General features: G+C 45.9%; 6 protein-coding genes across 13 annotated transcripts; 5 read left to right on the forward strand and 1 right to left on the reverse strand.

The window, feature by feature from the left end:
• Nucleotides 1-1716: 1716 nt before the first annotated feature.
• On the reverse strand, nucleotides 1717-56807 carry GPSM1 (G protein signaling modulator 1). The gene is made up of 14 exons (XM_081897831.1): nucleotides 56660-56807; nucleotides 49199-49420; nucleotides 47844-47979; nucleotides 46954-47096; nucleotides 44881-45004; nucleotides 43249-43364; nucleotides 41139-41294; nucleotides 39364-39472; nucleotides 35817-35943; nucleotides 28295-28365; nucleotides 27630-27791; nucleotides 8335-8497; nucleotides 5148-5356; nucleotides 1717-2534 (listed from the first exon to the last, which is right to left on the reverse strand). The coding sequence occupies exons 1-14, from the start codon at nucleotides 56719-56721 to the stop codon at nucleotides 2346-2348; spliced, it is 1989 nt and encodes a 662-aa protein (XP_081753957.1). The 5' UTR covers nucleotides 56722-56807; the 3' UTR covers nucleotides 1717-2345.
• Nucleotides 56808-58194: 1387 nt separating this feature from the next.
• On the forward strand, nucleotides 58195-85911 carry CCDC187 (coiled-coil domain containing 187). 3 transcript variants are annotated; one of them, XM_081897768.1, is made up of 14 exons: nucleotides 58195-58454; nucleotides 59137-59256; nucleotides 61062-61538; nucleotides 63168-63248; nucleotides 65579-65710; nucleotides 66110-66765; nucleotides 68007-68077; nucleotides 68197-68765; nucleotides 69940-70033; nucleotides 73070-73167; nucleotides 75500-75651; nucleotides 78984-79156; nucleotides 81861-82027; nucleotides 82821-85911. In XM_081897768.1, exons 3-14 carry the CDS (start codon nucleotides 61220-61222, stop codon nucleotides 84197-84199), a joined length of 3891 nt encoding a protein of 1296 aa, XP_081753894.1. In that variant the 5' UTR covers nucleotides 58195-58454; nucleotides 59137-59256; nucleotides 61062-61219; the 3' UTR covers nucleotides 84200-85911. The 3 variants fall into 3 exon arrangements, with proteins under 3 accessions (XP_081753894.1, XP_081753895.1, XP_081753893.1); XM_081897769.1 differs by lacking the exon at nucleotides 59137-59256 and having other exon boundaries at nucleotides 60838-61538; XM_081897767.1 differs by lacking the exon at nucleotides 59137-59256.
• Nucleotides 85912-87329: 1418 nt separating this feature from the next.
• On the forward strand, nucleotides 87330-115406 carry QSOX2 (quiescin sulfhydryl oxidase 2). Of its 2 annotated transcripts, none has more exons than XM_081897822.1 (12): nucleotides 87330-87700; nucleotides 94535-94635; nucleotides 96062-96110; nucleotides 97453-97561; nucleotides 98757-98847; nucleotides 99970-100115; nucleotides 102467-102601; nucleotides 104193-104322; nucleotides 107468-107590; nucleotides 109024-109174; nucleotides 112454-112642; nucleotides 114673-115406. In XM_081897822.1, exons 1-12 carry the CDS (start codon nucleotides 87409-87411, stop codon nucleotides 115164-115166), a joined length of 2010 nt encoding a protein of 669 aa, XP_081753948.1. In that variant the 5' UTR covers nucleotides 87330-87408; the 3' UTR covers nucleotides 115167-115406. The 2 variants fall into 2 exon arrangements, with proteins under 2 accessions (XP_081753948.1, XP_081753949.1); XM_081897823.1 differs by having other exon boundaries at nucleotides 97456-97561.
• An 8677-nt stretch (nucleotides 115407-124083) lies between these two features.
• Nucleotides 124084-143943, forward strand: LHX3 (LIM homeobox 3; the record flags this gene model as incomplete). The annotated part of the gene is made up of 6 exons (XM_081897910.1): nucleotides 124084-124153; nucleotides 136525-136696; nucleotides 138557-138759; nucleotides 140174-140325; nucleotides 142421-142592; nucleotides 143136-143943. The coding sequence occupies 6 exons, from the start codon at nucleotides 124084-124086 to the stop codon at nucleotides 143525-143527; spliced, it is 1161 nt and encodes a 386-aa protein (XP_081754036.1). The 3' UTR covers nucleotides 143528-143943.
• A 57346-nt stretch (nucleotides 143944-201289) lies between these two features.
• Nucleotides 201290-205243, forward strand: TMEM250 (transmembrane protein 250). 2 transcript variants are annotated; one of them, XM_081897992.1, is made up of 3 exons: nucleotides 201290-201428; nucleotides 203240-203297; nucleotides 204633-205243. In XM_081897992.1, the coding sequence occupies exon 3, from the start codon at nucleotides 204774-204776 to the stop codon at nucleotides 205191-205193; it is 420 nt and encodes a 139-aa protein (XP_081754118.1). In that variant the 5' UTR covers nucleotides 201290-201428; nucleotides 203240-203297; nucleotides 204633-204773; the 3' UTR covers nucleotides 205194-205243. The 2 variants fall into 2 exon arrangements, with proteins under 2 accessions (XP_081754118.1, XP_081754117.1); XM_081897991.1 differs by having other exon boundaries at nucleotides 201306-201452.
• Nucleotides 201303-258523, forward strand: NACC2 (NACC family member 2). Of its 4 annotated transcripts, none has more exons than XM_081897854.1 (6): nucleotides 201303-201452; nucleotides 249254-250145; nucleotides 252231-252398; nucleotides 253412-253517; nucleotides 254948-255045; nucleotides 256633-258523. In XM_081897854.1, the coding sequence occupies exons 2-6, from the start codon at nucleotides 249308-249310 to the stop codon at nucleotides 257145-257147; spliced, it is 1725 nt and encodes a 574-aa protein (XP_081753980.1). In that variant the 5' UTR covers nucleotides 201303-201452; nucleotides 249254-249307; the 3' UTR covers nucleotides 257148-258523. The 4 variants fall into 4 exon arrangements, with proteins under 4 accessions (XP_081753980.1, XP_081753982.1, XP_081753983.1 ...); XM_081897856.1 differs by lacking the exon at nucleotides 201303-201452 and adding an exon at nucleotides 217574-217681; XM_081897857.1 differs by lacking the exon at nucleotides 201303-201452 and adding an exon at nucleotides 218304-218470.
• The last annotated feature ends 2548 nt before the right edge of the window (nucleotides 258524-261071 follow it).

A 261071-nucleotide genomic window follows, 5' to 3' on the forward strand; every position in this document is an offset into this window, starting at 1 on the left:
ATCTGTGCTTCTCTGATTGAAATTTGCAGGGTGTTAGTGTGCTGAGCCAATACAGCCATTACTCTCAACCTTGTAGATGGAAGGTGTGAGGAGCAACCTTTCCCAAACTGAGAGGACTCAATGAGAAGAAGGGGTGTGGGTGGCTTGGCCTGGCTCTGTTCCAGGAGAAGCGCCGTAAATCCTCAAGCACATTGATGCTTTTTTAAATGGCTTGACGGTGAACATTTTTCCTTAAGTGCCCTCAAGCCATTTTGGACCACATCTCCCATCAGCTTCCAATACAGCCATCTGCTTTATGGGAGGGACTATGGTCCAAAGTCCCTGGAGGGTAGCAGGTTAGCAAAAGGTTGCTCCGTATGAGGCCTGACAGCCTCAAGAAAAGATGCTCAGGTATTTTGTGTGGGGTGTGAGATTTTCCACCAGATGGCAGCAGAACATCAGAAAAGATTTTTAAAACAGAGCTGGAGAAAGGATGGAGGAAGAATCTGATTGTGTTTGATTTGTGACCTCTTCGTACTTTGACTCTTGCAGTGTTGAGTGCAATGTCAATACACTATAAACTCCACAAAGGATATTAAAGTTGGAAAAAGTTTAGAAAAGGGCAACCCAAATGGTGGTGGTGGAGTGACTGCCCCTATGAAAAATGGTTGCAAGTGTGTGAGGCTTTTTAGCTTGGACTTTTTAGGTGAGGAAAAGGTGACACGAGATAAGTTTATAAAATTATGCACGGCCTGGACAAAGTGGAGAAAAGTTTTTCTTCCTCTTGTGGACATCCAATGAAGTTGTACACTGGGAGATTCAGGTCAGATAAATGAAAGTCCATCTTAGACTATGGTACTGACACAGAAGGCAGCTGTTGACACCAACATGGATGGCTTTGAAGGATAAGGGAAATTCATGCAGTAGGAGAGAGGTGTTGATGGCATCTAGCCATGATGGCCAAGCTCTGACCCCCACAGTTGCAGGCAGCAATGTTTCTGAATACAAGTTTCTGGAAGCCACAAGAGGGCAGAGCTCTTGTGTTTGGACTGCTTGCTGGTTTCTGGCAGGCAAGTGTTGCTGGACTAGGTGGGTCATTGACTTGATCCAGCAGACACTTCTGAGGTTCTGAACGTCAGGGTGTTTTTTTTAAAACCCTAATTATATGCAAAGCTGTGCACCAGGTGTGCTTGGCATGGTGGGCCTGTTCTTTTATCTCCCCCATGCAGATAGCTGGGCAATGCCACCCATATGCTGGTCATTCGATGTCATGATTGGTTGGATGGTCACCTGTCAGGCATGCTTTAGTTGTGATTCCTGCCTTGCAGGGGGCTCAGCTGGATGACCACTGGGGGTCCTTCCGCACCCTACGATTTATGCCTCCAAATCCATAGAAGTGGGCCAAGCCCCAAGTTGCACCCTGTACAGTGGTGAGGTGTGATTTTTGTAAGGAGAAGCAGCTATTTAAAAAATGGCAAAACAGTATTTCAAGCGGGGGCTGGTGGCCAAATCCCAAGAGAGGATTCTGGTTTCAGGATCCATCAGAAGGGATGGCTTGAGCCACCTGGAATGTGGTTTGGCCCTTTGCCAAATAATGACAGGGAAGCTGGAAGTGACCCTTCTCTGTTACCCCCACCCCAAAATGCCATGTGGGGCGAATTAGACTCTTCTCTCTCCCCCCCTCCCAGCTTCGTCTTGGTTTCAGAGTCGGAAGCTGAAATAAAACACCAAAAGACCTTGTGTTCCAAAAATGTTTAATAAGCACCCTCTTCCCCCACAGAATTCATTTGGCAGCTCTTTGATTTTTATGGGGATGGGGAAAGTACCATGCAGATAAAGGACCCCTCCCCTCCATAAAATTATATTGTCTAACACACATCGTATATAGAATAAATTAGCGAATATATTGAATCTTGGCAGAGATATTCCTGCAGGTGGCTTGATTTCCAGTTTTGACTGGGCTCGGAGATGTGGGAAGGAGTGAAAAGCAACCCCCTCCCCCACTGCTCCTGTCCTCTTCCCTGAAACCAATGGAAGGCCATCTGTCAGGGATGCTTTAGCTGTGAATCCTGCATTGGAGGGGGCTGGGTTAGTTGAACCTTAGGGGCACTCTTCCAACTGTACATTTTAATGAATGTCTCTGGGAGCTTAGAGGTAGACTACCCCTGGTGGTAGAGGCACACTCAACTTTCCACCCCCAGCACCTCTAGGATAACAGCCCCCCTCCAAGAAATGGGCCTTGCTCAGAGCCGCTCCCTTGAGGCGGGACTGCTACAGTTGAGATTGCCCCAATGTCTCCCCCCCCCCCAGTGCCTACGTCCTCACAGCACTAGGGCTCAGTCCAGACCCTGCACGGGGGACCGGTCTTAGCTGGGACTGGGCTGTGCTTCATCTTCTTCGGCTTCCTCTTCACCCAAGGCCAGGTCCACCCTCTGCTCGTCGATGCGCTTGGCCTGGGCCCTCTGAATGAGGCTGAAGAAATCTTCATCTGGCACAGTGGGACCGCGTGGGGTGGCATCGGGGGCTGCGCAGCGCTGGTCATCAATGCGAGAGGACTAGGGATGGGGAGGAGGAATGAGAAGAAGTAGTGAAGGAGGGAGACATCACAGAGAGGAGCAGAGAGTCAGGCGGTTTAGGACTGGCTTGGATTAGATGATCCTTGTAGGGGTGGGGTGTCCCTTCAGATCCTACAATATGGGACCGCCTCTCCTGGTATGTCCCACGGAGGACCTTATGGTCTTCAAACAAAAACATCTTGGAGGTCCCGGGCCACAGGGAGTTTAGGCTGGCCTCAACCAGAGCCAGGGCCTTTTCGGCCGTGGCCCCAATCTGGTGGAACACTCTGTCACAAGAGACTAGGGCCCTGCGGGACTTGACATCTTTCCACAGGGCCTGCAAGACAGAGCTGTTCCACCAGGCCTTTGGCCAAGGCACAGCCTTTGGCAATCCTCACAGAACTCTAGCCTAATGGTTGCCATTAATTTGATTTGAACTGATTTTATAATGAAATGATTTTAGAATGTTTTATTATTTTACTGTTGTTAGCCGCTCTGAGCCTGGCTTTGGCTGGGGAGGGCGGGATATTTATTTATTTATTTATTTTATTTTTATTTTTATTTTTATTTTTATTTTTATTTTTATTTTTATTTTTATTTTTATTTTTATTTTTATTTTTATTATTACTATTATTACCACCTCCAAAGGTGGTGGACTCTCTTTCCTTGGAGGTTTTAAAGCAAAGGTTGGGGGTTCTTTAGTTGTGATTCCTGCACTGCAGGTAAAGGTAAAGGGACCCCTAACCATTAGGTCCAGTCGTGACCGACTCTGGAGTTGCGGCGCTCATCTCACTTTATTGGCCGAGGGAGCCGGCGTACAGCTTCAGCGTCATGTGGCCAGCAGGACTAAGCCGCTTCTGGCGAACCAGAGCAGCGCACGGAAACACCGTTTACCTTCCCGCCAGAGTGGTACCTATTTATCTACTTGTACTTTGACGTGCTTTCGAACTGCTAGGTTGGCAGGAGCAGGGACCAAGCAACGGGAGCTCACCCCGTCGCGGGGATTCGAACAGCCGACCTTCTGATCGGCAAGTCCTAGGCTGGGCTAAATGATCCTTGGGATTATTGTTTATTTATTGCATTTTCTTTCCTCCAATGATCTAAAGGGGACATACGTGGTTCTGCCCCCACCCCACAAAAACCCTGTGAGGTAGGTTGACTGAGAGTGAGGGACTACCCCAACATGGACTTCATGGCCAATGGCAGATTTGAACCCTGATCTCCCAGACTCTAACCACCACGTCACACTGGCGTAGTTAATTTGGGACCAACGCTCACTGACGGTCCTTCGGGTCACTTGCTCCCAAGTCATGTAGAACCTTATCAGCAAGGACCCAAGGTGGAATACTGCCCAGAAATTGCATTGCAGCAGGTTGAGCTAGATGACAAATGGTTCCCCCCACCCCAATGCTATGATTCTATGCTATAATCTTCTCTGGCTGCCTAGTCCAGCATTCTGTTCTCACAGTGGCCGCCCAAGTGCCTAAATGTGAAACCAGTAAGCAGGATTCAAGTGCAACACCAATTCTTCCTTCCTGTGGTTTCCAGCAGCATTGCTGCCTGTGGCCATGGAGGCAGAGCAGAGTCATTGTGGCGAATAGTCCTCAGCAGCTCTCTTTTAAAGCCATCTAAGTTAGTCATCTCCTGAGCTGGGGTCAAGCCCTGGACATCTTAGGTCTAAGGGACTGCCTGAAACTGTAACATCCTGGTTCCATCACTGAGATCACCTGCAGGAGTGTTGTTGATCGGCTCTTTTTATAGCAACAAGAAACTGAGCATTCAATGTCACAGAGGAGAGGGCTATTGATGGCTACCAGTCATGATAGCTATGCTCTGTCCGCCACAGTTGGAGGCAGTAATGCTTTCAAATCCCAGTTGCTGAGACTCATAGGAGGGTAAAGTGCTTTTGTGCTTTGATCCTCCTTGCCCGTTTCCCAACAGAGGCATCTGTTAGCCACTGTGAGAACAGGATGCTGGCCTAGGTGGGCCATTGGCCTGATCTAGAAATGCTTTTGTGACATTCTTAGAAGCCTCCAGGTCCAGAGGCAGTCTATCGGGACTCCTAGATCCTAAGCAGCATTTGGTGACAGTGAGAACAGGATGCTGGCCTAGATGGCCCATTGGCCTGATCCAGTAGGCTCTTCTTATGTTCCTGTGTCATCTGCCCTGCCCTCTGGAATACTGTCCCCTTTTGTTTGGCCTCTGCAAGCAATTGAGAATACATCTTTTCCCCATAATGGTCAGATTCTTTCTGATTTTAAAGTTTCACATGAGTTTGTGTTTATGCACTCAGACATTTAAAAATGTATCGTGGTATAGATATTTTTAAATCAATGGATGCTTTAGCGATGATTCCATTGTCTGGGGTTGGAGATGACTCTTGGGGTACCTTCCAACTCTGCAATTCACTTGAGTTTGCAATTCAGTGGTTCTATGGACCAATGCTCTGAACAGGACCCCTTCAGAGCTGGATGAGTACCCTTCCACAACTTCAACCCTCCCCAAAAAAGAACAGAGCAAAAAAATAAGCCCCAGGATTTTCAAAAGCCGGGAACTGACAGTTTCTGAAGTGGGTTTAATGATGTCAAGTGATTAGCCATGCTCAAAACATACCTGGCACTTCATGAGCATGTTGAAGAACTCGTCGCCTGGCTCCTGCTGTGTGCCGCCTTCCCTGCGGAGGTGGCTGAGGTTGTTGGGGGTAATGCGCAGGCCTGGCAGGCTGCCCACGCTGGCCCGCTGGTCGTCCAGCCGCCGGCTCTGGGAGCTGGCGATGAGGTCGAAGAGCTCCTCAGTCTGTGGGGAGGCCATTGAGGACTGGGCTGCCAGTGCAGGAAGAAAGAAATGTTATTGCAGAAACAGAATAGATGATCCCCAGGGTCTCCACCTAGTCCAACCGCTTGCAAACTCAGCTGAAGTGTCCCTGGCAGGTAGCCACCCAGCCTCTGCTTTAAGATCTCCAATGAAGAAAATAATAATCATAACCATAATAGTTTAGTTGGAAAGCTCAGTTTCCATTCCTTCCTTCTGCAGATGCAGCCTAGAACTGCATTAGCTTCATTTGCTGCTGCATCACACTGTTGACTCATGTCAAGTTTGTGGTTTACTAAGATCCCTGGATCCCTTTTCACATCCACTGCTGTCAAGCCAGGTGTCCACCAACCTATACCTGTGCATCTGGTTATTCCTGCCTAAGTGCAGAATCTGACATTTGATCTCACTGAAATGCATTCTATCTTCTGTGGTACAGTGGAACCTCAGGTTACGTACTGTTCTCCTTAACGAATGCTTTGGGTAATGAGCTCCGCTAACCCAGAAATAGATGCAAACTTTGCCCCAGGATGCAAGCGGAAGTCGTGCGCCAGCGGCGGGAGTAGCAGGAGGCCCCATTAGCGAAAGTGCGCCTCATGTTAAGAACGGTTTTGGCTTAAGAACGGACCTCCGGAACGAATTAAGTTAGTAACTGGAGGTACCACTGTATTAGCCTCCCCTCTCAGTTTAGCATCATCTGTAAATACAGTGTGCATCCCCCTCAATTCCTACTTCTAAGTCATTTATAAAGATTTTTTAAAAAAATTACTTACAGTATAACTGAGTACATTAAAAAGCAGAACCCTGGGGAGACCCTGGGTTGGACTAGATGACTCTTAGAGTCCCTCCCAACCCTATGAATTCAGGATTCATTGGAGGTTTTTAAGCAGAGGTTGGAAGGGCACCTATCAGGGATTCTTTAGTTGTGATTCTTGCAGGGGGCTGGGCTGGATGACTGCTGGCAGTCTCTTCCCACTCTATAATTCTGTGATGATAATGATAATGATAATAATAGCAAATTGTAGTGCAGTGATTAGAAATTATTCCAGGTTGCTTGCTCTGAAGTAATCGAGGATTTTATCTGCAAATACCAGCATCTTGTGGAACACACTGCTCAGAATTAGTCCCAGCAACAACCCTTGCTCAGCAGCTTGCAATACACATAGTTACTCTGCAGAACTCCTGGCATAAGATGTGCCCGCTAGCTTAGATAGATGTGTGAACAGAGTCGGGTGGGGGGGCGGGGCGGGGTGGATTGTGGTCACTGGATTGAGTACTTTTTTTCTGGGGGACAGGAGGCAGGCAGGTGGGAGGATTCCTTACTTCTGAATGGGGTAACTGTGCCCCTGAAGGACCAGGTGTGATGCCTGGAGGCCATTTTGGTCTCACAGCTGTCCATAGAAGCACTGGTTAATTCTGTGCCCAGGGCGGCTGTTTACCAGCTCCATCTGGTACGCAGGCTCAGATCCTACTTGCCTGCGTACTGTCTTCCAGAGTGGTAAATGCCCTGGTTATCTCTCCCCCCCCCCACACACTTTGGACTACTGCAATGCCCTCTATGTGGGGCTACCTTTGAAGGTGACCTGGAAAGTACAACTAAACCAAAATGCGGCTGCCAGACTGGTGACTGGGAGCAGCTGCTGGGACCATTTAACAATGGTTTTAAAAGATCTACATTGGTTCCCAGTACATTTCTGAGCACAATTAGAAGTGTTGGCCATTGACCTAAAATGGACTCAGCCCTGTATACCTGAAGGAGCATCTCTACCTCCATTATCCAGCCCAGACACTGAGGTCCTCCTTTGAGGACCTTCTGGCAGTTCCCTTATTGTGAGAGGTGAAGTTACAGGGAACCAATCAGAGGGCCTTCTCAGTAGTTGCGCTTCCCCTGTGGAATGCCCCCCCCTTCAGATGTCAAGGTTGGCTACTGTGAGAAGAGGATGCTGGACTAGATGGGTCCCTCAGTGCTTTTGTATGTGTCCAAATACTTTGAAGCAAGCAGGAGGAGGTGTGGGCCCTGTGGAGGAAAACAAGAGCCCCCAGGGGCGCTCCCGCATCAGCAGGGACGACAAGAAGCTCTCCTTCTATTTTTAGGAGCGAGAGAGCCTCGCTCAACCCCGCTCCTTGTCATAACACAGCCTGACCTTTTCAACACTGCCTCCTGCCTGCCTCGCAGCTTTGGCGCTCTGCCTGCATCTCCTGTGCCTGGTTTTTTCCGGAGCTTCCTCTCTTGATCCATGCACACAAACCCCTGCTTAATATTTTGATGCAAGGAAGTGTCGACTTTGAACTCGCAGGCATCCAACGAAGGTGAATGTTGAGAGGATTCATTTTGCAGCACAGAATTAATCTGTGGAACTGCCTCCTACAGGAGGCAGTGATGGCCACCTACTTGGACTGCTTTAGGAGGAGGAGAAGGCTATTGATGGATACTAGCCAAGATGGCTATGCTCTGCCTCCACAGTTGGGGGCAGTAAACGCTTCTTGATTATACTAGTTGCTAGAAACCCCAGGAGGGGAGAGTGCTCTTGCATGTGGGTTTCCCTTTAGGGTATCTGGCTGGCCATTGTGGGAACAGGATACTTGGCCTGATCCAGCTGCACGGCTTATCTTATGGGCAGATAAAAGGATAGACGTATTAATGCAGCACAGAGTTCAGAATGTGTTCATATAAGTTGGTGGTCATCATGGTCTCTTATGGGAGGGAGTTCCACAAATTAACACTGTGCTGCATGAATTTCTTTTCTCTGCCATGAACCCTCCAACATCTAGCTTCATTGATAGCCCTCTCCTCCATGAATGCGTCTAATTCTTTTTTAAAGCCCTTCAAGTTGGTGACCCTCAATGGTACCTGCAGGAAGAATTTCCGCAGATTAACAGTGCTGCATGAAGATATCTTTCCTTTTATCTGACCTTATTTAAGACAGATGGGGACACATATCTAGCCCAGCACAGCAAGGGCCTTGGGAGCAGCTCAACAAAAGCTTACAGGTCCTCTCCTCCAGGGCAGGCACCAGGGTGGCCACTGTAGCTTCTTCGGCCTCCTTCTGGCCTTCCTCCAAGGGACAGCGTTGGTCATCCATCCGGTTGCTCTGGAATTTGCTCAGCAGCTCAAAGAAGCACTCCTCGTCTGAAGGCGCCCGCTTGATTTTCTGCAAAGAAGAAATAATAATAATTTTTTTCCAGTCTCAATTTCATATTTAAAGTGGATCATCAAAACCAGAACTCAGCTGTCTATATGCATCCCAGTTCCTACATGCTCTTCAAAATCAGATGGCAAGATTACACACACACACACACACACACACACACACACACACACACACACACACTATTTTACATATTACATATTACACATTACATATTACATATATATATATATTCAAAAATAGTATTAGTATCATTAAAACACTGGATTATTATAATGCACTCTATGTGGAGCTTCCCTTGTCACTTGGAATCTGGCACAGTGGGACAACAGGAAATGAGACAAAGATTTGACAATGCTCCTGCAAAAATCTGTTATTATCTGCTTACAAGAAACTTGGCTATAGCATATCAGCCCCTTGCATTTACAGGGATGCTCCCAGGAAAGTCTTCCATCAGTTAAGAAGCAATTAAAGGGATGAGGAAGTGAGCGTTGGACCACTCCCCCCGACCACTCACTGAATTAAGCTGGGGAAATCAGCGCTGTGGAGTATGGTCTCCTTTGTGAATATTTCCTGCCATTACAGATTACTGCAGTGGCAGAAGGCCCATTTTTCCGCATTAATATTTAGCTGTGGTGGCTAAGATTTGGAGGGATCCAACAACTCTTATAGCTCAAATAAGTGTGGGGTGCCCAAATTCTACTATTCAGGGATTTTAACGTCAGCATCTGGATGGTTCAGAGAGAATTCTAGTACCACAAAGGCTAGACCTGGAGGATATTCCCCTGCCCCTTCCCTCACACTTCTATGGACAAGAGAGTCAACCCTCAAGGCCGGATACTCCTAGAATGGGCGTGTGTGTGCTTCTGCATGACTTTTTAAATATTAGATGCGTGTCTAGTGGATGCTTCAAATGGCCAACTTACTTTTCTACACAATAAGGGAGGAAGTCTCATAGACTACTTCATAGCTTCACCACTTTTCAGCTTGGTGAAATCAATAGATGTCCTGGTAAGAACTGAAAGCGACCGTTTTCCACTTTCAATTATCTTAGCCCCTGTCCTGGACTGCCTGCTCCCTGTAGCACTCACGTGCAGCTGGCAAATCTTTGGGAATGATGAGAGCGAAATGGTATTTGAAGGTGAATGACGATATACAGAGGATTCTGGCGACATTGCCTTATGAACAATTTAACAAATATGGTCTCGGATTTTCTGTATGTTAATACAGTCATCAGATGCTATCTGATCAATCCCAGTGCTACAAGTGGTATACAGGGAAACTAAAGAAGCTGAGTTGATGGGCAATGCAAGGAGACAAAACAAGATCTTTTATGAGCTATCATGTTGTTGTTGTTGTTGTTGTTGTTGTTTTGGGGTGGAAGAACATTCTGAAATTAATAAGGGAAATATGAGATAAGAGTGGCGTATAAGAAAATCCTAAAGAATAAAAAAGTGAATTTTGTGATATGACAGTGGCAAGAATTAGGGCTGGCAGTGTCTGAACAAAGGGAGCATAAATTTTGGGACCTAGTGGCTCAGTGTATGAACCAGACAAGATCAACCTTAGATGCCACTATATTAGCATGGCACTGATGGTTTTCAGTACAGTGGTACCTCAAATTACATACGCTTCAGGTTACATACGCTTCAGGTTACAGACTCCGCTAACCCAGAAATAGTGTTTCAGGTTAAGAACTTTGCTTAGGATGAGAACAGAAATCGTGCTCCGGTGGTGCGGCGGCAGCAGCAGGAGGAGGCCCCATTAGCTGAAGTGGTGCTTCAGGTTAAGAACAGTTTCAGGTTAAGTACGGACCTCCAGAACGAATTAAGTACTTAGCCCGAGGTACCACTGTACGTATTATAAGCGGGAAGACACTTAATTTGCAAGATGTTGAGGTGAGAAGCAGGCAGGAAAATTTGGGATAAATTCAAAAGCACAATAAAACTAGCTGCTCATCTCAATGTACCCCTCCCCTCCCCAATGGCATACACTGACCAAGAAAGTGCTGATGTTATGCACCCACACCATGGGGCATTCTCACGCCATGTGCGCATGCTGCAGAGTGTGCTGACATGTTGTGTGCATGCCATGCGGCTTGTGTGAGTGACATCAGCACACCCTGCAGCATGTGCGAGTGAGGTGAGCATGTCATGCGGAGTCGTGCAATTTTGAGGGGGCCCTTCCCTCAAAAATTTGAGGTAGCCCTCAGCCCCCCCCCCCAGATGGTGTTCCTGCTTTGTGCATTTGAGTCATTCCCTCTAGCTGCTTCCTTCTTGTAGTTCCCTGCCCTTTAGCAGGTTTCTGGAGGACCACCTCAGTTTCCTGTGCATCAATGAAGCTATTATTCCCAGTAATAATAATAATAATAATAATAATAATAATAATAATAATAATAATAATTTATTATTTATACCCCGCCCATCTGGCTGGGCCCCCCCAGCCACTCTGGGCGGCTTCCATAAAAACCAAAAATACAGTAAAATCACACGTTAAAAACTTCCCTGAACAGGGCTGCCTTAAGATGTCTTCTGAATGTCAGGTAGTTGTTTATCGCTTTGACATCTGCTGGAAGGGCGTTCCACAGGGTGGGCGCCACTACCGAGAAGGCCCTCTGCCTGGTTCCCTGTATCTTTGCTTCTCGCAATGAGGGAACCGCCAGAAGGCCCTCGGCGCTGGACCTCAGCGTCCGGGCAGAATGATGGGGGTGGAGACGCTCCTTCAGGTATACTGGACCGAGGAGTACCAGGTATTCCCCTGTGGTTTGTAATATAGTTTCCCCCCCACCCTCAGGATTTGGTTTAAAGCAATCCTGATCAGGTTTGCGAGACGATTAGCAAACACATCCTTGCCAACCAATGTCAGGTGTGATCCATCTCTGGCAGGAAGTTCTTCCTCAAGGAAGCAGAGACCATGGACCAGGAAGCCAAACCTAACCTGGCAACAGCACCTGCACAGCTGGTGGTTTACTTCCAGTATTTTCCTCTTTCTTCCTGGGCCATGACCTCCAACAGGAAGGAGTGATGGAAAAACCACCTATGCTCAAAAGTCCTTCAGCTTCCTGCCCAGACTCTCATAGTCCCTTTGCTGTATGTTGAAGTCTGTGTCTGGCAGTGTCATTTGTACCCCTATGAATCAAAAGGAAGGTGAGTTGTGGTCACCTTGGCAACTTCTCTGCCCTGTTGTTAACCTTTGTACCTGGAAGATAGCACAACTGCCGGGACATCCTGTTGCTTCTGTACACTGCTGTCTTGGTCCTCCTCATTAGGGAGTCACCTACCACTACCCTAAATCTGCCTCTGCTATCACCCTCTTCCCACTGGCTGTGGGAATCATCTTTCAATAGTAGAACCCCCCCCCCTTGGGTGGCAAGGAGGAGAATTTTTTTATTTTCTCTCTTAATTCCTGATCAGCCTTCAGGCAGCTCAAAAGGCCAGATTCCTCCACTGGGTGGCTAATTTCGATGCTGCCCTAAATAGAAGGCAAGTGTGTGTGTGTGTGTTTTATTTTCTCCCTTCAGCATTGCTAGAAGACGAATTATTTCCCTGTGTTTAGCAAGCTGTGCTGTTAACCCAGTCCCTGCTGGTTTGGGGAATCTCTGGCTTCTGGGGTAGAGTAAGGTTACCAGACGTCCCCGTTTGCTGGGGACAGTCCCCGGATTTACAAATCAATCCCCTGACAAAATCCATTGAAGGTGAAAAGTGTCCCTGGATTCATTGGGGGGGGGGGAAACTGGTAACCTTAGGGTAGTGTCTATGATCCCAGTTAAGAACTATGGAATTCGCACAGGAGACAGTGATGGCCACCAACTTGGATGGCTTTAAAACAACATTAGAAAAATCCATAGAGAAGAGAGCTATTAAGTTGTTAAAAACCATGTGTGTGTGTGTGAGGGCTGTTGTTCTTGGGTCCTCCTTGAGGGATTCCTACGGGCATCAGGTTGGCCGCTGTGAGAAGAGGATGCTAAGCTGGAAGGGCCAGTGGCTGGATGCAGCAAGCTTTTCTTATGTTTTTTATGCAATAACTCCCTCCCTCTTTTGTCCTGATGGTTCCCGGAGAGGGAACCAGGTTTAAAGACCACTTGTGTATCTCTTGAGCAACCCCCACCCCAAAAAGACCCTCTGCAGAAGGATATTGACAAGCTGGAAAGGTGCGCAGAGATGATGGAGGGTCTTGGAAACCAAGCCTGATGAGGAATGGTTGAGGGAGATGGGGATGTTTAGCCTGGATATGAGGACACTGAGAGGAGACATGAGATCCACTTTCAAATATCTGAAGGGTTGCCACCTGGAAGATGGAGGCAGCTTGTTCACGACCGGAACCTGAAGCTTCAGATGACAAGAAAGGAACATTAGGAAGAAGTTCCTGAGGGCAGGAGCTGTTCTGACAGAGGGAGTCCCTTGGTACAGACTCCCTCGGAAGGCGGTGGACTTTCCTTCCTTGGAAGCTTTTAAGCAGAGGTTGGGTGGCTGTCTGCCAGGGATGCTTTAGCTGTGATTTCTGCACTGCAGGGAGTTGGACTAGATGACCCTTGGGAGTCCTTTCCAACTCTACGATTCTATTGTTCCTGTGGGGCAGAGTGTGTATGCATACAATAACGGGTCCATGCAGCTGCTTGCATTTTTGGCCATTTCTTTGGGCGTTAAGCTGTCAGGAAGAGCTCTGGGGCTTCCCTGCATACAGGGAGGCTGGGATAAAAATAACCCGGCTGTCTGGCAAAAGGTGCTCATTTGGGTCAACCACCGATGGCTTTGCTCTGAAGAGCTGTAATTTGGGGGCATTTGCACAGCTGTGTTGGTGTTTGCTGTTGTCCCCATTGTCACAGAGTCCTAGAATTGTAGAGTTGGGAAGGACCCCAAGGGTCATTCAGCTGAAGCTCCTGCAATGCAGGAATCGCAGCAGGTCTGTGCCCATGGTGGGTTGGGGGTAGAAGGATGAGAAATGAAAAGCCCCAAATGCCCAGAAGAGAATCTGTGCTCCTTTTTTCTCTCTGTGGCAAAGTCTGGGAGAGCAGGAATGGGGCAGAATTCATGCAGCATGGCAGGGGGAGGTTGAGAAATGGAAATTGCGAGCTTCACAACTGAAGTATTACTATTAATTATTATTATTTATCATATCCTTCCATTGATGTTTTGAAATGGAGGGCAGGTGGCCTTTTGTCAGGGATTCTTCAGCTGGGATTCCTACACTGCAGGGATGTAGAGTAGATATTTGTCCAGGACAAGCCCAAAGAAGCCTCCTGTGTGACCTGGGGACTGACTGTCATGGTTGGCCTGGGCAGGTGACTGGCCACCCACTGCACTGGGGCAACAACCCCTGCTGCCAACCACCCATAGCTGTCAACTTTTCCCTTTACTTGCGAGGAATCCTATTCGGAATAAAGGAATTTCCCTTAAAAAAAGGGAAACGTTGACAGGTATGCCACCACCTACTGAGCAGGAACACCCAACTTATTTCTCTTTCCTTCTATTTTTGCTTTTTCTTGAGCCTGGCGGAAAACTATGTGCAGGTCAAAAAGAATCCCACAGTCCTAGAGTATGCCTGGGTCTAAAGCAGCTTCTGTCAGGCTGGTTCTCTGTAAACAACACTTTCCCCTACAAATTGCACCAGCCCCAGGGTCATCTGATAGCTGCGCTGCCTGGCAGCTGGTGGGCATTGTAGTCCAACGCATCTGGAGAGCAGGAGGAGGTCTTGCAAGTTTGCAAAACATCCTTCTTCTGAGCCCAGTTAAGCCTCATGCCCCACTAGGAGTTAAGTTGTTGTGCTGCCTATTCCAATTCCACCCTCCTCCAATGGCATCACCTGCTGATTATAAATACTCATTCCTAGGAGTGAGTTTCCCCCACACTTCGCCTCCTGCAGCCCCCACAAGTATTTAAAGTTAGCTGCCGGCCTTATGGCACTTAAAACAGAAAGCCGACTCAAGAAAAGTGTGAGAATGAGATTAAATTGCCTTTGTTCTTTGAGGAAGGGAAGGAATCTAGAAGGAAAGGAAGGTCAGATCTCCTTCTTTGGTGGTTTTTAAGCAGAGGATGGATCGCCAGCTGTGAGGAATGGTTTTAGTTGAGATTCCTGCATTAGGTGACCCTTGGGGTCCTTTCTAATTCTGTGATTCTGGTGAATCAACCCTTCTTCTCCGTGTTAGAATCTGAAAGTTTAGAATTATTCAGTTCTGAATAGCAGAACTGTAACAATCTGCATGAACCCCAGAAGAGTCCCTGATGGATCAGGGCAAAGTTGTTCCCATCTAGTCGAGCACCCTGTCCTCACAGTGGCCAACCAGATGCCCCAATGAGAGACCCATAGACAGGACCAGAGCACAAGAGCCCTCTCACTTCCTAAGCTCACAGGGTCATCTTGACTAGTAGCCATCTCCTCCCTGAATTTGCCCAGTCTTTTTTTTAAAAAAGCCATCCCTCTTGTGGAACACTGTTGCAGAGAGACTGGGTCACAGAAGTTCCGGTGTTCAATATAGCATCTTCTGACATAAGAGCAAAGGAAGATCCTGGTGGATCAGCCCAGTGCCCCACGTACTCCAACGTCTGGTCCTCACAGTGGCCAACCAGATGCCCTCAAAGGAAACCCCAAAGCACCTGAGCATTCTCCTCTCCCTTTCAGCAACTGGTATTTATAAAAGCATTATTGCCTCTGACCATGGAGGGAGAAAGAATTTAACCATCCTTGCTAGTAGTCATCAATAGCCTTCCCCTCCATGAATTTGTCCAATTCTTTTTCTAAAGCCATCCAAGTTGGTGGCCACCACTGCCTCCTGCTGGAGGGAGTTCCGCATTTTAACCATGCGCTGAGTGAAGAAACATTTCCTTTTATCCTGAATCTTCCCATGTTTAGCTTCATGCCATCCTGACTCAACAGGGCTCTGGGGAGAAAGAATTCTGTGCCCACCCAAACTGAAGTGAAACCAGATTCAGAATTCAACTACTTCGTCCACAAACTCACCATTGGTTCCCCCAAATCCGTGACTAGCTTGAAGGTTAACCTCACCTTTGCAATTCAAGGCCCTTTGAGGGGCTGAGGTGGTTACAGCCACTAACAACCTTGTCTTAAACAGAAAGGCCACTGATTCCTGCATTGCAAGGGGTTGTACTAGATGACTCTCGAACTCACATCCAAATACAATTTAGGATTCTACGTTTGGTCCAATGGCCGTTGCTACCTCCAAGTCCAGCCCTGGCTACTTTAGTGCTGTTTATAACCTAACCATCTGGTTATTCATGCCTAGATGTAGAACCTTACATTTGCCCCTATTGAACAAACCAAATGGATTTCAAGGGGGACAAATGTTAGGTTCCACACTTAGGCAGGAATAAACAAATGCACTAATAAAACATGAGGGACACCTGGGTTGACAGCAGTGGATTGAAAAGGATACAGGGGTTTTAGTATGAGCCACAAGCTTATACTAAGCCAACAGTGTGATGCAGTGGCCAAAGAGGCTAATGTTACTCTAGGTTGCATTAGCAGACGCTGAGTGCCCAGATCAAGGGAAGTCATAGTAACGCTATATTCTGCCTGTGTCCAGTTATGGGCACCACCATTTGAGGGGTATAAGGACAAGCTAGAAGGTGAGCAATATGATCAAGGGTCTGGAAACTATGCCTTAGGAGGAACGGCCGAAAGAGCTGGGCATGTTTAGCCTGGAGAAGAGAAGATGGAGAGGAGATGTGATAGCCATTTTCAAGGGCTGTCACATGGAAGCTTGTTTTCTCCTGTTCCTCAGGGTAGGACCCGAACCAATGGCTTCCAGTTACAAGAAAGGAGATTCTGATGAAACATCAGGAAGAACTTTCTGATGGTGGGAGCTGTTTGACAGTGGAATGGACCTCCTTTCTTGGAGGTTTTTAAACTGAGTTTGGATGGCCACCTGCAATGGATGATTTAGTTGAGATTCCTGCATTACAGGGAGTTGGATTAAATGACCCTTGGGTTCCCTTCTATGATTTCCCAGCAAACCTGGAATGGGTTTGTTGGAAAATGTGTGAGCTGGAGAGTCAAGCTCAGGTCACTACCCTGACCTACACTCCATGGGCCAAATTAGAAGTGTGTGCGCGTGTATGACTCTAGAGAGAGATTTCAAGGGGCTGTAGCTCAGGGGTAGAGAATCTGCTTTGCATGCAGAAGGTCCCAGGTTCAATCTCAGCATCTCCAGGTAGAGCTAGGAGAAAGCCCCCTGACTGGAACCCTGGACACCCACTGCTGGCAGTCAGTGTTTATAGTACTGGTAAAGGGTAAAAAGGTAAAGGACCCCTGGACGGTTAAGTCCAGTCAAAGGTGACTGTGGGGTTGTGGCACTCATCTTGCTTTCAGGCCAAGGGAGCCAGCGTTTGTCCTCAGACAGCTTTCCAGCTCATGCGGCCAGCATGACTAAACCGCTTCTTGCACAACGGAGCACCGTGACTGAAGCCAGAGTGCACAAAAACATAATTTACAGTACAAACCAGTGTGAAACAATGGTCTAGTGAAGTGGTATAAGGCTGCTTCCTATAGTTCTGTTTAATTCAGCCCTTTATTCAGACCCATAAGGACTAGAATCTCGTGTTTATTTTTAGCTGCAGCAGAGGGGCAAAGCACCTGCCTTGCATGCAGAAAGTTGCAGGTTCAATCCACAATGGTGTCTCCAGGTAGGCCAGCAAAGCCCCCTACCTGAAGCCCCAAAGAGCAGCTGGCAGACAGTGTAGAAAGTCGTGATCGAGATGGAACAATTGCCTGACCAGTTGCTCTGAGGCAGCTTCCTACTTCCTATTTAATTCAGAACCATAAACTTTTTTTAGAGGAAGGATTGTAGCTGAATGGGGACAGCACCTGCTCTGCATACAGGTTCAATCCCCAGCAGCATCTCCAGGTAGGCCTGGGAATGTTTGCTGCCCCAAATCCTGAACAGCCACAGCTGCCAGCCAGTGTAGATAACATGATCTAGAAGCATTAACTGGCCTGACACTGTGTAGGGACTGAGGCTGTGGCACGGGCATTAAAAACACACCCCAGTGCCATTAACCTTAGTGGGAGGATGTACAGTCCGCAAAGCTGCCTGGTGTGGCTCTGGGTCAGTTGCCGCTCCTCTGCCTGACTTTCTTTGCGGGGTTGTTGAAAAACAGGGTGGATGGCAAATGGAGCCTGATGCCCTGTTTTGAGCGTTTTCCAGAAGAGGCTGGCTGTGTGATGCAAAGAACGAACAAAACTCTCCCTCCGCTTGGCCACCCAGTCTCAGGAGCCCCCTATGGATCATTGCCACCCACTAGAGTCCAGAGAATGAGGGCTCCAGTCTTCACCCACTTGGCTGGCTCTCAGCTGACCAAACAGCTGTGCTGGAAGGAGCAGATGGATGTCACAGTCCAAAACTTATGGAGGGCACCAGGATGGCGAAAGGCTGCTCTAGACTCTGGATCATAGCATCCTACAATTGTAGAGTTGGAAGGGAACCCATGGGTCATCTAGTCCAACCAGGATCTTGGTCACCCTTGTGGGTGAAAGAACTTCTGAGAACTTGCTTCTGGCGAAAAAGAAGAGGCAGCTACATTTTGCAGGGTTGTGTGTGACAGGGTTGGACCAAAGCGAGCCCAACCTTGGCCATCCTTCATCCATTGCTCTAAACAACTGTCATCAGTGGGGGCAGGGTGGGGGCAAAGGAAGAATCCTCAGATGGAGACCAAAAGCAATGCTTAAAAACATACCCCAAAGAACTTAAGAATTGAGATAGACTACCTCTGGAGCTGGAGGTTCCATGAGAACATCAGGAGAGCCCTGCTAGGTCAGGCCACTGGCTCATCCAGCCCAGCATCCTATTTTCACAGTGCCAACTAGATGCCTGCATGGGAAGCAAGACCCCTCTCCCCTCCTGAGGTATCCAGGTATTCAGAAACATTGCTGCCTCCGACTATGGAAGCAAAACATAGTGACTGTGGCTACTAGTAATCACTAATGCTCTCTTCCCTGAATTTGTCCATCTCTCTTTTAAAGCCATCTAAATAGGTAGTTGTACCTGCCTCCCACAGGAGGGAGTGTTGCAGTTTAAATGCATTACTTTATCCACTCTAAGTCCAACTTTCAGCTTCATTGGTTGCCCACGACTTCGACTGTGTTAAGGGATTGTGGGATCGCCTGGGGAAGCCCCCTCCCCATCTTTGGGGCACCCAGCCAACTTGCTATCGGGGTGGTGGGGCGGGAAAGCAGTCGCCCAGAGAAGGGGGCTACCAGCCTAGGAACGCGCTGCAGCAAGGTGCCGTTGGCGAGACAACATCTTCCCTTCCTGGGGATCCGACTGAGCACACCTGCCCGGGCTGTTGCTAGCATCTTCTTCCCGGGGCGGGCACTGATGCTCCTCTTCTCCTGGCCCCTTTGGAGAAAGGGGAAGATCCAGGAGGGGGGGAGGAGTCTTACAAACTTCATACGGGAGGGAAGCCCCCTCCCCTCCAAGCCCCCCCTCCCCCCAGCCCGGGACGCACCTGCCTTCTCCTCAGGAAAGGGCTCCGGGCATCCCGGCTCCGAAGTGCCGCCGCCGCTGCAGCGAGCTCGAACCTCCGCTCTCCTCTCGCAGCTGAGGCGCGTGAGTGGTGCGCCTGGGCGGGGGCAGAGGCAAAACCTCGCCAGGCGGCCAGTCGCCTGCCAGGCCCAGCGCAGTCGGGGAGGAGCCCAGACACCGCCCCCAGTAGCCTCAGAGTAGGGATGGAAGCAAGACTTGCACTGGGGGAAAGGTGATATTTTGATTTTCTTTCCTCGCTCTTTTCTACCCCCAATCTCTCTCTCTCTCTCTCTCTCTCTCTCTCTCTCTCTCTCTCTCTCTCTCTCTCTCTCTCTCTCACACACACACACACACACACACACACACACACACACACACAAAACAACAACAACAACAACAAAAACACAGCCTGATCATAACTCCAGAACTCGTGGGGATCCAGTGAAGCTGAATGTTGGGAGGTAATTATTTATTCCATTTCTATCCCACCTGCTACTCTAAGGAACTCAAAGTGACAGGCTTACTGGTTCTCCTCGTCTTAGCTGACTCGCCACAACAGCAACCCTGGGAGGCAGCGACTGTTTCCCAAGGAGCTTCAGGACAGGTAAAAGAAAGTCCTTCTTTAGGTAGTGCCTAGTTAAACTGCGGAACTCCCTCCCGCAGGAGTCAGGCACCCACCAGTTGAGAGTGGCTTTAAAAGAGGATTTGACGGATTCATGGAGGAGGAGAGGGCTGTCAATGGCTATGCTCTGCCTTAACAGGGGCAGCAATGCTTCTGAATACCAGTTGCTGGAAACCACAAGAGGGGCAAACAGCCATCAATAGCCCTCAATGAATTTGTCTAATCTTTTCTTGCAGCCATCCAGGTTGGCCATCTCTGCTTCCTGGGGACTGAGTTCCATTGTTTAAGTATGCGCTGTGTATCATAGAGTAGTAGAGTTGGAAGGGACCCCAAGGTTCATCTAGTCCAGTCCCCTGCAATACTAAATCTGTGGGCTTTTAACAAAGCATACAGGCTTTTTACAATGGGCTGAGTCAGGCAGCTGGAGCAGCAAAGAGAGAAGAATAGAACAACAAGAACAAAAAACTCTCAAACCAGAAACAAACTCCAAAATCTGCACATTCTTCGCATTTTGCACCAGCCCCACGCAAAACACCCCCAGGCTATGCTCTCTTTATAGAGACAAGGGAGCCTTCCAGAGAGCTGGCTGACTACCATTCTCCAGCTATGGGGAGAGGTGGACTCCAGACCCAAATCCTCCTCTTTTTCCTTCTGGTTTTGATGGAGCAGATCAAGACCTTTGCCTTCAGGGAATATATGGCTCGCAGCTGAGTAGCCACAAAAGGTAATGCGGGCCAGAGCACCTTTGGAACCCTATGGGATCAGGGATGGGGTCAGGGATGGGGGGAAGGAATCTCTCTTCCAAATACCAAAGATTCCACAAGCCCCACACTCCATTGTTACTCAGAGCAGCACCTTCCTATGGCTGCCCTTGTTCTCAGGAACGGTGCCTTTCTCAAGATGCGGCAGGCACCCCCAAGCTGCACCCCACAAGCAGTGTTCTGAAAACACTGGAAGACATTTGTGTTCTAACAGGCTTTCCCAGCTGGGTGGGCAATTCTCTGCCGCGGATGTCCACTTTGCATTCATGGAATCATACAGTGGTACCTTAGGTACCGTAGGGACGCGGGTGGCACTGTGGGTTAAACCACAGAGCCTAGGACTTGCTGATCAGAAGGTCAGCGGTTCAGATCCCTGTGACGGGGTGAGCTCCTGTTGCTTGGTCCCTGCTTCTGCCAACCTAGCAGTTTGAAAGTGGAAGTAGATAAATAGGTACCACTCCGGCAGGAAGGTAAACGGTGTTTCCGTGCGCTGCTCTGGTTCACCAGAAGCGGCTTAGTCATGCTAGCCACATGACCTGGAAGCTGTACGCCGGCTCCCTTGGCCAGTAAAGCAAGATGAGCGCCGCAACCCCAAAGTCGGTCACGACTGGACCTAATGGTCAGGGGTCCCTTTACCTTTACCTTGGGTTACAGACTCTTCAGGTTACAGACTCCGCTAACCCAGAAATAGTACCTCAGGTTAAGAACTTTGCTTCAGGATGAGAACAGAAATTGTGCTCCGGAGGCACGGCGGCAGCGGGAGGCCCCATTAGCTAAAGTGGTGCTTCAGGTTAAGAACAATTTCAGGTTAAGAATGGACCTCCAGAACGAATTAAGTTCTTAACCAGAGGTAACCCCTGTACTGTAGTTTTGGAAGGGACCAATCCAATCCCTTGCAATTCAAGAATTGCAGCTAATGAGCCCTTCTCTCCCCGCCCTCCCCGCAAGGGTCCTTTTGCTCCTTAGTGACATCCCAGGTCAGTGGCAGTTTCGTAATGGACTCATTACGAACTTGCCTTAGTTCAGGTTAACCAACAAGTGCAAAACCAGGCATCTTTACAGGATTTCTGCCAGCAGCAAGGCCTTGCTGGCATTTAACACCTGTGCTCAAAGATCTGCACTTGTTGCCAATATACTACTGGGCCACATTCATGGGGTTACTGTCAGGATATAAAGTCCTTTACAACTTGGGACCAATTTACCTGCAAAAGCGTATATATGCCCATATATAGGTCCACTAACTCCACATATTTGTCCACTTCAGTCCGTGGAACTGGCTACAGGTAATCCCTGATCCTCATTTGTAAGAACTTGATTGCTCAGTGTGGCAGCACTTCACTTTGGAACTCCCCCCTACTGATATCAGGCAGGTTCCTTCACTGTATTCTTCTCAATCCAGAAGACTCTTTGTGTGTTCCTATGGAACCCACCAGTCAAGAGGATGTCTATCTAGATATCTATCTTCGTAGGGGCATTTGGCCACGATGAGAACAGGATGCTGGACAAGATGGGCCACTGGTCTGATCCGGCAGGCTCTTCTTATGCTCTTAGGATTGTCCAAAAGCACCTTTAGGAAATCATTAGCAAGCCTCATTCTGGGATCAGGGATGAGGCTTCATCTCTGCAAGGAGAGGCAGCAAACAGCGAACATTTGCAACCAGGCAGCCATCAATGACAAGGGTGCCCTTTGCCATCCACATGGAAAAAGCCAGCCTGCCACTCGGTATGTACATCAGCCACCAGCCACCCTCAATCCAGATGTCATAGTGACCCCACAACTCACGTGTCAACCCCCCCCCCCCAATTGCTGGAGATAGGCCAGTAAGTAGCCAGTGACTGCAGGGACCGGGAGGCATCTCACATCCTCTCCACATGGATCCATCAATGGAAAGGGCAACCTTGCAACCTGAGCAAGGAAGTTGGTAGAGAAAAGTTTCTCTCCCTCTCTCTTAACACTAGACAACCAACAAAACTGAATATTGAGAGATTCATGATGGATAAAAGGAAGTCCTCTTCTCAGAGTTAAACCCTGGAACTCACTTCCGCAGGAGGTCATCTAGCCCAGCTCTCTGCAAAGAAGTTAAAAAACCCTTTCCTTAAAAACTTTAGATGGGATTCCTGCATCGCAGGGGGTTGGACTAGATGATGTTGGGCTTCCTTCTACAATTGATTCAATGAAAGGCCTGCCAGGATGAAACAGTTGCCTGCTGGTAGAATGTCAGTTATGGGGGAGTTAGTCTAGCTTCTCTAGGCATGGAGTTCCAAAGTTGTCTGGGAGCAGCCAGCACTGAGAAGGCCCTGTCCCACGCCCCCCCCACACCAAATAGGCCCAGGAGTGAGTCAGGATGGAGGGAAGGGACTCCACCATAGATCTCAGAGCCTAGGCAGGTTTATACATCAGAATACAACCCTCCAGGTAGCCTGTGACTGAGCCTAATACAATATACGGTAATTTATTGAGTGATATTTTATTCTTTGCGGAAAGCGTTTTATTGAATTTTATCCACCTAACCCAAACAGCAAAACAGAACTTCATGGGGCAAACACATAAAAGCTAAACCAAGGCTTGCATGGGATGTTAAATCCACAAGTAGAAACGATAAAGCTGGTTCTCTGGATATTTGTGATAATATGCAGAGTGGAAAGTGAATAGTTGCGATTCCTGCCTTGTAGGGGGTTGGCTATATGACCCCTGGGATCCCTTCCAACACTACAGTTCTATGTTTCTAGGATTTAATAAAAGTACCATCATAAGAAATGAGAGGCGGAAGAACACAGATTAACATATATTTGTAAATTCTGCCATCCTACTGATAAAGGTTGCACTTCCTATTCTCGTGTTTATAATTTATATTTCTGTATTTATATATTTTTAAGCAAAGATGAATGAAACTCGAATCCACCCAATCACCCCCCAGTTTCAATAAATAAATAATTTGCAGAAGCTTGATCTGATAAACAATGGCAGTTAGACAACTTCATTTTGCAAAATTAGAGATAAGATAGGACAACATCTTGAATTATTAGTATTTTTAGTCAGAATATTATGCCAGAGGAAACCTGATTGGTAGTCTGGGATGCAGTGAAAGCCCATATTCATGAATTTTTTATTTAAAAAACCCCATATAAATGGAAACAGTTTACCCAAAAGGAAAGAGATTTAATTCAAAACAATCATAGAAAAAGAAACAGTCCCCACTCAAAAATTCAAAAAAATACATTTGGTCAAATAAGAATTGTTTGAACATAGTAACACAGACCATCTAAATAGCATTCATTATCAACTAAAAGATAGACAAGCAAAAACCTTAATTCCATCTATAGAACATAAAAATAAAAGGGCAACTCTCCAGCAGAAATAGCAAATTCTTTTCAACAATTCTATCAATATTTAGATACACCAGAAAACCCAACAAACTCAAGAACAGATTCATAAAGCCTTTCTAAACATTCTGATGCCTAAAGTGTAAGCTTAAGTTCTCAAAGTCTTGGAATCAAAAGTTACCGAGGAAGAGGTACATAACATAATTTTTTCACTGCATATGGGCCAGATGGCTTGACCAGCAAATTCGATAAACCTTTCCCCAATAAAGTAAGATCTTACTATACAACAATGCATCTCTGTCAATAAAAAAACTCCAGGATTTATGATCAGAAATTATAATTCATTTTATTCCTAAACATGATAAGGATCCTAAACTACCCCAAACGTATAGACCAATTTCTTTACTAAACCAAGATGCCAAAATGGTCCTCAATAATTGCTAAGTGTACATAAATATGTAAATCCAGATCAAACTACTTTTATAAAAAATAGGAAATTACAATATAACAAAACAGAAGTATTGGTTGAATTAAGAAAGAAATGAAAGCAAAAATCACTTTTTTTGTTTTGGTTGTAAAAAAGGCTTTGATACGGTTACATGGCCTATTCTAGCAAGAACAATAAGAATCCTTCAATAAATGATCTTAGTGGCAGATTCAAATAATGGATTGGCATCTTATATAAGGACCCATGAGTGAATGTTTTCATTACTAATTGTTACTTGTTAAAGCCATTAAAATTACCATTGTGGTGCATGTCAAGGGTGCTCATTACCTTTGTTATTGTTTGCAAAAGGTTTCTAGAACCATTAGCAAGTCTGACAAGAACCAACCAAAGACTTCATGGAATTAACTTTGGCTTGCAAGGTTCAAAATCTCACTGTATGCAAATGATATAGCATTATCATTTACCAAACAAAAACATCAATACGAAATACATGGACTTTCCAAACACCTTTCGAGAAGCATCCAGTTACATGATCAATACTATTAAACCAGTTGGCTTCTGAATAAACTTGATAATTCAAGTGAAAAATACCTTCTGCAAAGCCTTCAGATTTCAATACAAAAAGTCCAATAAACTACTAAGGGGTTTGGTTGCACCCAGATTCACTAATAACCCATTGATCAAAACTGCAATAATATAAGCATGCAAACAGATGAAAGTTGAAAAGGTGGCAGACACTACAACTCTCTTGGAGGGGCAAAATATCAACTCTCTCTATGAATATTCTACCCAGGCTATTCCTATTATCTGCTCTACCATCGGAAACAGATATTTTCCAAGCATAAAGTCTCTCTTTCTCTCTTGCTATGCTTAACTCTTTTCTCCTTCATATCATTTCCTTTTCTTTTTTTTTCTTCCCCCCACTACTTTTATCGACAACAAACTTGTTTGATGTATGACCATCTCAGCTACAAAGTGTAATAATTTTTAATGAATATTTAAAAAGAAGAAATGTGAGAGCAAGTGGTGTGCGGCGCGTATGGCTTGCAATATATACAGAAAGGTAAGCCCATAATTGAAACCATCAGAGGCACAAGGAGTAGCAAGAGCAAAAATCTTTATATTACATCGAGAAAAATTCTCAGCCAATTACCTGTTGCTTACCCCAGATTTCTTGAAAGGCTTGCGGAAGAGACAAACGTCTTTTTAAAAAAAAAAATGTAGTCAATAAAATCCCACCATAGACAAAAAGAGGTCGCTGTTATTTTCCCTTCTAAATAATGGGTAAATTTCCCATGTAATGAGTTAGTTTTCCATTTAGTGCAGTTCAGTATTGGGGGCTTTAGCTGCTGTTCTGCACTCTTCGGACACCAGGGTCCCTGCACTGCAGGGGGTTAAACTAGATGACTATTGAGGTTTCTTCCAACTCTACAGTTTTATGATTCTATAAGGAGGCGTTAATTTCAGACAATGGCCATATTAGAAGCAGCTAACAACAGTCGGAAACGACAAGTGAAGCATTCCAGACACCCTGAGAAATTAAATATTTGCAGTTTCAGAGGCCTTGAATTGATTCTCCCTCATTCCTATTTATCTCCTTAGAAGTGATGGTTCCTGAGAAATGGCTCAGCCAATGTCATTTTCATTGCCTTGCAGGAAACCCGCCCCCTCCGTTAGCCTCGTTATCGCAGAGGGTGGTGCAAAGCTCCCTTTTTGCGGGGGTCCAAGGAAGGCTCACCCGCGCTGCCGATACAGAAAGAGATAGGCAGGTTTTGCACAGCGGGTGCCGCAAGATGGCCGCCTCATTGCACGCGCCCCCTATTATTTCTCACAAGGGGCATCTCAGTCCCGGCAAGAGCATAATGCTAACAGCATGCTCCAAAAATGGCTCCAGATCTAAACAATCTTGAGGAACACACATCTGCAAGCTGTCAGTGTGACTTCTCTGCGCTTTCCGTTGACTATACATGGCCTTGCCAGGGAGGCGGGTGGCCTAGGAATCGCAGCAAAGGAATTCCTGACAGACAGACAGACACCCAACCTTTGCTTAACCCCCCACCCCCCAGTGATTGAGAGTTCACTACTTTCCAAGGCATAGAACCATAGAATTGTAGAGTTGGAAGGGACCTCAAGGGCCATCTAGCCGAATCCCTTGCAATGTAGGAATCCCAGCTAATGGATGGAAAGCCAGTTGGAATTCCTCACAAGAGCAATGGCTGGATATAGTTGGAAGCCCCCGCCCAGGTGGGAGAGTCTTGCACATTTCCTGCACATCTGGGGAAATCTAGCATGCAGTGAGTGCCAGGCACAAGACAGGTGCTTGAATCTCACCTAGCATGGAGCAGGGGGTTAAATAATTTTTTATTTATACCCCGCCCTTCCCGGTTTAAAAACAGGCTCAGGGCAGCTAACAGCAAATATAAAACATTGATTAAAATGCGACTTAAAAACAGCACAAAACAGCATCAATATCAATAAAATTCAAAAAATTCAGGGCTCCCCAACAAAACGCACTTCCGTCATATTTATTTGGGGCTGTTGAATTGTTGCCAAGGCAGAGGCAGATCCCACCCCACCCCCAACCGCCCCGTGGTGCGTGGTGTGTTTATTTATAAACCTGTTTAATTTCCTTCCTTTTCTTTCCAAGAATGCTCAAGGTGACCTTTGAGATAATAAGACCAAATTCAGCCAGGAGAATGAGAGGCAAATGCCAAATGTCAAAACCACAGCAGCAGAGAAATAGGAGGACGCCACATGCTTCCCCAAACCGGAACATTAGGAGAGCCTGAAGGATCGGCCAATGGCCCATCTAGGCCAGCACTTTATTCTCACAGTGGCCAACCAGATGCCTGTGGGAAACCAGCAAGCAGGACCTGAGCATAACAGCACTCTCCCCCTCCTGCGCTTTTCAGCAACAGGTATTCAGAAGCATTGCTGCTGCCAGCTGTGGAGGCAGAGCAGAGCCATCATCACCAGTAACCACAGGTAGCCTCCTCCTCCATGAATTTGCCCAATCCAAGTCAGTGACCATCGCTGCCTCCTGCGGGTGGTCGTTCTGTCGTTCAGTTATGTGCAGCATAAAGAACTTTCCTAAATATGACCTGAAAACACCTCCAGGCTAGATTTCTGCTATGCGCTCTATGTGGGGCTTCCCTTGCACTTGGACCACGAGCTGCTGCCAATGCAGAATGCTGCAGCACGATTGCTGATGAGAGCGAGGCCTTGTCAGAATTATGATGCCTTTGCTGCTCAGAAATGTGCACTGTTTGCCAGGGTGTTACTATTAGTATATAAAGCCCTTAACAACTTGGGACCAGTTTACCTGCAAGGTCACCTTGCCCCACAGGTGGCCACTCAACCACTCCAAGTAGCAGAATTGGCACGACTACATGTGCCACATGACACCCGCTCTACATTGGCAAGGAATCTATATTTTAGTGAAGAAGAGCAATTTGTGAATTTTTAGGTAGGAGGTACTGTTCATGTCCGCCGCATCTCCTTACCAGTTGGGACAGCTGAACCCGTACGTCACTGGTTTCCAACGGGGATTCACTGGGTGGTGGAATCTTCCTGTCTGGGATGGACTGGCTTCCCCTGTGTTTCTTGGATCTGACTGGCAGCGACATGAATTCTTTCCCAGGGATCTCTACGTCTCCGTTCTGGTCCTGAGGAGAAGTGACGAAGAGGTCATTGCTGTAGATGGAGACACCTTAAGGCAAGGCAGGGGGCATTTCCTTCTTGTTGGAGGCCACATTCCCTCAGGGGTGATCTTCTGGGAGCCACATGACAGAGGTGACAGGGGCTGCTCCTTCTCCCTCCCTCACCCCCCCATGCCCTGCCACTCTAGAGAGGAATGCCTTTCCAGAAAGGAAGGAGATGCAGGCTGAATGTTGCCTGTCATTACTGATTTGTAATGGCTTCTCAGCTGTTTACAGGTGTAAATCCATCTGTAAGTAAAACATGTGGCACTGAAAACATTAAGAATTAAAATGTAGAATAAAACAAGCCACTTAAAAAGCATAAAAATTAAAATTTTGTTTTTTGTTTAAAAAAGATTAAAACCCATCAACTAGGAAGTTCAAGTACAGGGGGATGCTGGCCTAAACAGGCATGTTTTCAAGATCCCTCTTCCTCCTCTTCTCCACCACCAACTGATGCCTCTCTTTACCTTTTCTGGTGAGAATCTCAGGAGCTCAAGGCTGCTCATGCGGTTCCTCTGGATCCTCTTGGGCCTTGCCCCTGAAAAAGCAACAGAAGATGGGTGGGTGAGCTGGCCAACCATCATCTAGATTCGACCTTCATGGCCAAAAACAAAAAACCACCCAGTAAAAAAATTAATTAACAGGAGAAGTCATTAATTGAGTTGCAGCAATATAAGGTCACCTGGGCAGGTGTCGTGGATGATGCAGTTATCCAAATGTACAGAATCACAGAATTGAATAATAGAATTGTAGAGCTAGAAGTGACACCAAAGGTCATCTATTCCAACCCCCTGCAATGCAGGAATACATTTATTTGTTTACTTCATAATTTTTTGTTAGTTGTGATTTTTGTTTGTCTGTTTAATTGCAAACTCTATTGAAATAAAATTCAAAATAATTCCCAAGTTGGAAGTGCTGTCTTCCAGGACAAATGCATGTCCAGATGTTGAGTTTCCTGTATCGATTCCTTAAGTGCAGGGGGCTGGACTAGATGACCCTTGGGGTCCTTTCCAACTCTGCAGTTCTATGATTCTATGAATCTTGAATGCAGTCGTCCACATGGCATCAGAGCAGACTTGGGAAATCTTTTACATGGCAGGATTTGCTTCAGTACAGAGCAGTGGTTCTCAAAGTGTGTGACTCACCACATTAATGTGGCAGGAGAGGATGGCAAGTGTGGAGGGGAAAATTCAAGGGCATTCAAAGAAACATTTAAACAGTATAGTATAGTATCAAAATATATATATATTTATTTGCAGAATATGGATAGATGTCTTTTCAAAATGAGAGAAAGAGTATCAAGAGATACCAAGGACAAATCCTAGTTGTGATCCAGAATCACCTCTCTTCTACTGTTCTCCACAATATATTGTTGTGAACAGGGATTTTCACCTCTGACAAATATGAAAGATCAGAACAGAGAAAGGCTTATTTGTGCTGATGAGGAGATGAGAGTCTGTCTGCCTCAAATCAGACCTAATATAAATGAGATTACCTGGCAAATGCAAGTTCACACCTCTCATGGAGTTTGTAAATGTACTTAAGGTACATATGGAAGAGGCTCACTTATAATTGCATTTTGGGAATGATTTACATTCTTATGTAGCCACATCATTTTATACTTTCTGCATGTCCCATGATCATATTATAATGTATGTTATAAAAGTTCTATGTTATAAATCAAACACTGCTAAGAGTTGGTTCCCCCCCAACATGCTTCTGTTTGTTTTCCAATGTATTAATTATCAATAAAAAAAATCAGTGTGAGCAAATTTTTATTCTGAAGTGTGGCCCAAGAAAAAAGTTTGAGAACTACTGATCTAGAGTATCATAAATTTTTATATATATCACTTGATTGTAAAAAACACACACACCCTCAAAGCAATTTACAAACAGAATCAAACAATGCATTAAAAAATCAGTTAAAAACTACCATTAAAAAAAGCCTTCGTGGGGCACTTTTTGCACTATGACTCCCATAATCCCTGGCAATTGACTGCGGTGGGAGTTGTAGTCCCTTCATTTGACGTTTTTAAGCAGAGGTTGGCTGACTACCTGTCAGGGATTATTGAGCCTCGCAGAGACCGGATCCCTCACGCCTTTTCCCGAATACTTTGAGAGCTTCTTGCATCAGTGACAAAGACACTTCTCAAAATAAGCGGGAGTTATAGCACCCCAGCCGCCTCAGAAATCCCAGCCGCCTGTGAGCTAAGCTGTAATTAAGTCCGACGGCATCTTGAATCAGCCAAAGAACTGTAATTAAAGCAACAAAACCGAGTCCTTCATGGAGAAAAACAAGTGGGCCTGTCAAAGGAAGCCCACAGCTTACATCTTTCACTGACAAAAGAGCCGAGAGGATAAGGCCAGCCCTTGCATCTCCCTGCTTCTGTTGGAGGCCAGAGCCCTGGCAAGGTCACAGCCAAGGAGCCAAGTTTGGAGTTTGTACTGAAAAGCGAATCTCCCAAATTTGCACTCATCAATGCAAGAGGTGAATGGAAACACAGCCCTCCTTCCAAATCTGCACTTGCCCCAAAATTTATTAATTTCTAATTATTGCATTTATATCCCACCTTTCCCCCTCTAATGAGCACAAAGGGGTTCCTCCCTCCTCATTCAATCCCCACAACAACCCTGTGAGGTAGGCTAGGCTGACAGAGGTAGTGACTGGCCTCTCAAGGTCACACCCAGGGAGCTTCATGACTGAGCAGGGAGTTGAACCCTGGACACTCTCAGGTCCTAGTCTGATACTCTAACCACCACATGACACTGCCTCTTAACCCACCACAACCCCTATTAGTCACAACCGGCTCTGCACTGAGATGGCCGGCTGGGTATGGGTTTTCCGTCTTCTAGATGGACTACCTTCCCCAGTTGAAGAGCCCCAACTGCCTCTCATTGAGGTGTAGGCAACCTTTTCCTGCATTCCCTACTGGGCAACTCCCTGCAGAGACTGTACAAAACTGGCAGTGAATGAGGCAAGGTCCCATATTTGGCAATGCCACCCCACTTCCTCTCTTCCCCTTGACCGCAAAGACAGCTGAAGAAGGGATATAATGCTCGAGAACTGATCATTCACAAGGAGCTTTGGGACTTAATCTTAGGGCCGCATGAAATTAGACAGAGGGCTGCAGGGTCCCTGCCCTGAATTGCAGGGGTTGGGCTAGATGACCACCAGGGTACCCTCCAATTGTACAATTCTATAACCGGGAGTGCAAGCATATGCATCATATTTCCACATATTTGTACTCCGCCTTTTTCCTTGATAGGGACTCAAGCAGCTTATAGATAAAAACAAGAACAGCTAAAAACATAGGGGGAAAGCAACCGGTAACAAACAATTAAACACTGATTGGATTAAAACCACACACACACACACACACACACACACACACACACACACACAGAACTCCTATTAAAACCACACAAATAATTACAATAAAAACAGCATGATATCAGCCCTTTCATTAAAAGCAGTCAGTTCCCCAAAGTCTGTTGGAAAAAGAAAATTTTCACTTGCCAGTGGAAGGATAAGGACAACAGTGCAGGAATCATAACTAAATCTGGGACAATTCAGAGAGCCTGGCCGTCAGGGGACAAACAGGGACTTGTTTAGCTCCAGTGTGTTCTCAGAGCAGCCCCAAGTAGAACAGAGTTCCCTGCTTGAAGGTGCAAAAAGTGGCATTTGCTGACCTGCGTCTCCTTGGAGGTGTGCAAACAAGGTGGAGAAAGGCACCACTTTAGTGCCGTGGTTGGGGCGCGTCTGTTGACTTTGAATGCATCAGAATACCAGCCAGCTCCCATGACCATGCTGAGCACATGGAGACAGCCCTTTGATGTGTCGCGCTGGGGATGGCAGCCCGGCGTTCATAGAGTGCTTGCAGTAAACGGGAAATCCCCCGTGGTTTTGTCTGGTCCAGAGTGGCAAGTGCAAAACAGCAGAAGCAGATCCATGTTCACAGCAGGTGGAGGATGCCGTGGAGAGGAGGAGGCTGGCTAGAAGGTGCTTTGTGCACAACAAGGACATAAGAATGTAAGAAGAGCCCTGCAACAGCAGCTAGATCATGGCAAAGGGAGCCCATCTAGTCCACCATCCTCTTCTCACAGTGGCAAATCAGATGCCCAACTGGGAAGCCAGGATCTGAGCACAAGAGCCCCCCCTGCCCCCGTGTGGTTTCCAGCAACTGGTGTTCAGAAACATCACTGCGCACAGCTATGGAGGCAGAGCATAGACCTTGTAGCTACTAGTCCTCCATAACTCTCTCCTCCATGAAAGCCCTCTCCTCTCATCTTTTAAAGCCATCCAAGTTAGTCATCATCCTCTCTTGTGGGAACAAGTTCCATAGTTTAACTCTGTATTGTGTGAAGGAATTTCTTTTGTTTGACCTGAATCTTCCAACATTCAGCTTTGTTGGATACCTGTGAGTTCTGGTTTTATCATGGAATTGTAAAGTTGGAAGGGTCCTTGAGCATCATCAACCCTCTGCAATGTAGCAATCTTCACTTAAATCATTTATGACAGATGGCCATACAACCTCTGCTTAAAAACCTCCAAGGAAGAGGAGTTCACAACCTCCCGCGGGAGCCTGTTCTACTGTATAATAATAATGCTTATTAAATCATATCTGCCATCCTGTAATAAAAGCTCAAATTTGTCTTGCTTGTTTCTCGTATTCTGTGCAATAGCATAGAAACAACTGAAACCATGAGTCATTCCCTTCAGCTGCTTTCTTCTTGTCTTTTCCTGCCCTTTAGCAGGTTTCAGGAGCACCACCTTAGTTTCTTGTGCATAGATGAAGCTACTATCCCCAGTACCAGGAGTTCCCCAGTGATATGTAATATTGTCTCCCACTCCCTCAAGATTTAGTTTAAAGCTCTCCTGATCAGGTTGACAAGACTCTTAGCAAACACATTCTTGCTAACCCATCTCTTGTCAGAAGGCCTTCCTCAAGGAAGCAGAGACCATGGTCCAAGAAGCCAAACCCTTCCTGATGACACCACCTGTATAGTCAGTGGTTTACTTCCAGTATCTTCCTCTTTTCCTGGGCCATGATCTTCAACAGGAAGGAGTGATGAAAAGGCCACCTGTACCCCAAGGCTCTTCAGCTTCCTGCCCAGAGTTTCATAGTCCCTTGTTACATGGCTGTGTCTGGCAGTATTGTTTGGATCCACATGAAACAGAAGGAAGGGGCTGTGGTCTGTGGTCTTTATGAGAGGGTGAAGAAAACGTCTCTTATCCAAGGTTAGGGATTTACCCCAGTTCTTGGGAGAATGACACCAGCAGCAACTGGCCACACGTTTCCAAAGATAACTTTTCACCAAAGCCATGAAGGTCATAAATCAAAACAAGGGAGGCTTCGATTTTGAAGCCCTCGCACCCTGCAATCCCATGCAAGATTTCAGAGCATGAAAGACAATAAAATTCGTAGCAGGGACATCTTCACATGGCATTCTTCAAGGAGGTACCTCCTCTCCAGATGTTGCTGACTACAACTCCCACCATCATTGCTAACCATTGCCCATGCTGACTGCTAGGAGCTTGGAGCCCAACATCATTTAGAAGCCTGCCTCCATTCCTCTCCTTTCTGTTTCAACGATGTGGCCAAAAAGCCACCAGCTAATTTCACCTCTGCACAATGCACCTTAAGTTTTGCCTCTCTAGGCCACCAAAATGCATTTGTAAGCCTTTTGTTATTTAGTGCAGCAGCACCTGCACTTTGGAAGTCTCTGCCTATGGATATCAAGCAGGTCCCTTTGCTGAACTCCTTCTGCCAAAAACATTCCTGTTTAGAATGTGAATTTTAGCCTGTTTTAATATCTTAACTTTTTGTCTGTTTTAAAGTATTGTTGTAAATATTTATTTTCTCTCTTTTTTTTTTTGGTAAACCACTTTGAAAAAAATAAACAAAATAAATAACTTTGCATTTTCTTTTTTGTTTTCCTTTTCAGGAACATTTTGTCCTCCTGATGAGGTCTGAACATGGGAGCCCATTCAAGGGCCTGATGAATGAGGTCACTGCTGCCACTGAGAGCTCCAGATCAAGAGCTCTGCTGGATTGATGCAGTTCCAAATCTACTTCCCACGACAGAAATCATGCACTCAAATTCACCCAAGCCCAGTCTTTAGCGCTGCTCCTATCAAAAGGAGAGGGAGGCCAAATTGGACTCTGCGGTGTTGGGAAGTGCTGTCAGCAGTTGTCATCTGGGATGAAAAAGAAACTAAAAAGCTCTAAAGGGCAGAGCTTGAATGACCTTTTAAATAAATACATGGCATGATTTTATTTCATAAACAAATACTGAGGCACCTGAAATCTTCTAAAATTCCCTCAAAGATGGTCTTGTCCTCCTTTGCAAATGTCAAGTATGTTTTCTCTAATTGTCTGAGGGGTCGCAATGATCTTGGTACTTATTATCATTTATGGTGGGAATGTCAGTTGGTGAAAGATGTTTGGAATTTAATTATGACAGAAATGATAAATATTACTAAAGAAACTGCCCAAAATTAATGTGACTGAATATTTTTGATGATACCAATGTAGACATATATTGTCAAAAGAATATGTCTTGATGCATGATCTTGACAGCTTGAATAGTAATGGCAACAAGTGGAAAACAGCCCAAAATCTTACAGTGAGCACTCAATACCCCTCACTCTGGAATACAGCTATAACGGAGAAAATTATGCATAATCCTGTATCAATGAGGACTAGAACCTGCAGACACTTTTAATATGATTTGGCATTCCTTTATTCATATACATTTTCAAGTCAACCCTCATCGCAAGCCTGGAAAATCTGGAATTAGATTGATAATCAGATAATGGTCTTTACTTGCACTTTGTTATTTTCACCCATGTGCAGCTGGTCTGTAGCATTAGAAGGGATTCCAGGGGTCATCTAGCTGAACCCCCGCAAATGTCTGGTTCCTTTCAGACCATATAGAACCCTTGTTCTCACAATAATGGAACTCACAGGTGGAGAATACAGTGGTACCTCGGGTTAAGTACTTAATTCGTTCTGGAGGTCTGTTCTTAACCTGAAACTGTTCTTAACCTGAAGCACCACTTTAGCTAACGGGGCCTCCTGCTGCTGCCATGCCGCCGGAGCCCGATTTCTGTTCTCATCCTGAAGCAAAGTTCTTAACCCGAGGTACTATTTCTGGGTTAGTGGAGTCTGTAACCTGAAGTGTATGTAACCTGAAGCGTATGTAACCCGAGGTACCACTACACACACACACACACACACACACACACACACACTTTGTACGGGACATATTTGTATGAGTTAAAACTTAGTTTTCCCTCAGGAGCAGTTTTCCACATGAGTAATTAAGCATTCACAAGGAGGTCCCTGAACTAGGGAGCTTCTCCATGCAAAGCCAGTACTGTGCCTCTGAGCTACAGCCCTTCTCCTTAAAAAGTTTATAATCCTTATAGTTTGGAGGAAAACAGGGAGCTGCCTTCTACTATGTGGGCATGGTGTAGTGGTTATGTGGCCACACTAGGACCTGGGACAGATCAGGGTTCGAATTCCCCCTCTTGGCTAGGAAACTCGCCTTTGAGGCCAGTCACTGCCTCTCAGCCTCACCAACCTTTCAGAATCGTTGTGGGGCTTTAATGAGGAGCAGGACCTGGGAGATCAGGGTTCAAAGCCCTACTCAACCATGAAGCTCACTGGGTGTGACCTTGGAGGCCAGTCACTGCCTCTCAGCCTAACCTACCTCACGAGGTTGTTGTGGGGATTGGATCAGGAGGGGGAGAACCACAAATGCTACCTTGAGCATCATTGGTCTCTCCAGCTCAGTACACTGACCAGCAGGGTTTCAGACTCAGCAGACAATTCCGACCCCTTTACCTGAAGATGCCAGGAATTGCACCAGGGACCCTCTGCAGTCAAAAGCTCTGCCCCTTCCCTTATTAATAAAGTGTCTCTCTTGTCTTCATGATTCTGAATCAGGCAGGGAGATAGGAAGCTGCCTTTTGAAGAGACTCACCCTGCTCTTCGTAACCGGTTCCTGCCACGGGGGTCTCCAGATCCTCTCCGTTCTGCTTCAAGCCCAGGACTGCCCTCAGCTTTGCCACATTCAAGCAGGCCGTGGCCTCCCCACCCTGATCTCCGACCTGCAAAGTATTATTGGCATCATTAATTCATGGAACAAGCACACATCTTTGGAACTTCTGCCTCGTGATTTCAAGCGGGCATGTTTGCTGTGTTCTTTTCGGCAACTGCTGTAACAATCTTGTTTCAACAAGTTTACCCAGATGTGAGTTTTAATTTGTTACTGTCTGGGTTGGGGTTTCTTTGGTGTTTTTGTGTGTGTAGGTATCCGTATATATATTCAGTACTGTAATGATATCTAGACACAGAATGATAAAAATGTCTTCAGCAGTCCAGATATTGGTCGTTTCTGAGCCAGTAACAGTCAGACGAATGCAATACAGCAAAGGTAAAGGTAAAAGTAAAGGGACCCCTGACCATTAGGTCCTGTTGTGGCCGACTCTGGGGTTGCGGCACTCATCTCACTTTATTGGCCGAGGGAGCCGGCATACAGCTTCCATGTCATGTGGCCAGCATGACTAAGCCACTTCTGGCGAACCAGAGCTGCGCACGGAAATGCCGTTTACCTTCCCACTGGAGCGGTACCTATTTATCTACTTGCACTTCGTACTTTCGAACTGCTATGTTGGCAGGAGCTGGGACCAAGCAACGGGAGCTCACCCCGTCACAGGGATTCGAACCGCCGACCTTCTGATTGGCAAGTCCTAAGCTCTGTGGTTTAACCCATAGTGCCACCCGCGTCCCTACAGCAAAGGTGGATGAATGCAATACATAAGATAGAATCATAGACTTGTAGAGGTGGCAGTGACCCCAAGAGTCATCTAGTCCACACCCCTTCAGTGCAGGAATCACAACAGAACAAATAACCAGTCTACTGTTGTTTTAACTTTTTGCATGCTACAAATAATTGCTGTACATTTTTCTTAAAGTGTTAATTTTATTGCTCTAACTTTTCTGGAAACCAGAGGGTGTTGTCCCCTCCTCCCTTTTCTTGCAATCAAGTGGTGTATAAATTTTAGGAAATAAATAATTAATAAATTAAGTGGCAGAAATGCCATTTGCTGAGAATTGCAAGTAGGGAGAATTCTGTTGAGCTCAAGTCCTCCCACTGAGGCACTGGCTTGGCTATGAAAAGAGGAAGCTGGACTCCTCCTTTGCCTAATCCAGCTCCAGGGCTCTTCTTATGCCCTCATGGAACCCCCAGGTCCAGAGGCAGTCTATCTAAAGCTCTGAAATATACAAGAATGTGGATTGTCTTCCCCAGTGAGGCAGCCAAACCTATTTGGTCTTCTTTTGAAACGGAGCCAGGAAGCAAATGTGTTAGCATACCTGACTTAAAGCCAGTTCTGCCATTATATGATCTAGGGAACTCTCCTCTTCCTCCTCCTCCTCCTTGCATCCAAGCCCTTACCCAGCTACCCACTACCGTGAAACCTCCCATTGTTCTCTCCCCATCTGTTGCTGAGTAATCTGTGCTACTCAGAGGACAGCAAAGTGTATTTATCTGGAACAGCTGAAGGGTTAATAATAGGGGATGTAACACTGATGAGAAGGTCCTCAGGCTTCACTCTGCCCTGTCTTCCATTCCCATTTCATAGAATTGTAGAGCTGACAGGGACACCCACGTGTCATCTAGCCCAACCCTCTGCAGAGCAGGAACCACGTAAAATCAGGACACTCTTGAGGATGCCCTCAACTGTCATGATAAGATCCTGAATCCAGCCATTGGTCTATCTAGCACAGTGACTAGCTCCTCCCTGACTAGCAGCTTGTTAGCCGCCCTGAGCCCGGCCTTGGCTGGGGAGGGCGGGGTATAAATAAATTATTATTATTATTATTATTATTATTATTATTATTATTATTATTATTATTAGCTGTGGCTCCTTAAGAGCTACAGGCAGATTTATTATTATTTCCTAAAACTAAGGAATATTCTAGTCCTCATAGTTCTGAATAAAGGGCTGAATTGTAATGGTACAGAGGAAGATGACAGGTCAGGACATTGGTCCACTGAGTTCAGTATTGTCCACACTGACTGGCAGCTGTGGCTCCTTGAAGCTTCAGGCAGGAGACATTTCCCAGTCCAGCCTGGAAAAGCCAGAAGGGATTGAATCCAGGACCTCCTGCATGCAAAGCAGGTGCTCTGCTACTGAGCTAGGGCCCTTCCCCTAAAAATAAAGGAAAGTCCTAGTCCTCATGGTTCTGAATAAATAGGAACCTGGGGCTTTCTGCATGCAAAGCAAGCGCTCTATACCACTGAGCTACAATGCCACCCTCTTTGGTTTCAAAATGGAGTTTGAATTGAGTTTTTTCCTATACCAATAGTTTAAGAGCTTTTATTGTTTTGTAACCAAGCAACTGGGGACGTAACATTTTAAATGTTATACAGCTCATGTTTCCACACTTTTCTTTGCTGCAGGTTCTGTGATTTTAAATCTCTGCTGGGGTTCTCATACCAAAGAGTACTTGCCCCAAACTTGGGTCTTGGCATCCCAGATTTCCAACATGAAATGTCCACAGGGCGTCATCCTGAAAGGCCAGTTCTAGCCACACCTGCTCCTTAGATCTGTTTTTCTTTACCCTCTTGCACTCCAAAAAACGCCCACATTTGTTCCCAACTCAGACCCCAAAGAGGGACAAATCTCTGTCTGAACCCCTCTGAGCTGTAGCAGTCAACCCTGTGGTCAAATAATCACAGAATTGTAGAGTTGGGAGGGAACCCAACCAGACGTCCAGCTGGGAAGCCCACATGCAGGATCTGAGCACCAGAGCCCTTCCTGCTCCCTGTGTGGTTTCCAGCAATGTTCCAGAAACATTGCTGTGCACAGTTGTGGAGGCAGAGCATAGACATTGTAGCTACTAGCCCTCCATAACTCTCTGCTCCATGAATTTGTCCATTCCTCTTTCAAAGCCATCCAAGTTGGCTATCATCCCCTCTTGCAGGAGCGAGTGCCATGGTTTAATTCTGCACTGGGGCACCCCACCTGTGTCGCTGTTCCAGGACAGTCCACTCTGCTCTATTGAGAAATTCCTCATCTGGCCCAGTAGCTCCAAGTGCTGTTTGGTGGGCCTCAGATTGCTGGACCTTCTCTTCCAGCAAGGCAACCAGCTTGCACTTGCTGCAGGTGTAGTTTTGAACATTCTTAGGCAGGGAGACAAACATGGCAGAGGTGTTGCAGGTCACTACAGCAGCTCCCTTGCCTTCCATGTCCCCTTGTCCTATGTCACCCATGAGACAGCATTCCTGGCCTCCCCCATTAAATGCCGCTGCAAACGCCCCTGTTTACAAGTCCTGGTCACAAGCTCCCAGAGGCTGCAATTAGCAGTCATGCAATCAGCAGTAATCTAGCCCAGCCCCCTGCAGAGTGGGGATCCTAATGTCCAAGGAGCACTGAACAGCTGCTAAAGGTCTATGGACACCCCCAACATTATAAAATAATTAAATGTGACGGACCACCAACAAATAAAAAAAATGCTTTTACTTCTTGGGAGATTTCAAGGTGCTTCTCTGCAAAGTATAAGGCTTGTTCACGGTTTCCGAGAGAGATGTAGGCATTTTCCAGGCTCCAGCAAGCTCTTCCTTCTCCCACTCTGAAAAGGAAAGGTATATTTATTCATTTATGTTCCTATCATGCCCTTCCCTGTATCATGACAACCTGAGGCATGTAGAGATTGCCAGGCACCACCCAGTCAGGTAGAATGACATACATAGAATTGGAAAAGTGGAACAGACCCTGAGGAACAGCTAGTCCAACCCACAACAATGTAGGAAATTCCACATCCCTGACACATGGCCACCCAACCTCTGCTTAAAAACCTCCAAGGGAGGAGAGCCCACCACCTCCCAGGAGAGTCCGTTCCACTGTCATACAGATCTTACAGTCAGAAAGTTCTTCCTGATGTACAGTATGTCAACTTTCTTGCATTCATTGTGAGTGCTATACTTGACCATTGTAATGTCTTCTTTTGTAATCTTGAAGACAATATTTCAGTCTCCCGTTAATTGCATTCCTTGGAATGTCTGTACTAGGTTTGAATTTCTTTGGGAATGCTTTATTTTGGGATTCTTTGATTTGATGTCTTAATGTAGGCTGTAAACCACTCTGAGACTTCCCCTCTTGCTCCCAAAACTGGGTTGCATGTGTGGAGAGAACCCCTGAAACAGCCTTTGGGGTGATGGGAAGTGGGATTTTCCCATCTGCACAAGTTTAGTATTATGATGCTGAATTCCACAAGTGATTTCTTGCTTCAATAAGACATAGAGTTTGGCAAGTTCACCTCTATACAAATTCTCTGTCTCCCCCTTGTGGCCTCAGCTGGCTAACGGCATGAGTGTAGCTATATCCCAAATCAACCCTTATTTGCCCACCTGCTAATAATAATAGTAATAATAATAATAATAATAATAATCTTATTAGATTTATATACCACCCTTCTCAGGGCAGTTCACAGAATAAAAAACAGGATAAAAATAAGTAATTAAGTAAAAAACCTCCAAACAATAACACCCCCCCGCCCCAGTCCCACAGACACATTTAAAAGGCTGTGCAATATTAATCAGCCTAAGGCCTAGTTGAAGAGGAACGTTTTTACTTGGCACCTAAAGATATATGATGAAGGCACCAGGCAAACCTCCCTGGGGAGAGCTTTCCACCAACAGGGAGCCACTACAGAGAAGGCCTGTTCTCATGTTGCCACCCACTGGATCTCTCAAGGAGGAGGCACACAAAGAAGGGCCTCAGATGATGAACACAGGGCCCGAGATGGTTTATATGGGCAGAGGTGGTCCTTGAGGTATTGCAGCCCTGAGCTCTTAGATTCAATATATTTAACTATGAAACAAATGTAATACTCAGACAGATGTATGAAGCATGGCACAAAATATATATTCATAATTCATGTTTCATGTTCCCCCTACCCTTGAAAATTGCCAAGGGCTGTCAAAATGGCATCGTGGCCCACTTGCACTTCATGGGCCATGGGAAGAACTGCCTTGATCTCTCCCTGCAATGCCAGAGGCATAACAGAGGCACTAAAACCAGGTCTGAAAACAGTGATCAACAGAAATGGAAATATTAATTTGAAAGCATAGTTAAACGAACAAATCCTGCCCACCCTGCCATGCACATGGCTGTTCAAAGAACAGTAAGAACTTCCACCAAGTCCCATTGCAGGGAGCTGCATTAGATGACCCTGGAATACAGCTCTAGGATTCTATGATATGATTCTAAGCCTGGCTGCACCACTTCCACCTCACCTGTCTCCCAGTTCCTGGGCAATGGCCAGGTGTTTCAGGTGATAATCGATGGCCTTCTCGTAGTCCTGCAGGAGGGTGTAGGTGTTCCCCAGGCTGTAGCAGGATTGAGCCTCCACTGCTTGGTCCTTTAGCTGCCTGGAGAGCTGTAGTGTCTTCCTGCATTAAAAAGCAGATTCTTTTAAAAAATATATTTTATTAAACAAAATGCTGTAAACCGAAAATAGAGAATAAAGAAAAGGTTTAAAATGGCATAAAGTTGGACATAATCCTTGAAGTTGTTGTTCCAAAACATTGCCCAATAAGCCCTGTTCTTCCATAAACCTGCTAGGCTGATTTCACAGCATCCTAGGATTGCAGAGCTGGTAGGGACCCTGAGGGTCATCTAGCCCAACCCTGTGAACTGCAGAAATCACAGCTAAAGCACCCTGCTGGCTGGACTGAAATGATGCTGGACCAGATGCATCCGGGGTGTGGTCTAGAAGGCTCTTCTTCTGTTCAGTGGCAGGGTAGCCCATGTGGGGCTCTCCAGGATGTACACAAAGGATGGGAGACCTTAAGCATTTTAAAGCCCTGTTTAACAACTCTGTGGCTCAAACTACATTTTTTAAAACAGGGTAGTAAAGTGGTGGTGGGTTTCTTTTGGAAGGGAGTAGAGATAGTTTCCCCCTTCTAAACTGTAAAAAAAAGGTAAGCCTGCAGGAAACTGAATAGAATAGCCATGGCAGACTCCTGCAGCAAAGCACAGAGTCTTGCAGCACCTCGATCTATTAATCATTTTAATAATTATTATCTTTCATTTTAATAAATTTAATTTATTGCAGCTTAAGCTTCTGTAGACTTGATGGTGAAGTGGACTGTTTATTATGCAGTAATAAACTGGTGAAACTTTAGGCTGCCACAAGACTCTTCCTTGTTAAACATATTGCGTTATTATCTTTATTCAGACCAAGGAAATGTTACCAAAGCGTGAAAGCCTTTCAAATTCTCAAAAGCCTCCACACTTATATTGGATGGCTGAATTAATATATCACCATAAATATAGGTCTGAAATAGATATCCAGGCCAATGTTACAATATTTAATTTTTATTATTATCATAGCTCTTGTGCCTGCTGAGGATTTGTTTGTTTGAGCTTATCTAAAGTTCACGGACAGGGAATCAGAGGAGATTCTTGGATACCAGAAGGTGGCAGCAGGATGCTCTGAATGGAAGCGAATAAAATATTTCCTGCATTTTAGATTTTTCTACAGGATGGCACGGCAGACAGGAAATGAACACGGTTGTGGCCAGCCAGCCAAGCAGTAATGTAAAGTGCTTCCTGGGATTGCATAGTATCATAGAACTGTTGATAGTCCAACACCTTGTGATACAGGAATTTACTCTCCCAATGCATATATAATGTCTCTAGGGGTGTTCAACCTCTCTGCACAAATAGCTGAGCTGTGGGTGGCGCTGTGGGTTAAACCACAGAGCCTAGGACTTGCCGATCAGAAGGTTGGTGGTTTGAATCCCTGCAACGGGGTGTGCTCCTGTTGCTTGGTCCCTGCTCCTGCCAACCTAGCAGTTCAAAAGCACGTCAAAGTGCAAGTAGATAAATAGGTACTGCTCTGGTGGGAAGGTAAATGGTGTTTCCATGCGCTGCTCTGGTTCGCCAGAAGCAGCTTAGTCATGCTGGCCACATGACCTGGAAGCTGTATGCCAGCTCCCTCGGCCAATAAAGCGAGATGAGTGCCGCAACCCCAGAGTCAGTCACGACTGGACCTAATGGTCAGGGGTCCCTTTACCTTTTACCACAACAAGTGTATGCCATTTCTCACTTGTACACATGCAGAGAGGGAGAGACAGTGCAGTACAGTGGTTAGAGAGTTGGACTAGGACCTGGGAGGTGAGAGTTCTGATTTCCCCCTGGCTATGAAGCTCACTGGGTGTGAGGACCTTGAGGGCCAGACACTGCCTCTCAGCCTAATGTATCTTGCAGGGCTCTTGTGGGGAATGAACACAAGCATGTACACCCCCTTGAGTTCTATGGGGGGGGGGGAAGGTGAGCTATAAGTAACTAAGAATAAAATCACACGGCAGGTTGAGAAGTGACAGGGAGACATTTTCTTACTTGTAGTACTCTGCAGCGATGTCGAACCTCCCCAAGAAGATGTGGGCATTCCCCAAATTGCTGTGGGCTCTCCTTTCTGCCGCTTTGTCGCCAAACTCCTTGGCAATGGCCAGGCGCTGGAAGGGAGGCAGGTATAGAGAGAGAGAGAGGTGGTTAATGGCTGCAGCAAAAACACTGGGCAGTGGGGTGTACTGGTCTTGGACTAGGATCTGGGGGAGACAAGGGTTCAAATCTCTTATCAGCCATGAAGCTCATTGGGTGACCTTTAGGCAGACACCGCTTCTCAGCCTAACCTACCTTACAGGGTTGCTGCAAGGATGAAATAGGGAGGAGGAGAACCACGGATACTACTCTGAGCTCCTTGAAAGGAAAGGGGGGCGGGGAGAGGTATAAACGCAAATAAAAACAAGACCACACATGAGTCAGTTGCATTTGTTGATTTTATCTCCATTTTCAATTGCCATCTCAAGCGAATTTGTTTTTCATTTGTTTGGGTGTGTTTAGTTGCATTTTGTATACAGAATTGTGTGGGGTTTTTTAATTGAAATTTTGGTGCAACAAAGACAACTTAAAATGCAAGAAGCATAGCTAGATACAATCTCAAAATCAACTAGATACAGGGTAATGAGACGTCATAAAGGAATTTCTGTATATACAGGAAACCCACTTCAGATTTGAATCAGGTGAATAATAATACACTGGTTTCCTATTACTGCAGCTATTCCATTATTAATTGTTTCCCTGCTTTCTTCATTACAGGAATCGGATGGTGATGGGTCAAAAAAAATTAAGATGAATTTGTACAAGTCAGAACATTTGAACAATCTAGAATAGCATAAAAATTGTCATGTTTCTTTCTTTTGTCCCCTTCTTTCTTTTGTCCCCTTGTTACTGCTCTTGAGATAACACTTCTAATAACACACTGTATTATACCATTGGTTTAGGGATTTCCAGCTTCTGGTAGTGAAATGTTTTGTATTTAATCAGACATGTTTGCTGCTTGGAGATTTCATTTTACTTTTTTGAACAAGCAGTTTATAAATTTTATAAATATTGTCACCTTTTGCTTTTAAAAGTATTTTCACTTATAAGCCGCTTTGGTACGAAAGGGAGTAAAGGCAATGAATAGATAAAAGTTTCTCTCATAACGCTGCAGCTCATGGGCCTCCAGCGAAGCTGAATGTGGGAATCATAGAAGTGGAGAACAGAGAAAAGGAAGGACCTTTTCAGGCAGCGCAGAGTTAAACTACAGAAGTCCCATAGGAGGCTGTGATGACCACACACTTGAATGGCTTTAAAAGAGGACTGGACAAATTCATGAAGAAAGGGCTGGACGTGACTGAGATGCGGGTGTGTTGCCCAGCTCCCCTCCAACACAACCTACAAAGAGAATGGTGAAGAGCCTCTGGGCTCTTCAGTTTGGGAGTTTTCAGCCAATCAAGGCCAAGTTACTCTCTGCATGCTTTAGAAGCATGCTTTAGAAAGAAAGAAAAACATTTTGGCTTTATTTTATGTTTGCATTTTGACACTGAGATTCCCTGTCATCAGATCACAGCATAGGGGCTGAGGGCAGATCAAGGGACCCACAGAATGAAAGGCTCCCCCCCCCCACAAAGCCCAACTGAGCCTCACCTGTTTGTGGAAGATGATGGCTTTGCTGAAGTTGCCCAGCAAGTAGTGGCTGTTGCCTAGGTTGCCATATGCCCGGCCTTGGGCAGCTCTGTCCCCCAGCTCCTTCACAAGAGAGAGGTTCTTCCTGGAATCCCCCACAAAAGGAAAATGTGTTGTTGTTGTTCTTATTTTGCAATCAATAAATGGGGGGGAAACAATGTGGAACTGGCAAAACAGCAAAAATAGGAAAGCCACACGACGGCCTATTCATGGGAGTATGGAAACCCTTGTTGCAATATCTAGAAAAAAATATCATAATCAGATGAAATCACAAGCAGGATTTGAAATATGAGCAGCGGGGGAAATGATAATATATGAAACAGAGTAATATGTTCTAGGTGAAGTGTTTATTATAATAATGTACATAAATGGGATGGGATTAAGGGCAGCATGGAAGAAACAGCAGGAAGTCAAAGTTTAAAAGGGGAATGTATAAGAAAAGTGAAATTTACAATTAAGGATTTTAAAGCTTAATAAAAATGTGACACACACACAAAATCAATGGGGGGAAAACAGCAGAGTCATGAAAACAAAGGGATAGCAAGGAGCTCCAGAAGGACCTCTCCAAACTGAGTGAATGGGCGGCAAAATGGCACATGCAATTCAATGTAAACAAGTGTAAAGTGATGCATGTTGGGGCAAAAAAATCTCAGTTTCATGTACTTGCTCCAGGGGTCCGAACTGGCGGTAAAGGTTAAAGGGACCCCTGACCATTAGGTCCAGTCATGACCGACTCTGGGGTTGTGGCGCTCATCTCGCTTTATTGGCCGAGGGAGCCGGCGTTCGTCCCCAGACAGCTTCCGGGTCATGTGGTGAGCATGACTAAGCCGCTCCTGGCGAACCAGAGCAGCGCACGGAAACACCGTTTACCTTCCCACTGCAGCGGTACCTACTTGCACTTTGACGTGCTTTCGAACTGCTAGGTTGGCAGCAGTAGAGACTGAGCAACAGGAGCTCACCCCATCGCGGGGATTCAAACCGCCGAGTCCTAGGCTCTGTGGTTTAGCCCACAGTACCACCTGCATCCCTCCGAACTGGCAGTGCCAGACCAGAAACAAGAACTTGGGGTCATAGCAGAGAGTTTGATGAAGATGACACACTGAGTGGTAAATTCCATGCTAGGGATCATTAGGAAAGGAACTGAAACTAAACAGCCCGGATAATAATTCCATTAAACAAATTTATGAGGCCACCACATTTGGAATATACTACGGTATGTACAGTTCTAGCAGCCCCTTGTGAAAAAGATATTGCGGAACTGGAAAAGGTCCAGAAAAGAGCAACCTAAATGATCCAGGGGATGGAATGATGACTCCCCTATGAGGAAAGGTCGCAGCATTTGGGCAGGAAGTTTATAAAATGATGTTTAGCATAGGGAAAGCAGATATAAAAAGTTTTCCTCTCTCTCTCCTAAGACTACAACTGGTGGACATCCAATGAAGCTGAATGGCAGAAGATTCAGGACAGATAAAAGTAAACACTTCTTAGTTAAACTATGGAACTCCCTCCCACAGGAGGCAGTGATGGCCACTAACTTAGATGGCCTCAGAAAAGGAGTAGACAAATTCACGGAGGAGGAGAGGGCTGTCAATGGCAACCAGCCCCAATGGCTATGCTTTGCTTCCATGGTTGGAAGAAGTAATGCTTCTGAATAGCAGCTGCTGGAAACCACAGGAAGGAGAGAGCTCTTGTGAGCAAATGGTGCTTGCTGGTTTCCCACAGGCAACAGTTCAGCCACTGCAAGTACAGTCTGGTGGACCAGATGGGTCATGGGCCTGATCCAGCAGGCTCTTCTGGTGAGGGGGCCATCCTCAAAGACTGAAGATCTCGCATGAAAGGGGGCATTGAGGCACAGCAGGGGAGCAACAAGGGTAGCATCTTTGAATGAAGTGAGGCTGAAAGAGAATGGGGCATTTTTACAAAGACTCCACTGGACATCAGGTGCACTGGAGCTGCACTGGAGGGAGTTGGACGAGATGACTCTACAGTTCTATAATTCTAGGCTCACTGCCTCAATAAGGGGTTGCCACTCACTCGTAAAATTCGGACGCCTTCTCCAAACTCTCCCGGACTTCCTCGGGCAAGTGGTTAGGCTCCTGGGGCAAGCTCCAAGACAGCTGCTTCCCTTTAGCGTGGTAGACGTTCCCAATGTTGTACAATGCCCTCGCCTCTCCAACCTAGAAGAGGTGGGGCAGAAAAGGTATTCATGCTGCCTTGGGTTTCTCTCTTACATTGGTTGTATGGACCGGGGTCCTCATCCCTGTTGATTTCAGCATGGATGCATAAGAAAAGCCCTGCTGGACCAGGTCAGTGGCCTATTTAGTCCAGCATCCTGTCCTCACAGTGGCCATCCAGATGCCCCAAGGAGAAGCCCCCAAGCAGGACCCGAGTGCGAAAGCAACTCTCCCACAGTTGTTCCCCATCTTCCATATACATAGTCTGCCATCAAAAGAGACAACCTTAAGGAGAGCCTGGTTGCTGGATCAGGCCACAGACGGGCCATTATAGCCCAGCACCCTCCTCTCACAGTGACCAAATGCCCCTAAGAACCTGGAAATTGAGACAGACTGCCTCTGGAACTGGAGGTGCCATAAGGTGAGCCTGATCACTGCCAGATCAGGCCAATGGCCCATCTAGTCCAGCCTCCTGTCCTTATTGGCTAACCAGATGCCCATTATGGAAATCCCACAATCAGAACCTGAGCTCAACAGCAGCACCCACCCCGACTTGTCATTCACAGGTAGACTGCCCCTTTGCATGGACATCTGTATAAGGAGCCATGATGGATCAGGCCAATGGGTGCCTTCATGGTGGCCACCCAGATACCCTATAGGGAGCCCCGTGCAAGGAGGGCCCGAGGGCAAGAGCATTTCTCCCCTCCTGCGCCTGCCGTTTCATGGTGCTATTTTTTAGTGTGCAGGTACCTTGTCTCCCAACTCCTGGGAGATGTCCAGGTGCCTCTGGCAACAGACCAGGGCCTCATCAAACTGCCCGAGAATCTTCAGCGTATTTCCCAGGTTACCACTGGCTTTGGCTTCTCCGATGCGGTCCCCAGTGGTCCTGCGGAGAGAAAGCAGAAGGCGGTTCTGGGTGGCTCCACTCCAGCAAAGACACAAAGAAGACCCAGGCAGGGATGGGAAGGAACGAAGCACCCCAATGGGGCCCTTCCCTTCCCTTCCTTCTGTCTCCTCCTGTCCTTTCTTCCCTTCCCTCTGACTATGTAACTGGTTTACAGCAACTCTCCCCCCCCTGCAAATTGTAGAATAAAAAGTTAAAAACAGACATTGATTAACTATTGTGACATATATATTTCACAAAATGTATACACAAAGCTTGATTGTAAGCAAAAACCCCAAACCTGTTTACAAAAAGGTAAAACAATAAAAGTTGACACTACTAGACTTCAATACATACAAAAAGATAAACTCCTACAACAGATTAAAATTCACATCCACTTTCTAAGCACCTGAATGTTTTCAGCAGGTGCAAATGGAATACATTGAAGGTGCCTGCTGCTGATTTTGTAGGCAAATTATATGATCTTTGTATATTATATATACTTGTTGTTGCTCTCATCATCACCACAAACGTCTATCCATTATTTCAAGGAAACTGAGCATAACAGCCAGTCCTAACTCTATAGGCAATATATACAGCCCAGAAGGGTAATCTAGTTCAACCCCCTGCAATGCAGGAAAGTTATAAAAATTATGCATGGTATGGAGAAATTGGACAGATAGAAGTTTCTCTCCCTCTTTCATAACACCACAACTCAGTCATCCGATGAAGCTGACCGTTGCCTGACAGATATTACGGAACTCCCTCCTGCAGGAGACAGTGATGGCCACCAACTTGGATGGCTTTAAAAAAAGGACTGGACAGATTAAAGGATGAAGAAGGCTATTGATGGATATTAGCCACAATGAAGGCAGCAATGTTCCTGAATACCAGTTGCTGGGGACCACGGGAGGGGAGAGGTCTCTTGTGCTCAGATCCTGCTTGCTGATTTCTCCTAGAGGTAATTGTTCAGCCGTCATGGGGAAAGGATGCTGGCCTAGACGAGCCACTGGCCTGATCCAGCAGCCAGGCTCTTCTGACACTCTTAAGGGACCTCAAGAGCTCCAGAGACAGGCTATATAGATTCCTAGGTTGTTTGGGGTATTTGGCCACTGTGAGAACAGGATGCTGGACAAGATGGGCCATTGGCTTGATCTAACAGGCCTCTTCTGATGTTCATAATGAGAGAATAAATACATCCTTCTGGCAGCAGGACACTTACCTAGCTAGGGTGAGATCATGTTTGTGGTATTCCAGAGCCTTGGAATACTCCTTCAGGTAGAAGTAGGCGTTGCCCAGCTGGCTATAGATGGCACTGAGTGTCTTCAGGTCCTCTGTTCCCACCTGAACAGCCGCTTCAAAGAAGGCCACCCCAGCTTTGAAATCCCCGGCTTTGCACAAACGCTCTCCTTCCAGGGCCACCTCCAGGCAAGAGGCTTCCATCCTATGGGAGCAAACATGTACAGCAAAGATATTATTATAATTATTTATTACTAGAATTGTTTGGGTTTTTATTTTGTTTAAGTTTTTGTGTGCACTGACATTCTGATATTTCTGGAAAATATATATTCCATATATCGCTGTATATAAATGTATGAGAACAGCAGAGGAAAATTAAAGGATGATGAAAAAGCAAAACCATAAAACTGGAATGTAGAACAAGTCCAGTAGCACAGGGGTTAAAATAACCAAGTCTCAGGAAAGAATCACAGAATTGGAAAGTACCCCAAAGGTCATCTTGTCCAACCCTTGAAAATGCAGGAATATCAGAATATCTGGTGACTGAGTCTTGTTCCAGATACACCAGGACTGTGAAAAGGGTTGCTTTTGAAAATGATGGCATCACTGCATTATTTCATAAAATAATGCCAAATCATTAAAAAAGTGCCTGGAGGTTCTAGTCCTTATCAAAATCACAGTTAAGTGCAATTTTCTCTATTATAGCTATAGTCCATTGTGAGTGATCCCAAATGCCCAATGTCAGATTTTGGTCTGTTTTCCATTGAGTTCCCATGACGATGTGCACTGCCAAGATCACATTATCAATATGTATAGATATTGAGATTTGTGCCTTTTGATTAAAGGTGGTATATAAATTGAAGAAATGAAATTGTATATTTTTACTGCTAACTCATTGCTGTCTTTTCCTTTTCACCTGCTGTTGCCTAAAACACCTTTTGATTATCCATCATTGTACATCGCTCTGAAAGCTCGTCCTTCAAGCAGAAAGGCAGGGTGTTAATTTTAAAAATAAAATAAATGGCAAATGAGGACTTCACAGCAAAGAAAACACTGTTCATTGGGTGTCACATTAGCCAAAATCGATTAACCTCAACAAGCTGTGTTGATCAAACGCAGAGTTCACTGTTGAGTAACAGAGGTTGGCGCGGGATGGGGAATTGATTGACTGCAACCCCCATGGGGAAGGGAAATGGAGGAGGGTGCCTCAAGGTCGCGGGAAAGAGGACTTACCGTATTTTTTGCTCCATAACACTCACTTTTTTCCTCCTAGAAAGTAAGGGGAAATGTCTGTGCGTGTTATGGAGTGAATGCCTACAGATGGCGGGGGGATCTGCTGCAGTCGTGAGCAGAGGATCCATGGTTCCCCTTCCTTCCCTCCTCCGTGGCTCGCTTTGCTCACTTTGAAACAGTAAAGCGGGAGAAGAGCCACTGAGTGGGGAGAAGAGAGGGACAGAGAGCCTGGTTACAAAGCACGGATCCACATGGATCCTCAGGATTTTTGCACTTGGTCACCCCAAATTCACCATCAGATCACATAGCATGTCCATGGCTACAGCTTGCACCAAAAAAATCACGCACCCACTGTTGCCTGGGGCTGCAGTGGTGCAAAAACGTGGTTACAAAGCATGGGTCCACATGGATCCTAAGGATTTTTGCATTGGGCTACCCCAAACTCACCGTCAGATCACATGTCTGTGGCCACAGCATGAACCACAAAAATCATACATCCACTGTTTCGTTTAGAACATTTTTCTTCTTGTTTTCCTCCTCTAAAAACTATGTGTGTGTTATGGTCGGGTGCGTGTTATAGAGTGAAAAATATGGTACTTGCAAGCCATGTGTGGCCCAGAAGGGAAACTGCAGAAGGTCATCATTCAGATTCAGGATAGACAAAAGGAAGTTCTTGTTCACACAATGCATAGTTAAACTGTGGAACTCACTGCCGTCGGAGGCAGTGGTGGCCACTAAACCGGATGGCTTTAAAAAAGGATTGGACAAACTCCTGGAGAAGGGCATCAATGGTTACTAGCCCCAGTGTCTATCCACCAGGCCCAGAGGCAGTCTATCTGGACTCCTAGGGTCCTAGGGGCTTTGGAAACTCTGAGAAGTGGATACTGGACTGGAGGGCATTTTCTTAAGGATGCTGAAAATTGGTTCTCCAGCTTTCTGGTTACTCCCGAAAGCAGCCTCTGCAACACCAAGCAACCTCTGGGCCACTCCTCTGAGTGTGAAGAATCAGAAGCTGTATTAGCTAACCACGGCAACCCAGAGAGTGGTGCCTGGGCTGGCTTCTGGCTGGGCTCAATCCATCCATGATGACAGCCCTCGCCAAGTCCGGCCGGCTGCCAGGGAGCTGCTCTTTTCATCTCGCCGGGAACACGGCGTCCAGGCCTTGTACATCCGTTTGCAGATCACATGGTCAGGATTTGCTCCAGATAATTACAGGGGGAGCTTCTCCTGTTCCTCTCTCTGAGGCACTCAGCTCCCACTTGGGTCTTTAATGGCAACCAGATGCTCAACAGACTTCGCTGTGCAAGCCTTCCTTCCCCCCCAGAGTTAACACAGCCCTGCAAAAGGGGACAAAAGTCCTGGTCGCCTCACCTCCAAAACTATGGGGTAGATCATTGGAAAACAGCCCAAAATCTTACACAGGGCCCTTGGAACCACTCATTCTGGAATATAGCTATAATAGAGAAAATTACACCTAATTTGATATCAATGAGGACTAGAACTGCCAGGCACTTTATACAGGAGTTTGGCATTCTTTTAGGACATGTACAGCGGACATTTCATTTTCAAGGCAACCTTCATCCCAAGCCTGGCAAATCTGGAACTAGACTTGATAATCTCATAATGCTGATATTCCTGCATTGCAGGGGGTTGGACTAGATGACCCTTGGGATCCTTTCCAATTCTATGATTCTTTACTGGAACTTTGCTACCTGTGCAACTGTACTCATTCTGCGTGCCTTATCGTTTTGTTTTTCCATCTTTTAATTTCCATCTGTTGTTAATAATGGTTCTCTGTTTTACATACATGATGAAATGAAATAAGAGGATGGTGATAACAACAACAACAACAACAACAACAAGTGTTGCCAAAAGGCTTGGAGGGTCCTGGAAAATTATGTGCTCTTTTGGCAGGATTTTGTCTTATACAGTGGTACCTCAGGTTATGTACTTAATTCGTTCTGGAGGTCTGTTCCTAACCTGAAACTGTTCTTAACCTGAAGCACCACTTTAGCTAATGGGGCCTCCTGCAGCTGCTGTGCTGCCGGAGCATGATTTCTGTTCTCATCCTGAAGCAAAGTTCTTAACCCGAGGTACTATTTCTGGGTTAGTGGAGTCTGAAACCTGAAGCATATGTAACCTGAAACGTATGTAACCCGGGGTACCACTGTATGTCACAAGTAGCTGTGATTTAGCTGTGATTCCTGCATTGCAGAGTGCTGGACTGTCCTGGGGTTCCCTCAACTCTGCAAGTGGATGATTCTATGACCTCAGAAGGTGGTGAACTCTCCTTCATTAGAGATCTCTAAAAAGAGGTTGGACGCTTTGGTCGTGATTCCCTGCATTGTGGAGCATTGAACTAGATGAGCTTTGGCGGCGGCGGGGGTGTCCCTTCCAGCTCTAGTTCTGTGGTTCTAAATACAGACACAGAGGACTCCCTCTCCACAGTACAACATTAAATTTAGTTCAGCCAATGGCCTTAAGTCCTCTCTCAACCTAATAGGAAGTCTCTCCCAGATATCACACACTGCTTTTTGCACTTCTTTTTCCTCCCCCTTGCATTTGTTGCATTTATGTCAACAGACTCATGGGACTGTAGAACTGAAGGGTCATCTAGCCCCACCCCCTGCAATGCAGGAGTAAACTCATAAAGATAAGAGAAGGGAAATACGAAACTCCAGACAAACTGAAGTTGACAGAGTCACCCTGTTGACCCTTTCCCAGCCGGCCAAATTCTGACAAGAGCCTGTCTTCTGTCCACATTTCTTAAAGACACTATTGTTTCTCTGATGCTGCCACCATGCTTCTGGGAACGCTACTCTGCCCACCCTGTGCATCTGTCCCCCAGAATCCCATAATGCCATCTCTGTTCCCAGCTAGGATGAGTGGCTGCATGTGTTTGCTTCACTCTTCTTTGTTTAAATCATGCTAAGATTTGCATCCGGCTTCGTGCAAGCTCCTTCAGAACAGTGGCGTAGCGTGGGTTGTCAGCACCCGGGGCAAGGCAAGTAATTTGCACCCCCTAACCTGTGGATTTGGGCCCCCTAACCCTAACCCCCAGATGTTGCGGCCGGTGCGGCCGGCCCCCCCTGCACCCCCCACGCTACGCCACTGCTTCAGAAGCTGCTCAATACGCAAGAGACGTGGAAGGATCTGGAAAGGGCTGGGGGTGGGAACAGCACCAATGCAAACAAGAGGAACTTAAGGCCTGCTGGATCAGGCCAATGGCACCCTTTCTTCACAGTGGCCAAATGCTCCATAGAACCTAGGAATTCAGTTAAGCTGCCTCTGGACCTGGAGGTTCCAAAACAGCATTAGAAGAACCCTGCTGGATCAGGCCAGTGGCCCATCTACCTTCACATCCTCTCCACATAAGTGGAGGACCAGATGGCCATTATGGGCAGCAGGATTCAAGCACAAGAGCAACTCTCCCCTCCTGCAGTTTCCAACATCTGGGATCCTGGCAAGCAGCCACAGATAGCTTTCTCCTCTTTGAATCTGCCTAATCCTCTTTTAATGCCACCCAAGTTGGTGCCCATCACTTCCTCCTGCAGGAGACAGTTCCGTAATTTAACTATGTGCTGCGTGAAGAAGCCCTTTCTTTTATCTGCCCTGAAAGCCATTAAAAAACCCATCTATATTTTTTTAAAACACACACACATACACACAATCAGATAAGTAACTCACATCCCATGATGGAACGTAGTCGGCCCAAAACTATGGAACTCCCTCCTGCAGGAGGCAGTATGGCCTCCATCCTGGATGGTTTTAAAACAGGATTAGGTAATTTCTTGGAAGAGGCGAAGGCTGTCAAGGCTACTAGCCGCAATGGCTATTGTCTGCCTCCAGAGTTAGAAGCAGTGATGCTTCTCAGCAGTTGCTGGGAAACGCAGGAGAGGAGTGTTGCTCTTGTGCTCAGGTCCTGATTGCAGGTTTCCCCAGGCAACTGTTCAGCCACTGTGAGGACAGGATGCTGGCCTGATCCAGCAGACTCTTCTTTTAAAAAACTCCCCTCGCCCCCCGTAATTATTTTTCTGTTTAAAGGGGAGCCAGGAATTATAACAGGAGAGAGAAATATGCTCCAGTACCAGGCAAACATTGCATGGGGCCTTGGGGATCACAGACTCTCCTCTCCTAGCAAATCTTGTAAATCCAGAAGCTGCCTCACTGCAGGTCCCTGGAATGAACCCTGTAATTTTATTTTCGCTAAGTAGAGGATTGCAAAGGAAAAGGAAACACTGAGCCCTTCCAAAAGTGGTTGCTCGCCTCTGTTCCCGCCTGACATTCTCCTCCCCCCCCCCCCGAGGAGCCCACGTTCTAGGGACCAGGTTCCAAATCCAACATGGTTGTGGTTTCTGGGCCTTGGGGTGGGGCAGCAAAGCAGCTTGTGGGCCAGAGAAACAGCTGCCTGATCCAGCAGCGAGGTAGTAGCCCTGGTCTAGGCTTCTCTGGCCATGGCAAATGGCTTCCAAATGGCACAGGAACGTAGGCCATTCCGACCTCATTCCGACCTAGAAGGGCTGTAGCTTAGTGGCAGAGCATCTGTGCTGCATACAGAACGCCCCAGGTTCTGATTTCTTCATAACCATGAGGACTAGTACTTTACCCAGAGAGCTGCTGATGGTCAAAGTAAGTAATGCTGGGCTTCCTATGCAAATGAGCATTTCCTGCTCTGGCCGGCAGCATCAACAGCTCTCCAGGGTTCCAGGCAGAGAAAAAGAGAAGGAAGAGGTGACATGGCAGAGGGCAAGCAAGGCTATCAATGGATACTAGCTACAATGGATATGCTTTCTCTACCATCCCCGCCCCCTTTTGCAGGGTGGTCTTCCCCTGGATCCAGACCCAGCACCCAAGGCCTTTTTAGAAATCCTGGAGTTCCACTGCAATACACAATTAAAGCACACCTCAGCATTTCTGACTCTGCAAAATCAGGCCCTTAATCATCATGTAATCATGGAGCTGAAAGGGACACCCAAGGGTCATCTAGTTGAACCCCCTGGAATGCAAGAATCACAGATATCCACCTGCAATTTTTCTGAGGCCTTGCCAGCACTAGACATTTAAAGCAGGATTATATACCAATTTAAACAGCTGTGGCTCCTCCCCCCCAAAAAAGAATCATGGGAACCGTTGTTTGTTCAGGGGTTTTGAGTTGTTAGGAGGCCCCTGTTCCCCGTTCCCAGTGTGGTTTAATTCTTCCCCAGGGAACTCTAGGTTCTGCAGCTCTGGGACGGGTATGGGGGAATCTCCTAAGAACTCCCAGCACCCTTAAACTACAATTCCCGGGAGTTTGTAGGGGAAGCTGTCTTAAAGTGGTATTGCAGCACTTTAAATGCAGGTGCAGCCTATGAGTCCTTAGGACATCCTAAGAAAAACTCAAGCACCTCTGGATCCCCACTGCTGTCCAGCCCTGCTTCACCCAATTTATTTTGGGGGTCACTGTGGGTTGCAAAGCATCCCCATTGGTGCACCCACAAGCTAGGGTGTCAAAGGCCCCTATGTTTCCTGTTTAATTCAGTCCTTTATTTGGAACCATGAGGACTAGAACTTCACTGTACTTTTCAGAGGAAGGGCTCAGCATGCCCCACTGCCTGAAACTCTTGAGAGCCACTGCCAGTCTGTGTAGTAGACTACACTGAGCTAATTGGGACGGCAGTCTGGCTCGGTAGAAGGTGCAATCCTTCGTTCCTATTTAATTCATCCCAGGAGAAGCAGAACCTTACTTTATATTTTTTGGAGGGGGGAAGAGTTTCCTCTGCCCGAAACTCCGGGTAGCTGCTGCCAGTGAGTGCTGGAACCTGCAGCGGTCCGACTCGGCAGACCCTCGGCTACCTATTGCAGCCAGCAGCAGAGTTCCTTGGGAAACTAGATGACACTTCCCTCAACACCCCCCGAAAGGAAATAGACCAATTTCCTAATAATGGCTGAGAACCACGCAGAGAGCACGCGAGATGCAGACGGTCCTGGGGTTAGGGAGACCCCGCAGAGGGGAAACGGGGAGGGGGCTGCCTCCAGCCCGGAGGGCGAGGGAAGCAACCTTCTTTCCTGGAAAACCTCCCAAGGCCCGAGCGGGGAGGAGCCCCATGTATCCTGGAACCCCGCAAGCTTTCGCCCCTGAACGCAAAGCGCTGAGGGGGGCAGCGAAAAGGAGGAAGAGGAGGAGGAGGCGCCCCTCGCCTCGGCTGTCTGTCCAGCCCCCACTCTGCCCTACCTGGAATGCAACCTCTTGTCGGGGGGCTCCGGCAGGTCGTTCTCGGGGGCCAGCAGGGACATCGCTGCGGGAGGGCAGGGGCGGGCAGCGCCTCCTCCGCCTCCAGCCAGCCGGCAACGGCGGCTCACCCGGACCCCCGACTCCGTGGAGGCAGGGCGACCCGCCCCCGGCTCTGACGTCAACGCCCACCTCTCCGCCCTCCCGCCCGCCCGCCCGCCTGCGCGCTTTCGCGGGAGGGCGGGTGCTTATGTCTCCCTGCCTCAAATACAGAAAGTAAGCCTAACTGTAAGGATGAAGTTGGGGGGCTGATTAACGCAGGGCTATATTCCCCACCACCACCCCGAGCGCCAAAAAATAAAAAAATAAAATCCTCTTGGGTCATGAGGACTGGAAACTTGTCTTGAAGGACTTGATTCCTTTGCAACGTCTTTCCCATTCTACCCCATCTCCGGCTTTGGATTTAAAATATAAATATTATGAAGGTCCCACTGCCGCCACGGGGCGCCCTCCTTCGGGGGTCGCCTAGAGCACCCTCATTTCCGGTATCTTGGTCGCTGTTGGAACGAAACGGTCTCGATCCACGGGAAGGGGGTTGTTGTCCAGCCTCCTCCCACCTTTTTGTACTTGGAGTCCCTCCGCGAGAGAAGTGACTCCGCTTGGAGCAACGGCCATAGCCTGCTGTACTGCTGATCGCACAGGCACCTCGCCGAAGGTGGCCGCCGATTCCTGCCTTGGCGGGTCCCTTCCCACCCTACAGTTCTGTGATTTTGTGGTCTCCGAAAGTGGTGGACTCTCCCTCACTGTAGGTTTCTAAGCAGAGGTTGGATGGCCACCTGTCAGGGATGCTTTAGTTGTGGCTCCTGCGTTGCAGGGCTAGATGCCCCTTGGGGGGGAGGGGAAACCCACAAGCAGTATTTGAGCAGGAAAGCCCTCTCACCTCCTGCGATTCCAAGCAGCTGGTATCTAGAAGCATTGCTGCCTCCAACCTTGGAGGCAGAGCATAGACAAAGTGGGCCATCAATAAGTAAAGGTAAAGGGACCCCTGACCATCAGGTCCAGTTGTGACCGACTCTGGGGTTGCGGAGCTCATCTCACTTTATTGGCCGAGGGAGCCGGCGTACAGCTTCCGAGTCATGTGGCCAGCATGACTAAGCCGCTTCTGGTGAACCAGAGCAGTGCACGGAAACGCCGTTTAGCTTCCCACTGGAGCAGTACCTATTTATCTACTTGCACTTTGATGTGCTTTCGAACTGCTAGGTGGGCAGGAGCAGGAACCGAACAACACCCGAGCTCACGCCGTCATGGGGATTTGAACCACTGACCTTCTGATCGGCAAGCCCTAGGCTCTGTGGTTTAACCCAATACCCCCCTTTTAAAGCCATCTAGGTTGGTAGCTCTCACTGCCTCCTGCTGGAGGGAGTTCCACAGTTTAACATTAAGCTTTGTGGAATGTCTATTCCCCGAGCAACAAACTGAGACAAGAGAGCAGCAGAGAGGGAGGTGTGCAGTCTTGACTCTGCATGCTGCCAAGGTCCTCCTCCTCCTCTCTCCTTCCAACAGAAGGAAGTGCCAGGGACTGGCAAGCCCAGGCAGGCAAGTGTTGATACACACAGCTTCTGTCAGGGAAAACATAAACCGGAGGCGTGTGTTGCCTGTTGCCAGCAGAGAAAAAGCAATGAAATGCCCCACATATGCTCTCCACATATGCAGAAGAAGGGATCCCGAGACACATTCATTGATCCAGGACATGCAATGTTAGCCGAATCCTGCAGCAGGAAGTCACAGCGAGAGACAGGTAACCTGCAAATAAATCTCCTTTATTTTATCAGGTTTTTAAAGGGTGACCCTTGGAGCCCCTAAAATTCTATGAAGCTATGATCTGTTTTAACTGTTAAGAGCATAAGGCGAGCCTGCTGGATCTAGCCAGGGGCTCATCCAGCCCAGCAACCTGTTCTCACAGTGGCCAACCAGATTCCCATTGTGGGAAACCAGCAAGCAGGACCAGGACACAAGAGCCCTCTGCCCTCCTGCAGACTATGGAGGCAGAGGATAGCTATTATGCCTAGTTTGTAGCCATCGATAGTCTGCTCCTCCATTAATTTTAAAAAGCCATCTAAATAGGCAAGCCACCCCTGCCTCTTGCAGGAGTCCATAGTGTTGCAGAGAGACAGATCCTGAATGCATTTGCTGACCCAGGCATGAAATGTTAGCCAACTCCTGCAGCAGGAAGTCCTGGTGAGAGGCAGGTAAAGGGTAAAGGTAAAGGGACCCCTGACCATTAGGTCCAGTCATGGCCGACTCTCGGGTTGCGGCGCTTATCTCGCTTTATTGGCCAATGGAGCCGGTGTACAGCTTCTGGGTCATGTGGCCAGCAGGACTAAGCCGCTTCTGGAAAACCAGAGCAGTGCACGGAAACCTTCCCGCCAGAGCGGTACCTATTTATCTACTTGCACTTTGACGTGCTTTCGAACTGCTAGGTTGGCAGGAGCAGGGACCGAGCAACAGGAGCTCACCCCATTCAAACCACCAACCTTCTGATTGGCAAGCCCTAGGCTCTGTGGTTTAACCCACAGTGCCACCCGTGTCCCGAGAGGAAGGTAACTCACAAGGAAATCCCATTTATTTATTTATTTATTTATGAGTCTCTGCCTCTCTGTTGTTTCAAAATATTGTTATTTATTTGGGGAGGGTATTAGACTGTATGCCTGACCCATAGCAGCCAATTCTTGGGGACCAAGGTCCCTTCTGCCCCCCCCAATAAAAAATTTGAGGGGGCTGGCCTCCCCCAAGTTGATGGGTATTGCTGTGGCATGTGATCAATTATGTGGGGTGGGGTTTACCTGCACCCCATATTTTATTCAGATTGGCACCCCTGGCCTGAGCCCCCTTCTAATTCCTGGATCCAGTACTGATTTAATTCCTGGAATAGCCAGGCTAGCTTCCTGGCAAGGTAATGGACTAAATATTGGTAGTTAAAGTAACCAAGGAAGTGGCTCCGTGCCAGATGAATAATGGGTGGGTCCCTCCTCCTTCAACTGCCTGGTAGTTAGAAGGACAAAAGCCACAGTTTGGAGTTGAGTTGTGTGAGACTGCAGGCTGTCCAGCTTGGAGACAGAGCCATACCTGATTTCTGCTTGAATCCAAGCCTGCTACCTTCAGGGGTGTTAATGCTGTGAACCCTTCCATCGTAAGCTCAGACCTGGGAGAGCACAGGGTTCAAATCCCCCCATTCGGCTATGAGGCTCCCTTGGCCTTGGGAGGATTAAATGGGGAGTGGGGAGGTTAGGCTGAGAGTGAGTGACCGGCCCAAGATATCACCCAGTGTGTTTCATGGATAATTGGGGATTTGAACCCTGGTCTTTCCCAGGTCCTACCCCGACACTCTAACCACTACACCACACAGGGTCTTATTATGTATACTTAGTGTATATACAATATACTATATATATGGCAGGTGCTCCATTGTCTCCCAAGATAGGCAGATGCCAGCATATATATGGTAAAAAATATACTCTCTACTTATACAATATTATATATAATGTATAGAGCTCTGCCTTCTCGAACACCTGGTTTCTGACAATCTTTTTAAAGGAAAAAACCTAGTCTTATATACGGAAAAATACAATATATGACCAATTATTTTGACAATATATCTACATTGGTACCATCAAAAATATTCAGTCACATTGATTTTGTATAACAAACAATAGTGTCTTTGGTAATAGTTATAATTTCTGTCAAAATTAAATTCCAATTTTTTTTGCACAAATTGACATTCCCACACAATAAATGAAAACCTACATTGCAGGGGGCTGGACTGGATGACCCTTGGGTTCCCTTCCAATTCTATGATTCTATGGTTCTATGTACCAAGTTTATTGCAATCCCTCCAACAATAAGGTAATACAGAAGAAAACATTATTTTTTTTTTACATTTGCAAAGGAATGCAGTACCATCTGTGTAGTGATTTCAAGGAGTTTTCCCTAAGAAAACTGGAAACAGACCTTAGTGGCTGCAGTTCTGAAATTGTATTGCAATCCTCAGGAACAATTTATGTGCCGATATCCAACTCCCGTATCTTTTAAGTGGTTCCATAGATCCATAATTTACATTAAGCAATATATAGTACAATTCAGAAACTAATCCTTTCCCCTTCTACCCATTGTGTTTAATGAAGTTCTGAATGGTGCTAAGGGTCTCAGAGCTTCTGCTTCCCACCGCCAGTCTGGGCAGAGAGCAACCTTGACCTCCCCTTCAGGCAGCCAAACACCAGGGCCAGCTCTGAATTCCTCAGCTCCTTTTCTTGCTCCTACCTGCCTGGGAAGCTGCACCTGTTGGATTCCTATTTTCTGCAAATGTGTGGGTGGGACTCTGCAATGACTCTCCTGGCTTTTCCCTTAGGCTGAAGGAGGATTCCTTTGGGATGGACAAGACACCCCTTCACCCAGGATTGGGACCTTGAATCCTGTGACTCTGGGGTACTGGGGTAGAGGCTGGCCCATCGACGAGACTCCCAGCTTGCGTCATCCTGCCAAGATCCATCCATCGGAAGGGGGTCCATGGAGCTCCATCCATCTTCCTTGGTCCCCCCAGCTGAAGGCTGGGGGATGGAGGGTGGGGGCCACCTGGCCAAATCTAAAGCCAGCATCCCCGGACATTGCCATATTGCTCAGAAGTTGTTGGAGGCTCTCAAAAGCAAGTCCCCTCCAGACAAAAAGCTGCAGGAGTTGCAGCAGCGGATACTGGAGCAACAACGGCGGTGTCTTGTCCGTGCCCTGGGAGAGGGGAGTGCCCCCACTCTGGGTACAAGGACTCTCAAGAGGAAGGTTGGCAAGGCGGCTGCCCACATCGTTGACATTCCAGATCCAGCTTCTGAAGGTAAGTTAGTTGCTTTGGAATCACAGAATTGTAGCATTGGAAGTGAGCACCAGGATCATATAGTCCAACTCCTGCAATGCAGAAATCCCTGCAAAGAATTATTATTAAGAGAATAGGAACAGCCTGCTGGATCAGGTCCATGTCCAGCATCCTGTTCTCACAGTGGTCGAATGCCTCTAACAACCTAGGAATCCAGATAGTTTGCCTCTTGGCCTGGAGGTTTCACAAGAGCACCCAAAGAGTCCTGGTTGATCAGGCCAAGGGGCCCCATCTAGTCCAGGCTCCTGTTCTCACAATGGCCATCCAGATGCCCGTTATGGGAAGCTCACAAGCAGGATGCGAGCACATGATCAGCCTCCCTCCTTGTGGCTTCAAGTAACTGGTATTCAAAGGACCACTGCTTCTGATAGAGCTCTGCCACCATGGCTAATAGCTGTCTCGTGTAGGAATTTGCCCAGTTTGTCAAAATTATTGTTAATGTTACACCAGTTCACCTATAAAGACTATGTGCACATTCAAAGCACATTTCCTCATGCAAAGAATTCTGGGCACTGTAATCTGTTGATGGTTGTTGGGAATTGAAATTGAAATTGAAATACTTTATTGTCACTTGTACAACTTGTATACAGTGAGATTACATGAGCACCCCCCACTCAGCTCTCTTAGTCTTATTTCCCCTCGTTTACTGACCCACCAAACTTGAAAGTCAGTTGCCCTGTTGTTATATTTTCATTCAGCAGCCTAACAGCCCACAGATAGAAGCTGTTCTTTACCCTGTTGGTACAACTAATCATACTTCTATATCTTCTGCCTGAGGGCAGGAGATCAAGAAAGTGCTAGCCAGGGTGTGAATCATCCCTGAGAATTTAACTCATGTTCTTCCATGATGTCATCCAGCAGATTCACGAGACAGCCCATAATATCTTGTGCTGTATTCACCACCCTCTGTAGGCACTTCCTACAAGTTAATGTCAAACCAGCGTACCACACCGTGATGCAGTATGAAAGGACACTTTCTTTTGTGGACTGGTAGAAGGAGATCATCAAATTTTGATTGACATTGTTCTTTTGCAATGCTCTGAGGAGATGGAGTCTCTGTTGGGCTTTCTTAACCACCTGGGTTGTATTGATTTTCCAAGTAAGGTCTTCACTGAGATAAACTCTTAGGAATTTAAAGGAAGAGACTCTCTCCACACAGCCCTTTCCGATGTACAGCGGGGCTAGTTCTCCTCTCTTCCTCCGAAAGTCCAACACCATCTCCTTTGTCTTGCTGATATTAAGGTGCAAGTTGTTCCCTAGGCACCATGTAGATATTTTTTGGACCTCCCCTCGATACGCTGATTCGTCTCCACCTGTTATTAAACCCATTATGGTGGTGTCACCTGCAAACTTAATAATTGCAGTAGACGGGTCAGATGATACGCAATCATATGTATACAATTGCAGGACAACATGAGGTAAATTACAGTTCCCAGAACTCTTTGATGGAAAGAAGGTGCTGAAATGTCCAAGTCATAGCAGGATTTAGCTGTTGGAGAATCTGCCCCCAATATATATTTATTTGTGGTTTTGTAGTGCATTGCCAAAATCTGAGTTTAATGTATCATGTGACTTTTCTCACTGATGAAGACCGCAGAGGAACGTCAGGAAAGGAGAAGAGGCGCAAATCACACATGATTCCTCCCCCTGAGATGTCTCAGAAAGAGAGAGGTAAAGTTATGGTGGACTGTGTGTGTGCTGCTTGGACCCATTCTTCATTCATTCATTCATTCATTCATTCATTCATTCATTCATTCATTCCTGCATTTCATGCTTTTTGAATCCATGCAGCCAGCCAGCCATTTTTTTTTCTTTTGCAGGACTTCAGGATTAACTGGTATTCCCCAGTTATTTCCCAACCCAAGCATGTCCCCCTTCATTTAATCCCCACAACAACAACCCTGCAAGGTAGTTAGGCTGAGAGGCAAAGTGACTGTCCCAAGGCCACACAGTGAGCTTCATGTGCAAGTGGAAGGATTTGAACCCTTCTCATCCTCTGTCGTCCCCTTCTCCTTGTGCCCTCCATCTTTCCCAACATCAGGGTCTTTTCCAAGGAGTCTTCTCTTCTCATGAGGTGGCCAAAGTACTGGAGCCTCAGCTTCAAGATCTGTCCTTCCAGTGAGCACTCAGGGCTGATTTCCTTAAGAATGGATAGGTTTGATCTTACAGTCCATGGGACTCTCAAGAGTCTCCTCCAGCAGCATAATTCAAAAGCATCAATTCTTCGGCGATCAGCCTTCTTTATGGTCCAGCTTTCACTTTCATACATCACTACTGGGAAAACCATGGCTTTAACTATGCGGACCTTTGTTGGTAAGGTGATGTATCTGCTTTTTAAGATGCTGTCTAGGTTTGTCATTGCTTTTCTCCCAAGAAGCAGGCGTCTTTTAATTTCGTGGCTGCTGACACCATCTGCAGTGATCATGGAGCCCAAGAAAGATTAAGGGCACAAGGAGAAGGGGACAGCAGAGGACGAGATGGTTGGATAGTGTTCTTGAAGCTACCAGCATGAGTTTGACCAAACTGCGGGAGGCAGTGGAAGACAGGAGTGCCTGGCGTGCTCTGGTCCATGGGGTCACAAAGAGTCGGACATGACTAAACGACTAAACAACAACAATCCTAGTTTCCCAACCAACACTCTAACCACTCCATCTTCCACACTGGCTTTCTCATGAAGATTAGCTATTGATAAACCTTTCCTGCTCCGTGAATTTTTCCAGTTCTATTTTAAAGCCATTGAAGATGGTGGCCCATCAGTTTAACTAAGAACCACTTTCGTTTATCCATCCTGGACCTTCCAACTTTCTGCTTCATTGGATGCTTACAAGTTCTGGTGTTATGAGACAGGAAAGAAAACTTTTCTCTATCTATTTTTTTTCCTGTGCCAGGCATAACTTTGTAAACTTATCCCCTGTTCCTGCTCCATCAGCGGAGGGGGCTTTTTGCTCGCTGAACCCTGTTTAAAATGTATGAAATAGACAATAATTTCCTCCTCCCTCCTGCTTTGTTTTAACGAGTGGCCTGAAAAATGCCTAGTGTGCCTCCCTCGCAGGGAGGGCCACTGCCACCCACATTCATCAAGGGAACTGTCAGCCTCAGTCCCCAGGAAGGTCCTTTTCATCGTTTGTCAGTGGTGAGATGGATGGGAGGTCAGAGGTCAGAGGCAAAGCGCTTAGCACTTAGTGATTTGAAGCAGTTAATGAAAAATTAAGCCACACTGGCTGTAAAATATTCATCTATTCATGGGAAGGAGGAGCGGGAAAGGAGGCTCAGGTAGGTGCACAAAGAATCCTAGAATTGTAGAGTTGGAAGGGACACCCAAGGGTCATCTAATTCAGCCCTCTGCAATGCAGGAATCACAGCCGAAGAATCCCTGACAGATGGCCGTCCACCATCCACTTAAAACCTCCAGTGAAGGAGAGCTTTAAGCAAGGAACAGAATTCATGGAGAAGAGGGCTATCAATGGCTACTAGCCAGGATGGCTCTACTCTGCCTCTATGGTCAATGCTTCTGAATACCAGTTGCTTCTGGAAACCACAGGAGGGGAGAGGGCTCTTGTGCTTGAATCCTCCTTGCTGGTTTCCCAAGATGCATTTGGTTGGCCACTGTGAGGACAGGAGACCAGACTAGATGGGCTACTGGCCTGATCCAGCAGGCTATTCTTATGTTGTTCACAACCCTGCTTGATCATAGAAAAAACCCTCCAAGTGATTTACAAAAAAAAAAAGAGGTAAATAATAAAACGATCTGTAACAATGATAAATTAGTACATCTGAAGAGTTAATAATAGTGTGAAAAATAGATTCTAACTCAGCTTTCTAAACACCTGGACAGGCTTGTCTAAAGAAAACCGTTCTTAGCTGGTGCTGAAAAGATTACAGTGAAGCTGCTTGCCTGATGTCAATAAGGAGGGAGTTCCAGAGTTTTTGCAGCTACAAATGCAGCTGTCTGGAGAATTTCTCACTCCTCAAAGACCCTTTTCCTGATGTGTTTAATCTAGGAGCCCATTTATTTGGTCCTTCTGCCTGGAGGGAAGGCCAGAAGCTGGCCAGGAGGATCCTGGGCCAAGCCCAGAAATACCCAAGGCCAGGGAACAGCAGCTCTCTATGGATGGCAGCAAAGGGCACCCCAGGTATGTCCTCTTTTGACATTTCCTCCCCACTCCCATTTCTGGAGAGCAAAGCTTTAAAAATAAGTGTGAAAATAGATCTCCACTGAACCAGCATGGTTTGTTGCATTGCTGCCTCGTTGTTAACTGGTGGTTTAACAAAATAAACCCAGTTCCTGGAAACCAGAGAAAGGGAAAGTGGGACCTGTTTGTGGACATCTTATTGGCCATGGTGAGGGCAGGATGCTGAACTGGATGGGCCCCCTTTGGACTGATTCTTATGGAACTGACAGCTCCAGAGGCAGCCTGTCTTGATTCCCAGGTTCTTAAGGCTATTTGGCCACTGTGAGGACAGGATACTGGACTACATGGGCCATTGGCCTGATCCAACAGTCTCTTCTGATGTTCTTATGCTTTCCACAGAACCGGAAAAAGGTTTGTTGACCATGTCCCAGGTAGAACAAAGCTCTTTAGGAAGGAGAGGTGGCACGCACCGCAAAGATCATGTCATGGAGAGAGGAGCAGCAGAAGCTGGAGAAGCAGATGGTGCTGCAGGATTGAACAAAATCTGCCAAGGCTGCAGGAACCAGGAATATCCAGATCTAGAAAGGGAGGCAGGAAATCTGCAAAGGCAAACTGGAAGCAAGGGTAAAGCAGGTTGCTCTGATGGGATGGAAACCAAGGATTCCCCCAAGGTCCACAGTGCATCTGCAGACACTGGGTGGATGTGCCCCAGAATACTCTCAGCCATCCGCAAGGGGAGGGTGAAGGAGACCTCCCGAATGGAGAACCAGCCCAGGTTGGATGGAGAGAGGAAGAGAATCCCCTACAATATTGATGAGGTACGGGAATTTATGGTGCAGAAGATGGCAGAAAGGAGAAAGATGGCCCGGGAAGAAAAGCGAGCTTTAAGGGAGGCACAGGAGGCAAGGAAGAGGAGGCTAAAAGAGGTGGAGAGGAAGCAGAAGGAAGCCTTCAGCAGAAGCAGGAGGAGAAAGACTTACACAGAGGAGGAAGTGGGGGGGAAGTTCAACCGAGGAAGCACTTCAACAAAGTATGCCAAGCATCACCGGAGCCCGGTAAGGATATAAGATGTGTGTTTGATTGGTGGAAAGAGTGGTTGGTGAGTTGTAATTCAAAAGTCCAAGAGAGAGCAGCAAAAAAGGGTAATGCAGCAGGCTTCTGTCCTGGTCCCAGTGTTCCTCAATGTCTTTATAAATGACTTCGATGAAGGAATTGAGGGGATGCTCATCAAATTTGCAGATGACACCAAACTGGAAGAGCTAGCTAATGCCAGAGAAGACAGAATTGGGATTCAAGATGTTCTTAACAGATTGGATAACTGGGCTCAAACTAACAAAATGAATTTCAATAGGGACAAATGTAGGCAGGAATAGCTAGCTGCTCAAATATAAGATGGGGGTACACCTGGTTTGCCAGTAGGACTTATGAAAAGGATCTACGGATCTTAGTAGACCACAAGCTTAACCTGTGTCTACAGTGTGATGCAGCAGCAAAAAAAAACCCCCCTCTATGCTATTTTTGGCTGCATCAACAGAAGTATGGTGTTCAGATCAAAGGAAGTCATAAAAAGGTAAAGGTACCCCTGCCCGTACGGGCCAGTCTTGACAGACTCTAGGGTTGTGCGCTCATCCCACTCTATAGGCCGGGAGCCAGCACTGTCCGCAGACACTTCCGGGTCACATGGCCAGTGTGACAAGCTGCATCTGGCGAGCCAGCGCAGCACACGGAACGCCGTTTACCTTCCCGCTGGTAAGCGGTCCCTGTTTATCTACTTGCACCCGGGGGTGCTTTCGAACTGCTAGGTTGGCAGGCGCTGGGACCGAAAGACGGGAGCGCACCCCGCCACGGGGATTCGAACCGCCGACCTGACGATCGGCAAGTCCTACGCGCTGAGGCTTTTACCCACAGCGCCCCTATTCTGCCTTGGTCAGGCCCCACTTGGGGTTCTCGGTCCAGTTCTGGGTGCTGCAATTTAAGAAGAATATTAACAAATGGGAATGTGGACAGAGGAGGGTGATCAAGTTGATAAAGGAAACCAAGCCTTAAGAGGAATGGCTGAGGGAGCTGGGTAGGCTGAAGAAAGGGAGACCCAGAGGAGATATGATAGCCATCTTCAAATATCTAAAGGGCTGTCCCATGGGAAATGGAGCAAGCTTGTTTTCTGCTGCTCTGGAAGAGAGGACCTGAACCAATGACAGGAAATGAGATTCCAACTGGAGGGCACCAGGTTGGGAAAAGCTTGCTCTATAAAATAATTCCAGCATTTTTGCAAAGTGGATGCTCTTTTCCATTTCAGGAACCGGAAGTCTCTCATTGGGTCCGCCAAACATCACGTGCTCTTCTGAGGGGTGAGGTGGGGTTTCCCAGGTAAGATGGTTGCCATCGCTCCCAGGTGCTGAGGAGTGGGATAGGATTGAAGCAACCAGTGCTATTTTGGGGTTTTTGAATAATGTTTTCCTTCCTTTCTGGTTCTTTTGTCTTGTCAGTGAGGAGTGCCCAGAGGCGTCCAAGATAGTAGCAGAAGTGACCGGAAGCTCAGATTTGTTTCGCACTAGTGTTAGTCACAGCCCTCTAAGGCTGAGGGACCTGGATGTTGCCCCATCGGAAATGTCCAGACTTTCTCCCCACAGAAGCAAACAAGAGAAAGTCAGAGCCATTGGCCTTCTTGCCAGGAGCCTCAGTGAACGGCTAGAAAATGAGACCAAAAGGCTGAGGGCCAGAAACAGGCCACTTGAATCTTCAGGGGACCAAGGGTGGCCAACGCGACCCCCATCTCTGTCAGAGAGACCTTCTGCCACCTCAAAGCCTGAGGCTCCACCTGCAGCATGTGAAAATACCTTTTGGGACCCCAACTATTTCCGTAGTCCATCACTGCATGCTCAGGAGAACTCTCTCCTTCCAGAAGGAGCAGCAGCAACCCAGGCTGCCATGGAGAGGATCTGGGCCTTCTTGTCCATTGCCAGAGTTCATGGTAAGGGACCGCAGTGGGATCTTTCCTCTGAGGCGGAAGAGCAACATGCAGCCAGTGCAAAAAACATCAAGGAAAGGTGGAAAGGTGAGCTGAGGCGTTTCCTGGGTTGCTTGTCCATGCTGTACCAACTGAGCTATCCCAGCACTCAATACAGTCATACCTCGGGTTGAAGTAGCTTCAGGTTAAGTATTTTCGGGTTGCACTCTGCGGCGACTCGGAAGTAACAGAACACGTTACTTCTGGGTTTCGCCGCTTGCACATGCGCAGACGCTCAAAATGACATCGCACACATGCGCGGAAGCGGCGAATCGCGACCCACGCACGCGCAGATGCACAGTCGTGGGTTACACTCTACTCAGGATGTGAACTGGGCTCTGGAATGGATCCCATTCGCATCCAGAGGTACCATTGTATATAAATACCTGTTTCTTCCATTTACTCTCTCCTCAACCAGACATGCTCTATGCTTGCTTCATTCCTAGGCACAAGCGCGAAATTGTTTTGACTGTAAATACAGTGGTACCTCGGGTTTAGAACTTAATTTGTTCTGGAGGTCTGTTCTTAACTTGAAACTGTTCTTAACCTGAAGCACCACTTTAGCTAATGGGGCCTCCCGCTGCTGCTGCCGTGCAATTTCTGTTCTCATCCTGGGGCAAAGTTCTTAACCCAAGGTACTATTTCTGGGTTAGCAGAGTCTGTAACCTGAAGTGTCTGTAACCCGAGGTACCACTGTATTTTACCTGCATTGTTTGTACTGCTGCTGTAGCTGAAGACCAATGCAAGACTATTCAGTTAGTAATCATAGTCTGTTGTCTGATTTCTTTGCTTAGAGGGGTAAGAAAGGTGGAAGCCAGCTTACTTTGTTACTGGACTTGCTCAAGAAGAGGCTTTGCAACCTAATTCCTATACTTCTAATTTTGCTGCCAAGGATGGGATTTTAAAACTCTCTTTAACCCACACACACGGGTTCCTGAAGGGATAAATTGAAACTAATATATCCTCTCTGAAGGTGGCCCAGTTGGGTAGAGTGTGGGTCTGATAATGCCTAGGTTGTGGGTTTGATCCCCGCATGGGACAGCTGCACATTCCTGCATTGCAGGAAGTTAGACTGGGTGATCCTCTGGATCCTGTCCAACTCTACGATTCTTACCCATTAAAACCCATTTGACACCTAGACATCATCCTCATTGTGAAAAAACTGAGCTTGGGTCTCAGGACTCAAAGCCGTCCATACATAATCCTTCCTTTTCTTCTAAAGGTTTTCTTGCAAGTAGGGGACCTCAAAGAGGACCCTCCCCTGAGACGCCAGGTGCCTCACCTGCCACACCACATCTGCAGTTCCTCACCCGAAGGTAAGCACCTCCTGATCCTCATGCACCTTCACTGCTGTGGTGCCCCATCAGAACGCAATAAAAGCCTGCATGATCAAGCCAATGGCCAGTCCAGCATCCTGTCCCCAGGGTAGCCAGCCAGGAGCCTGCTGGAAACCTGCAAGCAGAACCCAATCACAAGAGCCCTCTCCTTTCCTGTGAATTCCAGCAACTGGTACTACCTCTGACTGTGGAAGCAGAGCAGAGCCATCATGGCTTGTAGCCAACCAGAGCCCTCTCCTCCTCCATGAATTGGTCTAATCTGCATGCAGCACAGAGTTAAACTATGGAAGTTGCTGTTGCAGGAGGCAGTTATGGCCACCAACATGAATGGCTTTAAAATGATTAGACAAATCCATGGAGGGGAGGGCTATCAATGGCTCCTAGGCATGATGGCTGTGCTCTGATGGAGGCAGCAATGCTTCTGAAAGCCAGTTGCTGGAAACCACAGGAGGGATGAGTTCTTGCGTTCAGATCTTGCTTGTGGGTTTCCCATTGGGGGCATGTGGTTGGGGGCCACGGTGAGGACAGGATGCTGGGCTAGATGGGCCATTGGCCTGATCCAGCAGGGCTCTCTTTATGCTGCTATGTTCTAAACTCTCCTTGCAAAATGCAAATATCTTAAAAAAGGATTTTGGGTGCTCCAGTTTCCCAGAGAGCCTCTTTGCGGCTTTCAGCTTCTGCAAATGGTAGTTCAAGGATTTTGTGAAGCACAGTGACTTTCTGTTCATGAACAGTTCCTTTATGGCAGAGCTTTCCAAACTTTTCATGTTGGTGACACACTTTTAACACATGCATCATTTCACGATACAGTAATCCATTTTTACTAGCGTGCCGGAAGTTAAACTAACCCCTTTCCGGGGAGCTTGGGGAGTGTTCGCACGACACAACTACACAGGGCAGCTGACACATGTGTCGCAACACACAGTTTGGAAAGCTCGGCTTTGTGTGGTGCCTGCTTGTGTGTGTGTTTTAATATGAACCCAGAGAAGAGGAGCAGTGTTGTGTAGTGGTTAGAGTGTTGGATCTGGGAGAGCAGGATTCAATTCCCCACTCAGCCATGAAGCTCACTGTTTATCCTTGGGAGCAATCACTGCCTCTCAGCCTAACCCACCCTGGGGATTAAATGAGGACTAGGACCCTGGGAGAGAGCAGGGTTCAAATCCCCACATAGCCATGAAGCTCACTTGGACAAGTCACTCACTCTCAGCCTAACCTACCTCACAGGGTTGTTGTGGGGACTCCATGAAGAAAAGGGGACTAATCACCACCACCCTTGAACTCACTGGAGAAAAAGGTGGGCTATAAATGCAATAAAGAAAGAAGAGCAGTTCTACAGGTTGACCACAGGGTGGCACTGCCAGCCCATGCAAAAGCCATGCCAGTTGGGTGCGCCAAAGGATCCCCATAGCTGCTCAGGGACTTCCCTTTGGGCAGCTGCATGAGAAGAGGAGGTTGGGATAGATCCTGTGGTCAATCCTTACAGTTTCCATTTCTTTCAGTTGAGCTGTGTTGGCACAACTGTGAATTTCCTAGTCTCTCTACTGTGATTCCTGCATTGCAGGGGGTTGGATTATTATTCCTTCTCCCCCCACAAAAAAGGGGCGGGTCTCTATGACAGCAACAGCTGGGTGTCTTCAGGCCGAGGAAACTCCTTCCTGTCCAGATGGAGGAAGAGATCCTCAGCTGTGTCTGACCTGGCTTGGGAGACAACGGTACAGAAACCAGACAGAAAAGGCTGAGCTGGGTTTTCTTTTTCCCGATCAGTGTGATTACTTTGTCTCTTCTGAACTCCACATCCTTTGTGGGATGAGAGATTAGAGGTATTAAGGTGCTCTCTTTGGGTGCTGGGGGGTGAGAGCGGGAGGCCATGGCACCCTGCTCCTTTACCATCAACAAAGGGGGGTTTGCAGTGGCAGAGCACCCCAGGTGCAGGAGATCCCAGATTCAGTCCCCAAAGGCATCTATTAGGGCTGGTGCCTTCCTGTGTTCCCTGTTTAATTCAGCAAAAATGAGAAATAGAGTCTTACTTTATTTTAGGGGGTCACAGCTCAGTGGGAGAGCTCCTTCTTATTCTCCTTTTAAGTTCTCTTACTAGTTAATTGTGGATGATATAAAAACATTTCCCTTCTATCTGCTGCTGTTCTGTCCCTTCCCTTGGAACTCCATAAAATGCCTATTATTATTATTATTATTATTATTATTAGCTTTTCCCACACATTTCCCTCTAATATTTTTAGCTCAGCTTGGCAGTCAAGTCTTTGAAGAGGTTCCCTGCGGCTTCCAAGACTTGGCCTTGGTATCTCTGCCAGGAATGTCAGATGCTCTTCCGTCTTCTGTACAGGGATGGCCAGGGGGGAACGTTATTCAAATTGAGGACCACATTGTCTTCTCGGAAGCCTTCTGGGGCCACCTGCCAGTGGTGGGCAGGGCCAGAGAAAAAGAGGGCAGAACAACAAATGAAAATATTTATTATTATTATTATTATTATTATTATTATTATTATTATTATTATTATTATTTTCATCATATGAAAACCTCATAATGCAGTGGGCCATCCTCCACTGGAGGTTTTTAAGCAGAGGACCTGTCTGATATGCTTTAGTTGAGATTCCTGCATTGCAGGGGGGTTGGACTAAATGAGCCTTGGGAGTCCCTTCCAACTCTGCAATTCTATGTTTCTATGCTGACTGTGTGTGGCATGCTAAAGTCAGAAAGTAATTATTTTCCCTTGCTTTCTGGATGAGCAACTGTCTTGTTCTCTCTTGTACTAGAAACAAATCCTCTGTTCAGTTATTGGAGAGGAACCTGATTGATATATTGATTTCATATTAATTAATAAAATGTATGCACCACTTGATTGATTGCTTACATCCCCTAGTTTCCAAAGCCTGTTTTTATTATTGTGATTTTTCATAGGAATTTTATGTTGACTGCCAAAGGGTCTTTGTTTTTAATCAGTATGGTTCAGCAAATAAATAAATGCAGCTTATGTTTCTCCCTTTCTGTTCATATCAGGCCACAAACCAGCCCCTTGATGGAAACCTGCATTGCCCCCCACCAGAATTTCAGAATGGAAGACCCCAGGGAGAAGCCCTATCATGGGAAGATTCAGGGTGAGGAGATTCTCTTCCCAAACCTTTTCTTCTCTCCCTCCCTTCTTCGGTGACATGGAGTGCCTTCCACCAAGCTACAGTCACAGCTAATTTCTGGTGTCTATGCTCTGGTGACTTCTAGGCTAGACTGCCGCCTAGCCTAGGGTGGGGTGGGGCTGTCCTTGAAGACAGTTCAGAAACTGTGCCACCTACCAATTAGATTCCAGGCCCAATTCAAAGTGCTGCTCTTGACCTACATAAAACCCCAATCCCTTCAGGACCCTCTCTTCCCATATGAAGTGACTTGGATCCTGCAATCATCATCTGAGACCTTTCTTTGTGTGCCGGACCTTAGAATGAAAAAAACATATTATTATTATTGCCCGTAGACAATTTGTAAAGGCACTTAGATCATAGAATTGTAGAGCTGGAAGGGATCCCAATGGTCATCTAGTCCAACCCCCTGCAATGCAGCAATCACTTTTTAATGTGAAACTCATACAGCAAAAAGGAGAAGTAAAATATTAATTAATTAAGACAGCATATATTTTCTATTTTTATATTTATTTCATAAAATGTATATACTGCTTGATTGTAAAACAAATCAAAAGCTCAAAGAGGTATACAAAGAGATAAAACAAATTATCAATAAAAAAAATTGCAACCATAGTTTAAACCTTCTAAGCATCCGGACAGGCTTATCTAAACAGGAATGTTATTAGTAGCCACCAAAATGAGTGCAATGTAGGCACCTGTTTGATATCAAGAGACCGGGAGTTCCAAAGTTCCAATATCTGAACTCATTAGGTGCCTCTTAAACTACTGTTCTCCACTAATGCAAGTTATACAGTAATATATGTCCCCCTGGAGGGGCTCCACTGTCTTTTTTAGGCCACCAGAGAGCGCTGTTCTCTTAATAGTTAAGCACAAGGTGATTATAAAATACTGTACTGTAGTGCCTTTGGCAAGGTTTAAACCAGGGGTCAGCAACCTTTTTCAGCCGTGGGCTGGTTCACCGTCCCTCAGACTATGTGGTGGGCCAGACTGTATTTTTTGGGGGGGAAATGAACTAATTCCTATGCCCCACAAATAACCTAGAAATGCATTTTAAATAAAAGCACACATTCTACTCATGTAAAAACACCAGGCAGGCCCCACAAATAACCCAGATATGCATTTTAAATAACAGGACACATTCTACTCATGTAGAAACATGCTGATTCCCGGACCATTTGCGGGCCGGTTTGAGAAGGCGATTGGGCTGCATCCGGCCCCCGGGCCTTAGGTTGCCTACCCCTGGTTTAAACCACCCACTTATCCCAAACAGAGAGCAATAGCCTCCCATCCCTAGAGCAGAGTCCTGCTCCAGCATCTTCAGCCCTTTCCCCAGAACCACGAGGACTATAATCTTTATTTTTAGGGTATGGGGCATTGCTCTGCTGCAGAAGGCAACTGCGTGCAGAAGGTCTCAGATTCAATCCCCTGCGGTTCCTCCAGGTAGGGCTGGGAATACCCGCAGAGGTACTGCTGCCAGTCAGTGCAGGTAATGCTGAGCTAGATGGGCCAGTGGTGATAGATAGAAGGCAGCTTGTTTTGCGATGTTTTTAAAAGTGCAGCCTCATGAATTTGGATTAAGTGATTATTGCTGACACTATTTTTAAAACAGGGCAGAGAATTTGCCATTGACGGAACAGACTGCTGTCCGGCCTAAAATAATAAGAAAAAAACACACACCTAATCTTCTCTTCCTCCGTTGCTTATCTTAATTAGGAATTTTGTTGGATTCTGCTTAAACCCTGCAAGGGTGTCAGTGAGAAGCAATTTAGCAGACTGGGGCTGGAGAGTGGTTTTTGAATAATACCTTGAGATGCAAACTGCTCCTCCTGAGAGTTAAATAGGGTGTGTGACACTTCAGACAGTTAATGCGAGACTCTCTGTGCTCTAAAACACTCAGGATGACGTGTGTAAAGGAGAGGAGGGCATTATGTAGGCAAATGTCAGAACAGGACGAGAAAAGCCACCACCTGATGACTGCCAAACACAAATATTATTGGGTAGATTCTAAAGAAAGCCCTTCTTCCCACAGCACATAGTTAAACTGTGGAACTCTATCCCACAGGAGGCAGTGACGGGTGGTTTTTAAAGGGGATATTGAGGGCTACTAGTCACCGTGACTATTCTCTGTTTCCATGACTGGAGGCAGCAGTGCTTCTGAATGCCAATTACTGGACGCCACAGGAAGGGAGGGTGCTCTTGCACTCGGGTCCTGCTTGAGAATAGGGGGCTGGACTAGATGGGCCACCTTCGGCCTGATCTAGAAGACTCTTCTGATGCTTGTATGTTCTTTCTTTAGGGCTCCAGCCTAAGGCATCTGCTGGCAGCTTTCCCCCCCAGGGGCACCAGGTCTCTGGCCTAAGGTCCCCTCCCACCAACCAGCTCCTTGGCGGAACCATCCCTGCAAAAGAATCTTGTGAAATGAGTGAGACAACGGATCCCACCAGCCAGGTATGGGGCTTGTACTTCCCGCTCATTTCTAAGCCATATATGATTTGGGGGTTATGAAAGGGGGGCCCCCTTCAGGGCTGCTGATATTCTACATTACCTCTCCTGGTATGTCCCACGGAGGACCTTACGGTCTTCAAACAAAAACATCTTGGAGGTCCTGGGCCACAGGGAGGTTAGGCTGGCCTCAACCAGAGCCAGGGCTTTTTCTGCTGTGGCCCCGATCTGGTGGAACGCTCTGTCACAAGAGACTAGGGCCCTGCGGGACTTGACATCTTTCCGCAGGGCCTGCAAGACAGAGCTGTCCCACCAGGCCTTTGGCCAAGGCACAGCCTGACCCCCTCCTTTGGTAATCCTCATAGAACTCTATGAGGATTTCCCAGTAGTGATGTATGGAATTGAGAGCTGGACCATACAAAAGGTTCATCGCCAAATAATTGATGCTTTTGAATTATGGTGCTGGAGTAGACTCTTGAGAGTCACACGGACTGCAAGAAGATCAAACCTGTCCATTCCAAAGGAAATTAGCCCTGAGTCCTCACTGGAAGGACAGATAGTGAAGCTGAGGCTCCAATACTTTGGCCACCTCATGAGAAGAGAGGACTCCCTGGAAAAGACCCTGATGTTGGGAAAGATGGAGGGCACAAGGAGAAGGGGACGACAGAGGACGAGATGGTTGGACAGTGTTCTCAAAGCTACGAACATGAGTTTGACCAAACTGCGGGAGGCAGTGGAAGACAGGAGTGCCTGGCGTGCTCTGGTCCATGGGGTCACGAAGAGGCGGACATGACTAAACAACTAAACAACAACAACAACATAGAACTCTAGCCCAATGGTTGCCATTAATCTGATTTTCAACTGATTTTAGAATGAATTGATTTTAGAATGCTGTATTATTTTTACTGTTGTTAGCCGCTCTGAGCCCAGCTTCAGCTGGGGAGGGCGGGATATAAATATATTTTTATTAGTATTGTTATCATCATCATAGAATCATAGAATTGTAGAGTTGGACGGGGCACCCAAGGGTCATCTTATGGAACCTCCAGGCCCAGGAGCACTCTATCTCGATTCCCAGGTTCTTTGGGGTATTCAGCCGCTGTGAGAACAGGATGCTGGATTACGTGGGCCACTGTTGTGACCCAACAGGCTCTTCTTAGGTCAAAGGGGAGGCAGCCTTATTCCCTCTGTTCCTCTGCTTCCCTTCAGGCGGAAATCCAAACCTGCAGAACTTTTCAAGGTCTTCCCACCAGGACAGGCAGTTGCTCTTGCAGCAGCAGAATGAGCTCCTGCAGGAGGAGAGGTGGACAGCGCAGTGCTGGCAGCAGCTGCTCAGGCAGGCAGAGGGGACCCCCCTCTGGCCTCTGGGCAGGAGAAGATCCTTTTGGGTTTTTTTACAGGAGGGCCCTGAGATGGAAGCTAAGAACATAAGTACATAAGAAGAGCCTGCTGGATCAGGCCCATGAGCTACCAAGCCCAGCATCCTGTTCTTGCAGTGGCTAAGTGTCTCACAGGACTTAGTAATTCAGATAGTCTGCCTCTGCATCTGGAGGTTCCATAAGAGCATCAGAAAAGCCCTGCTGGATCAGGCTAATGATGCACTTAGTCCAGCATCCTGTTCTCACAGCAGTTGCAAGCAGGATCAGAGCACAAAACCCCTCTCTCCCTGCTGCAGCTTGAACCATTTCTGCCTCAGACAGTGCAGGAAGAGCACAGCCACTGTGGCAAGTACCATAACTATCATTAGCCCTTCTCCTCCTTTATGAATTTGTCCAGTCCTCTTTTTAAGCCACCCACCTTACTGCCTCCTGTAGCAGTGAGTTCCATAGTTTAACTAAGAAGTGCTTCTTTTATCTGTCCTGAATTTTCCAACACTCAGCTTCATTAGATGGCCCTGAGTTCTTATTTATTTATTTATTTATTGCATTTATATAAAACCTTCATTGTCCAAGGACCTCAAGTCGGTGTACATGGTTCTCTTCCTCCTCCCCATTTCATCCTCACAGCATCCCTGTGAGGTAGGTTAGGCTGAGACAGTGACTGGCACAAGATCACTCAGTGAGCTTCATAGCCAAGCCTTTGGGCAGCATGCAGTTGGACTTACTTTCCTTTGTATAAAACAAGCCTGAAGGAGGCCCCCAACCTGCTTACAGGTCCTTGTATCATCAGTGGAAACAGTAGGTCCTGGCAAGTATTAACCACTCTCAGTTCCAACCTGATAATTGCCACCTGCCCAGATTTTAACTTGTCTGAATTAATTTTAAGATGTATTTTAATTAATTGATGTCTGATTTTTATGCATATTGTGTTGTTTTCATGATGTTAGCCGCTCTGTCAGCCAGGGCGGGCGGGATACAAATAAATTATTGTTATTATTATTATAGGTAAGTGGGGATTCGAACCCTAGTCTCTCAGGTCATAACCCAATACTCTAAACCATCACACCACACTATTATTTGATTTGGAAAAATAAAAATGAAATGAAAAAACCAGCATCAAAAATTAGCAGCAAAGATTAAAACGACTAAACAGGTCCCAGAAAATACAAAATAAAAAGATATTCGCCTGATGCTAAAAAGCTAATGCCTTGATACTTACTTTATGCAGGTTGTTTTGTTTTGTTTTAACCAGAGAAACACCAGCTGTGGAGTGGAGACCACTTTATGACTAGCACCCACAATATTTCCAACATTATTCCATTCTAGTCCTTGGAAAAATTGTGCACCCTTTTTTCAAATGGTCATGAATACAGTGAAAAATGAGCATAAATATACTGCTTTAAATACAGAACCTCTGTACCTAACTAATGTTAGGGACCCATCGGGGATTCTCCCTTCCTGCTGTTTGCAGGATGCTAATTTCACATTTATTTATTCATTTCATACATCACTTAATCGTAAAACAAAACAAAAATATCAAGGCCGTTTACAAAAAAATGAATGACAATACTGTAATTGGAGACTTTCAAAAAGTTAAAATAGTAATAAATGGATTGAAACTCACATCAGTTTTCTAAACACAGGCTTGTCTAAACAAAATGTTTCTAGCAGGTGCTGAAAAGAATGTAGGGATGACACCTGCCTGATATCAACAGGCAAGGAGTTCCAAAGATCGCCACACTAAAAGATTAAATTATTGCAAATGCAGAACGAGGATTATATGACCATCCAACTTCTGTTTAAAAGCCTCCAATGAAAGAGAAGTCACCATCTTCCAAGTTCATAGAACTGGAGAGGTTGAAGGGACCCACAAGGAAGGGTAGTCTCAGCACAACCCCTTGCAATGCAGGAACTTCAGCCTTATTCCCTCAAAATAAATTCTCTCCCTTCCCATTTCAGGATGCTGGAGAACCAGCCTGTTTTGAAAGAGCTCTTGTGCTGGGGAAGGAGGAGGAGGAGGAGGAAGGGGGCAAGAAGGAGACCTCTGGTTCAGGAACCTTCAGTGCAGCATCTTCAGGAAGTTCAGGAGGCAGAAGCAGCCAACAACGACTCCAGGATGAGGCTTACAACACGTAAGGAATGAAAAGACAAACCCTCCTTTTTTTTTTTTGCTTAAAAGTGGCCGCTGGTCTGAACTGTCAAGTGGACAAGGACTTAGGTTAAAACCTCTCCATTGTTATGTGCTACTTATTTACTTATTTTTATTTATTTGTTATAGATCTAGCCCAGGGGTCAGTAAACTTTTTCAGCAGGGAGCTAGTCCACTGTCCCTCAGACCTTGTGGGGGGCCAGACTATATTTTTTTTGGCGGGGGGAGAACAAATTCCTATGCCCCACAAATAACCCAGAGATGCATTTTAAATAAAAGCACACATTCTGCTCATGCAAAAACACCAGGCAGGCCCCACAAATAACCAGAGATGCATTTTAAATAAAAGGACACATTCTACTCATGTAAAAACATGCTGATTCCTGGACCGTCCATGGGCCGGATTTAGAAGACGATTGGGCTGGATACGGACCCCAGGCCTTAGTTTGCCTACCCATGTTCTAGCCCCTTCCCCAGGAGCTCAGGGTGTCATGCATGGTTTTCCCCTCCTAGATGGGCCACTGGCCTGATCCAGCAGGCTCTTCTTATGTTCTTATGCCAGGAGAGATGGACTGTTGGCCTGATTCCGTGCAAGGGCTGTCCATTTCTCCATTTTCTGGCTCTGCCTCTCACTGTCTCCCCAGAACAGGTCAAGTCAGGAGGGCCTGCCTGTGTGACACTGAGCAAGTGCTAAGGGCACTTTATGATGATCCAGTGGGGAGGCTGCAGGCGTTGCCCACCCTCTCTGCTCCACAAGCCCACCACAAATCCTACCCCCGCAAACCCTTCATGTACTGTCAGTTCCCATAAACCAAGCACTGGGAGCCAGCAGAAGGCTGCATGTTTTGTTAATGGAAAGGCTCTCCAATAAATCTTTGCATGGAGCTGATCTATAAGTCACGTCACTATTGATTATAGGTCAGCCGGGCCTGTCGAAAGTATGGCTGCCTTCACTTTTGCTTCTTGTTGATGGGGCGAGGAATGGGGTGAGATGGCTAACCGAGCTCCACCGCAAACACACTGTCCTTGGAAGTGTTTGGACGCCTTATTCCGTTTCCGTAACTCATTTATTTCATGGCTCGTTTATTTCATGAGATTTATACACCACTTGATGGTGTGTGGGAGGGGAACCCTCAAAGCAGCTGACAAAGATGAAACGAGAAAACCAAGGAAAAAATAAAATACTTTAAAAATACAAGTAGTTAAAATATTTAAACAAGTGAAAATTCACACCAGCTTTCTAAGCATCCGGGTAGGCTTGTCTAAACAAGAATGTTTTGAGCAGGCATTGAAAAGAATACAGGGAAGGTGCCCGCCTGATATCAATAGGCAGGGAGTTCCAGAGTGTAGCTGCTGCTGCACTAAAAGTTTCATGTTATTGCAAAAGCAGAACAGGGATTATGGGCCACCTGTGGAAGTGCCAATTCCACCGATCGAAGCAGTTGAGTGGGCACAGGTGGGGCAAGGGGATTTTGTTGGTAAACTGGTCCCTAGTTGTTAAGGGCTAATGGGGACCCCTTGTTTTTTTTTAAAAGATTTTTTATTAAAGTTTAAACAAATTTTATCATAACAAAACAAAACAACACAATAACAGACAAAAAACAGTATAAAACATAAAAAAACAAAAAGAAATATATAAATTCAAATCTTAATTTCTTGTAGCTTACTTTCCCGACTTCCTCACACCTCCCCTTTCTGTATTCCAATTTCTAGTTTATTTTCAGCAAATCCTTCCTCTATTTTGACTAATTTTAATATTGCTTATTTTCTTTTAAATTAACCATTACCGCTACTAACCACTTATCTTCTAATCCCCCATCATTTTAACATTGATTAATTTTGCTATATTTCTTTACTTATTACTCATAAAACATCTTTGCATATTCCTTTCAACTATGTCACTAATGCCGCACTATCTTTATATCCTGCATCACTTTAACATTCAAATAGTTTGCAATGTTTTTGCAGATAGTCTTTAAATTTCTTCCAATCCTCTTCCATTTGTTCTTCTCCCGTGTCTCGGATTCTGCAAGTCATTTCTGCCAGTTCCATGTAGTCTATCAATTGCATCTGCCATTCTTCCAGGGTGGGCAAATCTTGTGTCTTCCAATACTTTGCGATGAGTATTCTTGCTGCTGTTGTCGCATACATAAAGAAGGTTCTATCCTTCTTTAACACCATCTGGCCGACAATGCCCAAGAGAAAGGCCTCTGGTTTCTTAAGAAAGGTATACTTAAATACCTTTTTCAGTTCATTATAGATCATTTCCCAGAAAGCCTTAACCTTTGGGCACGTCCACCAGAGGTGAAAGAATGTTCCCTCAGTTTCCTTACATTTCCAACACTTATTGTCAGTAATGGGGACCCCTTGAACTTGGCCCAGTAGCAGATCAATAACTAGTCCAGTTCTCTGAGCACAGGTGCTGACAAATCCTCATTCCTTGATAAGGCCAGAATTCTGCACTGACTGCAGCCTCTGGATCGAGAGAAACCCCACATGGAACAAATTACAGTAACCAAATACTGGCATATAGAGGCCTCTCAATGGTTGTTAGCTGTGATAACTGGGCACAGGCCTAGTAGCAGCTAGGATTCCCACATTGCATGGGTTTGGACTAGATGATCTAGTCTACAATTCTATGATTCGATAACCCCGCAATTGATTTGTCGCCTTCTCTCTGTATGCAGCCTTGGCACTAAGTGTGGGAAAGTGTTGTCACACAGGGATCAAGTGATGGCAGCAGCATCCCCTGGTTGGAAGCCACAGCTGGGGTGTCAAGAGGCTGAGCATCTTAATTCTTACAGGGAAGGATCTGCAGGTCCCATCCTAGAGCCTGGTGGCTTGGAGATCACAGGTAAGGATAGAAAGGGTGCTTGTGGGGCACATTGCAGAATGTGTTTGTGATGGGGAAAGTTTACAGCATTTGGGACTTTTTACTTTGGAGAAAAGATGAGCAAGAGATGACGCGATAGAAGTTTATAAAACGATGCACAGCATGGAGAAAGTGGATGGAGGAAACTTTTTCTCGCTTTCTCATAATATGAGAACTCCAATGGAGAGTGTTGGAAGATTCAGGATGGATAAAAGAAAGTCCTTCATATTTAAACTATTGAATTTGCTTGCACAAGAGGTAGTGATGGCTACCAACGTGCATAGCTTAAAGAGAATTGGACAAATTCATGGAGGAGAAGAGTATTGATGGTTACTTGTCATAATGGCTATGCTCTTCCTCCACTGTTGGAGGCATCAATGCTTTTGGATACCTATTGCTTGAAGCCACAGTAGAGGCAGAGGGTTCTTGTGCTTAGAGCCTGCCTGCAGTTGTCCCATTGGGACATCCGGTTGGCCATAATTTTTCCTATTTTATCTGGATTTGGTTGTGTTCCAGGTGTATTACTGACCACTTGGTTGTGCTTCCGCAAAACCATGACCTTATATTTGCAGTATCGTTTCTCTCTCTCTCTGCAATAACCATTTCTCCACTCTGCATCCTTAAGTTGTGGACCAGGTAATGTCAAAAAGGCATGCTGATTTTTCTTCTGCACCTCTCAAACATTTGCATTGTTACTTGTGACAAAATAATTTTCAAAAAAATAAAATAAAATCAGCTAGCAAGTAAGAACTGCCTGTCTTCTGTTTCCTTCCAGGTCATGTGGAAAATGAGGAAGAGCATTGCATGGAGAACGTTTGCCTGACAGAGAATCCCAAAGAAGATAACAATCCTTGTAGTTCCGCCTCCGACAGGAGTCCAGGGAGTTTGTCTTCTGCAACATCCTCTGCCAAATCATTTGGCTTTTCTCAAATGCTGGAGAGTCCCAGGTCTTGTTCTGAATTTCTAAAGGCCCGTGCAGTTCTAGTCAATATCTCCAGAAGCTCCCTTTCTGCCTCTGATTCTGAGAAGGAAGATTCCTTTCAAGATACAGATGTGAGCCTGCCAGAGGAATTTGCCTTCCAGGAACAGCCCCCTGACAGTTGTAGTGGCAACAGGATTCCTACAATCGCTGCTGTGTCACAGGCAGAAACTGGTGTGGATGGAGAGTTGCTGTCATCTGGCAGCAGATACCACTTCCGAGCTGCTTCTTGGAGTGCCCATTCAAATCAAGATGGCATGCCACCTATGCGCAGCCAGGAAAAGGCCCCAGAAGGCAGGCCAGAGAGCCAATCTGATTCTGTGGTATTATCAAACAGTGGAGGGCCAAGATCCCTTCTCTTTCAAGCCCAGACACCAAAGACTAGAGAAGAGGCAAACTCTTCCAGAGTTTCAGACCAGTGGCCTCATGCAAACAGCAAAGGCAAGATGTTGTTTCATATATGGGCCAGGGAAGAGAAGAGCACTTCCTCACCTAGCTGTGCCTTTCAGCATCCTGCGGGTCAGGACCCTTTATCAACCCTCAGCAAAACTGGAGGGGATGGTGAAGATCAAAACACATCCAAATTGAAAAGCCAACATGAGCCTGTAAGAGAAGCACCTAAAGTGTCTTTGAAAAGTGTGAATCCTATCACTGACCAGCTCCAGGATTCACTTGGTTCCTCCAAATCCCAGTCCGTTTTGGAGAGTGCCAATAGTTATACAGAAAATTCAGGTGATGAAAGTTGCTCCAGCAACAGCAGGCCGTGTGAAGGTGCTACTGCACAGATCATTGGAGTATCTCTGGGTGATGAAGAGGATAGCACCTGTTTGCATTCCCCTGAACCCACAGATCTGGCATCAGAAGGAAATCAAAATGCAATACGTAGTCAAAGCAAAAAGGAATCTGGGGTGGCAGTGCCTGGTTCTAGTTCCACCAAACCTGTGGAGGAACCCCAAGTTAAGAGCTGCCTTTTGCAAAGCGACGAAGGGACTTTCAGCGATGAGCTTCTGTCTCAAATGAAGGAAGATCTGTTATCACCTGTTGACGATTTTCTGACATATGAAAGCAATGATATGCCATCTCTGACCGAACAAGATGTCTCCTTTTCCTCCCAAGGCGAGGATCTTCCCACACCCCCTGAGTCTCCACCAGAGCAACTTCTGTTCCCTACATGAAATACCTCCATGGAAACAAATGCCCTGTCCTCATCTGAAGTGTGTAGGCCAGAGGAGGTTCATAGAATAATAGAACTGTAGAGCTGGAAGGGATCCCAAAGGGCCACCTGATCTGATTCCTGAAATACAGGAATCACAGCTAAAGAATCGTACAGCATCTACAGTTGCTAAGGTGGGCAGGGGGAAAATATCATTAAGTGGTCCATCAAGACCCTTAGCAATTTTCAAGTGCTTTGTTGGTGTGGGGAAAAGTTTGACCCATATGTTTTTCTTTTTCTTTTTAGGAATGGCATAATCAAAAGCCAGGGTGGCATTTTAGGGGGGCGATTTATAGTTTTAAAAAATTAACGAAGAGGATATAAAGGACCCATCTCGAGCAAGTGGTGCAATTGGAGAGCGGCCCTTTAGAACAGATTAATCAGGAAGCTGAACCAGGGAAGGAGTTAGCTATAAAATAACGGATTGGAGAGTCAAAATGGGGCTTGCGGAACACGGGAGACATATTAAACTCCCTTTACCATTATGTGCCCAGCACTCTCCAGGCTGACAGCCAGATATATCGTTACCAGCGAGGCCTCCGTCTCGTGATTCTCCTTCTTTCAAGGTCTAATATTTTCTTTGCCGTGCCTTTGATCAATATTAACCTCTTGGGTCAATAAATCTTAGTAGCGGCCTCCAGAGGAGTCATTAGCTTTCATAGGAAATGATTATTTCTCCGTTAAACTCTGCATTTCATTTGCCCACCATCCATCTTTTTCAGACACTGACGCACGCAGCAATCCTTCCTGAAAACAAGGGCCTCTATGAGGTATAAACGGCGTCCTGCTCTCCATCCCTTGAAATGCTTTGGGTTCATTTAAATTCTGTTCAGGGACCACAAAGTGGTTTCCTGGACTGAGAACAGTTTTAAAAAGCAGCAGCGGCTCACATGGAAGCAGAGAAGTCTCTTGGTTAAAACTTGAAATGAAAAAGGGTTCCACACCAGCCATTTGAGTCAAGATTCCCTCAAGGAATCCTGGGAACTGTAGTTTAAGGGTGCTGAGAATTGTTGGGAGGCCCCTATTTCCTTCACAGAGCTACAGTATTCTCAGAGTGGCTTAATAATTATAGAATTGTAGGGTTGGAAGAGAGCCCAATGGTCACCTAGTCCAACTCCCTGCAATATTGCAATCCCAGCTAAAGAATCCCTGATAAGTGGCCATCCAACCTCTACTTAAAAAGCTTCAACAAAGAAGAGTCCATCACCTTCTGAGGGAGTCCATTCCACTGTCAATCAATCCCTCTTCCTGGGGACGTGTGAAATTGTAGCTCTGTGAGGGGGGAAACTACAGTTCCCATGATTCTTTGGAGGAAGTCATGCATTTTAAATGTGTGTTTAAATGTGTGGTGTGGTGCTTCACATCATAATAGACTTAGAGAGTTGGAAGAGCCCTGAGGGTCATCTAGTTCAACCCCCAGCAATGCAGAAATCTCAACTAAAGCATCCATGACAGATGGCCACCCGACCTCTGCTTAAAAACCTCCAACAAATGGGAGTCCTATCCACCTTCTGAGGGAGTTCATTCCATTGTCAGATTTTCTCTCTTTAAAATGGTTATTAACTTTAAAATCTTTTATCATATAGTTTTTAACTTTTTTAAGGTTTTAAACTGCTTTGATATGTTTGGTAATTTAGCGGTATAGAAATAAATAAAGTGTTGGATTAAAAAAAAACAGCTAAAAGGGACGGTGAGTTATTTGCAAGAACCTAAGATTGCTCTTTTTATACCATGTGCTTGTATGTCCTGTTTTATTGTATACTGCACACACACACACACACACACACACACGGCTATTCTAGATTTTTGTATGTGCTACTACAGCCTTTTTCAACCTGGTGCCCTCCAGACGTTTCATTTTTATTATTGTGTTTTTAACATATTAATCACATCAAACTTGTTAACATTTTAAGCATTGTAGAGCAATGTTACAAGACTAATACATTACTAATCTGAAACAGTAACACATAAAAAGGGGGGAAATGAAAATCGCAGAACTTAAATAGAAACTTGTGTCTCTTTCTGTGCGTATATTGTTACACACCACGCAAGTCTCTGAGTGGTGTCAGATTCCAGGGGGTCCCGGTACACTTATCCAAGGTCTGTGTTTCCTTTTGGAAAAACAAGGCACAGTGGAGACAGTGGTGTCTTTATGACATATAGTTTATTTACCCATATATACAGCCTGAGCCTACGATGGAGAGGTTTCCAGCACCACACTCCAAGAGAGTCTGGCTTCTTCCATAGCTGCAGTCCTCAAAAACAGTCCTCAGCCCTCTTTCTTTCTGCTTGTCAGATAACTCCTGCTCTCTAAGCTTTTTGGCTCACATTACTTCATTCCTCTTTTGTAAGCTATTGTCTTTAGAGTGAAAGCAGCCCCAACTTGGATCCTAATACCTGTCCCTCAGGTGATTATCTCAACACAGGAGGTAATTAGCCCTTAACACATGCTAATTCTTGAGGATTAAGAAGTGTCTCATACACAGGCTGAAATACTCATGGGTCTTGCAGAGTTTAAAACATTCTAAGCCTTAATTAAATTCGAACGCCTACTGAACACAGTAACTTAGGGTGCCTAGCACCCACAAACTCATAACAATACATGCGTGCTTGTGTATGTGTATGAGTATGCATTGTTTGTATTTGGGTATCAGCTGGTGGGGTACTTCCGATTCACCAGAAATAATGAACCTATTTCTGTTGAGGATGGAGATACTTATTTTTGATCATTTTTAAAAAACAAACAGACAAGGCTGTTGCGGATCATGAGGTCCCTGCGGAACCGACAGACGCCTCGACGTGCCAGTCCGCGGCAGCGGCGAAGGGGGGCGGCCCACACCACTCCGCACCACGCCCCCCTCGTCCGCTGATTGGGCAACTGGGACGCGGACACGTGGCCACGCCCCCTTGGTCCTGACCCGGCGGAGATGGCCAGTTGCTAAGGGAGGCCTAGCAGCCGGGCTCCCTCCTCTCTCTCTCTCTCTCACATCCAAACAGAGAAGGCCATTGAGATAAGGGGCGGAGATGCCACGCCCCCTCTCCAGTCCTCGCCTTCTGAGTGGATAAAGGTGACCCAGGCGGGTAGCCGCGCCCCTTCGGTCCTCACCAGACCTGTTTCCAAGGCAGGCTGTCCGTTGCTAAGGGCGGCCTAGCAGCCAGGCTCACCCGGTTATGGAGGCTGGCGGCGGCGGCGGCTACGGGCGCCGGCGATGGGGGTGGTGGCAAGAGGTGCTGCCGCTATGGCGTGTGCTCTTGGCGGCGTCGATGATGGTTGCTGTGGTTCCCGTCAGGGCGCGGCTGTACCAGGCGGGCACGGACCCGGTGTGGGTGCTAGAGGCCGCGACAGTGCGGAAGGTTCTGCGGGGCTCGCCCTCGGCCTGGCTCGTGCAGTTCTACTCCTCGGCCTGCGGGCACTGCGTCGCGTTCGCGCCCACTTGGAAGGCGCTGGCCGGGGACGTCCGCGGTGAGCGAGCTAAGAGGGCGGGGGCCCCTAATAGATTGGGGCGCGCCCCTCCCCTTCCCCTTTACTCTCTCTGCCTTGTTTATTATGCATTTATCGTCTCCCCATTAGCTTCATGGCTGAGTAGGGGGAGGGGTGTGGATTTGAACCCTGGTGTAGCACAGATCCTATTTTGGCACTCTTAACCAGAACGCGACCACTGGCTCCCACTGGACCCTTTAGAGAAGCAGGTTATGCTGTGAGGTGGTGGTGGAGGAGAGTGGCTGGTCCAGGGGCCACTCCAGTGAGCATCATTGTTGGTGGAGGAGGAGAAGGATGTTTGGGAGGGAAGTGTTTGAGCCTTTTTATCCTCCCAGCAGCCCTATGAGGTAGGCCAGAGTGAGAAGAGTGCATAGGCCAGTCAGCTTCATGTCTTGGGGTGGGATTCAAACCTGGCACTTCCTCCCCCAGTCCTTCCCCAAGTTGGTGCTTGGTAGAATCCAGAACATCTTGGAGGGGCCCGCAGGTTGTGGAAGGTTGGTCAGACGGCTACAGCTGACAACAAACCAAATGTATGTATATATAGATATACAGATCTAGATATATCTTGTTGTTGTTTAGTCATGTCCGACTCTTTGTGACCCCAAGGACCAGAGCACACCAGGCACTCCTGTCTTCCACTGCCTCCCGCAGTTTGGTCAAACTCATGCTGGTAGCTTTGAGAACACTGTCCAACCATCTCGTCCTCTGTCATCCCCTTCTTCTTGTGCCCTCAATCTTTCCCAACATCGGGGTCTTTTCCAGGGAGTCTTCTCTTCTCATGAGGTGGCCAAAGTATTGGAGCCTCAGCTTCACGATCTGTCTTTCCAGTGAGCACTCAGGGCTGATTTCCTTAAGAATGGATAGGTTTGATCTTCTTGCAGTCCATGGGACTCTCAAGAGTCTCCTCCAGCACCATAATTCAAAAACACAATTCTTCAGCGATCAGCTTTCTTTATGGTCCAGCTCTCACTTCCATACACCACTACTGGGAAAAGATATATCTAGATATATAGATAACAGAGCAGTGTGCAGCTGTTTATGGTCTGAAGGGATGCAAGGCAGCTTTCTTTGCAGAGTTCTTGTTTCTCCAGGGCTACAACTGAATGCATTTGGCATATTAATTGGAGGATGTAACAGGGTTTATTGCTGCAGGTTCTAAATGGCTGACAGAGAGGCCACCATAGCTGACTTGTTTGTGAATCTTAGATCCATTTCTAGGACTGAGATGATGCCAGTGATGATGGCCTCTGTCCAAATTGAGAAGACATTGCCAGCGAACTGGAGGAGGACAGTGTATAGCTTCAACAATTGTAGACTTCTCTTGTCCTATATGAGACCTGGTGAGGAGCCATTTCTGCACCCCACAGCCCTTCTCATTTCTCAGCTTCCTGATGGATCTACCATGAGAAATTCTCCTCCAGCCCCTGGTCCAGGGTGTGAGAAAGAAAGCAGTGAAGTTATCCACCTTCCCCTGGGGCTTCCCAGCTGTGGATGTTGTGATTACCACTTTTAAAAGCTTAACTGATTACATACACTGCCCAAACCAGCTCAGCAGACTTCTGTCATAAGAAAAGCATGCTGTCTTCACAGTGGCCAACAAGATTCTCCAGTGGGAAACTCACAAGCAGGAAGTGATCAAAAGAACACACTCTGCTCCTGCAGTTCCCAACAACTGGTATTCAGAAGCCTTGCTGATGGTGGAGGTAGAGCATAGCCATCATGGCTAGTAACCACAGAGGTTGCAGCTCTCTAAATTCTGCATAGGATGTCATTATGCAGAAGGCAAAACTGTCTGCTGAGAGAGCTGTCTGGACCAAGAAACATCAGACATTTAAAGCATATGGCCAAAGAATTCTGAGAATTGTAGTTTATTAAAAGCACTGGGGATTGTAGCTCTGGGAGGGATAAACTGTGGTTCCCAGAATCCTTTGGGGGTTTACATGTGGTTTATATGTATGGTGTGTATACAGCCCAAATCTAGTTTAAAACATGAGAACACAAGAAGAGCCCATGACTTTTTGCATGCCAGGTAGGCAATAAGGGTGTAAAACTGAAGGCCATTCCAAAGTGATTTTGTGTTGCTTTGCCCAGTTTAAATGTTCTCCAGGGTGGTTGTGTGCAGATACTGGAAAAATAATAATAATAAATTCTTTACTGAGTTGACCAAAAGAGCTTCTCCAGTAAACAATAGGGGTTCCAGATAGTTAAATCTTGAAGTTGTTGATATTTGTCTGTCTTGTGAGACAATGGAAGAGTGAGGTCAAGCTGTTGGAAAGTTGCAGTGCCTGCTGTGGCTGTAGAGATAATTGTTTTTGTGCTTTCAAGTTTTTGTTGTTGGTAACCTCAAGAGTTCAGAACTTGGTCTTTGCAGCATGAAAGTATATCATATTCTCTGTGTGCACATCATGGTGACAGAACCGACATATCTCCAAGGGTAGTTGTCAAGGAATTTAAAATTTTCTCAAAATATAGTTTGCTGGCTATCACTGTCCTTGGATTGAGAGAGCCTTGCCAGGTATGTTGGTAGCTTTGAGATCAGATTACTATTATGTACTTTACCTGGAGTTGTCCTTTTATGTAGTTTACCTGAAGCTGACTCAGAAGCTGTGGCTTGCTGTCAAGGTGACCTACCATGAACACACGGTGCCAATCCTGAAAGGGTGACGCAGGCTGTCAATGTGTTGCTGAGCACACTTCAGGTTACTTGTATTGGTTTACAAAGCTATATATGCAATTTGAGGCCTGGATACCTGCGAGACCTATTCCCATATACACCTTTTGTTTTGGCTATTCTAACTCAGGATTGTGGTATGCTCATATGTGGGAGGTCCTTTTTGGTGATGGGGCCCCTGCTTTGACACTTCTCTCTGAGACACTACTGGCTGAGAGGCAATTGAGGTTTGGGGGTCAATTGAATTTCAGATTCACATTGTTTAAGCTTATTTGTAATTCACCTGCCTCATTTTTGCATATATGGTCTCTAAACTCTGTGCAGCTTGCTTCTGAGTAGGTGTCCTAGGATTGTGCCATAAGCAAACAATTGATTGGATATGTGACATAGCATTGTTTTTGCTCTGTGTCAAATAAATCATGTTAAGCCATCTTAGGTTTGCTTGATTTTTATTAGAACATAAGAGCATAGGAAGAGCCTGCTGGATCACACCAGTCCAGAATCACAGTGGCCAAGCAATTAATTTCCTGTGGGAAGGCAGCAAACAAGATTTGCGCACAAAAGCACACTCTCTTCTTGTGACTTTCAGCAACTGATATTCAGAAGCATTACTGCTGCCAACTGTGGAGGCAGAGCATAGCCATCATGGCTAGTAGCCATTGCTGTCCCTCTGCTCTATGAATTTTCCCAGTCCTCTTTTAAAGCCGTTCAAGCTGGTGGTCAGTGCCTCCTTTGGGAGCAAGTTTTATAGATAACTATGTGCCAGTTAGGGTTAGTTTATATGGATTTTCAACTCTGTGGAGCTTACTTCAGAGTACCTGTGCCTAGGATTCTGCCGTAAGCAAACAGCTGGCTGTCTACATTGCTCCATGACAAATGAATCACGTTAATCCATCTCCCAACTTTAGCATTTAGGTTTGCTTGATTTTTGTTGATATGTTTGCTGTTGTAACATTGCTTGTGTTGACTAACAGAAGTTAGATGCCAATCTGTCAGAGATGCTATCATTGTGATTCCTGCATTGTAGGAGGTAGGCTGGATGATCCTTAGGGTTCTGTCCAACTCTTCTGTGATCTAACTCTCTAGCCTGCAACATAACTATGAGCCTGTGAAAAGGCTGGGAGGGTGAACTGAAGCATGGCTGCCTTCTTCCACCCCCCTCCCTTTGTTGAAGGCTGAGCAACCCATCTCCCAGCTGCTGCACTTAACCAAGTATTTGTTTGGAGATGGGCTGGCATTGTTGGGAGGCGAGCCATTTGCATTGGTTTTGTGATGCCCCTGGCTCATTTTCTGCTTGAGGCCTGAGGAGACAGGTGGGGAAGGGGAGTGCAGTGCTGAATCATGAATGAGGCAGATTACCCCAAGCCAAACTTTCTGTGCTTGTGTTTCCTGGGACAAATGTGGCTTGGTGGCTATTGTGTGGCTGCCTGAACGCTCCCCCATCTGCTCTGGGATGTTGGTAGCTAGCCTGGTGTCTGCTCAGCTGTCAGTGTGGCAGCTTTTCCAAAGGAAAATAAAAGTCAAGGGAAGGAGGCATTTCTTCAGCAAGTTTCATAGACTCATAGAATTTTAGAGTTGGAAGAGACCCCAAAGGATAATCTAGCCCAAGCCCATGTAATGCAGAAATCACAAGTATCTCTGACAGATGACCATCCAGCTTCTGTTTAAAAACCTATAACGAAGGAGAGTCCTTCCCCTGGGCTGATGAAGCTTCTATATTTTCACTTGTCCCTTTCCTGAAACATAACATAAGGAGAGCCTGCTGGATCATGCCAATGGCCCATCTAGTCCAGCATCCTCTTCTCCTAGTGGCTGAACTGTTGCCTGTGGGAAACCAGCAAGCAGGATTTGAACACACAAGTCCTCACCCCTCCTGTGGATTCTAGCATCTTCTATTCAGAAGCCTCCATAGGGGCAGTATAGCCATAGCATAGCCATCACATCAGAAGTCCTCTCTTCTCAAGCCATCTAGGTTGGTTTCCATCATTGCCACCTGCACTGCCTCCCTGCACAATTTAACTAAGAAGAACTTTCTTTTTTCTGTTCACTTCCAACATTCAGCTTCACTGGATGCCCACACATTTCTAGTGGTACGAGAGAGGGAGAAAAACTTTTCTCAACCCACTTTCTCCAGGCCATGTATAATTTTATAAATGGGTGTTTTCCTTTTCCTTTTCTAAAAAAATATTGTTTTCTAGAAACTACTATAAACCCCAAGCATCCAAAGACTTGCAGTTTGTGTGTGTGTTTTGTGTTTGTCAAAGTGACTTTGTGGGTGGCAGCTCCCTCTCTTTGGTTTATGGGTGACCCCTGAAGGAGCTGCAGTGAGGAGATACAGTCCTCAGGCTCAAAAAGGTCTTATTGTGTCTGGTAGGGAGGATTAGCCAGTGTTTCCCAACCTTGTGCCTCCAGCTGTTTTTGAACTACAACTCCCATCATCCCTGACTAGCAAGACCAGTGGCAAGGGATGATGGGAATTGTAGTCCAAAAACAGCTGGAGGCACAAGGTTGGGAAACACTGGATTAGGCCCATCCCAACACCATATGGGAAAAAGTTTTACAGTTTACCCTTTCCCCACTCTGTGAAAACCTACCCAATCTCATTATGTAGCAAGAACAGAATGCTTGGCTCATAATGTTAGGAACATACATTTTCACCAAACTCGAAAGGGCAAGTTCCCTAGAAGATCCTTGGATTTTTATGGTGTTTAAGCTAACAAAGAAAAATTCAGGTTCTTTTTTAGTGTAAAGTTCTTTAAAATTTCAGTTTATAATGTATATAAAACAGACAGAACAATTATAACAGGGGGAAATTAAAAGATGAAAAACAAACAACTAGAAAATAGGCATTTAGAATAAGTACAGTTGCATATGGGTTAAAGTAATAAAGTCCCAATAAAGAATAATAGAATTGGAAGGGATCCCATTGGTCATCTAATCCAATCCCCTGAACTGCAGGAATATCAACATGATCTAATTCTAGATTTGCCAGGCTTGGGACCAGGGTTGCCTTGAAAATTATGCTTCCACTATAACATGTCATAAAACAAGGCCAAATCATGAAAAGTATCTGGAGGTTCTAATCCTTATTGATATAAAATTATGCATCATTTTCTCCATTATAGCTCTATTCCAGCGTGAGTTGTATCAACAGTCCAGTGTAAGGATTGGAGCTGCTTTCCATTGAGTTCCATTGAATTACTATTCAAGCTACTATTGGCAACATTGTATCCTCAAAAATGAGAAGTTCGGGTTCTTGTTTTGGGTGGGCTCAAATGCATGCATACAACCAGAGGCCCTTGGACCTCAAAGTGAAATCTGTAATTGGCTACAATGCTTTGTCATTTTTCATTGATTCGCACACCTCTGATATTTGGCCAGATTTCACCCCTCACCAGGTGGTGATACAGTGGTTGGGGTTTTCACAAGTTAGACCAGGGTTCAGTTCTCTGCTCAAGCCATGAAGCTTTGCTAGGTGATTTCTGGTCAGGAAGTCTCAGCTTGAACTACCTTGCAGGATCATTGTTGATGGCAAAGGGATAATAAAACCAGACCAATTAGGTTCTCATTGCCAGATTTTACACCAGTTAGAGAAATCTGGATTTTATAACTGCTGGAATTGGCAGAGTTTAGAGTGGTGGACACCTCTGCCCATTCTTCCTGAGACCATCTAATTCCTCCTGTGCAGATTATCATGTCACAACTTGTCTGCTGGGACAATATTAAGTCTGTTGAGCTTTGCTTCTGGTTCACCTAGAAACCCAGGAGCACCTCCAGCAGCTTTTTTTCTTCACCCCACCATTTGTGACTTGCCATTTGCTGCACTGACAGAGGAGGGTATTAACTGTGCCATGTCTGATGTATGCAACTTGAGAATTTGAGGGGATTTTGACTTAATGAGTCTTGTAGCCTTTGCCTTCTCCAGTGGGAGAGATTAAGCCGATTGCTTGGAGCACCATAAAATGTTACTATCACATTGGCTCATTTTAGAATTGTAAAGTTGGAAGAGAACCCTAGGATCATATATTCCAACCCATAGGTAAACTGGTCCCAATTGGTTATGCGTTTCATTCAAGGGTTAGGGGAAATGGAGTGCGGTTGCTTCCTGAAAATGTAGGAATAAGTCTTTGCCTGTTTCCTTTCAGAGTGGGAACCTGCCATCAGAATTGGGGTGCTGGACTGCGGGGATGAGGTGAACTATGAGACCTGCAAAGACTATGGGGTTCAGTACTATCCCACTTTTAGGGTAAGTGACTCCAGGAACACACATGCCTAGAAACATTTCTGCTTATTCCACTCAGTTAAACAGACTGGGATGTTTGTGAGTTCTCTCCCCCACCTTTTGAATCTTGTTGTACAAGCTGTGGTAACAATTTGATCCTTAAGCCAGTCATTAGGGCTCTCCAGGTGAACATAAGAACATAAGGAGAGCCTTGCTGGATCAGGCCATTAACCCATCTAGTCCTCCATCCTGTTCTCAGAAGTTGCCCAACCAGGGAAAAGGGCTGGGCAAGCCATGAGGGAGGGGGAGATTTGCAAGAGGATATTTTTCTGGGGGTGGGGGTGGGAATGAGTGTGCAAAGACTCATCCTCTCATTTGCCAGGCTTACCTAACCAGCTTCAGCATGCAAAAATTCACAAGGCGGTTCATTTGCATTTGGATGTCTTGAGGAATGATGATCGGGAGTGATTCTCCTGCAAGTTACAATCTTAAAAGGCTTCAATGTTGCTTTTTTTTAAAAAAAAAAAAAGACTTGGTGTCTAATGAGCTGAGCTGCTCTAGAGGTGCTTGACATGATTGCAATCAAATTATCCAGGGGAAGGAGTGATTCTCCTATGATGAAAGTTTGCAGCGTTTGGGACTTTGCCTCTGAAATTAGGGTTACCAGACGTCCCTGGTTCCCAGGGACAGCCCCTGGATTCACCAATCTGTCCCTGGACAAAATCTGTCCCCGGATTTATGCTGGGGACTTCCGGTGAGGCAACATGCCGGGTACCATGGCAGTGAGCAGCACCGGAGGTCCCAGCCTCCCTCCCTCCCTCCCTCTGCGCTTCCTCCAGCACCAGCAGCCTCTCTTGTGAGGAGGGTTGTGTGCGAGTCCGCTGTTTGTCCACCTCTGGTAACGAGACACTATCACGCCGGTTAAATCTCCTTAGAGACTTCACTCGCCCTCCAGCGGTCTCCCGGTTATGGGAAGCCGGTGCCTTGTGTGTGTTTTTTAATGCATGTTTTCCCAAGACCAGGGAGCGCCTTTACTCAATCTCCCCCCCCCCTTTTTTGGCGTTTGTGTGTTGTAGATGAGCTGCTCTGCCTGCCATGTGTCAAGGTGTGCGATCGACAACTTTGGGGTCCCCCCCACTAAAAAAGGTCAAGAACTCAGGGCAACCTTTTCCTAAAATAAAGCATGAAATCCCCCCCCCCCAAAAAAAAAGAGTGTCCCCAGATTCCTTGAAAAAAATCTGGTAACCATACTCTGAATACCAATTGCTGGAAAACATAGGAGTGGGGAGAGTGCTCTTGTGCAGGTTCCCACAAGCAACTGTTCAGCCACAGGATGGTGAAATAAATGGGCCATTGGCCTGATCCAGCAGGATCTTCTTACGTTCTTCTGTTTATTATGAGCAGTGATGGTGGCTATTCTAATAAAACCCTCCTCTCTTTTCTCTTCCAGTATTTCAGGGCTTTTGCCAAAGACTTCACGACAGGAGAAAACCACCATGGTAAGACCAATTCTCTTTATATACTCAAAGCAGCAGCACTGAGGATTCCTGTATCAAAAGACTAAAGAATACTCAAGTTGGCTTAAGAGAAAACTTAGTTTAAGCCCATAACATTTAAAACACATGCTCAAGCAGTAATCATCAAAGCCTGATAAGTAAAAGATGGTTATTATGATTTCATTAAATTTATTTACCACTTGATTGAAAAAAACCCCTCAGATTGGTTTATAAAAAGATAAAACAAGAAAATCAATAAAAATGTACAATACTTTAAAACATACAGAAGTTAGAATACCAAAACAGATTAAAATCCACATCAACTTTTTGAATATCTGGACAGCTTTGTCTAAATGAGAATGTTTTGAGCAGGTGTTGAAAAGTATACAGTAAAGGCACCTTCTTGATATCAATAGGCAGGGAATTCCAAAGTGTAGGTGCTGCCACGCTATATGATCAAGACCTTACAAATGCAGAATGGTTATTATGTGGCACCTATAGTAGCACCAGTTCCACTGATCAAAATGGTCGAGGGGCACATGTGGAGTAAGGTGATCTCATAGGTTAATGTGATTTCAAAGGTCAGAGGTTTTCAACCTTTTTGAGTCCATGGCTCCCTTGACCAGCTACATTCTTTCTGTGGCAACCCTGTGGGGCTCAGGAGCCGAGTTATGTCACCCGTTGCCTGCAGAGCTGGCAGCCTCTTACCCTTTCTTGAACACCCTCCCTTGTGGAGTGTTCCCTCAGCCTCCTCTCCCCTCTCCTTGGGAGTCCTGCTGGTGGACTGACTGGGCTCCCTTTCCCACTTGCTTGCTCACTCCGAGGCTGCCTTAACTCCTGGCAACCATCACCCCCTGACCAGCCCCAAAGGCATCATTTGGCAGCTGAGGTTGTAGCCAGGGCTGCTGCAATAAACAGCCGTGCAAGCCTTTGGGAGCCAGAGACACGAGAGGGCATTAGAGGAGGGAGGGAAGGAAAGAGGGACAGAGGCCACCAGTTGAAAACTACTGTCATAGGTTAATGTTGAAATAGGGTTTCCTGTGTTAGACTCTTGACAGGGTCTTCTTGGCAGATGTAGCCACCTCCAGATCTTCTGCTCAGAGACACCAGGTGGCATTGAGTGATTAAGGCACCTAAGTGCCTTAATTCTGCGTGCCTCCTGTACCAGATCAGAGTAAAGTTGTAAATGGATCCATTCTGCTTGTCAGCAGGGGGAAGAACAAAGTATGTTAGAAATCTGTGTGGAGGTGTCTTGTTGTTGCATTGCAGGGGGTTGGACTAGATGACCCTTGGGAACATTTCTACCTCTAAAAATCTATGATTCATTGTTGTTCTCTCTCCTTAGCAGGCTCTGATCGGGAAGTTCAGACAGTTCGTCAGACCATGATCGACTTCCTGCAGAATCACTCCCGGGAAACGAAACCTCCTGCTTGTCCCCCTTTGGAGCCAATCATGTGAGTATTTTGCATTCAGTATAATAAGTTGTATTGACAGGGACAGCCTACACTCTGGTAACCTCAAGATTAGACTATTGCAATGTCTCAGGGCTGTCTCTGAATATAGTTTTAAAACTTCAGCTGAGACAGAATTTAGCAGCAAGGTTGCTCACTGGGGCAAGATGGTCTGAGCATATAACACCAATTCTGGCTTGACTACACTGGCTGCCAGTTAGTTTCTGGGGCTGATTCAAAGTGCTGGTTTTCACCTACAAACATAACAAGAGCCTGCTGGATCAGGCCAGTGGCCCATCTGGTTCAGTATGGCTAAACAGCTGCTTGTAGGAAGCCAGCAAGCAGGATTTGAGCATAAGAGCCCTCTCCCCTCCTGTGGTTGCCAGCAACTAGTACTCAGAAGCATTGCTGCCTCAAACTGCAGAGGCAGAGCATTGACCTTGTGGCTAGTAGCCATCAGTAGCTGCCTCCTCCATAAGGTCTTATGTGACTCAGGATCCCAGGACCTCAAGAACAGCCTCTCTGAATGAACTGACCCAAACCCTGCAATCATCACCTGAGGCCCATTTTTGTGTCCCCCCTCCATGGGAGGGGGGGGCAGGAGGAGAACAGGGCTTTTTCAGTGGAGTCTCCCATTTCGTGGAATGCTCTCGCCTGGCACAATCATCACATAACTTTAGGTGCCAGGCGAAAACAGGAGACTTTCTTTTACTCCTGGGAAGCAAACAAATTTGCCAAACCGTTTGTTGTTAACTGTTCATATCAAAGCTCCCAGAATCCTTTCTACTGTTGATTAATAACACTGCTACATGCAGTACACGGTTGTATCACTCCACAATTGATTTGGACTCCAGTGGTCTTGGCAGTGGAGCAGAGTAAAGGAGAAATTATTGTTACTTATTATTATATTTATTCCTGCATTGTAGAGGGTTGGACTAAATGACCTTTGGGTCCCTATCAACTCTACAATTCTAGGATTCTGTTTAATCCCACCTCTTTCCCTGACTGACTGAAGGAGGCCTCCAGACAAAATAGAAAACGTAGAAAAGAAATAAACCTGTGTGTATGTCTGTGTGTCGAGAGAGAGAATGAGAGAGAATGATCTGTTAAAGCATACTGGTAATTACAAGAAAGATGATCCTGCACTTGTGAAACAGTTAAATTCCCTGTCAAATGACTGTTGTCTCTTTTTTTTAAGGCCAGAAGAAATGCTTTCTCTCTTCAATAAAGGCTTTCAGCATTACACTGCTGTCATCTTTGAAAGCGCAGACTCATATGTTGGGCGAGAGGTAATGTAATCTTTACCTAATTGGGCCAGTGGTTGATCTAGGCCAGCATCCTGTCCTCACAATGACCAACAAGCTGCCTGTGGGAAACCAGTGTGTGGAACACAAGGACAAGAGCACGCTCCCTGTGGTTTCCAGCAACTGGTATTCAGAAGCATTACTGCCTCCAACTGTGGAGGTAAAGCACAGCCGTTGTGGCTGGTAGCCATTAATAGCCCTCTCCTCCATGAATTTGTCTAATCCTCTTTTAAAGCTATCCAAGTTGGTGGCCATTACTGCCTCAACTCCTGTGGGAGGGAGTTCCATGGTTTGAGTATGCATTACTTAATTCATTAAGGGCTGCAGCAGGCAGACATGCTGTTGTGTGTGCCCAATGTTGGAAAAAGCTTTTGTGGTGTTTGAAATGCCTCAATGAGTTAAGGAAAGCTTATTGACTGCAAGGAAGGTCACTGGCTATGAGTGTTTGTGTGTCTTTGGACTGGAGCCCTTCATGCAAGCTGGGTGTTTATGACATTATATCTGGCCTTATTACTGGGACCTGAGACTTAACCTTCCATTTCTGGTCCTCGTTAATGCAGAATCGCATTAGAAAACGTGACGATAAAAGGTTTTGAGGCAGTAGGAAGTGGAAAGAAGCTGGGATTTGTGTTTGGGTTTATGTCCCTATATTAAGACATTTTGTTCCAAGAACTGGCCAAGGAATTGAGGTCACCCTTTGCCTATGGGGGGTTAGGTTAGCCGCTCAAGGCTATAATCCTGTGCATCATTGCAGATAAATCCTGTTGAGCAGAGTGGGATATACTTGAGAGTAAACATAGAATCCTAGAATTGTAGAGTTGGAAGGGAACCCAGGGTCATCTAGTCCAACCCCCTGCAATGCAGGAATCCCAGCTAATGGTTTTGCATATAATCATAGTATTGTAGAGTTAGAAGAGACCCCAGGGTCATGTAGTCTAAACCATTGCAATGCAGAAATACGTGTGGGTTCTTCATCCTGGTCTTTCTCTGGCGAGTGAACCATAGCATGTCTACATCTTTTGGGTAAGCTTTGGCTTTCTTTACAGTGAGAAATGTCAACTTGCAGCAGCATGCATATAACCTGTGTGTGTTTCTACCCACACCCAGGTGATCTTGGACATGAGTCAGTATGAAAACATTGTGGTAAAACGAGTGCTGGATTCCAACACGGCTTTTCTCAAGAAGCTCAGCATTACCTCTGTCCCTTCGTCTTACCTGATCTATCCCAATGGATCCCATGGATTAATCAATGTGTAAGTGTGAGCGGGGGTGAGTTGTGATGTGGTGAATTTCAGGAGGGACAAATGTGAGGTTCTGCACTTGGGCAGGAATAACCTGGTGCACTAATATAAGATGGGTTGCCAGCAGTCCATGTGAAAAGGATCCAGGGGTCTTAGTAGACTGTAAAGTTCACACTACACAAGTCAACAGTGTGATTCAGCAGCAAAAAAAGCTATTGCTATTCTAGTATTGGCAGAAGTATTGTGTCCAGATCAAGCAAAGTGATAGTACTGCTCTCCTCTGCCTAGGTCAGACCACACCTGGAGTACCGTGTCCAGTTGATGATCAAGGGCCTGGAAACCAAGCCTAATGAGGAAAAGTTGAGGGGGCTGGGTATATTTAGCTTGGAGAAGAGGAGAAAGGATAGCCATCTTCAAATATTTAAAGAGCTGTTACGTGTAAGCTTGTTTTCTGCTACTTCAGAGGGGAAAACCCAAACCAATGGATTCAAATGACAAGAAAGGAGATTAAAGCTAAACGTTAGAAAGAACTTTAGAAGGGTAAGAGCTGTTTGACTGTGGAACGGATCCCCCCAGAAGCTAGTGGACTGTCCTTCCTTTTAATCAGAGGTCGGGTGGCCATCTGTCAGTGGTGCTTTAGCTGTGCTTCCTGCATTGCAGGGGGTTGGGCTTGATGACCCTTGGGGTCACTTTCAACTCTACAGTTTTCTGAATGTAAGAAGAGTGTGGAGATTAGTAAACATTTCCTGTTGCAAATGTGCAAATTCTTGAAAGCAACCCCCTGCCCTGTGAACAGCTAATAAACCTTTTGCCAGTGATTATTGTGGAGAAGGAAAGCGGGATCTAGAAACAGCTACCTTAATAAAATGGCACAGAAACTGCTTTGGTCACCCTATATGATGATCTCTGCCAGGAGAGAGACAGGGGAAATGTTTCCCTGTTAATTTTCCTTGACCTCTTTGATACCAGTGATCATGGGATCCTTCTGGTGTGACTGCCTGAGTTAGGGATGGGTGGCTTCTCTTTGCAGTGGTTCTGGTCCTACTTTGATGGTCGTTTTTACAAGGTGATGCATGGGGAGTTCTCTTTGGATGTGCAGCCTTCAATTCAAGGTCCCTCTGGGTTTGATCTTTTCCCTCATGCTGTTTAATATCTACCTGAAACAGCTGATTGAGGTTATCTGGAGTTTTGGAGTATGTTGTCTGCAATATGCTGATGACACACAGCTCTACGCTCCATTACATCTGCAGGGGTGGCAGTGGAAATGCAGGTCTGTTATCTTGCTTCGGTAATATGCTGTAGGAGAGCTAACAAACTGAAGCTCAATCCCAATAAGACTGAGGCACTGTTAGTGGATAGCTTAGTAGAGTGGATGGATGGGGATGTCCTGCTCTTGATGGAGTTATGCTCCCTCTGAAGGAATGGGTAAACACCTTGTGGGTGCTTCTGGATCCATTGTTGTTCCTTGAAGCTCAGGCGATGTTGGTGGTGCAGAGTGACTTTCATCAGCTTTGGCTGGTAGCCCAACTTCACCACCATCTGGACAGGAATAGCCTTAGTTCTGTTCTTTATGCTCTGGAAAACTCTAGGTTAGATTACTGCAACATGTTTTATGTGGGGCTGCCTCTCAAGATGGTTTGAAACTTCAGTTAGTGCAGAATTTGCTAGCCTGGTTGCTTACTAGGGCAAGGCAGTTTGAGCATGTAACACCAATCTTGACCTGACTGCACTGGCTGCTAATTGGTTTCCAGGCCCAATTGAAAGTGCTGGTTTTGACCTATAAAGACTTAAATGACCCAGGACCATAATACCTCAAGTGCCACCTCTCCCCATATGAACCAACCAAGACCCTGCAATCACCATCTGAAGCCCTTCTTCACTTTACAAGAGTTCCTGAAGTTGGCAACATGATAATGGGCCTTTCCTGTGGTGGCTCCCTGTTTGTGGGATGCTGTTCCCAGGGAGGCTCGCCTGGCGCCTTCATTACATATCTTTAGCTGCCAGGCAAAAGCATTTTTATTCTCCCTGGCCTTTTAAACTGCGTATGGGGTTGGTGGGTAATTGTTTTGTTTGTAACCATGTTATGTATTTTTGTGTTTTTGTACCATAAACTGCCCTGTGATCTTCAGGTTGAGAGTGGTACATAAATTTAAAAAATGATAATGATAGTAATAAAATATTCATCATGCATTAATCTGTGTAGTAAGATATTTTTTCAGAGGCAATATTTTCCCCTGTAACCTTCAGAGGAGAATTTCTCTTGAGCCCAATGAAGCTTCTGTCTTCTGTCAATACACTGTTGTTCCTCTCTGCCTGTTGAGCTTCAGCTGTTCTTAACTTTTGCACTGTCCTTCCATACACAGTTTGAAGCCGCTTCGGTCTTTCTTTTCTTCCTATTTAAAGTCACTCCCTGGCGTCGGAAGAAAACCTCCACCAACACCCATCAGGCAAAACCAAGAAGAAAACCAGGACATCAAAGAGTGGAAAGACTTTGACAAGTAAGTGGTGCTGCTGGGCTCCCCCTTTCATGGCAAACAGCTAAGGGCTGAGTAGAGCTCACCTCTGCTCAGAGTAGACCCCCTGAAATGAAAAGGCCTGAGATATGGACATCTGTCAAATATGCTTTAGTTGGATGTCCATGAGTTCTGTTGTTATGACCTTTCTCTATCCACCATGTCAGGCATAATTTTTAAAACTATCATGTCACCTTTTTCTTTTCTTTTCTCTAAACTAAAAAGTCCCAAGCACTGCAACTTTTCCTCATAGGAGAGTCAATCCATTCCCTTGATAATTTTGGTTGCCCTTTTCTGAACCTTTTCCAGTTTTACGATAACCTTTCTGAGGCCATCAGAACTATCTACAGTGTTGCAAATGTGGTCACACCAAAGTTTTGTATAATCCAACTTTTTTTTGGGGGGGGGAGGAAGACTTGCTGCTAACATGCTTTGTTTATTGCAAGGGAGGTGGTAGTGTCTGTATTTGCCCCGAGATTCAGCATACAAAAGGCCTGGGGTGTGCAGATCTCCCCCAGGCATGTGTGTGTGTGTGTGTGTGTGTGTGTGTGTGTGTGTGTGAGAGAGAGAGAGAGAGAGAGAGTAATTCTGCATGCCTGATACTGAAATGAAGTGGAAAGGTCTTGCAGGTGGTGGCCCCCTTGTTCATGCACCTGCAGCAGATGAGGGCACATCACCATTTCAGAACTCTGCCTAAGAGCCAGGTTATTGTGAAAGCATTTCCATGATATTTGCTTTTGCTTGGATGACCCCCAGCAAAAGTTTTGAAACTCTGACATTTCAAAAGCCACTAAAAAAACCTTAATAGCTGTCTGGACCATGTCCAACCTTGAGGAATGTGGACATCTCTGAGCAGCTGAGTAACCCAACAGGAGGCTTGTGGTGAAAGAAGCAGTTTACGCCCTGGCAAATCTTCTGTCCATTGAGATCAGCCCTCTGAAGCAAGCAGGTATACACAAACCATCCAAGAATGCTGTAGACCACAAGTTTAACATGGGCCAACAGTGTGATGCAGCAGCAAAAAAAGCTAATACAATTCTAGGCTGCATCAACTGTAGAATAGCATTCAGAGCAAGGGAAGTAATAGCACCTCTGTATTGTGCCTTGTTCATACCACACCTGGAGTACTGTGTCCTGTTCTGGGTGCCACAATTTAAGAAGGATATTGACAAGCCGGAATGCATGCAGAGGAGGGTGACCAAGATGATCAAGGGTCTGGAAACCAAGCCTTATGTGCAATTGTTTAGGGAGCTGGGTATGTTTACCATATAGGAGAGGTGACTGAGAAGAGATTTGATTGCCCTCTTCAAATACCTAATGTGCTGTCACATGGAAGACATTTTCTGCTGCTCCAGAGGGGAAGACCCCCACTTCTGAGGCAAGGAATGAATCTTAGCACATATTGGTTACTTCTGGGAAAATACAGTAACCTCAGATCACAGACTGCTAAGGATAAACCCTCTTTTTGACATGTTGGTAATGTCAGTTCTCCAGTGCTTTTTCTTTCCTTCTGGCAAACCAACTCATCTTCCCCTTTTAAAATTCCCACTCACCATGTGTGTTGCCTGTTTTCCAGATCCAAGTTGTACATGGCTGACCTTGAGTCCGGATTGCATTACTTGCTCAGGATCGAGCTCGCCACTCATAAGACTCTGGAAGGAGCCAAGCTGAAGACCTTCAAGGATGTTGTTACACTGTTTGCCAAGGTAAACGTTTCTGATTTTTTTATTGCATTTGGTAAGAGCACCATAAATCTGGCCCCATGGAGGACTCTGCATCAGCTGGAGTAAACATCCAATAAAGTAAACTTTGATGTGTTTATGTGGAGGAGAAGAATTAATAGCCACCAACCCTGCAGCCCATCGCAAAGGTCAAATTAAAACCAAGGCTGCTTGTTGCTGCCTTGCAAAAGCAGCAAATCAAAAAAGTTGTGGAAAATGGCTTCTTTATAAAGCAGATTACAGGATATGATATGAGAGCCATCTTCAAATATCTATAGGGCTGTCACGTGGAAGATGGAGCAACTGGCAGGAGCGAGCCAGCAGTAAATCACACTGTTCATGTTGTAGTTAACTCTTTATTAGCAAGAAGAGGATCTGCACAGACTTGGCAAAATGTCAGGCCTAATGAGCACAGGAACTTATACCTCTAGGTCTTACCCTATGAATTAGTTGCTGAGACTTAAGGCCCCTGCCTCCCCACAGCCACCTATGTCTCCTCTCCAGAATTTTTTCACAGCAATAGATGACTGTGCCTGTGTGCCTGTCTTTGCTACTCCTGGTTCATGCCTCTTCTGGTTCTGAGAGACTGGCGGATAGGGAGTTTGTCACAGCAGGAGGGGGAGACACCCATGACTCTTCAGCAGCCTGACTCTTCTCTGCCTCCTAGTCTCTCTCCTACCACCCTCCTGTTTCAGCTTCTGACTCTGTTTCTGGACTTCTCTCTGCCACACTCTCCCTGCTCACTAAGCCTGTCACCTCTTCAGCTTCTGACACATTCTCTTCCTAGTCTCCCTCTGACCACTCACGGTTTTCCAACCATCACCCCCCAAGCTCCAGTGGTTCCTCCTACCATTCTTCTGTGTCCAACCAGTCCATGACATCAAGCTTTATTTCTCCTGTTCTGGAGGTTAGGACCTGAACCAACAGATTCAAATTGCAAGAAAGGAGATTTCAATCAATATTAGGAAGAACTTTCTGATAGTGAGAGCTGTTTGACAATGGTTTGAACTCCCTCAGGAGGTGGTGGTCTCTCCTTCCTTGGAGGTTTTTAAGCAGAGGTTGAATGGCCATTTGTTAGGGATGCTTTAGTTGTGATTCCTGCATTGCAGGGGGTTGGACTAGATGATCCTTGGGGTCCCTTCCAACTCTACAGTTGTATGATTCTATGAAAAATCCAGGCATTCATTTTCTGAAATCAAGACTACATGTCTTTCTCTCCCAATAGAGCAGAGGGAATTGCAGCCTGCATTCTGTTGATGTGACCTGGGCTTTATCCTCCCCTATCCCTAAGATTTTAACTCCATTTTGTTGAGCCTAAATATCTCAGTGTGAAAACAGCTGGGCTGATGCCAGATTACTGGGTGTCTTATACTGTACTTGCTTTTTCTAAAGAATAGCACTCAGAGCATCGCTAAGTCGCTGGGATCTTTGCTCAGTGTTCAGGCTTCGGATTTTGATTATTGCAGGATTAGCTCCTTGGCTGCTAATGCTGCTTGCAGCAACTCTGCTTCCTAAGACCTGAGCTCCTTTCTGCTCCCTCTGAGAAGCCTTCTGAGTGCTCTTTGAGATTTGTGTGGGGAATCTGGTGTGAATTTTGCTGCCTGAAAGCTGTCTCTCCTTATTTCACATACAGGGAAGAGGATCAAACTGATTCTTTGCCTTCTCCCTTTCTCTTTGTTGTTGCTGTAAAGTTTCATTTTATAATGGAAGATCATTATCTAATAATCAAGTCCAGTTCCAACTGAAGCAGTCAAGCGGCCCCCATATGGGGCAAGATGATCTCAAAGGTAAACTGGTCCCAAGAGGTTAAGGGCTTTGTATACTAATGGAAACCCCTTCAACTTCACCCGGTAACAAATGGACAGCCAGTGCAGATCTCTGAGCGGGGGTGTTATATGCTGACAAGTCCTCACTCCTGTCAGCAATCATGCTGCAGCGTTCTGCACTGACTGCAGCCTCTGGATCAAGCACAAGGGAAGCCCCACATTGCAGCAATCAATCTAAGAAACCCAATACAGCAAGGCTAAAAATAGGTTAAAACTATAAAATCAGAATACGGCTAAAAATTCTGCTAGAATAAATAAGTCTTCACTAAGTGCCAAAAGTTCAGCAGGAAGAGGAGGTGCTGCCTGACCTCAGGATTTCCACAAAACCTGGTGCACAATCATGGATGCAGCAGGGGTTCCTGGTGGGTAAAGGAAAAGTGGAGCAACCCACTTGTTTACCACCCAGGGGTTTCTGGATCAGCTTGATCCAAAATTAATGAGACTGAATCTTTTTGAGGATACTAATGTAGATATATTGTCAGAAGAATTTGTCTTGGCAGCTTGAATAGTCACTGCTACTCAATGGGAAACAGCCCTGAACCTTACACTGGACACTTGGTACCACTTGCTATAGAACGGAGCAATAATAAACATAATTGGAGATTTCAATGAGAACCTCCAGACACTTTAAAAATGACTTGGCATTCTTTTATGACATGGGGCCGCTTGACTGCTTCAGTTGGCAGAACTGGCATTGTTATATAATACCTGTTCTGCTTTTGTCAGAACTCGATCATTTAGTGTGGCAGCAACTATGCTTTGTCACTCACTCCCTGCCTATTGATATCAAGCAGGCGTCTCTACTGTATTCTTTTCAGCACCTGCTAAAAATATTCTTGTTTAGTCAAGCCTACCAAGATGCTTAGAATGTGTGGATTTTAATCTGTTTTTTTTTATTATTTTTTGTAGGTTTTAAACTATTGATTTTCTTGGTTTATCTTTACGGTGGGGTGGTTTTTTTGCACTCAAGTGGTGTATAAATTTTAGGAAATAAATAAGATAAATATTTTTCTTAGACAGAAATAAAGACACTGGTCATCACTGCACCTTGAGGCACCAAGTTCCATAAATTATTATTCATTACTTGAAGGAACAGCTTCTTGTTTTGCCTCTCCTAGTGTAAAAAGTAAGCAGGGCTGCTTTTTTGCCGCTTTTTACAATGCATGAATCATGCTTGCACTGCCTTCCATCACCATTTTTTCCAATTCTGTTTAATCTTCATAGAAGGAGCAGAGATGGCGGACAGTGTCCGTCTGTGAGAATAAATTTCTAAGATGTGGTTAACCTTCTCATCTTTCATGCAGCTGTTTCCTGGCCAGCAGCCCGTGATGAAGTTGCTGGAGACCTTGCAAGTGTGGCTACTCAGCCTCCCACTGGACAAAATCCCGTATGATGCCATCCTTGATCTGCTCAACAACAAGATGCGGGTAAGTCCCAACTAGCTCTTGGCATAAATGGCTGCTATAGCAAATGTGGGATGGAGTTGTGTGATCCAATGCACTGCTGCCTGACAACTTTGCTTCACAAAGAGCATTTTCAACAGTTCTTGTGAGCTGTGTGTCTCATAATGCCTGGCAGTTGGATCATAGAATTGTAGAGTTGGAAGAGTCATGTAGGGTCATGTAGTCATCCCCTCTGAAGCAGCAGAAAACAAGCTTGCTCCATTTCCCACGTGACAGCCTGTTAGACATTTGAAGCTGACTGTGATCTCAACTCTCTGTCCCCTCTAGGATAAACATACCCACCTCCCACAACTGTTCCTTTTTAAGGCTTGGTTTCCACTAGCTCTTGATCCTCCTCCTTGCTCTCCTCTGCACACCCTCTAACTTGTTAATTGCATTCAATCAGACCAAAGGCCCCTCTAGGCCAGCATCCTGTGCTCAGAGTGGTCATCCAGGTACTACTTTGAAAGCCCTCAAGCTGGACCATGAGCACAGTCGCCCCACTTCCAATTCCAGTAATCTGGTGTAGAGAGGTGTAACCACCTCCCAGTGCCTGATATTTTTATTTATTTTGGTTAGAAAATTTGTAGTTCACTGTTTATGGAAAGAAAACTTCAAAGCAATTTGCCCTGGTGATTGTACATGTCCATCATGGTCTCCTGGCAGAATCATCTACAGGTCTTGTCACTATTGCTGATATCGGTGGTGGTGGTGGTGTTTTGAGCCTTTCAAAGAGATGCTGAAAAGACAGTCAGTTACAATAATCCCAGCTTGTCTGGGTGTTTATGAACATAAAAAGAGCCTGCTGGATCAGGCCAGTGGCCGATCTAGCTCTGCTTCCTGTTCTCATAGTGGCCCAATAGTTGCCTGTGGGATACCAGGATTTGAGCACAAGAGCAGTCTCCCCTCCTGCGGTTTCCAGAAACTGGGATTCTGAAGCATTGCTGCCTCTGACTGTGGAGGGCAGCGCATAACCATCCTGGCTAGTAGCCATTGATAACTCTCCCCTCCATGAATTTGTTGAATCCTTTTTTAAAAGCATCCAAGTTGGTGGTCCTCAGTGCCTCATGTGGGAAAGAATTCTACAGTCAAATAGGACCTTGTTTTATCTGTTCTGAATCTTCCAGCATTCAGCTTCATTGGATGTCCATGAGTGTTGTGAGAGGTAGAAAAACTTTCATGTTGCCTCTTAACAAACCTTTTCTCTAGATTAAGAAGTCCCAAACAGTGCAACCTTTCCTCCTTGGGAACATGTACCACCCCCTTTATCATTTTGGTTGGCCTTTTCCAAACTTTTTCCAAATCTGTAATCCCATTTTTGAGTTGAGGTAATCAGAACTGCACACTGTCTTCCAAAGATTTATATAATGACATGATGATACTGGTAGTTTTGTTTAACACATACTGGCTCTTTCTAGATCTCTGGGCTGTTCCTGCCCAGCCGCATCCAGTGGGTCGGGTGCCAGGGCAGCCGGGCAGAGCTGCGGGGATACCCTTGCTCCTTCTGGAAGCTCTTTCATATGCTGACTGTCCAGGCGGCTGTCCGGCCACAGGTCCTGCTCAACACAGGTAGGAGATGGCTGGTCCCTCTGAGAGTCTAAGGCAGCTCTCCAGGGATGCTTTGCACTACCACCCTCATCAGCCTCAGCATCATTGCTGACTGGGGCTGATGGGAGCTGTAGTCCAAAGCCTCTCTGGAAGGCACCAGTTAGAGGAAGGCTGATTTTAGGAGTGGGGGAGCGGGTCTGGCATCCTTTGGGCATGCACTGCAGTTAGAAGCAGTCAGCTCAAGTGCAACAGAAAGTGTTGGGGTTCTGGGGAAAGCACTGGCCTCCCTGCTTCTTGCAACCATGCACTGAAAGCTGGATCACTTGTTTGCACAGGAGCAAAGTAAGGGAGCTGCCTAAGTGCTGTCTTTGTGTGATGAGCATGTTTGCAAAAACATTTGGCTCAGTCGCAGAAAAGGCTGCGTCATAAAAAGATGAGGAGTGTATGACAGGCTAGAGCTGCAATTCAGCATCATAGAACTGTAGAATTGTAGAGATGGAAGGGACATCAAGGGCCGTCTAGTTCAACCTCCCCCCGCCCAACAGGAATCTTAACGAAAGCATCCATGGCATATGGCCATCCAACATCTGTTTAAAAACTCGCAATGAAGAAGAGTCCTCCATCTTCCAAGGGAGACCATTCCACTGTCAAACAGCTCTTACTGTCAGAAAGGTCCTCTAGTAAGAATCTCCTTTCTTGCCATTTGAATGTGCTGGTTTGGGTCCTCCCCTGCAGAGCAGCAGAAAAGAAGCTTGCTCCATATTTGTGTGACATCCTTTAGATATTTGAAGATGGCTATCATATATTCTTTAAGTTTCCTGTCCTCCAAGCTAAGCATCCCCAGCTCCCTTCACTGTTCCTCATAAGTCCTTTCCACAAATTCCAGCTTCTCCATATCTTAAATTGTGGTGCCCTTACGTGGACACAAGACTCCAGGTGGGGTCTGACCAAGGCAGGATAGTACTATTACTTTCATTGATTGAGACTCTACTATTGATGCAGTGTAGAATAGCATTAGTTTTTTTGCTGCTGCATCACACTTTTGGCTCGTATCAGGACTGCTGAATCTTTCTCACATGTACTGCTGTCAAACCAGATGTCCCACATGCTTTATTTGTGCACCTGGTTATTCTTGCCTAAGTGCAGAACCTGACATTTGTCCCTATTGAATTTCCTTTGCCAACTCTTCTATTCCAGAGGAAGGTTGAAAGTTGAAGGTCTGCATGTCTCTGTGTGTCTTCCACATACTTTGCTGTCCGTTGAAACCAGGCCACATTTTTTTATCGCTTCTTACGGCAAAAGAATTGGGTCAGGCGGCCGGATTAGGTCTTGGGAGGTGTTCCCCCCCCTTATTGCTTGCTTTTAAATCCCATCTACTAAAAAGCCGGATTCTCCCCCTAATCCTGCCAGCCGCAGGTGGGCTTTGATGGGACTTGCCCACTTTAAAGATTAGGGTTACCCTGAATCGCAGCAGTTCGGGGGCGGGTGACGGCAGCTGTTTACACAAGATGCATCCCTCGCCTGGTCAAAGGAAGGAGCCTTTTTCGTGGAGTCTTTCCGTCTGTCTTAAACCCCTCAAGAGTGGTGCGGAGAAATGGTGATCCAAGCAATCCCCTCTGAATAATTCACCCATATTTATCCAGATGAGCCAGCCCTGTGCTTTGCTGCCCAAGATCTTTCTGCAAATCTTACTGCAAAACAGCTCTGTGGAGAGATTTTGAACTCCCTCAGAAAGCAGTGGACTCTCCTTCACTGGCAGTTTCGAAGAAGAATTTGGCCACCTGTCGGGGATGCATTAGTTGTGATTCCCACTTTGCAGGGTGTTAGACCGGGGACTGGATGACAGTTGGGAGTCCCTTTCAATTCTACAATTCTTTACTGCTATGATTCTGTATTCCTCCTTGTTCTATGATTCTATGCTCCACAGGGCAGGACCCAATCCAATGTATTTAAATGAATCATAGTATCATAGAGTTGGAAAGGATGCTGAGGGTCATCTAGTCCAACCCCCTGCAATGCAGGAACCTCCACCAAAGCATCACAGACAGGTCCTCTGACAGATGGCCATCCAACCTCTGCTTAAAAACGTCCAAAGGAGAGTTTATCATTTATCAGAGGAGTCTGTTCCAATGTCAAACAGCTCTTACTATTGGAAAGTTCTTCCTTGTTTAGTCAAGTTCTTGTGACTTGAATCTATTGGTTCAAGTCCTGCCCTTCAGAGCAGGAGAAATCAAGCTTGCTCCATTGTCCATATGAGAGCCTTTTAGATATTTGAAGATGGTTATCATATCTCTTCTCAGTCTCCTCTTTTCCAGGCTAAACATACCCACCTCCTTCAACTGTTCCTCTTAAGGCTTGGTTTCCAGACCCTTGATCATCTTGGTCGCCCTCTGTTGCAAACGCTTGAGATTTCCAATATCCTTCTTAAATTGTGGCACTCAGACCTGGACACAGGACTCCCGGTGTGGTCTGACCCAAGGCAGAATAGAGTGGTACTATGACTTCCCTTGATCTGGATCCTATATTTCTGTCGATTCAGCTTAGAATAGCCTTAGCTTTTTTTTGCTGCTGCTGCATCACACTATTGGCTCATACTAGAACCCCTAGATCCTTTTCACATGTACTACTAGCAAGCCAGGTGTCCCCCATCTGATATTTGTGCAGCTGGTTCTTCCCACCTAAGTACAGAATCTGACGTTTGTCCCTATTAAAATTTATTCTGTTACTTTGGACCCAGTTCTCCAAACAGTTACGGTCATCTTGAATCCTGATTCTGTTTTCTATGGCATTAGCTAATGAGGAGAAATTAAAAGAAATGAGATTCCAAGTCAACATTGGGAGTAACTTTCTTATGGTAGTGGTAACTTTCTTGACAGTGGAATAGACTCCTGCAGAAGGTGGAGGTCCTGGAGAAGCAGAGCAAGGCTAAGAAAAATAATTTTTAAAAAAAATTGTGTGTGTATGTGTGTGACACCCACCCACCCAAAACTCTTCCCTTAATTGTCTAACTTAAGGCATCTCTCAAATTTCACAACCAATTATTTAAAAATATTTGAAAATGTTAATGTAATCTATATCTTGTATTCCTTTTTGAATCTGTGGACTTTGTTTGATCATTGCCAACACATTCCACACATTTCCAAGTCCTCCTTCATGATGGATGACAAATCACCCTGTAGTCCCATTTCTATTGAGCTGTAGGTGAATCAGCCCAAATGCGATGGGGGATGTTGATGGGCACTGCTTGTTTTAGAATTTGGTTTTGATTCAGCTTTGCTGGCCTTCTACCTCTCATTGCAGGTTTTGAAGGCAACCCCCAGGTGGTTCTGCAGGTCCTGAGGAAGTACATTCGGGATTTCTTTGGGTGCCGAGCATGCTCTCAGCACTTTGAAGAGATGGCTGAGGAGTCACTGAAGGATGTGAATACCCTGGATGAGGCCGTGCTGTGGCTCTGGGAGAAGCACAACGTTGTGAACGCCCGTCTGGCAGGTGTGAAAGCAGAACTGGGACAAGATGACCAGTCTCTCCTTCGGCTTTCAGAAAAGGGGAACCCAAATGATCAAGGGGGTGGAGTGTCTCCCCCATGAGGAAAGGTTGCAGTGTTTGGGTCTTTTAGTTTAGAGAAAATACAAGTAAGAAGCAACATGATAAGAGTTTGTAATATTTCTCCCTCTCTTCTGATGCTAGAACTCATGGACATCTGGTGTCAGAAGGATTAGTAGAGAGAAAAGAAAGTACCGTATTTTTCGCCCTATAGGACGCACCGGCCCATAGGATGCACCAAGTTTTTTGGGGGGGAAATCAAGGGAAAATTCTTTATTCCCCCCCCCCAGGTTTGCGCAGCCATCCCCAAGCTAGAAGAGGTAGACGGAGCGCTCCATCTCCCTCTTCTGCCTTCAGGGACAGCCTCCCTAGCCTCTGTGGGGCAGCGCACTCCGCAGCCCTGCAGAGGCTTTGCGCAGCCATCCCCAAGCTAGAAGAGGGAGACGGAGTTCTCCGTCTCCCTCTTCTGCCTTCAGGGACAGCCTCTCTAGCCTCCGTGGGGCAGCGGCTTGCCCTGCTGTCCCCCGAGCTTGTGGGGCTGGCGGGGGGGAGAAGCAAGCTTACTTCTGCCCCCCCCCCGCCAGCCTCCAGATCAGGTTGGGGAATAGCGGGGCGGCGGCGCTCCGCCTCCCCGCTATCCCCCGAGCTTTTGGGCTGCAGGCTGCTGCCCACAAGCCTTGCAAACCTACGGGACCTCCCGCCGGGCTTGCAAGACTTGCGCATAGCTTCCTGAAGCCTGGAGAGCGAGAGGGGTCGGTGCGCACCAACCCCTCTTGCTCTCCAGGCTTCAGTGAAAGCCTGCATTTGCCCCATAGGACGCACACACATTTCCCCTTCATTTTTGGAGGGGAAAAAGTGTGTCCTATAGGGCGAAAAATACGGTACTTCTACAGAACTTGCTCCCGAAGGAGGCAATGACAGCCATCAACTTGGATAGCTTTAAGAGAGGATTAGACAAATTCACCAGTCACAGTGGCTATACTCTGTCCACAGTAAGAGACAGCAATGCCTCTGAAATCCCAGTTGTTGAAAACCATGGGAGGGGAGAGGGTTTTTGCACTTGGTTCCTGATTGCTGACTTCCCACAGGGAACTGTTCAGCTCCTGCAAGAACAGGATGCTGTCCCAGATTGGCTATTGGTCTGATCCAGCAGGCCATGTTCTATGTTCTTATGTTCTTATATTAACATATTTATTCATCCAGTAATTCTAACTGACCCACAAAAGTAACTATGCCTCGTCTGTATACCATGCTTAAACCAGAATTTCCCAATTCAAGCTGTCACAGGAAGCTGTGGTCTAACAAACCATGGAAATCTGTTCCTCCAAACTGAGAATGGCAAGAAGTGTCCTGGGAAACAGAATGGCAGACTGGAACCTTGAACAAGAGGCATTCCAAGTAGCACCATTGGACTGCAGGGCCCACTTGTGTGGACACCAAGTATTAAAGAGTGAAAGCCATAGCTCCAAAAATGGAACTTTGATTATAAACAACATAAAGACATAAGAAGAGCCTGCTGGATCAGGCCAGTGGCCCATCTAGTCCAGCATCTTGTCCTCACAGTGGCCAACCTATTGGCCCAATGGGAAATGTGCAAGCAGGATCCAAGCACAAGAGCCCTCCCCATTTCTCCATTTGCTTCATAAGGGAGTCACTCCATCTCCTTGATTGTTTTCCATCTCCCTTTTAAAGTGAGCCCACCAGAACTGTCTGCAGCCTTCCAAACGTCATTGCACCAAAGATTTGTATTAACAGTATTATTATATTGGCAGTTTGCCAAGTGATTTGTAAAGCAAATTCACTTTTTTAATTCTTTGGTTTGTAATCCGTCCATCTGACATGAATACTTTAGTTGCAATTCCTTCATTGCAGGGGGTTGGGATAGATGGCCTTTCGGGTCCCTTCCAACTCTACAATTATATGATTCTGTGATTCATGCATTGCTCCTGAACTAATTCTCTATCCCTTCTTGACAGGCGGCTTGAACGAAGACCCAAAATTCCCTAAACTTCAGTGGCCGACACCAGACATTTGCCCTCTTTGCCATGAAAAAAGAAATGGCCTGCATGCCTGGAATGAAGCCCAAGTCCTTCAGTTCTTGAAGCGTCACTACAGCAGTGACAACATTCTCTACACCTACACTGAGGAGGGATCCAAAGAAGAGGAAGACGAAAACTCCCATAAGAAAAACCTCAGAAAGAATGAAGAATGGATCCCTAATCTGGAACGACAGCTGGATCCTGAGTCTCACGTATTGGACATATTACTAGCCAAAGACCAAAACAAGCCTTTGGCCAAGGAGGAAATGAAGCCAGCTGTCTCCTTCCTGGGGCTAGGGTTCTCCAATGTCGACATGAGCCTCTGCATTGTCCTTTACATTGCATCCTCTTTCTTCCTGATGATCATGTACTTTTTTTTCCGGATGAGGTCCAAGCGCCGGAAATTGTGGCATCCCCGTCCATATGTTTAGGCCAGAAGGAAGCCCCGGTTTCTCTCTTGGCCTGCAGCTTTAAGGTTTTTGATCAGGGATTTTTTCTTCTTCTCAAAAAGCAGTATTTCTTGTTCTGGGAAAGGGGTTTCCCTCCTTCCAAGTGTTCATCTACTGCTTTTCCTGGAGTTCCCTGTTGTGGGATGGACTGGATTTGAAACATGTGCCTGTAACTGCCAAACACACACATCACACAGACATTAAAGTGTTTCAGACATTAAAGTGTTTCCACTGGTCTTGCACACCTTGGTTTCTTGAAGTGTAGGGAGTTTGTTTTTGAAACAGGTTTCTGAAGGAAACAAAAATACTCTTCTATAGCAAATATTTCCTGAATACTCTGCTGTGGGGAGGCTTGCTAATCCAGCTTGCCCCAGGTGGGATGCTCAGCCCGTTGGAAACATGGATCACACTGGAATGATGGGGCAGCCAGGGGGCAGCAGCTTGAGAAAGTACTATAAATATTATTATTATTATTATTATTATTATTATTATTATTATTATTATTATTATTATTATATCCCAAGTTTTCCCCAGACTGGGATTCTAGGCGTCATCCACAAATTAAAACAACATGGAATAAATGTGAAAAGCCAAAAACATCTAAAATATATTATTTAAAAGATAATTTTCTTTTGCTGATTACAGCCTCTGGGAGTTTGTGATCAAGTCTTGTAAATAGGGACGTATGGCGGGGGATTGGAGGAGACTGAAGAGTGTGAGCTTGTTTCTTTTGGATTAAGGCTGGTTGCTTGTCTGAGCTGTTTGGAAGCTTGATTGTGAGTTTGTGAGTGTGGCTGTGTGCTCTCCTAGAGCACATGGTCTGAGGGGCTGTGGCCACTGCTGAGAAGAAGACAGGCTGAAGGAGGCAGTAAGTTGGAAGAGGAGATAGCAGCCAGCAGCAGTTCTGCTTAACTGCAGCTTCTGGGAGCTCATGGACAGGGTGTTTGTGAGGGTGTTTAGTGGGAGAGTTTAAGGGGGAAGCCCAGAGTGCTGTCTCATGGTGTGTGTAGAACCAAGAGACATGGAGAGTGAGGGAGCTGCTGCAGTGACCTGCAACACCTGTGCCATGTTTGTCTTCCTGCTGGAGAACGTGCAAAAGTACACTAGTAGCAAGTGCAAGCTGGTTGCCTTGCTGGAAGAGAAGGTCTAGCAACTTGAGACTGATCTATCCACTCTTGGAGCTACTGGGCAAGATGAGGAATTTCTCAATTGAGCAGAGTAGACTGTGGTGTTATATCTAGTAGGTTGTCAGCAATATGCCAATGACACAGCTCTGCTCTCCTTTACATCTGCAGGTGTGGCAGTGGATGTGCTGGTCTGTTACCTTGCTTCAGTAATATGTTGTAGGACAGCCAACAAACTGAAGCTCCATCCCAATAAGACTGAGGCACTGTTATGGGGTGGTTCCCTAAATAGTATGGGTGGGAGGTTGCCTGCTGTTGATGGGATTACATTGCTTCTGAAGGAGCATATACATAGCTTTGGGGTACTTCTGGATCCTTTGTGGTTCCTTGAGGCTCAGGTGGCCTCAGTGGCTCAGAGTGCCTTCCATCAGCTTCTGCTGGTGGCCCATCTGCACCCCTATCTGGACAGGGATAGCCTAACTCGTTTGTCTGTGCTCTGGTAATCTTTAGGTTGGATTACTGCAACCTGTTATATGTGGGGCTGCTTCTGAAGATGGTTTGGAAACCTAGCTGGTGCAGAATTCAGTGGCCAGGTTGCTCACTGGGGCAAGACTGTTGGGAACATATTTCACTGCTCCTGGCCTGACTGCACTGGCTGCCAATTAGTTTCTGGGCCAAATTTAAAGTGCTTTCTTTGACTTGTAAACCTTAATTCGCTCAGGACCAGAATTCAAGGACTAGCTCTTCCCCTATGAACCAGCTAGGACCCTGCAATCATCATCTGAGGTCCTTTGTGTGCTTTCACAAGAGGTCCAGATGCTGAAAACAGGAGAACAGGTCTTTCCCACAGTGGCTTCCTGCTTGTGGGATGCTGTTCCCAAGGAGGCTCACCTGGCACCTTCATTACATATCTTTAGGCACCAAACAAAAACATTTTTCAGCAACCAGACCTTTGGCTGATTGACATTATATGGTCTTTTAAATGTGTTTGTGGGAGGAGGGTTATTGTTTTTGTTTTACTGTGTATTTTGTGTTCTCATTTTGCATTTGTGAACTGTCCTGATCTTCAGATCAAGGCTGTTATACAAATTTATTAAATAATAAAAAATAAAGAAGGTCGCCCATTCCAGGAGATGAATCCCTGGAGGAATGTGGCACATGGAAGCAGAATTGTCAGCAGCCATGCTGTGTCACTGGAACTGCAAAATCCATGCCGTGCCCTCACCTTGGACACTGATTCTGCACCAAGGGAGTAAGGGTAACAGTTGCAGACCTCAGAACACACTGAGGAGGCTGTGGGAGAGACTATGTACAAAACAAACCCTGTCACTCTCCAGAGGAGGAAGAGAAGTGTGGGGGTTATAGGTGACTCACTGCTGAGGGGGACAGAGGCAGAATGTGTGGAAGTAACAGTATATCCCGGAGGGGGACAGACAAGCTGCTTTCCAGGTGCAAAGAGTCAGAATGTGACAGAGAAGTTGCCACGTCTTATAAAGCCCACTGACCACAACCCCTTCCTTTAGATTCATGTAGGTGCAAATAAAACTGCCAGACACAGCCTTCAGTGTATAGCAGGGGACTCTGGACAGGAAGCTGAAGGGCCTTGGAGCACTGGTGGTATTTTCAACACTCCTTCCTGTTGAAGGACGTGCCCCAGGAAGAGAGAAGAAAATACCTGAAGTAGACCACTGGCTGCTCAGGTGGTGGTGTTAGGAAAGTTTGGCTTCTTGGGCCATGGTCTCTGCTTCTTTGAGGAAGGCCTTCTGGCAGGAAATGGGTTAACAAGAATGTGCTTGCTAAGGGTCTCGTGGACCTGATAAGGAGAGCTGTAAGCTAAATCTTGAGGGGGAGGGAGGCAATACAGTGGTACCTCGGGTTACATACGCTTCAGGTTACAGACGTTTCAGGTTACAGACTCCACTAACCCTTGGGTTAGGAACTTTGCTTCAGGATGAGAACAGAAATCATGCTCCAGGGGTGTGGCGGCCCTATTAGCTAAAGTGGTACCTCAGGTTAAGAACAGTTTCAGGTTAAGAATGGACCTTCAGAATAAATTAAGTTCTTAACCCGAGGTACCACTGTATTACAAACCGCAGGGGAACACCTGGTTCTGGGGATAATAGCTTCATCAATGCACAAGAAACTGAGTTGGTGCTCCAGAAACCTACTAAAGGGATTGAAGTTGGCCTTAACAGCTCTGGAGTGTAGGACTCTAATGGCTTCCAGTTGCAAGAAAGGAAATTCCAAATAAACACCAGGGAGAACTTTCTGGCAGTAAGAGCTGTTCTGTAGTGGCTTGGAACTCCTTGGAAGGTTGTAGACTCTCCTTTGAAGGTTTTTAAGCAGAGGTTGGATGGACATCTGTCATGGATGCTTTAGTTGATTTTCCTGCATTGCAGGGAGTTAGACTAGATGACCCCCAGCATCTCTTCCAATTGTATAATTATACGATTCTATGAATAGGTAAAAAGTAATTAAACCATAAAAGATTAAAACAAATTAAAGCAAAGACACATACAGCAGTATGAGAAGCCGTTGTTGTTGCTGTTGTTGTTGTTTTCAGTTCTCAAAGGCCTGCTGGAATAATACTGTGTTTACCTGCCAGGGGAAGGACAGCAAGGAGGAAGCCAGTCTAATTTCACTAGGATGGGAGTGCCAGAGTTGTCTGGGAGCAGTGACCAAGAATACAGTCTTTCGGACACAGTGGACATTTAAACCCTAAGCCTTCCCACAAAGGATCCTGGGCACTATAGTTTGCTGAGGGTGCAGGAAACTAGATTTGTGATAGGTAAACAACAGGTCCCAAGATTTATTAGGAGAAGCCACACACTTTAAATACATGGGGAAGGCTACTGTGGACTAGGCCCTTCCAAAATGGACAACGTTTTAAAAAAAGGAAATGGGTGTGCAGTGAGCTTCCCTGTGGTCAGTGGAGCTTGATCTCAAGAGGTTTGTGGTTCTGATTTTGTTTTGAGATTTTGCAGGCAGTTTTGCAAATCCACATGGTGTTTGGCTACCAAGTTTGCAAGGAGCATCTTTTCTTGGAGGTTTTTAAGCAGAGGTTGGATGGCCATCTGTCATGGATGCTTTAGTTGTGATTCCTGCATTGAAGGGGGTTGGGCTAGATGACCCTTGGGAGTCCCTCCCAACCCTACAATTCTATTATTCTAACCTGCCATCTGCATGTTTCTCCTTTCTGAGTTACAAGCCACATTCACATCCCTCTCTATGTGCTGCTTTCGCGGCCTCCATTTAATCACAGAACTGTAGAGTTGGAAGGGACAGCAAGGGCTATCTAGTCCAACCCCCTGGATGTAGTTTGCATGTTTGATTCTACCCCTCTTTCTTACCTGTAAGGTACTTGGTTCTTTGCTCTCTGGCACCACCTACTGCCCAAAGCAGGTGGTGGTTTTTGTCCTCTCTTAGCTGCCTCTCTTTTGCCCCTCTTTCACTTGACCCCAGCAAAAAAGTGTTCTTATGCTGAGATCCTGCTCAGGGGCTTCCCTCTGGAGCATCTGGTTAGCCACTTTGAGTATATTATGTGCACCACCTTGAGCTCCTTGGAAGAAAAGTGGGATAGAATAGCAATCAGTCAACCCCCTTTGGTGAACCTGTACACTCTGGAAGGCAGCAGAAACTGAATCTGCTCCAGGATTGATTATAGTTGGTGAAGAGAGGGAGGTTCTCCCGTGTCTTCCTAGACTTTAAGCACCAGTTATCCTGCTCTTATTAGTATGCAAGCTTTCTTCACATAGGATCAGAATTGTATAGCTGGAAGGCACTCCAAGGGCCATCTAGACCAACCCCCGCCATGCGGGAATCCCAGCTAGCATCCTTGGCATATGGCTATCCAAGCTCTGCTTAAAAACCTCCAATAAAAATGAGGGAGCAGCTGGACTCTGGTTGGAAGCAGCAGAAGCTACCCAACTGACTTAGGGACTACACTCAGTATTTGTGTAGGGTTTGCTCCTTAACCATTTCTTCTCCCCAAGATATCCTGCAAGACAGTGGAGGTTTGATGAGCCCCATCTGCCCCTCACTTCCCTCTACAGCACTTGCAGAAACTGCCTTCTTCACCGTTGGACCCACTATTGGTCTCATCTGCTGGAGCCCGTCTTTGCATGCAGGGGAAGTCCCTAACTCAGAGCTTTCCAAACCTTTCATGCTGGTGACACACTTTTTAGACATACATCATTTTGTGACACAGTAATAAAATTTTACTAGCAAAGCAGGGGTTAGACTAGTCAATTTCCAGCCCTGGAAGGAGTGTGGGGAGTGTTCACATGACACACCTACACACATGAAAACTCTACCCTAATTCATCAAGGGTTTGAGATACATCAGCTACTCTCACCTGGTTTAGCCGGCCAGTCAAAGTAATTTAATGGGGTGTGGCTGCTGTTACAAAATGACAGCATGTAGGAGCCACAGGTAAGATTTGAGAACAGGGTGGGGACCAAAGGCAAACTATCCCAGAAGTAGCAGAACACGTCCTCCACCAGAGGCATTACTCCTCCTCTAACACCTCATATACCCTGGATTATTGTTATTTATGGTCATAATTAATCAATGATCTGGGAAATATCACACAGTTTACCATAGAAGCCCTGCCCTGCCCCAGGTAATGAAACTGATCTCCTCCACCAGGAAGAGGTGGGAATCTCATCTGGGTGCCCTTCAATTCAAGGATGGTTATAGAATCATGGAACTGTAGAGGTGGAATGGTCCCCTAAGTGTCATCAAGTTGAACCCCCTGCTATGAAGGAATCACAGCTAAAGAATCACTGACATTGCCATTCAACTTCTGCTTTAAAAACTTCCAAAGAAGGAGAGTCTTACCTTCAGAAAGTTATTCCTGATATTTAGTAGGATTCTCCTTTCTTCTTACTTGAAGCTTTTGGTTCAGGTTCTATCCCCAAGAGCAGGAGAAAACAAGCTTGTTCCATCTTGCATGTGACTGCCCTTTAGATATCTGAAGATGGCTGTCATATCCCCTCTCCTCTTCTCCAGACTAAACATCCCTAACATCTTCAACTGTTCCTCATAAGATTTCAATACCTTTGAGAATCTTGGTCGCTCTGCTCTGTATGGGATGGGTTTTAATGGGTAGAAGAGTATATATTAATTGCAATTTCTCATTCCAGGCACCTATATGTGTGGGTTGGACAAAGTTTCAAAATACTTAAGGCAAAATTAAAAGCATGGGAATTGGGTTCAAAACCTTGTTTTCAGCAGATTCAGCTATGAAGTAAGCTGGCTCCCCCTTTCTTACCCCACTTAACAAAAATATCAGGCAACAATTGTAAAGTAAGTTTAAAAATAAGATTCATTTTATAATCATGCATTGGTTCACAGCAACAGTAGCAGTAACAGCTATAACCAGCTTCAGGCATGTGTCTAAAACTGGAGCAAGGAAGAGGCATGTCTACATCTAACACTGGTCAAAGGAAGAGAGAGGGAGGCGGGACAAGAAGTATCAATATACTACTTTCTCTCCTGGAGAGGAAGGGAAATGACATCACACAGAGCCCTTTCTACCAATGGTATTTCTATGTTCTGCGTATCTATGTATCAGCAACACAGCTCTATGGCCTTAGCCATTTCTCATGCTAACTAGTAAGAATATGCATTTGTTAGGTTTGGCTGCTAATCTGCCACACTAGAATAACATTCACTTTTATTTTTGCTGCTGTATTACAGGTTGAGTCATGCGAAGCTTGTGGTCTGCTAAGACCCCTAGATCCTACTGGCAAGCCAAGAGTTCCCCGTCTTTTTTTTGAGCAGCTGGTTCTTTCTGCCTTAGTCTGGGCCCAATTCTCCAATCTGTTAATGCCATCTTGAATTCCAATTCTGTCTTCTGCAGCTTTAGCTATCCCTCCCACTTTGGTGCCACCTGCAAATTGGATGAGCATCCCCTCAAAACCTTCATCGTAGTCATTTATAAAGATGTTTAACAACAACGGGCCCAGAACAGAACCCTGTGGCTCCGCACTTGTCCCTTTTCCCCAGGATGATGAGCAACCATTGGTGAACATTTTTTTTCAGTTCAGTCAGTCAACCAGCTACAAATCCACCTAATAGTTACCTCGTTCAGATCACATTTTACCAGTTGCCTCACAATAATACAATGTGGGACTTGGTCAAAAGCCTTGCTGAAATCAAAACTTAAGCCCACAGAATTCCCCAGACCCACCAACCTTGTAACTCTATCAAAAAGAAAGAAAGAAATGAGATTTATCTGGCCTGAGTTGTTTGTTATTTGAGAAAGCCATGCTGGATCTTAGGTATCAATAGCATCTTTTTCTAAGTGCTCACAGACCAACTTTAGATAAGTTTTTAGGAAGGTGCTGCTGGTCAAAGGGCAAGTCTTCTGACTTTATGGCTTTAGCAGAAATGTTGTAAGGAGTTAAGTATAAATAAGTACTTTAGTATTAACGGAAAATAAGGTTAAAAATATGTTAAGATATTCATAATGATAAAAATAGAGAAAGATGGAAAGGAATTGCTGAAACAAGTAACAGAAGTGGAATACAAAAAGGGAGGTGAGAGGAGGTCGATGAAATAAGGGAATGAAAGATAGAGTAATGGAATGGCATGCTATATGATTTTAAATTGTTGTTGTTTTGTTTTGTTTAGTTTAGTGTTAAGGTTGTGTTTTGTATTGTTTATTGTATTGTTTTTTCTTTTGTTCTTTTTTCTTGTCTGCTCTATTTCGTCTTTTTCTCCTGCCTTTTCTTTTCTTTTTTCTTTTCTTATAAGTTTGAAAAGTAATAAAGATTATTTTTAAAAAACAACAACAAAGGGCTAGTTCTGGAAGAGGACAAAAAGTTGGCACTCAGAAGCCAAAAAATGGGATGCAAATTCCTCAGAGCTGCACCCCAGGAATAATTATTTATTCAGTTTCAATTTCCATTCCACCCTTCCTTTGAAGGAGCCAATATGCACTCTGAGCTCCTTCGGAGGAAGGGCAGAATAGCAACTGGATAACTAAATAAATTTATAAATACGCACCGTGACCCTAGTCCTCACTGAGGTGCCTGGATCCGTCGCCTCCAGACAGAGTCCTAGAGAGGGGAAACCTAAATGATGATGATGATGAAGAAGAAGTAGTAGTGACATTCTCCACAAAGCAAAGGAAACGCGTTAGGGTTCTTCACCACAGTTCTTTTTGTGGTTGCCTGGAGGCGTTTTCACTCAGGTGGAGGCTGAAGCGTTACTAGGCGGACTCGGGGGGTCTTGTCTCAGTGAGGACTAGCCGCATGTGTGGACGGACAGCGGAGGCCAGCCCGCGTGGCGGATAAAAGCCCGCCAAGCGTCCCTTCAGCACCGCGGACAACTCCGGCGCCTCGCCTGGCTTGCCAACGGCTCTGGGGGGCTTTGTTATGTTAAGGAAGCTTCTTGGTATGGGAAGTGAACCCGGGAAGGGGGAGGGGAGGTGGGGAGAAGAGGAGGAGGAGCGCCCCCTGGGGAGGGGAGGGGGCTCCGCTCAAGTGACGCCCACAAGCTTTGCCAGGGGATATCCCTGGCTGCTGCTAGTCCTGTCGCCCCCTCCCTCTCCCCCACCCAAAACCCTTCAGAGCATCGCAGGGAACAGCCAGAGGTCGACCTGACGCAGCCCGGGCTCCGCGGAGGGAATGTAAAAAGGACCCGCAGCAGCAGCGCCCGGAGTTCCAGGTTGGCCGTCAGAGCTCCATCTGAGGTTGGGTGTCTTTGCGTGCCTTTCCCCTTCCCCGAAACCTCAACAGGGACCTCGACTCACTTTCTGCCCCAGCACGATGCTCTTGGAGCGAGCCCGGGCCGAGAAAGCGGCCCCCGCCGAGGCCTGCGCCTTCGGCCGGAATGCAGGTAAGGGGGACCCGACGGGTCGGCAACGGAGGCGCGCGGAGGAGGAGGAATCTTGGCCGTTGGGGCGGCCATCTGGCCTGGGGGTCCGAGGGGGGAAAGAGAGACGGGGAAAGATAAATTAAGGAAGGAAAGGTTGAAAAGCACTTTGAAGGAAACGGAGGCAGAATGGAAGAAAGGAATGGTTTTAAAGAAAGAGTAGGAAAGAAGAAACCCTCAGAGCGCGCAGCGTCCAGCAGGTCTGCGGGGATGTCCTCCTTGCGGGGAGATCTAAGGAGGATAAGGCAACCGGTGTTAGCCGGGATGGGAAGTTGGAGCTCCAGGAAGGCGCTGCTACAACTTGGGGGCTCCGGGCTCCGGTGAGGGCAGGTGGATTCCAGGTGCCTCAAGTCGCTCTTTGAAGAAGGGCAGAGCAGCGCAGGAGGCGCCGGGGGTCCAGTCAGGATGTTGCTACACTTTGGTGCTATTATTATACTCCGAACTATTAGCACTATTGGTACTGATTCTATTACAACTGTTACTATTACTATTACTACCATCTTTATTGCACTACTGCAAATTATTACAGCTATTATGACTATCACTGCTATCATCGTTACTATTGTAACAACTATTATTAATTTCTTCTCCTAATTATGGTTGATTTCCTGTCACGAAATTTTCGAGGCTTTGCATCACCTTCCGCCTTTTTCTACAGCGACCTTATTTACTTGATGCCATTGTATTCATTCATTCATTTTGTTTTGTTTTGTTTTTAAATATTCTTTTGGTGCTGGAGGGGGCGGGTTGTCCTGAGAAGCGACGGAGGGAATCCCTTTCCAAAGTTCATCCTCCCCGGCGGGGGATCGAGCTGTGTCTCTTGGAGATCCATTGGGGAGACCCCCGCTCCGATCCGCTTGGCGCATCGGTTTTTTTTCTATTCGGATGGTACAAAAGCAATCGAAATTCCTTTTTAGAAGTTAAAAAAAAGGAAAGCAAGAAAGCAAGAAAGAAGAAACATAGGCGGAGGGGGGCGGGGTATGTAGGTTAGGAGTCCTTCAAATATTTTTTGCCAATCATAAATATTTTTATAAATAAAGAAGTAAATAAATAAATGGAGGACCTGATTTTGGGGGAAGGCTGTAATTATCTTGTGTGTGGACATAAGACCAATTTTTGGGGGGGGGGATGGAGAAAGAAGAAGGAATTTTTTTTTCGTTCCTTCGGGGGCTTTTCTCTCCTCCATAAAGGCCCTCCCTGCCTGTTCCTTAGGGAGTGCTTTTTGGGGTGTGGGGGCAGAAAGAAGAAATAATAATAATGATAATAACAACAACAATAACAATTAATAACAGGTGACCCTTTTATCCCTTGAAATACACACACACGTTACCTCTATTGAGTGCCAAGTTAAACTTTTTGGGCGCCAAGTTAAACTCCCCCCCCCCCAAAAAATAAAAAAATAAAATAGGACAAAGGAAATGAATAGGGACATTTCCCAGAGGTGGTGGGTCTGGGAGCCTGGCAACCCTGCACTCGCTTTCCGCTTACTTTAGAGTAGAGTTGGTCAGGCTTGCACTACAAGGAATTTGATGTTTTTTTAAAAAAATTCTTTTTTTATTCATTTGTTATTTGCTTTTCAAATTAAGTGTATTTTTTTAAAATATTTTTGTCACTGTTGTTATTATTACTATTATTTGGATGTCTGCAATTCCTGCATTACAGGAGGTTGGCTTAGATGTCTCGAGTCTGAGAAACGGGTGAGATGCCTCTCCTGTGTGAGTTTGCACTCCCTATGAAGGAGCAAGGTTGCACTTTGGGGGTGCTTCTGAATCCAGTTCTGTCATTCACTGGGAGCCCAGGAAGCCTTAGTTGCCAGAAGTGCTTTTTACCACGTCTATGCTTAGACCGGGAAAGGCTGGCCTCGGTAGTTCATGCATTGGTTACTTCACTACTGATTTCTGCAGCGCGCTCAAGGTGTTACTGTTAGCATATAAAGCCCTTAACAACTTGGGACCAGTTTACTTACAAGAGCAACTTACCCAGCACATGCCTACTCAACCACTTCGAGCAGTGGAATTACTACTACTACTACTACTACTACTACTACTACTAATTGTATACTGCCCTTCATCTGAAGATCACAGGGTTGTTCACAACATAAAAATACTAAATGAGAACACAAAATACATAACAAAAACAAACCAACACCCACACTCCCGCCCACAAACATATTTAAAAGACCATAGAATGTTTGAGCCACATGATACCCATTCCAAATTTGTAAGGACTTGATCATTTAGTGTGGCAGCACCTGTACTTTGGAACTCCCAGCCTATTGATATGAAGCGTGCACCTTTGCTGAACTCTTTTTGGTGACTGCTAAAAGCATTCTTTGTTTGTAGATGCTTAGAGAGTGGAGGTAATTTAAATTGGTTTTAGTATTTTATGTTTTTGTATGTTTTAAAGTATGGTTGTGAATTGTTCTTAATTCTTTTGTTTTATCATTTTGTAAACCGTTTTGAGTTTGTTTGTTTTTTACAATCAAGCGATGTATAAATTTTAGAAAATAAAAAAAAAATAAATAGATGACCCCTGAGGTCCCTTCCAACTCTACAATTCTAGGATTCTTTGTACGTTCTACACTGCAGTATTAATACTAAGCTGGTAGGTTGCTAAATCACAATGAAATTGTCAATACCTTTGCCTAATGCAATAAACTTATTGAATTGAAATTATTATTATTTATTACCTGCCCTCCTCCCAAAGGGCCCAGGGCAGATTTCAGCATTAAAGTACAATTTTAAAAGGACTTAAAAGTATTGCCCCCTTTTGCACTATTCATTTATTTATTGCCTTTCTATTCCCTCCTTTTCTGTCTCCAGTGATCTCAATTCAGCATACATGGTTCTCTCCCTTTCTTTGTTTAATCCAGGGATAGGCAAACTCAGCCCTCCAGATATTTTTGAGACTACAATTCCCATCATCCCTGACCACTGGTCCTGTTAGCTAGGGATGATGGGAGTTGTAGTCCCAAAACATCTGGAGGGCCAAGTTTGCCTATGCCTGTTTTAATCCCTACAACAACACTGAAAGGGAGCTTAGGCTGAGAGGAGGCAGTGACAGGCCACCAAGTTCATACCCACTGAGCTTCATGGACCATTGAGCTTCATTTGAATCCTGGCCTCTCCCAGGTTTTAGTCCTCACTGAATACCCATAGAAATGTAGAGTTGGAAGGGACCCTGAGGGTCATCTAGACCAACCCCCTGCAATGCAGGAATTTCAACCTTTCATTAAAAACCTCCAAGGAAGGCAAGTCCACCAACTCTTGGGGGAGTCTGTTCCATTGTTTAATGGCTCTTACACTCAAAAAATTCTTCCTCTTTTCTTGTAACTTGAAGCCATTGGTTCCGGTCCTACCCTTTGGAGCAGTAAGAAACAAGCTTGCTCCATCTTCCGTGTGAGAGCCCTGTCCTCATAAGGCTTGGTTTCCAGACCCTTGGTCACCTTATGAGAAAGGTAGGTTGGGCTGAGAGGAGACAGTAATCAGCCCAATGTCCCGCAGTGAGCGTCATGCCCAAGTGGGGATCTGAACCCTGGTTATCTCCCGGGTTCTAATCCTCATTGAATTTCCACAACAACCCTGCAAGGTAGCTTAGGTTAAGCACAATTATCTTTGTGTACGTTTAGGCATGAGAATTCTGCACCAGATAGAATGGATGGACAGCCAGAATCATAGTGCACAATTCCTGGCCTTGTCCTTCCTGGAGAGTAAATCCTTTTGGCAATCTCTATGGGATTCAAGGGTCCAGCAGATGTTGTTTTTGGGTTTGTTGAGTGTGGTCTGCCAATAGACATGTAATACTTTTAAATGGCCTTCACAAATTAAAATGTACACAATGGCCTTCACAAATTAAAAGGGAAGAAAACAGGAGTGTCTGCCAGATCTATGGCCTTGATGCCATCCCATGCAAGGCAGACCTCTGCCTCCGGGGGCATCTTGAAACTCCCCCCCCCCATCCAATTGATTTTTGTTCACTCCATTTCTCCATGTTTAATTTTCTGGGATTTGGGATGTTTGGCCTTCTCTGATAACCTAGACTCTCAGCTACTCACCTTCCATTTTTCTTCTTGTTTAAATACACTCTACCCTAAGGAACTGGAATGGGGCAGTGAATTTCCTGTCCTGAGAATGATTTCTTTTTCTTTTCTTTTTTAAAAAAGTCTGGCTGAATCTAAGTCAAAAAGACACATTTGAAATTCAGGGGTGAGCCATCCATAACTCCCTTTTGGGCTTCCAAAAAATATTAATTTTATTAATAAACAAAATAAATCAAAGACAAAGGGAAAGGAATCTTGTTACAGCAGGTTGAAAATAGTATTAGGTAGGACATAATGCAGTGATTTCTTTGGACTTATTACCCATCCTTCACCAACAGCTTCCAGGATGGAGTACAAGTTAATTCTGCCCCCCCCAAGTTAAACCAGATTGCAATTGGAGGAATGACGCTGCAAACACCCTGGGGGTAAAAGGTAAAGCAGAATGGTGGATTTCTGGTGGCCCAGAGTAGCACTGGAAAGCTTTTGGGCTGGACAGAATTTCTCAGCACCCAGCTTGGTGATTCCAATAAACATGGGGGGCGGGGAGAGAGAATCTGACTGCAAAAGCCATCCAAATCCCTTGGAAGGTGATGGACCTTCATTGGAGACTTTTAAGCAGAGGTTTGATGGTCATCTGTCAAGAATGCTTTAGCTGGAATTCCTGCATTGTGGGGCAAGGGGGTGGAGATGACCTTTAGGTCCCTACCAGCCTTACCATTCTGTGATTCTAGTGTTCTCCCGCTGTCCCTCCCCCTTCCCACTTTTCCACCTTTCCCCATATCATCCAAAAGAGGTCCAGGGGTGTCTCCCGGTCGTGAATTCTTGGGGTGGCGGTGGGGTCAGCTTGCCCTTCCTGGGTGAGAGTCGTGGTGCTTTTCTCCCCCACGCATCGTGGGATGCTGCCTTCGAGGAAAAGAACCCCCAAAAGGAAAGGCTGGAGAATAACGGGCAGTAACTCATCCAGCTGGGGAACCTTTTAGCTGATTAAATTGCCTTCCTCCGACCCATTAGCAAATTAAATTTAAATAACTTTGCATATTGCCAACACACAGTATGAAGGGCCTGAGATTAGCTCATGAGACAACTCAGAGAGAGAGAGCGATAGAGAGAGATGCCGCTTTTTAGACTCTGAGATCGGCCTGGCAGTGAGGCGAACTTATTATTATTATTATTATTATTATTATTATTAATAAGTATTATTGTATTTATATCCCTTATGATAGCCTTTTCCCCGAGAGGAAGTTGAGGCAGGTTACAGTTAAAATAGAAACAAACAAAATGCAGCGTAAACAGAGAGAGAGGGAAAGCAATAATTTAAAACAATTAAATACACACCCACCCCACATCAGCAGCGCTTTCCTTAAAAACATTTGCTTCCCAAAATAAATATTATTAAAATTATTTATTAATTATTCAATTTATATCCTTCAGGGGAAGGGTGAGATATAAACTGAATAACTAACTATGTAATTTTATCACTTATTTATTTCATAATCTTTATTTCCCACTTGATGGTTTAAAAGCCTCAAAGTGGTTTATGAGAAGAATAAAACCATGAAGTTATTGGTAGGAAAAAAATACTGCATTCAAAAGTAAAACAGCAACATTCTTTTTAAAGTAACTGAAATTGGTCTTAAAATGTATTCTTTGTTTTGTGCTATAAGCCGCCCTGAGGTCTCTTGATGAAAGGCGGTAAATAAAGTTAATAAATAATTAATAGCAATAGTCCTTGCATGCTGTCATCCACATGGCGTCAAAGCAGGCTTGCAGAATGTTTATGTTACATAAATTATATTTTGCATTGCACACATAATGTGTATTTAGTTTCCAAAAAAAGAAGAAGGAAAAAAAGGTCACACAAGATTCTGCAAAATGCAGCGTTATCAGATAGGATCTGACGGCAATCTACATAGTCCAAGTAAAATTACAGATCGCTGGTTTGATTCATGGGGTGCTTTAGTTGCGATTCTTGCGCTCCAGGGAGTCGGGCTAGGTGGCCCTTCGGGGTTCCTTATGACTCTACAATTCTATGATCCTGTGTAGGGGAAAAGCGTCCCAGCCAGGCTTGGACTTTCGGGACCTCTTAGGGGCAAACCGGGACCTTCGAAGACCAGGTCCCTTCGGAGTCCGGCCTCCCTGGCCCCTCCCAGAGGAACACCCCTATCCATCTTCTTCTGCCTGTTTTCCTCACTCTCCTTCCGGGGAACTCCTCGACCCCACCTGCCTGCTGTGCACCATCGATCTTGGGCTCTCGCCTTGATTTCCCCAGGCACCCCCCACCCATTGATCCATGGGCAGTGGAAGACGCCTCTAGCCAGAGCAAAGGGCCGTCCTTTTTGTGTGTGTGGGGGGGGGCACCTGTTCCTTGCGCTCCTTTTTCTTCCTGCGTTTCCTTTGGAAGGAGAATCCACCACCTTTGGAGGTACTGTAATAGGATTACAGAGTTGGATGGGATGCCCAATGGTAATCTAGCCTAACCCCCTGCAATGCAGGAATTAGTGCCTTTGAGGACCAGCCAAGTCGCCTTTTGGGGTCTGCCAGTGGGGGCGGGGCATTTATAACGCTGGTAAAACTGGCCCTTGCTGCTAGAAAACTAGCAGCTCAGGGAGTAATAGAGCCTATAGGGCAGGATTTCTAGCTGCAGAAAGTTGGGCGGGGGCAGAGGCTTTTGTCTAAGTGCCTTTTATCTATCAACGGGTCTCACGTCCGAGGGAGCAAAGTCCGAGCAAGGGCTTAATAAGGACATGCAGAAGAGTTCAGTTCCCTTTTCAACGATTACTTTTTGCATGTTTTTATTATCATTCTCTTTCATTATTAAACATAGTAAACCAAAGATAAAGTGCATAAAGAAATCGTGTCACAGCTGGTTAAAAGCAGCATAAAGTTTGAAATTGTTGTTCCAGAACATCACAAAAAGTCCCCATGAAACTGTCAGGCTGGTTTATATGTATTCTTTTGCATGCTTTTAACTTTTTGTATTTTCTCTGCCTTTTAATTTGTGGCCACCTGGAGTCTAGGGAAAAGTCAGGATACACATATAATAAATAATATATGCTTAATTAATAATTAATAATAGAAATAATGTTAACCTGTTATAGCGTTTCAATTCTGTGCAAGTTTCAAACTCTCGCTGCCAAATTTTTCTCAGTCATATCATCTTTTGTAGATACTGTTTTGAGGTATCCCCCCTCAAAGCAGTGTGTAAATTGTATGAAATAAATATGAAATTAATTAATAAATAATAGAAAGAAAACGAAGAGATAGATGGATTCTTTCAGCAGCAACAAAAAAAAAAGGATTGATTGATCGAGTGACTGGGTGATTTCTGAACCCTTTATTGTTTTGTATTTTTAAAAAAAGGTAAGGTTTATGTATATTTTAATCCGTCTGACCACCTGGGTCTCAAGGCGGCTCACAAGAAATACACGAATGAAAATCAAGCCAATTTGAAAACAGGGATCCTTGATACGCCCAAAACTCAGTTTCTCCATGGCATGGCAGATTGATCCCCCCCTTTTTTAAAAAGCGTAAACTTCCTTCGTTGGAGGTTTTAAAATAGAGGTTGGATGGCCTGTCAGGAATACTTAGGCCCCCATTCGTCTTCTGCGCCAAAGTAGCTCCTTCACGGCGTACCGTGAAGCAAATAAACCAACTCAGGGGACTCACTCAGGGAGGCAACGCTTTGGCTGGAACTCCCAGTAGCCAAGCTACTACATTCAGGGGATGTTTTGAGTTCTTATTGTGATATATTGATGATAATATTTCAGTCTCCTCTTATTAGTTCTTTCGAAACCTTTAAGACAACATTTTAGTTCTCTGCTAATTGTATGTTCCTTATGTTTCCGCCGGGCATTTATTTAGTAAAATTTAGTAAAACGTATACACGTTGATTGTAAAACAAAACTCAGAGCGGCTTTCCTGCTTCAAAGTACCCGGCTGCACTGTCGCTGTCCGTGGTGCTGAAGCGGCGGGCGGGGACGTGAGCGGGCAGGCTGGGCTTCCCCCGACCGCGCACTTTAAAGGGGCGGTTCTCGCAGTTCTCTTCTCCGCCCCGCCCCCCAGTCTCCTACGTCCGCCTTGCCCAGTTTGGAGGTGCGGCAGGATGGAGCCCCCCGTCGGCACCCAGACGCTCCTCGCCCTCCTGGCCCGCAGAGGTAAGATGGGGGGGGCGCTCATCTGAAGGGAGACAAGTCCTCACCCAAATAAAATATTGCGAAGGAGGGAAAAGGGAGCGCGCCCCCAATTCTGTCTTCGGATTTGCTCCCCCTCCTCCAGATTTGGGGTGCGGGGGAGAGACGTCCGAAAAAGAGTTGTCTGTCCATCTCGGAAAGGGGAGATCGGAAAGGGGCCGGGGTTGGGGGTGTTGGCTGAGCGGGAGAGAGAAAAGAATGATCCGTGGATCGGGGCCGCCAATAAACTTCTTGCGAGGGAGGAAGATTTGGAGAGCCCCTCCGCCGAATTGGACCTTTCCCACCATATATATATATTTCCACAATCGCATTTGGGTGGAAGGTTAATATAAATCATATAAACGACTATCTTATACTTTGCAGAAGGAACACAAACGTAGGGAACGGGCTAAAAAGGGAAACAGGGGTGCCTAAAAAATATCAACATAAGCTCTAGAACTGAACCACTTTAACGGGGAAATCTATTTCAGATTTTTATCTTACACAATGGATGTTGGTTTATATCATAGATGTATGCTCTGTATTATTTTATGAATATATTGCTACGGACTTCTCATGGCCTTTGGCTGCAACAATAAACTTATTGATTGATTATATGTTTGAGTATAATGCATATTATATTAATTATATTATATTATTAGAAAAAAATCTTAAAAGCTAAAGGCAAAAAGGGGACAATTCCCCCCCCCCATAATTTCCATGCTGTTGGGCATGATTTTATAGCTTCATCATATAGTATGGTCTGGTTCTATCAATCCGTATTATTATTATTATTATTATTATTATTATTATTATTATTACTATTATTCCCATGCCCAGCTGATTCCTATAATAAATAAAGAGAAACAATGAATATCAATAATCGGAAATCAGCTTATTATAATGTAACCTTCTCAGAAACTGAGTGGGTTTCAGGTATATACAGAAATGTCTCCTTAGATGTTCTTGATTTTCGATTTTGAGTTTTAAGTTGTGTGTGCATTTATAATGGCATCAAAAATTCAGTAATAATAATAATAATAATAATAATAATAATAATAATAATAATAATAATAATATCGTAATTAAAAAGTAAAATGGGGAATGAATGCCAATCGGCCAGTCGTACACACAGGATTGTTTTAGTCGCAGCGGAGAAAATATTGGACCGGAGTGTTTTCTGCCTTCTTAAAGAAAAAATCCCAATAATAGCTAAAATGGGGTGGTGGTGGTAACTATTTATTTATGCTATTTATTTGTGGTTTATTTTGTATATTAATATCATATTTTTAAAGAAAGGATGGAAGGGTTCATCTGCTCCATGCAACTGAGTTATCGCCGTCCTGGTAAATGCATCGGCTTGTGATTGGGGGCGGGGACCTTTCTCCAGCTGCTCTCCGGCGAAAAGGGAACTAAAAACCGTAAAAAGAAATCAAGCCAACCGTCCCCCCCCCCAGGAGACTTGAGCTGGAGAATTGTTATTATTTTAAACTTGGGGAATTTTAAAATTTCGTTTGGGGAAGGTTATTTTGTTTTGGAAAGTATTTTTTTATTTATTTCGTTTGCGAAGACTAATAGAATCATAGCAGAGTTGGAAGGGGCGCAAAGAATCATCTAGTACAGCCCTCAGCAGTACAGGAATCAATCACAGAGTCTTTGTGGTTCCTTTTCGTGAGAAAAGGTTAAGAAATGACCCGTCCTGGCTGTTGGTTGCTCTTCTCACAAACCGTGTCTGGAACCCAGAGAAAGGAAATCATGTGTAGAAACGGACACTCAAATAAGTCATTCCGGCTTTTTTGGTGGAGGGTGGAGTCAAGTTCTGGCCCAGGAGGGGGAAAACTTGATTGGTTTCAAGCTTGCATCCTCTTCCCAACAACAACAACAACACTTCATATGTTTAGTTGAGTGTCTCCTTGAACTAAGAAAGACAAAAACTTTCTCTTTTTCGCACTCCTCCAATTATGCACTATGTTTTGTTCAATTTTCTAAATAAAGTGCTATCAGGGTTTATTTTCAATTTTACAGATATAGATATAGGTAAATGCGAATTAACAACAACAACAACAGTTTTCATTCATTTTCATATTATTTTGCTATAAATTAATATAAAGGCATATTTCGGTTGAAGCTGTTCCTCAGTTTTGGTGTGTGTGTGTGTGTATTCCTGTGGTTGATGCGACTGTGATAGTTAAAACAACAATAAACGTCAAATAGATTAATCATCATCATGAATTTATTCATTGCCCGCCCTTCACCCTAAGGTCCCAGGGCGGGTTGCAGCACTAAAACCCAGTATTTAAAAAAACATTTAAAACAACACACGACCCTAAATTTAAGGTGAGTCCTAAAATCCCGAACCGCTGTGTCAAAAGCAATGCATCTGAACCGCTGACGTCTTTCGCCAGAAAAAAGTTCAAGGAAAGGAAGTATCTAAAATAAATCAGTAGCGCGCACAAAAATACTCTCGGGGATATGACGACTGCCGCGACTGAAAACGAAAACCAGCCTTGTGTTAAAAAAGGGGGCGGGCGGGGGAGGCACTTGAAACTCGTCGAAACCCAAATTTCCAAAAAGGAAAACAAACAAATAACAGAGTAATAATAATAACAACAGAATAAAATAAGAAAGAAACAAAACGCGAAGGAAAAAGCAAGGAAAGTTCCAGGCAAAAACGAGGCAGGGCTGGATGTTTTAAAACCACATTTTGGGCCTTGATTTGTTTCTGCACCCTGCCCACGACTGGGCGCGCGCGCGGTGGGGGAAGGAATCCTTATCGTATATTTATTTCGTAAAATTTATACACCGCTGTATTGTTTAAAAACTCACCCAACACCCACATCCTCAAAGCAGTTTACACAAACCATAAAATTACCAGTAAGGAAAAATCAACAGCAATAATTTAGCTTTCCTATTTTTGGCGGTGATTTTGATGGGACTTGATTCGTTTTTTTGATGGGACTTGATAGGGGTGGTGGAGGAGGAAGGCGACGTGTGTGGGTTCAGACCAATGGGAGGGCGGAGGAAGACACCCCCCCTTGGAAAATCGACAAATATTTAAAAAAAAGGGGGGGACAAATGGGGGCGGCGGAGGAAGCCATAGCAAAAGTGAGCAATGCAACAGGTTCCCCGTCTGCCAAGGCCATGATCCTGCTACCTTGCTTCTGAGCCAACGTGCCTTAGGATCGGGTTGCTCCTTAAACAATCCATTTCTCTCGGTCTCCCCACCTCCCAGTTCCTGGGGATGCCAGTGGGCGGCTCGCTTCCCAGTGGAAGTGAAGGGGGGGCAGGAAAGACATTGTGCTCCCCCACCCCGAAAAAGGCTCACAGGCATCCATCCGCAAGGCGCTGTGCGACCGCTCAAGAACTGAGCGCGCAAGAGGCAGAAGTGAGGGGAGAGCGACATGCCTAGATTAATCACTCAATTACTGAATTGAGCGAACTAATCTGCATGTCTCTAAAATCTCCAGGTTGTTTTCTTTTTAACACCTGTAAGGGATATATTCTATTATGTTTTTAATTTTTATTTATGTATTTATCACTGTATTTACCGGCCATAAGGCCTTTGGGGGATCACAGAATCGTTGAGTTTGAAGGGAAAGTCTTTGTTTCTGGCAACATTTGAGATCAGTGGCTGGGAGAACATTTTAATCTTCTTTTAGAATGCTTTAAAAATAGTTTGGGTTTTTTTAAATAAATAAAATCATTGATGTATTAAAATCAGCATTGCAGAATTGGAAGGGACCACGAGGGCCATCTAGTCCAGCCCCCTGCACTGCAGGAATCACAGCTAAAGGATCATAGCATTCTAGAAGGGGGCCAGTGGCAGACTTTGGGCTCTCAAATTTCAGCAGCACCCTGTGCAACGCAGAAAAAAACTCAGCGCCCCCACCTCTCACGCTCCGTCCTACACTAAGGGTATCCGAAAAGCCATCTAGTTAAGCCCACTGCAATGTGGTGCCAAAAACTGGACTCCAGGTGAGGTCTGAGCAGGGCAGAATGGAGCAGTACTATTCCTTCCCTTGCTCTGGCCTAAAATCTCATTAGCCCTTTTTGCTGCTGCATCAAACCCGTTGCAAGGTTGCAAACACCTGGCTTGACAGGTGTCTCTGTGTCTTTCTCCCCGACAGAGGTCCCGCTATGCGCAGGGTGCAACCAGCACATTGTGGACCGCTTCATCCTGAAGGTGCTGGACCGGCACTGGCACAGCAAGTGCCTGAAGTGCAGTGATTGCCAAGTCCAGCTAGCGGAGAAGTGCTTCAGTCGCGGGGAGAGCGTCTACTGCAAGGAGGACTTCTTTAAGTGAGTCCTGGGGGTGGAGGAGGAGGGGGATCAAATGGGCCACAAGGGAGTGCGTTTCCTAAGGGGAGATCCCTGTTGGGATCCACCCCCTGTGCAACAAAATAAGGTCACAGAATCAAAGCATCACAGAAGGGGAAGGAATCCTCCTAAGGCCATCTGGTTCAAGTCCCTACAATGTAGGAATCACAACTAAATAATTGCAAGCCTTGCCTGGAGGTAGGACTCAGGCCAATTCATATCCTGCAAAAGCCAAAGAAAGAGTTGTCCATTGGAGGCATAAGAACACCAGCAGAGCCATGCAGGATCAGGCCAGTGGCCTGTCTAGTCCAGCCACCAGTCCTCATTGTGGCCAGGTTTATGATGACAGTGGTACCTCCATGCCCAGGGGCAGTCTACTCCTGAACACCAGGTGGTGGGGAACCGGAGAGTTGCTGTTGCGCTTGGATCCTGCTTGTGGGCTTGTTGGTCACTGTGAGGACAGGATGCTGTATGACATAGACTCCCTTTAGCCCAATCCAGCAGCCAGGCTCTTGTTATGTTCTAATGGAACCTCCAGGTCCAGAGGCAGTCTATCTCAGTTCCTAGGTTCTGGGGGCATTTGGCCGCTGTGAGAACAGGATGCTGGACTAGATGGGCCCCCTTTGGCCTGATCCACCTGCAACAACCAGGTTTTGCTTGGGCATGGACAGAATTCCCCTCCCATCATGAATAAAGACAGCCAGCTCCCTGTACCACTTGCACTTGCATTATGGACTTTCAGGGGGGTGAGTCCGCATGACTCCAGATTTCACTCTGTGTCCATTTTTTTGGGAAGGTGTTCCAGCATGCTATTGGGCCCCTTCAACAGCAGAATTGTACAATAAATTCCCCATTTGTAAGTTGTCAAATCTTTCACTGTGGTAGCACCTACACTTTGGAACTCCCTGTCTATTGATATCAGGCAGGCACCTTCTTCAGAGTACTCTTTTTGGCACCAGCTAAAAACATTTTTTTGTTTAGACAAACCTCTCCAGACATTGAGAAAGTTGGTGTGAGTTTTAATTTAGTCTATTATTATTTTAACTTTTCAAAAGTCTTAAATTGTTATTAATTCTTCTTATTGGTAACTTTATTGTTTCATCTTTTTGGAAACAGCTGTGAGGTTTTTTTTTTTAGTATCAAGCAATGTATAAATTTTATGAGATAAAATTTGTCCCTGCTGATTTATTTCAAGAGACTTTGCTGCAGTTGTTTAATTAAAGATGAGTTTTAATTTGTCTTTATTGGTTATTTTAACTTTTTGAATTTCTTGCATTATTGTCAATTTTTCTTAATGATCATTTTAATGCTTTATCTTTTTTGTAAAATGACTTTGAGATTTTTTTTTATTTTTTACAATTGAGCAGCATACAATATCTTATGAAATAAGTAAATAATAAATAAGTACATCCAGGAGCTGTCAATTGACTATGGGATCATCTTCTTTGCATCATAGAACCATAGAACTAGAAGGGATCCCAAGGATTACCTAATTCAGTGCTTCCCAAACTTGGGTCTCCAGCTGTTTTTGAACTACAATTCCCATCATCCCTGGTCCTGCTAGCTAGGGATGATGGGAGTTGTAGTCCAAAAACAGCTGGAGACCCAAGTTTGGGAAACCCTGATCTAGTCCAACCCCCCGCAAGGCAAATTATCCTGGACCACAACAGGAATGTAGTTTCTTCAGCAATGATAGGAAAATTTCAAGGAAGGAATCAGAACATATTAATTCACAGAATCATAGGATTGTAGAGCTGGAAGGGGTACCAAGAGTCATCTAGTCCAACCCTCTGCCATGCAAGAATCATAACTAAAGCTCTCTTCCTTTCAATGACCAAACAGGAGGTTTGGGACCAAATGTGCGGCCTGTCAACAGGGGATTCCTCCAACACAGGTTGTGCGGAGAGCCCAAGACTTCGTCTATCACCTCCATTGCTTCTCCTGTGTTGTCTGCAAGCGGCAGCTGGCCACAGGGGACGAATTCTACCTCATGGAGGACAGTCGCCTGGTTTGCAAAGCTGACTACGAGACAGCCAAGCAGAGAGGTGGGTCGCACCCAGAAGGCTCCCTGTTATTTCATCTCCAATATTTATGGAGCATTTTCACCATAGATGGTCACAAAGTGGGGGTTGCCTCCCCTAGCACGGAGTGTCTTGGCACACTCATTGTCACATGGATTTTTTATCTGCTTTGAAAGTTCTCCAACCTCTCTTTACACCTGGGGTGGGTGAGGTATTTTCTGTTGAGGACCACATTCTATCAGGGGGAATCTGTCAGGGGGTATATGATGGAAATGGGCAGAGCCAGAGTCACTTGGTCAGTTTCCCTAAGAAAATTGGAAACAGATTTTGGAGGTGTTGATTCCTAAATTTTATTCCAATCCATTAGAAGAATTTGTGTGCTGATATCTGATTCCCATATCGTTTGAAGGGGTTCCATAGATCCGTAAGTTACATTAAGCAATAAAGAGTACCATTTAACTCTTCCCCCCGCCTCTATCCATTGTGTTTAATAAATTTTCAGTTTTTGTCAAGGGCCTCAGAGCTTGTATTTTTACATACGCTTTTATAATAAAACTATCTATTTGATTAAACTAAATCCAGCTTTTGTGAAAATTTGACAAAGTTTCTTTTATTGGGTTAATGGAGGCTGATTATTGGTATAAAAATCTCACTATGTGTGTAAATATTCGGATTCCCAAATTATTTCTCCCTTGCTGGAAAAAATCCAGGTGATGTGATATTGGGATTAATGAAGAAATAACAGATGCAAGTTTAGGTTGCCAGGTTTTCCAATAGTACAATATGAACAGTACAATTAGTAAATTGATTCCATAGAATTGAATCGTAGAATTGTAGATTTGGAAGGGATGCCAAAGGCCACCTTGTCCAGTCTCCTACTATGCAGGATTTGTTATAGAGTTCAGTCCCATTTATGTTGAATTGTTTATACCATTAGTTCAAAAGAGACCAGAGAAATGAAGTACTGGCGAACTCTTTCCAGAGCTATGTGGATTGAATGGACAGCTCAGATTTGGAAAAAAAAACAGACGTGTGAAATTAGAACAAGAAGGAAAAACAACATAACAAAGGACTTTTAAAAAGTTTGGGCAGGCTTTATTTCATTTTTAATATCTAAGGAATATGGCTTTCAATCGCCTATTGGAAATTTATGGAAAAGCATGCATGTACACACACATGCGCATAAAAGTTACTAGACACTTTTTGTTCTGAGGAGGGTAGGGAGACAAGGTTAGGGGTGGAAAAAAATGTTTGCTTGTATTATTTTGGATATATGAAAAAAACAATAAAGAATTCTTTAAAAAACCAACGAAACAAAACAAAAACAAAACCCACAATCCAGAGAATTGGATGGGCTGGGGGTTGATTTAGGGTCATAGGTTTGTGGCTCCTGGAGATTTGGGATCTTTGATGCCTTGTCTATTGGGGACATTTTCAGAAGCAGAGTCCACAGCGAAGAGACCCCGCACGACAATCACAGCCAAGCAACTGGAGACCTTGAAAAATGCATACAACAATTCCCCCAAGCCGGCCCGGCATGTGAGGGAACAGCTTTCCTCCGAGACCGGCCTGGATATGAGGGTGGTCCAGGTGAGTGACCCTAACTGAGGGCGGGTGGGGCAAGGGAGGGAGCAGGCATTTTCCAGCAAGCATTTTAACTAATGCTTGATTATATATATATATTTACTGATTCTGAATTGCATCTTTGCAAACTGCTTAGAGACCATTATAGTTAAGAGTATATAAACTGTTTAAATAAAGAGAAAGAGAGAGAAGAGTGTGTGCTGGGTTGGCAAAATAGTTGCTGGTATGTTACTAATATCGACTGTCACCCAACTGCGACAGCTGCAGGCATTCCTGAACTGGGAAAGTACTGCCATAGTAGTTCATGCACTGGTTACTTCAAGGTTGGATTACTGCACTGAGCCCTCTGTGGGGCTTCCCTCATGCCTGATCCATAGGCTGCAGCCACTGCAGAATGTTGAAGCACAATTGCTGGCTGGACTGGTGCCTTGTCAGCATATAACACCTGTGCTCAGAGATCTGCTATGATTGCTGATTTGCTGCTGAATCAAGTTCAAGTTGTTAGTGTTAGTATATATAAAACCTTAACAACTTGCGACAAGTTTACCTATGAGATTGCCTTACCCATCATGCGCCCTCTTGACTGCTTCAATCAGCAGAATTGGCACTAATATAGGTGCCACATAATAATTATACCTTTGTAAGAATTTGGTCTTTTGGTGTGGTAGCTTTGGAACTCCCTGACTCTGGATATCAAGCAAGCTGGCGCCTTCACGGTACTCTTTTTGGCAGCTGCTAAAAACATTCTCATTTAGACATAGGGATCCAGATGCTTAGAAAGTTGTTGCAGATTTTAATCTACTTTTCTATGTTTTAGATTTTTCTTGATTTTATTGTTTTATCTTCTTGTAAACTGCTTTGGGTGCTGTTTTTTTTTTTACTTTTGAGTAGTGTATAAATTTTATGAAACAAACAAACAATTATTAATATAAATATTTGCTTTGCTTTGATATTTTTTGTTCTGCTTTTCCAACAATGGATGTTGAGCTCAAAGCACAATAATCACAATGGCATTAAGAACAACAAAAGATTGCAATCCTTATAACATGCAAATAAAGCAAACACAGCAATAAATTCATCAAAGCAATTTGGCATTTAAATGTGCTGTTAAATATTGTCTATTTGTCCTATTACATGCATGTTTTGAATTGTTGTACTGTAATGCAAAAGCGATAAATAAAATTATTTATCTGCTTGGATAATTAACTGTTAATAAAAAATTAACTGCTTGGACACCTTCAGGTAACGAATGGCTAACTGGAGGTAGGAATACCAATAAATATTTATTTATTCAATGTCTTCCCTGCCCTTCACCACAAGGTTACAACAATTTAAAAACACAGGGCTTTTTTTCAACTAAGTTTTTCTCAGAGTAGACCTACTGGAATGAATGACCATGGCTAAGGTAGTTTCATTAATTCCAACATATCTACTCTAAATAAAACTTAGTTGAATACTTCCCCCCCCCCAAGTTTAAAACAAATTACTGCCACAAGGCCAGGGTAAAGTGGTGCATCTTCAATATATTATTTGCTTATGCTATAAAATTAAATACCACCTGGTTGTTAAAAAATACCCTTCAAGGCAGTTTACAAAAAGATAAAACAATAAAATTAAGTAACAGTACTTGAAAATGTACAAAACTTTCTAAGCATCTGGGTAGGCTTGTCTAAACATGAATGTTTGAGCAGGTGCCAAAATATCCAGAGGCAGGGAGTTCCAAAGTGTAGTTGCTGCTACACTAAAGAATCAAGTTCATATGCTAGGATGATGATGATGATGATTATTATTATTATTGACATTTATATACCGCCCTATACTCACAGATATACCTATACCTGATGGAAACTAATAGCATTTCTGTGGTGACAGAATCCCACAACTTCAGAGGTCAATATAAACTTGTATGTTGTAAATGTGAGCTTGAACTTGTAGCAGATGCCGAACCCTCAGAAAAATAAAAATAAGTGAGAGATGTCCATCTCTGGGGAAATGTCCATGTTGCAGTGAGAGGTGAATTGCAGCTCCCAGGATGGTAGTGGCTTTCTCAGGAGCACTTAAACGTTGCAGATTTAAGAGCTTCTCCTGGCTGCCTCCTCAGGTTTGGTTCCAGAATCGGAGAGCGAAAGAGAAGCGGCTCAAGAAAGACGCTGGGAGGCAGAGGTGGGGGCAATATTTCCGGAACATGAAGCGGTCAAGAGGGAACTCTAAATCTGACAAGGAGAGCATCCAGGAAGAGGGCCCAGACAGCGACGCTGAGGTCTCCTTCACAGGTACATAGAATTGTAGAACTGCATACCCTCCAATATTTCTCCAATGAAAATAGGGACGCTCTATTTCATATTAATAACAATGTTATTATTTATACTCCACTCATCTGACTGGGTTGCCCCAGCCACTCTGGGTGGCTTCCAACGTATATAAAAACATAATAAAACAATAAGCATTTTTTTAAAAATGACTTCCTATACAGGGCTGACTTCAGATGTCTTCTAGAGGTTGTATCTCCTTGGTTCAGGTGTTGCATAAATCCATACCCTCCAACATTTCTCAAAAGAAAACAGGACTCAGATCTGAATATGGGATGGCTTCTGTAAATCTGGGACTGGCCCTGGAAAATAGGGACACTTGGAGGGTAAGGAATTGGAAGGGATCCCAAGGGCCATCTAGCCCAACACACTGTAATGTGCAACATCTGGACATGCATTTGGAAGACAATTTGTTATGCTTGGTGATTGTTGTTGTTTTTTTAATTCAACAAAGTTTGTAAAAATAAAATAAAAATAAAGCTGTTCTCTCTTTCCCCCCTCTTCCAGATGAACCATCTATTTCTGAGATCAGCCACACCAACGGAGTCTATGGCAGCCTTGGGGAAAATTCTCCTGCCCTGGGGCGGCCGGCTGGGGGCAATGGAGGCTTCTCCCTGGAGCACAGTGGACTCCCGGTTCCAGACCAGTATCATGACCTCCGCCCTACCAGCCCTTTGCAGGCCCTGCCTGGCCACCAGCCCATGATGTCCAGCCTGGTTTACCCTGATGGTGGCCTCAGCCTGGTGGGGCAGAGCGGACAGGGAGTGCCCCAGCCCATGAGGGTGCTGGCAGGGAATGGACCCAGCTCGGACCTCTCCACGGGGAGCAGCGGGGGCTACCCAGACTTCCCTGCGAGTCCTGCCTCATGGCTGGACGAAGTGGATCATGCCCAGTTTTGATGGAGCCCATCACATCTGGCAAGGGTGTGTGTGCTCCCTTGGGACTTTTAAAAAATGGAATGACAATGTTATCTCAACTGGCGTTGGGATTGGCCAGCAAAGATGATGGAGGAAATCCTCCTACAACATCCACTGCCCCAACTGCAGGACTAGCTCCATATTAGGGGCATGTGTGGAAAAAATATATATATGGACCAAGATGCCTTTTGGGCCTGACTGACAGTCTGGAAGTGATTCCTGGGCTGGGCCACTTGCCATTGAACCACAGGGCCAGGCAACCCTACTGATGGCACCAAATGGTTAGGGGAAATGCCAGGAAGTTTCGGTATTTCCCCTAAGGATGGTTGCAGCTTCTGTACAGGGTGCTGTGCGGCTGAGCGCCTAACAGACCTTGTGCTTTCCATAAGATATATGTGTGTCTGGGGAGGGATGTTAATTTTGTTTTTGTTTTTATTTTTTTAAATAACACTGTTCTCCATACATCTCTCAGTGGAAAGACTGGCCTTTCTGCCATCCCAGGCCTATCAGAAGCTCTTGAAAAAATTACAGAGCTTCAAAATTGCTTTCCACAGTGAAAAGAAAGGTGTGTGTATGTGTGTGTGTGTGAATACTTCCAAGAGGTGAGATATTTTGAGGAAATACCCTTCTAAGAAGACTCTTAAAAGAATATGAGAGAGAGAGAGAGAGAGAGAGAGGGAGAGAGAGAGAGAGGGAGAATGGGTTTTTTCCTTTTTTAAAAAAATGCATGCACCCAAGACATAGGTTTTCAAATGCCAATGATGCAATGTTCTTTCTTTCTTTTTTCTTTTATGGCCAAGGTGGCCCTAATTTGTAGGCTACTAGCTGTATTATTTCCATCATGCTGTGAATAAGGTGTATTAATTACAGAACCGGTTCTCATTTTATCATAGGCTCATAGAGATCAGTGGTCTGTATGTGTCATTCATCTCCTGGAGTGGGAAATGGGGTTTGTGTGCTTTTTCAAGTTACTCCTTTTAAAAGTGGTTCTTCCGTGGAATGTCAGGGAGCCTGGCATAGTTGCCAGGAATGGCGGTGACACAAAGGGATCCCAAGGGTCATCTAATCCAACCCCCTGGCCTTCTCTGCTCCACTCCCCCTCCATGTTTCCTAATTGGAGAGAAGGTGAAAGAAAACACCCCACCCCACGCATCTCCCCACACTTCCTTACTTTCTCTCCAAGCAGTGTAGGCAACTGGGTGGGAAGGTGGGTGCTGGAGGCCAATGGGGTGAGACCTACATTGTCACAGGCTTCCTATTTCCCTGCAATTTTGGGACGTGGGTGGCACTGTGGTCTAAGCCACTGAGCCTCTTGGGCTTGCCGATCATAAGGTTGGCAGTTTGAATCCCAGCAATGGGGTGAGCTCCTGTTGCTCTGTCCCAGCTCCTGCCAACCTAGCAGTTTGAAAGCATGCCAGTGCAAGTAGATAAATAGATACTGCTACAGCAGAAAGGTAAATGGCATTTCTGTTTGCTCTGGTTTCTGTCCTGTTGTGCCAGAAGTGGTTAGTCCTGCTGGCCACATGACCCGAAAAGCTGTCTGTGGACCAATGCCGGCTCACTCAGCCTGAAAGCGAGATGAGTGCCGCAAACCCATAGTCGCCTTTGACTGGACTTAACTGTCCAGGGGTCCTTTACCTTTTTTCACCTACAGACTTCCTATTTCCCTGCAATCCCACATAATGGGGGGACGGGATGCTGCTTCCCTGATCAAAGGCATTCCTGTCAATTTGTTGTAAGGGTTTTATTCCCTTCAGCAACAAAGAGCCTTGTTGGATCTCAAAGGCTTATAAATGTATTTAAAAGCGTTTATAATGCCCTTGAATGTTAAAAAAAAGGTGACGCTGCGAACTATCTAAAAATGAACAATATTTCATTAAAACACACAGCCCCAAACCAGCAAATCAGCAATATGAAAACATGCAAAAGCATGGCAGGGTGAATAAAACAGAAATTTGGATGATCCAAAGATGTAGAACAGAAGTCAATCTTACTGGTCAGGGAAAGGCAGGGCAAATGGATTGTGGCATCATCTTTGATGGATTGTGATCCATTTCAGCAGATAAAACTGTGGGCTTTATCTGTAAAAGTTTATAGCATAATCAAGTTGCTAGTCCCTTAAGAAGCCACCCGGCCCTTTGTTGGTTTTGCTGCAAGAACCAGCTCCTTCATTAACTTGCTAAAGCTGCATTAATTTGTGTGTAAGATTTGAAACATAGTTCTAAAGGGGGAAGAGAAGCATATGTCCTATTTACTGGAGAGCAAAAGGTTTTTAACTGGGCAATCAAACCAATGAGTCAATTAAGGTTCTATGCATGTCTGCTCAGAAGCAAGTCTGAGCTCAATGGGGTATGTACATCAGAGTATGCCCAGGATGGCAGCTTAAACATTTACTGCAAACCAAGGTCCATATTTCATTAGTTTGCTAGGGATAAAGTCCCCTCTGTGAGGCTGTCATTGCAAAGGAATTCGTTTCTTTGCTGCCTGATTGCCAAAGGCTTCCCTGACACAGTCTCTGGCGAAGACTTTCTGTACGTTGGAGACAGACCCGTTCCAAGCACCCATCTTAAAGCCCTCAAGGGACATTTTCTAAGCATCCCTCCTCCTCCTTCTTCCAGGAACCTCTGTGTTTTTCAAAGCAGACTCCTGTATATCATAACCTGTAATGCTGAATATTACCTGTTGGTTATGTGTTCTGTCTGTTGTCTCTTTCTCTTTGACCAAATACCGTGAAGACTTTCAATAAATTTGTCAGCAAAAGATTGATGGGCCTCATGCTCAATGTGCTCAAATATTCTCCTGGTTGTAACTCCATAAAGCTCCCACACTTACCAGTCACTATTGGGGGGAGTGCTGGGGGGCACTCCAATGACCCCTTCTGTCTTCTGTGTCTGTTCTTTCATCCCAGGCTGTGGACTGAAGGGGTCTGAAGTCAAGGCAGCCCAGGCCTGGTCAGTGGTAGTGGCTACTTTCCACAATGGCTATGTTTTCCCTCCCCTGTTGGAGGCAGTAAACATATCTGAATAATACCAGTTGCTGGGAATTACAGAAAGGCAGAGTGCTCTTGTGCTCATGTCTGCTTGTGGGGTTTCCATGGGTTTCTGGGTGACCAGTGTGTCTGTATGAAACCTCCAGGTCGTCTATCTAAATTCCTAGATTGGCCACTATGATGATAGGATGTTGGGCTAATGGCCTTTGGCCTCAGCCACAAGGCTCTTTTGATGTCTTTCTGAGGTGTCCTTGGAAGCCAGGACCCATTCCTCTGATGGTCTCAAAGACTATTCCTGTGGGATCCCCTTCCATGGAGGAATCCCTCAATAAAGCCGCTTTCAGTGCCACTAGCCACACTTGGGCTCCAGCAGCATGGAAAATGAACCTTCTCTAAACCTCTTCATGACCCTGTGGATAAATACAATTAATTCCTCATTTGGCTCCTAAGTCTCATAAGCTCTCTATTTCAGCAGAGAGAAAGATGGTGGGGCAGCCTGACCTTGAATCGTTCTCATTGCCAAGATGGTGGGTAACCTGATCCTTGTGAACATAAGGAAACAGAAGGGGGGAAACAGGTGAGGATGTGTCACATGAAGAACTGCTAATCCAACCCAATCCTCTCATCAAAACAGTTTCCAGGCAGGTGCGGCAGGTTTCCAGGCAGGTTGCGTCTACCTGGCGACCAGATGAATCACAAATAACGTGGGATCAGAGTGTGAATTAGTGATCAACCTTTGTCACAAAGCTTGTGTGTAACTCACAGGATGACTTTTATGTGATCTCTGTGCTTCAGCAGCACTGTGCCAAGCAGATCTAACGACAAGGGAAAGGCCACAGCTCAGCTGCAGAGCACCTGCCCTGCAAGCAGAAGATCCCAGGTTCAATCCACACTGGCATCTCCAGGTGGGGCTTGGAGAGACCCCTGCCTGAACCCCTGGAGAGCTTCTGCTACTGTCAGTCATTGCAGACAATGTGCTAGATGGACACTATGTGACCCAATGTGGGATGCAAAATGAAACTGATGCTCAGTCTGCCAAATGCCTTAGAAACAGAGGAAGGCCTTATAGTCTTGCAAGCACAAGATGGGCCTCTGTGGGGAGACATCCTGGTGTTTGGGGGCCCAGATTAAGGGAGAAGGAATAGAAGTTGGTGGGCTGCTTTGTGAGGGGACTGAAGGAGAGCTGTCTTGCCCCTCTGCCCACCCTTCATAACCATCTAGCTTTCTGCCCCAGCCTTATCTTGGAACACAGAACAGGTGTGTTTGAATTAGACTTACAGAATTGGTACTCGACTGTTTTCGTAACAGATGTCCCTGGATCTCTGGGCTTCTGTGACATCACACCAACTCAGACCAGTGCCTCTAAGAATGATTTCTCAATGGGCAGACAGACAGCATGAAGGTTGGGACAGAACCCCATACTCAAAATCTATTTTTCAACATATCTGTTTTTCTGTGCTTACATCTGACACACCATCCATATATCTGGGGCAATGTCAAACATGAAAGAATCCTGAGCCTGACACCACAATACAGGCAAGATTTGATAGCAAACTGTGTAGGCTGTTTCATCTGCTTTCCTTGGCCTATAATTTAAGAACATCAGAAAGAGCCTTCTGGATCAGGCCATATAGTCCAGCATCCTGTTCTCACAGTAGGCAGCCAGATGCTTGTGGAAACTTGCAAGTGGAACCTGATCACAAGAGTATCTCTCCCCAACTGTGGTTTCTGGCAACTGGTGCATTCAGAAGCTGTGGAGGCAGAGCATAGCCATTGTGGCTAGTAGCCTTCAATAGTCTTCTCAATGAATTTACCCAGTCCTTTTTAAAAGCTACCCAACTTGGTGGCCCTCACTACCTCCTGTGGCAGTGAGTTCCACAGTTTAACTCTGCACTGTGTAAAGAAGGCTTTCTTTTTATTCGTCCCGAATCTTACAACATTCAGTTTCATTAGATGTCTTCAAGCTCTAGTGTTAGCAAACTATGTGTTTGATTGTTTCTTTTGCTTTCCTTGGTTTATAATTTCCTTGTATTTATGGAAAATGTTCTTGGTCATCTTTTGGGCACCGCTGAGTCTTTTCTTGTTACTGGAATGTAGAATTAAGCAGAGGCAGTAATAAAGGACATTTGAAAAGACCTCTCTCTAGCATGCAAAAAAACCCCTTTGCTGCATTTAAACGCATACACAGAGATTTATGTGGGCTATTTTGATGGGGAGCCCTGAATACCAACTCTCCCCCTCTGCATCCAGTTATCATTCAAGGGCACTCAAGCCCACTCATTTTGGCGGGGGGCGGGGGCCACGAGGATTAAACCCTCCACCTACTTGCTACTGCCGCCACCAAGCTTGGGATGAATGAATACAACCCGAGGCCACCTGGCCCGCCTCACAGGGAGGCTTGTAAATGTCCCCCTGTCAGCTGGAGGGGAGTAAATCACCCCTGACAGCTACATCTCCACAGAGCCGTTAGAATTAATGTCACAATTTGGTGCCTAATGGAGCGAAGAGATTTGCCGAGCTGTGGCCAACACCTCCTGGGACGCCGGCCTCTCCTGGGACCTTGACTAGCACAGATGCCATCAGGGGTTGGCTTGTTCTGGTGCCGAGGCCAGAGCCATGTGGTGGGGCAGAGAGTGCGGGGAGGGCGGCAGGAGAGCAGCAAGGACAGGCAGGCAACTGAACTGTCAAGCAAAAAAGGCCCTTTGTTTTGCAAAATCTTTGGGGTTTGAGTGGCATATTTTTATTTATTTTCAAGAAGAAAAACTAGGTCCAGAATAATAAAAAAGTGTATTCAGCAGTACAGGCGTTTGTCATTTTGGAGTTAGTAATGGTTATGGCAAAGGTTGATGAATGTACATCATCACCCCCAGTACTGCGTTTGTAAGAACGGGGTTGCTTAGTGTGGCAACACCTACACTTTGGAACTCCCGGCCTCTTGATATCAGGCCGGTGCCTTAGCTGTACGTTTTGCAGCATATGTCAAAAGCATTCTTGTTTTAAACCAGCCTGTGCAGATGTTTAGAAAGTTGAGGTGAATTTTAACCTGTTTTTATATTTTAACTTTTTGCATGTTTTAAAGTACCTTTGTCAATTTTTCCTGGATTTTCTGGCTTTATCTTTTTGTAAACTGCTTTGAAGTATTTTTAAACAATCAAGCAATGTATCAATATTATGAAATAAAAATAAAAGAAGTAATAAATACATCAAGTAACCACTGTACAAATAACTGCCCTGAAAAGGTTCAGAAAAGGGCAACCAAGTTTATCAAAGGAATGGAGCGACTCCCCTCAGAGGAAAGATTGTAGGGTTTGCAACTTCTTAGAAGAAAGAGGTTGTGGAGGGAAGTAGACATATAGATCACCCAAGTGGGGTAATTAATAAAATAATTGGCTGGATTCCTAAATCCAAAGCATAGGGCTAAACACACGCCCCAGCAAGAGAGAGCTCCTAGCAGCATTTAAAATCAGAGAATTATGCAACATGGTGAAGCTTGAGGAATACAGACTTAGACCTTTTAAACATCCCATTTAGTCCACTTAACGTGCTTCTCTGGTTTCTACCCCCCTCACAATGAAAAGACCATTAGTGAATTTAAAGCTTTACTTACAAACTCCAAAGGTCAAATTCATGTGTTCATGTGTTTTTCCATGCAGCCTCAAGATAAGCACAGGTAGAAAATTTTGGGATACAAAATACAGTATAGTGAAATAGCCCTAAGCACACTGTAGCGAGCAAGCTCAGGCACATCCAATTTAATGTTCCCTCACTAGGGAAAAATAAGTACATTTTAATCTTCCTAGATGTATTTCCTCAAGGAGGAAAGTGAAACAGTGGATATGTCCAGAAACTATTTTCTCACGGTGAACAATAACTTTCAGAGGAAACCTACAACTCTCGTAACAACTGTGGTGAGTTTGTTTCATACCATATGAAAAACCCCCTGGAAGAGGAAAGGATTATGTATAATCATAGATTTGTAGAGTTGGAAAGGACCTTGGTCATCTAGTCAAACTCCCCGCAGTGCAGGAATCCTGCCCATAGCTGTGCATGGGTGGACTCAAAGCACCAACCTTCTGGTTAACAGCTAGACACACTGAACCATTATGGCACTGGGGTTCATCCCAAATAATTATTTTCTCTGCTATTCCCAACCTGTCTTACTTTAACCATCCTGCTTCTCCCTACAGGGTCCATGCAACCATTGGCTGTGCCCTTCCATCATCCTAACACACCAGACCCTACAAAAGCTACCCACCTCTGCATCCTATTTCTCAAAGTGTCCAGTCGGATGCCTCTAGGAAGTATTAAAAGAAGGCACAAAGGTGACAAGCCTAAGAACATAAGAAGAGCCTTGCTGGATCAGGCCAGTAGCCTATCTGGTCCAGCATCCTGTTCTCACAGTGGCCAACCAGATGCCTGTTATGGGAAACCCACAAGAAGGATTCAAGCACAAGAGCAGCATTCTCCCCTCCTGCGGTTTCCAGCAACTGGTATTCAGAATTGCTGCCTTTAACTGTGGAAGCAGAGCATAGTCATCCTGGCTGGTAGCCACTGACAGCCCTCTCCTTTGTGAATTTGTCCAATCTTCTTTTAACGCCGTCCAGGTTGGTAGCCATCACTGCCTCCCAAGGGAGTGAGTTCCACATTTTAACACTGCACTGCGTGAAGAATGACTTTTTAAAAATCTGTCCTGAATCTTCCAACCTGCAGCTTTGAGTTCCAGTGTTAGGAGAGAGGGAGGAAAAAACATTTCTCTATCCACTTTCTCCATGCTGTGCATCATTTTATAAACTTCTGTCCTGCCACCTCTCACTTTTTCAGAGTATCAGAGGTTGATTCCTTGTTCCCTCTGTATTTCCAAAGCAAATCTGATAACAAATATTTACTGCCTGGCTATCATTAATTACCACATAATTATCTCTGTCAGCAAACTGTCAACAGGAGATGTCTAGTTTGCCATCTTCCCCCCTTGAAGCTGCTGCTAAGGGCAAATGCTTGACTGTGAGTAAAATATATGCTTTAAACTTACTTTTCAGACTCTAGCCTGTTTCTTTTTTTTTATCCAAATAATTTTATTGGTTTTCATGTAAATACAAGAACAACATATAAATACAGCAACCTGTCCAGTGGTACATTCTTATTAAGTTTCATATGCAGTGCACAGTACACAAGCAATATGTTTATTTATGTGTTGTCAGTTGAATAAAGGGGAGATCAGGCTAATGGCTAAATCCTGTGCTTTCAATTAAACTACTGTACTTAAGATGGGATTTAAACACTGCTCAGCCCCACACTTTCAAATGCAATCAGTAATCTTTTTGACTGTTAACCCACACTTGTGGGTCTGTAGAGGGGGTAATATTTAGTTAATTATATCCCCTCACCTACTTAATAAAACCCATCATAGGCACCTTACCTGTTCTCCAAGAATTCTCAAAGATTATAGACAGAGGCACAAGCTCCTTTAGTATCCTTGGGTGCTGCTCATCAGGCCTTGGAGAGTTGTATTCATTTGGCAAATTCATGGAGGATAGGGCTAGCGATGGCTACTAATCAAATCAAATTTTATTAAATGGTCACAGACCAGATTAACTCGTACAGCTAGTCAGCGAAGCATAACACCGGAAAAAACAAAGGACAATTTCAATACAGATTAGGCCATAGCAGCAATTTAAAATTAGACAGCATAAATAAAATTAAGTATTTGCCTTCACCTGCATATTAACATTGGGAAGCTCTTGTTTCCTACGCCTAATAGCGGCTACACAGAATTTGGCAACATTGATCGTAATTTCAGGAACCTTATCTTCTACCAAGGCTCTCATACGTTGGAGTTCTGGTTCATTTTTAAGCTTTTGTAGAACTGGGGCAATAAAGGTCAGGCGTAGATCCTCGTAGTAACTACAGTGCAGCAATACATGCAGACTTGTTTCCACTTCCGATGAGCCACATGGGCAAACACGTGACTCATATGGTTTGCCCTCATATCTGCCTAGCAGCAGGGCAGGGCAGAGGGCAGGGCTACTAGTCATGATGGCCATCCTGTTTCCATAGTTGGAGGTATCAGTGAAAGCCACAAGAGGTGAGTAGGCTCTTGCACTCAGGTCCTCCTTGTTGGCTGCCCACAAGCAACTGTTGAGCCATTGTAAGAAGACAATGCTGGACTAGATGGGCCATTGTCCTGATGCAGCTGATTCTTCTGGTGTTCTTATGTTTGCAGGCTGGGAGGATGGGGGCCAGGAGACACCCCTTTGGAGGATCACCGCCACAGCTCTACTCAATTCAGTTCCTCACAGTCTAGGTGAGACAGGTGTTTCAGCTCACAACATCTAATGGCATTTAACATGCATCTCCATCTGGGGCCAGAGTGTTGCTTCTTTGCAAAATGATATAACTTCAGCCATCACTGATCCAGCAGGCCCTTATGTTCTTAAACAGCCTCGAAAGTTTGCTAAAGAGAGGCAAAGAGATTTTTAAAATGACAATAATAATTGCAAACCAGAGTGGCCTGCCTAAGGGAGGGATCTGTCTACACCATGTAAATATATCTTTGGAACTCCCAAGTGATGGGGATTAAATGTTGATCTGGGGTAGGTATGTTTGCACCTTGGTTCAGAAGGAGGATAAGGCAGGGGAATCGACCACAAACACTAATTATCTGCAAGACAAATTCATCGTGTTCTGTTATTGTGAACTGCAGTTCGTATCTTGGAGGTTGTGGGTGGTGCAACCCCCTTAAAAACCTTTTGTGGTGAAAGCTAGTCATCAGCATTAAGGCCCGGACAGATTTATAAACTGCTAAGTGTCCCCCTGGGACAGACCGAACTGCTCGCAGATAAGATCTAGCCTGCTGCATCCAGCTGGCGTAGCAAGAATGCATGAAATCTAAATTAATTTGGGAATCGCTTCTGCTGCTCCTGATGGCAAGTTGTTGCTTTAAGCCTCTGGAAGGCATTGAAACAGGAGAATTGCACAGGGAGATAAGAGAAAGGTGTGTGTGTGTAAGATTGTATAAGAAGCAATCCTTTTAAACCCAGGAGCAGATCCATTAATGCCAGTATGATAGTCACACTTTAGATAGACACTCTTCCAATATTTTTAAATGAGAGGTGTGATCTCCTCTGATACACAAATACGGGGAAATAAGGGAGGGGGCTGTGGCTCTGTGGCAGAGCAGGTTCAAAGCCCAGTGTCTCCAGATAGGGCTGGAGGAAGAAGCCACCTTGAAACCCTTGACTTCAGAGGGGAAAAAATATACAGTAGCTTAGCTGGAGATAATCTGTTTTGCATGCAGAAGACCCCAGATTCATTTCCCAATAGCACAGCTAGGTACGGCTGGGAAAAGACTTCATCTTGAAACCTTGGAGAGTCACTGCCTGATGATGCAGACAACACAGAGCTAGGTGGACCTGGGGTCTGATCCAGCTTACTCCACTAACCCCACAGGGCCACATTCACTGGAATTTGCAGGCGTTCAATAAAAATGAATGTTGGAAGATTCAGTACAGATGAAAGAAAGGCCTTCTTCATATAGCAAAGAGTTAAACTGTGGAACTCACTCCCACAGGAGGAAGGAATGGCCACCTACCTGCAAGTAACTTATCCAAGCTTATCTGATGGCAAGAGACATTTGGCCGTGGAACAGTCTCCCTTGGAAGGTGGTGGACTCTCTTTTCTTGGAGGTTTTTAAACAGAGGTTGGATGGCCATCTGTCTGGGATGCTTTAGTTGATATTCCTGCATTGAAGAGGGTTGGACTAGATGACCCTTAGATTCCCTTTCACCTCTACAATTCTATGGTTGTATGATTCTGTGGTGGATGAGATGGATGAGGTGGTTTGTGTCGGCAGTAAAAAATTGCCCACCTTCCTTCTTCTGGGGAAATATGTTGGGGAAGCAGCAATCATGGTGTTGCACTAATGAAAGTTCTCATTTATGAAGGCCATTAATTAAAAGCCTCCTGTAAAAGGAGGGTTGGCTAGCTGGCTGGCTGGCTCTCTAGCTGCATTTTCCTGGGGACATGAGACATTAGGCCCCTGCCTGAAAGCCTTGTCAACATTTTTTCAAGGAACGATGAAAATGTAAACGGCACTAAAATGATTCCATGGCGTTGCAGTTTGGGGAAAGGTCACCTCGCTGGATCTCATTTATCTCCTTGCCAATTTAAAGAGCTTCTTCCCTATTAGTGGTTTTTTTGAAATTAATGTTACCAAAGTAATGCGAACAATTATGGGCTGCAAAGGATTGATAGTTTACATGGAATAGAGACTGAGATCCTCAGAATGGGGGGGGGGCATATATAATTTTTTCCTCTTGCGTCTCTGTTGCCTTTTGATGGATGGGGGATCAAAAATGCTTACGTGGTTTAATTTGGAAGAGGACAAAAGGGCTGGGTGAAAAATGCAGCGAAAAGTTTGCAAAGAGGAAGGTTACGTCTGGGAAGAAGGAAAGAGGAAGCTGCTGGTGGATTCTCTTTGGTTAGAGGTTTATAAGCAGAGTTTGGTTGGCCACCTGTCACAGATGCTTTAGCTGGGATTCCTGCATTGCAGAAGGTTGGGCTGGATGACCCTAGGGATCCTTTCCAAACCTACAATTCTATGATTCTGCTCCTTCCTGGCCTGACTTGACTGGGAAGCTAGAAGGTGCAGCCACAGATGTTGCTTTGCATGCCATAAATTTCCGCCCTCCTGGTAATGACCTTGCTCCAGCTTGCTCCATATGCCTGTGGATTGAGACTCATGGCAGCTGGCAGGACCCAAAGCAAATGGGGCCATTTTCATTAGGAGCGCTTGACACCAGCCTGCCCTGGATGTCGTCAATCCTAAACTGCCAGCCCTTTGAATATATTTTTAAAAGGTGCAGTGAGATGGGATGATTAAGCAGGGCCTGCTGGGTTGCGAACAGGGCATCTCTCTAAGTCATGACAAAGCCTACCTGCCCTGGCAAGAAGATGCTAATCCCTTGGGACTAAAAAGGGATGTGAGCTGGTATTACTGTCATCTGGTGTTTTGTTTTGACGATACCGCTTTCCTGGGATAAGGATCAGGTTTCAACGCTGAAGGGGCTGGGAGGCCTCCAAGTCACACAGAACTGTCTTTAATTCAGAACCATGATGACTAGAATCTTGCTTTGTCTTAGAGGAAGGGCCATAACTCCATGGTAGAGCAACTGCTTTGCATGCAGATGGTCCCAGCTCCAAATTGCATATCCAAGCAGGGCTTGGAGGATCCTCTGCTTGAAACCCAGGAGAGCCACTGCCAGTCATTGCAGATTATCCTGAGCTAGATGGACTCATGGCATGGTATTAGGCTGCTTCCTATGTTCCTATTTAATTCAGCCCTCGAGGACCAGAATCTTATTTTATATTTTCAGGGAAGAGCTGTAGCTCAGTAGCAAAGCACCAGAGTTCCCTCCACCACTTGTGTTGCATTCTGATCTAGATGGACAGATGGTCTAACTCTGGATAGGCTGCTTCCTATATTCCTAGGCGCTTTGAGGGTGGTCAAGGCTGGTGCCCGTTTCAAGTTAGGCGATGGTGAGCTGGAAGAATCCTAAATGACTCAACAGACAGGTTCAGGAAGAAAGGAACTTGCTCCCCAGCCACAATGAAAATGGCAGCAGCAACAGAGTCACAAGGTTGCATTTCCTCCAATTGGGGCTCTCCAGGTGCCTTGTACTACCTTACACCAGCCCCAGTCAAGCACAGCTAGGCTCCCATCAGTCCCAACCAGGACAGCCATATGATGTGGGGGCTGATGGGAATTGTAGTCCAAAACATCTTCAGGGCTCCAGGCTTGCGAAGGCTGGACCAGATACATATATTAGTTAGAAGGGGATGTTGAGTTTGCTTCTCTGAGTTCTGCCTCTTGTGAATCCTGCTCACCACTCAAACTTTGAAACTTCAGGCCTATTGACATGAGGCAGACACCTTCACTGTCCTCCTTTTTGCTACCTGCAAAAATCTATTTTGTTTAGGTAAACCTATTCAGACACATGTAGAATGCTGACATGTGTTTCACAGATTATCCACACTTCTTCTTGTCCTGCTATTTTCCCTTGGCAAAACTGCTCTTTAGAGCTCAACTGGAGAAAAAAGGTAAATTGGGTTTCCCCTTGATTGTCATTTGTTCCAATCTATTGCTAAAAACCACTCAGGCCTGTACTTTCTAGGCATGGGACCAGCAGAAGTGTGGCTGAGCCCTTAATCTGGTTTTTAGCTTGATCATTTACTTTTAATTATTTTTTGAAGGTTTTCAGATATGGCAATTATGGCTGCTCCCCCCATGGGTAATTCAATTTTCAATTGTTTTATTATTTTTGTAAAGTGCTTTGAGGTTTTCTTTTTCTTTTAATAATCGAGCAGTATATAAACTTTATGGAATAAATAAATACTGTACCCAGTACATTAGACGCGTTAAAATTGATGGGCATGACTCAATTAAGTTCATAAATTTCAGTGAATTTACTCTGAGCAGAATTTAGTTGGATGCAATGCTCTGTCTTTGTGTGTGTTCCCCAAGATGATGATTAAGAAGAATTGTCATAAATGGGTTATTCAGCTACCTAAACCTTGATCTGTGTTTTTTTTTTAACTTTATTTATATATTCCACCTTTTTCTGCCTTGAGTCTTGTCGGGGGAAAAGTGGGGTATAAATAAATATAAACAACAACAACAACAATGGCCCTCTCTTCTTCACTGAATCTCCACAATGACACTGGGAGGGAAGGATTTGAACACTGTTCTCTCCTGGATCCTAGTCCAGTGCTCTAACCACTACATCATACTGGATCCTCCAGTGTTTGGGAAAGGTGGGAAGGCCCCATAACCCTGCCTGCCAAGATTACTTATGAGTAAGCCACTGATTCCGGTGAGTCTTCCTCACTGCGTTAATCCATCTGCCTGCATTAAAAGACCCAGTTTCCTTTTGTCGTTCTGAACACGGACTAATATGTAAAGGATCTAGGTGGACAAGACTTTAGGATCTAATTAGAGAGTTCCTCTTATGCAAATTCCTTTTTCATTAAACTAAGTGTCTTATTAAAATATGGGAGATATTTGAATATATTGCTATGAGGAAATTAATAACACTGACAGGGGAAGTTTTATGGCTTCCCATTTTCCCTGCTTCCCCTGCACAGCCTCCCATTCAAAATACTTTATTCCAAAGTTTAATTATTTTGACGACCAGTTTTAAACATTGCTGGGGAATATTTGCATCAGGCACCCAAATGGCCAAGAAAAGGGATTCGGAAACAGCATATTGGTTGTCAGAACCCATGAAATATTGGGTGAAATTCTTGACATATGTAGGATTGGAAGACAAACACCTAATGCAATATGATGTCACTAGAGAGAGAGATTCATGTCCAAGGAAAAAGAATCTGCGACCCATCCAGATCTGCATAGGGCCCATTGCAGTCCATCATTATCCCAGTTGCAAAACAGGAGCCACAATATTGTTACCATGTTAATTTTAATCCGTTTTTGTATTTAAACTTGTCTATCTTTTAAAGTACTGTTGCTTTTTCTTCTTCTTGATTTTCTTTTTCTATGATTTTGTAACCAGCTTTGAGGGTTTCTCCCCCTCCCCCTTTTACAATCATGCAGTGCATAATTTTTTTATGAAATAAAGAATTAAAATAAAGCAGCATAGAAGGGATCAGAAGAGATAAACTAGGTCGGATTGAAAAGCCTGGTGCAGAAATGGCAACCGTGGGCGCCTCATGCCCACTGCACTTCAGCTGAAGCAGAAGGACCTCAGCTGAAGAGCTCAGCAGGCAGGCAGGTGGAAGCAAATAGGAAACTGAAGAGTTGGAAATGGTACGGAAAAGGACAATCCAAATGATCAAGGGGACAGAGTGACTTCCCTATGAAGAAAGGTTGCAGCTTTGGGGACTTCTTAATTTACAGAAAAGGCTAGTAAGAGGTGATATGATGGAAGTTTGTACAATTATTCATGTCATGGAGAAAGTGGTCAGGAAAAAGCTTTCATCCCTCATTCCTAACACTAGAACTGCTGGACATCCCATGAATGTCGGAAGATTCAGGGCAGATAACTAAAAGTCCTTCTCCATGCTGTATAAACTATGGATTTCACTCCTGCAGGAGGCAGGGAGGGCCACCAACTTGGATGGCTTTAAAAGAGGATTATACAATTCGTGTAGGAGAGGACTATCAATGGCTACTAGCCACAATGGCATGACTCCACAGTGTGAGGCAGTCATGCTTCTGAGTACCAGTTGCCGGGACCCATAGGAGGGGAGAGGGCTCTTGTGCTCAGGTCCTGCTTGTGGGTTTCTGATTGAGGTGTTTGCTTGGCCACTGTGAGAACAGGATGAGGGACTGGATGGGCTGCTGGTGTGATCCAACAGCCAGGCTCTTCTTATGTTCTTATGGAACCTCCAAGTCCAAAGGCAGACTGTCAAGATTCCTAGGTTCTTTGGGGTATTTGGCCATTGTGTGAAGAGGATGCTGGACTTAGATGGGTTGTTGGCTTGATCCAGCAGGGTTTTTCTTATGTGCCAAGGGCAAACCTTGAAGGACATGAGGTGCTGGCTGTTGGGCAGCTAGTCTGCCCTCAACCCACCCCCAGCAGTCTGCCTTTTGACTTACAACCAGTCCAGTCTCAGAGTTGCCCCTTGAAGACCTCAGCAGGGAGGAGGAGGGGGAGGACACAGCTAGGTCTGGCTCATCCTACAGGTGGCCCCTTGCCTTTTGCCCTACTAGACCCAACTGATGTCAGACACACCTGTACTCTTCCTGAGCCAATCCTAAAACTTTCTCTCCCTCCTCCTGTTGCTGCTTGCAATGGGTCCCTTCTTTTTGCATCTTATTATGCAAAAGAGCTTCTTAATAAAGGTTAATCATGGATTATCACAGAAATGCATGGAGGGGCAATCACATCAATCAATGTCGAATGATTGTGTTGGTGCGTAGCCTAGAAAAAAAAAATCTAAATCAAGGCTGGCAAAAAGGGTCTAGATTTTCTGCTCCAACATCAAGCAGAAAACTTGTTTCTAGGCAACCCTCAAATCCAATTTCATTAAATCCAGAAATGCATTTGATTTATCTATATCTATATCTATATGTATGGATTGTTTATGGAATCTCCCTTTTCCTAATTCTTTTATCCTGTACTATTGTAAAGGATTTGTGTCCACAATAAATAATGCTGGTTAAATTACATCCTCCTTTGGCTTAAAATTTAATATTCCTATCTCCATAAAGAAATTGTATTGGAAGGCCTTGCATATATGTACAGCTGCACTCATAACCCTAATGGAATTACTACCCCAGAGCAGGCGAGATTGGAAGGAAAAGGTAAAGGTTCACAGTTCAGATGGCCCCCGAATTATTTATCTCCCTAATAACTTAACCGATTGAATATATTACTTGTCAGTGACCTCAGTGTGTAACAATAAAGACCTGCGGTTATGTCAGAAAATATATGAGACTGTAATACATTGGACTTGCATAGCAAGCTGGAATGCTTTCTTTATGCTAATGAAGTCCTTTGCAGAAGGACATCCGAAGGACAGGGAGAATCATAGAATCATAAAATTGCAGAGTTGGAGGGGACCCCAAGGGTCATCTAGCTGAACCCCCTGCAGTGCAGGAATCACAGCTAAAGCATCCCTTGACCGTCCAACCTCTGCTTAAACCCCCCCAAGGAAGGAGAGTCCACTACCTTCCAAAGCTGTCCTTTCCACTGTCCAACAGATTTTGCTGTTGGCAAATTCTCCCTAAGGTTAATTGGAATTTCCTGTCTTGTCATTTGAATCTGTCAATTTGGGTCCTTCCCTCAGAGTAGCAGAAAACAAGTTTGCTCCATCTTTCACTGAAAGCCCTTCAGGTATTTGAAGATGGCTCTCATAGTCCTCTTTTCTAGGCTAAACATATCCAAAGTGGGGGAAGGATCATATTGATGCTTCTGATCCATGAAACCATAATTATGGCATATCAGGAGTTGAATGTTGTTTCGGCCCTAGGGAACAGAGTACACAATATCTTTCAAGCCTTATGAGCAATGGTTGATGGAGCTGGGTCTGTTTAGCCTGGAGAGCAGAAGACTGAGGTGTGAGATTATAGCCATTTTCAAATATCTGAAGGCCTGTCACGTGGAAGAAGAGGGAAGCTTGTCTTTTGCTGCTCCAGTGGGGAAGACATGAACCAATGAGAAGAAAGGAAATTCCAACATTAGGAAGAACTTTCTGAGGGTAAGAGCCATTCAACTGTGAAACATACTCAGAATGTAGGGGGCTCTCCTTCATTGGAGGTTTTAAAGCAAAGTTTGGGTGGTAACCTGTCAGGGATGCTTTGGTTGTGATTCCTGCACTGCATAGTCTCATCACGGTGGTTAATAATACACAATCTCTCTCTCAAGACTGTTTGGTACAAGGGAAAAATATGTACATGGATGCCAAGATCCAGGTTTGGGGCAAGTATTCTTTGGTGAGAGAACCCCAAAATAACAAAATATGCAGCAATGTAAAGCATGGAAATATAGGCTGTTAGACCTTTAAAATATGCCCTTGTGAGTTTCAAAACTTCCCTTTTCCTCCAGCATAGACGTTTGGTAAGTTAAAAATGGTTTACTTACAAACTCTCCATAGGTCATGTGCTTTTCCATACAGCATTCAGAACAGTTGAACATGCTGTAAAACTCGACTAAATTACAGTGATGAAAGTTCCTAAAATTATTGGTATAGGAACTCAGGAGTGGCTTGTGACAGCCATGTGGGCAAACTGGAGCAACCAGCTTTGCTTCTTCATATGCTGAGCTTGTCAAGTGAGGAGCGGGGTTGAACAAAAGGTTGATTACATAGCTCCTCCCAAGGTAAGGGAAAGCGACCTCGCTAAGGCTGGCAAGACACTTTCCTTTATGGTACGGAGGGGGATGCATACCCCTAAACATTTTGTGAATCTTTGTACTTTTGTCCATTTACTGTATTGATTTTTCCCAATTTGAACTATAAAATGGTGATTTTCTTGAGTCAAAATGAGAGCACAGTCATACCTCGGGTTACAGACCCTTCAGGTTGCGCGTTTTCGGGATACGGAGGCGCCGCAACCTGGAAGTACTGGAATGGGTTACTTCCGGGTTTCGGCACTCCTCCATGCACAGAGGCACCAAATTGCAACTTGCGTGTGCACAGACGCGGCGCTGCGGGTTGCGAACATGCCTCCTGCACGGATCACGTTTGAACCCGAGCATCCACTGTACCCCTAAACATTTTTTAAAGAAAAAAAAGCCCTGGCATTAACTCCTTAATTAGTCTTAAGCATGTTGGTTATATGAAACTAGTTAGCCCACAAACTGCTTCTCAGTAATGCAACTTACCGGTACACACTTGGTTGTGTCAGATGCACTTTGGTTTACCTTCATCCCTGTTGCAAGCTCTTTGTGTTGCTGTTCCATGATTGCTCTGATGGCTCTGTGACAAAACCTTCTGTGCCAGAGTTCTGGGTCTGCTTTATTTTTCTGGAAAGCCTGTGTCACATTTACAATGTCTGCTGAAAGACTAGTCTTGTAGACATCATAAATCAAACATGCTTCAACATACAACTTCCCTTCTTTGGTTACCTTACATTTGCCATTTCCATATCGTATGAAGAAGCCTTTTCTGTCCCAAGTGGACATGCTGATCATGTTGCAATTTAACTGTGGGACATATAGGAGCTGATCCACATGATTTCCCTTCCATTTATTGTTTAGTTTGTAGTTTAAGGTTCCAAAACCTGTACCACAAATCTTTATGTTATCACCGTTTGCAATTTGAATGCTTCCACCCACTGATGGGTTAATATCCTCAATGTCTCCAAAGAATCTTTATGATAACTCATATGCTGCATACATTCAGAATCTATTAACCAATTGTTTGATGTTATATATTTTTTTAAATGATATTTATTACTTTTAAAAATTACAAAAAAGGAAAAGAAAAGAAAAGAAGACAAGAGAAAAAAAAACAAAAGAGAAAAAACAATACAATACAATATATAGACAGTACAATACAATACAAAACAAACAATTGTTTGATGTTATATCAGAGCTGTTCACATCAATACTCTTCTCTTGCAAAATAAATTTGCTTTCTTTGTCCTTTCTTTCCCTTATTTTGATTCTCTTTTCTCTTGGGATGTAGTGGCTTAGATGAAGAGGGTTTTTTTTTTTTGCTGGTTTAGGGGCTTCACAAAATTTGGATATATTTATTTCTTTGTTACATCTGAAACAAGTAACTCTTTTGGATGGAGCCTTGACTCTCCTCTGAAGAGTGGGGCATATAGTTTGAGTCATTGGGTTCATCAGTCCTGGTGAAGAGACTGCTCTCCTTTCAGCACATTCCTCTCTCAAATGACCAATGACATCAAGTAGAGTTGACTTTAGACTGTCACCCATGAAAGTGGCAAATGTTTCAAACTTTGGTCCAAATGACCTCCTAAAGTTGCATACTTATCCATTTTAAAATCTGCTAGCTCTAGCTTCTTAGTAATAGCTAGGAACTGTGTCACATGGCTGTTAGAGTCTCTCTTGGACTCAAGCTTTAATTTGAATACAGTAGTTCCTTCATCCAAGCTCAGTAAGAATGTTTGCTTGTAAATCCAAAGGCTTTCTGTAAATTGTCAATCATCTGAGTGGTTGTGTCACAGTTGTTTGTGAAAACTAGCTGGGAGTCTGAAAGACTATCCAAAATAATAGACACTGCTACATGATCCTACTGTTCCTATCTGATTATTAATGCTGCATCATCTATAGGCTTTTCCTGTTGGATGCAAGAAATAACCCTTATCATTCTCAGAGTGACTTTGTATCTTATCTTTCATTGGGTAAAGTTACCCTCTGTAAATCTACGCAGTTTAGGGCTGTGAGTAGCAAAGGGATTTTGGATATCTATTGTAAAAAAGCCAGAAAGAATAAAAATGATGGCAGGATAAATGCAAAAAAATGAGAGATTGTTCTCAAAAATCTCCCTCAGGAAAAAAATGAATGGCTACTTGGGAAGGGGTAGAAAAAAGGAGGAGGGGGGTCTGTCTCCTTGGAACACAGTATATGAAAAGAACAATAGAACAAAAATGCTTTGCCTGGAACATCATGTTTTGGGAGAGATCAGGGAAAAAATATTTCACTGCTTTAAAAAGCAGGCTTTAAAAACTCATTTAAAAAGCTGAAATGTTCACATAAATATTCATCACTGGAATCTCAATGAAAATATTCTTTCCTAGGCTCATAACCCATGCAAAGAAAAGGTATATAAGGGAAGAATTCCTCAGTGCCAATACCCAAGTTTGAGGCAAGTACTACTTGGTGAGAGAACCCCAATAGAGATTTAAAATCACAAAATATGCAGCAAAGTAAAGCGTGGAAATATAGGCTTTCAAATATGCCCTTATGACTTCTAGTACTTCCCTCTTCCCTTAGCATAGAAAAAGACTACAAGTTTGGTAAGTTAAAACTTGTTTACTTACAAACACTCTGAAGATCAGGTTCATGTGCATACAGCATTCTGAAAGCATTGCACAGGCAGAAAAACGTGTCTTTTTAAAATGTTTTTGGTTTTTATACAAATACAATAACCATTAAACACATATCCAGCAGTACATCTAATTGTGTTCGTTCTAGCCATTAACTTTTGACATAAGCTTATGCATTCAGTGTTCAAACATATTACTTAACCTCTCCACTTAGAATATTGAGTGGTTGGTATAACAAGGTCTTGATTTGGGTCATTAACATAGTTAAAGAAAGGGGTCCACCTTTCTTTGATTTGGAGTATAGTTGCTTAATGAGTTGCAAGAACTTAGATCCAAATTTCAATTTGGTTAGCAGGTGTGTCAAATAAATCAATGAATCAATTCTATCAAAAGTCTTATAGGCATCAAGAGAGATTAATGCACCATCTATTTTCTTTCTATTGAACCCATGTATAATGTTTAGTGCCCTTCTGTTAGAACTTGTGATGTTTCTGGCTAGCACGAACCCTGTTTGAACTGGAGATATGTACTGAGTTATAAAAGTGTTTAGACACTTGACCATTATTGCTGTGAACAACTTTGCATCTACATTAATGAGAGCTATTGGCATATGACTTTGCTCTCATAGGTTCTTTCCCTGGTTTCAATATTATCACATTTGAAGAATGCCGCATTTGTGATGCTTCCCTCCATCTAGGATTGAATTGTAGAATTTAGTCAGCCATGGGGCAAGCTCATTGCAAAAGGCTTTATAAAATTCTCCCACAAAGCCATACAGTCATCCATCCAATGGTGACTTTCCAGATTTTAAATTCTTAATTAACTCTAGAACCTCTTCCTGAGAGATGGATTGGTTTAGGTACTGTTTGTGCTCATCTGACGACACTGGCTGAAAATCTACTTCTATTGAGGCGGGTTGTCAGATGAGTACAGAGAAGCATAATATCCTCTGAATTTGTTGCTGATCTCTACTTTGTCATTACATACTGTCCTTTCAAGGTTGCAAACCCCAGTAATTAGATTTGTATTTTTACATTATTATTTTTTTTACCACGTTTGCTAATAGTCGAGAAGCTTTGTTGCTAAATTCATAATAACTGTGGCTAATGCCTTATGTATCTGTTCAGTTTCTAAGAGCTGCAGTTTTGCATGTGCAGTTTTTAAAGCTCTAAGAGATGTGGCAATTTATGACTTTTGGTATATCACCCCAAGGGACGCGGGTGGCACTGTGGGTTAAACCACAGAGCCTAGGACTTGCCGATCAGAAGGTTGGCAGTTCAAATCCCCGCGACGGGGTGAGCTCCCGTTGCTCGGTCCCTGCTCCTGCCAACCTAGCAGTTCGAAAGCACGTCAAAGTGCAAGTAGATAAATAGGTACTTCCGGCGGGAAGGTAAACAGCACTTCTGTGCGCTGCTCTGGTTTGCCAGAAGTGGCTTAGTCATGTTGGCCACATGACCTGGAAGCTGCACGCTGGCTCCCTCGGCCAATAAAGCGAGATGAGCACCGCAACCCTAGAGTCAGCCACGACTGGACCCAATGGTCAGGGGTCCCTTTACCTTTATATCACCTCAAGCTTTTTAATTTCTGCCGTGAGAGTTTTCTCTTCCTCCTTGTCATGTCACCATTTTTTGGTTGTCCAGCCTAAAAGGGTGTTCCTGCATGCTTGAGCTGGGGAGGGGCGCTGGGGGTTATCATCTGCTGCTTGGAGCTGGAGCCTGGCATGACAGCTTACTCTATGGCAGGGCAGCTCAATTTTTCATACCAAGTGGGCCACAAGTGTACTTCAACATAGATCCCACGGGGATGGGGGCAGGGACAGGGAATGAGCCCCAAATCTGACACACACAGCTGTTGTGCAGTCTTCCCAAAGCTGGCTGAGTGAGGTGTTGGGCTTTGGGAAGGAGGCATGAGGTTCTGCCAAGGTTCTAGAGCCCTCCCTCTTTCCTAAAGCTGGGAAAGTATTAACCAGACTCTGAGAAAGAGGAAGGAGGATTCTAGAACCCTGTCAAAGCCCAGCTTTGGGAAGGCAGTGTGAGAGCTGGGCTGTGTGTCAATGTTGCCGAGGGCCACCAAAAAAGGCACTGAGGTTCACATGCAGTCCTCAAGCTGCGCATTGGACCACCCTCCATCGATGGTATTAATCCATTCATTCAGTAATTAGACTTAAGCTGTTGGTTATATGAGGCTGGTTATCCCACAGACTGCTTGCATCTGCAAAAGGTTTGGGGTGGACACAGACTGCTCTGTTTCCAATTGGTGCACATCCTGCAACCTCCTGCAGAAATCCTGCAACATTTTATATCATAAATTGTTTTGGTTTATTGTTTGTCCCACCTTTGCTGCACCATAATGCAAGAGATGTCCTCCACTGCTCCAGAATGAAAAAGGCAATGGAAATGGGGAAGCATTTTGAATCTACCTTATAGGGTTGTTGTGGAGATTAAACGAGGAATCAGGAGAACCATATACACCACCTTGGAGGAAAAGGTGTTCTATTAATTTAATCAAGCAAACACTCATTAATTAATTAATTAATTAATTGTTCCTTTGTGATCCCCTGGGACCTGCTTTCCGCTTACCAGCCTAGAGGTGCAAAGCCCAGTGGAAATTCAAGGAGCCATTGTCTTCATCATCACCAACCATTAATATTAGATTTATTTATTTCCTAATATTTACTCCCCAAGGTGCAGTGTTGCCGAGATTTGGCTCCAGACCATCCAAATCCCATCCATTCCCTTCAGAACATTTCCCACTAGTTGCAATATTGCAAAGGGAAGGGGAAAAAAATTGTAAATAGACTTTATAAATGGGCAAGCAATTTCCCTGAGTGCCAAAGCTCACTACCTTTCAGTATTTTAATGCTTCTTACTTTCCAGGTCTTTGCATTATTATCTGGATCAAAGACACACACAACCGGTTATTGTTCTGCTACGAGTTTCAGGAGATTCTCTTCTCATCCCCCCCCCCCAGTATCCCATGTGCATCACCATTAATAAAAGATTTAAATGGGATGACCCTTGTCTGCGTGGTAGCAAGGGGACCGCTAGTTCAAGGATTTGTGCAAAGCTGGAAAGACCCAGACAAAACAAAGGAAGGAAGAGGTCTGGACCATTGTTTGTGGAAGGTGATAAGGGGAGTTTTATGTCTTCGTTTCTCTCTCTTCATTTTAGGTGTGTGTATACTATCTTTTAGGCCAAATGCGCAAACTGGTTGATGGAAATAATCAAAACAATAAGCATCAATATACAATTCTGGTGGTGGACTCCCCTTCACTGGAGGTTTTTAATCAGAGGTTGGATGGTCACCTGTCATGGATGCTTTAGCTGAGGTTCCTGCATTGCAGGGAGTTGGGCCAGATGCACTCACAGCATCCCTTCCAACTCTACAATTCTGTGATTCTGTTAAAAATTCCCCAAGATCTGGAACCCCATGCATTCATGATTCCAGATCCCAGTAAGCCTTCTTGAACATGAAGTCACCTTTGATAGATTTCTCTCCATTTATAGTTGTGTCATTAAGATAGGGGCACTTTGAATGTAACCAGCAGAGAACCCCTTTGAGTACAGGAGGGTTCAAGGTGCTTCAGTGATCAAATGTGCCAGACCTAGACACAGTGATGCTTCTGGATACCAGTTGCTGTGGACCAGTTGCTACTCGTGCTCAGGTTCTGCTTGTGGGTTTCCCTTGAGGGCATCTGGTTAGCTACCATGCGGAAAAGATGCTGGACTGGGTGGGCTCCCTTTGGATCTTTGGCCTGATCCAGCAGACAGGCTCTTGTTTTGTTCTTATGGAAACTCCCAGTCCATAAGCAGTCTAAATCCCTATGTTCTTAGGTCTATTTGGCCACTATGAGAACAGGATGCTGGGTTAGATGAGCCCCTTTTGGCCTGATCCAGCAGTCTATTTTGACCTTATCTTCTTATGTCAGGTGCTTTGTGGCTGGCCCACCAGGACCTCCACAGGTTCTCCACTGCCTCCCTCTCACATTCCTCATCCAAGTGGTCCTGCATCCCTAATTGTTTTGATGGTGACTTACTCCGCCTTAGCAGGATATATCAAATATATATCTGAACATTGATCAGCTTTGGGCTGATAGAAGCCTGAGCACACGAGGTCTTGGTCTTTGACCCACAAATAGCTTATGAATCTCAATCCAATAGACTGATCTTCACACACAGAGGCTGTCTGAGGAAATGTGGGGGAGAGGAGGAGGGAGAAATCGATGGAGCACCTTAATGATTCACAATTTATAGAGCGGCTGCCATTTTAATATTAGAATAAATGTTATATGGCAAAGGAATGGGAACAGAGGTGGTGGCAGAGAAAATATTTCTTTAGAGGCTCCTTTTCTGCTGGGAAATTATGTGCAGGGGATTTTATTATCCATAATTTATTGGACTCATTTAGACGTATAATTTAAAATGCTGTATGGGAAATATATGAACTGTTCAGGAGAGAAACTCCGCAGTGGATGGATGAGGTTTGGGGTCTGAAATGGCTGTCATGTTTGGGGTCAGGAAATTTTTGATGTGGACTTGGGGTGTGTGTGATGGGTTGGAGGGGGGGCTGCTGGCCTGTCTCCCTTCTGCCAATGTTTCTCCTCTGGGAGGCATCAGGATTGGCCACCGAGCTAGATGGGTCCCCTTTTGGCTGATTCAGCAACCAGACTCTTCTGGTATTGTAACCTCCATTCAGAGACAGGATGAGGTTTCAGGCAGAATGAGACCTGCACATTGCATGTGTCTTGGATGATCTCAGAAGCAAAGCCTGCATTTCTCTCCCTACACATGCGATGTGCACTGGGGTAAAATACCCCCCCACACACACTAATTTCACACATCTGCTCATAGGGCCTGAATTGGTGGTGACTAACAGGAAACGGACTTTGGCATCCCCTAGGGTCATCTAGTCCAACCCGCTACAATGTAGGAATCTCCACTAAAGCATCCATGACAGATGGTCATCCAACCTCTGCTTTAAAACTTCCACTAATTTCTGAGAATCTCCTAGTAAATTGATGCCATTGGTCTTTTTGCTGCTGCATCACACTTAATCCTGACTAAACCTTGTGGCCTACAAAGACCCGTAGATTCTTCTCACATGTACTAGTGGCAAGCCAGGTGTCTCTCATCTTATCTTTGTGCAGCTGGTTCTTCCTGCATAAGTGTAGAACCTGACATTTGTCCCTACTGAAATTCATTGTGGTAATTTTTGGCCCAGTTCTCCAATCTGCTAAGGTTATCTTGAATCCTAATTCTATCTTCTTGGCATTAGCTACCCCTCTCAGTTTGGTGCCATCTGCAAATTGGATGAGCATCCCCCTCAATTCCTTCATTCAAGTCATTTATAAAGATGTTGAACAACACCAGGCCCAGGGCAGAACCATGTGGCACCCCACTTGTGAAACCCCAGAGGACACAATCACTTACTCTCAAGGTTCCCGTACTTTCACTTTGTCAATTAGTTTCTCTGTGTTGGTGACAACCAGATTCAAGAGTTTCTTCCACCTTCTGGGAAATGAAATTATCAGTGAGGCAGTGGAGGAATTTGTTGGACTTACATTCTTATCAGAGTTTAAGTTCCAACAGATATCGAGGTAGCTGAAGTCTCCTATGACTACCATATCTCTCCTTTTTGAATGTTTGGTAATCTGCTTCAGGAAGGCATCATCCAAATGTTTAGTCTATCTTGAAGGTCTATAGCAGACACCCGTCGCTGTTGTTTCCCTCCCCTACAGTTTTTACCCAATACTCTCAAACTGCCTTCTATGCTCCAAGTCATGGATCTCTTCACATGTACGCATGGCTGAGAATCTATGTCCGCAGTGCGGACATGGAATCAATTCTATAGCTCCAGAGACACAGGATTCTGTCAGTCCTGTTTCTGTGTGCCACATTCCTCCAGGAGTTTGTCTCCTGCACTGGGAGATATTCCTCCACCCTAAGGGCACCCCACCTGCATCTCTGTAGATCAGTGGTTCTCAACCCCAGATGTTGTTGGACTACAACTCCCATCATCCCTAGCTAGCAAGGCCAGAGCTCAGGGATGATGGGAGTTGTACTCAGCAACATCTGGGGACCCACAGGTCGAGAACCGCTGCTGTAGATAGTAGATATCTTGATGAAGACATTTACCTAGTATGTGGTAATCATGAAACAGGCAAATTCCATTGAAAAAAACACTGTCAACATGTTTTAAGCAGGTGCTGGAAAGAGTCCAGCAAAGGCTCCTGCCAGTTCCAAAGTGTAGGTGCTGCCACTCTAAAAGTTATAGGATATTAAGCTTACAAATGAACCCTAATGTTCTTATGGGAGTGTGTGGTCTTCCTTAAGCCACTCAACTCTCTGGCTTGTTCCTACAACATTACCCGCCTTCCTCCAAGATGCTCAGGCCTCCTTACAACCACCCTGTAAGGTAGGTTAGACTGGGCAATACTGCTAGCCCCAAATCACGCAGCAAGAGATTCAGCTGAGCAGAGATTTGAACCTGTAGCTTTCTGATCCTAGGCAAACATACTAACCACCACACTGCTACACATTTGCAGCTGAGGTAAATCACTTTGAGGGTTTGTAAAACAATGCAGCAGTGTAAAAAAAATTATGAAATAAATAAACAGCACAATGCGGTGTAATGCAAATGCTGCAAGAACAAATGTGATCTGCTCACTTTCCTGTTTGGGCCAACCTGATTTTATTTATTTATTACAAAGTCTTCAGATAGCTGCTTGTTTTATTTACACAAGCCCATCGTTCCTGAGCTCAGTTAGCAAAACGTTCATCTCCCTTATAAGCTCAGGGTTTTCTATTGACAAAATTGTATGAAAAATGTCCATTCCACTTGCCAAAGCAAAGACCAGCTGATCGATGACTCTGGTCTAAAATGATTGCTCTGCTGGTTCACAGAGAGGCTGTCACCAAACTGTGTTTGGGTGTATTTTAAGCCCACACCCCACTGCAAGTCCATGAAACAAAAACGCATCCTCTGCGTTCCCTTAACTGCTTCACGAGTCAAACAGGCAGACACACCAGCAATAGACACTTGTTACTTACTGGAATTAAACCCGGATTTATGAGGAATAGAGTCATAGAATCATAGAATTCCCTAGTTGAAAGTGACCCCAAGGATCATCCAGTCAAATCCCCTCCAGTGCAGGAATCACAATTAAAGTTTTCCTTTCTAGCATGACCCTCCAGTTATTTTGAACTACAACTCCCATCAGCTAACATGCTGCTGAGTGTGTTGGAAGTTTGGTGCAACACACCTTGCTGAAGAGGTGTTGCATGGGGTTGAGAATGACAGAACAAGAGACCCCCTGATTTCCAGGCTATCCTTGTACTTTTGATCTCTTTGCTGACCTCCCTATCTCCCTGATGTTTTGACTAATCCATCTTAGGTTGCATCCTACTTATAATTTCATTCTCCCTCTTCTCTCAAACCTCTTGGATCTGTCCTCTGGGAGACAAAAGGAGCAAGGGTGTCTGCCTTTGCCTTATTTAGATTAGCCAATGTAGTACAGTGGTTAGAGCATTGGAGTAGAACCTGGGAGACCAGGGTTCAAATCCCCACTCAGCCATGACATTAATTGGGTGACGTTCGGCCAGTTGCTGCCTCTAAGCCTAGCCTACCTCAAAGAGTTGTTGTGAGGATAAAATGGGTAGATAGAGAACCATGACACCATCTTGAGCTCCCTTGGGGGGGAAAGGTGGGCAGTAAATGCAATAAAAACTAAAAGTTAGGTTAGAACCCAAATCCTTCTCCATCAAAGTTATGTATCATAGAATTGTAGAGTTGGAAGGGACCCAAAGCACCAGCTAGTCAAATTTCCTGCAATGCAGGAATGTAGTCCCTATAACAATAGAATTTTGTTATTTTCTTGCTCTAGTCTACAAGCATCTCTCTCTCTCTCTCTCTCTCTCTCTCTCTCTCTCTCTCTCTCTGTGTGTGTGTGTGTGTGGTTGCAATAGGTAAAAATTTGCTCTCTTGCCAAATTCATGATCCACAACAAAAGACCTCCAACAGGGTGGCTACAGTTCAAGATGACCAAAGGATGCAGCCAGGAGGAGGTTAGGAAGCAGCATAGCCATAGTTCATTACAGCTTTTAGTGTTGGGGAAAATCCTCTTCTCTTGAAAAGATGATGCTCATTTGGAAAAAGGGCAATCCCTCCACTGGACTAAAACCTCCCATCTCCTTAATTCGAAGTTTTCAAGCAGAGGTCAGATGGCCATCTATCAGGGGTTCTTTAGTTGTGAATCCTGCATCACAGGGCTGGACTAGAAGACCCTTGGGGATCCCTTCCAACTCTACAATTCTATGATTCTGTGATCATCCCAGACCACGACTGGCCAAGCTGGCCAGAGGTGATGGGAGCTGTGGTCCAGCAGCAACTGAGGGACTCCACATTGGCTACCCTTGATTGACAGTGACTCGGCTGCTTGTGTAGGTGGGGGGGGGGGATGACAAATGGAAAATATGGTGTGTGTGTGTGTGTGTCTCCATTTGCAGGGTCTCATTGGTTGCTGCCAGCTTCCAGCAACCCATTTTGTCAAGCCTGGTGGTGGCTACCGTCAGCCTTTTCATCAAGAACGGCTTAATTTATAGCAAGCAAAGACTAACAAATCAAATGCCTTTTGGATTTATGTCCCCTGGGATCTGATTGACCAAGCAACCTTTCCAGCACTTTAATAAAGTTTAAAAATATAAAATATGTATGCATGCATGCAAGGACCTCCTTCCCTGATCCAGAATTTATGCAAAGTGTTTGGTGCCCTTCTGGATGGATGGATGGATGGCAGGCAGGCAGAGAGCAACTCCTTCATCTTTTAATTATGTAAAAAGACACAGTTGGGACCTTTCAGGCTGCGGCATTTATGATTGCAATGATGAAAAGCATGAAAGAGGCACTTCAGAAAGGGAAGCATCAAGAAGGCCCATGCTTTTATGAGTGGGAGGGAGATCTGGTTTAGCCAGAGTCAAGAGGGAAGCAGCTGAACACAGAGAGAAGCCAAGGAGGATTAAGAACCCCAAGATTTCTGCCCTCTTTTGCAAATGTCAAAAATGTTTTCTCCTACATTGCCTAATTGCTGGAGCGGTTATGATAAACTTGGTACATATTATTATTTATGGTGGGATTGCCAGTTGGTGCAAGATTTTTTGGGACCTGATTTTGACAGAAATGATGAACATTGGTAAAGAAACTAATATTTCCAATGATACCAGCATAGGTATATTGTCAAAAGAATTCATCTTATGTAAGATATTGGCAGTTAAAATAGTCATTGCAATTCAATGGAAAACGGCCTAAATCTTACACTGGGCACTTGGTGCTACTTCCCCTGCAATATAGTTATAATTGAGAAAATTATGCATAATTTGAGATTTCCATAAGGACTAGAACCTGCAACATTTTTCATAGGATTTGGTATTCTTTTATGACATATACAGCAGAACCATCATTTTCAAGGCAACCCTCATCCTAAGCCTGGCAAATCTGACTTGATTTTCTCATAATACTGATTCTTCTGCACTGCAGGCGGTTTGGACTTGATATCCCGCCTTTCACGCCCCTTAAGGAGTCTCAGAGCGGCTAACATTCTCCTTTCCCTTCCTCCCCCACAACAAACACTCTGTGAGGTGAGTGGGGCTGAGAGACTTCAGAGAAGTGTGACTGGCCCAAGGTCACCCAGCAGCTACATGTGGAGGAGCGGGGAAGCGAACCCGGTTCACCAGATTACGAGTCCACTGCTCTTAACCACTACACCACACTGGCTCCCTGGTTAGACTAGATGATCCTTTGGTTCCCTTCTGATTCTATGATTTTTTTTACTGGGACTTTGTTTTTTCCACAATTTTTATTGTTTTCAATTTTACAATTAAAAATAAACATTTTACACACTTTAAAATATCCAGTGACTTCCCTTCTTCTCCTTCCATGGTTCATTTTACGTATCATACATTCCTGCATATTTCACTAAACCATTCAAATCAGTTTTCCACTTTTATTTTACATCCATCAAAAATTATTTACTCTGTTGAATTTATCTTAGTGCTGCCAGGGTTTTCAGCTGTATACAGTTATTTCCCATATATTCAATAAATGTTTTCCATTCTTCATTAAATATATGTTCTTCTTGCTCTCTTATTCTATGTGTTAAATGTGTAAGTTCTGCATATTCTGTCAACTTAAGTTGCCAATCCTTTTTAGTTGGGACCTCGCTCACTTTCCATTTTGGGGCTAACAAAACACAGGCCACAATTGTTGCATACATAAACAACCTTTTCTGACACCTAGGAATTTCTGTCTTATTCCCATCAAAAAGGACTCTGGTTTTTTGGGGAAAGTAGTTTTAAACATATTTCCCCAATTCATTACAAATCATTTTCCAATATACTTTTACCTTTTTAAATGTCCACCACATGTGAAAAAAGGTTTCCTCTGCTTCTTTACACTTCCAACACATATCTGATTCCTTTTTAGAAATCTTAGTTAACCTACTCAGAGTTAGGTAGAATCTATGAATCATTTTCAAATAGTTTCTTTACTGGGACCTTGGTACTTGAACCCCTGTGCAACTGAACTCACGCTACATGCCTGTTTGACAGTTTTGTTTCTCATCTTTTAATTTACATCTGTTATTATAATTCTTCCCTCTGTTCTATATACACAATAGTTTTTTTTTAAAAAAAAAACTTTACAAAGAACAAGCCCCAAGATTTCTACATCTGGAAACTACACTGGAGATGTACTTCTTTCCACTTGCTTTAGATACCCATGATTATTAGGGTCCACCCTGTTCCTTTTATCGCACCAACATTAAAAATAGTTTGAACCAAATTGCAATCATCAAAATAAGAGGAGCCCAAAAAACACATGTCTCAGGTGTCCACAAAGTGTGTCTTGAGCATTTGCTGGAAGCTGTATCATGAAGGTGCTCAGCACACATCTGCAGGGAGTTCCACAGCTTAGGGGCTGCCACCGAGAAGGCCCTCTCCTCCTGAGCAGCCACCCCACAAGGCTCTGAGAATAAAGGAACTACCAAGAGGGACCTCTCTACTGATATTTTCATGGAGAAGACGGCTGTCAATGGCTATGAGCCACAATGGCTCTGTTCTACCACCACAGTTAAGAGGCTGCAATACTTCTAAATACCAGTTGCTTGAAGCCACAGGAAGGGGTAGAAGCTCTTGTGCACAAATCCTGCTTTCTGGCTTCCCACGGGCATCTGGTTAGCCACTGTGAGAACAGGATGCTGGACTAGAAGGGCCTAGATCTGTCAGGAATCACAAACCCTCCAAGTGTCCCTATTTTTCAGGGACAGTCCTGGATTTACAGAAGCAGTCCCAGTTTCTGATCTGATCCCAGAATGTCCTGCTTTCCCATAAAGGTAAAGGTAAAGGGACCCCTGACCATTAGGTCCAGTCATGGCCAACTCTGGGGTTGCGGTGCTCATCTCGCTTTATTGGCCGAGGGAGCCGGCATACAGCTTCTGGGTCATGTGGCCAGCATGACTAAGCCGCTTCTGGCGAAGCAGAGCAGCACACGGAAATGCCGTTTACCTTCCCACCAGAGTGGTTCCTATTTATCTACTTGCACTTTGACGTGCTTTTGAACTGCTAGGTAGGCAGGAGCAGGGACCGAGCAATGGGAGCTTGCCCTGCCACAGGGATTTGAACCGCCGACCTTCTGATCGGCAAGTAGGCACCATTGCCATTCTAAGAGGTGTTCATGGTGAGTTCTAGCATGGTGAGTTCTAGCACTGGATGTCCCTATTTTCACCAGAGAAATGTTGGAAGGTATAGAAAAAGGCTTCCTCAAACTTGGCCCTCCAGTTGTTTTTGGCCTACAACTCCCATGATCCCTAGCTAGCAGGACCATTGGTCAGGGATGATGGGAATTGTAGTCTCAAAAACATCTGGAGGGCAGAGTTTGAGGAAGCCTGGTATAGAATCATAGAACAATAGAAAGGTAGTGTTGGAAGGAGGCTGTTTCTCAGATAATCGGGACATGTGTCATTTAGGGCTTTAAATGACCTCAAATTATGCCTGGAAACAAACTGGCAAGCAATGCAGCTGTTTTAAAAGCTGTAACCTGGCCGCTGCATTTTGGCCCAATTGCCATTTGCAAATTGTCTGGCCTAACTTTGAATCAACTTTCCCCTAGACTGAAAGCATGACAGAAGTTCACAAAATGATGAATGCCATGGAGAAAGTGGATTGAGAAAAGCTCCCCCCCCCTGCCTCTCTAATAGCACTAGAACTTGTGGAAATCCAAAGGAAGCAGAATGCTGAGATAAAATAAAGTCCTTCATTGTTAAACTATGGAATTCTTTTCCACAGGAGTCAGTGATGGGCACTAACTTAGACAGCTTTGAATGAGGTTAAGATAAATTCATGGAGTAGAGGGCTATCGATGGCTACTAGCCAGGATGGCTATGTTCTGCCTCCATGGTTCAAGCTAGTCATGCTTCTGAAACTGCAGGAGGGGAGAAGGCTCCTCTGCTTGCGGTTCCCCTTTAATGCATCTGTGGCCACTAGACGGGTCACTGACCTGATTCAGCAGGATCTTCTTATATTCTTATGGAACCTCCCAGTCCAGAGGCAGTCTATCTAGAGTCTTAGGTTCTTAGGGGCATTTGGCCACTGTGAGAACAGGACGCTGGAATGTATGACCTCATCCCCTTTGGCCTGATCCAGCAGTCTCTTCAAATGTTCTCATGTTTTTATGTTTGGGTCATCGGCATATCAATAGCAAGGCAGTCCAACTCTTGTTGGCCTGCTGCACCCTCCAGATTTAGGGTGACTGCATCCTGCCTCAGTGCTGCTGACACCTTAGAGGGCCAAATCCTGCCACCTCCTCAGATGCCTTGAGGGAATGCTGTCCTCATCCCTTCCCTCAACCTCGCGAGCTTCGGCTGAGCGTCCCAGGGAAGAAAAGCATCAAATGGACCCTATGAAGCATTGTGGGGACCCACAAAGACAGTAGGCAGCCTCCTCCTGACCTGCAAAGAGGTATTAAGGCTAACCTCGAAATCCGCCCCCAAACGCAGCCCAGAACTCCCACCAAATTGCTTTTTGCTCTGATGCAATATGATAATTCCTTTGGCAGATTCTGATTTCGACAAGCAAATCTTGTAGTTCAAACATGGGATTAACACAGAGTATATATATATATATATAATATTAAATATTATTATTACTTACAGTTAGGATTATGGAGTAAAGCTTTGAAAGTAGCCCTGGGCAAGCTGGTGCCCTCCAGATGTTGAGGACTACAACTCCCATTGGTCTCAGCCAGGCCAACACATCTGGGCAGACCACCAGGTTGGGGAAAACAGAACTTGGGCAGGGCAAGGAATGCAAGAGATGAAGGATGGAAATGACTTGCTCAGAGCAAACTGGCACTGCCGGCTTTCATTGCATCACACACAGAGAGAGATTATTGCAGGGGGTTCCTTAGTAGATGTTCCTTAGGATCCCTTCCAACTCTATATTTCTATGAGACTATGATGGGCAGGGTGGGGGACCTTGTGGATAGTGCCACCACTAGGGGGCGCTGCTTGGTTGATGCCTTTCTGGGACAGGGGCTTCTTGGTGGTAGCTCTCTGTCTTTGTGGAAATCCCTCCCTTGCAAGATGGGCTTGTCTCCATCCTTACTAACTTTCAGAAGAAATTTGAAAACAGTCATAGAACCATAGAACTGTCGAGCTGGAAGGAAGGTGGGGTCGCTTCCAGTGGGGGCTCCTTTGCTAAGTCTCTGCTGCCCCCTGTTGCCCAGAGGTAAGACCACCTGCCCTCCCTCAACCCGCTAATTTATGGCAATTGAAAGCTGACAGCTTTCCCGGCTTCCTCACTAAGACTATGGGATGTTAGGCCAAGACTTATCGATCAGGCAATATATCACCCCTGAGTGCTCCCTCCCAAGCTGACCCGGGGGCCTCTTAAAACAGGGTTCACCAAATTGTCAATTAAGTGCAAATCAATCCTTGGCTATTTATCAATGTGTTATTCTGTCTGCGCCATCCCAGGGTGGAGAAATCGATTTGCTTCCTGTCACTGGGGACCTATTGAGGGGAGCTGGAAGACTGACATATGCAGGGTCTGGGAAACGACTCAGACTGAGGATAATTGCTGCAGTGGGGAAGCAGCTTGGCCAGAGGACAGTTTGAGGTGGATGAGGCCTTGGGAAAGTTGGAAAACATTCAGAAAAGGGAAACAAAAACGATCCAGTTAAGCTGGATGTTGGAAGATTCAGGGCAGATAAAAGAAAATCCTTTGTGCAGTGCAGAGTTAAACTATAGAACTCACTCCTTCAGGGGGCAGGGGTGGCCACTAACAGGTGGCTTCAGAGAGGATTCTACCAATTCATGGCGGACAGGAGTATCAATGGCAACCATGATGGCTATTCTCTGCCTCCAGAGTTGGAGGCAGCAATGCTTCTGAATACCAGCTGCTGGAAACTACAGAAGGGAAGAGGACTTTTGTGCTCAAATCCTGCTTGTGGTTTTTCCACTGGAGCATGTGGTTGGCCACTGTGAGAAGAGGATGCTGAACTAGATAGACCATTGGCCTGGTCCAGCAGGCTCTTATTATGTTCTCATGTAGATCAGCTTGTGTGAAGTTGATCCTCTTCCAGCAAGGAAGAGGATCATGCCAAGCACCACTGATCCCATAGAACTGAATGGAAGCCACCTAAGGGCACAGTGCCTGGAAAGGTATCATCTTGGCCCATGAACAGGACAAGGAAGGTGGTGGATCCTCCTTCATTGGATGTTTTAAAGCAGTCATTGGCTGGTCATCTGCAAGGGATTCTTGTGTTGTGATTCTTGCACTGCAGGGGTTGGGATAGATGACCCTTTGGGGTCCCTTCCAACTTTACAGTTCTGTGATTCTATGAAAATGCATCTCTAGCCATCAGCCTTAATTGCAAGAGCTGTACTCATCTTCCTGTTTTGCCTTGGAAATCAGGTTAAGTGTAATCTGTCCTAGATTCTCCCGCAGATGGTTCGTTTCTTAAATACTTGAGGAGAGTTAAGTTGATCCTTAATTCCTTAATCTGGGAAGCAAGACAAACAGATTTGGAGGGGGGGGGAGGCTTTTCCTTGTTGCAAATCTGGCAGGAATCACCCAAGGCTTCTTTGCTTTTAATTCCTAAGGAGTTAATTGGAAGCAAGTAACAGGATGGGGGAGGAGGCCATGATTTTGCTTCCACGTTGGGGATGGTGGTTCTGTCTGTTATAGTGGGTAACTTGATTTATATTTTGTATTTGAAATTGTTTGTTTTTATGCTTTTGTCATGGCCTTTGGCTAGCACAATAAACTTACTGATGATGAAACCTTGGGCATGGGGAAACCTCAATATTCCCTAGCCATTGCCTCATCAGTTCCCCAAGAGCTTCCATCCATCTCCACTGGGCTCCTGGGGAGCTGTGCAATATGGATGTTCTCCTTGGTTGCTCTCCATGGTAGCCATGATATTCAGGACAGATCATTCCTGCAGTCGATTAGGGTTTAGGCCCAGTTTTGGCACAGAAATTGCTTTGATTCACCTCTATCAGGAGAGATATGGAAAATATGTCCCTGTTAATTCACCATGACCTCTCAGCAGCTTTTGATACCATCAACCTTGGGATCCTTCGGGAGCAGGTGTTAAGGGTGGATGGCACCGCTTTACGGTGGTTCCGGTCCTACTTGGATGGTGGTTTCCAGTGGGTGATCCTTGGGGAGTGTTCTTCAGCCCAGTGTAGCCTTCAATGTGGGATTCCTCAGGGTTAAATTTTATTCCCTATGCTGTTTAACATCTACATGAAACCTCTCACTAGGATCATCTGGAAATTTGGAGTATGTTGTCAGCAATGCACACACCTCCTTTATCTGATGACACACAACTCTACTTCTCTTTTGAGAAGTGTAGCAGTGGATTTGCTGGACCATTGTCTTGCCTTGGTAATGGACTGGATGAGAGCCAACAAACTGAAGCTCAATCCAGATAAGGCTGAGGCACTGTTTGTGGGTAGTTCACTTAACCTGATGGATGGGAGGTTGCCTGCTCTTGATGGGGTTATACTGCCTCTGAAGGAGGGCCATAGATTATGAATACTTCTGGATCCATTGCTATCACTTGAGGCTTAGGTGGCCTCAGTAGCATGGAGTGCCTTCTGTCAACTTCAGCTGGTTGCCCAGCTGTGCCCCTATCTGGACAGGGATAGCCCAAAGAGCCTTAAACAGCTCAGGACCACAATATCTCAAGGACCACCTCTCTCCACCCAGACATTGAGATCATCCTCTGAGGCCCTTCTTTGTGTGCCTCCTCCACAAGAGATCTGTAGGGCGGCAAAAAGAGAACGGGGCCTTTTCTGCAATGGCTCCCTTTTTGTGAAATGTTCTCCCAAGGGAAGTTTGCCTGGCACCTTCATTATACACCCTTAGGCACCAGGCAAAATCATTCCTTTTTAACCAGGCCTTTGGCTGATTGACATCCAATGCCCATTTAAATGTGTTGTGGGGGATATTTGTTCTTTTAATTGTTTTTATTATTTTTATTATTATATTGTATTGTGAACCACACGAAGGGCAGTATACAATTAAAATAAATAAATACAGGAATCACAGCTACCATTCTTCGCTTAGAGAGGAGGAAAGGGGACCTCAAAACTGGGAAGTGTCATTTTGCTATTTTTAAGCAATGCAGGAATCTTTCACCCAACATATAGCTTGAACCCACGACCTTAAGATTAAGAGTCTCATGCTCTACTGACTGAGCTATTGAGGATGACAGATCTGCTGGAAGAAGAAGAAGGCTTTGGAAAATAAATATGGATTCACCAAATCTGGAGCATATTTCAAGCGAACATTTCCATACATGGACTGCTTCTTGTTTGCTCATACTGGAAAGTGATCCATAACTTACTTTCCATCAGGCAGCCTCCCTGGCCCATCACAGAGCTTCTCTGTGGGGGTGGGACTCTTTCGTGGGATGAATCATTCCCACCATGAATTACAGCAGCAGAAGATGCTATTGTGGAAGGGTCTGTATGATGATCACCTCACCGCTACTCCCAGCCCTGGCTTGGCCTTTTTAATATCGCAGAGAGGAAAAGTATACCTCGCCTCAGAAAGAAGGCTGGAAAAGGAAAGGGGATGGAGTGACTCTCCTCAGAGGAAAGGCTGCAGCATTTGGGTCTTCTTTAGTTTAAAGAAAGATAAGAAACGGCGTGATGGAAGTTCATAAAATGGTGCACGGCATGGAGAAATTGGATGGAGGAAACACTCTTGTAACACTAGCACTAAAAGAGGATTCTACCAATACATGGAGGAGAGGACTATTAATGCCTACTAGCCACAATGGCTATGCTCAGCCTCCACAGTTGGAGGCAGCAATGCTTCTGAACACCAAGTACTAGAAAGCACAGGAGGGGAGAGTGTTGCTCTTGTGCTCAAATCCTGCCTGCTGGATCAGGCCAGTGCCTTAGCTGCGCAGCATCTTGTTCTCACACTGGTTGAACAGTTGCCCATGGGAAATAAGGAAGCAGGATTTGAGCACAAGAGCCCTCTCCCTTCCTGCAGTTTCCAGCAAGTGCTATTCAGAAGCACTGAATGGCTAGTAGACATTCGTAGCCCTCTACTCTATGAATGTGCCTAATCCTCTCTTAAAGCCTCTCAAGTTGGTGGCGATCACTGCCTCCTGTTGCAGTGAGTTCCCCAGGTTAACTACATACTGTGTGAAGAAGTACTTTTCTTAATCTTCCACCTTTCAACTTTATTGGATGCCCAAGAGTTCTAATGTTATGAGAGAGGGAGAAAAACTTTTCTCTGTCCACTTTCTCCAAGCCATGCATAATTTTGTAAGCTTCTTTCACCCAACAGCAGGGGGCTTTTGAACCTTTCTGTGGATGCCCCCCCCCCCCGCTGCCATCCCCCTCCTGAAATGGCCTGGAGACTTGCAATCCCTTCCTCTGAATCAGTCAAGAACTCCTTGACTGAAACTTCACTCCAAACATGCAAGCAAGAGACTGGAGCTCTCCTTAGCAAGGGCTTGATAGTGTTAGACAGATAATTATTGATCTGGCTAGAGTTTATCCCGGCTGCCTAATTTCAATAAATGGTTGTGCTGGGGAATTAGCAAGGGATCTTGGTTGCCCTATTTCTTGGGGATCTGTCACAAACGTGATTTATACATGCTACAAAAAATTCATACTTACTGGTTGGCTGGGCAACTTTAGTTGGCAGAAGGCGCTTAGAAATGTTTTAGCATGTAAATATTTCCTCCTGGCTCTTAACATGCTGAGCAATGCCTTGAATAATGCCAAAGGCTTCTCTGCAAAACACGATCACTGAATTTCAATGTTGTCCCAGCTTTGTTTACACACACACGCGCACACATGCTAAAGGAAGAGAAATTGCCAGGAAAGAAAATGAATCATTTCCAGGTTCTCTTCCAGATGGGAAGTCTTCTACTGCGGTGACCAATGCCCCACTGAGAGAGGCCCAGAGGAAGCCACACCATGACTTTTGGCTATTTGAGTTGGGCTCTTCCTTCCAGCAGTTTGACTTGCCAGTAGTTATCCAAGAAACAGAACAACAGAGTTGGAAGGGACTCCAAGGGTCATCTAGTTTGACCTCCTGCATTGCAGGAATCACAACTAAACCATCCCTGACAGGTGGTCATCCAACCTCTGCTTAAAAACCTCCAAGGAAGGAGAGTCCAGCTCCTTCTGAGGGCACCTATTCCATTGTCAAGCAATGGCTTCTCTTCTCCAGACTACACATGCCCAACTCCCTCAACAGTTCCTCACAAGGCTTGGTTGCCGGACCCTCCATCTTCTTGGTAACCCTCCTCTGCACACCTTCCAACCTGTCAGTTGCCCTCTTAAAGTGTGGTGACCAAAAATGGGCACAAAACAGGACATAGGTTAGGAAGTCATAATAGGTGCCAATGTGTACTTTCCCTTCCCAGAGTGATGCTGGGCATCTCTCCAGAACACGGCTAGCACCCATCTTGGGACTTAATAATTCAGTATCACACAAAAGCGTTCATGGGAGAAAGAAATGCTCCATCAGCTCACAATAACAATGCAATAAGCATCAGGACACCCTTCTTGGTTAACACCTACAGGTGGATCTAGGCCATCCAAATGCCTGAAGAAGTATCCAAGGAAGGTGGCCTGTATACAAAGTATGTCCAAATGTAGTAAAGGGCTTTGGACCTTACATAATAGATCCAGGCTCAAGGGGTAAGCCTCCCATTGTCTTTAGTTGCCCAAAAGCACTCGGTACCTTTCTGCAGATTTGTGTCTCTGCCTGGAGCAAGTCTGTTAAGTAGCCTCTGACAGTCCAAACCCACAGGCGACCAAACCCACAGGTGAAACAGGATTCTGGGCTGGAGTGAAGACAAATGCACTTTGGGCTCATGCCTCTAGCACACTCCTTGTGGCATCCTGTGAATAAGTGGTGGTAGTGAGGCTAATGTTTGCAGGATCCCTCCTTGGAAAAGAGGTCAGCCTTTATTAGCACGATTCACTTGGGGCTATAAGAAACCTTTGCAGAGTCAGGACCACCCAGAGTGAACATTTTGAAGCTGCTTTTGGTTAACAAGACTCTCCTCTGTGATTTAATGGAAGGAGGGCAGCCCTGTTATTACCATGCCCTATTTAAAGCTGTTAGCAACGTTTCTTTCTTTTTAATTCTAAAACAGAAAAAACACACAAAACCTGTAAAAGGAGCTAAAACCTGAAGAAAATCAGGGGGAGATGCAGGAACCCCATTGCTGGAAATCATGAGCAAATTATTTCCCAGATGAGAGGCCTTTTTGGCGCGGCGGAGATATTGCCCATTTTTCACAGCAGACAAAAACATTTTCCAGCGGATCAATTTAACGTCGCCAAGTCGGCTCTTTTCAACCCACAATCCATCATATTTCCCCTTCTGCAATCTGCCAGTGTCGAAGTGTTTTAAGTTTCAAATGAATTATTTGATCACGCACAAGCAAGGGGTGCCTTTTCTCCCCACCGAAATTAGGACATTGCCGGCCTGCCCCATTCGGGTCACAGGCCATTGGGGGGCTGCGTGGAAGAGCCCCCCACCCACCTAGGGCTTCTGTATTGGCAGCCCCGTTAGCCGGCTCATCTGTCAAAGAGATCCGGCCATCAATCACGGGGCCGCCTGATCAATATGCAGCTTATGCATTCATCGCTCCTTCTGGGAGACTATTAGGATGAAGTTGTCAGTGGAGCAGGAGCAAAGAGGGGGAGGGGAATGTGTGTCTGTGTGTCTGTGTCCACATGTATGTGTGTGAGAGAGTGGTCAGCAGCAGGAAGCATAAACCCAGTGGGAAGCCCAAAGTGAGCTGCTTTTTGAGCAAAAGAATTTTTTTGACAGATTTATTCGGAGGCTCCAGAATGCACTGCTGGAGGTGAATCATCCTTCAACAAGGCAGAACTGGGGGTTTTTTGGGGGGAAAGGGGGGGAGACCCCACCCTTGATTGGCCTGTCAAGGTGATTTGTGAGCTGCACCAGCTCAGGTAATGGGTGAATCCTAGAATAATATAGTTGGAAGGGATCCCAAGGGTCACCTATTCCAACCTGCTGCAGTGCAAAAATCATAGCTAAAGCATCCAAACCCACCAGTGCAAGGGGGTGGGGTGGGGGGTGGTATCCAAGGCAGATCAGAGCAAGGGGGCTTGCAAATGAAGGAACCCACCAGTGGAAGAGCGGGGGGCTAGGCTCAGATTCTTACTAGCATCTGACTCCTTCTTTTTAAACACCTTTTATGCTTTGATTTACCAGTGTTAATGAGGAATGGAGCAGGTGCATCCATCAGGATCAGGAGTAGCAGAGCCTGGCAGCTGCAAGACCTGTGGCTACATTTCTAGGGGAACTCAGAGCCTGGCGGGCTTGCTTCTGTCTGCCTCTTTTCAGTTCAGTTCAGACCAGGTGACGCTCACAGTACCTTTCAGCTCACCTCACCTTTATGTCTAAAAGAGATGCAGCACTTGGTTTGTTTGTATTGTTTGTTTTTATATCCCACCTTTTCTCCAGGGAAATTATTGGGACAGCATACTGTGATGGTGATGGTGATGATTGGGGCAGCTAGGAGAATACAATACATAACATCTAAACACAAAGCAAGTGTATTTGTTTTCTTTATCATATGCAAATGTATACAGATACAGTCAATTAATTGACTTAAGCTTAATCAATTGAGGCAGTGATGCCACCAACTCGGATAGTATTAAAAGAGAACTAGACAAATTCACAGAGAGGCTATGCTCTGCCTCCCCAGCTGGAGGCAGCAGAGCTTCTGAATCCCTGTTGCTGGAAACCACATGAGAGGGGAGGGCTCTTGTGCTTGAACCCTACTTGTGGGTTTCCCTTTAGGGCATCCGGTTGGCCACTGAGAGGTCAAGACAATGGACTAGATAGGCTACTGGCCTGATCCAGCAGGCTCTGCTTACATTCTTATGTATGTGTGTGTGCAGGTGGGGGTGTTGTTGAGCCTTGATTCCTGACACTAATCACTTTGACCTCCATGGCTGGCCGCTTAATCCAAGGCTGCTGACCCTGTGACCCCAGGGGCCTTCGATAATGATGCAATAAAAGGTATTGGGTGGGGAATGAGCTTTGCCTTTGCACAGGGAGCCCTGGCATACAATACGCCCTTAATTTGGGAGAAACCTGGGAACACATAGACTTATTGCATTAACTTTAATCTCCTCTGTTTACAAGACACGAGTTCCTTCAGAGACCTCATAAAAACATCCCTTCACCTCTGACCTCGCAGGGAAGCCACCGTCCACATGGAGGCCGAGAGCAAAAAACACCTGCACACCCCTCACTGTTCATGGGGTGGACACCATTTTATCCTTTTCCTCAGGCAGGCAGCAAAACGTAATGGGCCAGACCTCAACATGGGCTGCCATTTTGAGCATGCTGGCAAACTCTGTAGAAACTTCTCCATCCACCTGGGATTCTGTCTTTTTTCCTTTTACATTTTTTTTTATTTAAGTGAACTGTGGTACCCACCAGACTTTGAGGGAGAGGTGTCCCCCCCCCCATCCCTCTCTTTTCTCCTGCCCTCCTCTTCTGGGCACTCCAGCTCATGTTACCTCCTCCACCAGGCCATCTGCTCCGCAGGGCCAGGACTTGTGCATAATTCACTAGTGTTGAGCAGTGAAGTCCTCGTGAGCCATTGTAAGCCAGCTATTCATGAGGAAGTTGCCTCCGAGGCCCAGATCTGGTGACGGGAAATCAGACACCCTCCATGGCTGACTCCTGATCTCTTGTCCTTTTGCCCTCCTGCACACATTATGCAAGGGAGAGGCTGAAAGGGAAGCAGGTCGATTGGGCATTGGAGAGGGGGAGAGAGAGGTGGGGTGTCTTCTCCATGCAGGAATCAAACACCTGTGCTAAAATCCAGACACGGAGAAGTACTGGTTTTCGTGACAACTGAGTTAGTGTCACTGCAACTGCGCGGCCATGATGGGTGCAGTTCAGCCTTAGGACAAACTGTGTCATCTCTTTCCAAAACTTTTTGATAGGAATATTCTTCTGAGGGGCCGGCCCTAATGTTAGATGGGGTGAGGAAGCAGCCTCAGGCAGCAGAGGCTGGGATGCAGGGAGGATGTTGAAGTGTCAGAGGCTGAAGGTGGTATTCCAGCATTGTGGAGGATGCAGGCGCCTTGCCAGTCTGGAAGGAAGACATTGAACCCAACCCAGCCATACTCTGTGGGTTAAGTCCAGCATTGCCCTAAGGAACATGTCTGGTTAGTGCAAGCATGCATTGGTGGGTCCTGGGATCATCAGAAGACACCCACACCCACCCACCCACCCACACACACACACACACACTTTGTCTTGCGGGCATTTGTCTCTTTATGTCACTAAAATGCGCTCTTGGGTAGCTGTTGGGTGTGTGTTTGTCTGATGCCTCCCAGAGGCTGACACAGCCATGTGGCCCCAGGTAACTTGAGGATCTGCCTCCTTTCTCAGTTTCTGCCAGCATTCATTTTTAAAAGATATCCCAGCATGAATATTTAACAGGCAGTATTAACAAAAGATCTGTAGCTAACATTTGGCAGGCATCTTTTTGGACACAATGGGCAGGGGCAAAAGCTGGGCTTCTGGGGGCGGGAAACAAGGCTGAAATGGAAAAGTCACTACTATAAGGCTGCCGGCCCATTAAATAATATTAGCTAATTAATCTCTGAATGGAATAAAACCAACTTATTACCAAAACCTCGGCAAGGGTGTGTTTTTGTGGTATAGGTACCTTATAATTCAATAAAACAGAACGTTTTCACATCCTTTTTTTTCATCCCAGGTAAAAGCAACACTCAAGAGTCCAATGATCAATTATCAAAAACTTTATTGTTGCCTTTTTTATGGGGAGGCTTGTGGTGTATGTAAGTGTGTGTGTGTGCGTGTGCATGTGCAGGTGGTGCTTGGAAGCTGGTCCCCAGCTCTGCATCCTCTCCAAAGACACTAAATAAGTAAGATGGGGGAGGCCTTGGAATTTGCACCTTCTTCTTGGTTGAGGGACCAGGTTCCTATGTTCTCCCTCCATTGTCAGAGGCAGTGATGTTTCTGAATGCCAGTTGCTGGGAACTGCAGGAGGGGAGGGTGCTCTTGTGCTCAGGTCCTGCTTGGGGGCTTCCAGTAATTGGCATCTGGTTGGCCATCGTGAGTACAGAATGCTGCACTTGGTGGGCCATTGACCTGATCCAGTAGGTTCTTCTTATGTTCTTATGGAACCTCCATGTCCAGAGGCAGGCTATACTGATTCCTAGGTTTATAGGGGCATTTGGCCATGGTAAGAAGAGGATGCCAGGCAGGATGGGCCCTTTTTGGCCTGATCCTGCAGGTTCTTCTCATGCTCTCATGTTTCAGCACTTAAAATGTCCCAGCAAAAACATTAGAACTGACCGAACTTAACCCACCCCTGTCCTTTTGCCCCTGTAGTAGAAATGAAAGGACTGAGTGTGAACAGTTCAGATGTTGGCACATTTTCAAGACTGATGCAGTCTAGAAGCAGGTGATCACTTTGCATATTTTCTATCATGACCTTTAAAATAATTAACTTGTAATCATTACAGCGGAAAAAGGGTAAAAAAAAACAAAGCAAAGCAGCATTTCCCGCTTTGTCCAACCTTGACCCCAGGAACTCGTTACCAAAACAGTGGCTGGCAGGATTACCCCGTGGAATCGGATTCCCTGACTGAATTGAAACCAGTAGCTCCTTTCCTGCCAAAACTATGTGTGCTAACAAACCCTTAATTGCTCTGCAATCCTACATACAATAGATGGGATTTGGAGGACGGGAAAATTGAAAATTGGAAGGGGGTTAATTTTCAGAACACCTGCAGGACAAGAAGGCAAATTTCCCATTGCTGAAATCTGCTCAAGCTCTCAAATCCAACATCTGCATATTCCATGTTGATTGTGCAGCCATCTCCCATCTGTGCAATTAGGACAGGCAGAATTAGGACATGGTCAGAAGGCAGGAACAGTCACATCAAAGATCCACTTCTCTGCGGTTTCCACCACCCACCCCTGTTCCAGCTAATATCACCTTGCATAGCCCAGGTTCATAAAGAGGCCACTGCTGGATCAAGCCAAAGGGAGCCCACCATGCCCAGCAGTGCCCAACCAGGTGCCCACAAAGGGAAACTCATGAGCAAGCAGAACATGAGTGGAGCAGCTTTATTTCTCATTTATGATCCACAGCAACTGATATTCAGAGGTAGACTGCTTCTGATCCTTCAGGCAGTACATAGCCATCGTGGCTAGTTGCCACAGATAGCCTTCTCTCCATGAATTTGTCCAGTCCTCTTTTAAAGCTGTCTAGGTTGGTGATCAGAACTGCCTTTTGTGGGAGGGAGTTCCACAGTTTAACAATGAATTGGGTGAAGAAGTCCTTCATTATTATTATTATTATTTTCTGTCCAGCATTTCTGTCTGACATTCAGCTTCATTGGACAACCTGGTTGTGTATTAGTGTTATGAAAGAGGGGGGGAAACTACCTCTCCTCACATCACACTCTATCTTCTTCCCTTCCATCATTATTTTGTCCCTTCCCAGACTACCAGGGAAGAGCAGCCCAATTCCTTGTGGAGCAAAAGGCCTTATAATGGAGCCTCCCAATTGGCTATAATTGCGTAGCCTGAATTTGCTGGATGTGACTGACTCTCTACAGCAATAAGTAAGAGTCTGGAAGCCCACCCCACCCACTCCCTCACCCCCATGGATGGTGCCCAGCCTTTGGAGACCTTTTGCAAGGAAGGGGTCTTGGGGAAGGCTGTTCTGAGGAGCATCCCATCATCATCATCATCATCATCATCACCACCACCACCACCTGTGCCCATTAATCCGAGATAGCTAGCCAGATTAATGTACACAGTAGTTACAAAATCTCATTCCACTGCCTCTTCTGGGTGAGAAGGATTAATGGCAGGGCTGTCATATCTACATATTTACATAATTACAAAGAGGTGGAGAGAGAGGAGCAGCTCCCAAGGGCTCATTCACAGGCCCTTCTTCTGACCCTGTGACATGGGGAAAGTGTCAAATCACTTTTGTTGGCACGCGGGGGGGGAGGGGGGAGGGTTGCCTTCAATGATTCTCTATCTGGTTTGCTGCAGGAAGATTCCCTCAAATACCTCCTTTTACTACTGGAAGATCTGTGGGCTGACATCAAGTAGCCACGGGCAGGGGTAGGTGAGACACCCAGAGCTTCGCCTGAGACAGATTTCATGGATGCAACAATAGAGAGCACTCTGGTTGACAGTAAGAGTTGTTCAGTGGTGGAACAGACTCCCTTGGGAGGTTGCAGATGCTCCTTCAGTGTAGGTTTTTGAACAGAGGTTATGAATGCTTTAGTTGAGATTCCTGCATTGCAGGGGGTTGGACTAGATGTCACTTGGGTTCACTGCCAACTCTACAATTCTATGATTCTGTGACTCATTTCTACCCTTTCATAGTTTGTTTAACAAATCTGAAGCTAACCACAAGAAAGCCATGACTATGTTCCTTAAAATGCGGAATTACTATCAGTAGCTGTGCTTTTAGATTGATGTCCAGTCAAAACAATTGTCAGCTGAAGGTCCCTTTGTTGCTGCAACACACATGAGCTAACTTTGCCCCAGTGTGAATTCAGGCGAGATTTACAAGGAGGCTTTTAACAGATGATCTGTGTTGTGCAAGGTGGATCGATTATTGGCAGCTTTCACTCATTTGGGTGTCAAAATCTAGATTTACCTTTGTTTGGTCACTGGGATTGTTTGCTGTTTGTTGCATGTGTGAGAGGGCCTCTGCATAAATATGGTGGCGTGATCTGAATCTGAGCCCCTCCAAAAGTAGTGCTAAGACCAAGTCTCAAAGGTTTCCCTCTTAAGGTGCCACAACATTCATTTGGCCCTACTTTCTGGGGAGCCCAGATTGTGAGCCAAGGTTATTCATCTCCCTCCCTCTCTGCCTTTATTTGGCTGGTAAGACTGACACCCCCTCCTTTGACATAACCACAACCACATCCTCTTTTCATTCCTAGGCATGACCATAAGGCCCCACGAGCTGGCACCATGATGACCCCTGATGGCACCTTTGAAAACTCCCAGCAAAGATTCCCCCCAAACTCCATAATGCAGAGAAAACTGTTTGCTCTTCCTGCTCAGTTCCACTTCACATTGGCTTGCCCATTTAATGGTCCTTAATATAGATGAGGTTTCCTTAGTTCCTGACCCCCACCCCAATCTTAGTGTAAAGCAGGTTGTGGCTTCTCCTCCTACTTGCCCATGAAGCACACGGCCCAGTGCGTCATCCACTCCCCTGCCCTCTACAGGGCTGTGGCAAATTCAGTGCTTCCCTCCACCCCACATAGAACCCACATTCTCCCCATGCCCTGGTGACCCTTCTCCTGCTTTCTGCTCCAGAGCCAAAGGATTCCCATTTCACTGGGCTTTGTGTGGTGCCTCCTCTTGCTCCCATATAATTCCCTTGAAGAATCTGTGGTGTTCTTAGTAGATTCCATAATCACAAAAGGTAATTAAAACTGCCAGAGTCTAATTAAACCACTTAATTAAACACCCCTTTGGCAGCAGCTTGTGACTGCAGAGCCAAATAATCACAACTGCTTGGGTCTCTCCTGCAGAGCCTCCTCCCTCAATTCTTGGGGCAGGAATAGGCCGTAAATCAGAATAAAAGGAATCAATACTCACTCTTTGGGAAAAGATAATCAAGGCCAAGCAATCTGATCACTAAGCATTGCAAGGACCAGCCTTAAACCAGAGTTGGGCAGCCTGCAGCGTGGCTCCATTCCTACCTATACCAGCCCTAGAGGAAGCTGGCATGACTGTGGGATCATGGCTATGGATCATGTGCAGAGTACCTACAGCAGGCCTCTGGTGCTGAGGCAGATGCAGGCATGCAGGATGGCCGACCAACATTATTCTGGTGTGAGATGAATGAGGGTGTGGGGCTTGTCAATAAACTAATAAAGACCCACAGCCCCATAATGGCCATTCAGAAGGGAAAGGCCATCTAGGAAGCAAACAATTGTGACCCTTATTGATAATTGCATTGGCTCCCAAAGCTATTGGCACCTCAAATCAGCTGGGCAAGGCAGGGCCCCCTGGGAGCAATGACTGAAGGAGCCAGCAGGATCCTTCCAGAGGGAGGATGGAAGCTTGCCCGCTCCTCACACAGGGCCATTTTGCCAAATGAAAATTGACATTTTGGACTGAACTTTGTGACCTCCCATCATTACGCTAATGGCCTCCTCTGAAGCAGAATCTCTGAGGTTGGGCTTGGAAGTCTATATGGATTCCTTGGGTGGGGAAACAGGCAGCAGTGGGCAACAGAGGCTGTCTACACACACAGCTTAATCCAGGCAGGAGGAGGTTGGAGAGAGAAAGGTGCTTCCTCTCATTCTCACATAGGGTGGCCATTGTTGAAAAATAAAGGGCAGAGATCTGCATAAAATTTGTATGGATGCAAAACACCACCACCACTACTGACCTGTGTTTTGGGGTGGATGAATGAGGGGACTCAAACATCCTCTTGTTTTTTAAAAAAATCACCTTGTGCAAATATCACTACACACACAAACATATATATTGAGATGCATATAGCTAAATGCACCCCTGCATATACATCACACACATTGTGACAGTGTTTTGGCTGCAATGTGTAGGTGTGTTGTGCGAGCACTCCCCACTTTCATCCCAGGACTGGAAAGAGGTTAGTTTAACTTCCAGTTTGCTAGCAAAACTGAATTACTGTGTTGCAAAATGATGCATGTCTAAAAAGTGTGTCACCAATATGGAAAGTTTGGAAAGCTCTAGTCTATAGTGTAGACCAGTGATTCCCAATAAGGGGCCCGGGGATTTAGTGCTGATTTTCTGATTTAATGCTGTGTGATTTTTCAATATATTTTGCCGAAATCCGTTTTGAAATCACACTGAGTTGATGATTTTGACCTGGCAATATGCAGCAATACATGGCTCCTGACGCAAAGGATAGCAGGGCAGCCAATTTCAAGGCACCATATCTTACGATGATCTCAGCTGATAACAACACTGATCTACCTTCTCCTCATGCTGAGGGGAAACAGGGCAGCTGACTGCCCTCACTGCAAGGCAGGATAGCACTACCTTCCCCTGGCACTGAGGGGGAGCATCTTTTCTCAGTCAGCAGGAAAGCAACAGCAGCCACAGTGGACATGCATCTTTGCTGGCTGCCATCACTGATAGCGGGTTGATGTACCCTACCCCCACTTCCATTATATTTGCCTGATGTTCTGTGATGATTTGGGTGGTAATTCTGCCAGGAGGCCCTCACAAAAGCAAAAGTATAAAATGTCAAACATGCTTTTGTTTAGCTTTCTCTGCTGATTACTCTGTAAGGACCAAGTTACAAATGTAATAAATGGATCAAAGTCTACTGGCTGCTATTGCTTTGGTATTCTTGGTTGTATTGCCTCTGCCTGTTCTCTGACCATCTAGCAATCTCTTTAACAGGCTCCTGCGTCTTCTGTGGTGTGTGGGGATCCCTCAAAGCTCCCTGCCTCATATATATTTTTTCAAAAATCTGGCAACCATGAAGGGGCGACAGCTTCCCCGTTTTGCGAAGTCCACTGGGGTCTGACAATTTAACCGGCACCAGGCCAATTTGCCGAATCGGGTTCAAACCCAAAGGGAAGTTCTGGGCTCTATCTCTGTCCTGTGTCTGCCCAGTCACACCAGTACTGACTGGGGCTCCTCAGATTGGGCATCCAAAGCAAGGCGGCAGGCTCTGTTTCCATCCTCTATACTATCTCCAGTATAGCCACACCTGTTGCCTGCAATCGATTGTTATGAAGTGACAGGGATGCTTCAGGAAGCAAGGGGACCATTCTTTTCCCTGCACTATCATCGGATTGGCCGCACTGACATTGCTAAGGGAGCAAGCATTCATAGAAGGTGGCCCTTGTTTCCTTAGCTTGTAATAGGCAGAAGGATTGCCAGGGAAACACTCTTCAGTGAGGACAGTGGGAAGAGAGGGACCGGGACACAAACCACCCCAGAAGGCTATAGGTGCAAATAGGAGGGATGGAATCCAGATGGTATCAGGTGGGAGAGCTGTCATGACAAAGGCATGGTCCTGAAATGTGCCCACATTCTACCACAACTCACTGGGGAGAGATGAAACTTGCTGAAAGTATAAAGAGCTTCTAAGAGCGGTGCAACCTGTCTGGGATTTGACATTTCCCAAGGAAGTTCCCGGATCCATGCCAGCAGGTCAGGAACATGATGGAGGGTTAAAGATGGGTCAAACACCATTGCCTGAGCCATCACTGTTCACCCTGTGTACAATATTGTGACTTTTGGTTGTTGAGTTACATTCATAAATACACTATTTCATCCATAATTTTGACATTTACATTCATAAAACACAGAGCAAGGTTTGTATATTAATTATTTCTGGAAGGCATGCACTTTTAATTATCAACAGGTATGATCAGTTTAGGGCAATGGTTTCCAATCTTTTTGAGTCCACAGCTCCCTTGACCAACCACATCCTTTCTGTGGTTCCTTTGTGGAAACCGCTTACACTGGGGTTCTGTTACAGGACGAGCTAAGTGGAGATTTCCCCATTCTGCCTTGCCCCTTTTCAGCACGATTTTTGGTGCTCGTGTAAGTGGGAGTGCATGTGTTGATGGGAACCCAAGCAGGGCTGAGCTGACACACTCCACATGGCAGCCCCAGCCTACCTTCCCCAAAATTAATGTGCACATGGTGGGGCAGGGATGGAGAGGGCAAAACAAGATGAAGAACAGAAGCAGAAATGTTTTGTTACTGCGGTGAAAGAAAGCAAGAAACACACAGCAATGGACACACAGGCAGAGATGGTACCGTACTTTCCTGCAACATCCTCCTTGTCCCCATAAAGCTGGGTGACTGTTAAGAGCGAGTTGGGTTGCCTGTGGGGAGAGGAAGAGAAGAAGAGGGATGGGTGGAGTGTTGAGGATAGAAGGAGAGAGAAACACACATGACACTCCTCACTTTCAGGGTTATTTGTAAATCCCTCCTTATAGAGCACACACACACAGCAAGGCACACATCATCAAGCTACTTTGCTACTTTCTTGCATTTCTCAAGCCCTCTTTGTAACAATAAGGAACTGTTAGTTACTGGAGCTGGGGAGGATTTTTGTTTGGGGGAGGGAGATATTTTAAGAAAATAAACAGTCATAGAAAAAGTGTTTCCCCACTTTTTGCCGCTGTTTTATTTTGGGAAGATATTGGCTGTAAGTTAAGGAAAGGACAGTGCCCGCCCGCCCCCCTGAATGCCCCTCAAGTCATCCCAGGGTGCCATGGCCTACTGGCTGAAAACCAATGGTTAGGGCACTTGCCATAGCGCCTCTAGTGGCTGGCCCATTCGACAGCTAGCACACTGACTTAAAGGCCACTTTTTTGTTTGTGAACTCATGTGTGGGTTTCTGTGTTTGTGGATGGGTATTAATGCACTTATGTACATGCACTTATTTCATGTACATATTTCTTATATCACTCTGATGGAGGCAATGTGTTTTGAGCATTTCTGCAGGATATTAATAAGCAAACCTTTAAAGATCATTCCATCTTATTCCAACCCTATGACTCTATTACTTTATGATCTCACCTTTTTCTCTGAGAAGCACAAGGTGGCATACATGGTTCTATCTCTCTCCTCATTTAATTCCTATGACAACCCTGTGAAGTAGGTTAGGCTGAGAAGCAGTGAGCTTCGTGGCAGAGTGTGTATGTGGGGATTCGAACCTTGGTTTCTTCCAGGTCTTTGTCCAATGCTCTAACCATTACTAGCTACCTATATCCCCAAAATACATTTGGATCTTCTAGGTTGGATGTTGTTGTTGTTTTTAAATGTCTCACTTAGAAGGTTAATATTTGCCATTCTTTCCTGCCACTCTCTGGACATATATGTGGTCCCCAAGCCCATACAGATGTTTCTGAAGCCTGTAATCCTGACAAAGGACTTAACTTAGTGTTAAGGAAAAATGGGTTACATAAAGACGCCTGATCTTCTTAAGAAAGCGAGGGTGGCCCCCCCACCCTGCCCTGCGGGCATATTGTACGCCAAACAAGACTAAAAAAGGGGCACGGAGGCACCAAGGCCACTTGGCAGATGTCTCTCCTTGGAAATCCAGTTTTATTTTTTCTGATTTCTTAATGTCTGGTGGCGAAACACCTGCAATATGGACAGAGACTGATTCTCAGAATCACAGCCTTCCTTTTATTTGGAGAGGTCCTTTCCCTTTAAAATGGGAGCCCACATCAGGACTGAGCTCAGATATGTGCCTCTGTCTGTAAAGCCTGAAAAACACACTTCTTGGAGGTTTCCTGTACTAGTGCAGAAAAGGACCCTTCAAGCCCCTGGCACAACCCCTTTCCTTCTCCCATCGTTAAGTGTAGCTGCACATACACTTTGGAACCCCCTGCCAAAGCAGGTGCCTTTGTTGTACTCTTTTTGTCATCCGCTAAAAACATTCCTGTTTAGATAAGCCCGTCCAGATACTTGGAAAGCTGATGTAAGTTTTAACCTGTTTTCTAGTGTTATAACTCCTTTAACTGAGCTGGCCTGTGTAAATTACCCCAAAGAGTCCCCCAGTCCCCTGGGGAAGGTGAGGGGTTTGGTTGCTGAAGCAGTCACTCTTGTAGTTTTAATGAAAAGCTTTGATTAAAAACATTGGGAGCATTATTATAGCTGGTAATTGGTCTTACTTTCTGAAGAAATTATATGAAAAGATAATTATTATTTCTCATTTTGAGCTGGGCAACTGCTGGGGTAAGGGTGTGTGTGTGTTATGGCACTGGTGCCTCCCTTGCCTCATCGTGGCATCTTCACAGTCCTTAGTGCTCTCAGGAGCAAAGCAGAAAGCACAAGAATAGTTGTGCAAAGACTACAAAAGTGTCTCACAAATCCATCACCATGTCTGAAGCTTTTGTGGACTCCATCTCATCAGGCAAATGTGGAAAGAGAGAGGAATAAACAATAGCAATTTCCTCAGGGTCCCTGGCCACACCGGTGCCACCTAACAGAGAGGAAGGACACTGTGTACCAACAAGGCCACACAGGGAAGGCTCCAATCACCACATGGCACAATCACCAGGAAGAAGTCTTCCGCCAACCAAGTCACACATAAGAACATAATAAGAGCTCCGCAGGATCAGGCAAATAGCTCATTTAGCCAAATATCCACTTCTCACAGTGGCTACTCATATGCCCTCAGCTGGAAACCCACCAGCAGGATCTGAGCACAAGGGCACCCCTCAATGGCTTCCAGCAACTGATATTCAGAAACAATACAGAATCCAACTGCGGAGGCAGATCATAGCCATGGTCATTAGTAGCCATTGCCAGCTCTTTTTCCTCTGTGAATCTGTCTAATCCTCTTTTAAAGCCATCCAGGTTCATGGTTATCACTTCCTCAGGTGGGAGCGAGTTCCACAGTTTAACTATGTGCTGCGTGAATGACTTCGCCCCCTCTGTCCTAAATTTTCCAACATTAAGCTTCATTGGATGTCCATAGATTTTCAGTGTTATGAGAGAAGAAAAACTTCTCTGTCCTTATCATTCATACACTTCTATCTTGTCCCCACTTAAGCATATTTTTTCCTAAATTAAAAAGACCCATTAGGGTATTGCTCCCTAGCTTCTTGATCATTTTTGTTTCCTCTTTCTCTGCACTTTGAGGTGTTCATCGCTTGAGTAATTACAAGTTGGTAAGAATGACCTCACATCATTTAAAAACAATGCGAGGGTAGATCCCCACCTTTGAGGAGCAAATTTAATTCTTTCCCTTTTAGCAACCCTATTGGAAGGAGCTATCTTCTTGCTAAGGGCTCCTCCTAATGGCCAAACATCAGAAGCACGCACAACAAAGAATTCCTCCGAAAGAGCTCCAGGGAAGGTTTTATGCAGTTGGCACAATGAATGCACCTTACTTTAAACAGGGGAAGATATACTACGGAACTAATGAAGCTCAAGCTTCTGGGCCCTAATCCTGGAAGGGCCCCAGAAGTGACCTTAGTCCACATTGCTTAAAAAAATTAAGTCTAGTAGACCCAATTTGAGTCACATGCCTAAAAAACAATAAGACATAAGAATTTATTATTTACATTGGTGACTTTGACATGTGACATAATCCAGTAAATTACAGCATATTTTTTTTAATGGACATATAGTACTTTTTTAAAAAGTGATCTGTCGTGGAACAACCCCACTGAAGAAGATAACAGTGGTTACCCAGACCTTGTTACTGGTTGCAAAGGGCCCCAAAAATGTAGGTCTGTCACTGACTTTTTGAAAATAGTTCTGCTTTGTTCCATAAGGGAGCATAGGCAAATAAAACCCAGGGTCCCAAGTCATATGCTACTCAGGAATAAAGGGCTCCTCAACAGTAAGGGCTCTCAGAATACCAGCAGCTGTGAGCAGGTGTGGGTGTGGAAGGTTATTAGTCCTTATTTTGAGCAGGTGTGGGTGTGGAAGGTTATATTAGTCCTTATTTTCAGCACCCCAGTTGCTAGAACACCATTAGTTTCTAGCTCCCTGTAGGTGGAAGAGGGCCTTTTGTTAGACCTTGCTCAGAACAGATCCTCTCTGTGTCTGGACTGCTGTCTTCTGCTGCTGCTCCAGGATCATATTTCGGACTGAGATCGCTTGTGCCTGATTCTGTTTTGCCTCTGACTTTACAGGTTAGACAGTTGTTTTGTAATTTGGTTTGGTACCTCCCCCCACATTGTACCAACTGGAGTAGGACTGACCGTCTCCTGGCCTAACCTACTTCACAGGGCTGTTGTGAGAATAAAGGGAGTGGGAAACCAATTAAACATCATTGAGACTGATGGTTGTCCCTGGGGATTCTTCCTCTCTAACCTCCCCCTCCTCACACATCAAAGTGGCAAATAGGTGTGCATAAGATGTTTGCCTTTTCCTAAGGCCCATGGCAGTGAGGGAAGGGTTAAATGCTCCCTTCTCAAGTACTACTCTCCCAATTAAATTTAGAGCTCCTGTTTTGAAGATGTAGAGTTGGGATAGCTGGTGACAAAATCCTGAGTTATCAGAGGTTCACTCTCTCCTCTCCCACCTCACCCTAGCTTGGGCTCAGGTGTCCAGAAGCCCCTTTCCTGCTATTCTGTGGTTGCTTTGCTAAGCAATGCTGCTCTTATGAATATTCCAGCTGGGTGGATTTTGTTGCTGCTAAGCTGCCACCTTTTGGAAAGGTTTGCTCATTATGCTGTCCAGCATTTCTCACTGCAAGTTGTTCCCACCTGCTCTTTCCCTTCTGCCTCTTGGTGTTGAACCCTCTTGTAATTCATCACTCCTGGTGATCCAGTTTATTCTTACTGTTGATTAAATTAGTAAATGCAATCACAATCTGAAGTGATTTAATTGAGAGGATTTATTTGAACATGACAGTTTAATGCATGTTTGATAAACTATTATAAGGTTTAATTTTGATTTTGCATAATTTAACTTTTAAATCTGCACAGGAGGGTCCCCCATCAACTATTAATGACCAAAATAAACTCTTTTAAGATGCATATATTTATAATTTATTTTGAAGACCAGGTTTTTGCCTCCTCAGTGTTGTTCTAGTGACAAAGTGACAAATATATTGAAAATAATATTTGGAGCTCTTCAGCGGTGCTATAAATCTTTAGGAATGCATACGATTTATTAAAAGTTTGGAAAAGAAGTACAAGTTAGCATTTATATGGCAACAAGTGACAAACAAATGTGTGTATTTGTCTTCCCAGGTGACCATCAAACACCCTGTCCCTTGCCAGCGACACCTGGGGGCACGGCAGCTCCCTTGTCACAGGTAGCAAAAAGCACAGCACTTCTGCTTATATAAATTCAGCATTAACTTCAGTAAAGGTAATTCCATATATAATCCACAATTATTATTTTTTGCAGTGTGGTGGATACTGCTTGAAGAGGTTCCTTGAACATACGAAAGCAATTTCAGGTAACTATTTGGGCTAATTACAGCCTTCATTTCATTTTTTTACACACATTAATGCAGGCCAAAACCTCCCTGGTGATGACTTCATGCCACGAGAATGCAGCAGTTGGTGTGTGTGTGTGTGTTATCCATTCATGGTAGGGAAAGAAAATTTCATTGATACAGATGATTGGCTCCAGAAGTGGGTGTTTGCCCACCATGACAATTTATTACTAGATGGCCATGGGCCAGCCCTGGTCTCAATTATTTCATTATGTACATATGTACGGCATATGTACATATGTATTAAACTCAATAATAAACTAACTTCTCTAGCAGGGGTGGGGAATATCAGGCCTGGGGCCAAACAATCTAACCCTTGGCACGCTTGCCAGGACACACATGCCTATGCCAGAGCACCCCCTATCTCCTGAGTGCCCTGCTCTGCACCTTCCTCAAGTGCTTTTGCCAGGCTTAGGGTGGTTCCCAGGAAATTTGCAGGACAAGCAAAATATCCCGGGCAGTGTGGGAAGCCACATATTACCAGCAACTGAATTTATGTGGTTACAGGTAGGTAGCCATGTTGGTCTGCCGTAGTCGAAACAAAATAAAAAAATTCCTTCCAGTAGCACCTTAGAGACCAACTAAGTTTATTATTGGTATGAGCTTTCATGTGCATACCAATAACAAACTTTCTGCATGCACACGAAAACTCATACCAATAACAAACGTAAAGGTAAAGGGACCCCTGACCATTAGGTCTAGTCATGGCCGACTTTGGGGCTGCAGTGCTCATCTCTTTATTGGCTGAGGGAGCTGGCGTACAGCTTCCAGGACATGTGGCCAGCGTGACTAAGCCGCTTCTGGTGAACCGTAGCAGCACACAGAAACGCAGTTTACCTTCTCGCCAGAGTGGTACCTATTTATCTGCTTGCACTTTGACATGCTTTTGAACTGCTAGGTTGGCAGGAAATAACTAACTTAGTTGGTCTCTAATGTGCTATTGGAAGGTTTTTTTTATTTTGAATTTATGTGGGAGATGGAAATAAAAATCCAGTGCCACAGATAACAGCATAACAAAATAATGGTTGATTTCCCAATCCTATAGAAAAGGGCTTCTTTTACTACAGTTAAACAATCGACAGGGCTGTGAATTTCCCCAATGTGGGAGTTGTTATCGATGGGATTAGTTGCAAAAATCGAGGAAAAAGTGAAAAAAGAAGAGCTTACAAGGGTGTGGAGATCTGTGCCACTCCAGATGTTGTTTACCCCAGTGGCTCCCATCAGCATAACGGCTGGAAGGCTAGAGACCCCATCCTGCCTTTCATTTTTCCAACTTTTCCTTTCCAGGCAGGAGAAAGTAAATCAATTGTAAGTTCACACTATGCACCAAAAGCGCTGAGAGAGCACTTTAAAGAGCCCTGGCTCCCCTCTCCCCGCCCCCGCTCCATGAATCCTGGGATCTGTGAGCTGCAGTTTGCAGAGTGGTTTGGCAATCAATCCCTTTTCGCAAGGAACTCCGGGAATTGTAACTGTAGAGCCTCGTATCCATCTCCGGACCTTACACAAACTACATTTCCCAGTATTTTTTTCTTATGGGGGGGGGGAGGTGCAGAGCCACGACTGGCTTAAAGCAATATGAAGCCACATTAATGCATGTCATTGAATGTAGCCCAAGGCCACAGCAAGGCCTTGGACTTTCCTCTCCGTTGCTAGGTAACCGCTTCCCGGTTCTCACTTCCGCCTTGGAGGCCGCGGCGGATTGGCGCCCTGCGATGACGCCATCGGCCCGCGCGGCTCTTTCCTCGCCGCTGCCCCAAAGGAAGGAAGGCAGAAAAGCTGAGGGGACGAGAGAGACAGATCAGTCGTGGTGCCGCCGCTGTCCGTCCGTCCCTTCCTCCCGTCCCTTCCTAGCCATGAATAGTCTCCGCCGCCTCCGCTGTTCCCCGGTGAGTCCACGGAATGCCCCGCGGGTGGGTGTGAGGCGGGAGAGCCCCGATAATGCCTGGAAGGGTTGGGAGTGGCAAAGGGCTTCTGGAAGTCCCGACGGCGATGGGGTTCAGCCCCTTGAGGGAGTTCAGGGCGCTGCATGTGGACCCGGTGCCCTCCTCCCCGTAGTGATAATCCCCACAACAGCCCTGCGGAGTAGGCTGGGCGGATTCGTTGGGGCTCGCCCGGCTTCTGTCTGCCGCGCCCCATTCGCCGCCCCTCTCACCCCCACGCAGCCAAACAAACGGGTGAATGGATGACCGGCCCTTTGGGCAGCCTGGAAGAATTGAGGCCGCTTGCCTCATGCACGGCAAAAAAATGCCCCTGCCTGGCGACTGCTGATGACTGAGCTGCTCTTTGGGACAGCTTCCCAGCGCACCGTCCATGGGGTCACCAGAGCATCAGCCATGCTTCTGCTGTTGCTGAGTTTCCCTCATTTGCCTTGTTCGCCCCTGTGAATGTCGGGCTTAAGGAAGGCCCTGCAGAGGGTGGCAGGAAGCATCTCTGGTTTGGTTAGTGGTAGAGCGTGGTCTGCAGGTAGCATCTCCTCCAGGTAGGGCTGGAATCTTGCCTGAAGCCCTGGAGAACTGCTGCCAGTCCATGCGGGTGGGCAAGACGGATCAATGGTCTGACCCTGTATTGGTCACCTTCCTATGTGTGATAGTTGACAGGGAAACAAGAGACATCTTTTATGTTATACTGTACTGGTAAATTCAGATGGAAGACCTTTGTAGAAATTTGTTGTTGTTGTTTAGTCGTGTCCAACTCTTCGTGACCCCATGGACCAGAGCACGCTAGGCACTCCTGTCTTCCACTGCCTCCCACAGTTTGGTCAAATATGTAGAAATAGACGGTGTTTTTTTTCCCCAGGGGATACGCAAAGGTATGCAGTACCAGCACTTTTTTTCCTAGAAGAAAAGCATTGGTTAAAAGTGTGGCATTTACTGTAAAAACTTCATGGTGAGTACCAGCACTTTTTTCTCTAGGTGAAAAGCGCTGCTTATCAATAAACCCACACCTGACTGAAAGAAATTGCTACATCATAGCAGAAAAGTTGCCTAGTGAGAAATAAGATGCAGACAAGATTCACTCATTTGTGCATTAATTGTTTATATTCAGACATGCCACTTGAGTAGAGGTCATATTTGCTTCCTGGGATTTACTTGTGCGGAAGAATTCACAGCTTGCATGAGTGGGAAATCTGAGCTGGATTCTTGATCTGAAGCTGTAGTGCGCAAGTGGCAAAAGAGGGTTAGTGACCTTCATGAGAGGTCATCGAGCATGATGATAATAAGCCCCCCAAATCCACATCTTGTTCATCTCCACATATAAGGTATAAGCAGAGATTTTAAATTGATGACTGTGTTTCATATTGTAAGTGGCAGGTAGGGACTATGCTGTGGAGACAAAGTAGTTTAAGAAATTGTTGTGCTCAGCTGTGGTATCTGGAAGACAGGATACCCTATGCTTTAAGAACAAAGATGTTATTTCAGTGATTTTTAATAAACTAAGAAGGTTCCCTTGGCTCAGCAGAGGAATAATTCCTTTTCCCTTTCTTTGGGTCAAGAGTCAAATGCAGATACTTTACAGTGTCCTTGGAGGCAAGGATACTTTTGTAGGAGAGAAGTGCAGTCATAATCTACCACTGACTGGGCTCTTATCTTGTATTTGTATTTGTTGCGTCAGAATGTTTAGGAACATTGTGTGTTTGTCTGGGCAAATTTGTCTTATAGTTAACGTTTTTCAGTTACTTTCCTTTCACTATTGTCAGATTGGAGCTGTGCATGGCAAGTAGGCAGTGGTCTGGACTCATTGCTGCAGTGTGGATAGTGAGTATTAAACTTGTCTTCTGTGATGAATCCTCTGTGCTCTCATCAGCTATCTGGAGATCTAGTGGGTGGGATTCGTTGCAGGGGTGTTAGGCAGGATTGATTGATCACAAAATCAAGCCCTCAAACATCCCCTGGTGTAGCAGTGAAGCCATGGGCTTAAAAAAAACCTCTCATAAAAAGCCTCATAGCTTGAAGTATTACTGTGTGTTTAAAACATGACAGATGCAGGGGAAATGTTACAGGTAGCCTCTTTGAAAGGGTCCTTCCAGATGCAAATGAATGTACATTTTACATACGTGGTAGTGTATTGTATGTGGGCTTTCCCCTGTGCCTGTGACAACATGTCATATGTAAAATGGCCTTTTAGAATTCTCCTATTACAGAAGAAACCATCCGGGTTCTTGACCAGCCTGTCTGTCCACCTTCCCTTTTTTTATCACCCGGATAGAGCTCTTTCTGATCATACACTCCCTGGCTTTCCATCATCCAAACCAACCTACTTCCTTACCAAAGCTAAACTGTTTTTTGGCATTTTATTGATGTCATTTTAGTCTAGTTGCTGAATTTTTTTTTTACTTTGCAGCAACTCAGCCACTGGTTTGGGATTCACCATCTGTCAGTTTTTAACCTACTTATATGGTGTGAGAATTTTGAGTAAGCTGTTCATCTGTGATTCTCTTCCTAATGTATTAAGATCTCCATAGACTTCCCACCAATAGTTGTTCTCTTGCACTTGTTCCATTAGTAATTTTCCAGGCTTGGCGATTGGCTAGAAAAATCTTAGAGTGAGTTGATTAGTTAAAATCTGGAAATGTTTTGGACCATTCATGGGCCAGGCCAGGTTGACTTTACATATAAGAGCGGCCTGCACAATCAGACTAAAGGCGGTCCATCTAATCCAGCATCATACTCTCATAGTGGCCAACCAGATGCCCCAAAGAGAAACCTGCAAGCAGAACTTGAGTGCAACAGCGCTCTCCCCACTTGCAATTCCCAGCAACTGGTACTCAGAGGCATACTGCCTCTGACAGCAGAGGGAGAACATTGCCCTTGTGACCAGTAGCCATTGATAGCCTTGTCCTCCTTCATGACTTTGTCTTGTCTTTATAATTCATCCAGGTTGGCCTCCTGTGGGAGCAAGCTATAGTTTGCACTGTGTGACAGGTGGCTCTGGGTGACTCTGCTTTTGGCTGCTGTCTGGGAAGCAGCCTTTTGGCCAGCATGGGTGCAGATGGGCCCTGGTTTGGAGCCAGTCTTCCAGCCCTCCCCATGGTCCTCCTTGCCCTCTCAGGTTTTTTCTCAACCTGACTCTCCTTCTGTTCCTTCCTGCAGGCAGCCTCCATCCCGGCAAGTGCTTGTGCTCCTGGGTCGCCGGTCTTCCCCTCCATCTCCACCTTCACCTTCATGGATGCTGCCTGGGTCCTCCCAAGCAATCCCTGCTCTCTGGCTCTGTAGAAGGTGGGGTGGTGCCTGATGCCTGTCATCCCCATCCCGCGGCGGGTCCGCTCTTTCCATGGCCCCCACACAACATGCCTGCACTCTGCATGTGGGCCGGTCAGGACCACCCACTTGGTGCGCACCAAGTACAACAACTTTGACATCTACCTGAAGTCCCGGTGGATGTATGGCTTCATCCGTTTCTTGCTGTACTTCAGCTGCAGCCTGTTTACCTCCATCCTGTGGGTGGTGCTGTCAGTCTTGTTTTGCCTCCAGTACCTCAGCATCCGGGTCTTTCTCCGTTTCCAGTACAAACTCACCATCTTCCTGCTGTTGCTGGGAAGGAGGCGTGTGGACTTTAGCCTCTTCAACGAACTGCTCATCTATGGCATCCATGTCACCATGCTGCTGGTGGGGGGGCTGGGCTGGTGCTTCATGGTCTTTGTGGATATGTGAATAAATAAAAAACCAGTGCATGTCGGTCAAGGAGACATGTTGGACTCTAACTTGGGTTAGGTCTTGTATGTGTGAATGCATCCTCTTCTCCCTCACTTTGTCCTGCTGCTGAGGTTTATAAATTAATGGGTACTCGCTTAGAAGTAAGGATTGGAAGTTGACTTGGAAATTCATTTCTAATTCTTCATTGCCCTTGGTTGGTAATATGTGGAAAACAAATCGTATTTTTATCTGCTTCATTTTTTACTATACGCACCTGCCATATGTGGCCAATGGCCCATCTAGTCCAGTGTCCTGTCCTCACAGTGACCAGCCAGATGCCTCATTGGGAAGCCCACAAGCATTCAAGCACAAGAACCCTCTCCCCTCCTGTGGTTTCCAGAAAATGGTATTTGGAAGTGTTGCTGCCCCCAACTGTGGAGGCAGAGTATAGCCATCATGGTTAGTAGCCTTTTCCTTCATGAATTTGTCTAATCTCTTTTAGATCCATCCATCTCTTTTGGAATCTAATGGTATTTAAGTGGGCCCTGCAACAAATTGTTGCAGTCCATTCCCGCCTCTTAACAGGGACCAGCCAGGATAACCTCCAGGGTACTCCGTTCCATCCTCCCCTTGTTTTCTTTTCCAACTAGCACTAAAAATTAGGTGGCCACTAAGCATGCTGAATCCTCATTCTTTCTTAAAAAGTATTTGATGTACTTCTGCGAACTTTCGGGGGCTCTTTCCTCCTGTTGCTCAGTGGCTGTTCTTCAGTCTTTCCTGAGTTTGCTCTTGGAGGCAAGGATGTGTTGTGTGCTTGCTGCCCCCAATGCCATTCTCAGGGCAGCCCCTCAGGATCTCAACGGCCTGTTGCCATTCCACTGCAGAGTTCTTTTGCTCAGACTATTGAAAAAACATATCCTGTATACGGACAGTTGTGCACTTCCATCCCTGTATCTTGGCTGAGGGATGTAAAATACAGAACTCTGAGGAACTGTTTGTTTCAGCACTATCATTTATCTATTTTATTTCAGAATTTATAAACTCCACTGGTGTACAAAAAATATAATATAAAACATAATACAAATCTCAAAACAATGAAAAATGTGAAGCCAACAAGAATTAAAAGGCACAAAAATATAAGTGGTCAATTTGGGAAAGCTTGGTGGGAAAAACATTTTTGACAAACATTGGAAACTGAACGGTGTTGGGTCCTGCTTCCCTTCCAGAGGAAGAGAATTCCACGAAGCTAAGAGCATGTGGATTGATGCATTCTTGCCCCTCGTTCTGAGATTTCCTCTCACATTAGCCATCCCCAGTTCCTTTCAGGGTTACAATGATTTCCAGATTAAAGCTGAAGATGGACTGGGCTAGTGTAGCCAAGGTAGGCGAATGGTGGAGATACCAACAAGCGTATCCCAGGTTCAGCTCTTGTCTCTGCCATGGGTTGCCACGCAGCCTTAGGCTAGCCTCGGCCCCCTACAACACTGGTGTACTACTTGCCTACCTCACAGGGTTCTTGGTATAAAGTATAGGAAGCACTCTGAAGTGTGTGTTTTTGCCAGTGTTAGGCTGTGTGTGCCTCCATTCTGCAGCAGGAACCAGTTTTGCATTTGCAGAGTGATCCACTGACTCAGAGTCCTGGAGAAGACTAGCAGAAACTTCTGCAGCTCCGGAGAGGGCGAGGGAGGAGGAAGAGAGAGCTTTTCTTTGGTATTCCATTTAAGCAGCAGAAAGGTGGTGGAAGAGCCTCTGGGAACATGGACTTCTCTTGGAGGAGAGAGTTGTGGAAGGAATCCCTGCCTTGTGAGTTGTTTTTTTGGGCTTCATCTCCTGTTCAGCTTCCTGCTGCCCATGCATTGGACTTTGGTCATATTTTGGCCTAACCTTTGCTTCCAGTCATAGTTTCAAATGGACCGGCTTTCCCCAGTGCTGGGTCTGCCAGTGTTGCTGTCTGAAAGTCATTTATGTGCAGCAAGATGCCAGGCAGGGATGGCAGATTCCAAATGCTGGTTTGCCAGCTCCCTGGGGCATCTGGGTGGGCCAAGAACATGGAACCCATTTTATTTTGGAAAGGGAAAGTGAGAGAGACATGTTCCACCTCCTGGGATGTGATTTGTCACTGGGTTTCAGTTCCGGAATCCTGGGCCTTTGCCATCTCTTTCAGCATCTGCCTTTGGTGGCTGTCACTGCCTCCTGTGGGAGTGAGTTCCAGAGTTTAACTATATGTGCCATGTGAAGAAGTCCTTCCTTTTGTCTGTTCTGAAGTGTTTTGCTTCTGTCTTTTGCTTGGTCAAAGAGTTTCTGTAGTTCTTGGACAGGGTGTGAGTGGGAAGGAGAATAAAGATCTCCTTCATTTCTTCGTGTGCCAACCCTGTGACTTTGCTTTCTCTCTCTCTCTCTTTCTCTCGCACCAAAGCAAAAGATTCTGCACAGAAAACGACTTACGGACAAAATTATTGCCACAAATTGTATTGCTTTGAATTAATTTCTCTTTGTTTTCTTCCGTGTCTGGGGTCTACCTTGATATATAGTTACATGGCAGTTTTAATCCAGGCTACAAATAAGGATTATTTTCTTTTTTAGAAGGAGGAAGGTGTTGTTTGTATCAGTAGATCTTGCAGGCCCAGGACAATTGTAACCAGGGAGAGGAAGCTTTTCTGTGGTGTGGGATGCCTGATATAGGGCATATAGCTGCTGGGGGTCTTGAGGTCATGGTTGAGGGGCCAAGAGGAGTGGAGAGTAAACTTTTGCACCTTGGATGCTGGTTTCTCTCCAGCTCAGTTTTCTGGAATCTCTTTTATTGAGAGGTTATTTCTGTTGTTGTGAATCAGAACACATTGTAATAAGGAGCGGCTCATTAAAGTGTCCAACACAGAGACTGGACTCCAGCCATCTCCTGAGGCCTTTCCTTGGCCCCAGTCCCTGTCCTGTGAAACATCCATGCCCTTCACCCCCACCCTGCTGTTTTGCCCTTTCTATGCTGTAGCTGCAGCACCACAATTCAAGTTGTGCAAATGCCATACTGTGCTGTGACATCCAAGAAGAAACAAATTAAGGCCAGGTGGGGTCAGAAAGAAACTGAGCACTGATTTTCTGTTCCTAGAAATGTGTTCCCTGAAATCTTGAGAGAGGCCAGATAAAAGGGGCCACATGGATGAGTGTTTGGTTTTGGGTTTTTGTGTGTCCGCACAAATTCATAACCAATTGGTTTACAATACTTTTAAACAAGAAAGACCCTGTTAATAGCTGGGTGGGCAATCTGGATTACGCTCTAGGAGACATTATCCTACCCTTCTCCCTGCCTGTTTCCTGCTGAGCTGGAGAAGGGGCAGGACTCTCAAAGCCCCTGGATTCCAACTCCCATCCTCATTATCTCTGACCATTGGCAGCCCAGCAGACTCCTGGGAGTTGGAGTCAGCAACACCTGCAGGGTTACAGATGCTCCCCAGCTCTCCTGTACTCCCACTTTCGCTCCCTTGTTCAACTTAGGCTGCCTCCTCAAGAATTTGCCTTATTAATGGCTTAGCCATATTCTTTCCTACCTGTGATTAGTTCTCCCTCAACTTCTGCAGTAGCCAGATTAGCTACAGAGATGCAAAGGCTCTGTGTGTGCGTATGCGTGGCTTGCCATCCCAAATGTCTCAGCTGATATACATATATATATTTAGAGTATATTTTTAGGCTACCCAACCCCAAAACATTCTCTGGGCAGCTGGCAGTAAATATTAAACACATCAAATATACAAAATGAGTCTTGAAGCATTAAGAATAAACTCAGCGCTAGAGAGCAAAATCTGTGCTATAAACTCAGGCTTCTTAGAAGGGTGTGGCCAGAGGATCCCCACATTGTTATAGGTTAAGGAAAATGCCAGTGGGGGTCTCTGGGGACCATTTGGGGTTGGTTCTTCTTATTCACAGCATTGGTTGGCTGCTGAACTTGGATCTGAGAAGGAGGTATTCTCCCCCCTCCCCCCCATGCCAAGCAGGAGTTGCCCAAAGGAGGCATACAAGGCACCATCCAGCCACCTTAGGGACTCCACTTCAGATTTGTGTAGGGTTTACTCCATCCTGGCTAATAAAAGCAAGCCGGGAAGGGCTGGGCAATGGGCTCTGTGGGGCAGTGAATGCTTCCCTCTGTGAGGAAGCCTTCCCAGACCTGCTGAAAGAGGTGGTCATTAAACTGCTTCTTAAAAAAACATCTTTAGACTCGGCCAATATGGCCAACTATCACCCAGTCTCAAATCTTCCATTCTTGGGCAAGGTGATTGAGCGGGTGGTTGCTGAACAACTCCAAGCTTGCCTGGAGGATGCGGACCATTTGGATCCCTTCCAGTCAGGATTCAGACCTCATCGTGGGACTGAAACTGCCTTGGTTGCACTGGCTGATGATCTCCAGCGGGCTAGGGACAAAGGTGAAAGCTGTTTCCTAGTTATGCTGGATCTGTCAGCAGCCTTTGATACTATTGACCATAACATCTAGGGGAGCTGGGGGCACTGTTATACAGTGGTTCTGCTTCTTCCTCCTGGACCATGTCCAGAAGGTGGTGGTGGAGAATGAATGTTCAGGCCCCTGGGCTCTCACTTGTGGGGTGCCTCAGGGTTCCGTCCTTTCCCCCATGCTTTTCAACATCTATATGAAACCGCTGGGGAGATCATCGGGGTTTGGGCTGGGCATTAATCAGTATGCGGATGATACCCAGCTCTACATCTCCTTCAAATCAGAACCAGTGAAGGTCCTTTGTAAGTGTCTGGAGGTGGTTGGAGGTTAACAGATTGAGGTTGAATCCTGACAAGACAGAAGGACTGTTTTGGGGGGACAGGAGGTGGGCAGGTGTGGAGGACTCCCTGGTCCTGAATGGGGCAACTGTGCCCCTGAAGGAGCAGATGCGCAGCCTGGGAGTCATTTTGGACTCACAGCTGTCTATGGAGGCGCAGGTCAATTCTGTGTCCAGGACAGCTGTCTTCCAGCTCCATCTGGTAAGCAGGCTGAGACCCTACCTGCCCACAGACTGTCTCACCAGAGTGGTGCATGCTCTAGTTATCTCCTGCTTGGACTACTGCAATGTGCTCTATGTGGGGCTACCCTTGAAAGTGACTCGGAAACTGCAATTAATCCAGAAAGCAGCAGCTAGACTGGTGACTTGGAGTGGCAGTCGAGACCATATAACACCGGTCCTGAGATATCTGCATTGGCTCTCAGTACGTTTCCGAGCACAATTCAAAGTGTTGGTGCTGACTTTTAACGCCCTAAGCGGCCTCGGTCCAGTATACCTGAAGGAGCATCTCCACCCCCATCGTCGAACCTGGACACTGAGGTCCAGCGCCAAGGGTCTTCTGACGGTTCCCTCACTGCAAGAAGTGAAGTTACAGGGAACCAGGCGGAGGGCCTTCTTGGTAGTGGTGCCCGCCCTGTGGAATGCCCTCCCATCAGATGTCAAAGAGATAAACAACTGTATGACATTTAGAAGACATGTGAAGGCAGCCCTGTTTAGGGAAGTTTTTAATGACTGATGTTTTAATGTATTTTTAACCTTCTGTTGGAAGCCGCCTAGAGTGGCTGGGGAAGAAATAAATAAATAATAATAATTATTATTATTATTATTATTATTATTATTATTATTATTCTTTTCCCAAAGATGTTCCACAATGCAGCGCGTATAAGGTGGCATATAAATAATTATGATAATTTTTCATTGCACAGAGTTGATAGGTCTGTGGGAAGAGACTCTTCTGGGCTTTGTCCCAGAGGCCAGCAGGCAAAAAGATGATTTGCTTTATTCATTGCATCTATTTATATCCTGCCTTCCAAGGCGGCTTCTAAGTTTCCTGGTGCTGCATTTTGGGCCCTTTTCCAGTTTGGGTTGATGTTTTGATGACCTTGAGGCTCTCCTGTTCTGCTGGCAGCACATGATCTGTGGGGGCAAGGAGGGGGCTGGCACCAGCTCAGAATGTTTGTACAGCATTTGCTGCAGTGAGGCTGGAGATGCAGCAGTAGGAGCAGACTCTGTTGGCGGTGGAGGCGGCTGTTGTTCAGCTCTCCTGGAGCAGCGCCAGGCTCTGTGCTGGGTGGCTGGGGCTGCTCTTTGCCCAGTTTAGAGTGCTTCTTTGTTCCTGGCTCCCTTATTGCTGTTGTTTGGCCTCGGGACCTGTGGGTCATGCCCAGCCAAACATTTTGCCTGCCCTCTCCTGGGCATTGGAGCCCTCCCTCTCCCTTTACCCAGGGAGAGAATGGATTTAAGCAGCTGGGTGGGGTTAGGTGGTATGCTTACTAGGGAAGACTGATATGCCCTGACAGTAAAAGTCCAGGCTGAGAGACTGTACTCCCTTCACTCTGACTGTATTGGCTTAATCCACAACCCAGTGTCCTCTGATAATTTTAGACTACAACTCCCATCAGCCCTAACCCACCTCAAAGTAGACCTATCTTACATGGATTTTGCCATTAGTTGTAGGTTTGGGTTTCGGGTCGGGAACCTCCATGTTGTGGCATAGTCTACCTTTGAGTACCAGACCTTGGATGAAGGCTACACCAGAAGGACCACTGCTGCTTTTGCTCCAAGGCCAGATAATAGACAGACAGCATCAATTATTTGAAAGATTTTGAGATGTTCTCTTCTAATGGCAGGAGCTGTTTGATAGTGAAAAAAGTGACATTGGAAGGTGGTAGACTGTTCTTAGTCGAAAGTTTCTTTAGCAGAGGTTACATGGCCACCCATCAGGGATGCCAAGGGGGTGGGTGGGGTGGACTAGATTTGCTTGGGGGGCATTCCAACATCATCCTTGGAAACACACTTCTTTCAGCAGGATGAAAGACCATTATCAAATTTGGGGCAAGAGCTGGAAAACCCAGATACTTAAAATGGCTTGTTGGAGTTGGGCATCATACTTTGGGTGCAAGTTAATGAGGTGGAGGGAGGGGAAGGAATTGCTCATTCAGTATTAGTACCAATATCTATACCTGAGCCAATAAGGAATGCAACAGCTTTGGCTCCCCCCCCCCAAATTAGATTTCCGCCTTTTCCTTTTCTTTCTTCCTTAATTTTGTTTGTTCTTTTTGTGACATAGACTACCTGCCTACCTCTGCTTCCCCTCTTTTGTTTGTAATAATAGCATCAGACTTGAAATATGGATGCCTTCTGAAATATTTCCTGTCATACCATCAATCAGATATATATTTACAGTCATTCATTAAACTAGAGTGTACATTTCATCCCTTCCTCCTTGGAATATTAATGCTGCTTCTGGCTGAAATGCTGTGTGAATATTCAGGTGGGGTTGAGGAATCAATCCCTGCACCAGCAATGATGTCACTCTGAGCTACAATCAAGCATTCTGTTAAAAAAACCAAAACCCAATTGGCATTGCAAAGTCCAATGTATATTGATTGCTATAGGGGAAATCTACAAGGAGGAGGGGAGAGAGAGATTTTGGCTTCGCTTTTTGTAGTTGAGGGCTGATGCTCTGGTTAACATTCTGGGGTTTTAAAGTAATATGATAACCTTGTAATAAGGCCATATGCTGTGTGTGTAGATGGTCTGTGACTATCTTCCTGCAACCATGCAGAGCTGAGAGCTGTCTTCAGAGGATTGTCTTTCTACTGAGGAGAGAGCATAGCACAGCAGTCTTTGGCTGCAGTTGGCTTCAGTGGCCAAGGCCTACAGTACTTTGCCCCTCCCCACCCAGTAATGGGGCCTCTTCTCCTTCCCCATTTTTTGAATGCTATACAGTGGTACCTCGGGTTACATACGCTTCAGGTTACAGACTCTGCTAACCCAGAAATAGTACCTTGGGTTAAGAACTTTGCTTCAGGATGAGAACAGAAATCGCGCGGCAGCAGCAAGAGGCCCCATTAGGTAAAGTGGTACCTCAGGTTAAGAACAGTTTCAGGTTAAGAACAGACCTCCAGAATGAATTAAGTACGTAACCAGAGGTACCACTGTATTTGCACTCCATGTATGACTCCTGCTGTTGATTGGGAGCCCACCTCAAGTGTTGTTTTCTTCATTTTTTGGCACCCATTGCATCAAATGTTTTGGGATGTGTCAGGGTGCTTGATTACAGATTGGAAGCTTGTTAAGTATAAAGAAATTGAGAGTCTGAAGAAGCTCCAGGTCAAGGCAGCAGACAATCTTATCATTGGAAGACCAAATAGGAATCCAAATGCTTCTGGAGATCTGCCCTGGATCCACCAGGACCCCAATGTTGCTGTGTTTATAATTAAAATGTCCCCCTGCATGTGGAAAGTACATTTAGGTACCATGTCAGTGTGAATCTAGGGCATGCTCTCTCTACATGTAAATACAAAATCTTTTAAAAATATAATTTTACAGTGTATTATTGTGACTCCACACTGTTTCTCTAAACGCTGGGTGTTAATGAAATTCCTCATCCTTTAGCAGTTTTTGAAGCATCACATTATTATTTTTTTAAAAATCCTCTAGCATGGCAAGTAGCTTGAAATGCAGAAATGTCTACACTGTGGAAATTGAGGCGCTTGGAGGCATCCTCTCCTGAGGAAGACCTTTCAGAGGGGCTGATCTGTACAATTCTTGAAGCAAAACCAGCACTAGATTCAAGCCCCACATTTCATTGTCATTAGAACTGAAGCTGCTTGTCCATAGTTAGCAGCACCAGGCTGAGCTAGTGAGCCACACAGTTCATTGTCTTTCTATTTCCATTCCAGTCATTTTTATTCTTCATCTTCTATTTGATTTAATTAATAAAATAAACCAAAGATAAGGAGCATAAATAAATCCTGTAATGGAAGGCTGAAAGCAGCATAAGTTGTACATGATGCTTGAACTTACTGTTCTAAAACATTACAAAAAATGCCTATTTCCCCAAGAACCTGTTAGGCTGGTTTGCATGTATCCTTTTTTTGATAAGTTAGCTTAGTCATATGAACCAGATTCGGGTTCGCTCAGATTCGGGAAGAAGTAGACTCCACCGTGGGAGCAGGGCCGGGGCGGGAGAGTGCTAGAGTTCTGTCTAGTCAAGTTGTGTGGGATCAATTCCAATCTGTTACCTCCGAGGATGTGGACAGACTGCTTGGACAAGTGAAGCCAACCACCTGTCTCCTGGATCCTTGCCCATCCTGGCTTATAAAAGCTAGCCGGGAAGGACTGGGCGATGGGCTTCGTGGGGTGGTGAATGCTTCCCTCCGTGAGGGAACATTCCCAGACCCACTGAAAGAGGCGGTTATTAAACCGCTTCTTAAAAAACCATCTTTAGATGCGGCCACGATGGCCAATTATCGCCCAGTCTCAAACCTTCCATTCTTGGGCAAGGTGACTGAGTGAGTGGTTGCTGAACAAGTCCAGGCACGCCTGGAAGAAGCGGACCATTTGGATCCCTTCCAGTCGGGATTCAGGCCTCATCATGGGACTGAAACTGCCTTGGTCGCACTGGTTGATGATCTCCAGCGGGCTAGGGACAAAGGTGAGAGCTGTTTCCTAGTTCTGCTGGATCTCTCAGCGGCGTTTGATACCATCGACCATAACATCCTTCTGGACCGTCTTGAGGGGCTGGGAGCTGGGGGCACTGTCATACAGTGGTTCCGCTCCTTCCTCCTGGGCCGTGTTTAGAAAGTGGTGGTGGGGGATGAGTGTTCAGACCCCTGGGCTCTCACTTGTGGGGTGCCTCAGGGTTCTGTCCTCTCCCCCATGCTTTTCAACATTTACATGCAGCCACTGGGAGAGATCATCAGGAGGTTTGGGCTGGGTGTTCATCAGTATGCAGATGATACCCAGCTCTACCTCTCTTTTAAATCAGAACCAGTGAAGGCGGTGAAGGTCCTGTGTGAGTGTCTGGAAGTGGTTGGAGGATGGATGGCGGCTAACAGATTGAGGTTGAATCCTGACAAGACAGAAGTACTGTTTTGGGGGGACAGGAGGCGGGCAGGTGTGGAGGGTTCCCTGGTCCTGAATGGGGTAACTGTGCCCCTGAAGGACCAGGTGCGCAGCCTGGGAGTCATTTTGGACTCACAGCTGTCCATGGAGGCACAGGTCAAATCTGTATCCAGGGCAGCTGTTTACCAGCTCCATCTGGTATGTAGGCTGAGACCCTATCTGCCTGCAGACTGTCTCGCCAGAGTGGTACATGCTCTGGTTATCTCCCGCTTGGACTACTGCAATGCGCTCTATGTGGGGCTACCTTTGAAGGAGACCCGGAAACTACAACTCATCCAGAATGCGGCAGCTAGACTGGTGACTGGGAGCGGCCGCCGAGACTATATAACACCGGTCTTGAAAGACCTACATTGGCTCCCAGTACGTTTCCGAGCACAATTCAAAGTGTTGGTGCTGACCTTTAAAGCCCTAAACGGTCTCGGTCCAGTATATCTGAAGGAGCGTCTCCTCCCCCATCGTTCGGACACTGAGGTCCAGCTCCGAGGGCCTTCTGGCGGTTCCCTCACTGCAAGAGGCCAAGTTACAGGGAACCAGGCAGAGGGCCTTCTCGGTAGTGGCGCCCACCCTGTGGAACGCCCTCCCATCAGATGTCAAAGCGATAAACATCTACCTGACATTCAGAAGACATCTGAAGGCAGCCCTGTTCAGGGAAGTTTTTAATATGTGACATTTTAGTGTATCTTTCATCTTTGTTGGAGGCCGCCCAGAGTGGCTGGGGAGACCCAGCCAGATGGGCGGGGTACAAATAATAAATTATTATTATTATTATTATTATTATTATTATTATTATTATTACTACCAGGTTTTCTCAGTCCATTCAGACATAGTAGGAGATAAGTGTGACCCTCCCGATTTTTAGCTATTATGTTCTTAGCAGTAGTTAAAAGGTTAAACACTATTTATTCATCACTTTCTGAAATAACATATTTTAGATAACCAATCAGAAATATTTTAGGTTCTAAGGGTTTATGCTATTGTAATATATCACATATATTATTAGCCTGATCAGATTTCTAGAGTATTTCTATTTGAGAATAATTCCAAAAATGTTTATATAGTCTGTTTTATTTAATCCACATCACCAACATTTATCTCATCGTAACGTAATTATTTCTGAATTTATATCAAGTCATGTACCGTATTTTTTCATGTATAAGATGCCCCCATGTATAAGAGGCCCCGTTTTTGGGGACCCCAAATTAAGAAAACACCTCTCAGCACTACCTGTGTATAAAACGAGCCCCAATTTTAAACCTTTTTTTGGTATAAAAACTTAGTCTTATACAGTGGTACCTTTGGTTATGAACTTAATTTGTTCCGGAGGTCCGTTCTTAACCTGAAACCCTTCTTAACCTGAGGTACCATTTTAGCTAATGGGGCCTCTCGCTGCCACCGCACGATTTCTGTTCTCATCCTAGGGCAAAGTTCTTGACCAAAGGTACTATTTCCAAGTTAGCAGAGTCTGTAACCCGAAGTGTTTGTAACTGGAGGTGTTTGTAACCTGAGATACCACTGTACACAGAAAAATACAGTAAATTACCATGTGCATGTCTACTTTTCTCATTTCTGGCCCTATGCCCAAGTGACCACCCCTGAAGGTTGCCTGGATGGGGCAGGGGACTACCCAGAGGCAGAAAAGGGACAAAACAATTGGGGGGGCTTAAAATTGCTGCCTCTTCCTCCTCTGATTTGGAAGCAAAAGATGGTGATGGTGGTCATAGGATCCACCCCCCCTCCGCAAGGCCTTCCTGATGCAAATCTTGCTATCTTTTTGATGACAAGTAAGCACTTTCCTTTGACAGAGTGGTGATGTTAGTTATTTATTTATTGCTTTTCTATTCCACCTTTTCTCCAAAGAAATTTTTCAGCTTTTATTATTTTTATTTTACTGTATGGTTTTATATTGTTGTAGATCCATATATTTCCATGACACATCAGTATGTTAACATTTTAATTAATAAATAAAGGTGTTCAAGGGTGCCTATACACTTTTCCCCAATCCTCCATTTTATCCTCACAACAACCTTGTGAGGTAAGCTAGGCGGTGAGTGTGGATTAAGTAACTCGCCTTATTAATTTCTAGAGGGTCATAAGGTTTTAAGATGATGGAGATAAAGCAACTGCTAAGTTTGGTTTTAAAAGTTGTACCCTGCATGGAAATGTGGCTCTTAATTAATCTGGGATCTGGCTTTGCTCTGAGTAGTACTAGCAATGGGTGCACATGCTGCTGCTTCTTCTTAGGTTGGTAACTCCTTGAGGTCTTTCTAGCCAGGATATCCCCCTCATCCCTCTCTGTTCAGGCAGTTTTGAAACCCCTTTCTCTTCTATGGCCGGGGCGGGGAGGCTCCCTCCCCCCTCGTGAGCCCCCCCCCCAGTAACTAACACTGGGTGGGTGTGGGTGTGTGCCGCCTCCCACCCGCCCCCGTCAGTGTTGTGGGGCTGAGCGGGTAGAGGGCTAGGCGCCCCCCCCCCGCCGCGCCTGCCTCCCCCCTCCTCCTCCACGATCACTTCCTGCCTCCAGCCGGGAGGAGCTGCCGCCGGGGAAGAAGGAAGGAAAGGAGGAGGAGGGGGAGGAGGGCCCCGCTGCTGGCCCCACAGGTAAGCCGTCCGCCTCCAGTCTTACTTTTCCCCAGGAGGGGTCTCTCTCCCCCCCCCCCCGCTTCAACCCCGCTTGCTCTCGCGCACCGAGTGGGGAGAGGGCGTCAGCTGCCAACCTCCCCGGCACTGCCCTGCGCCCCCTCTTATGTCACCCGAGTCTTCCCCACGCCCTAGAAGAGGACAGGACAGGACAGGATAGTAGAGATTCCCCAGCGACACAGCTGATTTCCTCTTCGCATTCCCCCACATGAAGGGAAATCTGCAAGGGGGGGGACCCAAACTCGAGCACAGCTTGTCCTTTTCCCAAAGTGGTCCAGGACGACTGTGTCTGCTGGGAGCCAGGCTGCTGCTCGCGTGGGGGACTCTGGAGGTTGGGGGCTTTCGTGCCCCATTACGGAGAGGGCGTGGCCTGGGGTGCGGGGTGGGGACACCTGAGTGCTGGTTGTCCAGGTGCTGCTTCTCCCGCCCTCTCCCCTGGCCGCGGGGGCTGCTGGGAGTTGGAGCGCAGCAGCACCTGCTTCCCCACCTCCCCGACAGTCGCCTTCTATCTCGCCCCTGCTTTTGCACCCCTCCACACCTGCTCTTTGAAGAGAGGCACCGCAAATTCCCTGTTCTTTTTGTAGGGGGATGGGGGACAATTTAGGACTCCTTTCCCTGACACCTTCACCTGCCTGCTCTGCCAGCTGAGCACCTCCTTGCCAGTTAAGTGTCAAAGTCTGGGAAGGGAGAGCAGCACCCCCTGTCTCAGGACCCCTGAAAGGACAAGCAGCCCCAGACAGCCCACAACTGGTAAGTGTTCCTCTTGGAGACCACCCTCAATCCTTTTCTTTGCTGGAAGAAGGGGGACGCAGGCAGAAGGAGCAGCCCTCCATACCTGTTGCATCCCTTTCTGGGGTGAGGGAAGTGGTCCTCATTGGTTCAGGAGTTCTGTTCTGCTTCTCTTCACCTGTGCATGTCCCCCTCCCCCCTGTAAGAATTCTTTGGAGGGTTATGTCTGGTAGATTCTTCTTTGAATACAATTAGCTCAGTGTGTTAATCAAATTAACAGAGCAGCTGGATAATGGGTGCAAGAGATGGTCAGCAAGCAAAAAATGGCTTATTGGCTGTCACTTTGCAGGGCAGGATGGTGTAAGTTTCCAAAGGCTAGAAAGAGCCAGAGGGCTAGTATATTACACACACACACACACACACACACTTCCTCCTCCTTCACTGAGGTGAGCTGCTTGGATATTTCTTACCTCAGCATTTTGATGGACCTTGCACTTTAAATGCTTTTAGAGAAGGAGGAGGATTTTGGCAGGTGTTGCCAGGACACACCTGGCAAATGTACCCTCAAGGGCAAGACATTTGAGGACTTTGCAGAGGGGTCTGTGCATGTTCTTAGTTCCAAAGATGTACAGATAGAAAGATTCTCAGTGTAAGGAACTGGTGTGTTCTTGGAGGTGGACTAGAGAGGAGATGGGGCAACTGGTAGACAGACACTGGTGCTTTTCAAGAAAAGTAACCTTGGTGTTCTGGAAGAATTTGCCTATGTTGCACAGTTTTAAAAGATTGGTTTCTTTATTGGAAATAATTTGACAATTGGAGTATAAATATGTTGTTTTTTCATTTCTTAGTCTTTCTCTCCAAATCTCTTTACACCCTTGGATGGAAGTGGCTTCCTCAAAATTTGCCAATGGGTAGCCTGACTGACCAGCAGGTGTGATTCTGCTCCCCTATGTTCAATGTAGATGCCTCATGGGAAAAGGACTTCTCAGAATTTCTCAAGGCTATTTTGTTTTAATGAATACCTGATTTTAGTTTAGGAGCAGTGATGCACCATCTGAGAAGATGGTGTGGCACATGTGGAAGTTTGTTTAGGAAGGGCAGGAGGAGAGCTATTAGAATTTGATAGTGTGTATTGCCCCAGTTGATCAAGAATGCACTTCCTGACCTCAGCAGACGTGTGTGTGTTTGTGTGTTTTCTTGGATTCCAAGCCAGATAAGTGCCTTTCCCAGTGCTGGTGTGTTCCTGAACATGCTGTGGTTAAAAATGCATTTGGTGCCCCAGGACTCCTCCAAATGGTTTAGCTTCTGTGAAGAGGAGGGGGGGGGTACTGTACTCCAGTACGTGAGTCTCTGTGCTGCGGCAGCAAAGTACAGAAGCACTTAAAAATGACGTGGATCCATTACATGCTGCTCCGTTAATTGGGAAACTGACTTGTGTGTTTCCTCCTCTTTGGGAGGCATTTTGCAGGGCTGTGCGGATTGATGCCCTGGCTGCATGCCCAGGGTTGGTCTTGTGACATGAGGAATTGATGAGCTGGTACACGCTCTTACCTTTTGCTAACTGAAATATTAAAGAGCAGTTGAAGTTGAATTTGGTAAACAGAGTGGAATTTATGGCTGTTCTCTTCCTGTCAAAGCTGCTCCTATGAATTAGTATTCTGCTGCCTGAGCGAAATATTTTCCTGTCATGCAGTTTTCTGGGCCTGACTCTTGTGATTTTCACACATTCACAGTTTGTGTTTATAGGATGATTTTACCAATTTCCCAAAGTCCTTAACAAACATACCTGGCCTCAACCTGTACAGAGGAGACACTCCTGAGCCCCGAATTGTTGGTTTCAGGAACAATGTGGAGTTTTCTGGCACAATTTTATAGTTTTTATGGACTTACGGTAGGTCTCCATTAGGGTCATGAAGTGTTATGCAAAGCTTCAAATAACGGTACACTTCAAATTTTACTTTAAAGGCTTTTAAAGCAGAAATTGTGGCAAATTGTAATAATGTTTGTAAAATGTAGAGTGAGGAGAGTTTTCCCAAGCATGACAACTCTCACTTTTATTACTTTCAACATAGTCATATAGAAATATTTACTGTTAGCTCTGAAGGAAAGAGAAGGTAGTGATTCCTTCACTGGGGGCTGTTTGGATGTGATGTTTTCCTGGGCTTTTGGCTTTAGATTTGTGTCCAAGCTTGCCATCCAAATATGTTTCTTCATTCTGTGGCTTTTGCTTCTAAATGTTTAGGCTCCAGCTGTTGTGTGGTCTCTGGGGAAAATGAAGTTGCACTGCTGGATAAGCATTTAATGGTTATTGTATTTGTATTTGTTTAGAAACCAATAAAATTGTTTTTTTCCAAAAATAAAAAGTTGGAGGGGTAGCTTTGGGGTATTGCTCGCAGTTTCAGATGTGAGGAAAATGATATCTGTGCAACAGGGCAAGGGTGGTGCTGGTGGTACTACTGGAAGAGATCCCACTCTGGTGCATTTGTTCCCTAACCCAGAGTCATCTGAAGCCAGATGAAGTTAAAGAGCAAAGACCTTCACCATTTTTTGCAGGTGCTCAGCCTTCACAATGGATGGGTGTAGCTTCAGAACCCCTGCTGTGTGCTCTGACTCTCCTATCATAACCTTAAATAGCAGTCCTCTCCAGGTGCATCTTGGAGGCCTTAACGGGGCCCAGTGGCAGATGTGATTCTATGAAGTATGCTTGGCCCCACTTATCTAGTGGTAGAAATGTGGAGGTGCTAGAAGGAGCATCATTTATGTTCTTGTGCTCCACCCAGTCAAGAGCTAGTGGCTCAGGTCTGCTCCAGTTGTGACTTTGGGGCAGTCATCAAGGGCAGCCTTAAGCAGCACTTGGTGCTGACAGACACCACAAAATATGGGGAATAAAAGGAGGCAGCGATCGGAGGCAGTGAAGGAAATGAAGGGCTGTGCTCTTTCCTCCAACCAGTGGCTTGTACCTCTTGTTATTACTTCTTCCCTTGCCTTGTTTAAGTTCTATGCAACAGCAGATGGCTGCAGAGAGAATTGTACATTTTTGCTAATTCCTCTCTTAAACTCTGCTGGTGCCTCTGAGGCCAGCTGAGAGCATCTTGTGCAAATTGCTGGCTTAACATTTTCCTTGTTGTGAGTTGACTCTTCTTTCTGTGGGGCTCGATCTTGACAGCCCAGTTTATCTCCTGTTTTAGGGGGGCTTGGCTAACAAGACTTGAATGAAGCAATTTCAAATATGAAAATTAAAACATGATTAGTAATTGAGAGAGTGATTGTTCAGCCAGCTAACAAGAGAGCACAAACCTCCCAGGGTCCTTTCCTTCCCCATCTGACCTGCCATTACATCCTAGTGACAAGGCTTTTGATAATCTCTGTGCCAATTTTTTGTAGCAAATCCAAGGCCAGTCCAGGTTTTTCTTTCCAATGAGATCATTTGCAAAATATGTTTCTCCCTTGCTGCAGGCATATTTCACTGTGTCACTTGCCAGTGCTCATTTGCTGGGAACTGTGATTCATTAGCCAAGGCTGTCTTCTTCATCTTCATCTTCATCTTCATTTTGTTTAATTTTTCAAAGCGAAGTCACAAAAATATATACCTTGGGAAGATTCTTCATAGTGATTACTGTATTTATGCGAATCTAATGCACAATGCACCTCCATTTTCAAAACCTTGAAACCAAAAAAGTATTTGTGATGAATGTAAATGTGCCATCAAACCTAATGTGCACCCTAATTTTCAAGACTTAGTTTGGTCAAAAAAAGGTGTGCATTTACATTTAAATACGGTAAATCATGTGTAATGTTTTGTTCAATGACCCAGCTTGCTTGTCAGGGGGAAAACTGCCTCCACTCTTGGAACTGTTGTTCCCTGATGTTTGTTGGGACCTGTGATTTGGCCCAAAGTTGGGGCCAAGCCTTCCTAGGCAAGACCACAAACAAGTGACCTTTCACCTCTTGAGCACATGGTTCATTGCCTGCAAAGCGGGATGGAAGTAAGAGCTGCCCATATAAAACATGATCCTGAGGCTTAGTACAGCTGTGATCCAGGTTGCTGCAGGGCTAGGAACAGCTGCCTTTGGCATTCAGAGAGAGCCTGAAAGCTCCATCTCCAAACAGTGAAGCAATTACTCTTGTGTTTCTTATCTCCCTGGTCTCAAAACCCATGTCCTGGAAGCTCACAGATCCTTATCAAGTCCCCCCCACCCCTTTTTCAATGCACACATTTACTTCAGCCATTTAAGTTTGCCATGGAAGAGAAATTTCTGAAGGAGGGAGAAATCTGAGCAGTGCCTTTTCTAGGTCAGCCTGCCTTTTATTTATTCATGCATATTTTCTGCTTCATCCAAAGGGTTTGAAGCTTTTCAATAAAATGCATAAATAATACTCCTCCAGTATTATTAGTCTTGCTATTTATTTAATAATTATTATTATTATTAATTTGCTTTTGGGTCCCAGAATGAAATCTTCTGAAAATTTCATCGTGTCCCACCTGTCAAGAGCCCCATGAATTGAGAGGAGAGGCAGGCTCCTCCTCCTCCTCTTCATCTTCCTCTTCCTTCTCTGCCTCATGAAGAGAGTCATCGAGGAGGGCAGAGCAGTGTTCAAAATTCACCAGGTGCCAGGTGACCAAGTGAAGATGCCCGGGCACCAGGATGGCTTACATCTCCACCATCTGGAGGTGCATGCCTGGGGATCCTTCGATCTTGCCTGTTTTCACACATTAACAACTAATCCTGTAGAATTCTATCAGTGATATTTTATCTGCACAATCAGAATGAATTTCAGGAACAAAAAGCCGTATTGAAAAATAGAAGTTTCAAGCCGTCTGGCCCCAACATGGCAACTAGACATTCTGTTTTGGTGTCTATAACCCTGGTTTAAGGAGTTGTTTGGCGCCTAGTTTATATATCTGAGTTTCTAACACTGGTGCAGAGGCCAGATCTCCAGGGATTTCAGGGACAGTTTGCTCCAGTGAATGTCTAAATGGACTTTTTCAGGGTAAGGGATGGGAGCTGCAACCTGCAGAATGGTAGCTTTGCAGTGGCTGTGTTTAGCACTCCGCACATACACACAGGCATAGTCTACTTGCTCTGGGCACAGAGATACCGGGGTCCCCTCTTTATGCTTTCTTAAGAAAGAAGCTGGATTACTTCTTGCTTGGTGCCTGTGAAAAGGACTGAAAAAGAACACACAAACCCTTTTGTGTTGGCGGGGATAGGAGAGAGTGGTGTGGTTTCTGGGACTCACAGTAGCCAGTGAAATCACACAAGGCTCTTTGGGCCTGGTTTTGTATTCTCTAAACCTGCCCCACCAAAATAACATGAAACTCTTCCAGGGATCATAGCAGGGAATCTGCTTTGTGAGTTTTGCAAAGATTCAGCCACTGTTTTGCTTCATGGTCTGCCTGGTTGCCACCCAGGTTCATGACATGCCTTAACTGTAGCCCTGCACCTGGTTACGAAAGAAAAAAGAAAAAAAGCAAGGGGGGGAAGCTGGGGATTGGAGGATATTTCAGCCCCTCTCCTAAATCTAGCACCTTGTTTTAGAATTAGCATGTGGGACAAATGGAGCATTTCTTTCCTTTTGGGTGTGTAAATTGCTCTTTTGCTGAATATAAGTACACGGCATACAGCTTAATGTCTGAAGTAATAATATAGCAAAGGAGCCTCTTTGCAGAGCAGCAATGCCCTTTCTTGCTTTTGCATTTTTTATCCTCCTGCCCACCTGTTCACCAGCAGTGCCCCCTATATGATGCCTTCCCAAATATCCCTAGGCGGACAGAGGAGTCTTCTGTCTGGCAGCTGCTTCTACCCCTTGTTATCAGTGAATTCCTCTGCCTACCTGCCATGTTTGCATGTCTACAAAGGGGTGCAAGGTTTCTCCCTATATTTTCCTTCCCAGCAAGCTTGTGGGGTAGGTCAGCCTGAGAGGCAATGACTGGCCTTGAAATCACCCAGTGAGCTCCATAGTAGAATTGGAATTGATCCTGGGGCCCTACCCCACCCCCACTTGGCCATAGTCCTCCACTTACAGAATACTTGATCTTCTGAAGTGTTGCCTTTTCCAGAATCTTCATATCTGGAAGCACTTTGATGCCCAGTTTTAATGCATCTCTGCAAGAGAGCAGAGTTAAGGTTGCAACCCTAAATTTGAATTTCCTGATGCTTGCAGAAACGTTTTCTGTTTTTAATGCACCATAGATTACTAGGCTTGTTTCAGTTCTCATTATGGACTTAAATTCTGTTAAACGTTGGAGGGGTTCTTTTGTTCTCAGCAGTTTTCCTCTTGTTGTTTTTTTGAAGACTGTAAAATCATTAGTGTGAAGGAAGATTAAAAAGATGCATAACAATTAAAATGTTAATGCTGCCTGCATTTCTGACTTCTGAAGCTGCTCAAGCATCTTGGACCATCTTCTCTTCCTCCCGTCTCATCTTAACTGCACAATTTTTATTCTGCACTGACCCCCTGCTGAGTCAGTTATCCTGAAATGGGAACATAGACACACACATTTGGGGAGTGGGGGACTTCAAGGCAACAAGCCCTGGGTCCTGTTGGTCCCCAAGGGACACCTGCCTGCCACCTCCCACTCAGTCCTGCTCTTACAAGTGGCAGTATTGGCTCTCAGGACGCATTGGTGCTGCCACAGGCTGCCTTGCCCACCAGCTGTGACAGGGACCTGCTCCCTTCCTCTCTGCCTTACACTTTGTCCCAATCTCATTAGCAGCTCTCCCATCTGCAGGGCCAGTGGGAAGACACACCAAGTGCCTCTGTCTAAGCACCAGGTCCAACAACTCCCAGAGTTAGCAATTGGGATCTGCAAGGGGGAGGTGTAAGCTGCCAGCAGGGAAGGAGATTCCCCCCTCCCACCACTGCTGGTTTGTCGTTGGAAGTTGCATTTTTGCCTGAAATGTACTGTCTTCCAAAGCTGATTGACATTTTGGACTCTTGGGATTGCCTTTGAATAACTTGCTTGGATGTTTGAGTTCCTTTATTTTTATGTACAGTATTTAAATTGTTATCCCACTTAACCCCAAAATTGTGTCTCCAGCTGCCTGCCACGTGCAGGGAGACGTTCCCAAAACTGTTTTATGGATGTAGAATGACAACATCTGAAACAGCAATCCAAGAATTTGCCAGTGAATTTGGCCGCAGCCTTTGCTGCTCCTGATTTTATAAATTCCCTCTTTCTCAAATAGTGAAGGAAACAAACTGATCCATCTGTTCTTTGCATTGGTGAAGATCTCATGACAACTGTGCAGCCATTTAGTGGTTATTGCTCAAACCTAGCAGATATTACAGTCATACCTTGGGTTGAAGTAGCTTCGGGTTAAGCATTTTCGGGTTGCGCTCCACGGTTTCGCCGCTCGCGCAGGCGCTCAAAATGACATCATGTGCGGAAGCGCGAATCACGACACGCATGGACGTGGGTTATGTTCACTTCAGGATGTGAACAGGGCTCCGGAACAGATCCCGTTCACATCCAGAGGTACCACTTTAAAAGGTAAAGGTAAAGGGACCCCTGACCATTAGGTCCAGTCGTGACCGACTCTGGGGTTGCGGCGCTCATCTCGCTTTCTTGGCCGAGGGAGCCCACTGTACTATCTCACAAAGTCCCATACATAATTTGGGGGAGGGACCACTAGACACAGGGGACTAAAAAATCTCTGATGGAATCAGCCAGCCTCTTTTGTCCGAGATGCCAGCAGATCTCACATCATAAGAAACTGGTGGTCCTTATGATGCAACAAGACTTTTTGCTGTTTTCTGCAACAGAATGGCACAATGACCCTTCAGGAAATTGTCTTTTCTGAGTTTGGCATTCCATGTGAGCTGGAATAATGTTTTAATGAAACATTAAAAATATACAACAAAAATGGAACAATTCTCATATAAATCACAAGATGTATAACAAGGACAAAAAAAACACAAAACCCAACAGCAGCACACACACCCTGCCACAAACTCCCTGAAAACAACCCCACAGCCCAGCTTTAGCAGCTGGAGTCAGTTGGGACCCCACCTCCCAGGCCAGGTGGAAAAGCACCCTGAAGAGATGTGCAGGATAGCAAAAGCTTTTAGGAAACAGTTGAAAAGTTGCATATATAAAAACAGTCTAAACTTTCGTTGATTATGTATGTGTATACATATATATGCCCTCAGTTTAAAACAGTGGCACATGCATCCAGTCAGCATAACAGCTTCCGCAGTGTAGGAGGCCCAAGGCTTTTGCTTCAAGCTTTGTTTTCCCAGAACCTACAATAGCACAGTTCAGATAATGCCAAGGCTGGCTGAGGGCCATTTCAGACAAAACAGGGGCAGTGGAGTATGTGTGTCAGATGTAAGGGGCTCAAGGGGCCTCCTAGGAGTGGTGTCCAAAATAGGACTCTGTTTTGTGAGAGATGGAAAACTGTCATAAATGGCAGATTTCTCCCCATGACTTCCCCTGATATTTCTGAGCTTGAATGAAAGCCTGTGCCATCACCAACTCAATCACCTTATTCCTCCCACACTACTTGTTTTTATTAATGCATTAATTAGTGCTCCCCCTTCTCCCTCCCCTTTCCCCCCCTGTGCCCATAGAATGGAATCTGCTAAACAAATGGCTCTGAAGACATCCTCTTCCTTATAAGATGTTTGTGTGGCACCATGAATTAGAGGAGCAAGAGGTTTTAATTCAAACACAGTCGCAAGAAGGGATATTTTTCTCCGCTCAGTTTTCTCCTTACATAAATGTTTGCTTTTATAGTGCAAATTACTATGGAGAATGTTTTGACTAAACTTTCCAGGCTTTTCCTGGCACTCTGGAGAAATGACAACTGATTGTTCAGGCTTTGTCAGGGTTCTTGACAAGCCTTTTGCTTCTCCCTCCTGCTCCCAGGGCTGTAGTCACTTGTCTCTCTGACCCCCCTGTCTGCTCCCTCCAGATATAATTCTCTACTTGGGCTGTGGGGCTTCCTGAAGGGGCTGAAATCTGCCTCTCCCTCAGTGGCCCAATTCATTCTTGCCTCTTTCCAGATACCTCACATTGCAAGGGGTTGAAATAGATGGCCCTTCTGATCCCTTCCAACTCGGTCTGTGACTCCATGGGGGAGGCAGCTCTGCAGAATTGGCAGAGTTAGTTTACTGCCCTTGCAATAAATGCATCTTTGATCCCCAAACTAGGGAAGAGTTAATCCTTTTCACATCTACAGTGATACAATTTAAATATTTTTTTCTTCCTCTCTCAGCATGAGAGTAACAGCCAAGAATCTCAATTGGTTATGTAAATTCAAAGCAGAGCCATGATTATTCCGACTTAGTTTAATTTGTGAGTGAATATAATAAAAGGTGTTCTGAAAATGAATTATAATGATGCTTGGTTCAGGCTATTCTTGCATAAAATAAGTGTCCGACTTCTGCCTAGCTGCAGGATGCATGTGTGGGGTACCCCCCCTCGTTTGCTCTGCTGTCTCCCCTTCAAAATAAATAAATCAAATTGTGAATTTAATAAATCAAATTGTGAATTGGCATGCAAAAGTCCTAGGTTCAACGCCCAATATCTCTTCCTGAAAACCTGGAAAGTTGTTCCTGCCATTCAGTGTTGACAGTACTGAGCTAGATGGACCAATAAATCTGACTTGGAAGAAGGCAACTTTCAATGCTCCTATATGAAGAAGAGCCTTGCAGCTGGACCAAACAAAAGACCATCTAGCCCAATGTCTGACATCTTGCTGTGGAACAGATTGTTCTAAAGGGCATGAGGCTCTGGGTCCTGTCACTGCTAGTGCTAAGTACCAGTGTCCTCTCTTTACCTCCTCCTCCTTTTTATCTTGGTGCTTTGGTCACAGTTTCCACCTCTGTTTGCTTTGGGGTCAGGGGGTGCCACTGGGATGGATGCTGCAGAGAGTCACCTCAGGTTGTAGTGTGGACATGCCACCTGAAGATGGGGGCAGGCTGTTGCTACCCCCCCCACCCCGCTGTACCCGCTATTCTTTGGAGCAAATAAATCTACACAAATCCTAATTGCTATTAAAAAAAAAAACCCAGTTGTACCCCAGGCTATTCAATATATAGCAGAGCTTAAAAGCACTTACTGCCTTTCCCCTTCTTGTCGGAAAAAGATGAAACAAACCCATTTGTAGAAAAGCCTCAAATGTAGAAACCAACTATTCTAATTTCTAGCCCATTCCCTTTATTCTTCCCCCTTTCTAAAATGTAAAAGGAGGGGGGGCACAATGCACAGAAGAAATGATTTCCATAAGCAGACCATTTTGGCAGCTAATTTTACCACCACTTACATCTGACTTTATGACTAAGATCTCATGCTAACTATATTAATCCTATCAGGTTTTTGGAGCAAGAAAAAATGAGACTGTATATTTTATGGATGCAGTAACTTCTGAGCCATTAGGCATCTATGCTGACATGAAAGTAATCAAAGATTACAGGCCACCAGTTTCCCCCATGAAAACCCTGGGTGTTTGAATGTAGCTTTTCAGGTGGGGGTTGTGCAGATGACCCCTTGAATATTACTGGTCATAGGTGAGCAGTCTTTCATTTTTCCTTAGTTGTGAAAGAGGCAGGTGTGTCCCACCTTAGTTGCATGATAGCAGAGGCCCTTGGGTCCATTGTAGTGGGAGGGGTGGATTGGTGCTGTTTTAGTTTTAATTTAATATTATCTTGTTTTTTGGTGTAGCAGCCATTTATGTAATGCAGCTGATGGCAAAATGTTTTGTTAAGGGTTTTTCCGTTATGTCTGATTCTGGAGAGAATATAATGGTTCTCAGAAACCCAATTAAGAAGCTAGAACATTAATGGGGGCCATAAATCATCAAGTTAGAGGCTTTGGAGGAGCCAGCAAGAGTGGTTCAACTTGCCCTTTTGGCCAGTTTGCTGTTCCGCTGCTCAGTCATTCTGAGGGACATGCAGGGAGGTTTGGGGATGCATAGCGGCAGGGAACTCAACTGCTGCCCAAGGATGCCACTTGGCGCAAGGGACTCTGGTTCTTAGGCATCTCCTGGCCCTCTTTGGATGGTGTTCTCTGTGGGGAATCACCCATGCCAAGAGGGACACGATGCTGAGCAATGCCATGCTTGCTATTTAACTAATGTGGCGAGTGAGCTTGAAAGCTGTTTCAACAACTGTTTGTTTCTTAAGAAGAACTTTGTGGTTAAAAATAAAATAAAAAGAGGAGGAGGAGAGAAAACAGCAAGGGAGAGCACAGTCTTATTTGAGCTTGACTGCAAAATTTCCTGTATTTCCCAATTTTGAAGGTTGTAACTTCAGCTGTGCAGAACGTGCATTTTTCAGAGCTCTCTCACTGAAGAGACCTGGCTGAAATTCTCTCTTGCTGTGATTCTCATTCTTTCAGCTGGGAAGGGCTCTGTGGGGTCAGTGCATTTACTCCATTGCTGCGACCGTGGACCTGTGTAAAGCATTGTTTTGCTACTTTCCCTGATGACCTAGATGCCTCCTCCCCATTGCCCAGCAATCCATCCTAATCTGGTAGCTGCAAATGGAAAGGCAGGAAGAAATTCCAGTTCATGAACAGGACCTGAGCTCCACAGTAGCGACTCTCCATACTTGCAATTTCCAGCAACTGGATCATCATGGCAGGATGCCTCTGAATACCAGTTGCTGGGGGCGGGGTAGTGGTTACTGGTATACTGATCCTCAGGCATGTCCAAAGTCCGTTTAGGGGGGCTAATCTGGCCTGCCGGTTGATTTAATCTGGCCCCTGTGGCAGTTTATTCTCTGGGGTAAAATCCTAAAAAAACCTTAACAACCTCAATCCTAAAAAAAAGCTCAGCACAGCCCCCACAGCCCTTCACTTCATCAAATCTGGCTCTCTTTGAAAAAACTTTGGACACCACTGCTCCAAGAGCTTGCCTAATCCTCTTTGTCCAGGAAACTGAGCTAAAGAAGGGGATGTTTGCTGATGAATGTCCCTGGGTCCTTTTACCCTTGCTTTGACACTTGTGCGTTTTACTGGTTCCTGGAGTGCTGCAAAGGACTAATGGGCCCTCTCAGTTTTGTTCTGTCCTCTTCTCTGGGTCTTCATCCCCAGCTGCTCCACACACAGGAGTCCCCCACCCCACATAGGCACTGGTGGAGGTCAGTGGTTGAGTAAGGGGAGAATGGCTGGGAAAGCTGTTCCCTATCCCTCAGCAGATGGACAAAACAGCAGCTGAATCAGTCCCTGAGTCAGGTCACTTTCCAGGTTCAGGTCACCTGGTGGTTTATGCAGCCCCTCCTCTTCTGCCTCAGAAGGAAGGCAAAGTATAGGAAAAGGACTTGGCTTCATAGGCTGAGCATTTAAATATTTTCACAGGCAAGCAGAGAAAAGCATATTGATCCAGGGAAGCTTCCCAAAATGCTGGGCTTATTTGCAAACCTTGGAAGCACTTCCAGCTTCTGCATAATTATTTTCTTTCTTTTTTTAAAAAAAGGAAGCATACATGAAATACAGTGTAACGTCAGGACGATAGTTGATCATAAGTCGTAGGTAGAGGTTTGCTGCAAAATGAATGAGTGCCCAGATCCAAGGATGGTGGTATTTTACACCAGGGAGGTTAGGAAAATATCTGCACTGTAGACACCTTTGTGTGTAACAAGCTTTTAGAAGGTTTTTGCCCAATGTCTGCTTGTGGACCTGGAGTGAAGCCACAAGTTAGTTTGCTTGCTGGGCTGCAGCTCCATTGCTTTGCTTACAGTTTACAGAAGAGCCAAGGCTGCCTCCGTTTCCTCTCCATTCTTCCAGTCCACCTATGGGACCCCCTATAAGGCAAGGTGGGCAGGGTCACACAAAGGGCTGCTCCCCAAGGCTGCTTGTTCAGGAAAACCTCTGAATTTGTTGACATACTTGAGGAGTGAATCAGCCTCTAATGAGTGCTTTGTCGGGGGTGATCTAATGGGGGTGGGAGTGGGGTCTTGCACTTCCTTCTGCAAGATTTCAAAGGGTTCAGGAAGGCAGTGTGGATGTGGAATCCTTGGGCTGTGTGGACACAAGAAGATTGTCCGTTGAGGTGTCTGGTGTGCAGCAGGAGCAGCAGCACATCATGGTTGTGGGAGTAGAGAAGTGCTCCCCCTACTTTTTAGAAAGGCCTTTCTGTGTCTGGGTTGATTACTGCCAATCAAGCTTCCATAGTTATGGGAGGTATACCCCTAGCCACCCGCTTCTGGGGAAGGGCAGCAGGTACAGTCCTCGGCGCCATAGCCCCAGGTCTTGAGTTTGGGCTGTCCCTTTCCCACCTTGCCTTGTCCAAAGCAACCTCCTCCAGAGCTCCCTCATTGGGGAACTTCAGGTTTTGCTCTGATATGATGTTGGATGGCCACCTGTCAGGGATGCTTTCGTTATGATGCTTTCGCTGCTGGGGGTAGAACCAGATGACCCTTGGGGGCTTTCCAGCTCTATGATTCTATGAAGAATATGTGGCACTGGGGTGGAGGTGCAAGGGTGGAAACAGCTTAAAGTTCAAACACAAGGCAGGAGACTTGTCCTTGTCTCTATGCCATGGTGTGGGGCAGTGTTGGCCCTCACCACCTGTGAGTTCTGAGTTCCCCTTCCATTGGAAGGAAAATGGAACATGGGCATTACAGCTTCTTTTGTGGGGGGTGGAGGGTGGTCCAGTGTTTGTGTGTTGCCCCTCTCCCTCTCTCTCCCCACCCCCTGCTGCATCCTCTTGCTTTCTTCCACCTGCTTTCTTCCCTGGTTTAGCCTCTTCCTAGTTGCTCCTTCCAGCCTTTGGCTTAGAGGCTCTTTTAGCCTGGGTGGCTGCTGCCTTGTCTCGCCTGCCCTCCTTCCTTGTAATTCTGTCATGAATCAGAGCAACTTTTAACAAAACAAGATCCTCTCACTGTTGCAAAAGAGCTTTGGGGAAATCTGGCTTTTGTGGTTCAGGGTCTTACTCCGATGCACCAGGAAGGCAGGCAACGTTTAGCTTTTATTTGGCCCAGAGGATTCTTACAACATTATCCACATTTCCTTTAATTTGTGGGATTTCTAGTAAATGGGTTTAAAATTAGGTCCGGGCACAAAGCCAAAGAACATCTGAATGGTGCAAAACTGCAAGGCAACAAATGGCGAATTCTGAACAGTTTGCTTTCATTTCTCTCTGGGTGCTGGCAGGATTAACGGAAGAAAGTGTGTAGGGGTGGGGGTTATATTTTTCTCTAAGCCAGCTGTGGAGAGGCATTGCCCAGTCATCCTACCCCACCTGTACCTTCTTTGGATGTATGAATGGGCTTAATCAATGCACATCAGTTAAAGGAGCACATTAAAAGGCATTAATCAGGACTGGTCCCCTACACCTCTGCCTGGCCACTGGGCTCCTTAGGTTGTGGCCCTGCTGAGGGTGCCACGCCTAAGGAGTATGTTTAGTTTGCACTGGAAACTGGGCTTTTAGTGCTGTGGCTCCAGCCTTCTGGAATTAAATATCTGCCTTGATATTTAGTCACTTTTGCTTAAGGAAGCATGCCTTGAAATGGGACCCAGTCATTTGATGGAATAGTAATGGTATAATTGTATAAGTCAATCTATTGCCTTTATTTTGCTGAGTTTGTCATCTTCACACAGCTTCATTAACATTTTTGTTGTGAAGATGTTTATGAATCTGCAATCACTTCATCCCCCCAAGGGAAATAAGAGGAAAAAGAGGAAGATGGAGTTCAATTGCTGGGGGTGGTAGATGCCCTAAAGAAGAAGTGGCTGCCATGTGTGGGCCGGTGATGGACAGAGGTGGTGGTCTCCTGCAAAATGTCCCCCTTTTCAAACCAGAACTCTGTGAGCAGGCAAAAATGTGAGCAGCTGCTGTTCCACACTCCACAGGGAGGTCTCCTCTGGCCAGCCCCACAATACTTAACCATCCTTACATGTGAAAGGGAACTAATTACTCCCAGGGAGAGTCTTAACCAGCTTAACCAGAAGGCTAATGATTTTGGGGGCAGGGGGATAGATATTGCAATGAGTGTCCAAGTCTTAAGGAGATTTCTGAAAGAGGTTGCAGGAGGAGGAGGTGGCTGAGTCAGGCCTTTGGTCACTCCCATCAGCTCTGGTTGGCATGGCCAGAGGCTAAGGGTCATGGTGAGAGTTGGGAGTTCCCATGCTGTAGTGGCAGCTCTCTAAGACTTGAGGTAGAAAAAAGGACCTTCCCCAGCCCCACCTGGAGGTGGTGTTTGGGGTTGAACCTGGGAACTTCTGCCCCCTCCCTCCCCTCATCCAGCCTGCTGAGTCCTTCTTAACCATCAGCTGTGTCTTCCTTTGCCTCCCCAGGGGTGGCTGTCATCTGTGACTTGTTCTCTCCCTTGGCCTTTAGCAAAGAGTGGGGAAGTAGCAGCAATGCTTAGAACCCCTGAAAAAAAAACACAGGCAGAGAGAAAGTCAAACTATCTCAATTTTAAAAGTAAAATAACAAATGGGAAGGCCAGGGGAGGTGGGTGGGTGCTGTGGGGCTGCCCACAGGTACCACATTGAGTGTGCGGGTGGGGACCCAGCTTTAAATAACACACATTTGGTTTTTCTGCTGCCTTCTGTGTAGTTTATTATTTTAATGTGATTTTATCTGAAATATTGTGCTTGCTAGCTGCCTTCTGGAGCCAAATTGCACGGGGGGTGGGGGTGGGATCCCAAGGACAGCATAGAATTGTAGGGTTGGAAGGGACCCAAAGGGTCATCTACTCCAACTCATCTAGTCCAACCCATAGAACAGAGCAACCTCTGGGGAGGGGCCCTTCTCCCTTCCTGCCACCTGTCCTGAACCTCAGTTCCTCTCCTGGGTGCAGGGTGGGTTCCAACCTTATTGTTGTTTCCTAGACAGTTTTTGCAATACCAGACCTGAATGGCAATACAGCAACTGTAAATCTCTAAGAGAGAAAGGATTACATCTGATTTTAAGCACAATTAGAAATGCAAGTGGAACACTTTGTATTTCACCTCATCGTCTACTATTTATGGCACGATATGCAAATAAACCACGCTATGAATATTAAACTTGTAAACTCTTTCTCTGCCTCTTTGAAGGGTGCAGCTGGGGGGGGGGGGCTTAACCACTGCCTCTGATGGCTCAAGGGGGCCCTGTCCACCCCAGAGCTTCCCTTGTGGCAAGAGGAAGGGAGGGCTGGAAACTACCTAGATGAAATGGGTTCAATCCTTGGGAGATCACAGAATAACAGGATTGTAGGACTGGAAGGGACTAAAGGGTCATCTAGTCCAACCACTTGCAATGCAGGAATCTCAGCTAAAACATCCCTGACAGATAGCCATTATGAGTCAGTTGAAGAATCAGAGGCTAGAGTAAAGGTAAAAGTAAAGGATCCCTGGACAGTTAAGTCCAGTCAAAGGTGACTATGGGGTTGCGGTGTTCATATGCTTTCAGGCTGAGGGAGCCGGCGTTTGTCCACAGCCAGCTTTCTGGGTTATGTGGCCAGCATGACTAAACTGTTTCTGATGCAACGGAACACCGGGACGGAAACCAGAGCACATGGAAATGTCGTTTACCTTCCCGCCGTAGCAGTACCTATTTATCTACTTGCACAGGTGTGCTTTTCAACTGCTAGGTTGGCAGGAGCTGGCACAGAGCAACGAGAGCTCACCCCGTTGCGGGGATTCAAACCTCCAACCTTCTGATCGGCAAGCCCAAGAGGCTCAGTGGTTTAGACCACAGCGCCACCAGCGCTGCCCTTCCAGGAGGCTTTGTAGGACTGGAGATGGTGGAGAACTCTTTGAATAGGGGCTGGACTATATATTTTTTTTGGGGGGGGGGAAGAAATGAACAAATTCCTATGCCCCACAAATAAAAAATTACATTCTTCTCATGTAAAAACATGCTGATTCCCGGACCATCTGTGGGCTGGATTTATAAGGCAATTGGGCTGGATCCAGCCCCCGGGCCTTAGTTTACCTACCCATGCGCTAGAGACCCCCACCCTGCCCTACTGTGTAGGAGGGAGTATGGAGAAATCTGCCACCCAACCTCCTCTTCCCAGGACAAGCTCCTGTGTGGAGGTTCTTGCTCCAGCTCCCTCTGAGAGAGAGAGGGATTCATGGGAAGGGAGGCAGCCTTGTGGGCACACGGCTGCTCTTCCCCAGATTTGTGTTGAGATAAGCACCCAATTTGCTTTCTGTTGGTGCAAGTGAAATGCCCATAGTAGCACTCCTGTTATGGACCTTCCCATCAGCATGTAGAATAGTGGCCCCCAGTGAGACCCAAGGCAGCGAGACCCACTGCTTGCCTTGGAGGCAGTGAGACTGCTCTTTGACTATGTTGCTCCAGGGCACCACCTCCAAATCCTGCTCTTTGAAGTCTAGTCTCTCCTTTGCCTGTTTCTGTTTGATTCTCCAATGTGCTTATGTCGGAGCCCCTCAGCCAAGGCTGGTTATTCTTTGGAGCTACTATGTCAAGGTGGCAAATGGCTAATTGTTACATTTCCCCCATTTTGGGGGTGCCGTTTCATGCTTTGTTTTGTGGCCCAGGGCCTCAAGCTGGCTTGGGCCATCTCTGTGCAGCTTTTGTTGCACCGTCTTCCTGACTAGGGCCCACCTCCCTCTGCTGATATCTGTCCCGCAGGTGGCATTGTGAAAGGAAATCCCAGATTCTTCCCTATGGAGCAGCAGCACACATGTGCCCCCTGCCCCCAGAAGGCAGGGCTTGTTCCTGGGTAGAGTCTGGCCTTGCTGGTCACAGAAGCAGGCAGAGTACTTCGATGGCTGCGTGCGTGATGTGTGTGTGTGTGTGTGTGTGTCAGTGTCACAGTCTCCGTGAAGAACAGACATGGCTCATGAATGCAAATGGAAAATATGCCAATCTCAGCATCGTAGTTGCATGTGATAAATACTATTTGCATATCATTTTCCTGACTTTGATGAGCATCTGAATACAGTTTCGCTTATTCTTCAGCTTCATAGCTAGCAGATTGGGAAGGTATGAATGGGGAATGTGTTTCAGCTCTTACAGCAACATACAGGCCCGAGTCTTTTTTCATGCTGATGTGAAGTTTCAGAACCAAACAAAGAAGGGAGTCATCAGGCTGCCTCCACCTCCAAGCACCTGAAGGACCACTGATTTATTTATTTTTGGAGGGGTGTCTGTGAGCTTATTGTTGGCATCCATCTGTCTCCAGAGACAGTAGAGTGCTCCTTCAGGGATGAAGTTAAACCATTGCAGTAGCAGCACCGAAGTGATTTCGCTGGGGAGTAACCAGTGTATATGGAGGTCCAGGCTGTCCATATGGCAAGACCCACCTCTCAGCCTTGCTAATGTGGTTCAAAGAAAAGCAGAGCAATATGTTTGGCATCAGCTTAGCTACAGGAGTTGTCAGGAGATAATCAAGGCATCTTCCAAGCATCTTAGGGACTCCACTCTGGAATTGTGTAGGGTTTACTCCTTAGCCTTTTCTTCTCCCAAAGAAGGCAGCAGAGGTTTAGGATCTGAGTTTTCCATCTCCTAGTTAAGCTTCCTTCATAGGTTGATGAGCTCCATCTGCCCCTCACTTCCCTCTACAGCATGTTCAGAAACCTCCTTCTTGACCATTGGACCCACTATTAGTCTCTCTTCTCAGTCTGCTGGAGCCTGTCTTCATATGCAGGTGATGTCCCTAACTCACTTAGGTTTTGAGAACCATTGGCTACTCTCACCTGGTTTAGCTAGCCAGTTGAAGCTGTTTCCTGGGGTGTGGCTGCTGTTGCATGTTGACAGCTTCTAGGAGCCACAGGTGAGAGCTGAATGCAGGGTGGGGACCCCAAGGTGGACAGACTACCCCAAAAGGAGCATGAAGTGTCCTCCACCAGTGGTATTACCCCTCCCCTCACACCCCATACACTCTGGGGAATGAGAAGCCCACATTCATTAATCTTTTTGCATATTTCAATAGGGACTAGCAATGTCTTGTTGCAAAAACCTAGACTCACAGAAACCCAGCATAGGAAAAGAGTTTCAAGGTTGAGGTCATGGGCATCAAACTGAGAGCAGCAGCTGCAGTAGGATCAAAGAGCAACCAAGGATACAGGAACACACCAGGGTGGGCTGAGGAAGACCTTGTGGCTCAAGCAAGGTCCAGCTGAAACAGCAGCCTTTTCAACCCCTTCCTGCCCATGAAGTTCCAGTGGCCAGATTGGGTGGGGGGGCAGAGTGTGTGGCTTGTTGCAGTTCTGTGGGTCACTGCATGGGACAGCTGCATGCAGGCCCAGCAGCTGCTGAGGGAGTCCAGAGGCTGGGGGGCATCCAATTATCCCCCCTCCCCGAATTTTGAAGGGGGTGCTGCTGCGAAGGTCAGGAGGGGGAGACTGGGGGAATCCCACCTGAATCTGGCCTAAGGCTGCCTTGTAGCCTTTGGCTGCTAATCCAGATGGGCGACACTATGCTCAGGTTCCTGTCCAGTGTCATGGGAGGGAAGGAGAGAGAAGCGCCTCTGCAGACCCTGCTAAAGTGAGTCCCCTAGCTACTTGCCTGCCTGCCAGCCAGCTAGCCAGCCAGATGGAGGAGTGAGCTGCCTTCTGCCTTTTCCCTTTCCCCTGCCTTAAAAAAAGGGGGGAACCCACCCATCCCCATTGCATCAGAACTAGGCAGCATTCCTGGTGCTCTCATGTCTGTTTCTGCTGACTCACAGAGTAACTTGCTGAAGGGAGAGAAAAAAAACAACCACCCAAAGTTCAGGGCTGGACATCCCATCCCACCATACTAGGCAATGAGCTGAAGCAAGAAACCGCCTGCTAGAGGAGAGAGAGGGCGTGAATGCAAAGAGGTATATTCCTCTTCTGCTTTGCTGTCGTGGTGCATTGGGGAGGCGGTTTGAGGCCAGCCGGCTAGCCTGGGGGCTTCTCAGCAAATGCTGCCTCGGTGGCTCTGCTCCGCATCTGCTGCTCTTGTCCTTGTGGTGGTTGCCTGTAGATTTTGGGCATCCAGCCTCCTCTTCCTTCTTCGGGGTTCCTCTTTTTGAACTGGGACCCTTCGGTACGGCATGCCACTTCCCATTCTTTTCTTCTTCACCTGAAATATTGAAATGCCAAGGCTTGCCCAGGCACTATCAGCACTGTGAACCACCCCCATCCCTTCTTCTGAATGCTTCCGTACTATGAAGGTGGGGGGAACCCCACCCCACCCCAACTACAGCTCCCCTCCTTGGCCTCAGTATCTTGGTCAGCATTCTCTGTAAAGGTAACATTACTTTGGGGTTGTTTTTGACACCCTCCAGAAAATGGCTGTGGTTTGGGAGGCATATTAGTTGGGAAAGGTGGTTAGAAGGCAACACTGCCTTGGGTTGCTTTCCTCTTTGTGGAAGCTGTAATAAGTGTGCTGCTCTTTGAGAAGGAGCTGTTGTATGTTTGGGCAACTTGCTCTGTTGGTAGCAGTTACTTAGGAAGCCACCTTATACCAGGTTGGAATGTTAGTCCCTGTAGCACAGTGTCGTTTCACTGACAAGAACCAGTGGCTCTCCAGGGTTTCAGGCAGGAGGCAGTCCCAGCCCTTACGTGGAGATGCTGCCAGTAGGGCTTCAACCTGGGACCTTCTGGATACAAAGCAGGTGCTCTGTCACTGAGCTATCTGGCTTCTTCCTCTAATGTTTTGCCTTGATAACATCTTTCCCCAACCTTTCTGGGGCTGATGGGCGGGTGGGGGGGAGAGACTATAGAGTGCTCTATAGAGTCATAAGAGCCCTGCAGCTGGACCTGCCCAGAGGCATTCTGTTCTCACAGAGGGGAGCCAGATGACTAGTGGGAAGCCCATAAGCAGGACCTGTGTGCAACAGCACCCTAGCTGAACCACCCTGTGATCTTCAGATGAAGTGCAGTACAATGGTACCTTGGGTTACATACGCTACAGGTTACAGACTCCGCTAACCCAGAAATAGTAGCTCGGGTTAAGAACTTCGCTTCAGGATGAGAATAGAAATCGTGCTTTGGCGGCGCGGCGGCAGCGGGAGGCCCCATTAGCTAAAGTGGTGCTTCAGGTTAAGAACAGTTTCAGGTTAAGAACGGACCTCCGGAACGAATTAAGTACTTAACCTGAGGTACCACTGTATACAAATTTAATTAATAAATAACAATAAAACTGTCCATTTGACGCTTTGCACAATAGCTAGTAGCTTTTGATAGCCTTTTCCTCTGTTGGAGCCAGTGTTGTCTACTCTGGCTGTCAGTAACTGTTCAAGGTCTCACCCAGCAACTCCTCCCTCTGTTCCTTTTAACTGGAGGTGTCTGCCTTGGGGGATTGAACCCGAGGTCTTCTGCCTGCAGAGCTGCTGCTATGCCACTCAACTGTGGCTCCTTGCCGTGGATGAAAAGTGGCCACTTGTCAGGATTTTGGAGAGCAGTCCTTCAGTGCCTGCAAACCTCATTGATTTCAATAGAACTAGAGCTTCTTAACAGAGTGCAGGATTGCAGTGCATAGGACCCAATATAGAGAGTGTTATGCACCTTTAAGGTGCAGCCACAATAGTTTCCCCAGGAGGTGGTTGGAATCCAGGCTCACAGGTCTGGATCTTGCATTGTTCTAAGTGGTGCATCTTCACAGCCAGCAGTGTGGGGATTTTAAAGGGTTTGGGCAGCTTTCCCCCTTTCAGCTCAAAAGTGCTGAAAGATAGTCTGGGGGAAAAATGTCTTTTTGCACACAAGTGCCACCTGGGGGGCTCTGTGGATTTCCCCTCATACCTGAAAACTGAAGGTAGGCCATACACGCAATACGGTAGGCTGCTCCTGCTGCTCCTTGAAGTTTACAAGTCCCTGAGCTGCAATCACCACAGCATCCTTCAGTTCATTCCAGAGTAGAACCTTGACTTACCACCGCCCCTATTTGCGAACAGTTTGACTCGCAACCATAGCAAACCTGGAAGTAAATACCGGGTTTGCCATGATTCACGCACGCGCACAGAATGGTGCTGCCACTGAATGTGCACACACAGAATGGCGCTTCTACCGGTGACCCGGATCAACTCACGAACGGACCTCTTGAATGGATTCCGTACGTGAGTATAGGTTCCACTGTACGTCTGTCTGTCTGTCTGTCTGTCTATCTGTCTATCTTTGTTAAAATCTCTCTGTCTCAGGAGACAATGGAGGAATGCGCCTTTGGGGCAAAGTCAAACCATTGGAGAGTTACAGTGTCTGCTGTGGCTGTAGAGATTGATGCAGGAGAGACATGTGTTATTGTAGCTAGGGCAGATGAAGGTGTTAGTGATCACTGTTAGAGATGTATCATGGCGTTTCTTCTCTTTGCCCTCCTCCCAGCAATCATTCCTCCTCTGGTCACTGCTATGGATACACGACCTGTCTACAGGCACTGTGGTCATTTGCAAGAGATTATCACACAGCAGGGTTGATGTCACTAGCCATCATGTCTTGTTTGCAGACATCTATGTAACACATGGTTGGTCTGCTAACTGGCCTGGTCCCTGTAGCCAGCTCCCTGTAGAGTACGTCCTTGGGGATCCTTCCATCTTCCATTCTGTGGACATGGCCAAGCCAGTGTAGACATCACTGAGACAGGAATGTGAACATGCTGGGAATTTGGGTTTGGGAGAGCATATCTTTGTTTGAGACTCTGTCCTGCCATGTGATGCCCAAAATCTTCCTGACGCAGTACATGTGAAAGGCTTTGAAGCATCACTCCTGACAGCTGTTAGTTGCCCTCCACTCACTTCCATAAAGCAGCATGCTCTAGATGCAAGCCTGGTAGACCTTCATCTAGGGTATTGGTCATTAGCATCACATTCTCCAATACCCTTTTGGAGAGGTGAGCCATTGCCAGAGCTGCCTTGCCAATACACTTGTCCAGCTGAGTATCAATGGAGAGGCTGCTGGTTATGGTGGAACCATGCAGACAAAATTGTCTATCACCTCAAGTGTTTGGTCACCAATGCTGATGCATGGAGTGCTGGCAATGTCCTGACCCAGGATGTTGGTCTTTGTCAGGCTGATGGTAAGGCTGACCTCCCTGCAGGCTTGGGCAAAATGGTTGATGAGCCTCTGCAGAGCTTCCTTGGAGTGTGCTGTAAAGGCTGCTTCATCTGCAAACATCTCTCTGATAAGCACCCGCTGCACTTTTGTCTTGGTGCAGAGACATGATCATTTTGTGAAGCTTTGGTGGGCACCACATCTTGTTGAGCAGTGTGAAGAGCCTGTTTTGGCTGATGAGATCAAAGGCCTTTGTCAGGTCTATGAAGTTGATGTGCAAGAGGCATCTCTGCTCCTGGCATTTCTCCTGCAGCTGATGCATTGAGAAAATCATGTTGACTGTTGACTTCTGAGCTCTAAAGCCATGTTGTGGCTTGAGATAAACCATGTTGGCGAGTGACTGTAATCTGTTGAGAAGTACACAGGTGAAGGCTTTCCCACAGTACTCAGTGGGGAGATTCCATGTTAGTTGTTACAGCCATGGTGGTCACCTTTGTTTTTGTAGAGGGTCACAATGCAGGAGTCATGCATGTCTTGTGGCATAGATCATTGTTTCTAACACTTCAAGATAAAGCCATGGAGGTGCATCATGAGGGAGGAATTGAAGCCAGCTTTCAGCACTTCTGTTAGGATTCCATCCTGTCTCGGGGCTTTACCACATGCTTGAGAGTTGGTGGTATTCTTCAGCTTGTCAAGGAAGGGAGCGACATCCCACTCTTCCAAGGCAGGCAGGCAGGACACTGTTGACTGCTGTGTCAGAGACCATGTTTTCCCATGAGTACAGTTCTTGGTAGTGCTCTGTCCATCACTTTGTCTGGTTGCTGCAGTCTCTGATGATCTCTCCTGGCAAAAGTTTTTAGTGGTGCAGTTTTCATGACTGTTGGTCCAAAAGCTTTCTTCATGCCATTATACATTTTGCAAGTGTTGCCAGTGTCAGCAATGAATTGAATGCTGTGACACAGCTTTAGCCAGTAGTTATTGGCACATTATCTGGCAGTGTGCTGGGCATCACTCCTTGCCTTTCTCAGTGTAACAGGTGTCTTTTTGCAGCGCTTGTAGTTCAGAAGAGCCTTGCGCTTTACAGTGATAACAGGCTCCATGTCCTTCATGCCAACCTCAAACCAGTCTGGGAACTGTTGGTCTCTTTTGCCAAAGGAGGATATACCGTATTTTTCGCTCTATAAGACACACTTTTTCGCTCCTAAAAAGTAAGGGAAAATGTGTGTGCGTCTTACGGAGCGAATGCAGGCTGCACGGCTAAGCCAGAAGCCAGAACAGGGAGAGGGAGTGTTGTGCAGTGTTCCCTCTCGCTGTTCTAGCTTCTGGTTTAGCTGTGCAAAGCCTCCGCAGGGCAGCGGGATGAAGGCACCCCACTGCCCTGCAGAGGCTTCATGGGCTGTCCCAGAAGCCAGAACAGCGAGACAGAGCGGAAAGCCCCGTGAAGCCTCTTAGGGTAGTGGGACGAAGGCTCCCCGCTGCCCTGCGGAGGCTTCGTGCAGCTCTTGCGGGAAGTGAGGGGAAGGACAGAGCGTGTGGCTCTGTCCCTTCCCCCACCTCCCAGAAAAGCCCCCAAGAGCCGCGCTCCCTTTAAAGAGCACGCAGCTCTTGTGGGAGATGGGAGAAGGTACAGAGGCTTCAGCGGCTATCCCAGAAGCCAGAACAGCAAGAGGCTATCCCAGAAGCCAGATCCCTCTTGCTGTTCTGGCTTCTGGGATTCAGAATTTTTTTCTTCTTGTTTTCCTCCCCCCATAACTAGGTGTGTCTTATCATCTGGTGCGTCCTATAGAGCGAAAAATATGGTAGCTGTGTTGTAGGTTGCCTCTTTGATGTGTTTCCACCTTACTTCAACACTTGTTCGGCAGAATCACAGAAGCATTCACAAAGTTCAAGTATGATTTTTCTGCCACTGTTGATTCGAAACCACACTTTGTGCTATGGGTCCTCTTTGGCTGGAGATGGATCTTGCTTGCCACCTGGGAGTGATCAGTGTCACAGTCAGCACTGTGGTAACTTTGTGTGACGCAAACACAGTTCAGTGCCGTTCACCTGGTGATAATCAAGTCCATCTGGTGCTAGTGGCCTGACCTTGGATACTTCCAGGAAATTTGCTGTTTTACCTTGGTAGAGAAGAACAAGTTTGTGATGCGGAGGCTTTGATACAAGCACAGCTCAAGCAGCCTTTGTCTGCTCTCATTAATGCTGCCAGTACCAAAGAGGCGATGGGTAGGAAAACTAAAGCCCAGAGGCCGGATCTAGTCCAATCATCTTCTACATCTGGCCCACGGGCGGTCCGGGAATCAGTGTGTTTTTACATGAGTAGAATGTGTTATTTTATTTAAAATGCATCTCTGGGTTATTTGTGGGGCATAGGAATTTGTTCATCCCTCCCAAAAAAATATAGTCCGGCCCCCCACAAGTTCTGAGGGACAGTGGACTGGCCCCCTGCTGAAAAGGTTTGCTGACCCCAGAAAGAGGCCTATGCAGTTGTCCCATGTGTGATGATCACCCCCTATTTTTGCATTGAAACCTCCCAGCAGAAATAGGTGTTCACAGTCTGGGACCCTCCTGACAGCCTGGTCTAGTTGCTTGTAGAACTAATCCTTGGTTTGTATGTAGGGGAACATAGTGGGAACATAGACACTCAATATGTTAACTGGACCGAAGGTGGTTGAGAGGTGGAGGGAAAGCAAGTGTTCTGAGCCCTCAGCTGGTTCTGTCGCAGACAGAAGAGAGTTCCCCACTGTGAATCCTGCGCCATGAACACATGGGTCTTCTGGATGACCTCCTTGCCAGAAAATGGTGTAGTTCTTCTGTCAGAGTCTGCCATTCGAAGCGAGTCTGGTTTCCTGTAGAATGGCATGTCAGTGTTTGAATTTTTTCAGATCACAGTCTTCTATGAGTCATTAACTTGCAGCAGTTCAGTGGACGAGCGAGGACACATGGTTTTGACATACCAGCTTGCTAGGTGCAAGTGGATTTGTTTCTTTTATTTTTTTACCTGGTATAGTAGTTTGGTCTGTTTCTTGATTGATACTCTGAGTTTCAAGCACCCATTGAAGCAGATGGACAGTGGCAGGCCATCACTTTATTGACCGAGGACTGCCTGGCTTTAGGTGGGCAGTAGCTGACAAGTGAGACATGATGATCTCTCCCACTGACAAAAGCTACCCATTGTGCTCATACCTTACATCAATCAGACTGAGCTTATAACTCATAACTTCTGCTTCCTGCGTTTTTGCTGCGTTTTGCAGCATTGAAGTGATCAGGGCATAGTCCTGGGCAGTGTGTATGGAGGTCCTGGGCTGCTCAGAAGACAAGACTCTTACTGGCCATACTGATGTGGTGCAAAGGAATGCAGAGAAATATGTTTGGCACCAGCTTGGCTGCAGGAGTTGCCTGACAGAGGTATATAGTTAGAAGCCAACTGGCTAGACATGTACATGGCTACAGAACTGATTTTTTACTTGCGAATTGTTTTTTAGTTTAAAAATACTTTACCCTTCTCTCCAGCAAAATGATAAATGTGTTTTAGCATCGGGGCAGCTGAAGCAAACCCCACATTCCTGTAGTCATGTTAGTGCTATAATTTAAGTGAGTTTAAAATGTGAAACTGCAATACACAAAGAGTGTTTTGGGTTTTTTTTATTAGGGTTGGTAAATCTCTGCGTTGTATCTAACCAAGTTTTTACTCAGAAATTAATGGAAATTAATTTTGCTTGGTGTGCCCTGAGCCTGTCTAATGTTGGATGCAACTCTATATTTTGTGCAGAAGCCATCCTGAAGTTTGGGGTGGCAACTGGGGGAGAGGGCAACATGAACTGGGAGATTCTCAACTGCAGCCATCTCAAGAGCCACCCATCTCAAGGCCATTAAGTTCTAGGTCTGAAATTCCCTAGTGCTACGACCACTGAGGCTGGATCTGTCTGGTGCCTATTGCTCCACTTGTGATAAGGAGACAGATCAGGCTCCAGGTCTCTCCCCTTCTGAGGCCTTTAAGTCTCTTTTTAAGGGATAACTAGAATTCAGACAGCTTGTGTGGCAACCATCTGTAATGCAACAAGGCTAAAATCTGAATTAACAGTTGATGAATTAACTGGAGAGAGAAATGACCCCTTTTTGTGGACATTTTTGAAACTCTAGCATCCCTCTCTTTCAAGGAAAGGAAAAAGGAGTAATTTCCTGCTTCTGTGGTTGCTGAGTAATATAAGCAAACACAGACCTTTGAAAAAAGCAAGTCCCAAATTCATGATTGATTGATTTTTCTTTTATTAGTTACCTACCCTTTGTGGCAAGGTGGGTTACATTTTTAAAAAGTGGTATTTATGTGGGGAGGCTCACCTTAAGAGTGTGTGTGATTTTGGGGGCCCGTGCTTGCATGAGAGCATGGTGTCCAAAAGCGTGTGAGATTGCGGTGCCCCAAAATATGTGTTTTTTAGGTGCCATGTTTTTGCATGGGTCATGTGACTTATGCAGGAGTGTGGCCTGGAAGACACGTGTCTTGTTTTGCGCTGGGACATGTTGGAGGGTATGACAGCACCATTCACGTAACAAAAACTACCACAGATAACAACATTTTCAAAAGTAGGGGGGTCCATAACTTGGCTTTTGAAAAACAGGGTCCTCAGTGCTTAGCTACGTAATTGGGAACCACTGATCTAGAGGCTCTCAAGATGATCCTTATAATTTCTGAGCGGGCAGTATATAAATCCTTTTATATGTGTTAGTAAATAAAAAATGGGGTTTGCTAATACTTCCCACCAATTTTTAAGCAGCCCTTCCCCAAAAGCTTCAACAAACAGCAAATTTAGATTATATTGTAGGAATTAGAAGCTGTGTGTGTATTTGGGAGGTTATGCATCATTGCAAGTTCAGCCAGCCAGCCCAGGAGGTTCCCTTTTAGCCCCTTGCTAGCCTAAGTGATCTCTAGGGTCGGGTCAGGTTGCCGCAAATGGGGGGGGGGGGAGGGAGAGAACATCAGTGGCAGCTGGACTAGTGAGGCCAAGAGAAACCTTAATGCACACTCCCAGAGGGCCCCCCTCCCCAATTTCCAATTGTTTCACTGGAAAATAAAAGTGTTGTGAGAGGCTTTGAGGGGGGGGATATGATAGGATGCTTCCCCCTCCCCTCCCTGGAGTTTCTTTTCTACCTAAACCTTCCAGTCCTCCAGCGGAGGACCTGCAGTCTTTGAGAGAATGTGTCTTTCGGGTTGGGAGTGTCTTGTAAGAAGGGGCTCAGGTCTGAGTAATGGTGCAAAGGGAGGAGTGTGGTGTGTGGAGTGGGGGTAGAAAGTGGAAGGCAACTGGCTCTGTGACCTGAAACACTTAGTCTTAATAACATGCACTGTAGAAGGAAAACAGGTCTCTGTCCCAAGGAGATTCCAGTGGTAATAGACCAGGCTTCCTCCAGCAGTTGCTGGGGGATTGCAAGCAGATTCCAGAGCACATAGTGAAAATTACACAGGGGCATGGGGTGGGGACCATGCTGCAAGGTGGGCTCAGAGCCAGCTCCAGCACTGGTATTGCCCCGGGTCAGGCTCAGGGTTTTGAGGCAGGCTCCAGGGCAGGCCTGTTTTGTGAAGGGTGTGTGTATGTACACCCCCCATGTGTGCGTACACCCCCTCCTTTTGTGACACCCTGGCCATTGACCTTATCAGGCAGAAGGAGGGGATAGTAAAAGGTGGGTGGGGGGTATTTTGCCTTTGCCCTGGTTCCTCCTGTCCTTTGTTCCTTCTCACCCTGAGGAGTTAATGGAGAGCCTCCGCTGCGCCAGCTCTGCAGACTGTTTGGAATACTTTAAATGCTTTGACACTCTGGATGTGCTGGATGGGAGAGGAGGCGGTTTGCAGCTTAATTCATATGCAAAACTGTGCCATAAATCCTGAGCCCTGTCTCAGTTGCTGTGGCACCACTAAGCATTTCATCAGCGCCCCATACAGTATTTCTGCCATCTTTGTTTGCATTGCAGTGACTCATCAAAAGTCTGTCTTGTACCAACACCCTGAGCATTCCTCTGGCACTGATCCTTCTCCCCCCCCCCCTCTCCTCCCTTTCTCTCTCTCTCTCTCTCTCTCTCTCTCTCTCTCTCTCTCTCTCTCTCTCTCTCCCCTCCTTTTCTTCGGAGCTTCAGTTTGAAACTGGCCTTTGCTTCAGGTCTCTCGTCAAAGGGCTCTATTCATTGCAGAGAATGGCCTGAATGTTAAGCTGCATATCCGGCCCTGTTCATTGAGATGCTGCTTTGCGCTGCTCCTGCTGAGGAGGTTTGACTTGAAGCTGAAACTCCTCACAGCAGAAGCAAGGAGGACAGGCAGGAGGGGCTGAGGCGGGAAGGACTGAGGCAGGAGGGATCACCTCCTTATTGTGCCCCCCCCCTTCCAAGCAGCCTTTGCTGCTGCACTGGAGAGTTGGGTGCTGAAGAGGGGGGTTGAGGAGACCCTTCCAGAAGCAGGTGCTGTGGATTTCACACCACTTAAGGTATGTTCACATGAGGGGGGCACATCCCTGTGCTGAATGCTTGGGCAATGTGATGCAGCTGCAGAATGGGGCTATCCTAGCTGGCAGCTTTGCAGGGGTGGTTGGAGGTAGTGTGTGTGTGTGTGTGTGTGTGTGAGAGAGAGAGAGAGAGAGAGAGAGAGAGAGAGAACAGAGCAACCCATTGTGTGGTCACTTTTCTAGGAGCAGTCAGTTTGCAGGGAGGAGAGATCTTTTGGAGTCTAGTTCAACTAGGTGCTGTTGAAGCAACTCAGAATCGGGACCTCCTGTGTGGAGGGGGTGGACTGTGTGTGCGGTTTTTTTGGGGGGGGAGAGAGGTCTTAATTGTTCCTGTGTGCCAAGGAGATGAAGGGAGGCGCCATTGAAGTCATGGGGAGTTTCTCCCTCCCTGGCCTCAACCAGCTAAAGAGAGGCATAGATCTTGCTGGTTTAAGAGAATTTGTTGGCGTTTCTCCGCATGCTGCCTGTGTTTTGGTGCATGTGGGTGGGGGGAAAGAGGAGGCATCACTGCCATGACATGACGGTTCCCGGAGGATCCTAAAATAGATCCATGGGCTTTGCTGCATTCTTGATGCAAAGGCGAGAGCCCAGGCAGGTGTCTCCTTTGCATGGAGGTCAACATCTCCCCTCCCCCCGAAATTTAGAAAGGGGGTGCCATAGAGGAATGCCTTTGGGAGTCCAACAGTTGAGAAGAGTTTCAGGAACTGGGGAGCTTGTCCGTATCCTGGGCTGCTGCAGTAGACGGCAGCCTCCAGCCCCTCTCCATTCCCTGCATCCAGCACTTTGAATGATGGTGGGGGCGGAGGGGACGGACAGCTGCCTGGCCCTTCCTTGGCTCCTCAGCAGTTCCAATGTGCAGGGAAACTTGGAATAATTATGCGCAGAAGTTGCTGCATTTCTGAAGCGTCCACCCATCTCTCTCTCCCCCCTCCTTTCTCCCAAGTTTCCAGCTGTGTCAGCTTTTTCAGGAGCGTGCGCTGCCTGCCCTGATAGTGCCTGGTTTGGAAATCCCATCCCAATACCTTGTTTGGGGGATCATACCTTTTGTGGTGTGTGTACCCCCACCCCTGAAAAAGGGAAAAATCTTGCAGCAGCAGCAACCTGGGTTCAGGTTGGTGGAATCAATGGAGGCAGTTCTCAACGCCCACCCCCACCCCAGCTGGAATGGGTAGCCATCTTTGCCTGTGTTTCTCTTGCCCTGGACTGGATGTGTTGCACTGGTGGTACACTGAGGGCTCTGTGGGTGGGGTGTAGTTTTTTGAACTCTGTTATATTGAGTTTCTTCCTCCCCTTGTTAGGCATGCTCTTCACAGGAGGGGGATTTTCCAAACACTGGCAGAATCCCTCTCCCTGGTACTTTCTGATTCTTGTGTTTCTGCCAGATATCCTCTCTCTTCCTTTCTCTTTTTCACGTGCCTGTTTCCTCTCCTCCCACCCACTCCCCTGCCCCGCCTACAGATGTGCCCTCTCTCAGAAGCCCTGGCCTTGAGCGCGTGAAGCAGCCGCTGAGCCATGTCGCAGATGCTGCACATAGAAATCCCCAACTTTGGGAGCACCGTCCTGGGCTCCCTGAATGAGCAGCGCCTCCTGGGTCTCTACTGCGATGTCTCCATCCTGGTCAAGGGCCAGGCCTTCAAGGCTCACCGGGCTGTCTTGGCAGCCAGCAGCCTCTACTTCCGAGACCTCTTCAGTGGCAACAGCAAGAGCGCCTTCGAGCTGCCGGGCTCCGTGCCGCCCGCCTGCTTCCAGCAGATCCTCTCCTTCTGCTACACCGGCAAGCTGACCATGGCTGCCAGCGAGCAGCTGGTGGTGATGTACACAGCAGGCTTCCTCCAGATCCAGCACATCGTGGAGAAGGGGACAGACCTGATGTTCAAAGTGAGCTCCCCTCACTGCGATTCCCAGACGGCCATGACGGAGGAGCCCTGCTCGGGGCCCCAGAGCCCCTGCCACCCCCTGCAGCCGCCCTCCCTGCCCTATGCTGTGTCGCCTTCCATGCCCCTTCCACTGCTCACCCGCGTCAAGCATGAGACCTTGGAGCCTGCGAAGCGGTCCTTGGAGTGCAGCCTGCGGGAGGCGGCCGGGGGCAGCTCCTCTGCCAGCGCCCCGCTCAAATTGTCGCGCGTCTCCTACTACGGGGTGCCCAGCCTTGCCACCCTCCTCCCCAGCATCCCGCTGGCTCAGTACTGCCAGGGGGAGCGGACGAGCCCTGGGGCCAACAGCCTCCCCACCACCGACAGTCCCACCTCCTACCACAACGAGGAAGATGAGGACGATGATGAAGCCTATGACACCATGGCGGAAGAGCAGTACGGGCAGATGCACATCAAGTCCACAGGCGGCTATGCAGGTAAAAGCCCCCTTTCACCTCCGCCACTTTCATTCTCATGGGACTGTAAAATGAGAGGCATCTGCAGTCAGGCAGGTGTTCATTTCCCTGCATTTTAGAAAAGTAGTTCAGTAGGTGGAGTGTCTGATTTGCAAGCAGATGTTTTGATCCCCAGTTGGCATCTCCAGATAGGGCTGGTAGTAAATCCCCTGCTGGAAACCCTGCACAGCCATCACTGCCAGTCAGTGTTGGTAATACCGAGCTGGGCAGACTGATGTCCTCACTTGGAATAAGGAAGCTTCGCACTGATTTAAGACTTGAAAACTTGAATGGGAACAGTGCTGAATGCAGCTTATTTCCATTTCGGGGTGAGGTCTCTTATTTCCTTCCCTCCTGCCAGATATAGGTCTCCAGGCTCTGTGAATTTGCTGACAGGGAAGGCATTTCTTAGTAAGGAGTAGTTCATTTTTCAATAAGATGTTTTCTGGCGGGAGGGACTGGATCTCTACATGTGAATCTGCCGAAGGTGCCACTGTTGTCCCTTTGGTTCCTTGCGGAAAGTAATAAGCTCTTAATTTCTGCAAGCTTATTGATGGTGTCTATTTCCTTATTTGGGGTGTGTGTGTGTCTGCATGTTCAGAGTTTCCTCCTCATTTAATGAAACTGGCAATGCAGCATTACTCTATGGATCAGTTTCCTTGATGCCGACAGATTTTAAGGGTTGCATATTGAGCATAGCAAGATTGTTGAGCTCTTTCTGTAGCTTAAGGAGCCTGGAAGCCCAGCCCAGGCAGATGTCTCCTCTCCTTCCCAGGAGAAAGAGGCAAGATGCCTTCAGGCAGGATTGGGAATGAGGTGCTGGCTTTGGAGCTGTGTTGAGGTGCTGTGTTCTAAAACCAAAGAAGGGGTGACAGTGTGACTCTACAGTCCAGGCCACTTTGGGTCAGTGTGGTACTCTCGGGGTCATGAAAGAGCTTGTAGGGCAAGAGACACTTTATGGCCAGCCTGGATGCCCCCCGCTGACCCACTGGAGAGACACACTTCTAGCCAAGCCAGCAGGATTTTATAGCCAGAGGCCAGCTAGGTTCTATGTCCATTGATCAGCTAAATTTTGTGGGTGGCTGACAGGGTGCTTGGCTGTCAGCATCTCATGTGCCCAAAATATGTTAGCTCGGGGGTAGGGGGACCTCACTTTGCAGGTGTTTGAAAAAGCTGGGAGTGTCCAAAATGTCAGTGTTCTAATTTGACCAGGCTAAAACTTTCCCTGCCTGTACGGATAGTTTTGGTGCTGAGGAACAGGTGACTCTCCAGGGTCATCTTGTCCAAAGGTGGACCTCCTTTCCCAGGGAGAAACTGAAATCCATCCTTCAAAGCTCACTCAAAACTTAAAACCCTGAGAGAGTGAAGCCAATCTGGTTCACTCAGAGACAGTGATTCCTTGATGTGAGTCGTATGCCAGGGAAACAACAGCCCACCTGGAGCACCTAGTCCAGCCCCCCAACAGGTAGCTCAGCGGGAAGGAACCTGTGGGCAAGACCTGCTGCCAGCAGCAGCAGCTCTCCTCACTAGCAGTTCCCAGCCACTGGCATTCAGACATACTACACATTACGCACTTCTTTAAAACATAGATCAGCCAGCCATCTTAAAGTTTATTTTGTGCAGTGTTACTTATTTGTTTATTTCGTAACTTTTATATACCGCTTGATTGTCAGAAAAATCCTCAAAGCGGTTTACATAAAGTTTTGCTAGTGTTTTGTGTTCCGTTGCGTGCCATGCACCACCCTATCAGTCCCTTAGGAAATGGCGTCATAAATATTTTTACTTATAAATGAACAATAAATTCTGCCTTCGAGAGTGGAGGTAGAACATAACCAGTGTGGCCTGGCTGTAACCATTGGGCCTACTTCCCCAACCCTCTTGTCAGGATCTATTCACATTTCCCACTGCTGCCTCTGCAGAACAGGGGTCATTTGCAGTGGCTGCTTCTGCTTGGCTTCTTGGCCCAAGAGAAAGCGGGGTTCCTGCAGCCTCGGCCATTTGGGATACCCCGGGGTTTTCCCTTACAATCCTGGGTAGCTCTTTCATGCCTCCCTCCTTCTCCCCAAGGGCCTCAAGAGAAGCCGGAGCCGGTGCCCCTGGAAAGCCGCTCTTGTGTCCTCATCAGGCGGGACTTGGTCGCCCTCCCTGCCAGCCTTATCAGCCAGATTGGGTATCGCTGCCACCCAAAACTCTACTCAGAAGGAGATCCTGGAGAAAAACTTGAACTCGTGGCAGGTAAGGACCACAGGGGCAGGTTTTCCTTTATGCTTATGGACTTGTTGCGGTAACATGGCTTAAAAATTGTAAAAATTGTAGAACTCTTGCAATTATTTGTTTCATTAACAAGGGATCTTTTAATTTCTGCTTGATTTTTTTTTAATTAAAAATAAAAATAAAATAAATTTAGAAAAGATAAATTGTAGTGAACCAAAATGTAGAAAATTTTGCTTATAAAATTAATCTGACCTAAATTTATTTTGTTTATAAAATTACTTTGTTATTTATGGTAATATTGTAAATGCGATATCTATTTAAGTAGAGTGTCCCCCCCCCCTTTCTTGTCTTTCACTTCTGAGAACAAATCTAACTTCCTTGGATTCTTATTTCATTTACTTTACATTGTATCTGTGAAAGCTGTGATGTGGTCTTACATTTTTCTAAGCTTTGTTTATGAAATGGACTGGCCACCTTGGTGTCTACCTTCCCTGAGCAACTTCTCAGTATTTAGGTGTGAAGGGAGTTTTAGATACGAGACCCCAAGAGCTAATCCAGAGCATTTCCCCCTTGTCAGGCCTTCAGTGGGGGGAAGAAAGGTTGCCTCCCTGAGAGAGCAGGGGCTAGAGGTGGGCAGGGCCAGGGTGCCCTCACCTGGCAGGAAGAGAATGTGCCTTTACTGCTGGCCATTCCAGTAAAGAGTGAAAAGGCTGGATCTTTTGCTGGGGGTGGTGATCCTGAGGGATCTGAGGACCCTCCCTTGGGTTGCCACGCTCAGGTCACAGACAACTCCTTTTCCTGCTGCCCAGGTCACTTCTCTGGGGTATGTCAAAAATCTTTGATGCTTCAAGATGATCTGAGTCAGTATTAACTGCTTGCATGTTTGTGTCCTGTTGTACACCTTGCAGAGCAGAGCTGGGGGTGTGACTTCTTGACCTCTTACTTGCTCTCTCCTGCATTGCTGGAAGTTGGACATGATGACCCTTGGGGTCCCTTTCAACCCTACAATTTTATGATTCTCTCTCTCCACCCAGGCTCCGGTGTTTACATCACTCGGGGGCAGCTGATGAACTGCCACCTGTGTGCAGGTGTGAAGCACAAAGTTCTCCTGCGGCGCCTGCTGGCCACGTTCTTTGACAGGTAGGGCACAAAGGAAGGGCCCGTCCTCCTAGCTCCTCTTGACCCAGCCAGCTTCTGAGCTGCTGCCAGGGAGCCAAGTTTGGAGGGAGCAGGAGCTTTAAGTGATGGAAGGGAGGGAAATTACCCATCACATTTTGCTTAATGGGAATTAAAAGTGTTTTTAATTTGTCTGTCAATGGAGGCCACATGTTTCCTAGCAGAAAACATAAATATGAGGACGTGGGATTGTGTCCAGTGTTAGTCCTGTTCAGAGTAGACCCACTGAAGTTAACAGACATGACTAGCTTAGGTTTGTTCATTTCAGCAGGCCTACTCTGGTTAGAGCCCTTCATGTCTGTCTTTACCAATTATCAGAAATGGCTAAACCCTGCCCTGGGGACACTACACTGCAACACAAAGGGAAACCAGATTAAGATTAACAACCATGCTGGGTGGAATTTGTGTGTGTGTGTAGATCCTGTGCATTTGCACATGTAAGAGTCTGAGGTGGCTGTACTCAGCGCTGGCATGAAACCTTCAGGAGGTTGGCTAGAGGGGAAAAACAGCCCTCGGGCAGAGAATGTTTTAGCTCCCGCTGGGAGCGGGGAGATCTGGGACCATCAGCATATGGATCCGCAGGTCGAGGGCAGACAGACCACTTTCATTTTGCTGTTCTTTGAAGGAGGTGCAGTGTACACAAATACTCGGAGGTATAATAAGACAATCACAGAGCCTAAATTGGACACTGCATGTCAATACATTTGGAAATACACATGGTGACAGATTTTGTCCCTTATCCTAGAATCGCAGAATGAGATGCAGACGATTCTTCAAATAACTGGTGTGAGCATAAATATGTATGTTTAATAATTCCTTTAAATGGGCTGATGAGTCTACTGGCAAGTGAAAATTCTCTTGCCTCTTCTTAGCAACTAGTATTTGCACCATCTACAAAGAAATAGCTTCCAGAAGTTCTTGACACTGCATGTCTCTGTAGGTCTATAGATTTGGTTAGTCAAAGAAATGGACATGTAGGTTGATGTCTCCGTTGTGCTTTTCTCCCCCCTGAAAAGCTGAAACTTTGGGGGGTTTATCCAGTGTAAGTAATTTGAAATTGTGTTCAGTATTTATAATACTATGAAATACCGTTTTAAAAATTTTGTTCTTTGGCCATGGTGAAGATTCCTTAATTTCTGCTGATTTGCAGAGTGAGCCTCAACAAGCCACAACTGATTGGTTTGTATTCTCTCCTGTATGAGGTTTTTTTTTGGGGGGGGTGTACCTCTTTGGGCTTCTGCTTCTCCCTCTCTTCTCCCCCCACCCATTCCTCCATGGAAGCTCCTTCAAAGTCTGCTGCCTGAAATGGGCTCTTTCCCATGCTTTGGATCCCAGCTGTGGGTTTTCTTTGAATGTGTTCTTGAGATTCTGCTTCCCACTCCTTCCCGGGACAGGAACACACTGGCCAACAGCTGCGGAACTGGGATCCGGTCTTCCACAAGTGATCCCAGCAGGAAGCCACTGGACAGCCGGGTCCTTAATGCTGTGAAACGTAAGTGTGGAGAGGAAGAGGAGAAGGAGCCTCTGAGGGTAGATGGGGAGCTATTCGGTTTATTTTACATCTTCCTTTAGTTGTGACTCCTGCCTTGCAGGAGGTTGGACTAGAAGACCTATGGGTCCTCTACAATACTATAATCTCCAATTATAGATTAAGAGACTCTTGCTCTACCAACTAGCTACTCTATTATTCTAAGGGGTCTGGATACAAATGCTCCTTCTAAAAAGACACCAAAGCTTTAAAATCCTGCGTTTTGGCGTCAGAACCCTGTTTACTGCCTTTTTGAAAAACTGTTTTTTAAAAAAAAATAATTTTATTGGGTTACAAAGGTACATACATTATCTCTGTTTTCAGATCATAAAGTCCTTTCTACAGGGCAGTTCTATTCAATGTGAGACAGTATGTTGTAAACAGTATAAGGTTGGGGGAGAAGAGAGGGGGAAATGTTTACTGCCTTTTGTGTGTGCTGACAAAGTTTGTTTTTAAGTCAGGGCATGAGAGGGAAGATCTTTGAGTCTGTGGCCACAGCAGATTTTCTCTCTACTAAGCTATTTTGTGGCAGCCCCAATTGGTTGAGCTCCTCCTGTTTCATGAAATGCTCATTGTCTCATGACAGCAATGTGGAAAGAAGCCCCAAACAGGGGACCCTCCTTAGAATGTTGTCCCTGGTTGAAAGAGCAGGCAGAAGGGGTGTCAGAGAATTTGGACACTGACGGAGCCAGGCCAAGCCATGTTGGCTGAAAAAAGACTGCTGAGAGGTCATGAGCCAGAAGGGGCCAATAGGAAAGTCACTTGGGAGGGCGGTGCTGGGAGGGAGAAATTTGCACTTCAACTGTATCCTCAAGGCAACTTGCAAGAATTAAATAGTTCCACTAGCAAATTAAAATGCAGCAGCATAAATCTGATAAGGACAAATGAGACCAGATGCATGCAGAGCCAAAGCAGAGGGTATGCTCTAAAGAGTGTGTGCAGTTTTGCTTTGGAAGGTGAGGAGCCTGCCTGGGCTTCTTTAAAAAGAAGGGGAAATTCTGCCAAATGAAACTTCTACCACTACAGGATTATGTCCTTCTGTGCAGCTCTTGAAGGACTTGGAGGCTCTCTCAAGGTCTGGACTTGGGAAATCAAGGCCTGAAAAGCAGTGTAGGGTTAGGGTTCGTGACTCTGGCAGCTGCATGACTGGGATAATTGGCTCTGAGAGGGGGATGAGGAGAGGGAGGCCTTGAGTTGAGCAGTGCCAGAGAGGCTCTCAATAAGTACAAGTTGTTTGTCATCCGCAGAGGCTGGGTCTGGTCTTCTCTGTGCTTGCTAGCTAATTTCCTACCAGCCGGGTGAGGTGTGATTCAAGCTGTTGAATGCAAATCTGGAACCATTCAACCTTTCTTTCTTAAAATAGTGAATAATTCACAGTCTTCTATGGGACCTTCCAGCACTGTCTCCTTATCTGTGCTGGATGTTACAAATCTTGTAAAGGCGCCTTTATGCAATCTGTAATTTTATGGCCATTGTTCCTGATGCTGGGGGGGGGGGGGAATGTTAAAACTCTGCCTCTGTTGTAGCTAAAACACCCCCTTGTCTTTGCAGTGTATTGCCAGAATTTTGCCCCAAGTTTCAAGGAGAGTGAGATGAACGTCATCGCAGCCGACATGTGCACTAATGCCCGCCGGGTGCGGAAGCGGTGGCTGCCGAAGATCAAATCCATGTTGCCGGAGGGTATGGAGATGTATCGCTCCGTCATGGGCTCCACTACCAGCAGTATCTCCCTGGACCCTGAATTCCAGCCTTCTGCTTCTCAGATGTTCGAACAGCGGATCTACGCGGAGCGGAGGGGGGATTCTGGAACCATTGTGGCACTGAGAACTAACACGGTCACTGTGGATCAAAGCAACAGATCCAGCCAGCTGTTTGAGCCGAATGAGCAGGGGGAAGGAGCCAGTTCTGTCATCCAGGAGTCTGCTGGCCCAGAAGCAATGGCTTTGGAGAGCCACAGCACCACACCGCCTTTCGAACAGGGCCCATCTGGGTCCACTAGCCGGCCGGAGACTCCGGCAAGACGACCGGAAGGCCCCTACGGAGGAGGAGGAGGAGGGACTTTGTGAAAGAGCCAGGATCATGCTGGGCTTGACCAACGAGGGATCTCTAATACTAAAGCTGCTTGCATGCATTATTAATACAGAAAAAAGAGAAATGTGATCAAACCATTTACCTACTGAACTGCTACTGTTGCCTGAGAAAAATGTGATTTTTATTCTGCTTGTGTTTAAGATGGATGAAGGAAATATCACATTCGTTATACTGTAAGCAACTCTAGGCCTAAGGCAACCTACTTAGGGAAAACGGAAATGAAACAAACCCCAGGCTCCTTTAAAATCAAAAATCCTGAGGTTTGTCTAGAAGGCAGTAGGATTTTGTTTCAAAAGAGCTAAGCGATATTCCTCTCCCCCATTCATCCTCCTCCTCCTCCACCACCATCCTCAGCCCTCCTCTTCCTCTTCCTCCTCCTTGTGATGGGGCATGTACAGAGAGGGGAGGGGGCAAGGAGCTGATGGAGGATGAGGAGGAGGCCTTGCTGGGGTTGGCTGCTGTAGGGTGAGGTTTTGGTTTGGTTGCTGCACAATTCCATTGCTTGGACCTTTTGCTTGACTTATGGACAGGGAGGATTTTTTTCAGGCACAATCCACTAGGAATTTATCCTGTGCAGGTACTGTTGGGACGAAGGGACATTTTTGCCTGGAAATTCCACCGGTGGCCAGTGCTCAGGATATTTGCTTGGATGGAAAGCCTTAATTGCTCATTTTCTTCCCTTGATGGTGGCCCCTGCCTGGTAGTGGCACCAGGGCACCACACTTTCCTTTGTGTCCCCCTCAGGCAATTGCTTCCCCCAGAGTTTCTTTGTTTTGTTTTGTTTTTGTTTTTTTGGAAGGTGAGCGCAGTGCTCTTTCTGGCACAGCAACACCCTTCGGCTTCTGAAATTATTTGAATCAGGTTGGGCACATGACACCATTTGTGGGTGTCATGGATTTCGTCCTGAGGAGTATTGTGTTTGTGTGGGTGTCTGGCTGCACAAAACATTCCAGAATGACTCCCATGATACTATTTGGCCTGCTCTTAGATACAGGGGCATCTTTGAGCTTCATTTTGTTTAATGCTGAAATTTTGCTGGCAGAGATGGTGAAAGCCAAAAGCTGCTTGGGCTGGGCAGAGGTGCCCCCCAGGGGACTAATACTGAGGGCCTCACTCTATCCTGATGCATCTCATGGGACCGGGAAGGGAGGTTATTGTTAGCACTGAGTGGTGTGTTGATGGAGGTGGAATATGGTAAGGCTCTACTGGGCCAGAGTGTGGGCTGCAGTTGCTGTTCTTGGCATTTCTGAAGGCATTTCTGAAGGAGCAGACAGGGAAGAGAAAAGAGATCAGAGGGAGAGGTGAGAAGGGAGTCACTAATTTGAGAGTTTTGTGGCACACTTGGCCAGAATGGATGGATGTACCCCAAACCCTATTGTTCCTTTTTAGGATCTGTGTTTTCCTTTTTGATCCCACTCTTTTTTTTTCTTTTTTTTTTGAGAAGGCTCATGTAAAATAGGCAGAACAAGTTTTTCAGTTCTGATGGCTTGAGCTGCTTTGTCTGGTAGGGTGTTTCTTAGAGAGGTACAGCTCAACTTTCACATCTGAAAGGTGTTGGGTGCAGAGCGAACTTTGGCCAAAGGAGAACCAGCATGTGTGCAAGAGACAGAGCAGGTTGGGGTGGGATCTGGGCTGGGGAAGCAGGCAGGCAGCCTAGCTTGCTTTTGGGGTGGTTGTGTGTCAGGGGGAGAGCAGCCTCATTTTTGCTGCACTCAGCACCTCCCCCTAATATATGTCGGACAGGCGTGGCAGAGGAGAGAGTAGGGGGAAGCCACCATGGCCCGACTGGGCTATTTCATAAATGGAAGGGCAAAGAGGCCCCTTCTCTGGTCTCTCGTTGGATGGCCATTGCAGGGGGTTGCCTAGATTACCTTTGGGGGTCCCTTTCCTCTCCACAGTTCTATAAGGAAAAGGTGCTTTTGCTCTGGGATCTGCCCCTTTTCCAACTCCAAAATGGGTCCTTGGCAGCCATCCCCTTAGCCGTTCTAGAATGGTTTATCCCAAGATTCAGTCACCTTGATCGAAACACAGGAGTTACTGGAAGGCCCCCACCTGGTATGTGAGAGGAGATGCTTCACTATGAAGGGTGTGCTGCTTAGGAATCTCTCCCCTTTCCTAGCCCAAACCCTCCTTGATGTAAGGGTTTGTCTCTGCTTTTCTAGGCAGGATCCCTGTGTGGGTTTCTGGGAAGGGACCACAAAGAGCAGGCTCTTGAGGGGAGAGGGGAGACAGACTGAGTTTGGGGGGATTTTTCAGGTGCAGAAAGCTCAGGACAGTGGGAGCTTCTGAAAGCTCTGTAATGGGTACTTTCTGAGCTCCAGGTGAGGCTCTGTGCTGGAGCCAATGGCACAAGGTGTTGCGGGGTATACTCTCTTCCTGGGGGTTCCTCCCTTTGCCATGTGACCATGGAGGCTTTGGAGGGAGTCCTTGCCTTTGGCCAATATTTGAAACTTCATTCTGGGCCCTGAATAAAAAAACTGTGGTCCCTGATCTGTACCAGTGCCACCCCACAAAGCATTAAAACCAGCTGAGCACTGGTGAAGTCGATGGGTGAGGCCTTGAGGAGGGGAAGGAGAAGCACCAGGAGGCTGAGTCTCCAGGCCTTTTCTGGCCTGGGGTGCCTCTGTAGCTGCAGCTCAATCAGGCCATTGACTTATATAGTACATCCTAACCTCACAGTGCTAAACCTGTAAAAGGAAACTCGCAAGCACTGCCCGAGTACAAGAGCAGCCCTTTCCCCTCATGCAGTTTCAAGCAACTAGTAGTTGGCATGGTACTCCCACAGGTCCTTGCTACCCTTGCCCTGTGTGCCATAGGCAAGGTAAGGCAAGGCAAGGCTTCATCTGGGATCTGGCATGAAGCCCTGGCAGTTGACTCCACACCTTCAGGGGCCTAATTCTGCATTTGCAGGTGAATGAGAACTTTGTTATCAGAGTGAGCAGTTGAGTAATGATCCACCCTAGATGGTCCAGTGAGTAGGGGCATCTCTGTGGGCAGTGACCCCCCCTTCTGCATCTTTCTCTGAGTCAGTGGTAAAGGGGGATTGGGTCCATGAAATATGATGGCATCAAACTGAAAGGATTACTGCCTTTCTTACCTTGGGTCATTTCCTCTTCCAATTGGATACCCTACCCAAAATAATGGTGGTACAAAGTGTATCCAGGAGCTGTTCCACCCGCCCCTGGCCCCATGATGAAATGACCAGAACATAAAGAAAATACTTGAATGGCTTAGAAAAGAATCCGAAGAGAGTGTTGCATTGCACAGTTAAGATATATTTTTATACCGAGCACAATTTCATGTACATTTTTATTTGGGGTTTCTTTGTTTGTTTTTACTTTCTAGTAAAAGAGAGAAAGAGAGAGAGCTTTAGGTAAACTTGAAAAAAAATGTGAATGGTTTGTTTTTGGGGAGGGGGGCCTTCCTTGTCTTCTTGATGAGGATGAGCATTTGCACTAAACCAGATCCGCATGTGGAGGCTTAAGGGCAGATTTCCAAGACGTATCTGTGGATCATGATTGTTTCCTCCCTGGTGGGAAGGAAGAATGTCGCAAAATAAAAGAATGTAAAGTGAGAATGAAGCCCAGAATGATCGGGATTTCCTGAGTGCCTTAGCCCTTTTTGGATCACTTGTTTTCCATGCGGAGGGGACAGAGAGGGGGGGAAATGCCAGATCAGAAGGAATGCCCCCCGCCCCGATTTCCCCCTCTTTGTTTACAATAATGCTAGAAATGTCACGAGAGTGTCTGGGAGTTGCTTTCTGACTGTGATGATGCATAATGTGAAATGGAAACGGCATCCCTCTAGATCTAAAAAAAAATAAAAATGGAAGCAGAAGTATTTATGGTATGTCTGCACCTCTATTCTTATGCTTGACTGTTAGCAATATTACATGTGTA

Source organism: Podarcis melisellensis (assembly GCF_964234715.1).
Source record: "Podarcis melisellensis genome assembly, chromosome: Z".
In the NCBI taxonomy this organism is placed as follows: domain Eukaryota; kingdom Metazoa; phylum Chordata; class Lepidosauria; order Squamata; family Lacertidae; genus Podarcis; species Podarcis melisellensis.

Bases quoted from the DNA above. Each gene is read 5' to 3' on its own strand.
- GPSM1 (XM_081897831.1), bottom strand. From the start codon at position 56,721: ATGTCCCTGCTGGCCCCCGAGAACGACCTGCCGGAGCCCCCCGACAAG. The intron at 41,295-43,248 runs GTAAGAAAATGT...TTTTTAATGCAG, and splicing joins ATCGCTGCAGAGTACTACAA to GAAGACACTACAGCTCTCCA. The intron at 27,792-28,294 runs GTAAAGAGAGGC...ACTTCTCCTCAG, and splicing joins TGAGATTCTCACCAGAAAAG to GACCAGAACGGAGACGTAGA.
- TMEM250 (XM_081897992.1), top strand. From the start codon at position 204,774: ATGCCTGTCATCCCCATCCCGCGGCGGGTCCGCTCTTTCCATGGCCCC.
- CCDC187 (XM_081897768.1), top strand. From the start codon at position 61,220: ATGGAGCTCCATCCATCTTCCTTGGTCCCCCCAGCTGAAGGCTGGGGG. The intron at 68,078-68,196 runs GTAAGATGGTTG...TTGTCTTGTCAG, and splicing joins GGTGAGGTGGGGTTTCCCAG to TGAGGAGTGCCCAGAGGCGT. The intron at 82,028-82,820 runs GTAAGGATAGAA...GTTTCCTTCCAG, and splicing joins TGGTGGCTTGGAGATCACAG to GTCATGTGGAAAATGAGGAA.
- NACC2 (XM_081897854.1), top strand. From the start codon at position 249,308: ATGTCGCAGATGCTGCACATAGAAATCCCCAACTTTGGGAGCACCGTC. The intron at 250,146-252,230 runs GTAAAAGCCCCC...CTTCTCCCCAAG, and splicing joins GTCCACAGGCGGCTATGCAG to GGCCTCAAGAGAAGCCGGAG. The intron at 252,399-253,411 runs GTAAGGACCACA...CTCTCCACCCAG, and splicing joins AAAACTTGAACTCGTGGCAG to GCTCCGGTGTTTACATCACT.
- QSOX2 (XM_081897822.1), top strand. From the start codon at position 87,409: ATGGAGGCTGGCGGCGGCGGCGGCTACGGGCGCCGGCGATGGGGGTGG. The intron at 87,701-94,534 runs GTGAGCGAGCTA...GTTTCCTTTCAG, and splicing joins GCTGGCCGGGGACGTCCGCG to AGTGGGAACCTGCCATCAGA. The intron at 109,175-112,453 runs GTAGGAGATGGC...CTCTCATTGCAG, and splicing joins ACAGGTCCTGCTCAACACAG to GTTTTGAAGGCAACCCCCAG.